Raw genomic sequence first — 244392 nt, 5'->3', positions numbered from 1 at the left:
ACTACTGGCCCCAAAACAAAAATATGCAGGTGTAAGGCCCTACACACAGACTGCACATCCTAACTATGTGTATTGAGAAGTGCTGCCTTGCTGAGACTTGTAGTGTCATACACAAAGCTGGCGCACTATTTAAACATTGTAATAAATGTTGCATGCAAACAGAAGTTTTTGCGTTTGGCCTTACCCACCACATCCAGGTCATCTCATCATAGGTTAAGTCATTAAATTCTAGGGGTTTAAGTCCAACGTGTGGGACAACGTTAATCCGGTTCAAACAAACCTCCTGAAGGCACCACACTAGTGAGAATGAGGTTACTCCAAATAAATGCCAGAAAATAATCCACGTACTTCAGGAAGATGGCATCACTACCCAACCTATCCCAGGCACACCCCTTCAAGACTTTGTTTTAGTCTCTAAATCCTTTTTGCAGAATTGGGAGATTCAGTAACCCAGACAATAGATAGGTGGACAATCAGATACTGGTGAGCACATCAGGTAATTCCCTCTCCCTACTCACGGAGCCATTCCACCTTGGCTTTCCTTACAGTACGTTAATGAAAAAACCATTCCATGCAATAATATGAATATTGTGGTTATTGTTGAGCATAGTATAAAACACTACCAGACATACTGGTCACTGCTCCACATGCGCTGCAATATTAGATCTGGTCATAAACCCTAGCATTTATGGGACTAATCCTTAATCCATATCAGATGCAGAAAAGTCATAAGTCAGTCAGTACAAAAGGTAGATGACTGTAAAAGCACTGCATCCGACCGTATCTACAGTATTGTCTCATGTAGTCCAGCCACGGGTACAGTACATTACATTACATTTGGCCACACCTATGCTTGCTCAATAGAAGATTGCATACCCAGTCATCAGCACAGGGTTCTGTTTGGATGCTGTGAACATGTGAATTTCTGCAATACAAGTAGAAAGTACTTACCAATCTGGCACAACCTATAAAAAAAAAAAAAAAAAAGAAGGAAGGACAAAGGGAAACGTGCAAGTACACAAAAAAGTGGACTCCACATTCTTTATTTTTCAATAATAGAATTGGTTATTGTATTACATTTTCTGAGGTTTTAAAAAGAAAAACTTTCAAAAAGAAGTTCTACATGGTCAGCCGCACCATGTCCTCAAAGTCCAGGGCTATAAATTAAATGCGGACTGTACATACGATTCACAGCCTTAATTTACATTTCTAGCAAACCATGACATTGGCTTGAACAGATGTACACCAATTATACGTTAACATAAAATATTTCCCATTTCAAGTACCTGAGAATCCTTTTCTCGAGTATTCGCTTATTTATATGCAGAGCTCCTAAAACCGAACATCAGACTACAAATTAAAAAAGGAAACACATAGTGGCAGTGTCAAAAATCCAGGGTCATGCCCACAGTCTCTTCTCCTGGGGTAAAACGCATAGCGCTATTAGAACCCCCCTCCCACTTATACTTGGAAGAAGACAACACTCAACACCTACCACTGCAACTCTGTAGTCTTTGGGGGCAGATTCAGTTATTTTGTGGGATGTAACCTATTAAACCGCTCTCTATGCATGAATGACATCACTGAGATAGTATGGTTCCTACTTAATTATTACGTTCTTCTCACAAAACAAAATCATTGCCTGGTATGAAGTTGATGGATTAAAAAAAATAACAGCTTTCCCTGCAGGGTGCTTATATCATGAATATATTAATCATATTTCATTCTGCAACAACATTACCAACAAATCCATTAAAGAACCAAAGGTTCCATATTTTGTGCGAACATTAAAAACACATGTGTCTGCACACAGTGGAGGCAGCCATTTTGGAGCTTGACAAAATATTGACAAGAATGAACCATAATTTACCCAAAACTATCATCCCAGAAACAAGAAAAGTTTGACTGCTAGATAGACCACATACAGTCTTAAAGGGCACAGATAGGAAGGGAGCATTGTAAGCACTTACACCCCCCCCCCCCCCCAAGCAAACATTTATATTCAACATAATGACCTGTTAAGTTTACCTTATATAGGAAATATACTGTAAATTATTATTTTTTTTAAATACTGTAGTCTTTTTTTTTTTTACACATTTTTTTATTTGAATTTATATAACAAATTTGAGCAACAATGGCATTTTTAGTGGATATTTTGGCAATCAGAGGGTTAACTTATATCCATTTTAGACATACTACTGTCATTTTCACCCTTTCAGCAGCAAAATTACCGGGTGAAGCAGTTCTACCTGGTAATTTGCTGAAAAATCTGCGTATTTCTTATGTCTGAAAGGGACAACCCGGGTCATAAATCCTGGGTTTTAACACCAGGATTGACCCTTTCATGTGCAAAAACCTGGGATTATGGAGTATGTCTGAAAGTGGTATAAATAAACCAGGAGAGCAGACAGAGACAAATAACCACTGCCTACCACTTGCATCCAGTCACCCTCTCCATCCTCCATTACCTATTACTTGTTTTGTTCCTTTGCAATACAGGTGCTGTCTGCTGACCACACGTGGCAGCATTCTGTTTTAACTTGCTGGAATCCCGTAATAAAGCTTGTTATCTGATAGAGTGCTAGGGCAAAATAGTTTGATAACCCATAATAAAAAAAACAGTATTTTTTGTCATGTAGGGTCAAATTCTGTTAAGTATCCCACAAATGTTGGGGGGCTTTATTCGTCCAGCGCAATGCAGATTGGCGTTTGAGCACACATCTAAACCACTTTTGCTATTTTACGTCTTTGCTCCCAGAATCAGGCTCTAAGTGTATAAAGACAAATAAGGCACTAAACCATTGCAATGAAAACGACAGCATGAATTGCCGGCCCTCATCACGCCTAGTTTTAGATCGGACTACATGAAGCACCTTACTGTACAATGGTTGCCAAGCTTGTAAACACACAGCAATCAATTACAGTCCAACAGCAATTCTTGTTTATATGGAAATTCAATAAATTCATAAATACATATTATACACACAAAGATGTGCACTGCCTAAAAAAAAGTAGTACATAAAATTCATAAAAAAAAAAAAAAAAAGGATTCTCCCTAAATCCACTGTAAAATACGGAAGAAATAAAAAATAAAAATCAGCCTCAAATATCACTAGTATCTCATAAATGGGCACGGGAGCATTCTCATAAAAACTCATTAAGGTCACAAATGGCTGCCCTTTGCTGGATGTAAACAAGATATAATTGGACAGGTTACACACCATTCAAAGGTTGGTAAAATTAACTTTTAAACAAGGCTTCCACTATTCCACTGATTTGAGCGAAAGCAATCCGAAGCCACGTTTTCGTCCCATCCCAGATGTTACTAAACTGCCGCAGCCGGAGCCCTTTCACAGCCACTTTTGGGTTACACTACAGTGTCTCTGCACCTGGAATATTTTATGAACTTCTGTGGAGTCAAGGATTATGCAACCTGGAGTAGGCATGCAATAGTCTGATAAGAAATTGTAAAAAAAAAAATTAAGATCCCATGCCAAAACAGGAGCATGGCTAAAGATGCAGCATTATGGGTAGGTCGAGCTCTTGGAACATCTGTTCTGTGCTGCAAACAGCCACCATGCTCCCAGGGAAGGCGGACCCGATGCATCTTCCCTTAGAGGTTAGTCAGGTTGTAAAGCAAAACCCCACCTCAAAATGAGCAGAAACTTTAAATTCAAACTTTCCTGTGTAATCCCATTGTAAAACTAACATCTAAATACTTAGAGTCCATTAAAAGCCTAGAAATTAGAAGAGAAAACCAATTCATTAAAAAAAAAATAATAATAATAATTATAAGTCCCAGGCAATCTGATCAAACACCACTAGTTATTGCCACCATCAACGTTCCCTTTGCAGCCCGGAGCTAGCTACCTCTGGTAAGGACAGCCTTGCCCACGATGCCGGGAATCAGAGGGCCTTGCTTCTGTACCCTGTATACCAGGAAATCTCTGTGGAAAGGCCGGTACTGGAGCGCTTGTCACCGAATGAACACCATTCTGCTGAGGAAATCTTGAATCAGATACTGGTGCCCAAGTGGCGCCTCCCTGTGGTGAAAAGTGTCTGTTACGATGATGCTTAGATCTGCTGCTATAGCCACCTCTACAGCAAGAAAGAAAAAGGGAGTTATTAATGACAGATAAACATGGTGCAGAATGACTTTCATACATTTTGTAATGAATACAAACCAAGACATTAGCTGGGTGAAAAGGTTGATGCCAATAAAAATGGTTACGATTTAGACATGGGCACTATTTGCATAGCTGTATCCCAGAATGCCTTGCTATAGTTTTAGCATTCCCTTATAGCAAAACTGTAGCAAGGTATGCTGGGATGTGTAGTTTCACAGCTGGAGGGCCACAGTTTGGCCATGCCTGATCGAGAGTGTCTACATAGTTCCATAGTAGGTAAGGCTGAAAAAAGACTTACGTCCATCTAGTTCAACCTGGTATGAAAAAGATTTTATGTACAGCTTGACCCTGGTACCTGGATTGCTGGGGAGGGTTACTTTGCATCTGCAGGAAGTTGGGCACAGGTGGAAAACTTGGTGCAGGCTGCCTGGGACCAGGCGCTGGATTTCTGTACATAGTCCTACAAAAAGGGAACACATACAAATAGCATTAAAAAAATGAAAAACAAAAAACAAAACCCACGATGCACACAGCTAAATTATTTAAATGAAGGCTAATTAAGGGTCAATGCAGCCTCTGAAAGTCTGTTACATCTTGAAAAAAAATGCTACACATAATGCTGTGAGAATATCACGCTGCAAAAAGGTGCGCGACGGACATTGTCACCACATGGTCCAGTATGGTATGATGGGCCGGCAGGTGGGATTGCGATGGTCAGTATACCAACGTCGGAATTATGGCGGCCAGTAGTCCAACAGGGGGGGGGGGGGTTTTGAGCGCAAAGCTGCCCCCTTGTAGGCTTGCTGCGCTCAGCACGCTGTGGGCTCGTCACAGTTTTAATATTCCCTCTGTGAGGGGTCATGGACCCCCGAGGGAGAATAGCCCCAGTCGGTATCCCCATTGTCGGGCATTTGAACAGTCAGGAAACCGATGTCGGTATACTGACCGCCAGGATCCCAACTGTCGGGCCGTCATCGGGCACCCACATGGGTAACATACCTAAAATATCATCCTTTGATTCACTTTGTATTATGGTTTATCAACAAACGTTTTGTGCTTTTGTATGCAAGCATGAAATTAATAAAATATTGCCTTGAAGACGTTTTAAAAAAACATTTGCATTGGGCCTGCCAGCTACAAACAGCAGAGGCAGCCATTTTGTGGGATGACCTAATCTGGTCATTAGTTTAGAGACTACACTGGTGTTTACTCATGAATGTTCTGCTTATGCAGCAAGGTTTATAAAGTTTCCACAACATTCTGTACTGTAAAGCCCTGTGTGCAGTGGGCGATGGAACATGCTCCTGCGACCAGCAGCTTTCCCCGTCAGAGTGGCTAGTTTTCATAATTGACCATCGCTGGTCGCTGATGAAACTGGGACACTCAGCAATTTGGTCATTAAGCAATTTATAGCTCAGCGACCAATCACTGCATGTGTACAGAGCTGAAGTCTCCTTCTTGTTTGGTCCAGAATGTATGTACTTTCTAAGGCACTCTACTCCATGTGACACCATATAAAGTATGATAAATTGCTGTTAAAACACTGCAATATATGAAATTAATAAAATGGTGCCTTGAAGACTTTAAAAAAAAAACCTTCATTTGCATTGGGTCTGTCAGCTACAAACAGCAGAGGCAGCCATTTTGGATGACCTAATCTGGTCATTAGTTTAGAAAGTACACTGGTGTTTACTCATGAATAGGGTGGCAAATCCCGGGATTTGGCCCCCAAAACACCGGGATTTAAATCCCAAAATTGGAGTTTTCAATCCTGGGATTTCGGGATTAAACCGTGCATGCACAGTCTAATGCCGGGCAGCGTCTGAGCACTCAGACGCTGCCCAGCTTCTCCCATACCCGGCAGTGCGATGAGGTCAGAAGTCACGCTGCGCAGGGCACAGCCCGCCTCGGCCACCCGCCCGCCCACCCAGCGCTCACGGCCATCCGCCCAGCGATCCCCGCCACCCCGCCGTATGAGACTTCCTACCCGCCCACTCAGCAACCCCGCTCCACCAGGCTCAGCAACCTGGCTCTGCAAATGTAAGTAAATATGCGGGCGGCCAGGGTGTTTTTTATTATTAGGGAAGCCAATCCTGGGATTGAGCCTTTTTCAATCCCGAAACCCGGGATTGAAAAAATGCCCCGGGATTGGCATCCCTACTCATGAATTTTCTGCTCTCAAAAGGACTGCCGCACTGCGTGCAGATGAGGGCTTTTTAAACTACCGAAATTAGATAAATTATCTAAATTGAAATATTGTGTATTTGGTCTTTGCTCCCCATTGAGCCATTTCCCAGATCAATCTTTATGCTCTTGGAGGACTTAATACACCTGCAATTTTGGAGTTTCAAAGTTAATGCATTCAATACCATTGTATGTCTCCAACTGTTTACTTTGTATGCCTAGTACTGTGTAGGTGTACAGTAACTGCATATATTGCTACCAGTAACCTAAAGATGCGTACACACGGGGGGGATATATTGCTGAGCAATATATTGCTCAGTGTCTCCTTTTCATCAGCGACCAGAGATGCTCGGTGATGAAAAGGAACCTCTGCTGGGGGAGCCGCAGAGGTAATTAGCTGGTCGCAGGAGCAAGCTCCTGCGACCAGCGTTTACAATGGGGCAGAAAACAGGAGCGCGCACCCGGCGAATTATCGTTGGTGCGCACTCCAATCACTGGCAATATGGTAGCCTGCGACCATATTCCCAGCGATTATAGACCCTATTGCCCCCGTGTGTACACAGCATAAGACCTCCACCAATCAAGGGGGTAAATTTGCTACAGCTTCTGAATATGAAGAGAGGATGTTGCCCATAGCAAACAGATTCTGTCTATCATTTTCAAGGATGCAATAGAGAATCTGATAAGTTGCTATGGGCAACATAACCTATTTTTTTATGAAAATGTACTCAAAAAGGTGTTTATACGTAAGATCTGCTCAGCATTCTGTGTTCTTTAGCACACAGAGCGGTAGATGTATGAAGCAGTGATAAGGGAGGAGATGTGAGCCCATGGCAACCAATCAACTGCTCTGTATAATTTTAGATTATGCAAATTATAGATGTTACTTCAGGGCTGATTGGTTGCCATGGGACACCTCCTCTGGCCCACTTCTCCTTTAACACGGCTTCATATGCCTACAACTGAGACCATTAGGAATGACACTTTATAGCAACATCTGCAAAAATACCACCTCAATCTGTGATGAAGTACAAGCATCCGTTTACCGCCTGCAACTCAGCATAAGACATGTCAGCCTCCCAATAGGCCATTCTTGAGGCATTGCAGCCTGACAGTTACAATGGTGCGAATGTACCCCAAGAACACACTATCTCCCAACACACAGTTTGCTTTCATTGCCTCTTAAATCTTTGGTCATGTACATCGAGTGCTTAATACATAAGAGAAAGTAACCAGTGTTTATTGAATTTTACAAGGTGGAGCGCCACCAGAACAACAAATCCCGGCAGGGTCATCTTACTTACCAAGGTCCACCACCGTTCTGTGGAATACTGTGCTGTTGTCCTGCCATATAGAACACAGATGGCTGGGTAAAGAACGGTGTAGGTAACAAGGCCCCACCACCTGAGTTTGCACTTGTATTATGGCTACAGAAAAGGAATATAAAATATTATTACTTCATAAAGATAAAGTACATACATAACACAAAAAAGACAACAGTTATTGACAAGATTCTCAGAGACAGCCTATAATTTTGACGAAAAAAATAAATAAAAAATTTGGACACTGCAGCTGGGTTCATCGTGAAAGTCTACAACAGGGATGGGGAACCTCCGGCTCTCCAGCTGTTACTTAACTACACATCCCAAAATGCTTTGCTACAGTTTTAGCATGGCCAAATAGCAAAAATGTAGCATTGCAGTTCTCTTTCTGCTCCAGTGTAATAATTAGTTATGCCCAACATGTTAAGGTTTATTTAATAACAGAAGATTTCACCAATAGTACGTACACGGAGTGGCCAAATTATTATGACCACTTGACACGTATACGCAGATCGGCCATAACTTCACGTTATTGCCGCTACAGGGAGAGATACCTATAAAAAGGGAATGCAGGACAAGCGAACCATCAATTGTGTTACTTGCGAAGAAATGGGCAAAAAAAGTGATTTAACTGGAGTTTGAATGCGGGATGATTGTAGGCGCTCGAACCGTCTGAACCAGTATCAGCAAAACGGCTGCACTTGTGAAGTTTCAGAGAGCAGCAGTTATTAACGTTTACAGAGAGTGGACTACCAAGCAGGAAACCAGGTCTCAACGTAAGGCTTGTGGTCACAGGCTACTGAATGCTCAATCTGAAAGGAGACTTGCCAGAGTACCTCATATTGCAGGGAATCTTAATCACGGAGCCACTGCAAAGGTCTCTGAACAAACTGTTCACCGCACATTACACCATATAGGCTATGGAAGCCGACGACCTGTTCGTCTGAATGGCCAAGGGTATTTGAGTGTTATCGCAGATCAAGTACATCCTGTTACATTACTGGTGTACCCTGCCGGGGATGGACCCTTCCAGCAGGACAATGCTCCCTGTCATAAAGCTGGCATTGTCTGCAGATGGTTCGAAGAGCATGACAGAGACTTTACCTTGCTTATTTGGCCTGCACAATCACCAGATCTCAATCCAATCGAAACATGCCATCAGGCAGATGGATCCAGTACCATCAAATCTTAAGGAATTGGAAAGTGCAGTTTATCGGATATGGTCTCAAATTCCTCATACCACCTACCAACATCTCAGAGTCCGTGCCAAGAAGAATCCATGCAGTATTAAGGGCAAAAGGTGGTCCAACATTGTATTGAGGGGGTGGTCATAATTTGGCCACTCAGATACCTACAGCCTTTGCAAACATACAGTCTACAGGACTGTCGTCCCCTTCCAACATTTTCTTTTTTCCTTTCTGGAGATGCGTCTGCACCAATTCAATTACAGTTGTGCTTTGTGGAACAAAGTAATTTGGAGTGATGAGACCAAAATTGTACAACCATAAATGTTACATTTGGAGAGGTGTCAACAAGCCCTAGGATGAAAGGTACACCTTTTCTACTGTGAAACACGGAGGTGGATTGCTGATGTTTTGGGGATGTGTGAGATACAAAGGCACTGGAAACTTGGTCAAAATTGATGGCAAGATGAATCCAGCCTCATCCACAACTACACAAAAGACTTCAAGCGGTCATTGATGTTAAAGGGGGCAATACACGGTATTAAGAACTGGGGTATGTAAACTTTTGATCCGGGTCATTTGGGTAGTTTCTGTTGTCATTATCATTTCAAAAGAGTAAACACAGTTGTCTGACAATAAATGGCTTCACACAACCACGAACCATGAGCCGAAAACAAGCCACCCTCGCCGTTTAACCCCCGCACCTGCCGCTCACCCTATTCAATGTTCCCGGGCGAATCCTCCTTGTCAGTAGACGGCGAGGAATCCCCAAATGGCGAGGTTCGTGGCTAATGCCAGGGAGCCTGCTGCATTAAGCCGCGAACCTGGCTGTTTTGAAGGCCGCACACATTTCCACCGCGCTGTAAAAACCCAGCGAGGTGGAAAGGCGTGTGCAGGGGGGTCAGTTGAATACTGACCTGCGAGCTGTGGATCGTTTGGTCTACAACAACTAGGTCGACAAGCATTGGGTCGACAAGCATTGGGTCCACACAGCCTAGCACGACAGTCAAAAGGTTGACATGGGGTTTTTCATTGTTTTTTTTGGCCCGAATGGTGACACAGTCGACATGGACACAGTTCGAACTGCACCGCTTCGCACGTGATGCTTCCGGCACGGTGACTCGCTACGCTCGGCACACAATTTTATTCTCCCACCACACCCTAGTGGATGATAGGGCATGAAATACCGCCTGTCGGCACGTCCGCTCAAAAAAACAGTGAAAAATCCCATGTCCACCTTTTGACTGTCGGCCTAGTTGTTGTAGACCTAATGACCGTATTCCGAGCTGTGACTGCGAGCAATCAGCACTGCTCACCGCCACAGCTCACCAAAGACCATTGAATACAGTCCTTAGACTGTACCATATATAGCAAGTATCGGTGCATGTCTAACGTCCTCCATATTGCATTTTTAAATTGAGGGTTATGCAACACTATTCAAATTACTGGCAGAACACAGATGTGGCCGCCCCCTCTGCTAACAAAGGAGCAGCTTTAAAAGCCACTTGTAGTCCGCCATAAGTGTGCTCATGAAGATCAATAGAACAGCCATACTCGGAGACTTAGGGGGGTATTCAATGTCAGGGGTACGGCTGTAGAGCAAGCTCGACAGCCGTGCCCCTGTCCCGTTCTCGCTTTGCTTGACGTGAGCTCGGCGGTCGGGATTCACTGTCCCTGCCGCCGAGCGGCGAGAAGGGGGCGTGACCGCGAGTTGAGGACGGAAATAGACGAGCTCCGGCCGGGAGCTCGCCTATTTCCGGCTTTTCTCAGCAGAACGAGCCCGACAGCTTGTGATGTCGGGCTCGTTCTGCGGAGAACCCCTGTTCAATGCTGTCGGGGAAGACAGCATTAAATAGGGCCCCGCAGCCATCTCCCCCATCGGAAGATGGCTGCGGGAGATGGCTCCCGCAACATTGCATACCCCCCTCAATGCGGCACACTGTGTGTAATGGCAGCTGTGACAGACGCATTACAGCAGGAGGAGGGAAGGACACATCTATAGGTCTATCCTTTTGCACACAGTATGCAGTGTTAATTGGGAATCCTTACACTTTTCAGAGCAAATGACAAACTAGTCCATACCCAGAGACCCTATATGGTATATAGAAATTACCCATTAAACCATGGCTGATCCTCTTGCCATGGCTCATCCTCTTGCCATTGTGGCTCCTCTTGCCATGGTGGCATCCATCCAGGCGCTGAATGGAAATTCCTCTTTGGGATGTGAGAAGGATGGCTGGCCTGAGCCAACGACTGATTGTTTAGTCCAGCATTGCTTCATTATAAAGGAAAAACATAAAAAAAGTCAGCATGAAAGTTTAGAAACACATGGAAAACACACGCACTAAGGGGCCAACTCACGTCTCAGTCAACCCTATGTTTTAGTATAAACTACTTTATCTGTAGTTTATACCACAAACTCACCTTCAGTACAGGATAAAAAGGTGTATTATATTTCTAAAAAGGACACTTTTCAGATGTACATTATTATAGTTACCATCCCACTGAAAATGGAGTCAACAGTGCATAGTAATTACAAGTTTCTTTTATTGGAACCCATACATGTACTTGCTTGCAGTACTGGGAACTCACAGTGACATGTGCACTGTATTTCGATTTGATTTTGCTTATAGAAGCAAAATTTAATTGAAATGGAATGCTTTTCTTCATTCGATGCAGATTTGATCCGAATGCGCTCTCCCGTGTAGTGGAAATTGAATAGAAAAAAAGTCTTTGCAGGCAAGACTATCTAGTGGTAATCTGATAGTATATGGTGCAAATCTATGGTGCAAATCTAACATGTTCACTGCTGCATTCCATTTCAACCTCCTACCTGAAGGATCAGTAACAATGAGATATAATCGAATAGCAAGTCAAATAGTAAAAAAAAAAATCAAATGCACATTGAAGAGTAAATCGAATGGAAAATAGTCAAAATTGAAAAGGAGTAGAAAACAAACAAACAGGTCGAGGCCAAATCTAAATTGAATCAAAAAAGGATTCAAACCATGTGTACGCACTATAAATTCTGGTCCTTTAAAAAAAATAATAATAATAATAAGTGGGTAACTTAGAACTCACTTCTCACACACTTGCAACATAAAACCAGCTTGGCCCTTACTGGGTTATATGCTATACCTGGGTAGGACAGAAAATAGCTTACTTTCCAGTTTTATGTAAGAGATCATTTAGATAATTTTCCCGCTCCATGCAATGTCCGCGGCTTTTGTTAAACTCTGCAAAGAAAAAAAAAAAAAACATTACTACAATTTTTTTTAACAAAAGGTTCTTACAGTACCTTGTTAAATAAAAAAAAAAAAAAAAAGTCCATAGGTGCACCAGGGACACTGGGATATACACTGGAGAGGTAGTCTGAGCACCAAATGGTTACAATTTTTTTTTCCAGCAAACCCAGACTCTTCTACTATACCCTGCGTCCAGCCACCCATTTAGGTAAGCAAGCCTATGGCAGGAGCGAAAAGGAGAGGGAAGGAAGACCGGAAGATACACAGGCACAGGTAGAGTCAAGTGAACAGAGAACCTGTACATAGGAACTGACCCTCGAAAGCCCGATGCATCAGGTACTGTGCCTGGATTGTTATGCCTCTACTAGGGAGGAAAGGGAAACCCAAAATCTCCTCCCCTTAAGGGCGGGGACACCCCTGAGCTGCATTGATTACTAAATGCCCCAAAGCCATGTCTGAAGATACAAAAGGTATTAAAAGCATATGAATGTATAATCATGTGGGGAGAAGACCAGGTGGCAGGTTTACAAAACTGCTCTGCCAAATCATCACACAGACCAACCCAAGAGGGTCCAACAGAATAGGTGAAATGCGCAACCACGCCACCCGGGACAGGGAAATCTGCAGGTGAGATTAGTGGAGACACCTGGCCTGGTTTGTTTGGACGGCAGCCAGCCCCACCTGTGAAAACCATAGGCCAAAATCCGGTTTTCATAATGCTCTGGTACTGTCCACATAAATGTGGAAAGGCCTAACAATATCCAGCTATCCGCCCTCCAAGAAAGAGCTCAGAGTATCATAAGCTGGTACCACAAGCTCTTGAGTGATGTTAAAACACAACACAATCTTTGGTATACAACACACCCAGGCCTGAGGAACAGCCCTATCAGTATGGAAGAAAAAAGCAGCATGATAACGCTTTGAGGTTGGACACCCACAATAGCAAGCACAAAGACCACTTTCTATGTGAGACAATCCAAATCCAGTAGCCAAAAACTCAAGGGAGGAGAACTGTAGTGCCTGAAGAACCAAGGACAAATTCCATGGAGCCATAGGAAGAACAAAGTGGGTTGAAAGTGCTGAAACTAGTACTTTTAAAGAAAGACTATGGCTTAAACCCCTGGTCGAATACCAAGGAGTAGGATTCCAAACACAGTGATAAATTCTTGCTGATGCTGGCTTTCAGGCATGAATGAATTGACTTTTGTGGATAAGCACTTTGCTCTTAGGACGATTGTCTCAAAAACCACCCCATCATAGCAAGAAGAGAAGGATCCAGATGTAGGCATGGAACCTGAGACAGTAGATCCGGTTGCATAGGAGCAGCAATTGAGAGACTCTGAAGAATGGCACATCCCATATGCCAAAACCAATTTGGGGCCACCAAGATCAATGTGCCACCCCCCAGGTGAAACTTGGGAACCACTTGCGTAGTCAATTAAATTAGTTGGAAGAGTTGAGACATCCATGGCATCGCCAGAGCATCTACTTGGATAGCTCCAGGATCTACGGTGAGGGATCAGTAGAAGAAACCCTTGTGCATGGGTCTACCCTCCCTCCAGTGAGTGCAGATAGGCATCTTTGTACCTTTTTGCCTTTATGATTTATTTCAATTTAAGACCATCTACACATTGTTGCATGTTTGTTTCGACCACATTAGTTTAGGATGAGATAAATATTCCTTCCATCATTGGAGGAGTCGTAGATGTGTATGCAAGTCATCACCATTCGTACATTTCTTCAAGAGACCTAAAAAAACCTGTGTGGTGGTCCTAGTTTTGTGACAGGGCAGAAGTTGGTTTAAGCCATCAGACTTTTTTTATCTTGATGTTCTTTGTATTAACACAATGTCGGTGTCTAGATCTCTACAATACCAGATGTTATATAATGTATAAGCATATATTTTTTATTACAAGTACAACCACTAAGAATTGAGCAAAAAAGAAATACAAATATTGTATTATATGTATACGCTACTTACTCTCTATAGCCTCAGATGGCTCCATTCCAATCACATCAATCAGATACCTAGAAGAGGGGAAGTAGAATGAATGTTAGAAGACATGGCTCATTGTTATTTAAAACACTGAAAACATGCTTTGGATGCTGGTAAATATCAATCACTGCCTCATTTGAGAGAATGGAGGATGACTTCTACCCCTTTTTCACCAAAGCAATTTCCTGGGTTATTGCTGGGTCAGGCTCCAGTGTAAATGGTCCCAGTAAAAATAACCCAGGTACCAAAGACCTGCCAATCCAGCTGGGAAATGCTTTGGGTTGAACAGGGGCAGTGTAAACTGGCAACAGAAGTCATCTGACCTGGGACCAGTTTACAGCAAGAGCCCATAACTCCCAACTGCAGAAACCTGCGCTCAGTCCAAAGGGTGGGGGAACCAAATTATCCATTGCTTGAGCAAATCAACAAACATTGGAGGTTGTTGGAATGCTGACATTTAACGGTCATCTGAAACTCAAGACCAACCCCTGTTCAATCTAGTTATTAAAGATATCTGAGGTTGCTGGAATTCTAACATTTCCTTGCATGTTAATGACTTGCACCTTTTGCAAAGTGTGGAAGGGTTTCTCCCCATTTAGTGCTTTTACTGTCATTTTAGATCTTTTTATCACACTGAAAATCAGTCTTGTTTATAACGTGCAATTAGTGTATTTATAAATATTTTTATGGTCATTTTTAAGAACACTGGGTATATGGACTATAATGCGTTATTGGTTACATTTGACAGCTATAAATGAATGCTTGGTTATTGACAGCGCTTGTGTTAATCGATTATTGCCGGGGGTCTGAGATCACTGAGCACTACAGCAGACAGCGACACCCCAGGCAGGGAAGAGGAACTGCATGGGTCTTCAAAGATGGCGGGTGCTCGAATGAACACTACCCATATTAGCTGAAAAGAACTCAATATACAATTATTTCTCTAAAAAAAAAAAAAGTTTTGTTTCTCCCCCCCAAATTACACAGATTGGTTTATGGACATAAAGGATACTGTAAATGTATAAAACTGAACTTATATGACGCATGCAACAAAGTACAAAAATAATCAGACACCTTCTAAACAGTGTTAGGGAGCATGGTTACCCCTTAGAATACAGTTTGACACTTAATGCAGCACACTGTGTCAATCATGAGAATAGGGATTGCATGCAGACTTACCTGCATACCAAATACCCTGTCCTGTTCAATCCATGTGTACAGTGAACGCCAATTAGGTTATCTATGACAGAAGAAAAAAAAAAACAGGATAAACTAATACAGCAGATCAGCCATTTTTTCACTGCTGTCCACCGCAAAATAAATCCTGCAGTGCAAAAGGCCTGAAAGACTGGAGTTGGGCCCAGTTAAATTTTTGGTTAAAAAAAAAATGTGTATAAAAATATTATATATTGTGTACAAGGTAAACATTGCAGATCATTATGATGAAATTGAATGGAAAGAGGGTTACCATCTGCTTACATGCGATGTTGAAGCATTGTATTCGAATATTCCACAAAAACAAGGAATAGAAGTCATAAAACAAATTCTAGAAAAAGATAAAGAACTGTCTGACCCTCTACGTGACCTAATACAATCCATCACGTTTATTTTGGAACACAATTATTTTCTTTTTTTTTTTTTTCTTTCATTTTTTTATTTCATCGTTTTTCACAGTACAAACAGTGAATTTATATATTACAGTCATACAACATCTTGGTGTATTATCTCATATCACATTGATTTTCTTTATACAAATTCACACAGGACAACATTGCCAAAACTTAAGAAGACGAACAATTTACACAAAAAAAAAAAAAAGACCCAAAAATACAAATACACCTGGATTGAATACCCTCACACTCTCCACCCCTTTCCTAACTTTCTGTACGGCCCCTTACTCATATCTATAGAGCCTATTTGGTAACATGAACTTAATATTTTCTCATATGTTATCCCTCATGATTATTTTGGTATCATATGACTGCCCCCTTCAATGCCCGTATGTATACGGTGGAGGGAGGCCGTTATATTCTAACCATGGGACCCAAATTTTACTAAATATGTCAGGTTTATCTTCAACCACACTAGCTAAATATTCCAGGTGATATGTATCCCATATTGCTGCTGTTATCGCTTGCTTAGATGGTATCTTTGTTGATTTCCAGTGATAGGCAATCTTTATCTTTACCGCCCCACACATGAACCATATTAGTTTTTGCTGATGGTTTAATATCCCTGGAATATTTTGAGGCAATAAATAGTAATTGGGTCCTACTGGTATTTGGATTCTTAAGACCTTTTTAATTAAATCTTGTAAAAATAACCATATCCCTCTAATTTTGGGACAGTCCCAAAAAATATGGGTCATAGTGCCCCTTCTCCCGCAATCCCTCCAACAATTTCCGGACATATTTGGATACATTTGTGCCAGTCTTGTAGGTGTCCTATACCACCGTGTGTACATCTTATATGCACTTTCCCTATATCTAATTGATGGGGATACTGATACTATGTTTTGTTTAATTTTTTCCCAACATTTGTCTTCTATCCGAATTCCCAACTCTTGTTCCCAGGCCAGTTCATGTGCTACTCTTCTCGGGTTATCGTGATTAAGTAGTAGTTTATACACTATTGAAATAAGGCCTTTAGAGGTGGATCTTTTATAGCAAAGAGTCTCTACCACCGTTTTCTTCCCCTGATTATATCCACCCACTATCAATCCATGGAAACTCCTCAGTTGCAAGAATTGATAAAAACAATGTGAGGGTAGCCCGTATTTCTCTTGTAGCTCTCCAAACGATGGGAACACTTGTGATTCTACGATTTCATTAAAAAATAGGAAATCTTTCCCTGTCCAGTCCTTAAAGTATAATTTATCCTTTCCTGCTGGGAATCTAGGGTTATCTCTTATGGGTATTAATTTTGGGGGGTTGGTAATTAATTCATATCGTTTTGTAATTCTGTCCCAAATATTCAATGTAAATGCTACCGTAGGGAAGTTACTTGTCATGGCGGGTCTAAGTTTACGTGGTATCCATAACAATGTTGATATTGACTGCATTTGGAGTAATTCGGACTCCACCTGTACCCATCTTCGCAACGTTGGGTTAGAATGCCACAATATTGCCTGTGCCACATGCGTAGCTAAATAGTACATTTGAATATTTGGGACCCCTAATCCACCATTTTTGCCCCCCTTTTGTAAAATTTTCAATCTTACCCTCGGTTTTTTCCCCGCCCACAAAAATCGAGTGAACATTTTGTGAAAATTCTTTATCATGCTGATGGGGAGTATAACTGGAAGGGCCTGGATCAAATATAGTTATCTCGGAAGTACATTCATTTTCAGAGCGTTAGCCCTCCCAGACCACGATATATACATCTCTGACCACCTAGTTATATCCTTTTGTATATCATTAATCAATCTAGGGTAATTTGATTGAGATAACTTGTTATAATGTTTTGTTAGAAATATTCCCAAACATTTCAAATGGTGTTTTTTCCCAAACAAATTGGTACGTCCCAGCTATCCTATTTTTTATTTCTTGAGAAAGATTTATATCTAAAACTTCAGTCTTGGATCTATTTATTTTGAAGTTCGAGATATCTCTAAATTCCTGCAGGATCTGGAACAGGACAGGCAGAGAACCCATTGGATTTGTCAACGTCATCAAAATGTCATCTGCATACAATGAAATTTTGTATTCTTCCTTTCCTATTTCTATCCCCCTAAGAGCTTCCTCTCTCCGTATTTTAAGGGCTAGAGGTTCGATCATGTGGGCAAAAATTAATGGTGATAACGGGCACCCCTGCCTCGTACCATTTTTAATGAAAAATGGCATAGAATTAATTCCGTTTGCCACTACTGTCGCCGTCGGACTTGCATATAACGCATTCAAGCCTACCATAAAGGGGCCCTCAAACCCAAATCTACTTAATGTATGATTCATGTACGACCATGAGACCCGGTCGAAGGCCTTCTCGGCATCTAGACTCATAACCAGTGTAGGTTTTTTTAATCTATCCACATAATCTATAAGGCTAGTAGCTTTTCTGATATTTTCGCATGCTTGCCTGTCTGGGATGAAACCCACCTGGTCGGGGTGGACCAGTTGCGCAATCACCCCAGACAGGCGATTTGCCAGTATCTTTGAAAATATCTTGATATCTACATTTATCAATGATATGGGACGGTAGCTTCCACATAGTGTTGGATCTCTTCCTGGTTTTGGTATTAGGATAATCTTGGCCTTCATAGACTCTGATTCGAAACTCCCCCCCTCTAGTATTCTATTGTATAGAGTTTTTAAATGTGGGATTAGTAGAGCCCCAAATTTTTTATAATAAATGGCTGATAAGCCGTCCAGCCCTGGAGCAGACTTATTTTTTTAAATTTTTGATTGCTCCACTAATCTCTTCACTAGAAATTTCCTTATTCAAATATTGTCGTTCTGATTCCGTTAGCTGCTGGCACGTAAGTGGCGCAAAGAACTTAACCATCTTACTTTGAGCTAACTCCTCATGATCTATTATAGGAATATTATATAAGTCCTGATAATACATTCTAAAATGTTCTGCCATTTTTTGGGGATCATATATTGGGTTGTTCTGAGAGTCTTTTATAGTTAAGATGCGATTACGCTGCCTACGTGCCCGGAGTCTCGTGGCCAATAATGCGTCCGCTTTGTCTCCCTATGCATAATATTTATAATGTAACCACTTCATTGTTTTAGCTGCTTTTGCAGACTGTATTTGATAAAGTTGACTTCTTAAATTCAAGAGTCTGCTATATATACTTTTTTTTAGGTTGCTTTGGTGCAAAAGGGTTAGATTTTCTATCTGCTGCTCCAGATCCCAGCAAGCTTTTTGATCTTTTAATTTTTGAGAGTTGGCCAGCGATATAAATTGTTCTCTAATTACCGCTTTATGAGCTGCCCAGACCATTGAGGGGTCCATTTCTTCTGTGCAATTAATATTAAAATATTCTTTCAAATGGGTTTCTATCTGGCTTATATGTTCTTTTTTTTTCAGCAAAAGGGCTGAATTTAACCTCCATTTGCTCTGAAAATGGGCTCTCTTTATTAACTTTAAAGTCATTAAGACCTCACAATGATCTGTCCATACTACCGGATGGCTTTTTACTTCCAACAACTCAGGAAGAACTCCTGTATTTATTAAAAATAGGTCCAATCTGGAGTATATTTTATGTGGGATAGAGAAATGGGTATAATTATATTCCGTGGGATTCAAAATTCTCCATGCGTCAAATAGGTTATTCGCTGTAATTACCTCTATCAGCCTTTGTGACTCTTTAACTGTATTTCTACTTGGGGGGGTAACACTCCTTCTATCATTCACTATATCTGGTACTGCGTTAAAGTCCCCACCTATTATGATTCTACCCTTCTCAAGTTTATTTAACTGGCTCAAAAATTCCTTGTAGAACTTTCCCTGCTAACACAATTATTTTCTATTTGATTCACAATATTATTTACAGACACGGGGGACCGCCATGGGGACTAGGTTCGCCCCGAGTTTCACGAACCTATACATGGGGGTGCCTTTGAGGACGAACATGTGTGGGGTAGCGGGCTCGGGGGGGGGGGGGGGGGGGGGGCTGGTCCTCTATGGGAGGTATATTGACGATTTGTTTATAATTTGGGAAGGAGATGAGCACTCACTTACGCACTTCACAGATAATCTTAATTTAAATAATTATGGTTTAAAATTCACACATACACACAGCACCGTAAGTATAAACTTTGTGGATATTGCGCTCACTGTAAGGAATAATAAAATAGAGACAGAAACGTATGTCAAACCAGTCGATCAGAATCGTTATCTAAAATATGATAGCGCCCATGCAAAAGCTTGGAAAAACAATATACCCAAGAGCCAGCTGATCCGAGTAAAAAGAAACGGTTCATCAGAAGAAACTTTTCAAAAACAGTCAGAGAGTCTAATGCAGGCTTTCCCAACCACGGTCCTCAAGGCACACCAACAGTGCAGGTTTTGTAGATATCCAGGCTTGAGCACAGGTGACTTAATTAGTATCTGAGGGATTCTGATTCAAATATCTGTGCTGAAGCCTGGATATCACTAAAACCTGCACTGTTGGTGTGCCTTGAGGACCGTGGTTGGGAATGCCTGGTCTAATGGGTGTCTTTCTGGAACAGGGCTATCCGGAAAATCTGGTCCAGAAGGCGAAAAATGAAGTGGTCAAAATTGAAAGAAAGAAACTCCTAACCGAAAGAATATCAAAAAATAAAAATAAAAAAAGGTGTAAATATAACAATGGTGGAGAATAGAATATCGTTTGTAACTCAATACAACAATTGTGCCCACAAAATACAGAAAATAATAAGTAAAAATATGCTCATTTTGAAACAAGATGACCTTTTGAAAGAAGCTCTAGGGGATACTGAAAAAGTAATATTTAGAAAGGCGGAAAACCTAAAAACAAAACTAGTGCGGAGTCATTTTAGTAGAGAAGAACAAACAACGGAGATAAATAAAGAAAATCAAAATAAGAAAAAGAACTGGCTAACCGACCTCCCAATAGGGTTCCACAAATGTGGTAATAGCAGATGCTATACCTGTATACATAGGGAAAAACAGAAAAGTGTGGGGTACTTATGAGTTATCCGGGCGCCCGATTTCTAAATCGGGTCGGATCGGGCACATCGCATCGCATGCGACCATCGGATGCGATGACCCGATTTTTCCATAGGAATCAATGTTAAAATGGACTGAGTCCATTTTAACATGGAATTCAATGGGAAAAAGGGGTCCTTTTCATACCCCTACTATCCAAGTGGGCATGGAGTTGGATATAAACCTGTGGCGAGCGTAGCGAGCCACCGAGCCCGAAGCGTGGCGAGCGCAGCGAGCCCCGCGAGGGGACATAGAATACCGACCGCTCGCCACGCTTCGGGCTCGGTGGCTCGCTACGCTCGCCACAGGTTTATATCCAACTCCATGCCCACTTGGATAGTAGGGGTATGAAGAGGACCCCTTTTTCCCATTGAATTCCATGTTAAAATGGACTCCGTCAATTTTAACATTGATTCCTATGGAAAAATCGGGTCATCGCATCCGATGGTCGCATGCGATGCGATATCGCATCACATCTGATTGTATGCCTTAACTTAAGGCATACAATCAAAAAATCGGGCGCCCGGATAACTCATAAGTACCAAGTGTGGAATTCACGTCCTTCTCGAATAAAAATGTATATAAAGTCAAAGAGTTTATTGGATGCAAACACTCCTACGTGATCTATTTGATTGATTGCGGTTGCGGCCTACAATATGTGGGCCGCACCACAAGATGTCTACACATACGTTTCATGGAACATAAAAGGAACATAATAGCAGGGGTAAGGACACATCCCCTTTCTAAACAGATCGCATTTTGCCAAAACCAGAATACAAAAAATGTAAGAGTAAAAGCCATTGAATATATTAAACCCACGAAAAGGGGAGGCGATCGATTTGGGCTGCTGTGTAGAAGAGAGGCCTACTGGATTTTAAAGTTAGGAACGATGTTGCCAAATGGTCTAGATGACACTATAGAATTAAATAATATCTGACAATCCAGAGGCTTTGTAGACATCAAAAAAATTTCTTAAATATGAGAAAATACTTTTATCCAGTGTGTTTCCGAGTTTTTCCTCCCCCCTTTTTTGTTCCCCCCCCCCCCCTATATGTAGGTATGTATGTGCGTATATATGTGTGGATTTTCCACATATAGATGCGCGTATATATCTATATGTATCCATAATGAGACATATATATTATCTATTCAATTTGGAATAAAATGTTATGTACTAGAGAGTATCACCAGTATGGCACATGCATTATGTGGATACAAGCATAAATGAGACTGTTCACTACGTTGACACTGGTCATAGAAATAACAAATAATTTGGGGGAAATAATAGAAAGTAAGTAACTTAATTGAAACCGCACCTGTAGAAAATTCTCTCTGTCTGTCAAATCGATGTATATACATATACCTAGGAAAAATTTGTGCTAAATTTATATGCATGATGTGTATACAAATGAAAATAATATTGTTCACTATGTAGACATAGCTATAAATACGTATGCATATGCACATATAGGACATATAGGACTGTCGCTCCACCTATGTTGGAGCGGTACTCTGATAAGATAAGCATGTCCTTTAGAAAAAAAAAAAAATATATATATATTTAGAAATGAAAATAATAAAAAATGTATATATTTATGTGAAAATAAATAAAAATTAAAAAAATTAGTTATACACAAGAAAATAAAAAAATATGAATATCAATTATTTAGTATGAACTGAATACTGTAAACAATTGAGCAATTAACAAATCCTTTATAATGGTCTAGCTTTTAGTTTTATTTTGAACGTGATTTATATATAAAAAACTTCTGTTTTATAATGTCCTCCTATATGTATTTCTGTGTCTATATAGCCTTGGACATGGCGACTATATGAAGTAAAGTATTTTAACTCTGTATTTCATATTGCATTAAAGCCAGATAGTTGAAATTATAAAGCCTGTTTACAAATAACATAATGAAATCGAGGCTCGACTCTAAAGATAGCCCAAAACAATATGGCAAACGGAGACCAGAATGAGGCTTAGTTCTAAACACAGAGTCTGCGCACTAGGAAATCAAGTAGCTAGTGACGCGGACCAATGATACAACAGACGCCCATATAGGCGTGGCTTGTGCAAATAAGAAGACCGAGACGGAGCTCAGTCAATCATCTGATGAAGCCACTGATGAGAGGCGGGGAAACGTGTCATCAAACATTGCCATCTAAACCACGAGAGCCCGAGAGGAGAACGCCGGAGCCGGGAGTCCTAGAGAAGGCTGCAATATCGGTAAGACCAACAGCCGGGGACCCGCTCCAGGCACGCACTTCCTCATAACAAGTGGATTACAAATTATCACAGTATTTGGTGGAGCGATAAGCATGTAACAAGCTGATAAAGCTTATAACATCTTGCACTTGCAATATATTGCCTTAACATCAAAGCGACCAGGGGGTCCCGCATAATTAAGTGCTTGAATGAGTGACTAATACGCTTGAGAGCTGGACTGCACTAACTTTGCCTAAACTGTGTGAATTGAGGCATTATTTCCCTAACTTTTTAAAAAAGGTCAAACAAACAAAAAAGGATCTTTCAAAGTTCTAACAATATTAACCATCTAGCCTCTGTGTTATTGCCAAAAGCCCAATTGAACATATAATCGGCTTATCAGCTATGCAAGAAACCATACATGCTGCAGCTTAAGTCATAGACATTTTAAATATTAATTTTTTGGCTTTTCTATGCTTATTTTTTAATGTGCACATAGTTGTTCTACCGACCGGTGGTATTGTGAATGCATTATTCTGTTAATAAATTTGTTATTAAATACTTGTGGTATAGTTTACAATCTTTGTCTCATTAGGATGAAAAGATGTTTGCTTGGCAACGATCACACCAATTTTGACCAATTTACTTGGCACTCAAAGGGTTAATGATGCTCACGGCCCTGTCAGTTGCAGCAGGATTGACATTGTGAAATGTGTAGAGCTAAATCAGCATAGGTTTTCAAAGCAGCGGTGTGTTGCCCGTTTTGAAGACGTGACTGGACTGGGGTCTGCATCGTCGGACACAGACTTTATGGACCCTGGTGTTTGGAAAGGGCGGCCAGTCCAAGTAAGTTTCTTTGTGCCTAAAACCATCAGGAATCCTAACCATCAGTTGCAGCTCTAGGACCCTGGCTAATGCATGCAGGACGACTCTAGCTACATTATAATTTTAATGATACAGAACTGCACATCTGCTTCCATACGGCTGTGCCATTGTTATTTTGCAACATAAATACCAGTAAACTTGCAGAGAGTGAGAGGAAATTTTTATATACATTCATTTTATCATAAAACACTTCATGGTATTTAAACAGCTTATGAAGAGAATATATATGAAAATAAAAACAAAGCTTTAGCATGATCAGAAACCATTAGTAAAATATGAAGGGAGAAAGCGCATGTAGCCATGGTTATGCCACATGTGATTGGTATGCAGTTGGTGCAACTCCATAATTACTTCACTGGTTGTCAGACCATAGGTGTTCCATCTGCACAGCTCTTCTGGTGAAATGTAAACTCATACGAGCAGCAGTCTGGCTCTAACCCAAGGCTGGGCAACACCGGCCCTCCAGATGTTGATGAACTACACATCCCAGCATGCCTTGCATCAGTTTCAGCATGGCCACATAGCAAAACTAATGCAAAGCATCCTGGGATGTGTAGTTCATTAACATCTGGAGGGCCGGTGTTGCCCAGCCCTGCTCTAACCCCTGGGTTCAGCAGACTTGTTTTGTCTTTGTAAGAGGCTCTCCCAAAGTTTTGAAGAAAGGGGCTCATGCAATAGTTTGAGATAACAAAACCAGAGGGATTTCAATGAGTTTTCCATTTAATTTAAAGTAGCCATCAGGGTACTTATGTATTATCTGGGCTCCCATGTTAAATGCACCCCATTTTTTCATACCCCGACTATCCAACTACGCATGGAGTTGATTTTATATAGTGTGGCGAGCGCAGCGAGCCCCGCGAGGGGATGCGGTCTCATAAGAAAAATGGGAGCCCAGATATTACATAAGTACCAAAGTAGCCATCAGTTATAAGAAACAACCAGACTTCCAAATTTGCAGTTTCTATAAAAGTAGGGACAATCCTGGAATACAGGACGTTTCCTGGGACACTTTATCCAGTAATTGCCAACTGCCGCTAAAATTATACTATTAAATAATTGATTTATAAGAAACAAGAGGTGCCGGATTACTCACCAACAGCAGTTTCTTTGACATCGGAATCTCGACTGTCAGTTGGAATCCAGACTTACACAGGCTATTTTCCCTCATGGGGGTCTACGACCTCCATAGAGAGAACAGAATAGGCGGTGAGCACAGGGAGCCACCGTGTCTGCCGCATGGTGAGCACAGCAAGCATGCAAGGGGCTTTAATGCGCTTGCCCCCGTCTGGCTCCTGGCAGTCGGGATTCCGATGTCGGAGGGTTATACGGATGGAGCCCTACTCATTCAATGCCACGCTTGTCAGATGTCCCCGCTGGGGAGTGTTGGCAGTGAATGAGGGGGACTCCATTAGACTGGGACGTCACTCAGCAACGTGACCCTGCCAGTCTCCGCTTCAGGGAGACGGGCAAGGTTGGGGGGGGTATCAGGGAGGTGGTTAGAACTGAAGAGGCAGCAGACGGCAGCAGGGAGCTCTGTCAGAACGGGACGCACAAGCATCTTCGAAGGATGGTGGGGCCTGGAGGCTGGCGATTCTATGGCCAGCCCCTGCAAGAATGAGGCTGGCTCCCATCTGTACCATGCCTGAATCAAAACTCAACACAAGCTTTAAAAGCAAATAAGGAGTTTAAATTAGACACTCCACGTTATACCTGCAAGAGGATAACCAATAGTTACACCCATTGCTGATAACAGATTAAGCAAGTTTAATTAATAGGACTTGCCAAACTTCAAAAGTACTGTGAGAAAAAATGGAGGACTGCTATACACTAAGAAACAATATATTCTAAACCAACTGAAAATAAGCTGTATTCCATGCACTTTTAGATTATGTGCCAACATTCAGAACAGTATTTAACTTGCCCATTTGTTAACCTTTAAAATGTGGGAGATTTTTTTTGCCTCACCCTGTATTACAGAATTAGAGAGTTACGCTGATACACACGGGGCGATGGGAGCATTCTGCCACTGCCCATGTTCTCAACCGAGAGAACATGAGCGATGAGGATTTACACTGCATGCAGCATAACTCTAGTCAGGCAATAGAGACCGCACATCACCATCGCCGGGGGCTATAAACATGGAGTGATCTGTGCTTTATTTGTAAGCGATGTAGACAGATCGCTTAGAAATGGGTCTCTAATTGCCCCCTGTGAATGCCCAATTATGTCCCATACACACTGTGTAACTGAGCGATGTCTGCGGGCATGGCCAGTGTCCTCTGTTGATGACTAGATTTATACTGCATGCAGTATAAATCAAGTCCAACGGCATGTGGGGCTGTGCATCGCCATCCCTGGGGTGCTTACACACGGAGCGATCTGTGCTCAATTTCTAAGTTAGCTAGTCAGATTGCTTAGAAATAGGGCTACAATCGCCCCGTGTGTGAGTACGCCACATTACTAAACACCAAGTGATGGTATACCTGTTCATTTACATCAATCACAAGGACTATTCAGCTTGTTGGACCAGGCAATCGGCTAGATCAGGGGGTGCTCAAACTATTTTGCTCTGGGACCCCATTAGACAATCAAAATAAATGACAGGACCCCGGCAAGTTACTGCAGAAGGTCATCACATCACATATGTAGTCAGCAGACAGCACATACATGGCAGCATTGTGTACACAGTAAATGATGGGAGGAGTCTAAAATAACAGACTCCTTCAATCACTGAGTAGAAAAGTCATCAGCCTGAAGGTCAGCAACATTGGGTTGCGACCCCATGCTGAGAAGGTAGGGACCCACTTTGGGGTCAGGACCCACAGTTTGAGAACCACCGGGCTATATCATCTTAACCCAGCCACTGTACATATTCCAGACATCCATACACGCAGAAGCCAATCTATTGGAAGGGCAGCTAAATGGTTGCAGCTTTATGGTTAGGACTTCAGAACTCTGGATAACAAACTACAATCCTGTGGAGAACTGATCTGCATCACAGGCGCATCAAAAGCACCTGTGACTGTTCAATTGGTAATTATATTACCACAAGTGACCGTTTTTTAGCTGATAAGTTGTACGCAACCATACGGAAGAGTTTTCCACTAACTTAGTGAAGGTATTACATAACTACATTCCATAAACAGTACTGCTCCCTACTGGTTCCAATGTTTGGACAGAGAAGTCAATAGGTCAACACTGTATATGGTAGTCACAGTCAAAAGGTAAACCGGTAAAGAAGTCAGACAAGGTTTTTGATGGGTTTTAAACATATTTCTCAATATTTACAAAACCATCCATGTGGACTATAACTTGGAACCTGCACACCGGGAGCAGTGCGAGGCGAGTATAGACATGGTCACACTAATTGTGGTCATATGATGAAACACAGAAAATGACCCCCCCCCCACAGAAAAAATACCTGTGCCGACTAAGTTGACATAACAAATGTCTTGCCTAGTTACTGTAGATGTTCTATACCACATAAGCTCCATTCTTTGTACAAAGGAACGAATGTTAAAAAAAAAAAAAAAGGTCAGTACTTGTTTCCTAGCATGGCGCCACCAATACACCCGCTTTTTAATTGTACAGCCACCCTGATGGCTGATTCCTATGTTAAATGCCCCCCCAGACCCGATTTTTAATTGTATACCCACCCTGATGGGTAATTACTAAGTCAAATGCCCCCCCCCCATTGTTAATGCCACGCCACCCCGAAGCGTGGAGAGCGCAGCGAGCAGGCGTCCTCCGACCTTTTCATACCCCCACTATCCATGTCGGCGTGGAGTTGATTTTATATTGTGTGGCGAGAGCAACGAGCCACGTGAGGGGACGCGCATTACTTCACATGTATTCCGCGTCCGCTCGCCACGCTTCGGGCTCGGTGGCTCGCCACACTACATAAAATCAACGCCACGCCGACGTGGATAGTAGGGGTATGAAAAGGTCGGAGGACGCGTACTGCTGCGCTCGCCACGCTTCGAGTTGGTGTTGATCGTGGCGTTAACAATGGGGGGGGGGGGCGGCATTTGACATACTAATTAACCATCATTGTGGGTATACAATTGAAAAATCGGTTCTGGGGGGGGGGGGCATTTAACATTGTAATTAGCCATCAAGGTGGCTGTACAATGTAAAATCGGGTATAATTGCGTCGCATCGCATGCCATTGTATGGGAAGTCAGGGGTGGCCAAACCTGTCCTCAAGATCTACCAACGGTGCATGTTTTCCAGGCAACCTGTGGATCTATAGTAGGAATGAATGCAGCATGTTTTAAATGTGACAGTTAACAATGACTGCAGCTGTGCACCAGCTAAGTAACCTGGAAAACGTGGACCGTTGGTAGATCTCGAGGACCGGTTTGGCCAGCCCTGCCTTAAGTTATGGCATGCGATGGGACCCGACGGGCGCCGTGCTAGGAAACAAGTACCAAAAGGGCATTTAAGGTTTTATTTTTTGCTACTGAGGTTATTATTATTTTATTTATAAGGTTTACATTTTAGGTTGGACAAACATTCACTTTCACTGACTTGGTGATGGATTTTCTATCATCAGTAAGCATTATTACATAGGTAAATATGAAGATGAAAAAGCTTTCCCCATGCTTTAAAGCAAAGGGATGAACAAGTATAATTATGTGGTGCAACCGAAAGCTTGGCAATGAGTTAAGCAGAACAGGCGTTTATCATTAGTGCTCACAAGCTGCGCCTCAGATTAGCAATGCAAACCGAATGGTCAGTATACTGTGCGGAACAGAAAAAGGACTTTACCGTTTCCAGAGTTCTCGCTCAGAAACCAGCTCACAATGTTCTTAAATTCATTATAAACTTTTTTGCTGGGTATTTGCTGTCCGGCTGTGAAGATTTTATGATACTCAATTGATTTTGGCAACTCCTGTAAAAAAGAGGACACAAAAAAAATATGCGCCGAGTGTTAGGACTGTTCACTTGAGATCTTACAGTATAGGAAAATACAGGGTACTCTTTACCTAGAACGGCGCCCGCGATTAGGATCGCGGGCAAAAAATTGCGGCCATCGCGGGCACATAAAAAACGGGTGCGACGCGATGCCCGCGATTTTCCCATAGGGATCAATGTTAAAAGTCAGATTGGACGCGATTTTAGTGTTAAATGCCTCAATGCCCGCGATTTTTACATAGGAAACAATGTTAAATGGGCCACAGAGCCCTAATAGTCCCCCTGAAGTCTTAAATGGCCCCCACAATTTTTAACGCCACCCCACGATCAACGTGAACCCGAAGCGTGGCGAGCGCAGCGGTACGTGTCCTCCGACCTTTTCATACCCCCACTATCCACGTCGGCGTGGAGTTGAGAATAGAATAGTGTGGCGAGCGCAGCGAGCCCCGCGAGGGGACGCGGATACCTTCACAGTTATACGCGTCCCCTCGCGGGCTTCACAGGTGTCCGTGGCGACGCGGACACCTGTGAAGCCCGCGAGGGGACGCGTTTACCTGTGAAGGTATCCGCGTCCCCACGCGGGGCTCGCCACGCTTCGGGCTCGGTGGCTCGCTGCGCTCGCCACACTATTCTATTCTCAACTGCACGCCGACGTGGATAGTGGGGGTATGAAAAGGTCGGAGGACGCGTATCGCCGCCCCTCGCGGGCTCGCCACGCTTCGGGTTGACGTTGATCGTGGGGTGCCGTTAAAAATTGTGGGGGCCATTTCAGACTTCAGGGGGACTATTAGGGCTCTGTGGCCCATTTAACATTGTTTCCTATGGAAAAATCGCGGGCATTGAGGCATTTAACACTAAAATCGCGTCCAATCTGACTTTTAACATTGATCCCTATGGGAAATCGCGGCCATCGCATCGCACCCGTTTTTTAGTGCATTCGATGGTCGCGATGGGCGCCGTTCTAGGTAAAGAGTACCAAATACAGTATTCTATTACAGAAAAGAAAACCATTTTGTTACTCAAAATACTGTCATCTTATCAGTTTACCCTCACTAATACAGGAAGAGGCATTTATTTAGAGCCTTCAACCCCCCTCCCCCCAAGTTACCTCTGGGGCATAATATCGCTTGGTGCAAGTCAAGTCCAAAATTAGTCCTAGAGTTTCATTTTGCTTCTCAATTTCTGTGATAAGATCAGTAGGTGAAAACCGCTGGCAGGGTGTGAGCTGGTTATCATAATTCTGAAAATAAAGAACAGAACACATTAACCTACACAACATGTACATTACAAGTAATAAGTATATATGAATTAAAAGCTCAGGACTTACTTTCTTTAAAGGAACCTTAAAAGCAATGAAACGTGTTCCGGGAATACGTTTTCCCACTGGTACGTACTCTGTCCAACTACAACGGAAGCAAACCAGTTAGGCAAATGCTCAACTAGATTACCTTCTAGCAATACACTAGTACGCCATTAACAAGCTTTACGCCAGCTGCCCAGTTCTGCTGCCTCCCCATCTTTTCATACTTATTAAGGCAACCATACACCTACAGATTTATCTTCAGATCTGGCTGGAACAAAAATCGGGTTAATTCTGAGTGACAGTTTGTCAGTTTTCCAGCATTTCCAAGCAAATGGTCAACTGTCATTTGCTCTCATCCATAACCATGTTTTTACTCCAACCAGCCAAATCTGAAGATAAATCTGTAGGTGTATGGCCAGCTTTAGGCAAGAACATACGTAATCCGTGCATTTAGCAGGTAGGAATTCAATTAGGTGCAAGTGTGTTTCTGTATCCCAAACTCTAAATGCTCAATCTTTTATAAAAATGTAAGGAAAATATTTCTAGTAAAAATGGCAGAACTTGCTTTCGAACCTCTTGTACAAGCAATGACTTGCACAAATACTACTAACTAGGCATGGAAGTATTCAATAAGCTTAATTGGGCCAATAAATGCATGCCAAAGTATCCAAGAATTAATATTTATATTAGTTATCTACCCCGAATTTATTTAAATAAAAAAAATAGCCTCAAATAATCTTTACTACTTTTTTAATTTTCAGTTCAAATCTTTTGTAATTAAAGCGAAATACCTAAGCTTTTATATTATTTATGTACAAATCAGCCATTTAACATCTTGTATTAAAGGTACAGTGCTTTCCTTATGCCCAATAGCTTCTATGATTCTTCAAACGATGTCGTCACTTTCTGGTCTAGGAAGGACTCCCATTTTTCATGCCGTTTTCCTAGTTCACTTTTTCGAAAAACTTTGAAAGAGTTGTGAGAACTGCCATTTCTAATTGAAGAGTGGGAATCTCAGGTGCGGGCATGACGGCGAAGTGTTTAACACCTTTTCCTTCAAACTCGCACCAAACTGAATTCCCACCATAATCTATTCCCTTCCATGAATTATTATAATTCATAAACCTATTTACTGTTTCTAGTAAAACATCTGCTGCAGATCAAACACAAGCGGCTTTTTGAATTTGAAGTTACAGGGACTACACACATGCCCATATTAATGCATTTTTTAAGCGACTTTGCTTAGTTTGGCAAAGTCGCTTAGAAAATGCCCCTACATAGGTGTGTGTGTAGGAGCTACTGTATAGTGAAAGCAATGTGGGTCATTAGGGTCATTATTGCTTTCCTAAATGATGTAGCCTCGCTCATCGTGGCTGGCATATGGCAGCTAGTAGGGATTTCGGATTATACTGCACATGCGCAGTCTAATGCCAGGCAGCGTCTGAGGACGTATGACATGGTCAGAGGTCACGCTGCACTGCCGGCATCACTCTCTTCCGCACTGACCGCCGGAATCCCTGCTGCACCTCCTGCCTTAATCCCAGCCACACTCGCCCTTGTAAGTAAATATGCAGGGCAAGAAAGAAATTAACAGAAGTTCATTAACTGAGCCCAGAATCAGATGTTGCCCTCTTGGAGCTGCTGCTTAATGGGGGAGTGGTCAAAACCCCTATTGAACAGCAAAAAAGGAAGCAGCACTTCACACTAATACACCATAGCAAGTGAATCAATTGATAAAACTATTTTTAATAGTATATTTAAGACATTAAAATCATATAATTAAGGATCACGTGCTGAATCTGTGAGGCACAACGTATCAAATATAACCTGCACTGTACCAATTGATGAAAGTCCCAGTGTTGAGATGTGCATGGGCGAGTGCATCGCACTGACAAAACCGAATGTGTATGGGCGCCATTATACCCCTTTTACACCAGAGTCTCGACCAGGTTATTGCCACGCCACTCCGGTCGGGGCTTGGTTAAATGGGCCAAAAAAACATCCTGGGTCCTGCTACCCAGGAATCGAACACTGGAAACGCGGGACTATGTAAAAACCGGACAGGACTAGACTCCGGACCGCCGGACAGGACATCAAAATCTGCAGTCCGGAGCTTATAGGGTCCGGTACGGGGGGTGTCTTGTCCGGGGGGGTCCCTGTGATAGCTATTATCAGGGACATGGGGAAGGGGAGATTACAGCCTCCCCCTGTGGTCCGGACCATCCGGTTTTTGCTACATGCCCGGACCATACAGGGAGACTTTATTCTACCCCTCCTCCTCTACCTGGTGACAGGGGTCACAGGAAGAACCCCCAGACAGGACACCCCCGGACAGGACACCCCCCGGACCGGACGCTACAAGCTCCAAAATGCAGAGTTTGATGTCTGGTCCGGCGGTTTTGTCCTGGTCCGGTTTTTACCCATACCCTGGAAATGCTCAGGGTCGGATACAGGCAAGACCCAAGTTCAGGGGGAGTGTAACCAGGTAACTCGGGCTATCAACCAGCTTATACATACCTCCCGAATGTAGCGTCCTGCGGTCAGTCCAGAGGTTGGGCAGGGGGGCGCATATAGCCTCCGCTCCTGTACTATGCAGACAGCAGAGGAGCCTGGTAGGAGGTGAATGGATGCCTGCGTGCGGCATCCATTCACCTCACAGACAGAGGCTGGGGGCAGCTCAGTAGCTTTCCCGGGTGATGGGCTTGCCACCAGCATGTTGGCTGGCTTTGCATTGGTCCCAACTGGTGGATTTCCAGGCACTTGGAGATGATGTAATTTCCAAGCATCAGCTCAGGACCCACCTCCGCCAGCCTTACCCGCCAGGACACTGTGTAAAAGTGGTCATGTAATTCCATTACACCCACTAGCAGCCTTCTGCTAACAACACTCTCAAGCTGGGTACACACAGACAGATTTATTTGTCTGGTGGGAACAAACATCTGGTAATGTATTGAGCTTATGACAATCAAATTTAGCTCCCACAAGCTGGAAAAATGAAAATGGTTGTTCATACAAATTGTTCTAAGTAAATATGATCAAACATATTTGTCCAAATATTCGTTTTTCTCTGTTTTCCAGCGTTTGAGAGTAAATATTGTCATGTGCTTTCATCCGTTATAAGATTTTTGGACAGATAATAAATCTATAGGTCTGTACCCAGCTTTAATGAATTGGGGTCCTGGAAGATGTACCCACTACAGCAGCATATTCCCTCCATAACAGTGTGTGTGTGTGTGAGATATATATATATATATATATATATATATATATATATATATATATATATATATATATCCCTTTAAAGTGGGACACGCATGAATTACACAGGTCCCGTGGCTCTTTTAATTCAAGGCTGCATTCAGTAACCACAGAACTCATGTCGGGGTTTAAAGAGATAGTAGGGTTAAAAACATATATTTTATAACCCTACAATATTAGGATAAAGTGACTGTCATGTCTAAGCTTTCTATAAAGGGTGTCACCTCGGCCCATCTACCCTCTGCTATGTAGCCTGCTCTCCCAGCAGCCGCGCCACCGGCCCCGCAGAGTCCCCTCACCGGTCAGGCAGGTGGTTCTTCATGGCGGCGGCGGCGGGTCTCCCGATGTGGATGTGACTGGGAACAGAGAGCCGGAGAAACGAAACTGGAAACTTAGCGAGAAGAAGAAACAGCCCCATCCACGCCGCACACCATGACTGGCAGCAGAACAGCCACGTCACACCGCAGTTGGGGCGCCAAAAACCCGTCACCGGCCGATACCAGCCGCGCCATTTTTGTTTTGGGCAAGACAGTGATTGTTATGAAATGTTCAAAAAAAAAAAAAAAAGGTTTCTCTTGTTTTTCGTTAAAATTGGATATGGAGGCCATTACTGATACTGGGAATTGATGGCTATCTTAGCTTGTAAGTATAATTACCCCTAGGCCTTTTGTATAAGTCAGTTTATGCAACAATGCTCCTGTCACAGTAAGGCTCTGTGCATTCATTCAAAACTATATAGTTTTCAAATGCTTTCTGAAGGCCCAGCTTCTATTATATAAGATAATAGATAAAAGAAAAGACAATATTTAGGAGTCAATCTAATTGAAGGTGCACATACAGTACACCGCCAGTATATTGGGGCAATCCCCCAATGGTTGTGTCAGGCTTTTGGGGATATTAATCCATACCTCCAGAGGGACACAATGCTCTGCTCCTGGACTTTCCTCTTAATGTATGATTATCCTCATCTGTGTTGAACAGGTAAATCAGGGTTGCCGACCCTCCCGGAATTACCGGGAGTCTCCCGAAAATCGGGTCCCCCTCCCGGCCCCCCTCCCGAAAATCGGGTCCCCCTCCCGGCCACACGCTCCGGGCACAGGAAGCTAGCCTGGCGCCGGAGCTGTGCCGGCACCGCCAGCTCGCTCGCCCGCCTCCGCCGTTGCCCTGCCCGCTCCCCCGCGAGAGACGTGCTGCAGCTATGTAAACTTCTCAACACGTCTCCCGCACGCTGGACCGCTAGCCAATGGGCGCTTGCGGTGCAGAAGCCAATCAACTGGTGGCTGCTGGACCGCGAGCGCCTATTGGCTAGCGGTCCAGCGGGAGATATGAATATTTAGCAGCACTGCAGTGTTCTCCCGGACACAGCGGGGAGCGGGGAGCCAGGAGGAGGGGAGGGAGGGAGGGATGGACGCGACGCAGCGCAGCACAGCACAGCAGGGGGAGGGGTGAGGTAAGGTGCACCCTCCCACCCTGCTGCATCCACCCTGCATCACCCACGCACCCACCCACCCTGCTGCACAAACCCACCCACCCACCCAGCTGCACAAACCCACCCACCCTGCTGCAAGCAGCTACCCATCCACCCTGCTGCACAAACCCACCCACCCTGCTGCAAGCAGCCACCCTGCTGCACAAACCCACACAACCCACCCACCCTGCTGCACTAAATCACCCACCCACCCTGCTGCACAAACCAACCCACCCACCTGCACAAACCAACCAACCCACCCACCCTGCTGCAAGCACACACCCACCCACCCTGCTGCACCCACCCACCCACCGGCACCAACCCACCAACCCGCCCACCCTGTTGCACCCACCCACCCTGCTGCACTAACCCACCCACCCTGCTGCAAGCACACACCCACCCACCCTGCTGCACCCACCAACCATCCCACCCTGCTGCACCCACTCACCCTGCGGCACCAACCAACCCTCCCGGCCTGCTGCACCCACCCACCGACCCTACCACCCTGCTGCACCCATCCTCCCACCTTGCTGCACAGCGGCCGGGAGCGGGCCGCTGCACAGTTCTGAACCCCTGGGCAACGAGCAAATTCAGTCCCCCTTGGCATCGAGCATGAAGCCCCTTGGCATTGAGCATGAAGCCCCTTTCATTGAGCATCTAGGTAAGTGGCACTTATGTGTCAAATGTGTAATGGGCATTATAGTGTGTTATATAGTATGCAATGGGCATTGCAGAGTGTTATATAGTATGTCATGGGCATTGCGGAGTGTTATATAGTATGTCATGGGCATTGCGGAGTGTTATATAGTATGTCATGGGCATTGCGGAGTGTTATATAGTATGTCATGGGCATTGCGGAGTGTTATATAGTATGTCATGGGCATTGTGGAGTGTTATATAGTATGTCATGGGCATCATGTGTGGGCTTATGTGTAATTGGAATTACAAAGTTCACTAAAATGTGCAATGGGCATTATGGTGTGTGGTATAATGTTGGTCCGTGCCAACTTGCCAACTTTTCACTGCGCAGGAGCCTCACCTATGACATATTGGGGGGGGGGGGGAGGGGGGGGCGCAAAACATGCCCTTGCTCTGGGTGCCGTGGCACCTAACTACACCACTGACCGCCTGAATGTATTAAAATGTATTTGTTAAAGAATGAAGCTGTTAACTCACCTCTCTGGCAAATTACTCTGGGCCTGATTCACGTTGGTCCGTTTTTGTAGCCCGCCTAGGAAACATATGTGACAGCCCCAGCCCGCTCACTGCCCGCCCTGCTGTGTGTGAATGCCTCGACTACTGTGATAGTCACCGGAGGCTTTTTTCGGGTCTGAACATATGTATATTCGCCGATACGCAGACCTGAAACATTGGGCTCGCGTGGATCAGGCCCTCTGTCAGCCATGGCCGGGGCTTGTGGATACTCTGCGGCACCTATAACTGTTAATCGGCGCATGCATCCTTTGACTCCTGGTACACTGTAGATCTGGATTACGCTGGTTAATGCTCGGTTGCAAGAGTTAATAGTAACTGTTAGCAACAAGAAATCCAACACTTTATTTAAATGAAACATGAATACTGCATAGACGTATGTCCAGAGGACACAACCCACTTGCCACTTTAGTGATGCCCTCAGTTATGACCATTTGAAGCAATGCATTCCAATACGACATGTCTACAGATCAAGTGTTACATTCAGAGACAGACCCCTTCTATCAAGCTTCTTATTCATATTTTACAATACAGAATGTCTACAGGATTGCAGTTTAATTTATAACACTTATGTGCTCAAATTAAATGATGTAACTGATGTAATGCATTACACCAGGCATGTCAAAACTATGGCCCTCCAGCTGTTGTAAAACTACAAGTCCCATCATGCCTTGCCCCAGTTTTGCTATTAGGAAATGCTAAAACTATGGCAAAGCATGCTGGGATGTGTAGTTTCACAACAGCTGGAGGGTCACAGTTTGGACATGCCTGCATTACACAGTGGCCCTTATTCTGATCGCTTCGCTTGGACCCATGCACGGGCCGAAGCGAATGTACCAAATCCCGGCTAGCGAATGGATTGCCCGTGCCACCCAATCACATCATTCGGCTTGTCGGCATGCGAATGGATGTTTACATCCATTCCAATGCCTGTGGGAACCTCCCCCATCATTCGATGGCCAGTGACCATCGAATGATGTGGAAAGAGCTCGACCACTCGCACGTATGAGCAAAGAAAAGCAGGGAAATGGGCGGGCAGCTGACATCTGGTTAAGTCAACTGTCTGCCTCCCACATGCATGTCACGACCGCGTTTCCATACGCATGCCCTGAATTTTCATGGGAACGCTCATGAAACGCAGGGCATACTCTTATAACAATGACCCTGATCAGGCCAAAATGCCTTTCTCAACCCCCTGTGCGGCATTTGGGAGAAGCTCCCATGTCCTTGCTTGGAGCCAGGTGAGTGGCACCCCGCACCAACCCCGAACCCCCCCCCCCCCAACCAAGGCCCGACTCACCGGCAGCCGCATCAAGCCCCCCCCCCCCCCCTCAACTTGGCGGCGACGGCAGCTTCACCCCCCCTCCCCCGGACTCCTCTCACACCCCCCCTTCCTGGTGAGCAGGTGAGCGGCGGCCCTGTTGGAAGGCCAGGAGCGAGCACTTGGCAATCTGACTTCTCGCGAGTTTGCTCGCTCCCTGCGTACAGACATGCACAGAAATGGAAAACATGCCCTTGCTCCGGGCGCCGTGGCACCTAACTACACCACTGACCGCCTGAATGTATTAAAATGTATTTGTTAAAGAATGAAGCTGTTAACTCACCTCTCTGGCAAAATACTCTGGGCCTGATTCACGTTGGTCCGTTTTTGTAGCCCACCTAGGAAACATATGTGACAGCCCCAGCCCGCTCACTGCCCGCCCTGCTGTGTGTGAATGCCTCGACTACTGTGATAGTCACCGGAGGCTTTTTTCGGGTCTGAACATATGTATATTCGCCGATACGCAGACCTGAAACATTGGGCTCGCGTGGATCAGGCCCTCTGTCAGCCATGGCCGGGGCTTGTGGATACTCTGCGGCACCTATAACTGTTAATCGGCCACATGCATCCTTTGACTCCTGGTACACTGTAGATCTGGATTACGCTGGTTAATGCTCGGTTGCAAGAGTTAATAGTAACTGTTAGCAACAAGAAATCCAACACTTTATTTAAATGAAACATGAATACTGCATAGACGTATGTCCAGAGGACACAACCCACTTGCCACTTTAGTGATGCCCTCAGTTATGACCATTTGAAGCAATGCATTCCAATACGACATGTCTACAGATCAAGTGTTACATTCAGAGACAGACCCCTTCTATCAAGCTTCTTATTCATATTTTACAATACAGAATGTCTACAGGATTGCAGTTTAATTTATAACACTTATGTGCTCAAATTAAATGATGTAACTGATGTAATGCATTACACCAGGCATGTCAAAACTATGGCCCTCCAGCTGTTGTAAAACTACAAGTCCCATCATGCCTTGCCCCAGTTTTGCTATTAGGAAATGCTAAAACTATGGCAAAGCATGCTGGGATGTGTAGTTTCACAACAGCTGGAGGGTCACAGTTTGGACATGCCTGCATTACACAGTGGCCCTTATTCTGATCGCTTCGCTTGGACCCATGCACGGGCCGAAGCGAATGTACCAAATCCCGGCTAGCGAATGGATTGCCCGTGCCACCCAATCACATCATTCGGCTTGTCGGCATGCGAATGGATGTTTACATCCATTCCAATGCCTGTGGGAACCTCCCCCATCATTCGATGGCCAGTGACCATCGAATGATGTGGAAAGAGCTCGACCACTCGCACGTATGAGCAAAGAAAAGCAGGGAAATGGGCGGGCAGCTGACATCTGGTTAAGTCAACTGTCTGCCTCCCACATGCATGTCACGACCGCGTTTCCATACGCATGCCCTGAATTTTCATGGGAACGCTCATGAAACGCAGGGCATACTCTTATAACAATGACCCTGATCAGGCCAAAATGCCTTTCTCAACCCCCTGTGCGGCATTTGGGAGAAGCTCCCATGTCCTTGCTTGGAGCCAGGTGAGTGGCACCCCGCACCAACCCCGAACCCCCCCCCCCCCCCAACCAAGGCCCGACTCACCGGCAGCCGCATCAAGCCCCCCCCCCCCCCTCAACTTGGCGGCGACGGCAGCTTCACCCCCCCTCCCCCAGACTCCTCTCACACCCCCCCTTCCTGGTGAGCAGGTGAGCGGCGGCCCTGTTGGAAGGCCAGGAGCGAGCACTTGGCAATCTGACTTCTCTCGAGTTTGCTCGCTCCCTGCGTACAGACATGCACAGAAATGGTTCTGCACATGTGTATATGCACAACATCGGTACACTGGTCGAATTCATGCCGGAGCGAAGTGATCAGAATAAGGGCCTATGTAACTAGGAATTCCCATGAGTGATGAACTGACTGATACGACAAAAGCATGAGCAAATCATCACCTTTATTTGACACACACTGGATACAGAGCTGGCAAGACAGGCATAGCAGGCTGAAGATATGACCATAATCAGGTGTGCACTGGTTTATGCAAATAATAATGCATTTCTGATCTCATCCATGTGTGCACTTATTTATCATGTAAATGAAGTAAATGATATTGCTGGATTAAATGGAGAACATGTGCAGCCTAAAGCCAATGCATCAGCTGATTACCACAGACTGCCTGCTGGGACACAGGAGTTCATTGTGGTTGACTCGCAAAGCTGCGAATTTCGCAGCTTTGCGAGCCAACTAAACGCCGCTCGCATGCTGATTTTTCCCGCACGCGTGCGAATGGATGTTTTACATAAACATCCATTCACAGCCTTGCGTGTGGGGTTAAAATCATTCGATGGTCGCCGACTATCGAATGATTTCTTAAATGCTCGCAAATATAAGTCACTCTCTGGAGATTTGCAGAGCCCAGCTATGGGAACAGGGAGGGCAGCTGCGTCACTCCGCCATTAGCATGGGAACGCCCAGCGTTTGCATGGGAATGCCCATGAAACACTGGGTGTTCCCATGGTAGTGATCATGTGATGTCAACAGCTGTGATGTCAGCTGCCCGCCCCCCGCATGTCCGTCATGGCCGCATTAGCATGAACACCCATGAAACACTGGGCGTTTCCATAGGGTAATGGGCCAGCCCACCGACACCCGCCCCCTCCGCTCTCCACCCGCAAGGATGGGTGCATGCACTCTGCAAACAGTTTGCTTGCCGTAGGCACACGCATTCAGCATAAGGTCCTATATGGGTCACTACATCCCCCTATATGTTCTATGTATATGTTTATAATATATTTCTATGTTGGAACTTTATAATTGAGCAAAGATTGTGTATGCTGTGGGATAAATGTGATGGTGTTGGAGGGGTGATACGGCTTCATTTCATTAGATCGACAGGTCTAGGTTGACAGACAAAAGGTCGACACATAAAACAACATGCGTTAGGTCAACATGGTCAAAAAGTCAACATGAAAAAGGTTGACATGGGAAAAGGCAGACATGAGTTTTTCACATTTTTTTTACGTCTTTGTCGAGAAACCAAATCACAATGTGGACGGGGGCCTTAACAATCCACATCCCTTCTAGAATTGGTGGAACCCATATATCACTACTGGTTCTGGCAGTAGGAACACGTTACCCTGACCATAGCAAGCTTACAGATGTAGTAAGGATCATGGTTGCCGCAATGCGTACACACCGGCATATGCCATGGCATACTGAATATTTGCACCCAGTGATCACCATAGAAATTAATGGCATGCATATGTACACACGTGTCATAGGGCCTTATTCTAGTTCACTCTTTCTGACAAATTCCTTCTTAAATGGACAAAACCATGTGCACTGCAGGTGGGGCAGATGTTACTTGTGCAGAGAGAATTCGATTTGGGTGGGGTTTTACTTCAAAGTGAAATCTATATTGCAGTGTAAAAATAAAGCAGCCAGTATTTACCCTGCACAGAAACAAAATAACTCACCCAAATCTAATTCTCTATGCACATTTTACATCTACCCCCTGCAGTGCACATGGTTTTGTCCATCTAACAAGGATTTTGTTAGAAAGAGTGAACTGAAGGCCCATAGTCACGGGCTCACTTGCTGTGTCAGTACTGTGTACATGAACTCGGGCTACACGTCTCTCAAAGACTTTAGCGTACAGACCTGAATTAAAGTAGCTGAACTATTAGACCATGACTTTAGCGTACAGACCTGAATTAAAGTAGCTGAACTATTAGACCATAAGCTCTGCTTAAACGGTTAAAAGGATTCAGCATGTATCTACTACCCTCTAGTGGCAAGTATATAGTATGACAAGATTATCTGGGGAGTTTTGTTTTTTTAGACAAATATGTTTAAGTATATGTGTATATTGCCACTTTATAATCTAGCAAAGATCATGTATGCTTTAGGATAAATGTGATGGTGTTGGAGGGATGGTATGGTCTTATTTCAGATTGCTCACCTCCTATTCCAACCAACTCAAGGATCTTATAATATAATTTTCATAGACAACACTTTTTTTCTCAAAATAACTATGTATCTGTAACTTCAATTAAGAGTTATGAATACATAAATCCTTCTTTACATAAATCCTACTTTAAATTTACATTTTTTATGTGTATTATTATTATTATTGTTTATTCATATGACGCCATAAGGGTTCCGCAGCGCAAGAAAATACATGATTAAAAGAACAAAATAAAAAAAAATGTGATTTACAGAACAAATGCAAATTAGGACAAGTACGTGGTAAATAAGAGACAGTTGCTGCAGCAGACACTGACACAACTGTAACAGTGGCAGAGATATATTGTTAGAAATGCACATGAGGAGAGAGGGCCCTGCTCATTAGAGCTTACATTCTAAAGGGGATCAGTATGATATCCCGGTGGTCGGAATCCTGGCAGTTGAAATACCGGCGCCAGAATCCCGACAAGGGGGGGCCGTGGATCGCCCCCCCCTTGCGGGCTCTCTGCGTTCGCCATGCAGTGGGCCCGGTGCCTCGCTGTGCTCGGCACACTATTTTATTCTCCCTCTATGGGGGTCATGGACACCCATAGAGGGACAAAGTGATGGCATTGCGGCGGTCGGGATTGCGGTGTCGGTTTTTCGACCATCGGGTTTCCGACCGCCGGGATTCTAAAGGGAATGGGCAGACAAACTGGGGTGACACAGCAGGGATATAAGTATTTTACTCTATGTGTTGTAGATTCCAATCATCTTATTCAAAATACAAAAAAAAACTGTGGATGTATCCCGATTTTATCATCCCCAATGTCGGTAGGTATGTTTTATTAATGTAGGTGCAAAATATTCTTCTGATAAAATTGTTACATATTTGCACATCCCTGCATAGCCTACATTCCCATTGAAATGCCCTTCCTGACCTTTTTCCTACATGTGAATCCAGGATGGAATACATATAAATGTCCCATTACCAGCATTGTCTGTACCTGCTTATGCTTGGCCCTGTGGCACGTGCAGGGGCGGATTGGCCATAAACCTCATTCCTTGGATGCCGGGCACCTATGAGGCCACTCAACACTGCAAACACTCATCTAAGTCTGGGGCCAATCGTTATCCATTATGACATCTGTGAAAGGGACAGGTGTGGAGCTATTTGGGGGTGCAACAATTTCTGGCGTGTTTCTAGGCTGCACTGGGGGAGGGTTGGGATATTTGTGATATTTGGGGGTTTATGGTAAGGAGAGGTTTGTCTGCTTGATGGACATTTGGGGTTTGTGTTCATTCTCAGTGACGGTGGGGTATTATGTGACAAGCTTTTGGTTTGTCACAGCAGTATAAAGGTCTGGGGGCCACTAAACTGTCACACAGATTAAAAACCAATGGTTTCCGCAAAGGTGTAGTGATTAATCCTGTCTATTTTGGTGTTGGTCCCGCCTACATTTCATGAGGCCACTTCTACAAAATTTTCCACGCCCACTATTGGTCCCAAATCCGCCCCTTGAGCATGCGTAGAGTGGAAGCACACAATTTGCTTTCCGCAAATAGACTTTAGGAATAAATGCTTGTCGTTGACCGTGAAATTCTGGGAGTGCGTAGATGTAAGCGTATGGGGAGGTGCTATGCTTTAATATATTTTCAAAATGGTCCAAAGTTGTAATTATTAATTATTATTATTATTATTATTATTATTATTATGTTTGCTTCATAAATAACATCTCCCACAGAGCTGTTTTCAATCCACATAGAACATGTAATAATTGCTTAATTTACTAAGCATAGGCACACAATAAGTTTGCTGATCAGCACTGGCTTATTGTCAGCATTAACACATGCAGTCAGCGGCACCGACAGATTGGCCAGGCCCCGATAAAATGGAGGTGCCTCTGGGAAGGGGGCATGGCTGCGTCCCTGTAAAAAAAATAAACGAGAAAGAGAGAGAGGACAGGCTGCCGTTGTAGCTTTCTCTCTCCCCAGCTCTGCTCACCGAACTGAACAGTGTGTGCTGAGCTGGGGAGAGAGGCTGTGCTGTGTCATCTCTCTCCCCACTGCCCAGCTCCCCGCAAGAGGGGGAAGCAGGACCCGGGACACTCCAGCAGACCTGGGCCTAGGTAAAAAGTGCCTGCTCCCCCTTCCTATTGATGCCAATGCATGCAATGGGAGCTGGTCCCATAGCATGGACACTGCCCAGCAACGAAGGGTGATTTATTGTGTCATACAGGTCAGTCTTTCAGAGTTTCCTGTCAGGGAAAGTATCTGATAATCAGCAAGCAAATATGTAATAATAATGCACAGTATTTGAAGTGCTCAGCCTGTGGCTTCCTGAAGTCTATAATCACGATACGCTTCCCTGACTTCTAATATCTTGATACCACCAAATAAAGGGCCAGATGTACTAAAAATTTGAGAGAGTGCTCCTGTCATTTTTCAACCCCAGCCTGTAGCATGGCAGTAAGAAGCTGATCAGTAGGTACTTTGGGATCATAGGGGCAGATGTATAAAGCCTTAACAAGAGATAAATTCAAGTGTGATAAGGAGAGATAAATGTCCAGCCAATCAGCTCCTTACTGACTTTTTTCAAACACAGCCTGTAACATGGCAGTTAGCAGGTGATTGGCTGGATGTTTATCTCTCCTTATCACCCTTGCATTTATCTTTTGTTAAGGCTTAATACATCTGCCCCTATGTACTAAGCCTTGGAGAGAGATAAAGTGGAAGGAGATAAAGCACCAACCAATCAACTCCTGCCTTTTTCCAAACACAGCCTGTAACTTGGTAGTTAGGAGCTGATTGGCTGGTACTTTATCCCTCCCCACTTTCCAAGGCTTAGTACATTTGCCTCTGTGTCTTTTTAAGGTTTTCTGGTTTCTTGTGAAGAGATGCTCAGAAGTGGAATACAGAGGAAATAGTCCACATTGCACCAGGAACATTGCCTCAAAAGTGGAGCCGAGAATGAATTAATGAATAAAGGCCTATTTGCAAAGGCTTTTACCTTTAAGTTTCACACATATTTACATCATCTCCTCTATACTCCACTTCCGAGTTTATCGTCTACAGAAATGATAGGTGCCTGTGTCTTTTAGGTGCTTGTATACATACCAAAGTGACATGACAAACTGACATGAATGAAAAATGGTTGACACATTGTAACTTATTAGTAACCTATGGTAGGGCAGGTAGTTTCTTCCTATTGGAAGTCCACTCTCTTTTAACTGTGGTCCAAAAGGAGAAAACCCCTCCCCCAGGGCTGCCTGTCCTGTGTGTTACTGGTAAGCAGCTTTTCCAATGGGAGCCCCTGGCTGTGGACGTTCTCACTGGTTCTCCGGGGGTGGTGGATTTTACTGGGATGGCTGCCGACCTGCAACTCCTAGGTAAAATCCGCCACTGGCTTAGGATGTTACGGTTATCACCGATACATCTGTGTTCAGTGATGGTCGATGATGGAAATTATGCATGTAAAAAATGTGGAGAATCCGGATTTTTAAACATGTTTAATATCCCTTATCCCCTGACGCAACCATCAAGTGATTGAGGGAATGCCACAATACATTGTAGATGTATGGGGACCATTGGTCTAATCTTCCTCAGAATGGGCAGAGGAACTCCTCTGCTAAGGCCAGAAAATCTGTGTCAGAAGACACAGGCCCTGGCCTGGGCACACTTATGAAACCAGAGCTACATCGTCGCTCCCATCCCACCCCAAATGGCAGGCTGCAGCTTTGGGGGCAAGGTATGCTAAGGCCCATGATTCATTCTGCACGTGTGGGTGCATGTTTCATTTGTACTGGCTCACACAGGGGTAGATTTATTAAGCTTGGTGAAGTGATAAAGTGTCTGGTCTTTATCACCGGCCAATCAGCTCATACCTGTCATTTTTCAAACCAAGCCTGTAACAGTTAGGAGCTGATTGGTCAGTGATAAAGTACCAGCCACATTATCACTACACCAAGCTTAATAAATCTGCTCCACAGTTTCTTATTTCAGTCCTGGGATATTTTTAAAAACTGGTGCAACAAGAAGGCGGTGCAGCAGCTAATCAGGTCTGCCCGAATCTCCCTCCCTAAACTTGCCTCCAGTGTTTGTGTTACCAGCTGTCACATGATCTCCAGTAGCCCTGCAGTGGAGTCATGTGACCTGTGATGTCACGTAATACACTTGTACTGACTGCAACTGTCTCCATGGTGAAGTTGATGGCAGATATGGCGGCTCAGTTTGTATTAGCAGTGTGCCTGATGGGTGCGACAGTGAGTCCTGTTTCTCTCTCTCTCTTTTTATCCCATTATATTTACATCTGCCTAGTAATGCCATAAACAGGACATATTATCGACGGCAATGAGTGTTGATGAGTTCTGTAAAAACTTGTTTTCAGGACCTTAATGGAGTATATAATGAGTTTTATGGCCTAAACTAACTGCAGATTATACAGATGTCTGGGAATGTCATATAAAATTTACTTAAGACTTGTAGGGCCTGAACTATGTTTGTATTGGAAAAACAGAGCCATACACAATTAGGCTTTATTACCAATTCAAATTGAAAGGACAAAGGACACACACTCATTCAGACCTGCTCGCCATGCTGCAAATGCTCTGAATGTGAATATACATTGCATAATTGTTGCCAAACCCGGCAATCTACTTTTATGAAACACAACAACTTAAATTAGTCTTGTGTTTGAATATTGTGGTACTTGTGTATTATCACGGCGCCCCCGATATTGATTGCGTGATTTTTTCATTGCATCGCATGCCATACACCCGATGCACTGCGATGCGATTATATCCCCCAATGCGATGAAAAATTGTATAAGCACCCTAATGGGTGCTTTTAAGCACCCTAATGGGTGCTTACAATGTTAAATGCACCCCCACACCACCCCCCACTATAAACGTGAACCCGAAGCGTGGCGAGCGCAGCGAGCCCGCGAGGGGCGGCGGTACGCGTCCTTTTCATACCCCCACTATCCACGTCGGCGTGGAGTTGATTTTATAAAGTGAGGCGAGCGCAGCGAGCCACCGAGCCAGAAGCGTGGTGAGCGGACGCGGAATACATGTAAAGTAATACGCGTCCCCTCGCTGCGCTCGCCACGCTTCAGGCTCGGTGGCTCGCTGCGCTCCAAATCGACTCCACGTTGACGTGGATAGTGGGGGTAGGAAAAGGTCGGAGGACGCGTACCGCCGCCCCTCGCCACGCTTCGGGTTCACTTTTATAGTGGAGGGTGGCATGGGGGTGGCGTGGGGGTGCATTTAACATTGTAAGCACCCATTAGGGTGCTTATACAAGTTATAATCGCATCCCATCGCATTGTATGGCATCGCACAATATCGCATCGCATGCCAAATGGTCTGCAATGCGATGGGCGCCGTGATACTACACAAGTACCAATACTGTAATTGTGATGACATTAGCATGTTCTTCTTATAATGATCTGTATTGTTTTTTACAGTGGGTTAGATCTCAAGAGTTATTGCCGCAATGGTTTGAGATGGACATAGAAAGAATAGAGGGCCCACAAGAAGATCATGACTATGAACAAACCTTTTCTCCAGCAAGTTTGTAACACACTCTCATTGATCTGTTAGACATATTTGCTTTATTTAGCTTACAAGCATACACATGCCCACACACCATGTGGCTAATTCAGATGTAGCTGTAGTTGTTATCGCTGCTGCTTGCATGGAAGCAGCAGTGATCGCTCTGTATGGTAATACATCAGGAGGTGTCTGTTACAAATAGATGTCTCCTGCTGCAGTAATGATCCAACTTGGCATTGGACATAGGCATTGGATCACTGACTCACCATCCTTTGGCTTCCGGCATCCATGGGGACGCGTAAGCCATTGGTTTGAGATGCCAGGAAATCTCTGTCCAACAACGGGAATCACTGGCCATCTTCTTTTGGCCTAAACCAGTGGTCTGGGAACAGGGGTAAATGACCCCAAATGGGTAAAAATGAAAATCCTGGAGGTAATGGACGGTTGGGCTGCCGAGATACAGCCGGGCATGCATTTGAATCTATATGCATGCCTGGCTGTGTCTCGGCGGCACGACCTTCCATTACCCCCAGGAATTTCATTTAATTGCATAAAGAATCTATAGATTCTATATGAATGCCTGGCTGTGTGTGTTACAGTACTGTAGTGTACAAGGACCTGAAGCAGTGCAGTGCGTCAGGCCCTTCTGTGTTTTATGCATCCCTGCATGATGCCCTGGGCCCCACCTTCATGTCCATTCAGTAGAGTCGACTAGTTGCTGCACCATCTCAGCAGAGTACAGTTTATACTGCGGCTGCAGTGCTGAGTTCTATGCTGAGTTCTATGCCTGTTTATAGGCTCCTGTCGAGGGATAACCCATCTCTGGTCTACAGAAAAAATTTGCACAGACTATCACTATATCATTTATAAATACTGACACTAATAGTTATCAATGGCTATACCACACACAGCCTGGCAGCCATTGATGATAATTACCATGTATGGCTGTGTGGGGTACACATTTTGTACATGGTAATCGTCATCATCAATAGTACTAGCAGGTTTTTTTATCAATTTCTGGGGTACAGTGTGTTCAAATCAAGGGCGTATCTAAATATATTTTTTGCAGTAAAAGGTAAAAAAGTTCCCTGACCCCTGGCCTAAATGTTATTGACACGCCTCTGTTTTGGCAAAGGAACCCTTCGCTGATCAGTCCCACCCCTCAAACAACAGCACACTGTCAATACCCGTCTGCTGCCATCCTGCTTCCTATATCATAGAACCCATTGGCACATGCCCAGAACAGGTCCTGCACATGTTTAAAGTACTGATAATCGGTACTTTGTGGCATAATAGCAATAACACCTGGACATGAATGAGGTCCAACGTAACTGCAAGTTTCATGAAATGAATGGTATATTTTCATGACTTATGTGTTTCTCTTCCTACTCATGTAATGCAGGTAAAATCTTACTTTTGTAATTAGGTGCAGAATCCTCAAGATTGCCTTCCTATGAAATCATAGAGCCAAAACATCTACCTACTAGTGATTCAGAGGTAATTTTCTATTCCTATCTTCGACTGGTTTTCCTACAGTATATTCATCCATGGAATGTAAATAAAAATGATAACATTCTGTATAGAGCCAAGTATAATGTGGTGCTAGTCTGGTGGCTTTCGCCTTGTAAATGATTGCCCCTTTAAAAAAAAACATCTCAGACCGACTGGCATCGCACACGGCTGTCAGACGTGCACCGCATTTCATCTGGCCCCTAGAATAATGTCTTCCTGTAAATTTACTATGTGTTTCTGTATTTGTGTCCACCAGACCATTATATATACACATATATATATATATATATATATATATATATATATATATATATATATACATATATATATTATGCATATATATATAAGTATGGGAGCAAAGCTCACTTAATAATATATGATTTCTAGAGATGAGCGGGTCTGGTTCGCCGGGATCCGGCAGATCCGAATATGGTGATCCAAGTCGGCTCGGGAGTTCCCGCCTGAATTCCGGACCGAAAAAGAGGCAAAACGTCATCATCGCGCTGTCGGATTCTCGCGGGATCTGGATTCTATATAAGGCGCACTTGCGCCCCGCCATCTTTACTCCAGCATAGGAGAGGGAAGAGGGTGGTTGTGCTCTGTGCTGTGTGCTGTGCTATAATAATAATATATTATTTTGCTGCTGCTCACTTGATTAGGGTCTGCAGGGGCTGCTGTACACAAGTCCAGTGTACAGGGGCTGCAGTGGCCAGTGTACAAGGGGCTGTACAGGGGCTGTGTTCAGTGTGACAGGGCCTGTGTACAGTGTGAGAGGGCCAGATCCAGATCCAAAACCAAAACCCAAAAAAGTGTCCGCTGCACATCTCTAATAATTTCCAAACAAAACTGCTCCAAATTTTATTTGTAAAACAAATTCTGTAAAAGTCACACACACCATAAAATTAGAGAATATGGGGGGGTATTCAATCCCTTCTGCTATTCCCGACGGGGAAAATAGCGGTGGGCGCCTATTCAATGCAGTCTTAACTGACAGCATTGAAGAGGCAGATTGACAAAATGGGACGATTTTTAAAGCTGTCTGGCCCGATTTGCCGAGAACGAACATAAACTGTCGCAAACACGGCCGGATCTCAACAATCCACTGCCGTTTTATGCGGACACTCCCCCTTTTTCGATGATTGGCAGGCGAGACATTGAATCACGCCTGGCGATTTGCGGTCGTGCCAAACTAAAACGGGCCAGGGTCATGGCTGTTGGAACGTACTGACAGTCATGACCCGGGATTGAATACCCCCTATGTGTGCATTCTAAACAAATATTTATACGGTACTTGTTAAGTTTCATGGTGGCCGATATATCGCAAGCGATATCGGATGCGATTTTGTACCTGTTCATAACCCCACTATCCACTACGCATGGAGTTGATAATATATAGTGTGGCGAGCGCAGCGTGCCACAGAGCCCGAAGCGTGGCGAGGGGACGCGGATTACTTTACATGCACAGCGAGCCCTCGCCACGCTTCGGGCTCGGTGGCTCGCTGCGCTTGCCACGCTATATAAAATCAACTCCATACATAGTGGATAGTGGGGTTATAAACAGGTACAAAATCGCATCAAATCGCATCCGATCGCATCACATGCGATTTATTTGCCGCCATGAAACTAAACAATTACCATTTATACTTTACAAAAGCTTAAAAAATTTAATTGATTTGTATAAAGAAATAAAAGCTTTTTTTTTATGTCATTAAAAAGAACTGCAATATTGGAAAATGTTATGCGAATATTGCACCTAATTCAGCATGGTTCTCTAATGAAAGAATCCAAAAATCGAGCGATTATCGAATAACTGCGCAAGCGGCTGCAAATATTGACAAAAACGTCAGTCGAGTTTGAATTTCAAGAAACCAGCGTTTCTGGGCGGAAACTTGCAGTTTTCTGGGTGTGTCTGAAAAAACGCAGGTGTGCCCAGGTGTTTTTAAGGATGGTCTCTGACGTCAGTTTAGAGGAAGCCCCAGATCTGCTCAGATTTGCTCAGATGTCACGTCAAAGACTCTTTGATGTTTTGGGATTTGCAAACGGATTTGCGAATGAACGACAATTAGTGATGCATTCACAATTTTGCAAAGGGCATTTAATCTTCCTGTCCGGGTGTCGACTTTCTTCTAGTGATCCAGGCTGAATTAGGCCCAATGTTTGAAAGTAATATCTTGATATTCATGTGACTTTGCACCACTTTTGAAACCTAAAATGAATTATGTAAAAGATACAGTATATGTAACAATAATTGCTTTGAATTGACAGGAGCTGCTGATGTATTCCATCACAATTGCAAAAAAAAATCTTACCCTGAAATTAAAGAAGCAGTAAGTGACCATTTTTAGCCTCCTTTGTTTTCTACTATTTAGCACAATACTGACATACCTGTGTTACCACATATAGGGGCTAATTCAGTAGCCCCCACAGAAGTGCAAAAAATCACTATCAACATGGGGCAAGGATGTCCAGCAAGAATAGGCACTGCAATTGTAATCTAATTATGAGCGCATTGCCGAAATCGCTGTGATAGATGCGAATAATGGCGACACTGGCCTTCGCTGGTGAACCGCCGCTATGTTTCCTGTTGCAGCTGCTGTGTGTGATGTCACACAACCGCCCCAAAAACAGTCCAGACATTGGCCCTTATTCTGATCGGTGCGGATATTCCCGCATTCTTACGGAGCGGTCCGTACGCCACGGTGTTTTGCCGCGTGCGGCCATCGTCCGTAGAAACGCCCACGTGTCCTCCGCATTCGGACGGACTCACTCTTTAAGAACAGGGCGTGTTTACGGACGACATACAAACCATGCGTGTGCGGGAGAAACACTCCGATTCTGCACGGTATTACAGAGTATTACAGAGTATGCTCGGGAATACCGCATCCGAACGGGAGCCAAGCGGTGCTACCGCCCGTAAGCGGAGTATTTACGCCAAACAACCCACTATGATGTATATTCTGCAATACATCACATGACCCACTTATTCAATTACCTATCCTCATAAAAAAATGCTTCTTTGGAATTGGAATCAATTAGATGCCAATATATCCTTACAAGCATGCCTAACACATGCATTGCACACATTAACCCTTACAGCAAATCAAGTGCAATGGTTTGTATTAGACCCTGTGTAAAAGATTATAAACAATCTACACATATACTGTTTAATGGGCAAAGAAAACCAACAACTTTCAACTTGCATAAATAGTTTATTATGCTGAACAAATAAATACAAAAAAATAATCAAACATTTTAAAGTAGGAGATCGCGCAGGTCCTGCAGGTCTGCGATGAGCAAGCGCAAATGGTGGCCCATCCGCAGCAGGGCCCCACGAATTCCCTCATCTGCCGGCGTTGTGGCATCTGTGGGCATGTCAAAGGGGCAAAAATTAGTCATGATATTCATGCATACATTTCACATACTGCTACATACATTGCAGAAATGCTAGGTGACATGTCTGTGTATATATATATATATATATATATATATATATATATATATATATCTATGTAGAGAGATAGAGACACACATAGATAAATAGATATGACACATACATATATACATACATGCAAACTTATTTGCTACATACTGTGTTTTTTGCCCTCTAGCCTTTACTCTGCAGAAGACATAACAGTCATAGTGTTTCTTCTCAGTCACAACCCACCCATGACTAACCAATGACAAGCATGTCATGGCCTCCGTCAATAAGAACTTGTCACAATCTCCTCAGTCTAAGTTCAGTGATGGTTCGTGCCATGGGAGTTATGCAAATGTCAGGAATGCACAGTACACATCCTCAAAATCATCATTCAGTCTAAACCAACCTACAAATCTGTGAGGGCAAAAAAACAATCTGAACTACAGGGGGTGTTTAGGTAGAGTAGGCTCCTGGGACACTGGCAACTTGTGACTCCATTCCAAGGTAGGCCGGGCCCTACTCCATTTATAGCATACATCCTATAGTTTATAAATAACATTCACCAACAATATAGATTCCACTATTTGATGGGTCATAATCAACGCTTGCAGCAGGTGAATTTAATCCACAAATGATCCACTCATCCCTTTACTCCAGGATCCTGTTTAACTACAACGGTTATGTGGCAGTCAAAATGGAGCTCCAAGCCATCCCCCAAACCAGTGTAATTCAGAGGTGTCCTGGATGAAAGGGATGCCTTGGACACCCCATCTAACCCGTACCTGTATCTGTAGCTACCCACTTTGGGGTCTGTATTAATAGTATTGGAACAAAATTTTTAATCACCAGTGCTACATAACAAATACCACTACAACTACTTCATGAATGATGCATTATGTAAACATACCGATCTGATGGGACTCCGGGGCCTGACACGCCTCCTCCCCCTCGGATTCCGACACCTCTGGGGCAACCGTGACCTCCTCAGCCCCCTCCTCCGCCAGCTCCTCCGCCACCGTCACCTCGTCCACCTCCTCCGCCACAACCACCTCCTCCACCACCTCGTCCACCTCCTCCGCCACAACCACCTCCTCCACCACCACCACCTCCTCCACCTCCTCCTCCGCCACCAACACCTCCTCCTCTGCCACCAACTCCTCTTCCACCTCCTCCACCACCACCGCCTCAGGCACCTCCTCCTCCTCCACCACCACCGCCTCAGGCACCTCCTCCTCCTCCACCACCTCCTCCACCATCTCCTCCACCTCCTCCACCATCTCCTCCACCATCTCCTCCACTTGCTCCTCCAACATTTCCTCCTCCTCCTCCACTTCCTCCTCCTCCACCCTTGCCGCCACCTCCTCCTCCGGCTCTTGGCCCTCCTCCTCGGCCAGGGCTGCCTCGGCCTCTTCACGGGCCTGTCGGGCTCGGGCTCGTGCTGTGTGGTAGAAAAAAAAATCATGGTCAATGTCGGGTCATTGGGGCACATGTATTAATCCATAACAAGACATACATGGAAGGGTGATAATGATGGCAAACGATGCTGGAAAGTAGCTCCTTACTGTTAATGGACTCCAAAATGTGACATTTCAATTATTATGTGATTGTTAGTAATTTGTTCAAACATTACAACCCTGGCATTTATCAATGTGTAACACATATTAGATCTGGCACATTGTATGCATCAGAATCATCAATGCTATGTCATTACATATAAAAGCCACATGACTGCATGTTAACCAGGAAGAAGCACACATAACAGTCTATGGACTTTTAAACCCATGGACACCCACTTATCATGAGACACATTTTATTGTTTCTAGATGCTATGTTGTAAGTGCGAAATTTCATAGCTAAAATACTCACACTCAGCTATTTCGCCCCTAATTTGCTGTAACAGCTGGGGCTGGCGCCTGCGGAGGTCCGACCACCGCCTCTGGAGCTGGCCGATCGTCCTCCGCACCCGAGTGCGGGCGTAAATCCGGCGGCCTGCCGCAGCATAGGCCCTCCGCTTATGGCGGTTACTGATAAAGGGCCCCGCACGGCCCAGCCTTGTCTCCATGACGGAGACAGAACCCTCAGCTCCGCAGCCGAAAACGGGTCTGCCCTTCGTGTCTCCGCCATGTTAACAATGGCATCAATCAACCAATCAGGTGGTGGCATTGGTTTATCACAGTTATTTGTGTTAATAACTTTATTGTTCATCTTTACATGAACAGCGTCTCTGCGCCAACACAAATGGTGACAAATTCGCATGCCTTCAAAACAGTAGTGCTGATGTATGGCAATGAACAAATCTGATATATATAAAACACAGTGTGTATGCACTTAGCAAATCCAATGACGCCTCGCTCCGCCAAGCAACGCGTGCTATAGCTTAGCAACGCATAGCTGTAGTTAGCATTACTTACTCTATGCATCTATGTGTATGCGTACATTTATGTTTAAAAGACACATACACATACTTGCAGGTATCCTGAGTCCAGCATTATACACCAGCCCTGCCTGCCTGCCTGCCTGCCTGCCTGCCTGCCTGGGTGCCTGGCTGCCTGCCTGCTCCTTGAAATTTTTAAACATGTTAATAAATTCAAATATCATATATATAGATATATATATATATATATATCTGCAAACAAATCATACATCAACACAGGAAAAAATCCACAACACATTAGAGAATAAATCAATGTACTCACCAGTCATCAGGGATAGTATCAACTACAATAATGAAGATATAACAAACACATAAGATCCCTTGTACAAGGTATAATAATGAGCACCTATATTGTACTTCCCCCAAAACTAAGCACATATGATAAATATCTACTATTTCTTTGCCATTAGGAGGGCAGGCTGCCTAATTTTCGTTTTGTAACACTGACAACTAACACACTGTACTTATTTGAAGGGGTGATTTTTACTAAAATTGGTGTGTTCTGTCAACTAGATAAAATGTACCTGAAGTATCTTTGCGCCACAGAGTCCCGCAGCTGGTATCCCCTCCGGCATTCAGGGGCGCGGGATGGGCGCATGGGCGGATCTTGCGGCTCAGATGGTACCTCCCACTCATCAAAGGGTATCTCACGCCGCACAGCAATGTTGTGGAAAAATATACACAGGCCCACGATCCTCGACACCATTTGAGGCGCATATTGTAAGTCACCACCAGTGCGGTGGAGCACTCTAAATCGACCCTTTAAAAGGCCAATTGAGCGCTCCACCACTTGCCTGGTGGCAACATGCGCCACATTGAATGCCTCCTGTGGGCCCGGTGCTGGGTAGCTGTACGGCGTAAGTAGCCAGGGCGTACATGGGTAACCGGAGTCACCCAGAACCCACGCATCACGGCCTTCCAGCTCTTGTAGTCTTTGCCATATCCCGGTTTGTCGGATGACATGAGAGTCATGGGCACTTCCGGGAAACTTCGAGTTGAAGGCGAGAATCTCCATGGATGGGCCACATACCACCATCACGTTCAGTGAGTGGAACAATTTGCGGTTCCTATATATCTTCTCACTTCGAGATGGAGGCACAAATGGTACATGGGTGCCATCCACAGCCCCTATCACATTAGGGAAGCCAGCAATTTGATGGAAGGCCTGCTGGCTTCTGCGCAGGGTCTCGGTGGCAAATGTCATGGCCATGAAGTGCCCCTTGCGCCTGAACATGGCCGACGTCACACGCCTCAGGATTCGGCAGAAGGCCGGCTGAGATATTCCAGCAAGTACTGCCACTACTTGTTGGAATGATCCTGAGGCGCAGAAATGCAACACCGCCAGCAGCTGTGTGTGAGGCGGAATTGCTGTCGTGATCCCGTGTAGAGGTTCCAGATCACTCTCAATTAACGAGAGCAGATCCAGAATTACATGTGGCGGTAACCGGTACCTAGTAAGTACCTCATCATCGGGCATAGCAAACAGAGTCACCCGTGTGCGATAGATTCTAGCACGTCCTGGCCTCCTTGGGCGACGAGTGGGGAGAGCCGCAAGTGCCCTTAGCCTCCTCTCCATGTAGCGCATCATTGCTTCAGCAACCTATAAAGAAATGAACATAAATACTGATGCACCTATGCACATAATGGCCATATCCGACTACAAATAGATTTGTAGGCTTCAATACGTACAATAGATGGCCGCCCCGTGAAATCCCGCAGATCCATTTGACTCTATAATGATGTAACAATAATATGAACTCAATACACACCGTCCTAAACACACAGATAAAGGTGTCAGCATTTTTTGCCGACATCATGTACTATGAGACATTTCATCTATTGCTGGGACATGTTGTCCTGCAATAGATGAACACACACAGGTTTAAGACCTGTGAGTGAAATAGTGAACATGTGACATGTTGCAATAATGCGACACGCACTTTGCTGGCCCAACAATCTGTAGGCAGTGAGGCAATGGTGCATACATTCATACACTTACATTGTTAATGGATATCATATCTACAAGGAGCATGGAAGAGCTTACCTTAGACCCTGACAAGTCCAGATCTGGAGACAAATGATTCTAGCAGCCAGTCACTATTTATAGGCCTCTCACATGTGTGGTCTATAACAGTAGAGATGAGTATTGCATGACTTGTGGCCTGGATTATCTAAGGGATTGGGCTACTTTTAGCTTGCAAACAAACTCCACAATACCACAGTAGTCATGAATCAAATGTCATGTCATGCTAGCAAATAGCATGTGTATTGTGCAATAGTCACAGGTGTATCAGAAGATTCTATGCAATGTTAGCATTGGTGACCAGTATTTCATGTCGAACTTTCGCCAGGTTTTACACAATGGAATTTCCGCCACCGTATGCGGCGCGAAAAAACAGCGACGTACGCTCACGCACGGAACGCAGCTGCCGCTGATGTCCGCCAAACAGGATACACAAACAGTATATAAAGGTGTATTAGAAGGTGACAATGTTGTTGCTAACATGTCTGGATCACAACCAGAGGTGGACCCAGACCTGCAGCAACTATTTGACCAGATGGACTCCAGCACCACCTATGTGCCACTGCACATGCGGCCAGTGGGAAATGAGGAGGCTGCTGGCCCTTCTACAGCAGCCCAACCTGCACCTGACCATTCTACAGCAGGGCAACCTACACCTGGCCCTTCTGCAGCAGGGCAACCTGCAGCTGGCTCATATGCACCATCAGCAGAATCTTTTGGAACACAACCGGGGACTTCACAAGATAGTACCATGGCCAGCACTTCAAGTGCAGCGACACGTGCCAGGGGGCGTGGCCATGGACGTGGCAAGGGGAGAGCGAGGGCAACAGAGGAACCAACTACAAGAAATAAGGCATATGAAGCACAGGCGCTTGCCATCCTGGTTCCCCGAGCACGTGATTGGATTGAGTGTCCATCGGAGAAGCTGACACACACACGCAGATGGAAGATTTGGGAACAGATAACGGCAGAGATTAATGAAGTAGCGCCACAAGTTCGTGAGACGGACCATGTGAAGAAGAGGCAAGTTGTTTTGTGATACATGTGCCCAGTAATAGCCAAGTAATGATTTAATTGATGCTTAGATGGATTTTGCAAATGGCCCGTGAGGTTGTTACGATACACAGACATTATTGACATGTTATTTCGTTGAGAGTTAGAGTAGGGTGATTGTGAATGTGTATTGTAACGGTTGATATCATAGTTGCATGTAATATTATCTATTGGACATTAATCACATGTCGTAATATGTAGCACAGAGCAATGGCTGCAACAGCTAACATCTGGAGTGACATGTATTAATATGTCAACTTACATTGCAGGTGGCAGGACTTCAAAACCAACCTGAAGAGGAAGATGACCAAGCGGTGGGAACACAGCCAGACATCTGGGGCCGGGCCCATGCCATCAGGGCTAGAGCTCACCCCCCTGGAGTTGATGGCCGAGAGCTGTATATCAGTTGAGGAGATCAGGGGGGTGAGCACGATGGATAGCGAGGTCCCAGCTGAAGTGTTTGCGTCTTTTATTGAAGGTAAATATTGCTCATGCCATAAACTTGTGCAAGTAATTATCTTAGAATGTGTCCTAATTTTGTTTATCTTTTTCCACAGACACCCCACCGCTTGGTGCCGACTCTGCTCAGGAGGTGGAGGAGTCCGTGCCACCTGGCCCCAGGGGTAGGCCTGTGCAGCAGCAGCCATCGGACCAAGCCGATTTGGCCGCCTTGGCCAACATGCTTGGGGACATCAACCAGCAGGGAGAGTTGGCATCAGAACGGATGCATAGGACCGAGGAGATCCTGGCGAGCTTGGTCAGCACCCAGCAGGCCATCGCTGCGAGCATGCAGGCCATGGCTGAGTCACATCAGGCCATGGCTGCAAGTGCTCAGGTGCTGGCCGAGCAAGCCACCCGCCAAAATGATCTCCTCCTCCACCATAATGAGCTTATGGTGGAGCTGGTTACCAGCAACAGGGTCCTAATGTCATCCGTTTCTGGTGCATTACCACCGGCAACACTCCCTGCTGGCAGGAGGGGTAGACCAGCCAACCCCTCAACATCATCTGCTCCACCTGCCCCAGCATCTGCCCGTGCCAGAAGAGCTGCTGCACAGGCCAAGGAGCCTACCAAGGCAAAACGTGGTCGCAAATGAACTTGTGGCTGCATTAATCTCCACCGTTATGTGGTCCCAAATCTTCCATTGTGCTGTGTGTGTCAGCTTCTTGTGTCCAATCACGTGCTGAGGGTAACCAGATGAGCCCTTGCTTCATATGTCCTTTTTGGTGCCCCTGTTGCCCTCTTTTGCCTGCCATTACTGTCAGCTGTACTTGAAGTGATGGCCATGGTACTATCTTGTGAAGTCCCCGGTTGTGTTCCAAATGATTCTGCTGATGGTGCATATGAGCCAGCTGCAGGTTGGCCTGCTGCAGAAGGGCCAGGTGTAGGTTGCCCTGCTGTAGAATGGTCAGGTGCAGGTTGGCCTGCTGTAGAAGGGCCAGCAGCCTCCTCATTTCCCACTGGCTGCATGTGCAGTGGCACATAGGAGGTGCTGGAGTCCATCTGTGTGCAATTATATTTGTTTTGTTTTATTATTTATTTTGGGACATTCCTGCCATGTTGTTTATTTTTGGGATTTTGTATTTTTTGGTCATTGCATCACAGTGGCATTGACTGTGACATGTATAGAAATAAATTTGTTTACTTTACCAAAAATGTGTGGTTTCATGAGTACATATCGAATACACATGTGTATTGATAGTATTAATATTCAGTCATGTCCATTGTTAGCAGTTTTTAAGTGTCTGACAAGTACAGCATATGTGGGGGATTAGTAAGGTTTCCTTGAAGCAGCAATGGTTTCAATTAAAGCACTGACAAGCGGCCTATTAGTGAGTAATGAGTAAAGGAGTAGATTCTATTGGGTTCAGGTGTTAATGCTTGTAGTCATTAGGCGGTACGTTCGCCTACCGCATGAACGAGTGGTGTCCGCAAAGCAATAGTACACTTGTGGACACCGCACATTTCTGCCCTTTTTGGTCGCGTGCATTCGGAGTGCTATCCGAATGTACGCCCCCCAACATAAGTGTACTCCCCCGTGTCCGCCCATGTTTCCGCCCCGTTTTGCCCACTTTGAAACTACGCCCATGTGTCATTCCGCATGACGCCCATAATACGCCCATATTTCCCGACTGATTGCGGTGCACAGTTTTGTACGGGATTTGCCCGAACAGGTACGGAGTCAATGCGTGGCACATGCGCGTTGCGTTCTCCACGCATGCGCAGACGCCGTAAAGACGCGATCCGAAAGTATGCGGTAAAGTACGCGTCAATCAGAATAAGGGCCATAATAATAATAATAATAATAATAATGATATATTTTTATTATCATCAAATGCCCACATATAATGATTATTTAACGAAATTCAAATGTGAGCAGTACAGAATAAAGAAAGTGACATAAGAGTACAAAATTATGCGTGAATCCCACTAAGTATTTAAAGTACGGATTGCCACCGGGAAAAAAACTTTTTATATCGTTTAGCTTGTGACTGATACTACCCTCTGAAGGGATTTACGATCAACGGCAGAGCAGGAGCCAAACCACGCCACAACACCGTAGGTGAGATCACTCTCAATGACACTAGAGTAGAAATTCACCAAGGTTCTCCTACACATACCAGCTAAGCGTAGTTTCCTCAGAAAAAACATACGCTGGTGAGCCGTTTTTGTAACAATGTTTATGTGGGTACTCCATAGAAGGTCTTTAGACATATTTATACCCAAAAATTTGAAAGAGTCAACTGTCTCCACTTGTTGACCATTTAAAACCAGTGGGCAGTATGAGTCTTTGTGAGATTTCCTAAAATCTACAATCATTTCTTTGGTCTTGTTCACATTTAAGACCAAACAATTGTCCCTACTCCTGCAATATCCAGACTGGACCCCCTCAACCTCGTGTTGATGCCCCGAAAATGTCATCGACCCCCACTGGCACTTAGACTGCGTTTCTCCTGAATGCAAATGCAGTTTAAATGCACACGTACAGAGATGCGGAAATTGATGATTAGAGATTTCTGCACTTTTAAGAGTGAAAAATAATTTTTGTTTCGTGTACGCTGTTATATATTTATGTATTCAGCTACAAATGCTACTGTTCTGCACACATTGAGGTACATTTTCTAAGATGGGAGTTTTCTTAAAGATGGGATGTTGCTATGGGCAACTAATCAGATTCTATCTCTTATGTTCCAGAAGATGTTAAATAAATAAGAAGTAGATCCTGATTGGTTGTTATGAGCAACATCCCATATTCAATAGAACTCCCATTTTAGTAATTTAACCCCATGAGTTTTTCTGTGGTATGAAAGGGTCAACACGGGTCTTAAATCCCTGCACTCCGACCCTGGTCAAGAGCAGGCTCGGAGTGCCGAGATTTAAGACCCGTGTTGACCCTTTCACACCACCGGGGTTTTTCAGCAAATTCCCGGGTTGAAAAGCTTTAACCCGGTAATTTGATTCTGGTGTGAAAGGGGTATAAGTAAAATATGCCTTTATTAGGGATGTATATTACAATGTGAGATTTAGTTTACATATAATATTATTATTTTAAACCTCATCTGCACTTTTAAACCAATCAGAATATCACACATGTCTTTCTAGGGTCTTTTTACCAATGGATTTTCAAGTATATATTGATGGTGAAGCGAAACCTCCGATATCAAGGTTCATACGAAGCATGGTGTGTCTATCACGGTAGTCATTGTTATTTATGTGATCTTCAAATAACTAATATACTTTTTAGCATTAACAGGACCGGTGGAACACGCTAAGCATGGTGGAAGCGCGATGGGCACAAACTACCTGCACCAAAAGTATACTTTTTCCCGTGCAAGTATTGGGTATTGATTGATCTAATTCTACCTTCTGAGTTCTACTCCTGCTAACAAAACACAGAGGTACAGCAGAGTGACACGTGCACATGCATCAGGACTTTACTGTGCATGTGCCAACCCCAGATGGGAGAACTGGAGAACCTGGTACCAGCCCTTTGTACTGCTCATCAAGAAAGTTCTACTGCTGATGAAAGCATTCATTAAATATGAAACATAGGGCTTGTTCTCATTATTAAAGGCCCTATTACCAGTGGGAAGCCCCCCCCCTCCCCCCAACAAGCGTCTATAAATTTGAAGTACCACTCCAATACTTGTTCTGTGTATACTGTCAATCTGCAGACTCCGAAATGAAACTGAAAGCTGGCTGCAATGGTTCCAATTCTATGTTCTGTGCTGAAATGACATGTCCTGGAAAATAAATGTAATGTAATCGAAGAAACTCCTCTCCATCTTGGCAAATAGTCTATTATACGGGTGTGGTATGGTGCTCCGACAGGAGGGATCCCGACTGCCGGTGCTCCGACAGGGGGGCGAGCATTAAGTAGCCCCTTGCGGGCTCGCTGTGTTCTATTCTCCCTCTATGGGGGTCGTGGACCCCCACAAGGGAGAACAGCCCCTGTGAGTCTGGATTCCCCATGTCGGAGCACCATCAGTTGGGATCATGACGTCGGGATACTGACTGTCGGGATCCCCCCTGTCGGAGCATCATCTGGCACCCCTATTATACAGGAATATTTGCAGTTTCTTTTTACATGGTCATGATGATCATTAAAGGTGCCCATACACTAGTAAGATTTATCTTCAGATCTTACTGGTTGGAACAAAAACATGGTTATGGATGAGTGACAGTTTGTCAGTTTTCCAGCATTTTCAAGCAAATGGTCAACTGTCATTTGTTCTCATCCATAACCATGTTTTTGTTCCAACCAGACATATCTGAAGATAAATCTGCATGTGTATGGCCACCTTAAGTCTGCTGCAGAAAATGCAGATATCATTCAATAAAATAAGGACTGATGTCTCCTGTAGATTTCTAAAGAGATTCACATGTTTTTGGAAGACATCTACTCCACTGTTCTAGCTTTGTGAATTTATCATAGCTGCCATGTAGAAATAGAGGTGGAGGGGTTGGGAGACCCGCACCATAAATATATTAAGTATAATGATAGTTTTGTGGATGGATAAAAGTCACACCATACAGGATATCTTTCCTGGCTGGTTAGGTTGCTGTCCCCTGATTTAAGATAATGCAATGAGAACAGTGAAGAAAAAAGAAATCAGTTGAGTTAGGACGCACTCCTCATCCACATTGTCTCATTGAGACTTGTTACTAAAATTACCTAGTACTAGGTGTATAATTTATTGGTTAATAACTCGTTAGACTAGTAGGCCATCATATTGTATTACTAGTCTAACGAGAAATAGAGGTGGATATTCCATTAGGGCTACGAAGACACCAGCCTAGGGCCTTGCAAGCCCCACGGCCTATCAAAACGTTTCCAGAGGAGCATTGACACAAGATGTCATGACATCACATGGACCTGCCCTCACTCCCTAAGTCTCTTTCTCTGGTTTCATCCACTATAGGTGGGAAGTCAGTTTACTTTAAATGTGATACAGGTATTAAGCCTACTAGAACTAGAGCCTGATTCAGGTTTGGACTCAAAGCCAATGTTCATGCAGCTGAGCATTTATCTGTACACCGTGCACACGCCAAGGTACTCTATCGATGCCGGCTACAATCATCAGCAAAAATATAGTTCTATGACTAGGGCCCCATGAGGTCCTCTGTGTAAAAGATACTGATAGTTGCGTGTTACAACAGAGGCACTTTAAGAGAGGAGAAGGCTTGTGTGCAGCCTCCTCTGTTCGTAACGCCATCGTCTCTCCTGGTCACCCCGGCAGTAGCGCCACAATAGTGCACAGCACGGTAGAATCTGAGCTCCAGAGGGCTCAGACTCTACTGCGCATGCACATAACTCGAAAAATATGGTGCTACAGCCATTATTTTGGCTATTCCAGTGCCTTCATCGCGGGACTCCGGAGGTGTAAGTATTAAAAAATAGGTACATTGCACACATTATAAATATGCCACTGCGTTACACCATTTCATTTCCTAACAATCATGTAATCATCTTTTTTTTTTAAAAAGTGTGGTACTCTTTACCTAGAACGGCGCCCGTCGCGGGCATCGCGGGTACATTTATGGCTACCCGCGACGCGACCGACGCGATGCCCGCGATTTTCCCATTGAAAACCATGTTAAACCTGAAAAATCGCGTCGGTCGCGTCGCGGCCGGCCATAAATGTACCCGCGATGCCCGCGACGCGATGCCCGCGATTTCCCATAGGGAACAATGTTAAAAGGCAGATTGACCGCGATTTTACCGTTAAATGCCTCAATGACCGCGATTTTGACATAGGAAACAATGTTAAATGGGCCACAGAGCCCAAATAGTCCCCCTGAAGTCTTAAATGGCCCCCAAAATTTTTAACGCCACCCCACGATCAACGTGAACCCGAAGCGTGGCGAGCGCAGCGAGCCCCGCGAGGGGCGGCGGTACGCGTCCTACGACCTTTTCATGCCCTACTATCCACGTCGGCGTGGAGTTGAGAATAGAATAGTGTGGCGAGCGCAGCGAGCCACCGAGCCCGAAGCGTGGCGAGCGCAGCGAGCCCCGCGAGGGGACGCGGATACCTTCACAGGTAAACGCGTCCCCTCGCGGGCTTCACAGGTGTCCGTGGCGACGCGGACACCTGTGAAGCCCGCGAAGGGACGCGTTTACCTGTGAAGGTATCCGCGTCCCCTCGCGGGGCTCGCTGCGCTCGCCACGCTTCGGGCTCGGTGGCTCGCTGCGCTCGCCACACTATTCTATTCTCAACTCCACGCCGACGTGGATAGTAGGGCATGAAAAGGTCGTAGGACGCGTACCGCCGCCCCTCGCGGGCTCGCTGCGCTCGCCACGCTTCGGGTTCACGTTGATCGTGGGGTGGCGTTAAAAATTGTGGGGGCCATTTAACAATTCAGGGGGACTATTAGGGCTCTGTGGCCCATTTAACATTGTTTCCTATGTAAAAATCGCGGGCATTGAGGCATTTAACGCTAAAATCGCGGTCAATCTGCCTTTTTAACATTGTTCCCTATGGGAAAATCGCGGTAATCGCGGGTACCCGATTTTGATGTACCCGCGATTTACCCGCGATTACCGCGATTGCCGCGATTTTACCCGCGATCCCGCGATTTCAATCGTGGGCGCCGTTCTAGGTAAAGAGTACCAAAAGTGTTATATGTTTGTGGAAGCAGTAGGACATTACTAGTAGTACTGAGGACAATCATCACAACAAGGGCCTGATTCAGACCTTTTAGCAAGGCTGCAATTTATGCAGGTGGACAAAACCATGCTGCACTGCAGGTGCGGCAGATGTAACATGTGCAGAGAGAGTTAGATTTGGGTGAGTTATATTGTTTCTGTGCAGAGTAAATACTGGCTGCTTTATTCTTATACTGCAAATGAGATTTCAGTTCTCTGCACATGTTACATCTGCCCCACCTGCAGTGCAGCATGGTTTTGTCCATCTGCAAGAATTGCAACCTTGCTAATAGGACTGAATCTGGCCCCAAGTACAGAGTTCAGTTGTTGCACCAGTGAGTTTACTTGCTCTTTCAGTCTCTGGTGAGCTCCTCTCTGCCCATACTTGCCTACCCTGCTGGAATGGCCGGGAGGCTCCCGAAAATCGGGTCCCCCTCCCGCCCCCCGGGATGGTGGGCAAATCTCCCACATGCCCCCAAAAGCCCTGTGCCCCCAAATCGGAATTTGCGGGTCCGTGGCAGGAGGCAAGACTAAAATTACACAAATCACGTAATTTTAGCCCACCCCCCTCCTCGCGAACCCACGAATTGAGGCATTTGTGTGGATTGGGGCAGGGTTTGAGAGTCAGCCATGTCCCAGCCGCCCTCACTGAGCAGATTTGGTTCTGGCTTCTCCCGGAGAGACAACTTCAAAGGTAAGCAAGTATGTCTTAGCCTGTTATGTTGCTGCAGCTGCTGCCACATACTCAATTAAAGCCAATTTTTTACAGAACTTACCTGCATACCTATCTATTTCTCATCACAACTCTTAAATAATAAGCTCATTTGGGCAACTCCATTTTTACCTTATAAATAAAGCATAAAGAGATTTTTTTTTTAAAAAAGAACTAATTATTATAACTCCATATACTATATAATTAGAATGTCTAAGCAGTATGACCTTAAATAAGAACGCTACAGTCAGGAAATGTAACGCCTTGACTATCTCTCTGGCTATAGGAAGGCCTGACATACAGTAATATGCAAGTTTGTCTAACTCATTTTTCTATCATGTGAATCAAAGTTTACTAATTGCAGTGTACAGTATTGCTTACCTCCCAGGAGGAGGGGCGCTGATGCGCTTCGAAGGTGCGGCCGGAAATTTTGGGGGCGTGGCCTAGTGAAAAGGGACCGTGGCCTGTACTTACAACACTCCAGAGAGACCACACCCACACCCTGTTTTCTGCGATGTGGGGGCATGAATAGATGCTGTGCGCATTCACGGGTGACCGGGGGGGGGTAACTGACCTCCCAACTGACACTGCCAGCCCCAGGCGGAAAGTGGGAACATCCCCAAAAAACAGGACGTTCCCATGGAAAGCCGGACAGTTGGGAGGTATGAGTATTGTGCACTATTGCATTTTGGTAATGCAGTTGTTTTTTTGTTGTTTTTTATTTGAAAGGTGGTGAGTTTCATGTTTTAATTGTACAGTTTGTTTTGTCTTAGAGGGATTGCTATTATAGTGGACAAGTTCTGGAATCAAACGCATCATCTGTGGCTCTGAGAACATGTTTTGGACTCCGGTAATACATGGTCTAACATTTAGCTAGTAACACCATTTGCTTGGCAAGGGAATCAGTGTCACTGTCTGCAGAACTGGTGTAAGGCTTCTTGGCACCCTAGGCAAACATTTAGTCCACTGCCCTCACCCCGACACCTCTCTGCCACGTACCAATACCCACTTCCAGCCCCTTAAGTAAAAATGCGAAGGTGGCGTCTTAGACGTTCCACGCAGCCTCAGTATAAAGTACAACAAGGATGTCTTCCTCATCGCATCTCGGTTTTGCGATGAGATGAGATCTAGTACAAAAAGTATGTGCAGCACATACTTTTTGTAATAGATCTCATCTCATCGCAAAATCGAGATGCGATATTGTATGCAATAATTGTAACGTGTATGGGCACCTTTATTGGCAGATAGGTGAAGCTGCAGCACTACCCCACTCCCATGCACAAATCCTTTACCTAAAAGAAATAATATAATAATAATGATAGTAAACAAAAAATATATATATATTTTTTAAAATACATGATGACCACAGGGGGCCCTAGATAGAGGGGGGCCCAGGGTTACTGACCCCCTGTTTACACATCAAAGGGTAATAGTAGATCATAATACATTAAAGTTCTTATACAGAGAACAATGGGCACTATTCAGATCTGATCGCAGGCCAGCGAATTCGCACAGCGCATGATTATTGATGAACTGCAGTGTGCACATTAAATCGCATGGTGGGATTTCTCTGTAGCGGGGCAATGTCTACTTCATAGCTGGCCGCTGCACATCACAGCTGTGCGATCAGGTCTGAATCGGACCAATTATGCAAGTGATTCCTTACTATGTTTTGTGTTTTTTTTCAAGAGGACTTACAGAATTGACCAATGAGAGTTACATCATGGAGCCATTCCAGCTTGCCACTGGTTTTCTGCACCTCATCTCCAAAATGAAGAGCAATTATGGGGTAACCATTTTCATCTCAATAAATGATACCGATGTAAAAAGTCACAGCTATCAGCATGAGCTTTTCATAGAGTTTCAGCCTTCTGCCCAGGTAGGGATTCACAGTATACTCCCAAGCAATCATTAATGTGTGATGATACCCGAGTATTGGGGGGGGGGTTTATCCCAGAAGCTCTGCCTGCAGACATATAGCTGGTGGTGAAATAATCAATAATTTAAATTATAGTAAATGATAACAACAAGCTGCTTTAACCTGTTTCAGAGAGACATAGGGGCACATTTACTAGGATGAGAATTCTATTGAAGATGGGATGTTGCCCATAGACACCAATCAGATTCTTTCTATTATCTTCTAAAGTGTGATCAATAAATAAGAAGTAGAATCTGATTGGGTGCTATGGGCAACATTATATACAGAAAGTTAAATGCCAGATCAACTCTCACTGCCAGCGGCGGATTTAAGCCTTATGAGACCATACGCCAAATACCAATTTATGCAGTGACAACATAACTGTAAAAAATGCACCCCTGCCGGAAAAAAACATTCAGGCACCCTCCGCTATGGTACCTGCTCATTTTCAGGGGATTCCCCCTTCCTCCGGCCACCCCTTGCTGCTGCCAATGTCTGTCATGTCTGCATCCATTGAAAATGTCCTTATGTCTTTCCCAAAATGGTCACTACATCCTCTAGCCAGCATAAATAACTGTCTCCAGTAAGGTGGTGCCATTTTGGGTGGGACATTCACTTGGAGGCAGATACGACAGACCCCCTGTGGCAGGAGGGAGGAATTCCTTGAGGAGCAGGTGCCAGTAGAAGCAATAGCCCATACAGACACCCCAGCACCCCCAAGCTGCCTAGCCACACCAAGCCACCACGGGGTCTATGGAGCTCTTTCTACACCACTTAATTTATGTCTTCTATCCCTCAAACAATCCATAGCACTGCATCTTCATTCCTTGTTTATGCCCTTTACATTGCCTTATATTCTATTACAGTATACTACTTTCCACCTTCACTGATTGCACCATTTCTCGACATTTGCATTAGGTTGACAGTCAATAGGTCAACCATGATTTGACGACATGTATTAGATCTACATGGACATTAGGTCAACATGGGGTTTTCATGATTTTTTTCCCCTTTTTAAGAAACTTTTTGATACTTAACTATCCACTTGGACTATTGGAAATGGTAGTGTTCCGAGCACAAGGCACCTGGCCAGAAGCATGGTGAGTGAAACGAGCCATGTGAGGGTACGTGGCACACTAATTGGAGGTCTCTGTGCTCAAATGTACATGTTGACACCAAAAACATGAAAGAGAAACTCATGTTGACCTTTTCAAGTGTCGACCATTCCATTTCGACCTTTTGCTTATGTTGACTCTTTTTCCATTTATTTATTGTTTATTACCAGTTTCTTATATAGCGCACACATATTCTGCTTCGCTTTACAGAGAAAAATTGAACATTCACATCAGTCCCTGCCCCAGTGGAGCTTACAATCTATATTCCCTACCACATGTACATGCACACACAGACATTCTAGGGTTAATTTGTTGGCAGACAATTAACCTACCAGTATATTTTTGGATTGTGGGAGGGCACGGGGAGAATATACAAACTCTGCACAGTTAGGGCCATGGTGGGAATCAAACCCATGACCTCATTCCTCTGAGGCAGTAATGATTGTGAGGAAACCACCCTTAGCTGGGATGGTGGTTACCCTTGGTGGGATTCAAATCACTCGGGCAGCCAAGACTATATAAAAAATAAGTCTTTATTATGATAGCACAACAGAATAAGATGCTTGCATGGTACAGGATAATCGGTATTATAGATCCTCCAGCAGACTCTTGCAGTCAGCATCCTGAAATAGCAATCTCAGTAATCTGAGCCTTACCTTAAATCCATCTGCACATGTTACATCTACCCTACCTGCAGTGCACATGGTTTTTCTCCATTTGAGAAGGAATTTGCCTTTGCGAGTGAACCAGATTAAGGGACAAATTCTTGTCGTGAGTATTGACTGAACTCTTTGGCGAGGGCATGGAGTCTAACTGGACAGCAGGCCCCTCACTAGAAGAACTCACTAATGATAAGAGGATGGCATTAGTGAACTGCTGGTGGTAGGTCAGGACTCAGGAACCTCAGGACTAACTGAAGACAATGACAATTAAGATCTTAAATGGCCGACTTGGCATGGAAAAATCTGGGGACTGATGATGACTCAAAACTCAAAAGGCCTACCTGGCTGCGGGAATACAGGAAATCAAGTAACGAAGGAAACTACAGGGCCCTAATCAGTCACTTTAGTTGCCTTGCCTTTTGTAAATTCGCTAGTGGTCACTGCTCACTGGGTTGCAGATGCAGGCCAAAACACACCACATAAAATCATTTGTAATGCACTTTCACTTGCGTCATCCCCCCCTCATTGCTGTCCACAAACCACCCCTGTCAATCATTATACAAATGAATCCTCTCTGTGTACATGCAGAACGTAGTTGCCCAATAATTGCTCAGCTGCCTAGCTACAGACATAGCGGGCATCTCTGACCCAAGCCCAGGGTCCTTTTCAACTGTCTCAGCTTTGCTGAGTCTACTGTTTAGTTTTGAAAGACAACATATGGGATACATTTATAACCATGGTATGGTGTTATGGTATAATGTTATTGGGTTGAAACCTCTTAGAATCAGTATAATCCTATAATAGGGTTTAACTTCTTTCACTCCATGTATCTTTGTCCCTAACGTCATTATCAAATAGAAATAAATTCTCAAAGATTAAACAAGTGTTCTATAAAATAATACGCTAACATATAACTTGCATAATGATTTTGTTCACATGGAAAATCTGCAATGCAGTTGGCATCCTGGCAGTCGCAATAATGACCCTCGGAATACTGGTGGCAGGATCCTGATGAATGAAAATGCTGACCAATTACTTTGGGCAGAAGAGTATACATAGTCTAATGAATCTTTGTTGACCATGACTGGTATTCCTCTTTTGCTACATTCCTTCTACTTCTCAATCCTTATTACACAAGTCCATGCATTCTTACTTTAGTGCAATAGGCTGCCTATTGGTCCAGCATCACGTTTAAGACATTATCCGTGGGTTTGCTCATTGCATGGTCATTTTATAAAAGCTGAAGTCTTGAAACGCTGCCAGGATTTGGTTCACCTCCTGCTGGCAGGAGACCAGGACATTATTCTCATCACAGTTCACCACAGCAAATTTGTAAAGCCTTATGTGATGTAGACTCGTCTTCATCCCAGATAATGAGAATCTATACAGAAACCCAGTTGTCTGTGTATGACTCCCTAGGGACAACATGATGGTGTAATGACCTTTATAATAGACATCTCTTCCACCATTTGTTTAACATCCAAAACCTGAGATTCTGATTGACTGATAAGCTCCAGGGTCCCCATGATGGGCTGCCAAGTGACTACATCCACACCAACACAAGACTACCTGCGCGTATCACTTAATCCTATATAAAATGTTTAAGATTTATAGTTTCTGTGGGAATTAATTTCAGGGTTTACATTAAAAGGGATATGAAAAAGATTAAAAGACATCCATATTATTAGCACATCAACTTAGCTATCAGCTATAAGCAACTATTGCCTAGCAAGTAAAATGACGGGTAGTTCAACATTGTTAGTCATTCAGAATGATTTCATTTCATTGTTGTAGATGTTTAAATAGAATAATAGTTGGCATTTGTAATGGTTTTTGTGTCATTTTTTCAGCTTAATGATACCATTTTTAGGATTAGACGCTATATGAAAGTTGCCTTATTTATAACATTGGAAGTGGTGAGTAGAGATTCGGACACTCAGCTTTAGTCACAGCGTACTGAAAGCCATTGGACACACCACGACTGTCATGCCTTATAGGTGCACACACTGCCTACTTATTACTGACTGCTGTTACTGCTGCCATGGATACCCATTCACTATCAGCTACAGCTGGACTTGTGTGTGCAGCCTTATAATAGCTTCCTATGGTGGCTGCACACTTTTAGATCATATCATTTACACTGACTGTCAAACCACCCTATCTGCATTCATAGGACTAGAGCTCTATGCTGTGCAGAGGAGGCTTCAGAGGGGGTTGCAGAGCAGTTCAAAAATCAAATAGGGGAGGTACAGCAATTGCAAGCAACTGCCATTCCAAATGGTCTCACTGGCAGTTGGTGTGGCTCCCCTACTGCCGTGACTGGTGCTGTGTATGCTTCAGTACTTCTAATACTAAGAATAGTATGTTTGTTTCATGTGGTGATGCAATGGGAGCTCTCCAAAAAACGTTGTAAATATTGGTTAACATGTCTGTGTTGTTTTTGCACTTACACTTACACAATTGCTAAATTCAATAGATCTAGTAACTTGGTGGGCTGCATGCTATGCTTGAAATAGACATATGACAGGAAACACAACAATTGGGGTGCAATATGAAAAACCTGAATGGTTTGGGGAATACACCATGTCAGTGGTCAGATTGGGAACTTCTGTTGTCGCTGAGGTCATGGACATGGATGACTGATATTTCTCTACATTGGGGACCAGAGAATATAGGAAGTGATGTATTAAGCAATATACAATGTGGAGAAGCGGACTAGTGGAGAAGTTTCTTGAATCAACCAATCAGCTTTGAAGTAGCATTTATCAAGCACATTCTATAAAATGATAGGTAGATGCTGATTGGTTGCTATGGGCAATTTCTTCAATTTACACTGCTTAAGGCAATCCTTTGTCTGTACCACCTGCTTCAGTATTTCCCATAGATTTTTCAGCCACAATGATCAGTGGAAATCTATATATGTGATGGTTTCAGGATAGTTTGATATAAATTGAAAAGATTGAATAGCAAATTCCATGTGTGTGGCCAGGATTATTCAGCTATCCATACGCTGTCTACTGTGGTCCCATAGCCTATTCACATTGGGAATACAGTTTCATCAATAAGAAGTACTTGGGGAAAAAGTATAATATGAAAAATACTATAGTATACTCCAGTGGTTCAAACTTTTTTGAATCACGGGGCCTTGTAGTATCAGCATTTTTTTTCACAGCACCATAAAATAAAAGTTTAAAAAAATATTAAATGAAGTAAATTGTGCTTACCTGTCATCCTTAGGGTCAGGTCAGTGATGTGGTGGTGTACAGAGTGGTGCTTGTGATTGTCCACGTTTCATTATAGACAAAACCAATGTTATGTGAGAATCTGAATTAAGGTATAGCAAGTATGGAAATGTTTAGCTCTAGAGCAGGGATGGGAAACTTTTGGCTTTCCAGCTGTTGTTTAACTACACATCCCAGCATGCCCTGCAACAGTTTTGCTACTTGGCCATGCTAAAACTGTTATGCAGGGTATGCTGGGATGTGTAGTTCAACAACAGCTGGTGGGCCAAAGGTTCCCCATCCCTGCACTAGAGGTTCCACATGCCAGAAGGGTGATCTCCGTTACTACCGGGACTGGCAGATAAATACGGATTTTTGGCCTGCCTGTAGGAATCTTACACATATTCATCATGTTGTCATAGTTCTATCTACACTTAGCTCTATTCAGTATTGCAGTAATAGCACTTAATTAAAATTGTATTTTCGTTGTCTTTGGTACAGTTTAACGCATTGGGTGCCAGTCCAAGGAATGTCATTACAAACTTTATGCAAGTATTTAGTTATCTTAATACGGTGAGTACAGTTGTATTATTTCATATCTGACTATGTAAAATTGTTATTACTTTTTAACAAATATAAGCAAAACAAGGTCACTGAGTGGTGCCTGGCAGCAGCGGCGAAGAGTGCGCTCGGGTTTTTGGGCGCTCGTTTGTTCAGGCGCCCAAACACCCGAGTGCTCCCGAACCTCCGTGGGAGTGGTGCTCGGCGGCGGCAGAGGGGTAGTGATGATTGATGGCGGCGGCGAGTGTTGATCGGCAGCAGTGGCTGCTAGGAGTACCCTGAGGGGCCGGGACAGGTGAGGGGAACAGCATGTAGGTGCATGCCAGTGCTGGAGGCACCACTGGTGCTCACCTACATACTGTATTGTGGTATGCCCGGAAATGTTTCGGGACAGCCCGCTGCCGCAGCTGAGCCGAGAAAATTTTCGGGTTTTACCAACTAAGTGGTTAAAGGCCCATACATGCTGGGTGACTTTGGGTTGAAAGCAGCTCAGTTTTGTCGTTTGAGCTCCTTCATCTGAAAAGCCGTCCAGTCTGTAGGGGCCAGCCATGAGCAATGAACACTGGTGCACGCTCCCTCATCTTCACCGGCGGCCGCCGCTCATCTGCTGGTATTACCAGGGAAAATTGCTGGCCAGTATGAAAATTGCTTAATGAGTATGGACCTTAAAATGTCTATAAGCCTAATAAGCCTAAGAAAATATATATATATATTAATCATACAAATCATCTTATCAGTCAGTGTTTATAAGAGGACTTCTCTACCGCTCTTTATTTTTGTGTTTGGTTATTTGGGATCTAAACAAAAGTATTGAGTGACTGGGTTATTATCAAAGAATCTGCAGCATTAAAAAGATTTTTTATACAGTTTAGAATTTGGGGGAAGCTATTTTCCTGTAGTATATGTACATAATAGGATATACATAGCATGGATTTGCCGCACTCGTAGCTGGTAGTCAGCGTATGAATATGATCATTTGGGGCAGCACAGATGGTGTAAGGGTTAGCATTACTGCCTCACAGCGCTGAGGTCATGGGCTCGATCCCCACCATGGCTCTAACTGTGCAGAGTTTGTATATTCTCCCCGTGCTTTCGTGGGTTTACTCCGCGTACTCCAGTTTCCTCCCACAATCCAAATATATACAAATGGGTTAATTGGTTTCCAACAAAATTAACCCTAGAATGTCTGTGTGTGCATGTGGTTGGGAAATATAGATTGTAGGCTCCACTGGGGCAGGGACTGATGTGAATGTTCAAATATTCTCTGTAAAGCGCTGCGTAATATGTATGCGCTATATAAGAAACTGTTAATAATAATGATAATAATAATAATAATGATCAGGATATACATACACCACCCTGCATAAGAAATGATGTTAACGATTGACCAAACAAGAAAGTGGTATAACATCATTTAAACCACGTGGCAGGATTGTATCAAGTTGATTGATCCATAAAGCCTCCCTCCTAAGTAACACCAATCCCCTATCTCTCCCCCTCTTTTCTGAGGGGGGTGTGATCAATCATCCGATACCTAAAACAGGACAAACTGTGTTTGAATCCACAAAATGTTGCCTGACTGGTTGATCACTGTTTTCCTGCGGGACAGGTGAGTTATTCATGTTTTAGGTATATATGTGTGCTGTGTGGCCTGAGGACGTGGTGCAATGACCCCGAAACGTTGTAATAAACACTGCACTTTTTTCTATGCTTATACGTATATATAGTCTCTGATTGTAGCCTTTCTACAACCAGTAAATATAAATGTACATAAAACATTGTTGCTGTAATGTGTTAATGTTTACATTTTCTTTTATAGAAATTTGCACCTTTTAATATGGAAATCTTTCTGTCTAGTATTGATCTTTGGACAGTGTCAAATCTATGTAAGATAGAACATAGTACAAGTGCCACACTAGAGAATTTCATTGTGTGGCTGTCAGGAAGACCCATTAACTTGAAAAGTTACGATACCCCATTACTAATAATGTAAGTACACACAGAAAACTATACTTGTATTACTTATGTGGTAATAAATGTATGGCTAAGGCAAGTTTGTCTTTCTGCGGAACTGAATTCATGTAAAGCTGCTACACAAAAACTTGATCAAATTGTGCTACTAGTTCCCTGTGAATTATGGTGAATAGAGCATTTTGCACTTATTTTTGCATAGTGGTATATATATATATTACATTGACAAAAAACCTTACGGTTTCACGTGTCCCATTAAGGCTTCTTACACATGATCTCGCATTTCAGAAACCTGTTGTAACTCTTCCACTCAAACGCCAAAAAGCAATGAAATTACGATCATTAAGGCTGACGCCTTAATGGACGTGTTCCTTGCGCAATACAGATATGGTACGCCATCACAGCCTGTGGGTAAGTGCAGATTCAGCACTCTCACAGAGTGAGATTGCTGTCACTCACACAATGGTGGAGCTGCTAATTCACAGATTTGTGTGCTCATTGGAATACACACATGCAGTCTATGCAACTGAAGGTCTGAGCAGTTATGTGGCGCACTCATCCGAATAAGTACCCGCAATCATCTAACACTGTCTATCCCACTGAGTTATTAGAACTATACCACTGGGGTCCAACATCTCACACTCACTACCTACTATCCATTTCATTTAGTATTCACATGCAGATACCACAAACATCTTGCATAATTGCAAAAACTATAATACTCCAACTACTATGTATCTACACTTTCTTACTTTTCTCCTACAGTATATGCCTCCATGTAGCTCTGTCTTCCCCAATCCTTACTGCTGTGTGTTCTCCTATCTATGCTAGTCTGTATTCCCTCATCCACGCCAATGTGTATTCCCCACCTGTGCTGCCCTGTTTTTTCACATCAATGCCACTCTGTTTCCTTCTATCTGCGCCACTGGCTTCCCCTCTATTAGTGATACTGTGTCCCCCTTCATCCAGGCTGCTCTGTCCCCTCATCCATGCCACAGTTTCCTTCCATCTGTACTGCTGTCTCCTCTCTCCATCTGTGCTCCTGTTTTCCCTTCATCATCTTTGCTCTGCCACCCATCCACACTCCTCTGTCTACCCACCATCCCGGCTATGGTCTTTTTTCCTATCTGGGCCACCTTTAATTGTTCCACTGTTTCCCACCTAATCGCATCACTCTGTCTTATCTCCCCCAATCTGTGCCACTGTTTTCCACCCATCTGCTTTGTTATTCCCCCATCAGTGCTGCTTAGCCTTCCCATTATCTACGAATTTCTATTCCTCCCCATCCACATGACACTGTCTCCTCCCCCAATCAACAACACTTTTACCCCATCCGCTCAGCTCTCTTTTGCTCAGACCTTCAGTTGCATAGACTGCATGTGTGTATTCCAATGAGCACACAAATCTGTGAATTAGCAGCTCCACCATTGTGTGAGTGACAGCAATCTCACTCTGTGAGAGTGCTGAATCTGCACTTACCCACAGGCTGTGATGGCGTACCATATCTGTATTGCGCAAGGAACACGTCCATTAAGGCGTCAGCCTTAATGATCGTAATTTCATTGCTTTTTGGCGTTTGAGTGGAAGAGTTACAACAGGTTTCTGAAATGCGAGATCATGTGTAAGAAGCCTTAATGGGACACGTGAAACCGTAAGGTTTTTTGTCAATGTAATTTCATAGCTTTTTTCAATTTATTTTTTTTTTATTTTAAATTTTAAATTTCAGTGTAAGAATAAAATTAGATTTTTTTTAAATGTTTAATGATAACATACCCCTGGCAATGAGACAGCGTACACGCGGGGGACACTGGGAAGGGGACAGCGTACACGCGGGGGACACTGGGAAGGGGACAGCGTACACGCGGGGGACACTGGGAAGGGGACAGCGTACACGCGGGGGACACTGGGAAGGGGACAGCGTACACGCGGGGGACACTGGGAAGGGGACAGCGTACACGCAGGGGGCACTGAGAAGGGGACAGCGTACACGCAGGGGGCACTGGGAAGGGGACAGCGTACACGCAGGGGGCACTGGGAAGGGGACAGAGTACATGCGGGGGGCGGCACTGTAGGGGGACAGCATACATGCGGCGGGGGCACTGGGGGGGGACAGGGTACACACAGGGATAGTGGGGTGGGGGACAGGGTACACACAGGGATAGTGGGGTGGGGGACAGGGTACACACAGGGATAGTGGGGTGGGGGACAGCGTACACACAGGGACAGAGGGGGGACGGATTTACCTGGGTGCAGCAGCAGTACAGGGGGGACGGTACACATGGGGGACAGCATACAAACGGCGGGCACTGGGGGGGACAGCGTACACATGGCGGGCACTGGGGGGGGGGAGGCAGGGTACATACAGGGACAGTGACGGAGGAAAGGGTATGCACAGGGATAGTGGTGTGGGGGACAATTGGGGGGACATGGTGCACACAGGGATAGTGGGGATGGGGGACAGGGTACACACAGGGACAGTGGGGGGATGGATTTACCTGGGTGCAGCTGCTCCTCTGATGGCCCGGGTGGCTGCTTTCTGTCTTCCGGGTGGCAGAGGCAACTCAACGCCGGGGCTTCACCAGACTGTTAGGGCTGCAGGCTGTGGAAGTGGCTGAACCGAGTCCCGGCGGCAGCATGGGGAGGACAGAGTCTGAGCAGGAAATATAATAATAATAATTATTACAATAACAATGCGTACACACGGGGGGCACAGCGTACACATGAAGGGGGGGGCACAGCTCACACATAGGGGGCACAGCATACACACAGGTGGGGCACAGCGTACACACGGGGGGGCACAGCGTACACACGGGGGGCACAGCGTACACACGGGGGGGCACAGCGTACACACGGGGGGCACAGCGTACACACGGGGGGGCACAGCGTACACACGGGGGGCACTGAGGGGCGATTGCGTACACACGGGGAGGCACTGAGGGGGGACAGCGTACACATGGGGGGATGCACTAAAGGGGCACTGCATACACACGGGAGGCAATGAGGCACTGCGTACAAATGGGGGGGCACAGCGTACACACGGGGGGCAATGAGGGTGGACAGAGTACACACGGTGGGCACCGAGGGGGGACAGCGTACACATGGGGGGCAATGAGGGTGGACAGCGTACACATGGGGGCAATGAGGGTGGACAGCGTACACACGGGGGGCAATGAGGGGAGACAGCTTACACACGGGGGGCACTGAGGGGAGACAGCGTACACACGGGGGGCACTGAGGGGAGACAGCGTACACACGGGGGCACTGAGGGGAGACAGCGTACACACGGGGGGCACTGAAGGGAGACAGCGTACACACGGGGGGCACTGAGGGGAGACAGCGTACACACGGGGGCACTGAGGGGAGACAGCGTACACACGGGGGCACTGAGGGGAGACAGCGTACACACGGGGGCACTGAGGGGAGACAGCGTACACACGGGGGGCACTGAGGGGAGACAGCGTACACACGGGGGGCACTGAGGGGAGACAGCGTACACACGGGGGCACTGAGGGGAGACAGCGTACACATGGGGCACTGAGGGGAGACAGCGTACACACAGGGGGGGCACAATGTACACACGGGAGGCAATGAGGCACTGCGTACACACAGGAGGGGCACAGCGTACACACGGTGGCACTGAGGGGGGACAGCGTACACACGGTGGGCACTGAGGGGGGACAGCGTACACACGGTGGGCACTGAGGGGGGACAGCGTACAAACGGGGGGCACTGAGGGGAGACAGCGTACACACGGGGGGCACTGAGGGGAGACAGCGTACACACTGGGGGTACTGAGGGGGACAGTGTACACACGGGGGTCACTGAGGGGGGACAGCGTACACACGGGGGTTGCACTAAGGAGGCACAACGTACACATGGGAGGCAACGAGGCACTGCATACACACGGGGGCACAGCGTACACACGGGGGCACTGAGGGTGGACAGCGTACACACAGGGGGGGCACTGAGGGTGGACAGCGTACACACAGCGGGCACTGAGGGGGGTCAGCGTACACACAGGGGGCAGAGCGTACACACGGGGGGGACTGGGGGGACAGTGTACAACCGGGGGGGCACTGGGGGGGGGCAGCGTACACATGAAGGCACTGCAGGGGTACAGCACACACATGGGGGCACTGGGGGGGTACAGCGCACACACGGGGGGGCACCGGGAGGGGCACAGCGTGCACAGACGGGGGACAGCGTACACACGGTGGGCACTGAGGGGAGACAGCGTACACACGGGGGGCACTGAGGGGAGACAGCGTACACACGGGGGCACTGAGGGGAGACAGCGCACACACGGGGGCACTGAGGGGAGACAGCATACACACGGGGGGCACTGAGGGGAGACAGCGTACACACGGGGGGCACTGAGGGGAGACAGCGTACACACGGGGGGCATTGAGGGGGACAGCGTACACACGGGGGTCACTGAGGGGGGACAGTGTACACACGGGGGTCACTGAGGGGGGACAGCGTACACACGGGGGGTGCACTAAGGAGGCACAACGTACACATGGGAGGCAACGAGGCACAGCATACACACGGGGGGCACTGAGGGTGGACAGCATACACACAGGGGGGCACTGAGGGTGGACAGCGTACACACGGTGTGCACTGAGGTGGGTCAGCGTACACACGGGGGGCACTGAGGGGGGTCAGCATACACACGGGGGGCACTGAGGGGGGTCAGCGTACACACGGGGGGTCAGCGTACACATGGGGGGGAAGCGTACACACGGGGGCACTGCAGGGGTACAGCACACACATGGGGGCACTGGGGGGGGACAGCGTACACACGGGGGCACTGGGAGGGGGACAGCATACACACGGGGGGCACTGGGATGGGGACAGCGTACACATGGGGGGCACTGGGGGGGCGCAGCGTACACACAGGGGGCACGGGGGGACTGCGTACACTCGGGGGGCACTGCGTACACATGGGGGGAACTGGGGGAGGGACAGCGTACACATGGGGGCAATGGAGGAGGGACAGCGTATACACACGGGGCACTGGGGGGACAGCATACACACACAGGGGCAACAGCATACACACAGGGGGCACGGGGGGGCAGTGTACACATGGGGGGCACTGGGAGGGGGATAGCATACACATGGGGGGCACTGGGGGGGGGGCAGCGTACACACAGGGGGCACTGGGGGGGACTGCGTACACACGGGGGGCACTGGGGGAGGGACAGCGTACACACGGGGGGCACTGGGGGAGGGACAGCGTACACAATGGGGCACTGGGGGAGGGACAGCATATACACATGGGGGCACTGGGGGAGGGACAGCGTATACACACACAGGGGCAACAGCATACACACAGGGGGCACGGGGGGGGCAGTGTACACATAGGGGGCACTGGGGGGACAGCGTACACATGGGGGCACTGGGGGCCGAACAGCGTACACACGGGGGGCACTGGGAGGGGGACAGCATACACACGGGGGGCACTGGGAGGGGGACAGCATACACACGGGGGGCACTGGGATGGGGATAGCATACACATGGGAGGCACTGGGGGGGGGCGCAACGTACACACAGGGGGCACTGGGGGGACTGCGTACACACGGGGGCACTGCGTACACACGGGGGGAACTGGGGGAGGGACAGCGTACACATGGGGGCAATGGAGGAGGGACAGCGTATACACACGGGGGCACTGGGGGGGACAGCATACACACACAGGGGCAACAGCATACACACAGGGGACACGGGGGGCACAGCATACAAACGGGGGGGGCACTGGGGGGAACAGCATACACACGGGGGGCACAGCGTACACACGGGGGCACTGTGGGGTACAGCGTACACGGGGGGGGGCACTGGGGGGTACAGCGTACACACGGGGGGGCACTGGGGGGTACAACGTGCACATGGGGGGGCACAGCGTACACACGGGGGGGCACTGGGGGGGTAAAACGTACACACGGGGGGGCACTGGGGGGGTACAACGTACACACGGGGGGGGGGGCACTGGGGGGTACAGCGTACACGCGGGGGCACTGTGGGGGATGACAGCGTACACACGGGGGCACTGTGGGGGATGACAGCGTACACATGGGGGCACTGGGGGGGGACCACAATGTACACACGGGGCACTGGAGGAGAACAGCGTACACACGGGGGGCACTGGGAGGTGGACAGCGTACACACGGGGGGCACTGGGAGGGGGACAGCTTACACACGGGGGGCACTGGGATGGGGACAGCGTACACGGGGGGCACTGGGATGGGGACAGCGTACACACGGGGGGCACTGGGATGGGGACAGCGTACACATGGGGGGCACTGGGATGGGGACAGCGTACACACGGGGGGCACTGGGGGGGGTTCAACAGCATACACACGGGGGGCACTGGGGGGAGACAGCGTACACATGGGGGCACTGGGGGACGAACAGTGTACACACGGGGGCACTGGGGGACGAACAGCGTACACACGGGGGCACTGGGGGCGAACAGCGTACACACGGGGGCACTGGGGGGACAGCGTACACACGAGGGGCTCTGGGGGGACAGCGTACACACAGGGGCACTGTGGGGACAGCGTACACACGGGGGCTCTGGGGGGACAGCGTACACACGGGGGCACTGGGGGGGAGACAGCGTACACATGGGGGCACTGGGGGACGAACAGTGTACACACGGGGGCACTGGGGGACGAACAGTGTACACACGGGGGCACTGGGGGGCGAACAGCGTACACACGGGGGCACTGGGGGGCGAACAGCGTACACGCAGGGGCACTGGGGGGCGAACAGCGTACAAGCGGGGGCGAACAGCGTACACACGGGGGCACTGGGGGGCGAACAGCGTACACACGGGGGCACTGGGGGGCGAACAGCGTACACACGGGGGCACTGGGGGGCGAACAGCGTACACACGGGGGCACTGGGGGGCGAACAGCGTACACACGGGGGCACCGGGGGGCGAACAGCGTACACACGGGGGCACTGGGGGGCGAACAGTGTACACACGGGGGCACTGGGGGGCGAACAGCGTACACACGGGGGCACTGAGGGGTGAACAGCGTACACACGGGGGCACTGCGGGGCCAACAGCGTACACACGGGGGCACTGGGGGCGAACAGCGTACACACGGGGGCACTGGGGGGGGACAGCGTACACACGGGGGCACTGGGGGGGACAGCATACACACGGGGGCACTGGGGGGGACAGCATACACACGGGGGCACTGGGGGGGGGGACAGCGTACACACGGGGGCACTGGGGGGGACAGCGTACACACGGGGGCACTGGGGGGGGCAGCGTACACACGGGGGCGCTGGCTACATACAGGGACAGTGGGGTGGGGGACAGGGTACACACAGGGACAGAGGGGGATGGATTTACCTGGGTGCAGCTGCTCCTCTGATGACCAGGGTGGCTTCTTTCTGCCTTCCCGGTGGTCCGCAGGCTGTGGAAGCGCCTCAGTCCCGGCGGTACCATGGGGTGGTCAGCGTCTGGGCAGGAAACATAATAATAATAATAATATTAAAGGGCACAGCGTTCACATGGAGGGGGGCACAGCGTACACACGGGGGGGGGCACAGCGTACACACGGAGGGGGCCACAGCGTACACACGGAGGGGGCCACAGCATACACACGGAGGGGGCCACAGCATACACACGGAGGGGGCCACAGCATACACACCGAGGGGGCCACAGCATACACACCGAGGGGGCCACAGCGTACACACCGAGGGGGCCACAGGGTACACACCGAGGGGGCCACAGGGTACACACGGATATCTTTCTGATGTGTGGCCGGCATTATGCTGGCCACACATCAGACCAACTTCAGACCAACTTTTTCAAAACACTTCAAACCTCCAACATGACAGTCCAACTAAAACAGTTCCCCACACATCTAACCAACTTTTCTTCTAACCAGTAAACTTTTTTTTTTTTTAGTCCATCCAACTTCTGTCCAACTTCTGATGTCACAGAAGTAGGTGGACAGGTTCTGCCTACTTCTGTTTTTTTTTATTATTATTATTATTATTATTATTATTATTATTATTATTATTATTATTATTATTATTATTATTATTAATATTATTATTATTTAGTTTAAAAATAGTTTAATTCCAAGTGAGAAGTGAAAGTAAATGAAATTCTCTGCCTCACACACCAGGGAGTATCCTAAAATGTACATGTATCTGTATAAATTTGCTAAATGCTAATAATTTGTAACAATCTTTCTCAGTGTTCCAACACTATCGCTCATTTTAACCCTAAATCAGTCATATATAACAATGTGCTCATTGTTAGATATTATATATACTGTATATATATATATATATATATATATATATATATATATATATATATATATATATATATATAATATCTATCTCCCCAAACAATGAAATAGAAATAAAATTCGCCCCGTGCCCTCATGAGTCAACTCATGTACCCCTAAAATACAAATGCACCAACTGTGGTTCTTTTTTTTAAATCTTGTTAGATGAGTGGTCGGGGAACTGGGGTAAAAATGAAATTCCTGCAGGTAATGGACGATTGCACTGCCAAGTAGGGTGACCAACTCATCCCTTTAACATACCTCCCAACATGACCCTCTCCAGGAGGGACACATTGCTCGGTACTTGTGTACTAGCACGGCGCCCATCGCATCGCAGACCATATCGCATGCGATGCGATGCGATATCGCCCGATATAGTACAATTTTACAATTTTAAAATTGTATGCCATACAATGCGATGACATGCGATTATAAATTGTATAAGCACCCTAATGGGTGCTTAAAATGCTTAAATGCACCCCCATGCCACCTCTCAAGTATAAACGTGAACCCGAAGCGTGGCGAGCGCAGCGAGCCCGCTAGTGGCGGCGGTACGCGTCCTACGACCTTTTCATACCTCCACTATCCACGTCGGCGTGGAGTTGAGAATAGAAAGTGTGGCGAGTGCAGCGAGCCACCGAGCCCGAAGTGTGGCGAGCACAGCGAGCCCCGCGAGGGGAGGCGGATACCTTCACAGGTATCCGCCTCCCCTTGCGGGCTTCACAGGTATCCGCGTCCGCTCGCCACGCTTCGGGCTCGGTGGCTCGCTGCGCTCGCCACACTTTCTATTCTCAACTCCACGCCGACGTGGATAGTGGGGGTATGAAAAGGTCGTAGGACGCGTACCGCTGCGCTCGCCACGCTTTGGGTTCACGTTTATACTTGGGGGGTGGCATGGGGGTGCATTTAAGCATTAGGGTGCTTATACATTTTATAATCACATGTCATCCCATTGTATGGCATTGTATGCCATATTCAATGGCATACAATTTTAAAATTTTATGCCATTGTACAATATCGGGCGATATCGCGTCGCATCGCATGTATGGCATGCGATGCGATGAAAAAATCGTGCGACTGATTATCGGGGCGCCGTGCTAGTACACAAGTACCCATTGCTCTGTTCCTGGACTTCCCTCATAATGTATGATTGCCATCACCTGTTTTACACAGGTTAATTGATAAGAAAGATGCTTCAACACAGGTAATGGCAATCATTAATTAAGGAAGAAGTCCAGAAACAGAGCAATGTGCCCCTCCTGGAGAGGGTCATGTTGGAAGGTATGCTTTAATCCGGGACACATATTAATTACACAGGTTCTGTGGCTGGCTTTCACCTGGTTTTAAACTGCCACACCTCAAGGCTCCATTTCACCTGGTTTTAAACTGCCACAGAACCTGTGTAATTAATATGTGTCCCGGATTAAAGGGAGGAGTTGGTCACCCTACTGCCAAGCCACAGCTGGGCATGTGTATGAAACTATAGGAACCTATATGAAACTATATGCATGCCAGGCTGTGTCTCGGCAACACGCCCGTCCATTACCCCCTGGAGTTTTATTTCATGGTCCGTAGCGGCAGTACTGAAACAGTGTGACAGATGGGCAAAAGCGGTGGGCTGCCCCAGCTGTCTTCAGAGCGGGTTCGTGGCTGTTTGAAACCTTGCGCCAGGTCACCAGCCACCGGAGCTCCTATTGGCTGGTGGCCTGGCGCGAGATTTAAAACATCTGCGGACCCACCCTGAAGACAGCCGGGAAGCCCACAGCTCTCTGCACGGCTGTCAGACTGCTACTCCCTTGGCAGCAAGCATAAAACCTCCTTAGAATCGAGTATGACACCCATGGCATCAAGCAGGAAGCCACTAGATGCCAGGGGCATCATAATAAAAGTTTTATTAGCAGGTTAAACCCTATGAGTGCGTGGGCATGTGTAGATAGATAGAGCTGATGTCAGTGCTGGCAGGGTGGGTGTGGATTCAATGTTAGACAGCACTTAGGTTGACAAGCATTAGCTCGACACTGTTGGGTCGACATGCAGTAAGGTCGACATGGCTTAAGGTCGACATGTGCACTAGGTCGACATGGGGAAGGTCGACAGGTCACAAGGTCGACATGGGGTTTTTCACAGTTTTTTGTCCCAAATGTCGACACATGGACACAGGTGGAGTTGAACTGCAGCCCCTCGCAACGCTCGCTTTGCTCGGCACACTATTATAATCTTACTAGTGGATGATAGGGCATGAAATACCGCCTGTCAGTACATGCCGGCTCAAAGAGCAGTGAAAAACCCCATGTCGACCTTGTGACCAGTCGACCTTCCCCATGTCGACCTAGTGTACATGTCGACCTTGTCCCATGTCGACCTTAAGTCATGTAGACCCAACGGTGTCGACCTAATGCTTGTCGACCTAAGTGCTATCTGACAAATGACCGCTTCTTTCCTGGGTCAGGAGGTTCTACTGTCACTGATGGGTTGGTGGGTGGGGGGGGGGGGGGGGGGGTACAGCTGTCTGGTCAGTGATAGTGGGGGGGGGGTGCAGCTGTCAGGTCAGAGCAGTGATGGGGGGGTGTCTGAGAGCTGGTGTGTGCGCAGTGTGCAGCTTACTCACTGACAGGTTTAGCAGCGGCATGGACCTGGCTGGAGCAGGATGGCAGTGGCAACGAGGATCCTCCTAGACCCAGCAGCTGGAGGAGCTCCATGGCAGTCAAGGACCTTGCTGGAGCAGGACAGCGGTGGTGGTGTGGACCCTCCTGCGTAGGAGAAGGAAGAGAGAAAGATGAGAAGTGTGTGGGGGGGGGGGGGGGACAAAGGGAGAGAGAAAAATATGAGGGACAGCAGGGGACAGAGAGGGTGACAGGTGGTGGAGGAGAGAAGATCATGTGAGAGAGAAAGGGGATGGGTAGAGAGCGGAAAAGAGGAAAGGGGGAGAGCCAGTGTGGTGAGGGGGAGTGAGGTGATGGGTCCAGAGGTGAGAAAAAGTGAGGTGGCAACGGGTCAGGTGACGTGGGACAAGGTGGGTGATGAGGTGAGAGCGGTAGTGATGGCGAGGACGAAAGCTGGTGTAGTGACAGACAGCAAGAGTGGGTGTGGTGGTGGGGGGTGGTGTGACGGCAGGCGCGGGAGAGTAAGGTGTCGGCAGACGAGATGGGGTGAGGTGATGGCGGGCAAATGGGGGAAAGGTGGCAGCGGACGAGAGGGTGTGAAAGGGAGGGATGCGGTACAGTGACAACGGGGGATGCAGGGATGGACAGCAGGGACAATGACAGAGGGGGACACAGGGACAGTAACAACAGGCACAGTGACAGCGGGGGATGTTGAGGACAGTGACCGCGGGGGGGATACGACAGCAACAGAAGGGGACTTAGGGACAGTGGGTACAATAACAATTGAACACAGTGACAGAGGAGGACAAGGGACATTGACAGAGGGCTACAGCGAGGAACATGTGGGAAGTGACAACAGGGGATGCAGGGGGTTGTGACAGAGGGCACAGTGACAGCGATGGACATGCGGGCAGTGACAGTGGGGGACATGAGGACAGTGACCATGGGGGGTAGTGACAGAGGGGGGGGCAAGTTAGTCACAACAGCGACAGAAGGAGACTCAGGGACAGCGAGTACAATAACAATGGAACACAGAGGAGGACACGGGACAGTGACAGAGGGGAACAGAGTGACTGAGGGGGACAGTGTCATACAGGATATAAGTAGTGACAGCGGGGACACCACTTACTTTCCGTGTGGCCACTCATGCAGCTCTGTCTCCCGCACAGCCAGGTCCCGGGTGACCGCTGTCCCACTGCCGGCTCCCGGGTGGCCGCTGTCCCACTGCCGGCTCCTGGGCAGCCACTGTCGCAAAGCCAGGTTCCGGGCAGACGCTGCCCCACTGCTGACTCCCGGGCGGCCGCTTCACGACAGCCAGGTCCCGGGCAGACGCTGCCCCACTGCTGGCTCCCGGGCGGCCGCTACACGACAGCCAGGTCCCGGGCAGACGCTGCCCCACTGCTGGCTCCCGGGCGGCCGCTACCCCACTGCTGGCTCCCGGGCGGCCGCTACATGACAGCCAGGTCCCGGGCACCGCCAGGGGATGGGTGGAGGCTGCACCCTGCAGGGGATGGGGGAAGCCGCCGGATGACAGGTGAAAGCTGCAGGGTGATGGGGGTGCTGCGGGGGGGGGGGGGGCTAATTATCACACAGCGACACCCTCACCCACCCTCATAACCACTGCTAATTCCACTAATACACAAAATAATTTCAGTTTGCGAGCAGGGAGTCGGGAGTCGGCCATCTTGGTACACTCAAGTGAAGCCACTCTGAGTACACTCCCTCCTTGTGGCTTCTGCGGCTGCGCAACAAGTTGAAACCTCCTATCTCTATAATGGGGGACGTTTCACTAAATTATAAAAAAACTGTACCTATCTGAAAATCCTCAACCCCAAAAGGCACTCCACTGGGACAATATCTACCTAATAAAACAAACCCCAAGTCTCAATTGTTCCTCTACCCTGAGTTATGCCTTCCCAAAAAAAACCTCATAGACTAACATGAGTGACAAAGTGTCATTTCGCAAGTGTCAGAAAAAAACTGACAGTTGGAAGTTTAGATCGCTCCCAATTGGTCATTTTTTAATATTTCGCCCTGAAATTTAGCAGGCAGCACCGGTTGACGATTCTACGCGTACATGCCAAATTTCAGCTCAGTACGCCCAGTCACTTTTGAGGTGCAGTCCCTCAAACACCATGCCCCCATCCGAAAAGTTCCCTATGGGAAAAATCCGTTCGTTGGATTCAGCCTTAATATAAGGGCACTACCGTGCCCTTATAATATATGTGTGTTATCCTTGGATGAGTGGCGCCACTTTATGCTTTAATAGATATATACAAAAAACAACAATATTCCCTTATTGATATAGGGTGTCAGCCCGTCTTAAAGTAACAAAGTACCGGTATAATACTTATAGAAAAATGTGCAGGGAAGGAATAAGACCTTGTCGACTAATTGTTGTGAGAAGTAATAAATAGTATATAAAAATATCAAATATAAAAAATTTATTATGACAATATAAGACAAATATACAAAAATGACCAGAGGGGGGCGGACTGCTATGAAATCAAACTTAAAATATTAGGGAGTCAAGGATACATAAAAACATATATAAAAAAGTTTTTATATATAAAAAGGGGGAATGGGATATAAAAAGTACAAAATACAATGGATAAAAAGTAGAATAGTAATAGCAGCAAATTCAATAAAGAACGCTTATCTTTTTGAGAAGGTAGGAGGTCAGATACCCGACGCGTTTCGTCTATGTGACTTCTTCAAGGGGTCAATATATATATATATATATAGGTCCAAGGGAGTCCGGCACTCTGTAGCATGAGACAACTAGCTTCGGTGCGCATCCAAAATTATAATACATATAAGTCCAACAGGTGGATGTCACTTGAATATAACAATGAACAACAGGAGGCAATAAGTTGGTCAACATTTCAGGGGGCTTCCCCTTTTATCAAGACCTGAATACAGTATGAAAAGCAAACATATATATAGGAAATAAAGACTTACAAATCTGTGCACCCGACACCTTGGCCACGCAGCCCGTCCGGGGTCCGGTGACGTCACTCGTGGCTACACCCCGATGCTAACCAGACTTCATGGCAACAATGTGCTGAACGTACCTCCGGTGCAGCCTACCCACTGGGAAATGTCCATAGGGCTGTCAGTGCTTAATGCTGGCGGCCGGACTCCTTCTGGGGACCAGATGTACACGGATGGCTGGAAGCATCTGTGAAACAAACAATAAGTGATAAATACAAAAAGGGAATGAAGACTGTGGATACAGGCATATTGTAAAACGGCATGACATGATAATGGGTTAAGAGAAGTACATGGCACACAATTAAAGAGCACAAAGCAGGGCAGGGGTTACACACTGTGCAATAAATCTGCCACCCGATTACTGTACATCGGTAAAACCACTCACCAGATTAAAGAAAGAATAGCTCTACACAGGTCCCACATTCGTGCAGCCATTGAGGGCAGGGCTGCAGATCAACCTGTAGCGCGACACTATAAAGAATTCCAACACAGCTTGTCTAATATTACATTTAAAATGATTGATTGGGTGCCCCCAGACAGAAGAGGTGGCGACAGGGGTCGCACTCTGCTTCAGAGAGAAGCCTTGTGGATTTTCACTCTTCAAACAGTGCACCCGAAAGGACTTAATGAGATGCTTTCATATACTGCGTTCTTATGAATTATCTTTTGTCTCTTCCCTATCCTTTCCATTGTTCTCATTACACTGTTCTGCCCGGAGTTCATTCAGTTAGACACAAAGTGGATTGCCAATTTGTTGGCTGATATATTGCATAGTGTGTACCCCCATTGCATTGGCGTTTTCTCTGCCAAATCAGCGTATTGCCAATCGGGTGGCAGATTTATTGCACAGTGTGTAAACCCTGCCCTGCTTTGTGCTCTTTCATTGTGTGCCATGTACTTCTCTTAGCCCATTATCATGTCATGCCGTTTTACAATATGCCTGTATCCACAGTCTTCATTCCCTTTTTGTATTTATCACTTATTGTTTGTTTCACAGATGCTTCCAGCCATCCGTGTACATCTGGTCCCCAGAAGGAGTCCGGCCGCCAGCACTAAGCACTGACAGCCCTATGGACATTTCCCAGTTGGTAGGCTGCACCGGAGCTACGTTCAGCACATTGTTGCCATGGAGTCTGGTTAGCATCGGGGTGTAGCCACGCCCCCGGGGGTGACCGGCGGTCAGCGCGGACGAGCACGAGTGACGTCACCGGACCCCGGACGGGCTGCGTGGCCAAGGTGTCGGGTGCACAGATTTGTAAGTCTTTATTTCCTATATATATGTTTGCTTTTCATACTGTATTCAGGTCTTGATAAAAGGGGAAGCCCCCTGAAACGTTGACCAACTTATTGCCTCCTGTTGTTCATTGTTATATTCGAGTGACATCCACCTGTTGGACTTATATATATATATATATTATATATATATATATCTCTGCACACCAGGGGTTAAATTGGTGCTGTAGAGGTGGTGGAACTCATTTCACTCTGCCCATTAAATCCTCCCTCCTCTCTCCCCTTTAGGTCAAGCCAGGGCCAGTGGTGGGGTATTTGGCACAACCTGCAAACTATAATGCTTTTCTGCTAGAATTACTGTGCAGGGCCAAGGTGGAGGTTGAACTAGTTTCACCCACCACCAGAAGAGGTGGAACTCAGTTCCACCCCCCCCCCCCCCCCCCACACACTTTAACCACTGCTGCACACACACATAAATTTCTTCCCTGTGGATAGAGGCACCCAAGAAAACAATAGCTTCTCTTTTTTAGCAGCCACTTAACTCCCTCACACAACAGGACGCCATTATTTGGTTGGCATTCTAGATAGACAGGGAGATGTAATATCACAGCCTATATACTGCAGCAGGGACAGCACTGTGCCTAGCTCTGGCATTTGGTGGCTTCAGCCTGCATGTGAGATCTCATGAGACTCATGAGATCTTGCACATGCCCAGTGATCTGATCCAGGAGGTAAGCTACAGCGCATCAGCACTAGGCCGATGTGCTGTGGGGGGTCTGGCAGTTTTCACTCCCTCAATTTGACATCCGAGATGTTAATAAATCTTGTTGCTGCTTCTTCCTGCTTCACCTCGGTAAAGAGCACTAAAATGTAACAGGCAACTAGAAGTGGCATATTAGCAATAAGTCATCTATGTTTATTTGGATCTTCTCTTTCTTTTTACTCTTCAATAGCGGTGGACATCATTCAGAAATTGGCACAACACTCTTTGGAAAAGTGTGTTCTCACAGCAATGGAGCAGTACTTACGGTATAAACAGTCATTCTCAACAATGAAACCTATGTATCTCTTTATTCGGGATGCAGTTAAAATCCCGGCGGTCGGGATCCCGGTGTTCAGAATCCCGACTCCGGAATCCCGACCGCCGAAATCCCGACACTTTCTCCCTCCGTGGGTGTCCACGACACCCCTGGATGGAGAATAAATTAGCGTGCCGAGCGTAGCGAGGCACCGGGCCCGCTGCGTGGCGAGCGCAGCGAGCCCGCAAGGGGGGGCGATCCACGTCCCCCCCTTGTCGGGATTTCGGCGGTCGGGATTCCGGCGTCGGGATTTTAAACGCAGGGATCCCGACCGCCGGGATTTCATACTGAATCCCTTTATTCCAAAGAATGTTAAAAGAAAACACACACACAGAAAAGTAAAACTTTATTACATACACTTCCACACACCTCACTTTTACACAAATATACTTACCGATCCAGGATCCAGCGCTGGTCTCTCTGCAGCAGAGCCGGTCAGCCCGCACTATCAGCGGGCTGAACCGGCTTTCTCCGATGGAGCTAACAGCTTCTGTCGCGCTGTCCCAGCGCAACAGAGGCTGAGAGCGTCTTCGCTTATGCGTCTCCATGGAGACGCATAGCTCAGCCAATCAGGGCTGAGCTATGCGTCTCCATGGAGACGCATCGCCCAATCACGCTCTCAGCCTGTGTCGCGCTGGGACAACGCGACAGAAGCTGTTAGCTGCATCGGAGACAGCCGGTTGTCCCCGCTGTCAGTGCGGGGGTAGCCGGCTCTGCTGCAGAAGGGAGACCAGCGCTGGATCCTGGATCGGTAAGTATATTTGTGTAAAAGTGAGGTGTGTGGATGTGTATGTAATAAAGTTTTACTTTTCTGTGTGTGTGTTTTCTTTTAACATTCTTTTTACAGGTGGACTACAAGTCCCAGCGGGCCCATTAATGCCCCGCATGCTGGGACTTGTGGTTCTCCAAGTCCCAGCCTGCGGGGGAGGTCTGCTGGGACTTGTAGTTCTCCTGTATAAAGCAATGTTAGGATTGAAAGATTTTACACCATCAGACCGGCGTCCACTGGCCAGGGACGCCGGTGACAGCCCCGGGCTTCAGCCCTGGATGGGTGAAGCCTTGGGGGGGGGGAACCCTTTATTGGGGGGGTCCCCACTCCTCCAGGTACCCCGTCCAAGGCTGACCAGCCACGGTGCTCATGGTACGGCCGGGGGACCTTATGTAAAAAGTGTCCCCCGGCTGTGGCATGACACTGTGGGCTGTTGGAGCCCGGTGCTTATTTAAAAATATAGGGGACCCCCAGATTTTTTGTCCCCCGTATTTTTGGAACCAGGACCGGTCCAAGAGTCCGGGGCTGGTTTCAGAAATACGGGGGACCCCTACGCTTTTTGTCCCCTGTATTTTTGGAACCAGGTCCGGCTCAATGAGCCCGGGGCTGGTTATGCTCAGGAGGGGGGACCCCACGCAATTTTTTTTTTTTTTTAATACAAACCCAAAATCGCACATAAGCTCAAATTCTCACATTTTCATGCCTAAAAATCGTACATTTTCATGCCGAAAATTCGCCCTTTATCGCACTCAATCGCACTTTTCTTGCCGGAACTCGCACCTCATTAAATATGCGAATCCAAGGCAAAAATGCGATTTGAAAAAAGTGCGATAATGGGCGAAAACCTGACGTGCGAAAAACTCTCATCCCATAGAATGTCACCCGTGGTCTCTCGCCTATTGCATTTGTGTTGGGTGCAAGTTGTGATACATTCAAATGAATATCACATTCACCTATTTTTTTAATCTCCTCTACAGAACATTCCAAAGTAGCAATTCATGTAATTATGGCCAAACACACGGCTATGATGGTGCAGCATTGTGATGCAGCATTGCATGGGGCCATGATACCACTATGCACTACGAGTTACATCAGCACACCATCCCTCATGCCCAATGCCCATTTCACCAGGAAACATACTCGACTACCCTCCCGGAATGGCCAGGTGACAACCAAAAAAACAGGTGGCTTTCCCGGCACCTGGAAAGGATGGCAAGTCTCCTGCATACCCCTGGACACCCCGCATTCCTCTTGGTTGCCCACTTACAGAGCACAAGTGAGTTGACAAATGGAGGCTCAATGACGTGATTTGCAATAAAACAAGCCCTGCCCCCCCACTATGCAATGCCTGTTTTTATGGATCTGTGTAGCAGGGCGGAGCCATGATGATGCAATGATTTGGTCATGCCCCCTGACTGTCCCACATTCCTGCCGACCATGCCCCCTACAAACGACCAGGCTTTTCCTGGTCAGGAGGGGAGAAAAACGTAGATAAGTATGCTAGAGAAGTGGGTGAAATGCGGCAGAGCGGCCTGCTCTTACGGGAGACCAGGAACATTCCGGGAACAATGGTAAGAATGGTATATTTCTCTTTCAATGGTCCTGGTGACACAGCTTCACATTGGGATGTAGGAGGGTCCGCAGGAGCCAGGCACCTATCCTAAAGCTTTTGGAGGGTAGGCTCCTCCCCTACTGCATCCCAGATTCCTCAGTTCGTGTTAGGTGCCCACTGGAGTGGGTGCTATTCTAAAGGGCTGCCGGAGCAGCCGAAGGAGTAGAGCTAGTTAGGGTTTTTATTATTTTATTAACTTTTACACTAGCTAGGTAGGCACAGTGTGAGGATTCTCATTAGTGAATCTTCACACTGCTAGCGCAGCAGGAGCTGACAGAAGCGCGTCCTGTCAGCTCACTGTGCACATGGGAGACGCTGTCTGGCCTCCCTGTGCAGCGCTTACAGCTTCTTTTAAGAAGCTGCCTGGGCTCCGGAGCGCTCTGAAACCGGCTTCACGCTAGGTGGGGATCATGGGGGACAGGCGCTCCGTGATGGCGGCGGCCATTTTATGCGGAGCTTACACACTGAGCTCCTGATATGAGAGGACAGCAGTGTTGTTACAGGCATGTTCCGAGTGGTCCCCAGCTGAGGGGGAGATACTGGAACAAGGAGATCCTACAATGGGAGCGGCTGTCTGGGGGTAGTTGGCGCCAAAAGTCACAGACCCCGCAGCAGCAGGGACTTGATCCCTTCCCTCACTCTGTTTTGGCGCCATTCGGAACGCTTGCAGCGGAGCTGAGCTGGCTTACAGATCCTGACAGAGTGATTGGATTTCCTGGGCTTCGCTTTCCCCATTCTGAAGACTACAGAAAGCTAAGTGACTGAGTACACTGTATATAATGTATGTACATTTAATGCTGTGACCGTGTTATTGAGAACATCAGGTCTGAGCAACAGCCTGTGGTCTTGGGGGAGGGAGCCTTAAATGCATTGAGCGCTTGCAGTGGTTGTACACTGAGAATTGTCCCTGAGGGGGGCTTATGTATTTATATGCGCTGCTGTGAAACCCATGGGGAGTGAACTCCAGAGGGTAGTACATCGGAACTTGCATGGGCCAAGCCCTAGGCAGGTCAAAAAAATGCTTTGGAGCATTACTGGACAGGCAGAGTGATGGCTGGTAACTTCCCTAGACCAGTGCCATTCTCTCAGCAGTCCCCTAGCTCTGTGCCTCGGACCGAGACAGATCCTGATTTATTACTGGTCATGCAGGATACTGCTATGGGAATCAGCAGGTTTAAATTACTTGTTGCACAAGTTTTATGGTTATTCTGTGGGGACCCCTAAAAGGTCTTATTCAGTGCCATTATTAGCTGCTGATGAGGAAGGAGAGTACACAGACATACCAATCAGGGTGATATTTCTGAAGAGTCCTCAGCCTCAGGGGTAGAGGATTTTATTACTGCTGTTAAACAGGCATTAAATTTGTCTGTGAAGGATAAACTCCTGCAAAGGTTGTTTTTTTTATGAGACAGCGTAAAGAATCTGATATCTCCCTGCTAAGGGGCCTGAAAAACCCCTGATAAAAGGCTTCAGATACTTAAAAGATTTCTAAGCCTGTACCCCATGCCTGAGGTGCATGCTGACCTCTGGAAAAAAGTCCCAGTGGTAGATGCTTCTGTGGCACGTGTATCAAGACCTCAGGTGGAGCCACTGTGCTACCAGTACAAGGGGTAGCAGCGTTTAAGGACTCCGCAGACTAAAAGCTGGAGGGTAGCCTCAAAGCATTATTTTAAGGGGTGGGATACACCCTACGCCCTCTGAGGATTTCAGCCTGGGTCTCTAAGGCCATGATCGTGCGGGACAGAAATTTGTGCACTATTTTACACGCTGACCCTTGTGTGTTATTGCTTGCAGAGAAGCTTAAAAACGGCTGCAGAGCATGTATTGGAGTCTGAGAGGAAGCTCTCAAAATGGCTGCCAGAGTTTCCACAGTGTCTGTAAATGCCAGGAGAGTGATCTGGCTTAAGGCTTGGGAGGCAGATAATGTGTCTAAGAAAGCCTTAGAGACAATAGCTTTTAAAGGAAAGCTGTTACTTGCTGCTGATACTGTCCTGCCAGTCCCTGCAGCCAAGCAGACATCAAGGCTTTCTGCTTTCAGGCCAGCCTTGCGGCCCTCCCTTAGAGGAGGTGCGTCTTTCTGAGGACAGCCCTTCAGGGGAAAGGTCCTAAAGTCTAAATTTGGTTCCTTTCATAAGAAACCAAACACAAAGGAGAGGACAAACCGTCTGCATGACTGCCAAGGGTTTTGCCCGGCGGTGGTCAAGATGGGGGGACATCTGACACTGTTCAAAGACGCATGGGCATTGTTAGACCGGGATTCTTGGGTGTTAGAAATTATAACCCAGGGTTACAGAATTCCCTTCAAGGGTCTTCTTCCAAGAAGATTCATTCCCACGCCAATACCAAAAGGGGCTCGGCTCCGTACAGCTCCCTTGGGAGCGGCTCATTCTCTTTTAGAGAAGGGTGTGGTGATCCCGGTCCCCAGAGCGGAATGGAAAAAAGGCTTTTATCCCACTCTGTGTCGGGTGTCCAAACCAGAAGGGTCTTTCAGACCGATTCTCAATTTAAAGTCGTTAATTATCCATTTGTGGGTAGACCATTTCAAAATGGAGTCTCTACGGTCAGTGCTGTGTAGCCTGGACCAGGGAGAATTTTTGGCGTTCATGGATGTCCAGGACGCATACCTTCATGTTCCTGTTCACCCAGGACATCAGGTTCTATTGAGATAGGAGACCATGCACTTGCAATTCCAGGTGTTGCACTTCGGCCTGGCCACAGCGTCAAGGGTATTCACCAAGATAATGTCTGTAATGGCGGCTGTGCTTCGACTGAGGGGAAACACTGTGATCCCATATTTGGACGACCTGCTGTTCAGAGCGGAGTCAGCAGACATGTTGAAGAGTCACTTGGCAAAAGCCATTGGGTTTTTGGCAGGCTCACGGCTGGTTTTTAAAACTTACAAAAGTCTCAGTTGGTGCCGTCACAGAGACTCCAATTCTTGGGGATTGGTCTGGATACCCAGTTGCATTGGGTGTTTCTACCAGAGGCATAGGCCAGGGATCTGGCTGCCTTGGTACAAGAGATCCTAGGGTCTCAGAGCACAGCAGTATGGAGGTGCCTCAAACTGCTGGGGAAGATGGTGGTGTCTTTCGAGACGTTACAGTTCGCCAGGTTCCACTCTAGAGTGTCCCAGTGGACAGGGAACACTCAGACCATGAGGTCAGAACAAATGGTGTTGTTTTCAGAAACTCGATCCTTCCTAAAATGGTGGATGGAGGTGGATTCCCTTCGGGGGAGTCGGTCCCTGCAGTCCTGGAGCTGGTTGGTAGTCAAAACTACCGACGCCAGTCTCAGAGGATGAGGGGCAGTAGTCATGGACCTGCGTCTGCAGGGCTTGTGCACTTTAGAGCAGAAAGACTGATACTTTACAGTCTGCCTTACTGATCAACATCTTGGAACTGAGGGCTGTGTGGAAGAGGTTTTCTCTGGCGGGAGAAAAGATTACAAGAGCTCCCTTTTAGGCATTCAGACCGACAAGGTCACAGCTGTGGCATATCTGAATCACCAGGGAGGCACACACAGCAATCTGGCCATGTGGGAGGTGTCCCGAATCTTCTTGTGGGCGGAACAGAATGTTCTAGCATTATCAGCAATCTTCATACCAGGAGTGGAGAATATAGAGGCCGACTTCCTGAGCAGGGAGAAACTGATGAAAGGAAAATGGAGGCTGAATCCACAAGTATTCCACTAGATTACAATAAGGGGGAAACCCCGGATAGGGACCTGAAGGCATACAGGTTCATCCATCAGGTACCCAGGTTGTATGACAGGATGTGGGATCCACTGGCAGAAGCAGTGGATGCCATGACTATCCCCTGGGAGGGGAATCTTCTTTATGATTTTCCGCCAGTTCCAATGCTGGCAAGAGAGTTGAAAACAATACAGGCCCAGACAATTCCAGTAATTTTAGTGGCCCCAGATTGGCCAGGGAGATCCTGGTACTCGAGGCTTCAGAGATTCTCTGTGGACTCGTGGCGTCTACCTCTGAGGTCAGACCTTCTAAAACAAGGACCGTTCAACCAGCTGGATTCAGCTCGATTAATTTTGACGGTCTGACTGTTGAAAACGCCATTTTGAGGAATATAGGATTCTCAGAGGCGGTGGTTAACACAATGAGGAAAGCCAGAAAGTCAGTGTCTTCTGTAAATTATTTTGGGGCCTGGAAGACCTATATTTGGTGGTGTGTAAGACAGAGGTCACGCACATCGAGATTTAAAATGGCTAAATTGTTGGAGTTTTTTACAGGAGGGCCTTTCCTCTGGGTTAGGCCTTCAGTCACTCAGAGTACATATCTCGACCGTGTCAATTTTTCTTTCCAAAGAAGGATTGCGTTAGAACCAGAAGTACAGACCTTCCTGCAGGGGGTTTATCTATTGAAACCTCCCTACAACCAACCAGTAGCACCAGGGGAATTATCTCTGGCTCTGGAGTACCTTAAAGAGGCGCCTTTTGAGCCGTTAAGGTCGGTTGACCTTAGTTTCCTTTCAGGGAAGCTGGTATTTTTGTTGGCGGTGGCGTCAGCAGAAAAAAAAGAAAAAAAAAAAAAAAAAAAAATATCGGAGTTGATTGCTTTGTTCTACAAGTATTCCTCCCTTATATGTCATGATGATAGGGCTGCCTTTCGGACAGTACCCCTAGATTTTTACCAAAAGTAGTCTCTGCTTTTCTTCTAAATCAGGAGATTGTTCTGCCTGTGTTTCAACCCCCAGAGGGTTGTTAGGAAAAGGGACAAATTGAGGAATTTGGATGTTGTGCGCGTCTTGCGCGTTTATGTGGACAGAGTTAAGAGTGTCAGAAAGACTGATACTTTACTGGTTTTGTATGACATACACAAACTTAGTTGGCCTGCTTCTAAGCAGACCATTGCTAGGTGGTTGCGCTCTGTTATTGCGTTTGCATATACTAAAGTTGGTAGGCCTGTACCGGCCAGGATTAATGCGCATACCACCAGGTCGGTTGCCACCTCTTGGGCGGTTCGACATGGGGCAACAGCTGAGCAGGTTTGCAGTGCTGCCACTTGGTCATCTGTTCATAATTTTGCCAAATTCGATAGGTTCCATGAGTTCGCGTCGGTGGACGCATCATTCGGGCGAGCAGTGATGAATACTGCAGACCTGAGCGTACCCACCCAAAAGGACCGGCTCTGGAACGTCCCAATGTGAAGCTGTGTCACCAGGACCATTGAAAGAGAAAAAGGGATTTTTGTAAGAACTTACCGTTCGAATCCCTTTCTCTGATATGGTCCTGGTGACACAGCGATCCCTCCCTTACGCTCAGTAAGTATGCCAGTGTTCATGATGTTTCATGTTATAATTGGTTGAAAAGTTAAATTTAAAATTGTGCATATAATATGTGCATTTGTTTGTACTGAGTTAATGTATTCCAGTGGCTTTGAAAGATTGAACTGAGGAATCTGGGATGCAGTAGGGGAGGAGCCTACCCTCCAAAAGCTTTAGGATAGGTGCCTGGCTCCTGCGGACCCTCCTACATCCCAATGTGAAGCTGTGTCACCAGGACCATATCAGAGAAAGGGATTCGAACGGTAAGTTCTTACAAAAATCCCTTTATCCACTTAACCCCTTCCCGACATTTGACGTACATTTACGTCATGGTCGGGAAGTACTTCCCGACACATGGCGTAAATGTACGTCATGACTTCAAACTGTCACTGCGTCTAGAGACGCAGTGACAGAGGGACGATGTCTGCTGTCCCTGACAGCAGACATGTCCCTGCATGCCCAGGGGGGGCTGCGATGCCGCCCCCCCCCCCGTCGGCGATCGCTGTGATTGGCTGTTCAGTGTGAACAGCCATTCACAGCGTTTTCTGTGTCACCGGCGAATAACGTTCGCCGGTGACACGGGATCGGAGGTGATTGGTGCTGTAAAGTACAGCACCAATCACCGCGGGGTGTAAGGGTGACACTGGTGTCACCCCACCTCACCCCGCCCGCCCCCAAAGGCCGTGATTGGTTCGTCGGACCGACGGACCAATCACAGCCATGGAGGGGGGTTTAAACTAACGGTGACTGCACTGCAGACGCCATTCCGGTCTGGAATTGCGTGCAGTGCGGTCACCGTGCCCAGCTGCCGCCATATACTGACCAGAACCTTGCTAAATACTTACCTGATCACTGCCTGGATCTTGCTTCTTCTTGTGACATCCTGTGCTGTGTTGTGCTGTGTTGTGCTGCTGCGAGTTATTAGATAGAGAGATAGAGAGAGAGAGATAGAGAGAGATAGAGAGGCCTAGTGACAGAGAGTGCTATATTTTGTGCTGCTGCAGTGTAATAGAGTTATAGATAGAGAGATAGAGAGAGATAGAGAGAGATAGAGAGAGATAGAGAGATAGTGACAGATTGTGCTATATATTTTTTATATAACTGACTGCTGCCCCCCCCTTTTGTGCTGATCAGTATAAATTAACTGATCAGCAACTTTTTGGGGGCGCAGGTTTTTTTTTATATATATATATACCTGTCAGTGCTGCTGCTGCAGTGTCATAGAGTGATAGATAGTGAGAGATAGAGAGATAGAGAGATAGAGAGAGATAGTGACAGAGTGTGATAGAGACTGCTATATTTTGTGTCTGCTGCCCCCCTTTTGTGCACCCCCAGCAACTTTTTGGGGGTGCAGGGGTTATTTTTCATATATATAACTGTCAGTGCTGCTGCTGCAGTGTCATAGAGTGATAGATAGTGAGAGATAGAGAGATAGAGAGAGATAGTGACAGAGAGTGATAGAGAGTGCTAAATTTTGTGTCTGCTGCCCCCGCCTTTTGTGCTGATCACTATATCTGAGGTGATCAGCAACTTTTTGGGGGTGCAGAGGTTTTTTTTTTATATATACCTGTCAGTTGCTGCCAGTTGCACTGTCAGTTGCACCAAAGGTTGTGCACCTGCTGCCCCTCACTGGTAATCAGTGTCGCATCACTGATCACCTTTTTTTTTTTTGTGGGTGCTGTGGGGTCTTTTTTTAATTTTTTTTTTACACACACTGTGATTTTGTGGGTGTCCTGTGGCCACTGTGCGCTGATCAGTGACGTACATCACTGATCAGCTTTTTCGGCACAGGGTTGATCTATTTATTTATTTTTTTGATCAAATTCCTGTTGCCTTTGAGCGCTGTTCAGTGACGGACGTTACTGACCAACATCTGTGCTCAATTTTTGGCGCAGGACCTTTTTTTTTTTTTTTTAACCCCTTCAATTTTTTTTTTTAACCCCTTCAATTTTTTTTTTTTTTAACCCCTTCAATTTTTTTTTTTGTATAAAGTATTTTTTTTTTCTGCACTACATACACACTACACACTACATACCCCCCGGGTTGAAATAAAGTTTGTACCCCCCCCCCCCCTACACTATACACGTGTTGAAACATTTCACTACCAGTAACACAAAAATAAAAATGGCATCCCAAATGTCATCCCAAATGTCATCACAGTCATCCAGAAGAATGTATTCAGCGGAGGAGGCATATGCCATGCTTGCCTCTGACTCTGACACAGCCAGTGATGCAAGCGGGGAATTCGAAGGATTCGTCTTAAGCTCCTCTTCCTCCTCTGGTGATGAGGGACCCCCTCAAAGACGCCCCCGTAGAGCAGCTGAGACCCCCCCCCAATAATTGATCTGGTATGGACCCCACCACCAGACAATTTTGAGCCCCAGGTTCCTGAGTTTTTGGCCATGCCAGGAATCCAATTTGATTCCACAGGTCTCAGAGAAATTGACTTTTTCAAATTATTTTTCTCTGATGATTTTATAAATTTAATGGTGGACCAAACTAATTTATATGCCCAGCAGTTTATTGCTCAAAACCCCACGTCATCATTTGCTAGGTGGACCCCTGTAGATGCAGTAGAGATGATGACGTTTTGGGGTCTGGTGTTTCATATGGGCATAGTAAAAAAGCCAGAAATTAGGCAATATTGGAGTACAGATGTTCTGTACAGCACCCCACTTTACCGTATGGCCATGCCCCGGGCTCGATTTGAGACGATCCTTTTTTTGCATTACAACGATAATGCACAGTGCCCACCCAGAGATGATCCCACCTTTGACCGGCTATTCAAAGTCAGGCCGGTCATTGATCATTTCAGTGCCAAATTTGAAGAGATGTACATCCCAGATAAATTCATTTGCATAGACGAGTCCCTTATACATTTTAAAGGAAGGGTTAAATTCCGCCAGTACCTTCCCAGTAAGAGGGCAAGGTATGGCATAAAAATGTATAAGCTGTGTGAAAGCACCTCAGGGTACACCCACAGGTTTAGGGTATATGAAGGGAAGGATTCAAGAATTGAACCGCCAGAATGCCCCCCCTCCCTCGTAGGTGTTAGTGGAAAAATTGTCTGGGATTTAGTGCACCCCTTCCTGGATAAAGGTTATCACCTCTATGTGGATAACTTTTACACCAGCATCCCCCTGTTTAAGGCCCTTGGTTCAAGAGGTACAGCAGCTTGCGGTACTGTGCGCAAGAACCAAAGAGGCCTCCCAAAAACGCACATTGCCCAAGTAATGAGAAGGGGTGAAAGCAGGGGAATATGCACCGAAAATATGTTGTTGGTCAAATATAAGGACAAGAGGGATGTCCTTATACTGACAACAATTCACGGAGACAGTACCACCTCCGTCCCTGTACGAGGTACCAGTACCCACACCTCAAAACCTAATTGTATCCTGGATTACAATAGGTACATGGGCGGAGTGGATCTTTCAGATCAGGTACTGAAGCCGTACAGTGCCCTGCGGAAAACAAAAATCTGGTACAAGAAGCTGTTCGTGTATATCATCCAGATGGCACTGTATAACGCTTACGTGCTATTCCGTTCTACCGGCCAGAGGGGGACATTTATGCACTTTCAAGAAGAAGTCATAAAGGGCCTAATATTTGGGAACCAGCAGGCAGAGGGCCCCAGTACTTCTAGTACTGGCCCCCGTATTGTACCAGGGCAGCATTTTCCTGATGAAATCCCCTCCACTGGAAAAAAGGGCAGGACACAAAAAAGGTGCAAAGTTTGCTATAAAAAGGGAATAAGAAAGCAAACTATTTTCCAGTGTGACACTTGCCCCGACAAACCCGGCCTATGTATAAAGGAGTGTTTTAAAATATACCACACATCTATGGATTTTTAGGTTCATCATTTCACCGTGCTTCGGGGGTCTTGCTAATGCCACATAGCACCCACCATTCATTCCACCAGAATCTGAGCCGCAAAATCCCAAAATCACTCCTTCCCTTCTGAGTCCTGCCATGCACCCAACTGGTATTTTTTGGTCACATGTGAGGCATTGCCGTACTCGGGAGAAATTGGGGCACAGATTTTGGGGTGCTTTTTCTCCTTCATACCTTATGAAAATGAAAAATTTTGAGCCAGAACTGCATTTTTGTGTAAAAAAATGTAATTTTTCATTTTCACTGCCCAGTTGTATCAAAATTGGTGAAACCCCTGGGGGTTTAAAATGTACACTATACCCCTACATGAATTCCCTGAGGGGTGTAGTTTGCAAAATGGGGTCACTTGTGGGGGGGTTCCACTGTATTGGTGCTTCGGGGGTTTTGCTAATGCGACATAGCACCCACCAAAATTCCACCAGAATCTGAGCTGCAAAATCCAAATATCACTCCTTCCCTTCTGAGTCCTGCCATTTTTTGGTCACACATGAAGCATTGCCGTACTCGGGAGAAATTGGGGCACATATTTTGGGGTACTTTTTCTCCTTCATACCTTCTGAAAATGAAAAATTTTGAGCCAGAACTGCATTTTTGTGTAAAAAATTTAATTTTTCATTTTCACTGCCCAGTTGTACCACAATTGGTGAAACCCCTGGGGGTTTGAAATGTACATTATACCCCTAGATGAATTCCCAGAGGGGTGTAGTTTGCAAAATGGGGTCACTTGTGGGGGGCTTCCACTGTATTGGTGCTTCGGGGGTCTTGCTAATGCGACATAGCACCCACCAACATTCCACCAGAATCTGAGCTGCAAAATCCAAAAATCACTCCTTCCCTTCTGAGTCCTGCCATGCACCCAACTGGTATTTTTTGGTCACATGTGAGGCATTGCCGTACTCGGGAGAAATTGGGGCACAGATTTTGGGGTGCTTTTTCTCCTTCATTTCTTGTTAAAATGACAAATTTGGAGCCAGAACTGCATTTTTGTGTAAAAAAATGTAATTTTTCATTTTCACTGCCCAGTTGTATCAAAATTGGTGAAACCCCTGGGGGTTTGAAATGTACACTATACCCCTAGATGAATTCCCTGAGGGGTGTAGTTTGCAAAATGGGGTCACTTGTGGGGGGGTTCCACTGTATTGGTGCTTTGGGGGTCTTGCTAATGCGACATAGCACCCACCAACATTCCACCACCAAAAATCACTCCTTCCCTTCTGAGTCCTGCCATGCACCCAACTGGTATTTTTTGGTCACATATGAGGCATTGCCATACTCGGGAGAAATTGGGGCACAGATTTTGGGGTGCTTTTTCTCCTTCATACCTTATGAAAATGAAAAATTTTGAGCCAGAACTGCATTTTTGTGTAAAAAAATGTAATTTTTCATTTTCACTGCCCAGTTGTATCAAAATTGGTGAAACCCCTGGGGGTTTGAAATGTACACTATACCCCTAGATGAATTCCCTGAGGGGTGTAGTTTGCAAAATGGGGTCACTTGTGGGGGGGTTCCACTGTATTGGTGCTTGGGGGGTCTTGCTAATGCGACATAGCACCCACCAACATTCCACCAGAATCTGAGCTGCAAAATCCAAAAATCACTCCTTCCCTTCTGAGTCCTGCCATGCACACAACTGGTATTTTTTGGTCACATGTGAGGCATTGCCGTACTCGGGAGAAATTGGGGCACAGATTTTGGGGTGCTTTGTCTCCTTCATTCCTTGTGAAAATGAAAAATTTTGAGCCAGAACTGCATTATTGTGTAAAAAATGTAATTTTTCAGTTGCACAGCCCAGTTGTATCAAAATTGGTGAAACCCCTGGGGGTTTGAAATGTACACTATACCCCTAGATGAATTCCCTGAGGGGTGTAGTTTGCAAAATGGGGTCACTTGTGGGGGGGTTCCACTGTATTGGTGCTTCGGGGGTCTTGCTAATGCGACATAGCACCCACCAACATTCCACCAGAATCTGAGCTGCAAAATCCAAAAATCACTCCTTCCCTTCTGAGTCCTGCCATGCACCCAACTGGTATTTTTTGGTCACATGTGAGGCATTGCCGTACTCGGGAGAAATTGGGGCACAGATTTTGGGGTGCTTTTTCTCCTTCATTCCTTGTTAAAATGACAAATTTGGAGCCAGAACTGCATTTTTGTGTAAAAAAATGTAATTTTTCATTTTCACTGCCCAGTTGTATCAAAATTGGTGAAACCCCTGGGGGTTTGAAATGTACACTATACCCCTAGATGAATTCCCTGAGGGGTGTAGTTTGCAAAATGGGGTCACTTGTGGGGGGGTTCCACTGTATTGGTGCTTTGGGGGTCTTGCTAATGCGACATAGCACCCACCAACATTCCACCACCAAAAATCACTCCTTCCCTTCTGAGTCCTGCCATGCACCCAACTGGTATTTTTTGGTCACATATGAGGCATTGCCATACTCGGGAGAAATTGGGGCACAGATTTTGGGGTGCTTTTTCTCCTTCATTCCTTGTGAAAATGAAAAATTTTGAGCCAGAACTGCATTATTGTGTAAAAAATGTAATTTTTCAGTTGCACAGCCCAGTTGTATCAAAATTGGTGAAACCCCTGGGGGTTTGAAATGTACACTATACCCCTAGATGAATTCCCTGAGGGGTGTAGTTTGCAAAATGGGGTCACTTGTGGGGGGGTTCCACTGTATTGGTGCTTCGGGGGTCTTGCTAATGCGACATAGCACCCACCAACATTCCACCAGAATCTGAGCTGCAAAATCCAAAAATCACTCCTTCCCTTCTGAGTCCTGCCATGCACCCAACTGGTATTTTTTGGTCACATGTGAGGCATTGCCGTACTCGGGAGAAATTGGGGCACAGATTTTGGGGTGCTTTTTCTCCTTCATTCCTTGTTAAAATGACAAATTTGGAGCCAGAACTGCATTTTTGTGTAAAAAAATGTAATTTTTCATTTTCACTGCCCAGTTGTATCAAAATTGGTGAAACCCCTGGGGGTTTGAAATGTACACTATACCCCTAGATGAATTCCCTGAGGGGTGTAGTTTGCAAAATGGGGTCACTTGTGGGGGGGTTCCACTGTATTGGTGCTTTGGGGGTCTTGCTAATGCGACATAGCACCCACCAACATTCCACCACCAAAAATCACTCCTTCCCTTCTGAGTCCTGCCATGCACCCAACTGGTATTTTTTGGTCACATATGAGGCATTGCCATACTCGGGAGAAATTGGGGCACAGATTTTGGGGTGCTTTTTCTCCTTCATACCTTATGAAAATGAAAAATTTTGAGCCAGAACTGCATTTTTGTGTAAAAAAATGTAATTTTTCATTTTCACTGCCCAGTTGTATCAAAATTGGTGAAACCCCTGGGGGTTTGAAATGTACACTATACCCCTAGATGAATTCCCTGAGGGGTGTAGTTTGCAAAATGGGGTCACTTGTGGGGGGGTTCCACTGTATTGGTGCTTTGGGGGTCTTGCTAATGCGACATAGCACCCACCAACATTCCACCACCAAAAATCACTCCTTCCCTTCTGAGTCCTGCCATGCACCCAACTGGTATTTTTTGGTCACATATGAGGCATTGCCATACTCGGGAGAAATTGGGGCACAGATTTTGGGGTGCTTTTTCTCCTTCATACCTTATGAAAATGAAAAATTTTGAGCCAGAACTGCATTTTTGTGTAAAAAAATGTAATTTTTCATTTTCACTGCCCAGTTGTATCAAAATTGGTGAAACCCCTGGGGGTTTGAAATGTACACTATACCCCTAGATGAATTCCCTGAGGGGTGTAGTTTGCAAAATGGGGTCACTTGTGGGGGGGTTCCACTGTATTGGTGCTTGGGGGGTCTTGCTAATGCGACATAGCACCCACCAACATTCCACCAGAATCTGAGCTGCAAAATCCAAAAATCACTCCTTCCCTTCTGAGTCCTGCCATGCACCCAACTGGTATTTTTTGGTCACATGTGAGGCATTGCCGTACTCGGGAGAAATTGGGGCACAGATTTTGGGGTGCTTTGTCTCCTTCATTCCTTGTGAAAATGAAAAATTTTGAGCCAGAACTGCATTTTTGTGTAAAAAATGTAATTTTTCAGTTGCACAGCCCAGTTGTATCAAAATTGGTGAAACCCCTGGGGGTTTGAAATGTACACTATACCCCTAGATGAATTCCCTGAGGGGTGTAGTTTGCAAAATGGGGTCACTTGTGGGGGGGTTCCACTGTATTGGTGCTTCGGGGGTCTTGCTAATGCGACATAGCACCCACCAACATTCCACCAGAATCTGAGCTGCAAAATCCAAAAATCACTCCTTCCCTTCTGAGTCCTGCCATGCACCCAACTGGTATTTTTTGGTCACATGTGAGGCATTGCCGTACTCGGGAGAAATTGGGGCACAGATTTTGGGGTGCTTTTTCTCCTTCATTCCTTGTTAAAATGACAAATTTGGAGCCAGAACTGCATTTTTGTGTAAAAAAATGTAATTTTTCATTTTCACTGCCCAGTTGTATCAAAATTGGTGAAACCCCTGGGGGTTTGAAATGTACACTATACCCCTAGATGAATTCCCTGAGGGGTGTAGTTTGCAAAATGGGGTCACTTGTGGGGGGGTTCCACTGTATTGGTGCTTTGGGGGTCTTGCTAATGCGACATAGCACCCACCAACATTCCACCACCAAAAATCACTCCTTCCCTTCTGAGTCCTGCCATGCACCCAACTGGTATTTTTTGGTCACATATGAGGCATTGCCATACTCGGGAGAAATTGGGGCACAGATTTTGGGGTGCTTTTTCTCCTTCATACCTTATGAAAATGAAAAATTTTGAGCCAGAACTGCATTTTTGTGTAAAAAAATGTAATTTTTCATTTTCACTGCCCAGTTGTATCAAAATTGGTGAAACCCCTGGGGGTTTGAAATGTACACTATACCCCTAGATGAATTCCCTGAGGGGTGTAGTTTGCAAAATGGGGTCACTTGTGGGGGGGTTCCACTGTATTGGTGCTTTGGGGGTCTTGCTAATGCGACATAGCACCCACCAACATTCCACCACCAAAAATCACTCCTTCCCTTCTGAGTCCTGCCATGCACCCAACTGGTATTTTTTGGTCACATATGAGGCATTGCCATACTCGGGAGAAATTGGGGCACAGATTTTGGGGTGCTTTTTCTCCTTCATACCTTATGAAAATGAAAAATTTTGAGCCAGAACTGCATTTTTGTGTAAAAAAATGTAATTTTTCATTTTCACTGCCCAGTTGTATCAAAATTGGTGAAACCCCTGGGGGTTTGAAATGTACACTATACCCCTAGATGAATTCCCTGAGGGGTGTAGTTTGCAAAATGGGGTCACTTGTGGGGGGGTTCCACTGTATTGGTGCTTGGGGGGTCTTGCTAATGCGACATAGCACCCACCAACATTCCACCAGAATCTGAGCTGCAAAATCCAAAAATCACTCCTTCCCTTCTGAGTCCTGCCATGCACCCAACTGGTATTTTTTGGTCACATGTGAGGCATTGCCGTACTCGGGAGAAATTGGGGCACAGATTTTGGGGTGCTTTGTCTCCTTCATTCCTTGTGAAAATGAAAAATTTTGAGCCAGAACTGCATTTTTGTGTAAAAAATGTAATTTTTCAGTTGCACAGCCCAGTTGTATCAAAATTGGTGAAACCCCTGGGGGTTTGAAATGTACACTATACCCCTAGATGAATTCCCTGAGGGGTGTAGTTTGCAAAATGGGGTCACTTGTGGGGGGGTTCCACTGTATTGGTGCTTCGGGGGTCTTGCTAATGCGACATAGCACCCACCAACATTCCACCAGAATCTGAGCTGCAAAATCCAAAAATCACTCCTTCCCTTCTGAGTCCTGCCATGCACCCAACTGGTATTTTTTGGTCACATGTGAGGCATTGCCGTACTCGGGAGAAATTGGGGCACAGATTTTGGGGTGCTTTTTCTCCTTCATTCCTTGTTCAAATGACAAATTTGGAGCCAGAACTGCATTTTTGTGTAAAAAAATGTAATTTTTCATTTTCACTGCCCAGTTGTATCAAAATTGGTGAAACCCCTGGGGGTTTGAAATGTACACTATACCCCTAGATGAATTCCCTGAGGGGTGTAGTTTGCAAAATAGGGTCACTTGTGGGGGGGTTCCACTGTATTGGTGCTTTGGGGGTCTTGCTAATGCGACATAGCACCCACCAACATTCCACCACCAAAAATCACTCCTTCCCTTCTGAGTCCTGCCATGCACCCAACTGGTATTTTTTGGTCACATATGAGGCATTGCCATACTCGGGAGAAATTGGGGCACAGATTTTGGGGTGCTTTTTCTCCTTCATACCTTATGAAAATGAAAAATTTTGAGCCAGAACTGCATTTTTGTGTAAAAAAATGTAATTTTTCATTTTCACTGCCCAGTTGTATCAAAATTGGTGAAACCCCTGGGGGTTTGAAATGTACACTATACCCCTAGATGAATTCCCTGAGGGGTGTAGTTTGCAAAATGGGGTCACTTGTGGGGGGGGTTCCACTGTATTGGTGCTTTGGGGGTCTTGCTAATGCGACATAGCACCCACCAACATTCCACCAGAATCTGTGCTGCAAAATCCAAATATCACTCCTTCCCTTCTGAGTCCTGCCATGCACCCAACTGGTATTTTTTGGTCACATGTGAGGCATTGCCATACTCGGGAGAAATTGGGGCACAGATTTTGGGGTGCTTTGTCACCTTCATTCCTTGTGAAAATGAAAAATTTTGAGCCAGAACTGCATTTTTGTGTAAAAAATGTAATTTTTCATTTGCACAGCCCAGTTGTATCAAAATTAGTGAAACCCCTGGGGGTTTGAAATGTACACTATACCCCTAGATGAATTCCCTGAGGGGTGTAGTTTGCAAAATGGGGTCACTTGTGGGGGGGTTCCACTGTATTGGTGCTTCGGGGGTCTTGCTAATGCGACATAGCACCCACCAACATTCCACCAGAATCTGAGCTGCAAAATCCAAAAATCACTCCTTCCCTTCTGAGTCCTGCCATGCACCCAACTGGTATTTTTTGGTCACATGTGAGGCATTGCCATACTCGGGAGAAATTGGGGCACAGATTTTGGGGTGCTTTGTCACCTTCATTCCTTGTGAAAATGACAAATTTGGAGCCAGAACTGCATTTTTGTGTAAAAAAATTAATTTTTCATTTTCACTGCCCAGTTGTACCACAATTGGTGAAACCCCTGGGGGTTTGAAATGTACACTATACCCCTAGATGAATTCCCTGAGGGGTGTAGTTTGCAAAATGGGGTCACTTGTGGGGGGGTTCCTAACTTTTAGCATCTTATGGTGCCTAGAAACCTACATGGTGCCTAAAAAATAATCTCATAAAAAAGAGGCTCCAAAATCAAGTAGGTGCTCCTTCTATTATGAAGCCTGTGGTTTGGTCAACGTGCACACTAGGGCCACATATAGGATATTTATGAAAACAAAAGAATTGGGGGAATCAATTTTTAGTCACATTTCTCTAGTAAAATGTACTGTGTTCCTTAGAAAAATGTATTAAAATTGCAAATCTGCAAAAAAAATGAAATTTTGAAATTTCACCTACACTTTGTTTTAATTCCTGTGAAACACCTAAAGGGTTAACAAACTTCCAAAATGCTGTTTTGAATACTGTGAGGGGTGCAGTTTTTGAAATGGCATCATTTATGGGGGTGTCTCACATACAAGTCCCTCAAAGTCACATCAGAACTGAACTGGTCCCTAAAAAAATCAGTGTTTGAAATTTTCTTGAAAATTTGAAAATTTGCTATTCATATTGTAAGCCTCCTAGTGTCCAAAAAAATTAAAAGGAAGTTGAAATAATGATGGAAACATAAAGTAGACATATGGTCTATGTTAGTTATTAACTATTTTGAGTGGTATGATTATTTGTCTCACAAGCAGAAAATTTAACATTTTGCAAATTGCTAAATTTTCCATTTTTTTCCGACATTTTGGTATTTTTCACAAAAAAACACAGACTGTATCGACGAAAATTTACCACTAACTTGAAGTACAATGTGTCACGAAAAAACAATCTCAAAATCACTGGGATAAGTAAAAGCAAAAAAAAGTTATCCCCACTTAAGTGATACATGTCAGATTTGAAAAAAAGGGCTCTGTCAGGAAGGGGTTAATTATGCTTTTCATTTTTACATATGTCTTTTTTTCTCATTAAGTATCCACTTCTAGTTGAGTACTCAGTTAAATAAAATGGACTTTGATTTGAATATTGAGATTCCAGAATTACAACAATTATTTCCTTTGTTCTAGTATCCAAAAAGATTGTCCATAGAGAAATATTCCTGTCTCGTTGCTCATATCCTGGGCCATAACCTGGGGATGTTGCATGATAACTCCAGAAAATGTAACTGCCCAGCTTCTGCTTGTATAATGGATGTGAACATGACGTAAGCTCTATTTCTTTATTACTATTACTATTATTATTATTACTACGTATATAAACTTGCATATATCTGTCTGTCTGTCTATCTATCTATCTATCTATCTATCTATCTATATCTAATTGGGGCAGATATAAAGTTGTGTGTGTGTGTGACCATATAAATAACAAATAAAAAACATAAAGCCTCACCATAGTAAACTCACTTACCGGTACTTATGTAATATCTGGGCTCCCGTTTTTCTTATGAGACCACGTCCCCTCGCTGCGCTCGCCACGCTTCGGGCACGGTGGCTCGCTGCACTCGCCACACTATATAAAATCAACTCCATGCGTAGTTGGATAGTAGGGGTATGAAAAAATGGATTGCATTTAACATGGGAGCCCAGATAATACATAAATAGACACTTACCTAAATACATAAATTGTGGAAATTTGGTTCATGAATTGATCAATGCAATTAAGCTAACAGCCTGCTTTACGGGACCCGGACCAAATCCTGCAGGTCGTTGCAAAAATGAATTAAATTATTAGACCTACTCTGAAGGTACGTGAAAAAAAGATGTGATAATCTCTATAGAACTAGCTGGTTGATTTTGGCTATATAGCCAACGGCCGCATGTTCAGAGGGTCCCGGTAACGTCACTGATCTATATCGTTTACCGATATCGTTTAGTGTGTGTACACTCAATAGGACCACTCACAGCCGATATTGCCTATATCAGCCGTGGCCAGGATTGTCTAGTGTATATGGGGCTTTACACAGATTCAGACTCACAAATTGCTCAGAGCAATCCAGCAAAGTAATTTGTTGCTCCCTGCTGTTTTATTTATGGGACTAAGATACACAGTATGAGCTATAAAGTGCTCAGTGCTTTAGCTTCTTTATAGCTCCGCTTGAGCTGTATCACTAACATTTGCTAGTCTATGATGAGACCTGTGTCCTGTGTTTTTTGTTGTCAATATATCTTTTTATTGTACTCAGGAGTGCAGACAATGCAAAGAGCTTCAGCAGCTGTAGTTTACAGGATTTCCAGGCTTTTGTTACAAGGACTGGAGCCCTGTGTCTCCTCAAACACCCTAACGTACAGCCACTGGTGGATCCCTCCTTGTGTGGGAATGGTATGCTGGACAGTGGTGAATCATGTGACTGCAGAACAAGAGCGGTCAGTAATCATAATATACGACTCATTTCCTATACCTCTTCATTTGTCGTGTAGCTAGTTATGCATGTCAAAATGTAATTTACTGCAGACATTACTGCAATTTCACACCCCCTTTTCCTGAGGCCATGCAGCAGCAGTCTCGACAAAAAGAAACAAAAAGGCTGTTCAGTGGTTCTCAACCTTGGTCACTCAAGTACCCCCAACAGTTCACATTTTCCATGTAACCCTGCAGGTGCACAGCTGTACTCATTATTAACTTTCACATTTTAAAATATCTATTCTTTGTGGAGACCTGGAAAAAATGAACTGTTGGGGGGGCCTTGAGGACCGAGGTGGAGAACCACTGACCTAGATGATGAACATTAAGGGGCCTATTTACTGATTGTTGAGGTTTAGACTGGATAAATAGAATTTCCTTTAGCTGCTATTCGGGAAAATAGAAATGAATATCCACTAGGATGTATTACAAATCACCTCCATGGACAGGCGCTCTGATAGAAGCTCATCCCAGCAATGTGCAAACAAAAACATAACTGTAACAAGTGAGTGACTTTATGTAGAAGACAAAAAGAGAGGATCCATTCACAACTCACACCCTGGCTGGGGTGGTGCATGGAAGGTAAAGAGACTTTACGAGGTACCAGAGGCATAGCGTGGAGCCAAGGCACCCTGAACAAGCTCATGTCACTGCCCCACTCTACACACACACAAACACACACACACACACACACACACACACACACACACACATTGCCCCTGACATGTGTGATTATACTTGAAATAATTAACACTATAAAAGCAGCACAAGGCAATTACTGTCAGGAACCAGGTTGAATAGTTCATTCAGTTTTGTTTTCTGTTCAGTTTGTGTTTGGCATTTGACTCACTGGTGGCCTCCAGTGGTAGGTATGCGCCATATCAGCACAATATTCTGGGAGCTAATCATTCACTAGGCTGTGAGGTAATTAGATCGTTAAGCACAAGCCTGGGAGCTGCCTCGATCTCCAACAGGTGTAATCAACACTTGAGCCCTTTATAGGGCAGGCTCTCCTGCAATACTCTGCCAGTGATAGCTTCCTGTTTAGTTCCTGCTTCCTGTGCAGGGAACTTCTGTCAGCTCTCAGCTACGCTTCCTGGTCCCTTGTTCCGGTCTCCTGTTTGGATCTCAGGATATATCCTCTGCAGCTCAGCTCCCAGTTCCTTCATCTCTTTCTGGGTCCCATTACGTTTGTGGCTCTGCTTCCGTGCCTGGCCCTGATCCCCATTTACATCCTTTCCGTGGGTCACGTAAGTGCTCCTGTGGAGCCTGGTTATTTTCCATTTGTTCTTTTGGAGAGCTACCAAGCTCTTTTGGTTAGTGGGCCGTTCAGCCCGTTGTTTAGTTTCTTTATGTTCAGGATTACGCCCCGCCGTGGGCCAAGCCCATTTCCTCCCTCTGGTAGTTAGCAGTTATTTACCTTTGTTTCCTTTTGCTTGCCCTTTCTATGCATTTAATAGGCAGGGCCTCCCCCCGTTCAGTCCTGGTTATGTTTTGGGGATTCGCCTCCTAGCCTTGTCTCCTGTTTATGTGGAGATTCCCGTCATTTGTCTCGTGCCTGCGACTGGGTCGCATTCCCGTCTTTGGCCCGGTGCTGGCAGACAGGGGTACATTACAGTCAGGCCCGTTAGTAAGACCATCCTCTTGAGTTACCCCTGATGATCGCTTACCCTTTGTCCCCACATAGACCTAGCTGCATCGGGGTTGGAGCGGGCCTAACTCGCTCCTTTGAACGCGGCGGCCACAGGTAAAGCCTAGTACCCGCAGGGGTTTGTCATCTGCCCGGGGTACTCAATAGAGTCAAAGTAGGGTTCGCTGTGGCCGTCCTAACCGGCGGTCCCGGCTATGGGCTCACGCCTGATCTCCAGCTTCCAGCCTCCGGTAGTTACATCCAGTGCCCAGACGGCATCCGTAACAATTTTCACCATTTCATAATAAATGTTATTACACTACACAGTACTACTCCTTATACACGTGATGCCACACAGTAGTAGTACTCCTTATACATGTTATGCAACACAGTAGAACCCCTTACACACGTTACACCTCACAGTAGCACTCCTTATATATGTTATGACACAACAGTAGTGTTCCTTATACATGTTATTACATCCAGTAAAGCTCCTTATACATGTTAAACCCCACATCAGAGCTCCTTATAAACATGATGTCAATGAGTAGAGTCCCTTATTCATGTAATGCCACAGTAATGTGATGTTAGTGTATTAGAATGCTCAATATTTGTAGACACTCCCTTACTAATATGTGTAAGCCTGAATCTTCAGTGATGGTCCCTAGGACCAGGGGAATGCTGGGAAGGGGCTGGTCCTGAGGCAGTGTGTCTGGAGTTGGATGGAATAAAACAGCACAGCAGTGAACTCACATGTCTCTGTGTCTTTATGACTGGATTTACAAACATATGAACAAAACAAGTAGTACTCCTTATATGCATTATGCCACAGTAGCGCTTTTTATACACGTGACATGCAGCAGAGCCTCATATTCATGTAACACCACAGTAATACTCCTTATACCCATTACTCCACACAGTATTAGAACTCCTCACTCATTATGCCCTCACAGTAGTAGTGTCCATTGGCCCTGATTCTGGTTGACTCGCTAAGCAGCAGTATTTCGCTGTTTAGCGAGTCATGTAATGCCGCCTGCCTGGCACATGAATGCCCGTCGCCCAGGGACTATACGTGCCACACTGCGAATGTATGAATTGATTATACATCCATTTGAGACTAGCACGCGGGCCCGAAATAATTTGATCGTCAAATGATTTCTACAGTGCTCACAAATCACTCTCTGCTGGCTTAGACTTGTGGTGTCCTGCTCAGAGAACTGTGCAGGTGGCTGACGTCCGGTGATGTCAACCAACTGCCCCGGAAGGGAGGTAAACACATACAGTAGATCGCCCAGCCCCCTTGAGCTGGCTATATTAGCCAGCGCTAGACAGGGGACAGGCAGTGTGTTGGAAGAGCTCCTGAAGATAACACTGTCATGCAAAAGAGATTAAAAGGCCACCGCCCTCAGGTGAAGAACACAGATGAAGATGCCTAAGCCCTGGGGAGGTAGCGGCCATGCAAAGGAACATAAAAGGCCACTGTCCACTGGGTGCCGAAGCCATTAGGGGATGGGTTTGCCCCTGGGTGACGAAAAAAGAAGCAGTTTAATAAAATATTTTAAAATCCTTGTTTGTGTTTATTTTAATATCACCTTCACAGGGGCACTATAGGTACCAGCGGGCATTTAATGCCCCACATGTGGTTCTCCCAAGTACCAGGATGTGGGACAGGCACTGTAACGGGCAATATTAATTATTAACCAGCTATCAACCCCGCGTCCACAGTCCAGAGGATAGCCCCAAGCTTCAGCCCAGACCTGGGGTGCTCTGGAGAGGGGGGAACCCCTTTTTTTGTCCCCGTATTTTGGGAACCAGGGCCGGTTCCAAAAGCCTGATGCTGATTCTGAAAAAAACAGGGTTAAACAGCTCCTGTTCGACTGCATCCTGCTAAAATGCAAAGTGTAGATGCAGCTTTAATCCTCTTTCATATTTATATCATACAGTTGGAGCTCCAGTCAACTTTGTTCCTTAGGTCGTTGGCTATCCTATTGTTCTCAGCAGCAATACAATACATAGAACATACAGTAGGGGTGTTAGCCGCCGTCCACCTCGGCCACGCCACCTATGCCACGGAGGACAGGCTCAGGCGGCGGACGCAGCACTTCTGTGAAGCCTCAGGGACGTTGCCAGGCAATGTCCGAGCTTCTGTCCTGGCAGCAGCCGGGCGTTCGGAGGTTGCCGGACATCGTCCCCGAACTTCCGCCCCCGACGGCTTCCGGAGCTGGCGCCTGACGTCAGCGACCGGAGGGCGGCTAGTTTGAATAAATAGCCGGTGTCCCTTTGCCTTGCCTGGTGTCTGGTCGTGTTCCTGGTTCCCTGCAGAAGCTCCGTATTGGCATTCTCTCCTGCTGCTGCTGGTCTGACTTCATCTGTGGTTCATCCATCTCACAGATAAGTCAGGGGTTCCCCCTGCAGTAGTCACCCTGTTCAGTATTTCTTATATACCATCTTTTGTGCATTGTTGCCACTTTACTTATATACCATCTCTGGTGCATTGTTGCCACTTATATACCATCTGTGCATTGTTGCCATTATTATATTTCTTACATTACACCTGTTATGCATTGTTGCAGTCATGCTTGATTAGTTCATCTTCTGAGCTTAGTTGGTCCCTTCAGGCCTCTGGGGATTCCCCGTACTTTTGTAGGGGTTTAGCTAGTATTTCCCCTTTCTGTCCTCCTGCTTTGGTGGTTGCGTTGTCCCCTCCTAAGACCTGCCTGTAACAGAGTCTGGGTGGACCTTATTTGCCCTTACAGCCGGGACAGGTACAGGCGACTCCCTGTCTGTCTCCGCTTCGGGAGACGCTGCCCAGGTCGGGGGGGTCGGGCGGCGTGGGGGACCAGTGGAGACGGCAGGGGAGGCATTGGGGACCCCCCGCCAAGCTCCGTTGCCACTGGGCGCGTTGGCGTTTTGTGCGCGCGCCCCCTGACGGGAGCTGGCCGCCGGCGTGGATGACGGTAGAAACTCCATCCACTGAAAGGATAAGGCCGGCTCCATCTGTAGTAATCCTATTACTCACTTAATCCAATTAACAGGCTAAATGAGGAGGGCTCCATCTGTATATTCTGGAGACTAATGCAGATTTGACCAATATAATGAGAGTTATGAACTATAAAGGTCCATACACACTGGGTGACTATGCCCAGCGTGTATGGACAGCGATGATGCGCGGGGAAAGCAGCTCAGTGCATACACACAGAGCGGCTTTCCCCCTGCCCGGCGCCGATGGAGGGGTGTGGACTGCTTTGCATAGCACAATGCTATGCAAAGCTGTCCTGAAAGCCGCTCATCTGCTGGTATAACCAGCAGATGAACGGCTTTCCCGGCGATGTTGCGGGCGTGCGCAGCAGCGCTCACCGCTCATCGCCCGAGCATACACACTGGGCGGCTTTGAACTGAAAGCCGCTCAAACCTGCTGGCTATTCTCCCTCATGGGGGTCCATGACCCCCATAGAGGGAGAATAGAATAGGTGGCGAGTGTAGCGAGCCAGCGTGCCCGCAGCGTGGCGAACGCAGCGAGCCTGCAAGGAGCTTTGTTGCGCTCGCCCCGCTGTATGAGTCTGGCCAGTCAGGATCCCGACGTCGGGCTAATGACTGTCAGGATCCCGACTGTCGGGACCATATACCACACCCCAGTGCATCACTTTGTGAAGGACCATCAAAATGTATGAGCTCAATGAGCAGCTGCCCAAGGACCCCTCCACCCCCCAATTCTAGGGGGCTTTGTAGCTGGGGAAGATTGGGTTGTGGGCATATGCCACCCAAGCTTCTTGTGAGGCAGTAGAGAATGCTGCCTGGTCACTCTGATTGAGAATAACACATAGAGTTAACAGGTAGCATTCTTTTTCCTACTTCCCAGCCTGCAGCCAGTGAATGGCTGTTAGGATGCTGATTGGTGGATGGCTGGAGCTATCCACCAATCAGAGTGCTAAAAGCCATTCACTGTATGGAAGCAAGTATAGAGATGGCACTGAACCACAGGAGGGGTAGGTTATGATTTTCTTTTTGTTTACAATTGTTCCTGTGAATGGGTGTGTACGAAGCCTCAAATGCTTTGCTTTGCCCCAGGCCTACAATGTGGTTAAGATGGCCCTGACTTTGTGCACAGTATTAAGGATGAAAATTCAACAACCACTGTTTATGCTGCCATATACATTTATATTATGTATTAGATCCTTCAAGATGGGACACTGTGCAGGAAAGCGGTTGCTGAATGTGACCTACCTGAATATTGCTCTGGAACAAATGCAGCCTGTCCTAACGATTTCTTTCAGGAAAATGGGAACCCATGTGATGGTAACAGGAGCTTTTGGTACAGAGGACTTTGCCAAAATGCTGATATCCAATGCAAACAGTTATTTGGCCCAAGTAAGTCTACATGTAGCAAAACAACCAGAATGGTTTATTGTTATTCATATGTATGTGTTTCCTGCTCCAATTTAATTATACATTTAGCACAATCTTCCCAATGCTTCTTTTTGTTATAACCTCCTGGGTAAAGTATGTTTAGCCTTCTCTTAGTACAAATAGTTAAATAAATACCCACACACATACCTAAAAAATAAAACTTTAATGCATATGGAGGCCAGCCTTTGGCTGGTGGGCGGGGCTACCCCTGGCATGTGGGAGGAGCCACAAATGTACACACAATCATTCGGGCTTCTCTCACAGGGGTACTGTTACGTGGACAAGACATCCATGGATCCGGGAGGCGTCTGGTGCGTATAACAGATTTAGCAGGTACTTGTTTGGATTTTACATGGACAAGAGGACAGGCCTTCATGGCGCTCAGCACATGTCAACCTTAGGCATGTTTCAGATGTCGACCTAAGCCATATCAACCTTCAGTGGTCAACCCAATTCAGTGGTCAACCCTAAGTGTGTCGACATAATGACCCAATACCTTTTACGTATATGACTCCCTTCTTAATCCAACTCCATCTGCCTTGACAAAAGTGATTACTGCTCAGGAGATTGTAAACTTAAAATATCTATCTATCTATCTATCTATCTATCTATCTATATAATATATATATATATATATATATATATATATATATATATATATATATATATATTAGAATGAAGCATCACTCAGAGTCTTCAGTTAGAAGGTGAAAGCAAAACGTGTCAGTTTATTCCATAAATCAACATTTCGGTGATATTTCACCCCTTCATCAGTGAATCACAGTGCACCACATTACTGCTCTATATCAGATTATATTTGTGATTTTTCATTCTAGAAATCCCCTAACTATCACTCAATCTGAGGACGAATCTTGTTGCCCTGAATTATATCGGACAGATATTGAAATGTCTGTCTACAGATACTCTTATATAAGACTAACATAGTTATTGTCAGATGCATTTTCTGCCCCTGATGAAGTCATGACATGACGAAACCCGTTGGGCACCTTGTTTTCGGCCCAAAAAAATCAACTGAACTGAGTTGTACCTACATACGATTGTTCACCACTTTGATACCCTGTTATGGGCTTTTTATATGTTTGTACATTTTATATTAAATGTTAATGGCAACATAAAATGATTGTTTTACTATCATAAGCGCCCTCTGAAAACCCCCATTTATCCATTTATATTATTTTGGGGGGGGGGGGGGGGGGAGGGAGGAGAGAGAGATTACATAGATACATAGTAGTTAAGGCTGAAAAAAGACTTGCGTCCATCTAGTTTGTAAACCTTGGTTTATTAGCTGAACCCTTGTTTTATGTAGTGAAAACTGATATTTTTAAAGATAGATTATGATTCTTATTTTTACCCATGGATGTTTTTAACCAATAAATGTTTGTCCAACCTTATTTTAAATGTATTTTTTGTGTCTGCCGACACCACCTCACCAGGAAGAAAGTTCCATAGTTTGGTTGCCCTGGCCGTGAAAAATTTTGGTACTTGTTTCCTAGAAAGGCGCCAAGATTTTCTACGTACGCTAACGATTTTTTCATTTCATTTATTCACTGCTCTGTGTGCCCCAGGGGATCGCATCGTACCTCCCGCAAAATCGCATGCAATCGCATGCCATTTTATAGGGTGTGCAATGCCATTACATTAGCTATACAATAATAACATTGTATGACATATAATGATGTTTTACGCACCCCCCCCCCCACTATCCACGCCACCCCAAAGTGTGGCGAGCGCAGCGGAATGTGTCCTCTGACGTTTTTATACCCCCACTATACACCTTGGCATGGAGTTGATTTTATATAGTGTGGCGAGCGCACGCGGATTACTTTACATGTATTCCGTGTCCGCTTGCCATGCTTCGGGCTCGGTGGCTCGCTGCGCTCGCCACACTGTATGCAATCAACTCCGCGCCGCGCCGACGTGGATAGTGGGGGTATAAAAAAGTCGGAGGACGCGTTCCGCTGCGCTCGCCACGCTTCGGGGTGGCGTGGATAGTGGGAGGGGTGCCTAAAACCTCTTTTTATGACATACAATCATATTATTGTATAGCTAATGTAATGGCATCGCACACCCAGAGGCGTACCTAGACAATCGTGGGCCCCATAGCAAAAGTTTGTTAGGGCCCCCTATTTAGTAACTGATGGTGATAAATATATGTAAAACATTTACTTAGACAGCAAAGATGGGCCCCCTTCAGCTCTGGGCCCCACAGCAGCTGCACCCCTTGCACCTATGGTAGTTACGCCCTTGCATGCAATCGTATCCGATTTTGCGAGAGGTGCGATGTGATGCGTTGCAATCCCCTGGGGCACACAGAGCAGTGAATAAATTACAGTACAAAATCTCTAAATGGCCCATGCGATGCGATTTCCCTATGCAGAATAGCCCATTAAGCAATTTGCTTAGTGGGCGCTGTGCTAGGAAACAAGTACCAAACTTTTTTCCTTCTAAGGCAGTGGTTCCCAAACTGTGTGCCTAGGCACCTTGGGGTGCCTCAGGACACTTGCAGGGGTGCCTTGGGTTGGTGGACCAGGATCAATTCATATTATTTATGGTCAATGTAACAGGCAACACCAGTGCCTGTGGCTGCCAATCATAATATATGGGGACAAACAGAAGCAAATCCTGTCCCTCACCAGATAACTGTGACATATAATCACAATGCACTTCATTTAATACATTTTTTTTCTGAATTTCTCGATAAGAAGCATTTGGCCTAGGGATGCCATGAAAATATTTTGATGCTGTAGGGAGCCATGATTCAAAAAAGTTTGGGAACCCCTGTTCTAAGGGGAAAAAAATCTGTTTTCTTCTAACCTAAACTCATGCCCATGTGTCCTAGGGTCCTTCTTTGTAGTAAAAAGGGCGATTGACAGTTCCATATATTGGCCCCTGATAAATTTGTACATGTTAAGTGTGTCCCCCTTAAACGTCTCTTCTTTAGCGTAAACAATCCCAATTTGTTCAATATGTCCTCGTAACTTAAATTCTCTTGATCTAGGGAATTTAAGATTAAAGAGTGTTATTTCAATACAATTAATGTATAGTACTGTATTTACATAATCTTAAAATGATATGTGTCTTTTGTCCCATGCAGGTAAGAGTGGAAATAACTGCTCATATGATGAGAAACATTTAAAAAACTGGCTACTAGTAGGATTTCTAGTGATACTGCCTCTCGTTGTCATAATAATCTTACTGATTAGTAAGAAGTTTATACTGAAGTTATACAGACCTGACCTGTATGAGTAAGTTCGATTTCCTTTCCTGGTCTTAAATGTGTTGAATACTGTAAACAATATAGAAACGTGACCAAACATCAGCTCTCCTAGAAGAAAAGCTCTGTAGTCGAACAAATATAAAAATTTAGAAAATCAAAAACCCTATAAGCAAAACATAGGCGATGAAACAAAAAATAGTGAATAGGCGCTATGCTCAAAAAAAGTTGTACAATGCCAATAGTAGTGCCCTAGTTAATTTAATGCCAGACTCTGCCCTCAGTTCCCATTATGCCACATTGCAGTGCCCCCATTTGCCATTATGCCACATTGTTTTTCTCTAGTTCACATTGCCGGATGGGACAGAGGTATCCAAACAGATCCCTCTTTGCAATTCAAACATCTTACGGATGGGTAGTAATTGGAAATGGGGCTGACACACCAGTGGCAGAACTAGGGCCATACACATCTAGTGTAGCTAAGAGACCACTTTCATGCATGTACAAAAAGGGTTCATTGTGACCATTGGTTGTACCAGCAGCCATCTGAGTAAGCCTAAGGCTTTTTTTTTAGAATGTTGTGTTATCTCTGTAACCAAGGCCAATATATATGTATTGGAAGACATAGACACTGGCCTTGGCACTCCCACAAAGTCTCTGTTGGACACAGACCCTTTTGCCACCCCCTTCATTACCCAAAATCAGCCACAATCGGTCAATCATAATGCAGCTTTGGGAACTTTTAATAATTTTCCAGGAGACCGGTGTCTGGTGGGAGTGTAATGGGAAATAAGGTCTGATATTGATTTGGAAGGGAAAGAGGAGCCAGTGAAAGGCGTGTAAGAGAGGGGAGGTGGATGTAGTACATTCAACAATGAAGTTTATCTGGATAGCAGCACTGAGTGTACATTGGAGTTTGTAGAGGCATTTGTCAGGAAGGCCAAATAGGAGATTACAGACGTCCACTCTGGAGATAGCCAGTGAGTGAATGAGAGTCTTATTAAGAGGGAGGGAGAAATAAAGTATAACTCCAACAGCGTACATGAGAGCTAAAGGAGATAGATGTGCTCCCTACAGATAGCGAAATTGGGGTGCCGGACGGCTCCCTGACAGTTGGGATTCCGTCAGTCATTCCTCCGACGTCGGAATCCCGACTGCTCCCTCGTGGGGGTCCACGACCCCCATAGAGGGAGAATAAAATAGGTGGCGAACGCAGCTCGCCACCGTGCCCGCAGCGTGGCGAGGGCAGCGAGCCCGCAAGGGGCTTCATTGCGCTCCCCCCGCTGTGCAGTCGGGATTCCGAGGTCTGAGTAATGACTGTCGGAATCCCGATTGTCGGTGAAGTATACCACACCCGCGAAATTGTGGGAGGTGAGGTTATGCAGGATGGTGGGAAGATGATCAGTTCTGTCTTAGATATGTTTAGTTTAAGATAGTGCTGCGCATCCAAAAGAGATAGCAGAGAGACAGCTGTACATTTAAGTTAGGGGAGAGGTCAGGGAAGAAATGGTAGATTTGAGCATCATTAGCATAGAGATGATATTATAATTCAAAAGAGTAAACAAGCTCCCCTAAAGAGGACACAGAGAGAAAGAAGACGAGGGTCCAAAAAACAGAACCTTGGGGATACCTATTGTTATGGGAAGTGGAAGAGAGTTGGAGTCATGAGATAAGACATTGAAGGAGTGGTCAGGCAGGTAGGGGAGCAGCCAGGAAATGGCAGTATCACACAAATCATGCAATTTGGAGGAGGTCGAGGTGGTCCAGTGTCAACAGCAGCAGAGAGGTTAAAGAGATTGAGCAGAGAGTAGTGGTGCTCAGATTTCTCAGAATAGAGATAATCGACTTTCATGAGGGAAGTTTCGGCGGAGTGTAGAGGAAGGAAGTTAGACTGAAATGGATCATGCAGGGAGAGGGAGGAAAGAAAAGCAGTACAGTGGTTGTAGACAATATGTTTAAAAAAAATGGAGGCAAAAGGAAGAAGAGAGATGGGTTGCTAGTTGGAGAGAGTGCTTGGATCAAGGGTAGATTTTTTTTAAGGCTGCGGGAGACAAAGATATGCTTGAATGCAAAGGGAACAGTGCCTGTTGAGAGGGAGATATTGAGGAGGTGGACAAGATGGAATCAGGCAAAATGATAAAGGTAGCAGAGGAGTAAAGGATCTAGTGGGGAAGTGGGCTGGTCGAGGACCGGATGAGGTCCATTACTTCATCTCCAGATACCGCAAAAAGAAGTCAGAGTTGGGATGTGATGTCTGGACGTACAGTATGGAGGCAATTTTGGATGTGAAGTAGGTGGCAAAGTCAAGGGCAGGGAGTAAAGAATGGAGTCAAGATGGGGCATAGGAGGGAGTTGAAAGTCATAAAGAGAAGACGGGGGTTTGAAGTTAGAGAGGTGATTAGGCTCTTGAGTATAACTGTGTGGAGATGGAAAGCAGTCATACTCAGTACTGTAAGAGGAGAGCATCAATTTGAAATAGAAGAAATCTGCTCTAGGGAATGATTTCCTACACTGTTGGGTTGGGTGGGTATGCGGAGGTGAAGAAGGAGAGAGGGATAAGTTAAAAGACAGGAGGTGATGGTAAGAGAGGGGGATAGGGATTTAGAGAAGTTAGAAATATTACAACTGTGAATGAGATCAAATGAGTGCCCATTCACATAGTAGGTTGAGGAGGTCCACTGGGAGAGAACAAGCAATGATGTGAGATTAAGGAGTTTAGAGGCAGAGGATTCAGTGGTGATGTCAATTGGGATGTTGAAATCACAGATTACAGATAATGGAGGGAATGTATGAAAAGAGGACATAAGTGAGCCAGTAAGTGCAATAATCAAGGAATTTGATGGGAATGCTACTGCACATATGCAATCTACTGACCGCGCATGTGTGATGGCCATAACTAGGAAAGTTTTCTAGGGAACTCTTTTCCAGTAAATTCTGCCAAGTGTGGCCTATAGGGTACCGTGACTAGTGCCATCTGAAGATGATGTTAGCTGCTGTGGTCCAGCTGCAGAATGCTTCAAGCCATTGCTTGGCAAACCTCACAGCCTAACAGATCCCATTGAGGGCGGCTTTTTTTTTTAGAAATAGAGGAGCTGTGAAAGGAATCGGGGATATTTGCTGTGGACCCTCAATGTTACATTTGGGTTATACTTAATATTTGCTGTAACCCTTAGAAAACAGGTGTTTTCAGGCGATATCCTTCAAATATTATTTGATAAACAGGCCCCATATTCAGTACTGTGCTGTATGAATGTGATATCACAAACAGTGGCATGGGTATGGATCAAAGGGTCTACCCATGTTAGACAGTATATAGGTTGACCCATATGGTGGACATGAACATGGTCAACTAGTACTTCAGTCGACATGTAAAATGTTGACAGTTACAAATAGGTCCCCATGACAATGATCAACACAAAAAAGTCAACAAAATGGTTTCTTATTTTTTGTCTTCAATTTAATGTTTTACACTGTAACAACACAATAGGCGTATGGCTTCCCTCGCCACACTTTGGGGACGATGACTGTAGAGTTGAAAAAAAAAATGGTGTTATGTTGACCTTTTGTACCTGTCGACCATATGGGGTTGACCTATTGACTGTGAAAATATTAAGGGCTAGTCTATCCTTCAGAAAACATATCCTGTATAATAAAAGGCTATTGCTGTTCCTTACCTCCTATGGGGTGTGTGTGTTTTAAGTGCCAAAGGCCACAAGATGGCACCAGTATTTGCCATTCAAGTGTTGCTTCATTCGGGGGCACACATAGCCACCGGCGCTGACATTACTGTAATATAAGCTGGTACTTATTATTTATTTTCTAATTCCCTAAAGAGATGAGGAGGAAGAAGAAGCAGTAAGTGAGGAACAGAGATCTGAGTCAGTTGAAGAGGAAGAGGAAAGTTGGAATTCTGAGAACACTGAAAATGTGAAGAGTGAGGTGTAAATTATTTATGTATGTACAGTATGTATCTGCCAAGCCACAGACCAGGAACAACTATGCACACTCTTGCAGATGGCCTCATACTGTATGTACTTACTGTCCCCCTAACTGTGTAAACCCATGTGCTTTTGGCTGCAGAACACATAGCTTTTATTATTATTACATTTATATTGTATGGAGGAACAAAGTCTAAGGCGGGATGTAATGAAACGTCCGAGTTCTGAGGGCATCCGGGATGCCGTGAGAACTTGCAATCATTTACAAGGCAATACCATGCCTCGTAAATGATTGCCCCTTTAAAAAAAAAAAAAAAATCTAAATTCGACAGGCATTTCACATGTCTAGGTACAGTGGGGCAGATGTATTAAGCCTGGAGAAGAGATAAACTGGAGATAAAGTGGAAATAACTTGGAAGAGTTAACGCACCAGCCAATCAGCTGTGTTTCAAATATGACAGTTGGGATCTGATTGGCTGGTGCGTTATCTCCTTCCACTTTATCTCCAGTTTATCTCTTCACCAGGCTTAATACATCTGCCCCATTATCTCAGACCCCATTACACCATGCCCTAAATGTAAGTCTGTGGTGTTCTGTAATTCCTACAGGTTAAGGCCTATTCCTATCTTCTGTTCAGCATAGTCTGAAGGTAGGACACATGTAGTTCCCAAAGCCGATTTTATGACAGGGCAATTGTTTAATCCCCTTTATGTACAGTTTGTGTGATACAATGTTTTTATGAATTAAATAGATTTACAAACATACTGATCTCAAGTCATCTTTAGGACACTCCTCCAGAGGCGGAACTTATATTGGTGGAGCAGGTGCATTGCACCAGGTCCTCTGAGAACTAACTGCTTCCCTTTCCCCCCTCAGGCCATTTTGAGCAATGTTGAATGAATGGCCCAGTGCAGAGAGCAGGGTGGACCCTACTGCCTGAGGGACCTGCCCCTGCCCACTGCACCCGATCATTACATATGCATGATCGGGTGTAGTGAATATACCCGGCCTGGGCTGCCTGGCACCCGGGGAGCCCACCTCCCCCCCCCCCACAAATGTTCTGGGGCAGGCAGGGAGACTTCCATCTCCCTGCCTGCCGCCGTCCTCGGGCTCCCTGCGGCATCGCCGCAGGAGTTAAAATTCGCCGGTCAGGGGCAGCGAGCCCCTGACTCGTTGAATACTGGAGCCGGGAAACAGGATTCGCTGCACATCGCCAAAATGCTCATTGAATACTGCCCAAAGCCTCTAATTAACAGACAGCATTTTTTCTGGTTAACTGCTATTTGGGAATTATCCCCTTCAGTGCTAATCCCGCGAATTTTCCAGGCAATGCTTCAGTGCCCAGTCTGGCAAGCCTGGAAAATTCTCGGGATTGCCGCTGCTGCTCGGCCATGTGTCCATTCTGTAACGTAATGCCGGGTTGCCGAGGGGCAGAAACAGGCAGCGGATGACATAGCACTCAGGGGCGCTGCCTGGCCCCGGCAGACAGATTGGTGGGTTTCTTTTAGGGAGCACTCCCCCTATAAAACTCACCCAGTGGGGAACGCTCCCTATTAAAACCCCCCCCACTGAAGGGGTTAAAGGCAGTTCACACCCAGTGTAACTGGCACTGGCAGAGTCTTGCAGAGAGGATTCCAGCACCAGAGTAAATAGATATCTATAGGACTGCCCTTACTCCGGTTTTTTACATATGCAGGATTAATACCCTTTAATTTATGCCAATACAGAGGTGCTACCCATTACTTGGAATATAGTTTACACACACACACACACACACGAAAAGAAATATTATAGGGTGCACTGGATGTCCTTTACAATGAATATAAAATATAATTTTTATTGAGTTAAAAGATAAAAAGGTGAAATATTAAAATATTTTCAACAGATGTGAGAAAAAGAAGAATATCTGTGTCCCTGTGTGTTATTGTGTATTTCTACATATAGGGCCTTATTTTGGTTCATTCTTTCTGACAAAATCCTTCTTAGATGGGCAAAACCATGTGCACTGCAGGTGGAGCAGATGTAACATGTGCAGAGAGAATTAGATTTGGGTGGGGTTTTACTTCAAAGTGAGATCTATATTGCAGTGTAAAAATAAAGCAGTCAGTATTTTCCCTGCACAGAAACAAAATTACTCACCCAAATCTAATTCTCTCTGCACATGTTACATCTGCCCCCCCCTGCAGTGCACATGGTTTTGTCCATCTAAGAAGGATTTTGTCAGATAGAATGAACCAAAATAAGGCCCATAGAGAGAGCTTCCAATAAACTTTATTTCTCTATATGTGTACCGTATTATTTTTACAGAGAGAAAGTATATAATTTCACAATGTTATTCCTCTGTATCCAAAAGATGTTACTTTTGTAACCTTTTTTAACAGGAAACCAATGTATTCCTTTGTGTGATTGCACGATTAGCCATGGGAGATATTACTTCTGTTAGATACACACTGTGCAATTCCTATATTGTCAGTTGTGACTGATTTTGTTTGTCAGTCCTATCTGAGATTATTACACTCTATATGAAGTGCTCTTCGATTTTAACAGGTGATTTTAAGTGTGCCTTTTCAGGGGTAATATAATCCCTCAATAATAATTCTCCCCGTGCTTCCTAGTCTCCCCACTGATCGGCGGCTTTTAATTGCTGCGCCGTCCCTCAATTTATAATATTGCGACTATTAGCTAATGCAGAGTTTGTCCCCGCCACACTATTTTAATTCTGCCGTATTTTTTGGCTTATATCAGCTAACACCTATTGAGGATCGCAGTCCTGTGGCTGCCTGTATGTCTGCGTTTGAACGCAGACACGAACAGACTCACGGAGGGTCTGGGAGCCGGCCTGTCAGTTTGGTACTGATACCGCTCTCCCAGAGCCGGCCCTAGCCTAAATTATGCCCTAGGCAAGATTTTTACTGTTGCCCCCTAGCACCGCCACTAGTTCCACCTCTGACCCTGCTCCCCTTTTCCAGCATCATCAACCCTCATCATAGCAGTCATCATTTTGGTGCTCCTACCCGCAATATTTTAAATAGAAACAGCGCACACATTCGGTGCGCAGCCCAAACAGGGGTGTGTTCTTGCTGGGATGGGGCATGGCCACACAATAGTACCCCCAATTCAAATTATGCCACACAGTAGTGCAACTTTATTCACATGATATCATGCGATGGTGTCCCTTATTCACGTTACATCACACAGTACACATAATGACACAAATAATGGCCCTTACACATATGTCACACATTATTAATGCCCTTATACACATGACACACATTATGCCCTTACACATGTCACACATTATTAATGCATTTATACATGACACACATAATGCCCCTTACACATATGCCGAACACTATTGCACAACCCACCCACCCGCAGACAGGACTCGCACAGCCGCTAACAGCCTCACACACACAAAATAGGCATGCTGCATATCATTTTAATCAGCAGAAGCTGCTGATGCCCCTAGGCATTCCAAATGCCCTAGGCAATTGCCTAGTTGGCCTATGCCTAAGGCCGGCTCTGCGCTCTCCACCTCCCGCTGCTCGTTCTGTGCTCGCGCCGGGTAGCAGGGGGGACCCGCATCTAGGTAATATCTAGGTTGATACAATCATACACATTTCTACAGTTCTTATTATATATTACTGACACAATACACAGTTTTTCAGAGACAGTGGCCCTGCCTGACTAAGTGCAAAGCTGAAGAAAACACAAAGGGCAGAGTCCACTGTGTTCCTGCCCAACTGAGGTACATGCCCCTTGTTACCCACGACAAACAGGACAAGGACATTGAGCTTGTATTCTTCTCACACACCGTCTCCTTGTCACGCTCCACCGCCCCATGCCTTCTGTTTTCCCTCTGCAGCCCTAAGTCAACCTCTTCCTCCCCTACCTTTAAGCTAACACCCACTACTGTATGTAGGGTTACCACCACCCATCCTGGATTACTCTGGACAGTCTGGTATTTAAGACTGGAGTCCGGAGGGGTGGCCTTCCCAAACTATACAATGTCTGGGTGGTAACCCTAACTGTATTGTATTTTGTGAACTTGGGTTAAGGTGGAAGAGAGGGCCCAAATTTTTTGCACACACACCTGTTTCACTCAAACATGCACATGCGCTAACACCTTACACTTAACAGACACACACATCTCTGTCACTAACAAAAATACACACATACACTTCTGTCACTAACAAAAATACACACATACACTTCTGTCACTATCAAAAATACACACATACACTTACAAACATCCACGCACACAGACTGCTTACTTATTAAAAACGCCTCCTGGCACATCTCACATTATTTGCATACATGTACCCATTTATTTGGGCTGCAGATATGGGTACACCTATACCTACATAAAGGGGGTCATTCTAATTTATTTGCATCCACCGTGCGTTTGCACGAGGAACTGATGTGCGTATGCGCTGGCGCATGTGAATCGCCACACTGTTCGCCAAGCGCAGGCATCCGAGACTGCGGGCAGGGGTGGCTGCGTATATTCGCACCCATGGGAATGCTCAGCATTTTATGGGTGTTCCCATGGTAATTGGCCCTTGACGTGGGTGCCAGGGGTGGACAGAGATCCCTGCAACACCCCTTTAGTTGCAGGGATCTCTGAACTAGCAAGGAACAGGTACGCCATAAACCACCGCCTACACTGCAATGGGAACTGAATTTGCAATCCCAAGTTCGCAATGCTTTTTCATTTATTTATTTTTTTGCTCACATTCCCCTGATGGTGTAAAAAGGTTGAAAAAAAAAAGCTTTATTCTAAAAGGTACAAATGTTGGGACTCACTTCAGAACCATTTGGACACCCCTAATGACTAATTAAGCATTTGGAAGTTTTCTCAGTTTTTTTTTTGTTACCTTAATTGGGGCAATAATTACATGACATTTTTGGGTGAAAAAAATTAATTACCCCAATACCAGTTTTTTTTTCCGTTACAGTTTGAAGTATTTCAACAACAAAAAAATAGCTTTTGATTATATATATATATATATATATATATATATATATATATATATATATATATATATATATATATATATATATATATATATATATATATATTTTATTTAAAATATATTTATATTTTTTTTATTACAGTTGCCTCAGATTACCCCAAATCGCTTTTTTTTGCCTTATTTTGTAAATTCCTTTGTAAATAAATAAAATTTGTAAGCTTTTTACACTAAAAAAAATACATTTGACACATTTTAATTGCATCCTGTACTTTCTGTATGCCAACTAACAGCCTTCTATGTGATTCTGCCAATAAAGTTGTCTTTTTTTTCATCATTCCCAGATTGCATTTTGTAGAAAATCTCACTACCACTAACGTGATTTTCCATTTCTAATTGAATCTTGCATTTCTCTGGTGTGTACATATGTGTGACATCAGCTAGTTTCATGAAACAAACCCTGACCTATTCCAATTGAGGCAAAGGGAACTGGCTCTGGTAATAGCCGCGCAGTCAGTGAAGTGTATTTTGGTGCATGTTGGACCATACAATTTAGGAGACCCGAACAGTTATCACTTATAATGGTCAGCCCTTTGGAAATTGAAATAATTACATCTTTGTATTCAATGGATTGATAAGCGAATTGGATGTAACATTAGTGGATATCTCTGTAAAATAAAACCGGTGGGTGCAAAGTCAAACCTGAACTTTTTGGAATAGTAACTCTACATTATTTAAAAACCGTGGCCAGCAGCGGAACTACCATTGGTGCAGCAGGTGCAGTGCACCGGGGTATATGAGAACTAGGTGGTCCACTGCTGCCTCTCTAACCCACTGTTTTTCCATGTCACATTGCCTCCCCCTGCCACGCTCTGCATTTCCCGGTCACTTACTGCTATGTTACATATTGCGAACTTGGGTTGCGATGTAGGAGGGGGGCCCAAATAATATTTTGCACCTGTGTTCACTATCCACAGGTCCCGCCACTGCCTGAGACAATACACTTATAGCAAGGCAGCATTATCCTGCTGATAATAAAACACCTCTTCTGCTCATCACCGCACTGACCTATTACTTATGGCGTATCAAGAAAAACACCATAATCATAAAAATATGTAAACACGTAACTTTAATGTATTCTATTTTTTTTTAAACACAAAACAGTTTTATTGATAATAACACAGCTAAAAATAAGATATTGATATGCAATATACCACAACTGCCGTTTGGGAGTCCCCCTGTCATCCGTGAATAGATGCTGTGCATGCCCCCATACCGGGTAAATGGGGCATCGCAGGTACAGGCCACGCCCCTCAAATTTTGCCGCGCGGTATGTCCCGCCAGCCTACCTTCAAAAGTTGGGAGGTATGGGTTAGTAAACTACACTATTCCAAATAATCATTCACTGCTACAGCACATACACACCCGCTGTATAAAACAAGTGTTTTCTTTTTTCGGTATGTATTTTAGATCCTGCATTCACTCATTGGGGTCTATTCATTATGTAGTGAAGAGTGGAGACGTGAGCCAGTGGAGAAGTTGCCTATGGCAACCAATCAGCAACTACATATAATTTTATGGAATGCGTGTGATAAATGTTATTACAAATCTGATTGGTCAATTCCCCACGAATAAGCCTATTGTACTTATAACCAGCTCCTTAGCACAGGCTCACTATTGCCAAATATATGCATCTGTTCCATTGACAGTTTCAAGTGATCAAGCACTGGCATTTCTTTTGTTTATGGCAAGGGATACAGATTCCCCCCCAGTCTCTCAGGAAAGAGGTTAGTCTTATTTCCAGACAGAATGTTCTCACAGGATTAGAACCCCGTTCCTGGAGTTTGATCAATTGCAATATTTGGCATTTGAATGATGGCTATAATTACAAATGTTTAGTATCCATGTTTATATATATATATATATTCCAGGAGCGAATTCCACAATATATCCACCACAGGAAAGGAGAATGACAGGTAATAGGTTTTAATTGCAGGCACATGACTGGAAATTGAAGTACTAGTGCTTCCTTCTCAAAGAGTTGTCCAGATGCAATAACTGCCGTAGAAATCCCCGGTTAGGAAATACTCCTCGCTGGTCTTTCACTGTGGTAATTGCTTCAACCAACGTCATATGATGGTAAATCATAAGATACGCAAGCACCAATGTTGACGATCTGCTAACTCCCATCGCACAATGAACCAAGACTTTGCCTAACATCGGAAACAAGAAATAATGAAAAGACAATCTCTATTATTTTTGTTATGCAGCCATCTGTCACAGCAAGTATCCCACGTATAGAAATAGCAATTACAACAATTGTCCTGTAATAGAAAGGCATACTGGTTTGTGCTGCTTTAGCATCTGTGTATAATAAGTAAGTATCTGTGCAGTGTGTCAGAGGGCACTATAGGGTGTGCGGATGCAAACTGGCTAGGCAATGACAGGATCTTCTCCTGAGGGCTTCAGTATAGTATAGTATATGGGGGTGATGCTGCTTAGTGAGCCATCTAATGCCGCCCGCATGAATACCCCCCCCCCCCCCACAGTCCGCACATCCCCGCCGCTTTGCAGTTGCTGACCATTGAATGATTTTTACCCAGTTTTGGCAAATCTAAGTCAGTCTGGACTGACCTATACTTGTGGCGTCCGGGTCTGCGAACGGGGCGGGAGGCTGATGGACTGTGACATCATCTGTTCTCCTCCTCCGGAAGGTGCCCGGCTGCGTTTGCATGGGAGCACCCAGCGTTTTCCTGGGCGCACCCACTGTTTTTGTGGGTTTGCTCAGGAAACTCATGGTGTTCGCATGTGAACACTTCCTGCACGCCACCATCCTGCCCCCTCGATACAAGCGCCATGGTGACTATGCAAAACTAGAGAGACATTGTTGTTTTTTCCCGATATCTTTTTGCAAAGACTTATGGCGGTATAATAGGAACGGATTCTCCATTCTAAGTAGCAAAGTACTCTAGGTGCCTGGGCTTTATATTTTTAAACTGTATGTGCATTTATGTCTAAATGTCATTATTAAATGATGTTTTTTACATTTATTATTGCTTAGCGCTACTACCTTTTTGTATTTCTGTTTTTTTGCTTAAAGGGATTCTCACTCCCTAATTATACCCCTTTTACACCAAAACGCCGGGTCGCACCCGGCTTTTTAGACCCAGGATCAAGCCGGGTGCGACCCGGCGTTTTGCAGCTTTTACACCGGCGCCCCCCCTCCCGCCGGTGCTTGGAGATGACATCATCTTCAAGCGCCGATCGCCGCCGCCGGGACCCGTACCGCTGCACTGGGGGCAAGCCCAGCACTAAGGTAATCTGCTGGGCTGCCCCCAGTCCCCGTGCACCCACCAGCCGCCGTCCGGGAGGTGAATGGATGCCGCACACAGGCATCCATTCACCTCCTCCCCTGCCACAGGCTGTGCCCCCCCCCTGTCCAACCTGCGGACGCTGTGGTCCGCAGGTTGGACGGCCCCCGGCGTACCCATTTACACCACCCTCTACCCAGGTCCTGGCCGTGTTCTACCCAGGTCAGGACCTGGGTAGAAGTCCCGTGTAAAGGGACACGGCATGTCGCATTTACACCGCCTCTGACCCGGGTCTGACCCGCTGAACACCCGGAGTTTAGAGGCGGTGTAAAAGGTGTATTAGTAGCAGCTTCACATTACATTCCCATCACAGCGCCCGATTGTGTTGTTTTTACGACTACATCCATATAGGTCTCCTGCACATGCACATATACGATTAAGCTCGTGCACAGTGTGTAAACAACAGTCCACCTTGTGAATTCGCTGGGGACCAAATGAATTAGAATCACCCCCTATGTTACTGTTGACATTCATAATGTTGATATGAGAATGACAATATAGTAATAACGTCGATGGGTTCATTGTGCCGACAATGATAACATTTCACCATGGCCATAACATCAGCAGTCTGTATAATGTAAGCGTAAACCTAATGCTAGCCCTAACCCTAAAATCTCCAGTGATTCCTTTGGGAGGCGGGGCATTGGACAGCATCAGAGACCCTATTGTGTGTGTCAGCGTCTGTGTCTCTGTACACAGATGTACTGGTCTCGGGAGCGAGGATGAGGAGACCGTCCTGAATAATCTTAGGGTTACTGAGATGGTAAATGCTGCAGCTGATGGTGATCCGATACTGGGGCAGATGTATGAAAGATTGTTATGGGGGAAAAGGGGTATCAGCGCATGTTATGTGCACTGATACCGCTTCTCCCCCATGTTTGAAGGAGCCAGCATGTGCTATGTGCCCATGTCCATATTGGCGCTGCTATCTAAATGATAGCAGGCCGAATATATGAGCAGTCAGCATCGCTGACCATTCCACCAGCTGCTGCGTTTGGCTTCACCAGCAGCTGGCTGGCAGAGCCCTATTTCAAAAGCAGGGACAGCGCTGTACCTGCAGTTGCTCTGGGCTGCACTGGGGATTGCGCATGAGTAGCAAGATCCTGTGCATGCCCAGTCCAGTCGGCCCGGGGGAAGGAGACATCTCCATTTTGCCGCTATGGGGGCATGACCCAGAGGCTCTGTGAGCCTCTAGCCATGCCCCCAGCCCCCTGGCTGCGGGAATAGACGCTGTGCGCATGCGCACAGCGTTTATTCCCCGCTGCTTAGCAGCCGACAGGGGGGACTCCCAACAGCCCCCCCTCACCGCAGGACACTGCCGCCCGCGGGTGGGACAGCGGAACAGGCCCTAATAATCGTGACTGTGCCGCTAAAATAGGGACTGTTGGGAGGTATGGTAACCTTATGTTTGCCGAGCTGTTAAAATAAAGACCCAGACTACATTCAGTGTATGTGATTCCTTGTCACGGTATAAAAGTTTCTTCCTTCCTCAAAAATCTGTGTGGAAACCATTTGTCATTAAATGTCGACATGCATTCACTCACCTCTTTCTGCGAGTGCCCGGTGGATAAATTCTGCCGCTGCATAGAAATGGACACTCATATCGTATGTGGGAAAGTCCAGAGCCTCTATTCCCATGTACACAATATTCATTCCTTTATAGTACTCCGCTCCCCCTCTCCAGCGACTGTGTGATGCGTTCAGGATGTGAGTGATACGCATGTGGCGAAGCTCACGTTTGTTAGCCGCTATCGTCCTGTAACACGGAATAAGACATATTTTTCAGTAGCTATTATATAATAACACTAGGTGATTCATCGCGCCCTACGGGCACTCTTCACACCGTCGTAAGGGGCTGCGCCCCCTTAATTTATGAACATATGTATTGTGAGAAATATGGTTAGAATTGTATGAAAGATGCCTGTATTGCAACTTGAGTTATAGGTGAAATGTGTTAAATAGAGAGCATATGATTTGGAAGGGGGTGTGTATTGTTTTGTTTAATTAAAAAGCAGTTACAGAGTAAGATGTACATTGATAGTGTGGATGGTACAGTGACATTTGTGTGTGTGTGTGTGTGTGTGTGTGTGTGTGTGTGTACAATAGTATAGTAGGGTGTTTTTGAGTCAGCGGCTCCCCACTGGCGGAGGTCACAACACAGGAAAACAGGAGGCTGGGTAGTGATAGGGGTGTGTGGGCATAAGGGGGACTAAAGAGGAGGGTGTGAGACACAGTGCAGCTTCTGCCAGTGGGTGAGGGTCCAGCGTGGCAGTACAGGACGGTGGCCCTGAGTCAGTCTCCTCCTACTGGGTGGGAGTTAGGGTGCATGAGAGCAGGAGGCTGGGCTATGAGGCATGATAGGGGTATGTGGGCAACACAGCGTCAGCGACTCCCCAGTGGTGGAAGTTATGGTTCAGGAGAGCAGGAAGCTGGGTAGTGATAGGCATGTGTGGGCATACGGGGGACTAAAGAGGGGAGCAGGGGTGCCGTGAATTGTGGGAGGGGAGCGGGGGGTGCAGTGAATCGAGGGAGGGGGCAGAATTGCGGGAGGGGGGGCGCAGGTGTCGGTGAATCTCGGGAGGGGGCGGGGGTCCGCAAAGCGCAGGAGTGGGGCGTGAATCGCGCAAGGGGGGGTTGCAAATTGCGGGAGGGGGGGTCGCGGGGGTGCCGTGAATTGCAGGAGAGGGGGTCGCAGGGGCAGGGGGGTTGCCAAGAATTGCAGGAGGGGGGGTCGCGGGGGCAGGGGGGTTGCCGTGAATCGCAGGAGGGAGGGTGCGGGGGGTTGCCGCGAATCGCGGGAGGGGTGGGTCGCGGGGGTTGCCGCAAATCGTGGGAGTGGGGGTTGGCGGCGAATCACGGGAGGGGGGGTCACAGGCTGGGGTGGTACCGCGAATCACGGGAGGGGGGGGGGGTGCCGCGAATCGCCACAAGAAAAAATCAACACAGAAAGTTCAACACATGTAAATGTTGACATAAGTGTGCATTTCATTGGTGTCCATGTCGACACATGAGAATGAATATGAGAACATTCAAAAAATGAAAAATAAATCTCAAAATCTCATGTCAACCTTTTTCATTGTTGACCATAGCCATGGGGAGGGGGGGTTTGCCGCGAATCACGGGAGGGGGGGGTCGCGGGGGTGCTGTGAATTGCGGGGGGGTTTGCCGCGAACCGCGGGAGGGGGGTCGCGGGGAGGGGGGGTTCCGTGTGTTTTGCCACGAATCGCGGGAGGGGGGGTCGCGAATCGCGGAAGGGGGGTCACGGGGGGGGGGGGGGGGGCGCGAATCGTGGGTGGGGCGGCGGGGGGCGCTCACCTGGTGCAGTGTCTTTGCTGGGCAACATGGGGAGGCAGAGGATGTCTGGCACTGTGGGCTCACTGGGCTGGTTCTCTGTCATGTGAGTCAGTCACATACCTCCCAACATGACCCTCTCCAGGAGGGACACATTGCTCTGTTTCTGGACTTCCCTCATAATGTATGATTGCCATGTTATTAATTGATAAGAAAGGTGCTTCAACACAGGTGCTGGCAATCATTAATTAAGGGAGAAGTCCAGAAACAGAGCAATGTGTCCCTCCTGTTATACACACACTCACACACTTTGAGTGACAGATGTAGCCAAATATATAAGAGATAGTATGCAGAAAATGTAATAGTGTAATTTAAGTGAACCAGCGCAGTTTGCGATAAAGCCTGTAGATTTAAAGCGGCAATCATTTAAAAGACAAAACCAACCAGGTTTTGCTTTTTTAAATTATTGCCTCTTTAAAGCTACAGGCTTTATGACCAAGATTGCATCAGATAAAGGAAATCATGCCCTACTGTAGTACAAATATCTCTATCAGCCTTACATACAGTATTATATGGATGCAAAGGAAGGGGGTGTGGATCCGCACAGACTTAGTACATGGTTTTATTACATTATACGAGAAACATCGGTATAACCAATATGTTGGACTACTCTGTTAAATAATTGTAGTCTTGGATTGGTGGTGCGCCCAACACATTCAGTATTTGTAACTGAGTAGAAGGGGGTGTTTGCAAAAAGCAAACCAAAAGACAAATGTGCCTTTTTGGGCGCACTCTTTGTTTTGTAAGTTTGATATGATTATTACATTAAAACATAACTTTTAATGGGCTTCTTATTCTAAATTATTCGGAGCATTCATCAGTTTTTAATCAGTCATTTAGTACATTTTTATTTGACTGTCAATCAAAAATCACACACAACATTTAGACAGGACATAGATAAACATTTAAAGACATGCTAGACTCAAAGCTGGTCTTGATGTGCGACAATTTGATTTGTATCAATTCACACTTTTTTATTTTTTATTTTTGGCACACATTAAAATAAAAAATAAAAAAGTGTGAATTGATACAAATCAAATTGTCGCACATCAAGACCAGCTATGAGTCTAGCATGTCTTTAAATGTTTGTCTATGTCCTGTCTAAATGTTGTGTGTGATTTTTGATTGACAGTCAAATAAAAATGTACTAAATGACTGATTAAAAACTGATGAATGCTCCGAATATTTTAGAGTAAGAAGCCCATTAAAAGTTATGTTTTAATGTAATAATCATATCAAACTTACAAAACAAAGAGTGCGCCCAAAAAGGCACATTTGTCTTTTGGTTTGCTTTTTGCAAACACCCCCTTCTACTCAGATACAGTATTATATGTACAGTGTCTATACATCTCATTATATGTGTACGGTATCTGTTTGCTGCTCATATTACAAACCATGCTTGAAAACGGCATTAGAGTGCAGATTTTAGATTTAGAAATTCCCGTGTGTGCAAAATTATCAGTGGTCTGCTTAAGTCATGCCCAATTTCAGAGCATCAAGAGGTGTTTTTTTATTTTGCTCCTTAATTTCCTTTAAGACATTAGATTAATGCCTTACTAAGCTATTGCATGTATATACTGCCATCTGGTGGCTTTCACTTACAGTAATATAATATTTTCCTTGATATACTTGCTGAGATAACTGTGTGAAAGCGTGCGTGTATGCCCCCCAATCCTCATTTCCTCCAGCCAATCCCTATAGGTCACCCATTCAGCCTCTTTTCTAGTTACATAGGGGCAGATGTATTAAGCCTGGAGAAGAGATAAACTGGAGATAAAGTGGAAGAGATAACGCACTAGCCAATCAGCAGTGTTTGAAATATGACAGTTGGGATCTGATTGGCTGGTGAGTTATCTCCTTCCACTTTATCTCCAGTTTATCTCTTCATCAGGCTTAATACATCTGCCCCATAGTTACATAGTAGGTAAGGCTGAAAAAAGACTTGCGTCCATCTAGTTCAACCTGGTATAGATATCCATTGCTGATTTGGTAGGTTCTGGTATTTTACAGACAAATTATATTTCTTATTTGTACCCATGGATGTTTTTCTCCAGTAAATGTTTGTCCAACTTTGCCTTGAACGCATTTAATGAGCCAGCCATTACCACCTCTCTGGGAAGAGAGTTCCAGAGTTTGACTGTTCTGACCGTAAAGAAATTCTTTCTACTAGCTGAATGAAATCTTTTTTCTTCTAATCTATACTCATGCCCTCGCGTCCTAGATTCCTTTCTAGTAGAAAATAGGGTGTGTGACAGTTCCTTATATTGGCCCTTGATATACTTGTACATGTTGAGCATGTCCCCCCTTAAACGTCTCTTTTCTAATGTAAATAGTCCCAAATTGCTTAATCTCTCCCCGTAGCTTAAATTCTCCATTCCCCTAATAAGCTTTGTTGCTCGCCTTTGGACTTTTTCTAATTCTATGATGTCCTTTTTATAGTGTGGGGCCCAGAACTGTACTCCATACTCTAGGTGAGGTCTCACCAATGCTTTATATAGTGGCATAATTACCCTTGAGTCCCTAGTTTCCATTCCCCTCTTAATACATGCCAGAATTTTGTTGGCCTTTTTTGTAGCTACATTACAATGGGCACTACATCCTAGATTGCTGTCTATTTGGACTCCTAGATCCTTTTCAAGTATGGAATTACCCAGTTCCTCTCCGCTAAGGTTGTAACTTGCACACTGGTTGTGTCTCCCAAGGTGCATAACCTTACATTTATCTACATTGAACCTCATCTTCCATTTTTTAGCCCACTCATCTAGAATTGCAAGATCATTTTGAAGCATGGTGACATCTTCTGGTGATTTGATGACTTTGCTAAGTTTTGTATCGTCCGCAAAGATGGATACATTGCTGAGTAACCCTATCCCAATATCGTTAATAAAAATGTTAAACAAAATGGGCCCCAAAACCGAGCCCTGGGGCACTCCACTTAGTACCGGTATCATATCTGATACGGCACCATTCACAACCACTCTTTGTTCTCTATTACATAGCCAATTCCCTACCCATCTGCAGATATTTTCACCCAATCCTAGGTTCTCCATTTTATTAATCAATCTCTTGTGTGGGACAGTATCAAATGCTTTAGCGAAATCTAGGAAAATCACATCTACAGCATTTCCATTATCGAGGTTTTTGCTAACCTCTTCATAGAACCCTAGTAGATTAGTTTGGCATGAACGATTTTTCACGAACCCATGTTGGTTAGTACTGAGTAGACGGTGATGATCTAAATATTCCTGGATACCATCCCTTAAAAATCCTTCAAATAGTTTACCCACAATTGATGTTAAACTAACGGGTCTGTAATTAGCGGGATCTTCCTTTTTTCCTTTTTTGAATATTGGCACTACCTCTGCTATTCTCCAATCTTTTGGTACTATACCTGACGATAGTGACTTGCTAAAGATATAATGTAGGGGGGTAGCTAGTTCATCCCTTAATTCCATTAATACCCTCGGATGAATCCCATCTGGCCCTGGTGACTTATTTGTTTTGAGTTTGCTTAGCCTCAGTATTATTTCCTTCGGCGTGAAATCCACAATGAGATCTGGCTTATTTGTCCCGTTTGTGGTAAATGTTCGTTCCACAGTCTGCTCTCCCTTAGTAAATACTGATGAGAAGAACTCATTTAACAGTTTTGCTTTTCCCTTGTCCTCAGTAACACTTTTTCCACTAGTATCAGTTAGTGGGCCTATGTTTTCCTTAATTAAACGTTTACTATTTATGTATTTAAAAAACTTCTTTGGGTTGGTTTTGCTTTCAGTGGCTATACACTCTTCATATAATATTTTAGCTGCTTTGATTACCCCTTTACAAGTTTTGTTTGATTCTTTGTATTTTGCGAACGCCTCCTCATTCAAGTTATTTTTATGGAATTTAAAGGCTCTGGTTTTATTGTTGATAGCTGACCTTACTTCTTTGTCCAACCATGGTGGCTTTTTTTGTTGAATTTACCTTTAATTACTTTAGGAATGTATTCAATAGTTAGTGAATCAAGCACCTTTTTTAGAGTATCCCACATTTCCTCTGCATTTTTTCCCTCCATAACCGTTTCCCACCCAATTCCTGTAAGGGCTTCCCTGAATAATTCAAAGTTCGCTTTTCTGAAGTTTAGTATTTTTGCAGATCCTTTTTGATGTAATTTACTGAAGTTGATTTCCAGTGAAACCATATTGTGATCACTATTCCCTAATTGTTTAATTACTTTTGTGTTTGAAACTAAGTCTGTGTTATTTGTTAATACTAAGTCCAAGAGCGCCTCATCACGAGTTGGAGTTTCTACCGTTTGTGTAATAAACTGGTCTTTAAGTAAGCTTAAGAACCCATTGCTTCTTGCTGATTTACCTGTTTCGTTTTCCCAATCAATGGCCCTTATTCTGATTGACGCGGACTTTACCGCATTCTTACGGATCGCGTCTTTTCGCCGTCTGCGCATGCGTGGAGAACGCAACGCGCATGTGCCACGCCTAGACTCCGTACCAGTTCGGCAAAATCCCGTCCAAAACTGTTGCCCGCAATCAGTCGGGAAATATGGGCGTATTATGGGCGTCATGCGGAATGGCACATGGGCGTAGTTTCAAAGTGGGCAAAACGGGGCGGAAACATGGGCGGACACGGGGGAGTACACTTATGTTGGGGGGCGTACATTCGGAAACCACTCCGAATGCACGCGATCAAAAAGGGCAGAAATGTGCGGTGTCCACAAGTGTACTATTGCTTTGCGTACACCACTCGTTCATGCGGTAGGCGAACGTACGCCTAATGACTACAACCATTAACACCTGAACCCAATAGAATCTACTCCTTTACTCATTACTCACTAATAGGACGCTTGTCAGTGCTTTAATTGAAACCATTGCACTTCAATTGCTGTAAGGGTTAATGTGTGCAATGCATGTGTTAGGCATGCTTGTAAGGATATATTGGAATCTAATTGATTCCAATTCCAAATAAGCAGTTTTTTATGAGGATAGGTAATTGAATAAGTGGGTCATGTGATGTATAGCAGAAGATACTTCATAGTGGGTTGTTTGGCGTAAATACTCCGCTTACGTGCGGTAGCACCGCTTGGCTCCCGTTCGGATGCGGTATTCCCGAGCATACTCTGTAATACTCTGTAATACCGTGCCGAATCTGAGTGTTTCTCCCGCACACGCATGGTTTGTATGTCGTCCGTAAACACGCCCTGTTCTTAAAGAGTGAGTCCGTCCGAATGCGGAGGACACGTGGGCGTTTCTACGGACGATGGCCGCACGCGGCAAAACACCGTGGCGTGCGGACCGCACCGTAAGAATGCGGGAATATCCGCACCGATCAGAATAAGGGCCAATGTCGGGTAAATTAAAATCCCCCATAATTAATACCTGACCCTGATTTGATGCTTGTTTGATTTGGTTTAAAAGAAGAGACTCTTCCCTTTCATTTATATTTGGTGGTCTATAGCATACCCCTATTATAAATTTGTTTTTTTGGTTTCTTATTATTGTCGGTTATCTCTGCCCACACTGTCTCTGAGTTGTCGTTTTCCAGGTCTGTGCTCATATTTTTCTCACATGATGTTAAGTTATTATTTACATATAGGCACACCCCCCCGCCCCTTCTATTTTCCCTGTCTTTCCTGTAGAGTGTATATCCCTCCATGTTTAATGCCCAGTCATGCGACTCATTACACCATGTTTCTGTAATACCAATGATGTCGTAGTCATCCCTACTGATCACCGTTTCAAGCTCCCCGATTTTACTCACTAAGCTTCTTGCATTAGCCAGTAAGCATTTTAATTTATGTTTATTTTTAGATATGGCTCTAATATTGTGATTAGTTTCACCCCAGGACCCATTTGAATTCTTTACTAGCTTCCTCTTTCCCCTCTCCCCTTCAATAGACTCTCTACAGGCCTCCCCACCATGCACACTGCCTGCCCTCTCCATAGTTCCGGGAATTCTTCCTCTGTCATTCCCTCCTTCCCGTATACTAAGATCATCTAACCTAAGAACTGTAATGGGGTAACGTGACTGTTACAACATAACATTTTATTACATGACATTCCTGATGCACCCTGAGAGTTACCCCCGATTATACCCTTGTTATGTCCCAGGGCTTGGTCTATGTCTCCGTCCCCCCCCCCTTCTCCTTCCCCCATATGATTCCTGATCCCAGTCCGGCTTCTCTCCCTGATGGTCCCATAATGTCTTGCTGCCCCCACCCCCCCGTCGCCTAGTTTAAAATCTCCTCCAACCCTCTAACCATCCTTCCCCCCAGCACCGCAGCCCCCTCCTCGTTCAGGTGCAATCCATCACGGCAAAAAAGATGGCGCCTGACCGAGAAGTCCGCCCAGTGTTCCATGAACACGAATCCCTCTTTCCTACACCAATCCTTAAGCCACACATTTACCTCCCTGATCTCCCTCTGCCTCCCTGAGCTAGCGCGTGGCACTGGTAATATTTCCGAGAAAATTACCCTAGATGTCCTCGCCTTTAATTTCTTACCTAATTCCCTATACTCTTTCTTGAGGACATCCCACCTACCATTGACTTTGTCGTTGGTGCCGATGTGCACCAAGACCGCCGGGTTGCTCCCAGCCCCTCCCAACAATCTGTCGACTCGGTCCGCGATGTGCCGTACCCGAGCACCCGGGAGGCAACAGACCGTGCGGCGATCGCGGTCCCGATAGATTGCCCTGTCTGTTCTCCTAATGATGGAATCCCCTACCACCACTATCTGCCTTGGTACCTCACTAACTGTCATCCCATTTGAGCTAGAGGGACCGCTCCTCTGGTTGCTAGAGGGAGCCGTCTCCTCCAGCTCCGTCATTTCGTCTCCATCCTCCCCCGAAACTTCGTCCAACTGGGCAAATTTGTTCGGGTGTGATAGATCCGAGATGTCGTTCCTGTCCCTCCTGTCCCTCTTGTTTCCCCTTCTAACCGTGACCCAGCTGGCTACCTGATCCTCCTCCTCTACCAGTGACCCCATCTGCAACTCCTCCACCGTTCTATTTAGGCTTTGCTCAAGATTTGAAATATCCCTCAGTCGCTGAACGGTCCGCTCTAGATCAGTGACCTGGGCTTCCAGGGCGGACGTTCGCTCACATCTCGTGCAGATGTATTCGCACTGGGACTCTTGCTCCAGGTGCGCATACATCTTGCACAACATGCACTGAGTGAGATTCTCAATCAGGGCCCCACCCATTTTATCTACCTCCCTGCGACTAACCCCCTAGTATACAGTAGAGAGTTAAATTACAATGCAATTACACACTACAAGTTAATTTTTATCAAAATATAAGAAAGTTGATACTTATCTGTTCCTGCAGCTGTGTCACACTCCTGGTGTCCTCACACCTGTATCGGTCCGCTTCCTCTGTAATTTCTTCCAGTTCTTCTAGTGCCTTACTCAAACCCTCATATACTGCCTTAACCTATCCCACGCCCCAAAGCCTAGCCATAACCTCCCCTGCAGCCTAACCCTAACCTTCTCTCCCCTGCAGCCTAACCCTAACCTTCTCTCCCCTGCAGCCTAACCCTAACCTTCTCTCCCCTGCAGCCTAAACCTAACCTTCTCTCCCCTGCAGCCTAACCCTAACCTCTCCCCTGCAGCCTAACCCTAACCTTCTCTCCCCTGCAGCCTAACCCTAACCTTCTCTCCCCTGCAGCCTAACCCTAACCTTCTCTCCCCTGCAGCCTAACCCTAACCTTCTCTCCCCTGCAGCCTAACCCTAACCTTCTCTCCCCTGCAGCCTAACACTAACCTTCAAGAATGGACTAAAAATAAATTCTCAAATGTGTATAATGTTGTATACAAATGGTGTGATGATGAGGGGGATGCCAATATCAATTCAGCCTGTCAGGGAGAGAGAGAAGGGGAGGGGAAGGGGAGAGGAAAGGGGTTGGGAGCGTGCGCCATGCTGCATTGAGCGTTCCAACATGTGCTGGGCTGCACATCGGGATCGAGTGCTGGCACTAAATTGCCCAAATCGCACCACAATTCTCTTCCACTTACTGATCTCCCAGGAAGAGCTTCGGCCACACCTCATCTGCATGGTTCCGGATTGTTTTTCCACTATATAGGATCCTTTCCAGATCAAATACACTTCTCTGCAAGGCTGCCCTGGCCAAGGAGTTGCGAGAGGGGACGAAGGAAGCCATGATAGTTCCTGTAACATGAAATAACGGATAAGGTTTCAATGAATACTGTTATAGAAATGAGTATTGTGCAGTACCGGCAACTGGCCACTAGCTGGCTTTCTGTGCTATTGGTAGGTTTCCCTACAAATCTGGGCAGATCTCTCACTGGCCTTTAGGGTGCACACACATGGCACGTGTTCCTTCCCACTGCGAACGGGCCAGCAACTGTGTAACTCGCTGCAGACGTTCGCAGTCGGGGTAAGAACATGCTCATATATGCGAATGTGCAAACCCCGACCGTCGTGGCATGGGCTGAATTCAGATCACTACGAGTGATCCAGAATCGGGCCCCAGATGTGTTACCCCAAATGAATACAAAAAAAAATGCATGCACATACTTCGTTGCTTTGCAATATGCGATGCGTGAGTGCGTGCATTGCAAACCAAAAGAAACACGTTGCGATGTGAACTGCATGTGATGCTTTTTAAAGTAAAAGCTTAGAGAGTGATAAACCACCAGCCAATCAGCTGCTAACTGCCATGACAGGCAGGAGCCGATTGGTTGGTGGTTTATCACTCTCCATTTTATCACTTTTCACGGCTTAGTACATCTCGCCCTGTGTGTGGTCACCTTATGTCACACATAGATAGGCTCAGGGCCAGATTAAAATTGAAGAGGATGGAGCTGCAGCTCCAGTCATCATCATGCCATCATAATGATCACCAGACAGACACCAGCTGGATACATGGTTGGCCATAAATCATACAGTATTACAGTTGCATTCCTATTTTACACATTTTTGCAGTTTTTGTATATATATATATATCTACATGGCTTTGGCCTCACCTCCACCACTTCTCATTATAGGCCCTTGAACATCTTCATCTACAGTCCCAATAGGACCTTAATCCGGCCTTATATAGGTTCACCATACTATCCCTTTAAACCGGGACACTTATGAATTACATAGGTTCTGTGGCTGGCTGACTTGAAGCCAGCATGTCACCTGGTTTTATTCATCTATAGAACCTGTGTAATCCATGAGCATTCCATAGATGGGTGTAACTATGTCTGAGAGGTATACTAACATCAAGCTGATGCATTACGTCAACAAAAATAAACCATTGCACTTTAGGCATCCCTCCAAACATGACCCACTCCAGGAGGGACACAGTGCTCTATATCTGGTCTTCCCTCTTAATTAATGATTACCATCACCTGTGGCGAAACATCTTTCTGATCACTTAACCTGTTCAACACAGATGATAGTAATCATATATTAAGAGAAAAGTCCAGACACAGAGCATTGTGTCCCTCCTGGAGAGGGTAATGTTGGGAGGTATGCATTAGGGGTGGGGAACTTATTGCCATTCCAGCTAACTTAACCCAACTATAGGGATACTTAGTATCAGCTGTATGAAACCTTTGCTTGACAATCAGACCCGCACAATATAAGTGTACTTTCATGGACTTTGTGTGTGGCAAATAATTAGTATTGGCTAGCTTTTACAAGCCAGCATTGCCCATACTTGCTTACCTATCCCTCTCCATGAGGGAGAAAATGCTCTGTTCCTGGACTTCCCTGGTAATGTATGATTGCCACCACCTGTGGGGAGCTAGTTAATACCCCTTTCCCACTGCAGCTCTTAAACGGTAAATTGCCATTTTCATACCTCCCAACATGACCCTCTCCAGGAAGGACACAATGCTCTGTTTCTGGACTTCCCTCTTAATTTATGATTGCAATCACCTGTGTGGAAACCTCTTTCTTATCCATTAACCTGTTCGGAACAGGTGATGGCAATCAAACATGAGGGAAGTCTAAGAACAGAGCATTGTGTCCCTCCTAGAAGGGGTTATGTTAGGAGGTATGCATTTTTTTTTATCCTTTTTAAATGAGTAGAGCTGCAGTGGGGAAGCTCCAGGTTGCTTTACCCGTTTAACAAATACCAGTATTTGTTAAACGGGTAAAAAAGCAGTGTTTCACCTGTTTAAGAACCATTTTTTTTGCCAGTGGGAGAGGCACTTAAACAGTGTTTAGAAATAATAATAAAGGTTAAGAACATGCTTCTTGCATGTGATGACTGTACAGAAAAGTCCATTTATATGACAGTCCATGTTTACGATGGCTTTAAACGGGTACAATGTGAATGTGACAAAAACGGTATTTAAACGGCAATTTACCGTTTAAGAGCTGCAGTGGGAAAGGGTCTTTATGGCTCTTACCCGTTTAAAGACCTGTTTACAAATACTGGGTCATTACCCGTTTAGGCAGTGGAAAGCCGCATAATTGATAAGAAAGGTGTTTCCCCACAGGTGATGGCAATCATACATTACCGGGAACAGAGCATGTTCTCCCTCATGGAGAGGGGCAGGTAGGCAAATATGCAGGCTGTAGTACTGTGTTTGGGAACCACTTCTGTATGTGCTTTGTTCATCAACAACTTATCCGTAGACTCTATAGAGCAAACATTTATTTAATTTTAGCATAAAGTTTTTTTTTTTATAACAGCAATAAACATTACTGACTGTAGCAATTCATCCAAATAAAAGCATGGCTTGGGAATACTCACAGATGTGCTGTGGAATTGAAAGCCCAGATTTGGGATTTAATTGTTAAAAGAAATACGGTAGTTTTTACCTTCCATGATTAGCGTTGCAGAATGGACTTATGGCCTTGGACGAAGTGAAAAAAATAGGGACTAGCCCTTAGTTTAATGAGTACTGTGTACAGGGTGCACTAGCAGCTAGGAGCTCTTGCTGCCCTCTGTTACCATGGATGCTTCTGACCAGCCAAATGAGTGGATAAAAGCTGCAATCATGTGACTGCTGTGGGGGCTTGAATCCTTTTAGAGCCTTCAATTGGCTGTCTGCACTTCTTGTATTAAATACCGGTCCTGACTACTGGTTAGACCAAGATCACTAAATGAATATGTGTGTATATATATATATATATATATATATATATATGTCTCAGTTACAATTAGTAAAAAAATTGGGTACTTGTGTATTATCTGGGCGCCCATCGCATACCACTAATTAAGGGATGCGATGGGACATGATTTCCGGGCGCACAGACCCGCACTGTGCGATAAAATACCGCATCGCATGCCATTACAAATGGCATGTGATGCGATGCGATATTAAATTTTACTATGTACTATGTAATTGTACTATATAGTAATTGTACTATTAAACTATGTCGTACGATGGAAATCTTTGGAGCCCAGATAATGCACAAGTACCAAATATTGTTCCGCATCCACATTGCTGGCAGCTAGCCAGCAAGAGTGAAACCTCACTTGGATTATTCAGCCTGCCAGGTTCGCAGTGGGGCTGCCTTCACAGAGCTGTCTGCTTCATGTGGTGACGGGGCATCACATTTCCGGCATCAGACACACTCCTTCCTAGGGTCATGCGGTGTGGGGTCACTGTGGGCCTTATTCTAGTTCACTCTTTCTGACAAAATCCTTCTTAGATGGACAAAACCATGTGCACTGCAGGGGGCAGATGTAACATGTGCAGAGAGAATTAGATTTGGGTGAGTTATTTTGTTTCTGTGCAGGGTAAATACTGGCTGCTTTATTTTTACACTGCAATATAGATCTCACTTTGAAGTAAAACCCCACCCAAAGTGAGCCCGCAAGGGGCTTCATTGCGCTCCCCCCGCTGTGCAGTCGGGATTCCAACGTCTGAGTAATGACTGTCGGAATCCCGACTGTTGGTTAATTATACCACACCCCTGCTTCTCTCACCCTCTTCCTCTCCCTAGGTGCGCTCTCCTGTACCAGCCTCCTCTCCAACCTATTTATGTGTCTGATGTAACACGCAGGGTTATGGTACAGCGGATCAACGGTGTCTAGATCGACCATGGTATGATGGATCACGCTAGGTCCAACCCATCTAGTTTGATGCCTAAAAATAATTGACAGCATCTAGATCAACAGTAACGAAACAAGCATTAGGTGTTTTTTACTTTTTTATGTCTATGTCGACATAGGTCAATATAGAGACCAAATAAGTGTACAGTGTCCCCTCTCTACCCTCGTCATGATACGGGCATGGTGCCTCGCTATGCCCAGCACACTATTATAATCTATCTCTATGCCCAATTGGATGGTATGAACCAAGTCAGGCTAAAGCCAAAAAAAAGTGAAAAACTCATATCATCATTGTGCCTGTCGACCTAACGCTTGTGTCTAACTTTCATTACTGTTGACTATCTTTAGTGTTCGACAAGAGAAGAGCACTGAGGCACGGATGTCTGGCTACTCCCTGGACTTATTATAGTCCTGGTTGTCTGTCCCCACAGAATATGCCAGCATTGGCTTGGCTTCTGTAGCGACCATTGCTACGCCACTGTCTGGCAGATGTCTGGTTGCAGAGTACACCTGTAACCATCAGCAGTTGGCAGTTGGCTGGAGGGGTCCCCCATGACCAAGCACAGAGCCCTGCCCTCCATCTTAGCTCCAAATATATATATATAAACCAACTGAGACAGTTAACTGTCTTCTTCTCATCTGCACCATCTGCAGAGCCAGCACCCACTCATCCTCCTGTGCCCGCACTGGTCACCCCACCCAGGGTCTCACCCCTTCCTGCTGGACCGTCTGATTCACCTTGACCCTCGTTGCTGGTCATTGGGGCTCCTTGCTGCTGTGACACCCAGTGCTGTAAAGTAAGTTGCTGTTTTGCAGCATCACTTTACTGCACCGGGGGTCACAGGAGCAGCAGGGGGCTCTGATGACCGTCAGCCATCACCGGAGCACCGATCACCAGACTGAGTAGGGGAGTATGATTAAAACATTCAGCTTGTGTATTCACATGGGTATCCGGACTATTTGTCTACAACAAGAAGATAGACAGCCATTAGGTCGACACCATTAGTTCGACAACTCAATAGGTCGACATGCTTTTAGGTCAACATGCCATTAGGTCGACACTGCAATTAGGTCGACAGTGTCTAGGTCGACAGTCAAAAGGTCGACATGGTTTTTTTCACAGTTTTTTGAGCCGACATGTGCTGACAGGCGGTATTTCATGCCCTACCATCTACTAGGGCGTGGAGTTAGATTATAATAGTGTGCCGAGTGCAGCGAGGCACCGTGCCCGGTGCATTGCGAGCGAAGCGAGGGGCTGCGGTTCACTTCAAACTGTGTCCATGTCGACTGTGTCGACATTTGGGTAAAAAAACGGGGGAAAAACCATGTTGAGCTTTTGACTGTCGACCTAGACACTGTCGACCTAATGGCAGTGTCGACCTAATGGCAGTGTCGACCTAATGACATGTCGACCTAATGGTATGTCGACATAATGGTATGTCGACCTAAAAGCATGTCGACCTATTGAGTTGTCGAACTAATGGTGTCGACCTAATGGCTGTCTATCTTCTTGTTGTAGACAAATGGTCCCGCATCCAAGGTCGGAGGATGTGTACCACCGCCCCACATGGGCTGCGCTCGCCACGGTTCGGGTTGGCGTTCATCGTGGGGTGGCGTTAACAATTGATGCGGGACCATTTTATCCACGTCGGCATGGAGTTGAATTTATATAGCGAGCCCGAAGCGTGGCGAGCACAGCGAGCCCCACGAGGGGATGAGTAATACCTGTGAAGTAATGCGCGGGCGCTCGCCACACTATATAAAATCAACTCCACGCCGACGTGGATAGTGGGGGTATGAAAAGGTCGGAGGACGCGTACCGCCGCCCTTCGCGGGCTCGCTGCGCTCGCCACGCTTCGGGTTGGCGTTCATCGTGGGGTGGCGTTAACAATGGGGGGGCATTTGACCCATTAGGGTGGGTATACAATGAAAATTGGGGTCTGGGGGGCATTTAACATTGGGCCCAATGTAAAATCGGGTCTCTCAGGGACCATTTTACATTGGTTCCAATTTAAAAATCGCATCGATCGTGTCGATTTGGTTGCATGCGATGCGATCGACGCAATTTTTTTGGACCCGATGGAGCCAATCAAAATCGTAGGCGTCGTGCTAGGAAACCAGTACCGAAAAATCCATAAAAAGGACGTGGAAAGGACTATAAATTGACCACCAAATAGTCCAGGTGATAAGCGCGCAATTAAGGAACTATCTAATATATTTCTGGTTAAGCAGATGAACGGCTTTCCCGCCGATGATACGGGAGCGCGCATCCCTACTTACCACTCATCGCCAGGCCGTACACACTCGGCGGCTTTGACCTGAAAGCCGCTCAAAACACCAAGTTTGAGCGGCTTTCAGCTCAAAATCGTCCAGTGTCTATGGGCCTTTAAACCATTTGGATAGATTTCTCAATATATATTCTTTTAACAATGTAATGATGAAGTTGGAACTGCAGTGCCTGTGCCTCATACCTCTATCATTAGTTTGCCTCAAAGGCAAAGTCACAACCTCCTCTGCAGCAGGTTCTAGAGCTGGTACTTTACAACTGGCCACTGCAGCAGATGAAGATTTTCTGTCTGTATGTTAAGCCCATACACACATTGAGATTTGTGCTTAGCAATGTGTGCTAAGTAGGTGATTTCCTTTGAACTTCCTGGTATCTAGATCGCCCACACACACACACACACACACACACAAAAACCCTGCTAAGCGATCTAAATAGGTTTTTACTGCATGCAAAGATCTGATCTGGCGATGCATAGGACTGGGCATTGCCGTTGCTATAGTGTGTACAAACGGAGCGATTTGCGCTTAATTTCTATAAGCGATCTAGAAAGATCACTTAGAAAATGGCCAATAATCACCCAGTGTGTATGCCCCTTTACAGTTTTTATCTTTTCCCAGCTTTAAGCCTAACACACAATTCTATCCAGGCTATTAGCCTTATCTCCATAATAATTTTTTTATTAACTTTACAATTTGAGCTCAATGAATAGGTAGATGAAGATTCAGGAACTCGGTGTCTTTTGATAAAATGACCTCTCCTTTAATATTGCATATTGAAATAAGTTGCATATTAAAATAATTTCATTCTCCTACTTTCTAATCACTTTTTAAAAATTACATTTACATTTTATAATATTCACAAAGAAAGTCATTAAATAGTCATTCTTTTTCTGCATGGCAAGTCGAAGAACTCCTTTTGTGCAAAAGCAATTTCCTCCGTGTTTAAAGTGCAATGCTATCCACCCAGGGGCGCTGTAAGAGAGGAGGGGGCCCGTGTGCACATTCCAAATGGACCTCCTCTTCCCTGCAGTGCAGTAGGCTCTGTGCATGTGCAGGTCCCCAGAAACATGGCTCCTGCCATGTTACTGCTGATGAATCTCTATTGCCCATGTGATGGTCTCTGGAAACATGGCTCCCAACAATTCACTGGCGATAAATCTCTATTGCACTTGCCCAGGTGTCCATAAAAATTGGCACTTGCCATGTTACCGGTGACAAAATGCTAATGCTCATGCGCAACACACAGGGAAAATGGCCCAGTGATTTGAAAGCCGCTAATTTGTGATTCTCCCAGGAATTCAGGTAAAATAAGCAAGAATTCTGTAGTGCACTGCTTAATATGTTAGTTGGACAATAGGCAGTAATGTGAATAACAATCAGAGGTGTAATACCAAAGCCATATCTATGATAGATGCAGGGTGTGCCATGAACATGGGCCCTTGTGTCAAGAGGGGCACACACTGTTCACACTGTTTCCATGCAGGAGGAGATAGCTAAAATGTATGCTGAGCTACGTGCATAGGATGTCTTTGTCCTTGTATTAAGTGACCATCAAGCAGTATGGTTCAGAATAAAGACAGAGACCAACTCATCACACACAAAAACAAAGGTGTTAGATTTTTACAAAGCTGATTTTGTAAAGATGAGAAACTCTGTAAGTGATTCTTTGGCAGATTGGAGGAACTTGGAAGGAGTGCAGGAGAAGTGGGAAAAAAAAAGTGCAATACTAAAAGCAACATGACTTTGTGTCAAAAGAGTTCGGAAAAACACAAGGAAAAGGAATCCAGTGTGGTTTGCAAATAAGTAGCAAGTACTGTAAAAGTAAAAAAGTTGGTAACATATAACCATGCAGCCATTTTGAGGTACCTATGTGATTGGCTTCATAGAACATCAAAATATACAGATACGGGCTTAGAGCAGACTTTCCTTGACAACTGTGATTTAATTTGTTTCCTTCATCTCCACGATCAAGAGATTGCTGACCTTATTAAATTAAACCCCTTATTATGGACCACACGAAGACTATGGAATATATTACGACACAAAACAGACCTCAACCCTTATTATTCCCTACACCTCCCCCTGATAAAAAAACTCTAACTTCCTAGATGGTATGGCCGCACACCCCTTCACTATGTGGAGGTTAGCAGGAATATCATCACTGCGAGATTTGGTGTCCATTGATGAGAAAGCCGCTTTAACGTATACAAACCTCTCTGATAAATGTGCAATGGTAGCCCCCTATTCGTTAGCATACCTTCAAATGAGATTTTACATTAACCATGTTATAGACAATGGGAAAGTATAAGGAGGAATGTCTAACTGGCTAACACATTTTTCCCACCTTACTATGCAGACCATAGAAAAAGCACTGGAGTTTTCCAGAAAGACACTGCCCGCTAGCATGTACACAGAACTGTTTCTTAACACATTTCACTACACATACCTTTCCCCATTGCGACGCTTTCACATGGGAACTATCAATAATTCTTTATGTCCCCGATGCCACCAGGCAGACGCTGATCTTTTTCACTGTCTATGGTCATGTCCTCTTGTACAATATTTCTGGCACCTAATCCGACGATACGCAGAATCTATACTCATTAATTATGTCCCATTCACGCCAGATTGGGCAGTAATGGGGTTCTTGACCCGAATCAACGCATGACTCTAAGTAGCAAAACGATTTTATTGGCTCTCAGAGCAGCGGGACGTAAAACCAAATTGTAAAGCTGGCTTGACAGTACACCGCCACAGATCCCATTATTTAAACAAAAATTCCACTTAATCTTTAGAATGGATTGGATGGATACGTTGCTGAATAAGGAGAAGAGGGTGGCCAAATTTCTATCTCTATGGGGAAACATATATAGACACTTTGCCGCTACCTGTCAGAAAGCAGCTTTATAGTAGTCTTGGAAACACTACCTGGTATCTTACCAGACTAGCTATTAATGACCCGCCAATTAATTTGAATGACTAGTCGGTGGAGGTGGAGTGGTGCTGCCAGGGCTCTGGGGTAATTCTCGTGTGTATAACAATGAAACTCTGATTTCGAAATAATACAAGAAATTCTATTTATTGTATCATTTGATGTCATATCTGATTACAATATGTAAATATAAAAAAAAGGAAAAAAGTTGGCCTTTGGCCTAGTCAATGGGTAAAGAGAGGAAAACTTTTTTTTTAGGTATATACATGAAAGAAGAAAACCAAAAAGTGGAGTAATAAGACTGAAGACAGAGAGTGGAAGGGAGACAATGTAATAGCAGATCATATTAATAATTATTTCTGCTCAGTATTTACTGCTGAAAGAGGGGAGAAGGGGCCACAGTTAAGTTGCAAGTATAGTCAGAAAAATGAGGGAGAAACAAGTACATTTACAGAGGAGAAAGTCCTAACAGAACTTTCATAACTGAAAAAAGGATAAATCGATGGGGCCAGATGGGATACATTCAAGGATTCTAAAAGAGCCCTAAAGGGGAGCTGGTAAAACCATTAACAGAATAATTCAACCAGTCACTAGCTATTGGAGTAATTCCAGAAGACTGTAAAATAGCAAATGTAGTCCCACTGCACAAAACTGGAAGCAAGGAAGAGGTAAGCAACTACCGACCAGTGAGCCTTACATCAGTAGTAGGGAAATTGATGAAAACATTCTTAAAATAAAGAATTGTAGAATATCTCAAAACCAGCAACTTACAGGATCCTAAACGGTATGGGTTTACTGGGGGGCGATCATGTCAAACAAGTCTTATTGACTTTTTTGACTGGGTGACTAAAGTAATAGATCAGGAGGGGGGGGGGCTGTAGATATGTAGATATAGCTTATTAGCTTATATTTATTTATTAACAGTTTCTTATATAGCGCAGCATATTCCGTTGCGCTTTACAAAGGAGACAGTGATACAACAAACAGGGTATTTACAGACAATCAAAATGTAGGAGGACCCTGCTTGCAATAGACTTCAGTAAGGCTTTTGACACTTTTTTTCCCCATCACAGACTGTTAAATAAAGCTTAGGAATGGATTCTAAGCTGGTTGATTGGATAAGATCTTGTTTGCAGGACAGAAAATAGAGAGTAGTAGTACATGGAGTGCAGTCTCAGGAGGGAATTGAGGGTAAAATGTGCCTTTTTGCAGATGACACAAAGGTATGCAACAGGGTAGACACACCAAAACAAATGATGGATGATCTAGGTAGATTAGAGAGGAATATCCAAGAGCATGGCAACTACAGTTTAATGCCAAAAAATGCAAAATCATGCACTTAGGTCTCAAAAACCTAAACACTAAATAGTAGTAGTAGTACGTTTATTTATAAGGCGCCACAAAGTGTCCGCAGCGCCGTACATAGCAAAAAAAAAAAAAAAAATTACAAGGTAACGTACAGGGTGTGTAGAAAGATACAGTATAAATAGGGGTATAGCTGGTAGAACTAAAATCAGCATCAGTTCAGAAGTAGGTGTCAAAATAGTCAAGGAGACCGAAGATGAAGTAGAGGAAGGGAAGAACAGGACAGGAGCACAGGTGAGGTAATGAGGTAGGGTGAGTACGTGAGGAAGGAGGGCCCTGCTCATAAGAGTTAACATACTAAAAATAGGTGGGTGGACGAACGAAATGGAATGGCACTGTAATGGAAACTACTGAGGAGGAGAGGGATCTATGTGTCACTATTTCATGGTGACTTAAAGGCAGGTAGGCAATGTAACAAAGCAATGAAGAAGGCAAGTCAGATGCTTGGTTGCATAGGTAGAGGAATCAGCAGTAGAAATAAATAAGTAATAATGCCAAAGTATAGGTCATTGTTATGGCCTCATCTAGAGTACTGTGTTCAGTTCTGGAGGCCATATCTCCAGAAGGATATAAATACATTAGAGACTGTACAAAGAAGGGCAACTAAAATGGTGCATGGCCTACATCACAAAACGTACCCGAAATACTAAAATATCTTAATATATATATTTTAGAGCAGAGAAGAGAAAGAGAGGACATTATTATAGAAACTTTTTCAAATATATCAAGGGTATTAACAAGGTACAGGTGGGAGACATACTTCACAGGAAGAGGAGCAACCCGGCAAGCATGTTATAGCACCAAAGATCAGGGTCTCCCCTTCGGATATAAAATTCAGTCTAAACTGGCTTTATTTCAGATAGAGATGGCCGAAAAGAGGGTGGGCGCTGACGTCATGTGACATCAGCCGCTCGCCCGAGCAGGCTTCAGTAATTAATAGCCCTGATAAATAATCTGTTCTGGCTGCGAATAACATTATTTTGAGCAAGAAGGGAAAGGGCTCTCTTTTCTGTTGGGGAAATTATATTGTGATTTTTATTAAAGTAAGTGGTCTAAGTTATAATATGTGAAATGATGCACACTTCAGGACCCAAGAACTAGACAGATTGATCAGATTATCGATTTCAGTGAAGGGATTGGTTCCCTCTGTGAGTTGAAATAATACTTAACTTTTAATAATTTAATATAATTTATGCATGTCAAAACGTTTAAATAAATTATTAAAAGTTAAGTAGTAGTAATTAAAGTTAATTATTAAGTAGTTAATGATTAATTATTAAAAGTTAATTATTAAATTTTTTAGGCACTTGTGTAGTTTCACAGCGCCACCTAACGCTACGCTGTCAGCGTAGCCCAACCGCAGCCTAGCGTAGTCAGCGTAGTGTCCCATCCAGGTAGCGTAGTCACTGCACCGTCCCCGCGAGCTGAAGCTCTGTCCCCGGCATCCCTGGCAAGCCTAGTGAGCACATCTCACACAGAGCCGGTAACCGCCAGATCTCCTGCGCTTGCAGAAGCCGGCGGAGAGATGATCATGCGGGCGCCGGTAGAGAGGTGCTCCATCTGCCTGAGACGCATTAGCGTCTCATACGCTTGTGCTTCTCAGTAATTCTTGCGGCAGGTTACGGCAACCCTGCCCATGTCTGCTTCAGGGAGACGGTTAGGGTTAGGGGTTCGGTAGCACTTTCGTCTCGTGCACAAAGGAGGGGTGCGGGCGCAAGTGTGTCTCATGCACAATAAAGGATGCATTTGCCAGTGCTCCATGTTACATACTGGCAAATGCCTCTATTTCAAACCCCCACTATCCACGTCAGCCTGAAGCGTGGCAAGTGGGCGCGGTACATGTCCTCCCGACCTGTTCATACCCCCACTATCCACAGTGGTGTGGAGATGATTTTATAAAGTGTGGCAAGCATGGCGAGCGGACGCGTGAAACGAGCCTGAAGCATGGTTTGCGCAGCGAGCCCCGCGGAATACATATCAAGTAATCCGCGGCCGCTTGCCATGCTTCGGGCTCGTTTTATGTGTCCCCTCGCAGGGCTCAGTGGCTCGCCACACTTTATAAAATCAACTCCACGCCAACGTGGATAGTGGGGGTTTGAACAGTTTGGGAGGATGCGTACCGCGTCCCCGCACGGGGCACGCTGCGATTGCCACACTTCGGGCTGACATGGATAGTGGGGGTGTTTCAGGAACACAGTCACACCTGTCATGTCTGGCAGGTTAAAAATGGTCAATGGTTCCCACACAATGTAATAAGCGCTGACACAATGCTGACTGACTACGCTAACTGCGTAACGCTGACTGACTACGCTAACTGCGTAACGCTGACTGACTACACTAACTGCGTAAGCTACCGTTAGATGCGAACGCACACACAGTCGCAGACACAAGCAGACTACGCGCTGACTATGCTGACTACGCTGGCGGCGGGAACAACGCTGATGCTGACAGGGCGCTGGCTGCGGGAACACAACGCTGATGCTGACAGGGCGCTGACTACGCTGGCTGCGGGAACACAACGCTGATGCTGACAGGGTCGCTGACTACCCTAACTACGCTGGCTGCGGGAACACAATGCTGATGCTGACAGGGACGCTGACTAAGCTAATTACACTGGCTGCGGGAACACTACGATGATGCTGACAGGGACGCTACGCTGACTACGAAAGTGGCGCCGTGAAACTACACAAGTACCGTTTTTTTATTAAGTAGTAATTATAAAAAGTTAAGACCTGTGCACTGGTTCTCTTCTTTTTCCTTCCCCCCCCCTTTCCCTTTAATGTGACAAAAATGCTTCCATTAATATACAGTACAGGCCCTGCAAATGTAATGTTGTTTTGAGGAAAGGGTTAAAGAAACTATTTTGGCTATACCCATTTAGATTCTATATTAGGATGCTGTTCTAGAGTGTAAAGCTTCCTCTTGGATATATTTTAGTTCCTCAGACAAGTCTGTAAACAATTGTTTTCTAACTGCTTATTTTTATGTTTGTTTTCATAATTATGTTCCCCATTGCTAGATGTGATCTTTGCGACAATGGGTTTCACTCAAAAGAAAACCACTTAAAGCGCCACTTATCTGCATCGCACAGCCGTACTAATCTTCCTGGTAACAGGTGCTTTCCCAATGAATTAGGGAGTGACACACAGCCATGGCAAGCAGCCACTGATTGGGTTTAATTATAGCCAGAGCAGACCCAGACATAGCACAACCACATAGCTATCTGCACATTCCATCCAACTGCAATACCTCAGAACATCGTTTCTCTTTATTAGTTTTTTGGAGCGGCAATTTTATTGTGCACTGTACTTCCTAAGGGTTATACTCATTAAAGCAATACGGTATAAAGATTGGACTACAAAACTAATATATCTGTTGTCTATACTTATTGCATTGTGAATTAAGGCAGCAGTTTCTTTATTCTTAACTACCACTGTTATTGCAATAAAAAGAAATAAATAACAGCGTAAGAGGAAAGGAATGAACCCTTTACAGTGGCGTAACTATAAATTTTGCTCCCCCCTGCCAAAAAAGTTACTGGCGCCCCCCCCCCCCACACACACACCCATAATGCCCCTTACACTATACTCCACATATCGTAATGCACATTAGACTATACACCGCAATACCTCTTACACTATACGCCTCACACCATATTGCCACTTACACTATACGATACACATCGTAATGCCCATTACACTATGCCCCACATATTGTAATACCCCTTACACTATACACCACCACAATCCCCCTTGGAATATACGCTGCACTCCATACTGCACTTTACACTATATGCCACATGCCGTAATGTCACTTAATCAATATATATACAGTATAAGAAGTCCGGCGGGTGCGGTATCTTTTGAACAACTACATTTAACCTCATACCAGCACCGCGGCAGCTGACATCAGAAAGCGGGTGCAGGGACATCGTATGATATATATATATATATACAAGGTGCTGTGGTGGCACTCCGCTCTGTCAATATAGCAAAAGCTGTGTCTGGCTCAATGGCTCCGGTGCCTTCCGTGCAGGGCAGTGATGCTCTGTATATAGAAGGTGCTTGGGGATGCGGCGGCACTCAGAAAAACGACAGGAGGCAAGCGGTGTAGTGTACCACTACACCGCTTGCCTCCTGTCGTTTTTCTGAGTGCCGCCGCATCCCCAAGCACCTTCTATATATATATATATATATATATGAATAGAATGGGCACTCACCAAGGTCTAGGTAATCAAAGTATTATTTTATTTGCATCAAGTCGACTTGATGCAAATAAAATAATACTTTGATTACCTAGACCTTGGTGAGTGCCCATTCTATTCCTATATTCCATGATGTCTTCCCATCTTATGGAGCACCCCCCCTTTTGCACTTTGATGTGATGCGAGTGCGGATCCCTTGGAAAAATCTCTATATATATATATATATATATATATATATATATATATATATATATATATACACACACACACACACACACACACACACACACAATGTACACACACACAGAGGTACCAGAATTCTCACCAATTTATTTTCTAATCAGGTAGCGGAGCTGAGGGGACCAGGTTTATAAGATGGCTTTTTTGTGCATGGGGGGGGGGGGTGAAGGCAGGACTCGTTGTTGCTATATGGCAGCCTGTGTGCGGAGCAAGGAGCAGGGCAGGGGCAATCACAGGATTTCTAAAGGGGGGGTTCCAGATGGGATGTGGTCAGAACTTTACCGACTCCAGCATCCCAGCTGCCATAAAAACACCGGCACTGGAAGAGTTTAGGATGCTGAAGCCAGGATATCGACAATCCTCATCCCAAGCATACTGTGTAAGTACTGTATGCAGAGGTGCGTCAGGCCAGGGAAGGGGGGATAGGTTTGGGCACTAGTGGGGGGGATGACAACTTAGGGTTAGACTGTGCTTACAAGGTGGGGTTAGGGATAGGCTGCGGGGAGTCCTGCCTGGATTCTCCATATCAGGATTTTGTATTTATCCCTTTCAGATATGTGCTGTGTGTGTATGTATATATAATATATATATATACATAGACACACACATATATGTATGTGTATATATATATATATATATATATATATATATATATATATATATATATATATACACACATGTATGTGTATATACATACATACATACATACACACACACACACACACACACACATATGTATGTGTATATATATATATATATATATATATATATACATACATACATACATACACACACACACACATATGTATGTGTATATATATATATATATATATATATATATATATATAAACACATACATATATATACACACACACACACACACATAGATATATACTGTATACACACAAAGGGAAGGGTGACACTAAGATGAGTGACACTTTGCACTCTAACCTGCTGCTGCCGAAGTCGTGAAGTCTGTCATGCAGCAATCTGACTGCTCCCCTCCCAGGCCGCTGCCAAGTGAGTGACAGGCAACTTCAGGGGAGAAGTTCCGTTGCAGCCAATGTCCCACTGCTTCTACTTCCAGGTGCCCGCCGCTGCGTGCTGTGCCTGCCGCTCCCAGTGTCAGCTCTCTGGTCTTGCGGAGCCACGCGACATGCAGGTGAAAGGACGCCTCTGTCTCTGCCCCGCTGCGTGCGCCTGAGGCGGGGGGTGGGGGGCAACGAGCGGCCAGCACAATGATCGTGCTGCTATCTGCCTCCTGTATGCGGGCTACTCGCATCCATGCTCCCGGCGGGCGGCACACGGCGGCAGCATGTCGGATAATGATTGTGGGCGCCTATGCAGTCCCCGCTGCTGCTCGCTCCCCCAAGCGGCAGCGGGGGCTGCCTTACACTAGTTACGCCTCTGACCCTTTATGTATCACAAATGTATTGTTCCTGTCTGAAACACTCAGCAGCAGCGTGTCATGCCTGGTGTAAAAGATCACACATTGTTGGGATGTAAGCCAGTCACATGACACTCACATCCAATCCTGGGATGTTTTCTTTGGCTGCTAATGAAACCCCCGGCAACTGCAATAATTTTGTATTGTAGTTGTGGATTTCTTTACTTACTATACAAATTGCTTTATATTGAAAAGTCATAACATTATAAACAACCCCACAAAAACTATATATAGCAACAAGCAAACTGGTACAGCCCTGTACAGCCGGGGATGTAGAGCTGGCCCAGGTGCTGTATTGGGTGTAGATACATGGCCACTCAAATTTATATGACAAAAAAATTATGGGTGCGCGCTATACACAGGGGAGCTGGGCGCCCCTGAGCCTGGGGGTAACGGGGCACATCATGCAGACAAAGGAGAATCCTGCTGCTAACAGGGACTGATGCTGGACTGGGGAGCAGGGTCCGTGAGAAGAGAGGGTACTAATTACCCATGCCTGATGATGGGGCTCAATTGCTGTTCCTCCCCTAATACCTTGAAGCAGGAGCTGCATCAGCTCTTTTCATCAACCCAGCTGCTGTGTGCTGGGCTGCAGTGTGGCCAAGGAAGCACTTAAAGTACTATTTTTAAATGTATTTTGTTTTAAGGGTGCATGGCCACGCCTCTCATGATTAGCCCACGCCCCTCAGAGAAATACCTGGGCCCCGCCAGGCTCTCTGCTGCCCTGCTGGGGAGAGAGGCTGTTGCTGCATATAGAGATTTGGTGGGGGTGGCAGACCAGGGCAATTGCAGAACACCTCCAACATCCCCATATCTTTCTGATCAAGAAAATTGCCAGCAAGCATCCAGTCAAAGGTCTGAACCAGGGAAAAAACAGCAGCAAACATTCCAAACAGTACAAAGGTAACTACCCTATCATTGGAAATGCAGAAAGATGTTGTCTGCACTATAATGTAAATTAAGCCAATAAGAAGCATCTATAGAACTATGGTTGTGCTGCACTATCTGACTAGCTGTTCAGGGATGGGACTAGCAGCATGGGAGTAGTCAGGACACTGACGTTTGTGATATTGCTTTAACAAGTCCCAGCAATACTGGACCAGAAAGCCATACCCGTTTGAGAGCGCACCTAATTACCGGGTTCATGCCAGTTTGTTGCTGGTTCAACTCGGTAATACTGTAGGTGCGATCTGAAAGGGCTTACTGGGTTTAGCAAACCGGCAGCAACCCGGCGTTACAAACTTTTTAAAAAATAGGCTTCTTCGTCCTACCGCAATATTGCTGGGTTGCTGAAGGGGCCAGAGAGAGCAAAATGCAGGGTTGCTCCGGGACTGAACCGTTTCAAAGTCCCGGTGCGACCCTGCATTTTGCGGTATTAGCATGTCAGATTTGTACTTTCAGTTCCACTAGTAACAACATTTAAAAAAAAAAAAGATAAAGCTAAAATTATTTTAAAATTGAACCTTTCAACATAAAAAATAATACTTCTCACATGATGAGAAGGCTATGGACCTAATTTGGCTAATGTCGCTAATTACCAAAACTCGCTATTGCGAAAAATGCAACCGTAGTCCAAGGGCCGGCGGGAGGCAGCGACGTGGCATTCCTGGGACGCAGCCCAGACAATGCAGGCATGTTAAGACCATTTGCGGGTCGTGCTGCTGTGGGTGCGTGATGTCACACATCGCTGCGACCGGAAACATGGCCACCCCGCACCGGGCTTTGCAGTTAGGCTGCACAAAATTTTGCGATTACAAAACCGCCCACTGCATGCTGCTGCCGAGAGTTATACTGTTGCTAAACTACAACTCAAGCTGAATCAGGCACTATAATAGAATAAGCACTGTGCAATACAAGTAACACAGTAAGAAAAAAGAAATAAAAGGACTGGTGAAAGAAAGAATTTTTACCAGAATAGGCCAGTGGACCATATTCTGGTCCACGCGCAACACGTGTTTCGCAGTGTTGCATGTGGACCAAACGCCGCTAGCAGTGCTGGCCACCCCTCCTTCGCACCGCTGTGTATGGATGATTTGCAGCCTTGGGTTGGCGACCAGCAAATGATTTCTCCAGCGCATGCAGATCAGAGACACCTCTATGGTGTCTCTGATCTGCGAGCACCCCACACGGGCAGCTGACATCCGCTGACGTCAGCTGCCCACACCCGCACCCGTGTCATTGCCGGATTTACCTGGGAAAGACCAGCATTTTCATGGGAATGCCCCCCCCCGACGCCGCCCCCTGCCCGCACTGCTAGGTGCGAGCGGGACAGTGAACTTATAGTTCACCATGCCTGCTCGCACACCCTGCATCTGCACATGTGCAGAACTGCGTCTGTGCATGCGCAGATGCAAAACATAGGTCACCGTGCAAACGCGCAGGGGGGACCCAACCATTTAGAATAACCCCCATAAGTAAAAACAAACAAACGTGGCAGATGATAAATACAAACCAGTAGATTATCTGAAAGAACTGCCCATTATTGGTTTTCAGAAAAAGATATACATGAAAAATGACAATTTTCACCTCCTAGAATTTCTACTAAATAATAAATAACTGGTAATTTACTGGTCAGACTAGCTTATAGCATGATATATGGTACTGTACAATGCCAGTAGAAGACATAATGAATGCGCCATAGGGCTTCTCAGAATTTTGATAATCAACTGATCTCAGGGGCCGGCACCGCTACGCTCCACAGTGGGGGGTGAACGGGCGGCAGCGGGAGATGGCCGCAGCGGCGTTGCACGGAGTAGGGGGGGGGGGGGGAGGTGGTGTGGTGTGTGTGTTTGCTCCAAGCGGCTGCCCTCCAGTGGCCGGCACCCTAGGAAAATGCCTAAGGCTGTAAACAAGTGCCACCAGGTGATTAGCATGTACCAGTAAGTAACGTGCATCTGACAATTACTTCAGTGGAACAGCTGCTCCACACTTGTCCTGTCTTGTCTTACTGATACAACCTGCAATTATCACATCATACCCACATAAAGGAAGAACCGTCAGAGCTCTATGGATTGCTGCAGCATTGTTGTGGCCTTTAACAACTTAAATACATTTAGAATCTCAAAACTGCATTCTACACAACCTGATTGGCAGCCCAGTTAAAGTGCTTTGAAAAATAATCTTAATTGTATTCAATTTACTAATACTATTAATATTTATTAACATAGGGCCTGATTCAGTATGGATCACAAAAGCAATCTCTTTCCTCTAATGGACAAAACCGAAGGTCTAATACAGCCTGGTTTGCTGATCTGCAAAGTTGCAAATGACTGTGAGTAGATACTGTAGCTGCCGCCCAAACCGAAAGAAAACCCGTCCCGTGTTAGTTGCAAGTGTATCGCTAATCGCTATCCACTCGCAAATCCTTACGCAATTCCAAAAACATGGAAAGGTTTTGGCACTGTGCAAATCTGAGTAACTCTGACCCTTTCACTAATTTGGGACTGAGACAAGCCGATTGAGCCCAGGGCTGATGTCACAGATCCTCCCATAAAATGCTTGGGCACGCCAGGTTTTTTTTCTGACACACCAAGAAAACGGCCGATTACCACCCCAAATGTCGGCCACTTGTGTTTATGCTCCATACATACTTTCTGTAGCAATTTATGATCGCGCAAACATTTAGGTGAAACTAAAACTAAAATAATTTGAAAAGGATGTGTAAACACAGCTTTTCACATTATAATGTTAATAAATGGGCATGTAAATAAGGGTTGCCAACCCTCCCGGAATGGCCAGGAGGATCCCGAAAATCGGGTCCCGGTCCCCCGGAAAGGTGGGCAACCCTCCCGGATTCCGGCGGTCCCCTTCTGCCCCTCATGTACCATACTACCTGGTGGGAGCAGCTTTGAATTGCCGCGATTCGGGGCTTTTCGATGGAAGGGGCAGGGCTAAATATGCAAATTGCACATATTTAGCCCCGTCCCCTCATCGGAGACCCGCATATTGCGGGATTTGAATTACTGGGGGCAGGGACTGATGATGTCTTCATCAGGCCCCGCCCCTGACAGTTTCCTTTCCGGGGTTCTCCCGGAGAGGAGACTGTAAAAGTCGGCAACCCTGATGTAAATTGGAGGGAGATAAACTACCAACTTGTCAGCTCCTGTCATTTTTCAATCCCAGTCTGTCACTGAGCTGGTATCTCTCTCCACTGTATCTTTCTCTAGTGCTTAGTACAGTGGTCTCCAACCTTAAATGGGCGTGAGCTACTTGAGACTAAATAAACCTCCTGAAGAGCTACACACATTAAAAAAAAAAAAAATCTGTCTAATAACAGAAAAATGCCCCTGACACAATATGCCACACACCCCAATGCCACTGACACAATATGCCACACATTCCAATGCCCCTGACACAATATGCCACACATTCCAATGCCCCTGACACAATATCCCACAGACCCCAATGCCCTGACACAATACGCCACACACCCCAATGCCCCTGACACAGCGGCGTAACTATAGCACCGCAGCCCCCGCCACCGCGGGGGGGGGGGGGCGCTGTGCATGTCGGGGCGCCGGGGGCTGCGGTGCTATAGTTAAACCCCCCCTCAATCCCCCGCAGACTTACCTATCGCGCTGGTCCCGGCAGCTCCGTTCTTCTGCTGAGGACCACCACAAAATGGCCGCCCCCATATAGCACACAGTTCTCTGAAACTGTCTGCTGTATGGGGGCGGCAATTTTCTGGTGGTCCTCAGCAGAAGAACGGAGCTGCCGGGACCAGCGCGATAGGTAAGGCTGTGGGGGATTGAGGGGGGGTTTGCATGGGCGGCGGGGTAGGGGTGCTTGGCGGGGGGGCGCCCAAAACGTAGCTACGCCACTGCCCTGACACAATACGCCACACACCCCAATGCCCCTGACACAATATGCCACACTCCCCAATGCCCCTGACACCATATGCCACACATCGTAATGCCCCTGACACCATATGCCATAGACCATGATGCCCCTGACACCATAGGCCACACACCGCAATCCCGACACAATATGCCACACACTGCAATACCCCTGACACAATTTGCCACACACCCCAATGCCCGTACAACTTCATTAATCCTTCAATGCCATAGACTCTTAAGGCCCCAATACACTAGTCCGACTTGTCCTAAGCACAAACCAAATTCTCTTTGACCTCCCCCGGCAGCTCCCTGAGAGTGCTCACTTTATGGGCAATTTTTACATGCCACAAATCGCATGCAATTTAACGAATGTAAAGACTCCGGGGAGCTGCAGTGGCATCTGGGTGGCCTCTGATTGGCTGAGAGAACTCTCTTAGCCAATCAGCAGCCAGTCTTTTGAAATGGATTTTTTAAATTCTGCTGCTGCTCGCCACGGGTGTGGGTTGTTAGGTCTACAACAACTAGGTTGACAAGCATTGGGTTGATACCACTAGGTCGACAAACAGCAAGGTCGACATGGGTCTAGGTCTACATGGGTCAAGGTCGACATGTGTCCAGGTCAACATGGGTCTAGGTTGACAGGACATTAGGTGGACACAAGCATAAGGCCAACATGGGCAAGGTCGATAGTCAAAAGGTCGACATGGGGTTTTTCACTATTTCGACCTGAATGTCAACACAGTCATCATGGACACAGTTTGAAGTGCACCGCTTCCCCTCGCATCGCTCGCAAGGCTTCGGGGCTGACTCCATGGAACCCTGGCCTCCACAGTACACTGCCTCCTTCTCTCTGCATTCCTCCCTTCACTCTCCTTCTCTCTCTGATGTCCTTCCCTTTCACTCTCCACTGCCCTTCTCTCTGACCACTATCACCTTACTCACTGATCACTATCACTGTATCACCTTACTCTCTGATCACTATCCCCTTACTCTCTGATCACTATTACTGTATCACCTTACTCTCTGATCACTATCCCCTTAGCAATAACATGTGAGATACAGGTGAAAAAATAAATAAATACACACACACACACACACACACACACACACACACACACACACACACACACACACACACACACACACACACACACACACACACACACACACACACACACACACACACACACGGTGTGGCTACTGAATAACATTTTGTTGCCAAAATATTGACCTAAGCTGTAAAGGTGCGTACACACGGGGGGAGATATATTGCTAGCAATATATTGCTCAGTGTCTCCTTTTCATCAGCGACCAGAGATGGTCGCTGATGAAAAGGATCCTCTGCTGGGGGAGCCGCAGAGGTAATTAGCTGGTCGCAGGAGCAAGCTCCTGCGACCAGCGATTACAATGGGGCAGAAAACGGGAGCGCGCACCCGGCGATTTATCGCTGGGGCACACTTCCATCACTGGCAATATGGTCGCCTGCGACCATATTCCCAGCGATTATAGCCCATATCGCCCCTGTGTGTACACAGCATAAGGGGTGTGGGGCAACACATTATTTGAAACTTAGAAATGTTTCCTCCCTGCTTATTGAACAGAATATTACAAATAATAACAGTCCCCGCTGTAGAAGTAAAGACAAGGCCATTCTCAATTCATCTTCACATTACAGAGACTGATTGTTCTCATATACAGTACACTAGCGAAATCAGATTACATGTTTCATTGCTAGTTATAGCGCTGTGCACTAGCCATAGAAAGCACCTGTATCCACAACAGAAGTCAGCATGCACCCTCCCTCCCCATTCACTCTCATCTACTAACTTGTGGGATTTGCAGAAAACATAAAGAACGATTTAGCAAGATAACAAGGCACTGATCACTTACCTCTGTGTAACGTATGTTAGGATTGTGAATGAGAGTGTGGGGTTAACATGTATGCCTGTGTTTGTTTGGTTTAATTATAATCCTTCTCCTGCTACCCTGCTCGGCTGCACTTAGAAACCGCTCAGTAAACATCTATTTTAAGCCGTGACAAGTACAGCGCTAGTAAGGGAGAAAGAGAAAGACAGCCAAATAGTCATGCTAAAATACTATTTAAACCCTTTCTATTATTCCTCTTACGCATTAGACTAAATCCGTATTAATAGACATGGAAATTATACCTTCCCATTATGTTGGCTTCATTCTGCCTGGTCAATAATCGACCAACCCATTCAATATTGCAGTAACAAGTTTTATTTTAGCCGCGGCCACTAGATTGTAAGCTCTCTTACGAGCAGGGCCCTCCCTCCCCAGTGTTTTTACATCTGTTCCTGTTTTACTTCTGTGCTGTTGTCCCCACTCCCCGATGCTGAGGAACACTGCAGAGTCCTGCAAATCAATGGCGATAATAGAGATAGAATAATGGAAGAGCTCAGGCAGTCACTTGCTGTATTTGATTTTTTTCTTACTCTTTCCTTTTCAATGTCAGTTCACCTTAATGTGAAATGAAAATATCCCCCTGTCTAGCCTGCACTTACTTTTACATTGCTCTTTTTTAAATAAATAAAGACGTTAGTAAATAAGAGGGAGCTATTATCCTTGTCTGAAAAACAAACAGGAAGTTAATAACACCTGTACAGGAGGCTGGTCGTTGGTGAAATAAACAACAGTAGAAGGGGGAGATGCATCAAGCTTTGGAAAGAATAGAATAGAAGAATAGAATATAATCAACTTTATTGGCCATGTGTGCTTGCGCACACTAGGATTTTTTTGTGGATTACAGTGCAGCATCAAGCAGGGATGAAAAGGGGGGAGACATTACATATATTACATAAAGACATTACAACATACCAACCAATCAGCTACTTACTTCCATTTCTTAGCCTGTCAGTTAAGCTGGGTACACACTAGACCAGCAGTTCTCAAACTGTGGGTCCTGACCCCAAAGTGGGTCCCGACCTTCTCAGCCTGGGGTCGCGACTCCATGTTGCTGACCATCAGGCTGATGACTTTTCTAATCTCCGTCAGTGATTCAAGGAGTAAAAAAAAATCCTGTGAATTGTCTGTTATTTAGACTCCTAACATCAGTCATTCTGCTGACTACACGTGATGTGATGACCTCCTGTAGTAACTTTTTATTGTCTAATGGGGTCCCGGAGCAAAATAGTTTGAGGTCCCCTGCACTAGACTATATGTCTCCAGGTCCCACAGATCTGAGCAACATTTCATACAGACCATTTGTCCAGTGCCCCTTTAGGTGCCCTGCAGTGTTTCCTCTCTGAGCTTCTCCCAGAGAAGAGACTTCACCTCTTTCGTGGTATGCCCAGATATTGAGCTGCAGGAGCGGGCTCTCCTGAGAAATTTCCGGGCATGCCACTGATTGGTAGGTATGCGCCAGTAGTGCCACCACTGGCGCATTATTTTAATGGAGGAAATGCCAGAGCCATCTAGGCTCAGTAGGAAGCTGGCCAAGGCCACCCCAATTCTAGGGGCCTTTGAGCTGGGGCAGATTGGGTTGTGGGCATCTGCCTCCATTGCCTATAGAGAGGCATTAGAGAATGCTGCCTAGTCGCCATGATTGTAAATCACACAAACAGAGTAAGTAGGTAGCATTCTCTTCCTGCTTCCAAGCCTGCAGCCAGACAGTGAATGGCTGTCAGCATGCTGATTGGTGATGCCTAGAGCTATCCACCAATCAGAGTGCTGACAGCCATTCATTGTATGGAAGCAAGTGGAGAGATGGTATGGGACCATTACTTTACATTTTTTACCGTGAATGGATGTGGAGGGGCCCCAAATGCATTGCTATGCTGTTAAGATGGCCCTTGGAGGTGTGTGTATTTGGGTGGGGAAGGGGCAGATTTGATTGACTGTTGAAAAAGCAGCTTTGATTGCCTGTTTAAAGAGCAGCGTTTATTGGCTGGCTAAGATGATGTAATTTAAAGGGGACTTTTTCTCCAGCGCACTGCATTGTTTTATTCATGGCCAACGAGGTACTACCGAGTAGCTTGGAGTTACTGGTTTATTGCTCTATTTTGATGTTCCATACAGCAAATGAGAGCTTGTTGCAGCTGCTAACAATGTTCTGCCTTGTACTTTGTACTTTGAGAGGAGGACAGTGCTATTTATCGCTCAGTGGGAGAGTGCTCAGCTTCATTATTTTCGCAGAAGAGCTTTCATCATGTCCAGCATTACCTCCATATTGAGATTCAGCCCAGTGACTACCCGAGGAATGTGGACCAGAGACTGCACTCATGTTTTGGTCTATAGTGGAGGCTTATGAGGATGACCAGTGGGTAGAACATTTTCGCATGTCACGTGAGACCTTTCAATATGTGCTGGGCCTTATCACCCCTGCACTTTCTAGGCAGACCTCAAACTGCAGAATACCCATCTCACCTACAAAGAGACTAGCGATCGTGTTGTGATGGTATTCTCCAGGGGTAGAATACCATCACAACACGATCGCTAGTCTCTTTGCACAGCCGCCTGCTTGTTTGGACTGGGCAGATCAATGGTTTGCACTTTAATGCATGAGGTCACATAGGCTTTGCTGGAAGGCCTTCACCGTCGCTTCATCACCTTACCTCAAGGACAGCGACTAGATGATGCCATCGCTGGTTTCCTGCATCGTGGATATCCGCAGTGTGCTGGAGCCATAGACGGGACACGCTTCCCTATTATTGCCCCCAATGACAATAATGCTGATTACTTTAACCGCAAAGGCTAACATTATTATTCTAAAGGCTGTAGTTAACCACAACTATTGGTACAGTAGGTGTCATTTTTTTATTTTTTTTATATTTAACTGTTTTTTATAATGTTTATTGTAAAACAATTCTAAACACTTTTTATTTTGCAGTTTCACTAAATCATGGTCCATAGTACACATGCATGTTGGTGAAAAATATAAAAAGCAGTGTTGGCCGATATGTGCTTGAGGCCTGTTCCCTCCTGCACACTAGAATGTAACTTTGGATGTGGAGTCTCAGTTTGTTGCATCGCTTAAGGTGCGGGTGACATTCCAGACGCTGATGGCAGTCGCTTCAGGTGCGGGTGACATTCCAGACGCTGATGGCAGTCGCTGCACTGGCGTCGGTGAAGGTGCTGGTGACGCTGGACCCGCTGAAGAACATTGTCACTGAACTGACATAATCAGGATGTCATCTTGTACTGAGCAGGAATCCATGTCACAACTATCTGAGGCCTCAATATAAATAGGTGATGCTGCAGCATTTACATAGCCCTCACTTGCTGCACTGCCATGAAAATAGCAAGAGGAGGACAGTGAAATGGGGTTAGCCAGGGCTGAGTTCCCAAAGATGATGTTGCACTGCTCATAAAAGGGCCAGTCCATAGGACACCACCGCTCTTCCTCCGACTGAGGTCATGAACCTCGGACAACTGCTTGTGAAGTACTTGTTGATGCCGATATTGGTGGCGGCGGCGGGGTGCTGGTATCAGCAAGTGCATACATTCTTTCTGATGCTGACGGGGAAGGGAGTGATGTAGGGGGAGTGACAGCCATGATGCAGCCGTTGTTAACAAGGAGCTCCCTCATCAGAACATGTAGGACAAGGGTTGGGGCCGTTAATGATGCGCAGCTAAAAAGATACGGTACTCTTTACCTAGAAGGGCGCCCACGATTTTGATCGTGGGCATCGTTAGTAAAAAAAAATTGCGTCGGTCGCATCGCATGCGACCAAAAAATCGCATGCGATGCGACCGATGCGATGCCTGCGATTTCCCATAGGGAACAATGTTAAATGTCCCAATTGACCCGATTTTCCTGTTCAATGTCTCAATTGACCCGATTTTCCATAGGAAACAATGTTAAATGGGCCACAGAGGCCAAATAGGCACCCTGAAGTGTGAAATGGCCCCCACAATTGTTAACACCACCCCACGATCAACGTGAACCCGAAGCGTGGCGAGCGCAGCGAGCCCGCGAGGGGCGGCGGTACGCGTCCTACGACCTTTTCATACCCCCACTATCCACGTTGGCGTGGAGTTGAGAATAGAAAGTGTGGCGAGCACAGCGAGCCCCGCAAGGGGATGCGGACAGCTGTGAAGCCCGCGAGGGGACGCGTATACCTGCGCTCGCCACGCTTCGGGTTGACGTTGATCGTGGGGTGGCGTTAACAATTGTGGGGGCCATTTCACACTTCAGGGTGCCTATTTGGCCTCTGTGGGCCATTTGACATTGTTTCCTATGGAAAAATCGGGTCAATTGAGACATTGAACAGGAAAATCGGGTCAATTGGGACATTTAACATTGTTCCCTATGGGAAATCGCGGGCATCGCATCGGTCGCATCGCATGCGATTTTTTAGTGCATGCGATGGCCGCCCTTCTAGGTAAAGGGTACCAAAGATACTACCCCTAAATTATGGCAAGAGTGATCTTCTCCAATTTCACAAGCTCCAAACAACCTTTTCTTTGATAGCTAACACCTTCTTTTGATGGCATTAGCAGCGCTGTCCTGTGAAAAGATCTAGTGGTGAGTGTAGAAGGATCATAAACCCCAAGGTCTTACCAACAGAGGATTCTTGTAATGTAATGCACAAAGGTCATGTTGTGGTAGGCGGCTGACCTGCAGAGACTAGAATAGACATCATTAGTGCAGTGGCTGTACAGCATTGCGCACTATAACAAACTGATGATAGATATTTTAACCTTTGATCCTGACTAAGACAATGACTTGAATAATTTCCTGGTAGACTGCGTTGCAACTCTTTTTTGTGCTGCTGGTATAGAGACTTACAGTTAAATTACATTTTATGCAGGTGTTAGACTGCCACTGTCATTAGTGTAATTGATTAATGGTACGCCAGTCACTATTGGATTTTCTCAGCAATCAAAATGTGACAGGGGACATAGATTTTTATGCATCTGCAGTACACATAATTGTTCACTAGATGGCACTGTGGCAGCTTACACAGATTTAAGATGCCAGCTAAAAGTTTATCTGGGAACAAGTAGTAGACTACAAATGTTATAGTTTGAAAACTTCAGAGTCTGTTTTCTGAAAATCGCACCTGTAGTAGTGTGCGATTTGCAGTAAAAATTGCACGTTTTGACATGACCAAAAAAAAAAATTCACACTTTAAAAATCGGAAATTGCACCCTAGACATTACAAAAATCACAAAAATAAAATAAAATAAAAAGATCAGGTCCAAGCTAGGGACTTTAGGGCCCATTTATCATTCTATAATTGCGGCTAAATGAACGGGTGTTTTGGGGGGTTAGCCGCAAATATTAAGTATCCCCCAAATGTATCAGGAGGGACCGCAGCAGGAATCTCCGATCCCTGCTGCAATTCCTCTTACACCGCCGCCGGCCGCCTCCCCCATAGGTCACTATGGGGGATGAAAAGCTGCCTGATGTATAAACATCGGGCAGCAGCGCATTGCATCCCTGGGCTACCACCATTCTGAGATGGTGGTAGCCCATTGTAGCCTATGGGCTACACACCGCACTGCTGCCGGGGCAGTGTGGTCAGCAGGGTCCATGAGGGGGTCAGAGCCCAGTGGCATAGCTACATATGTGGCAGACCCCGCGGCGGCTTAGGGGAGCGACGCCAGTGGGGTCTGTGTTAGGCGCCGCTGGCTGAACTGACAGGCGACCCAGGCAGCAGTGAGTGCTGAGCAGGTCCTGCCCTGTACATATCTAATGAGCGGGGACCCAGTGCAGTGCATATTGAATGACCGGGTCCCCGCCCTGTGCATATGTAATGAGTGGGTCCAACCTGGGAAAAAGGCGTGAATGGGGTATTAGTTGCAAGTTCCTTGGAAGACCATTGCAAGGCATTTCCCAATATGGGTGAAGACTGGGAAGTAATGCAAAAAAGACAGTGTTGTGGGTGTATTAGGGGCGTGGCATGGGCACGCTTCTACATGTGGATGAGTTCTCTCATGCAGAACCGCTGATATAGCCGACATATGTGTTGAAAGTTGCAGTGTTCTGTCTGCTTGACTCAGGACTCGAACATGCCACCACTGTTTGCCGCTGTTTCACCGATGTTGAAGTGCATCCGGCAGATCTGAATTATAGAAGTTTTTTTAAGGAGGGGGGTGGGGGGATGTTGGAGGGGGGAGGGAGAGGAGTGAATCCGCACCGATATTTATTATATAATAAATAGGGTAATGGAAAGTCTGTAACAATAACAGATCTGAATTATACTCAGAAACTTAAAGTCGGCGTCTATTTTTTGACACAGTCCATCTCATGTCTATACATGCGGGACTGCCCAACAAAGCATTTGTATATAGCTGCATCTACGATTGTACTTGTGTCAGCCTTAGCGTACAAATTGGAATCAGGGCCTTTATCCCATAATTATTACATATGTATACCCTATAAGAATTTTGAATTTACTGGGATTGTAAATGAAGTGTTCAAAAATAAACATTTGGAGAATTAGACTAATGCAAGTGTTTGACAGCTGTTACAGAATGATAAATATCCCTTGCACAAATTGTTATTGATTCATCATATTTAATATTATGGGAAAATACTAATTTAATTGTCACTATGGGAAATAAACCGACTGACAAGTCAGTACATTCTGAAAAAACGAGAGACAGATGCATTTCAAGATGCCATCCCCAGTGGTGTAGCGCAAAGCCAATGAAGTGTTGAGGCTCCAATAGTACGAGAACCACTTCCTCCAAGTGCTGAAGCTGCTGCCACTAGTCAAGACATACAGATGGGGCCGGGCTCATCTTTGCAGGGGATGGCGTCGCCATCGCCATTCCCTGCTCCCGCGCCATCTGTGTGTCGGAAGGGGACGCGCGCGCACGAGGTGCGCGCGCGTCCCCTTCCGACGGTGCTGCCCTCGGTCGCCCGGTGCCCACACTGGGCGCCCGCACCCCCCCACAGCCTCCTCGGGTCCCCCCAGCCCCCCTCGAGCGGGAGGCGGACAGTATTGCGTCCGCCTCGCCCGCCGGCCGCCCGGATACTGAGACGCACGTGCGTGGGGGACGCACGCGCGTCTCAGTCAGATGGCGCGCCGTGTTGCTGGCGGATCGCCAGCAGCATGCTGCTGGCGATTCGCCAGCAAGCATAAGGCCTGCGCTATCTGTAGAACATGATGATGAAATGCCTTCAACGTCATCTGCCAATGCCGAAGCCCAATGTCATTGTTGAGGGCTTGTGAAATCCAAAAAGGCAAAGTTGAGTATGTTTAAGAAAAAAAAAAAATGTAAATCCTTGCTGGAGAAACGTAGGCTTGCCAATAAGCCATTTACCACAAGGAGTGGCAAGGAACGGCTAAGGCAGTGGCCTATGTTCATAACTAGTGGTCCAGCTTTACATGACAATCACAGACCTCCTCCTCATCCTCCTCCCACCTAGAAATGTAAAGAGAGTTAATCTGTCAACAAAAAGACAGCAAACAACTCAGCCTTCTAAAAGACATGGTATCACAAATCCCCAGGGAGAGTCCAAGGGTGTTGGTGGTTGCGAAGCCTGACCTTATCATCACTCTGGTGGAGGATTACTTTGGTGACAGCATCCAAGTAGACACGTCAGACAGTCCTTACATGTACTGGCAGGACAAAAAAGGCAGTTTGGAAGCACCTGTACAAAGTCAAACTGGCTCTATTTTACCTGAATTGTCCCCCCTCCTGGTGTGTACTCTGAAAGAGTTTTTAGTGCAGCGGGGAACCTATTCAGTGAGCAGTGTAGAAGGTTGCTTCTGCAAAATGTGGAGAAGACGATGTTCATCAAAATGAATTGGATGAAGACGACATCTTGCCTCTATAGAGCAAGTTTGTGCAGGGAGAGGTGACTTGCTTCTTTTCTTGTGGGGTCCAAACAAACCAATCATTTCAGCCACAGTCGTGTGGCAGACCCTGTCACTGAAATGATTGGTTTGTTAAAGTGGGCATGTCCTATTTCCGCAACATAAGGGTGCGTGGGAGGGCACCTTTTTTGCTATTATGTGCTTTTTGTGGCCTATTTTTTCAAACAGCCATCCTGCCGCTACAGTGCCACTCCTAGATGAGCCAAGTGTTTGTGCCGCCCACTTGTGTGGCTTAGCATAGTTATCCAGCTACCTCAGTGCAACCTTTTGCCCTAAAAACAATATTGTGAGGTATTTAGAAGAGACTGGAAATGAGTGGAAATTAATGATATTGAGGTTAATAATAGCGTTGGAGCAAAAAAAATAAAAACCTAAGTTCTGTGAATTTAGCAGTTTTATGCTTTTTAAAAAAAAATTAGAACCCAAAACATGAAACACAAAACACGAAAATGGTGGTGTTTTGGAACAGATCAAGATCCAAAACACTGCCCGAGATAAAGACCGAAAACGTGTTTCACGGAACACGAAAAGTGCACATCCCTACTGCTAACTAGTGCTTCCTCAAGTGTAACAGGCCCATAATGGGTGATGAATAGGCCCCTATGCATACTTGCCTATCTTAAAGTTCTCCTCTCCAGGAGAAGGCCGGCAAGGAGACTTTCTGCAGCTTTTCCGGGGGGTGGTGGCAGGGCTTTTTATCATTAAGTTCAGCCCCCTTTCCTTTAAATGCTGTGATTCATGGCTCATTGGGTGGTACTAAATGACCCCTCCCCAAAGAGCCACGAATGCCAGTATTCAACCGGCAGAGGGAGGGGGTGCAGTGAGTGATGTGGGGGTCCCGCTAAATGCCTCTATGTAAAGCAGCAGTGAGTGAATGATACCCTGCAAATGATATAGGGGCAGGGCCGGCACAACCACTAGGCAGCTTTAGGCATTTGCCTAGGGCGCCGGCCACTGGAGGGTGGCAGTTTGGAGCAGCCAGGTCCCCCCCGATGGAGGTGAGCGGAGGTGAACTCTCCTCCCCCCTGGCTATATGCAGCAGGGGGGTCCGTGCTGTCTGAGGGGTCCCTGCAGTGCAAGCCACGGTCAGAGGGGTCCCTGCGGCGCTATCCGGTGTGGGGGGGGGGGCTATATGCAGCAGGGGGTCCGCGCGGTCTGAGGGGTACCGCTGTGGGCGCCGCAGGTACCCCTCAGACCGCTCGGACCCCCCTGCTGCATATAGCCCCCCCCCCCGCCCAGCAGCAGCCGAATCGACAACCCCATCCCCCCGTGTAGCGGGTGGGTATCGGGGCGCCCCCATCCCCCCTCGCCTGGGGCACTCCAGTGCCTTGCACCGGCCCTGTATAGGGGTCCTATCAGCAACAATTGTATCAATTAAATAGGGGGCAATATATTATAAGCATAAATTATGGAGTTCATGGCTAATAGTCCAGACTGATTAGATTTTAAGCTCCTTTATCTCTCATTACTCTGTATACTGTATTTCTTTTTTTCTTGAATATACTGTAGATTAAGCTGCACTTGTTGCACAAATATATGCATTCATTCATCTACTTTCAATTCCTCTTTGTTAAATGCTTGTCAGTCCTGTGTATTCCAAGGTGAACAATGAAATAGTGTCCGGACAGGAAGAGTTAATCTTCCGGAGGCACATAATGTCTCTAAAAATACTTTTATCCCCTTCTCGGCAGAGAAATGCCATCTTTTGTTGCAGAAAGGTAGTATGAGTCCACAGAGGGCAGTGCGGGGACAAATGGCATCGAGATTTGAAAGCATTGACCTTTCTGCCAACTCCTTCGCACTTCAATTCAATACCTGGGATCTGTTTCTATCTCTGTATATCTTTTGTCAACAGTCATGCAAAACGAGGGCAGGGAGGTTACCTCCAAATAAAGCCCCTTTTAAAGGCCAGAAGTGTAGAAATGAAGTCTCCTGAGCTCATTTTAAACAGTAAATGAACACAATACCTCCCTGAAAAGACATTAAGGATTAGATTTAACACAATTTTGGTGGATTCTTTCCCCTAATGCTGTGATGACCGGATGCTATTAGCTTACAGTACGGTATGTACTGCTGATCATCTACTGTATATGCCAGCTTTCTCATCTAGACAAATACAGGGCTGGAATGCACAGAGATTGCTGAAAATAAACCCAGATTTGTATGACCGCACTCTTGTTGATAGTCAGAGGCAGGGCCGCCGACAGGGGGGTGCTGTGGGTACAGCTGTCCTGGACCCCGGCCTCTGGGGCCCGGGCAGCTGCCCACAGTGAAACCCCCCCACCCCCCCAGCCAGGCATGAACGATATGTAATGCCCCTGAACATACCTGACTGACAGGTCCAGGGACAAGGAGCGGATGTGATGTGTGCCGGCGAGGAAGGGGTAGAGAGGAAGTAGCAGACACGTGAGGAGAAAGAAGAGCGGCGTCCATGCAGCCAGCATGGCGGCAGCTGGAGGATGTAGCAAATAGCGGAGATTGACAGCGGCGGCTTCTGCAACCCCCGGAAGAGCAGCAGCTCCCCATCAGCGGCACCCAGCTTCAGGGTCTGGAAGTGTCCGGCCAGCAGCAGTAACACCCGACACCCAGCCTCACAGAGCTAAACTATTCGGCGGCCACGGCGCACAGCTGCGCCAGCCACACAGCGCTGCACTACCCAGTGGGTCCCTGCACACAGTGGCGCAGGACATCGGCACCCCAGCTCCAGCAGGTGCCTGGCCACAGTACCCCAACCACCACAAGGCAGCACCACCCAAGGCCCAACTGGCACCTTTATGGTGGCCAGAGTGAGTGGCGAATGATGGCTGCGGAGAGAGGCCAAGAGCAGCAGTATCCAGGTTCTGCCTACCTGCATCCAGCCAGAGGCACGTGAGTCGGCCAGTGTGGCCATACACAATTTGGGTACCCTAACCGGCGCCAGTGGGGAGAGCAGCACTCCCCCCACACCTTCAGCCAACCCCTGGCCATCGGTTCAGTGGCCCACTTCCCCTCCAAAGTCCCCCGTTGGCCTCCCCCTTAGTGCTGAGTAGCAGCAGGGAAAAGGGGGGGGGGGGGAGGAGGAGGGGAGGGGGGGGGACCCGGACTGAAGGTCCATACATACTAGGTGATATTGTGAGCAATATCGCTCAGAATGGGTTTTCTAAGCAACATTGTGAACCATATCGCTCCTGTGTGTCGTCAATGACACCCTCCTTCTCCTGAGCATGTTCAGATGAGGAAGTGCTCGTTAACAACGGTCATGTAGTGTGTCTTATTGGATGAAAGTCTCTTTGAGTGCCAGCCAGCAACAACAATATATTATCGTAAAGGAAGGTGGGCACCAGAGCAAGTTGAGCATTTATTATCTATGAGTGCCGGATACCAGCTCCATATAGGGTATCCGGACTGGTCATAGACAGACACATCATAGACAGTCATATGGTCGACCACTAATGGTCGACAGGGTCAAAATGTCGACATGGAAAAGGGGGGGGGTGGCATCTATGGGCATACAACTCACCTGGTCCCTGCTTGGATTACTTCCATCCTGCTGCAGCTTCTTCCTTCTCTCCTCGGCGGCTAATTACCACCCTCCAGTGGCCGCTGATCATCGCCCTGCTTGCCGCTTGGGGTCATCTCTTCATGTCCTTAAATGCTGAGCTTGCCCTCAAGAATGACAATAACTGGTCCACACCCCCCATATATTACATTATACTGCACAGGACTATAGAGTGCGCTGCTTATATTAACCCCTTGGGTGGTGGGTTTTGCTAGGGCAGGACAAACCTACCAGGGCAGGTTTGTCCTGCCCCAGCAAAACCAACCACATGAAGTTGGAAGCCCCCCTCACCTCTGCTCTGGCATTAGTATGCCGGAGCTTCCCTGCAGCCACTGTCCAGTGTCCCCGCTGCCTTAGTAGGCATCTGTCACATTTAGCAGTGAGGTCGGCGGCAGGCTGGGGGATGTTCGCGGCGGCTGGGGAGGTCTCGGGTGCCTGAGCGCTCCTGAGTCCCCCCGCGCCGCGCCGACCATACCTGAGCCTGCCGCCGACGTCACTGTAAAATGAGTGACGGCTGGCGGGCGGGTCAGGGCCGGGAGCTCCGGCGCAACGATCGCTGGAGCAAAGGATGGGGGGGGGGGGGGTTAATCTGCTACATTCTTATGCATTCAGTAGCAGTTTTTACTTATTTACTCTTTAACGGTTGGCCAAACATCTGTGATGGCTAGACAACACCCCTCTAAAGTGTGGCCCTATAACAACATTCCCTGGAGGGCCCTCCATGCCCCGGTCCAATACCGGCCAGTTGTGCCCCCTTTTTGGGCAGAGATCCTATGCCTGCCCTACCCACATCATTACAAGTCTTATATTTTTCCCATCTCTAGAATGCTACTGTAGCTCGATTATAATTATTCTGTTTTTGCTGTTTGAATACCTAAGTGGAAAGGAGACTGACAGCACAATTGCTTCAATTAGACTGAAAATTTGCGTTTGACATGTTTGTAACACCTTCGCCAATGTGTTATTCTATGCTGCAATAGAAAGAGAGCAAGTATTGTGCTTTGACATAAGTATTTATTGAATTTAAAGACACTGGATAAAAATTTTGGCGGACGTTTTTAACCCTTTTTGCAAACATATTGTATTTTTTATTTATACTGTGCTTTAATGACAGAAATCAACAGCATGCAAACCCACGTGCAGAAAGCTTGTTTAACATTTTAAATTTAATTTGAGCTAGATATGTTCACATAATGGCAATTGAGTGTTGATGTTTGTCCCTGTGACAAACATCACAGGGATGTAATTAGGGGATGCGGTCATTTGGTCTACAGCATGATGGTCGACACCATTAGGCTGACATGGGTCTAGGTCGACATGGGAAAAGGTCGACATGGTTTTAGGTCGAAAGGTCATTAGTTGGACAGGTCATTAGTTCGACAGTGCCTAGGTCGACAGTGAAAAGGTCGACATGGGGTTTTCCACAGGGAGGATGGACAGGAAGTTTTGGAACAACTGACATGCAGTAGTTCAGTATAAGCTGAGGAGTGAGGATGGAAGACACAGGCTAGTGCCCAGAACAGAGAGACCAATCCTGGGACCATGGAGGCTCCACATTCCCTGGCATTATGGAGAGAGAGATCACAGTATGCACAGATCAGTGTTAGGAACAAGGTTTATCCCCACCTTCAGGGGTACTCTAGCAGTAGGAATAGAGGTGTGAGTCTCAAGAGAGGAGTATCTGGGTGAGTGGTAGGAAACCACATGAGGCGAAAGGCCCCCCAGCGATGAGTCCATAAGAGATCCTGTTTAGATAGACTGCAGAGAGCACACCAAAAAGGAGAGTCCTAGTAGGCTGCTGTGACACTACTGGTCCCAGGATACCCTGGCAATGTATTGCTGTCCCATCATTGTTTATATTGAGAATGAAAGGAAATGCTGAACTGATGTAGTCTGACTTAACCTAAATGAATATTGTGCTGGAGGAGAAGAACAATTCATCAAATGTTATTCTGTGATAAGCCTGTCTGAACATTAAATAAACTGCTTGCTGTTTGTGATGAGACTGCCTGGTGTACTATTCTTACCTCCACTCCCATACCCAGCGCTGCCCCGGTATCACACTTGGACTGCAGTGCCATTGTTACGCCACAGTACACAATAGACAAGATAGGAGAAGATATCACTCAGAAGGGCCCGACAAATCTACTTTGCTAGATTGCACTGATCATTGTGATGCACAACATTTGTATGTCTATGGGCCACTGAGTCTGAAGCTGTGATGCAGCAGCTGCAGAATCTTTCCTGGCGCCAAGTTCCGCTGTGCTTTCTCTGTGACTTTGGACTTTATTCTGGTTGACTAGCAAGGCTGTGAAATTCGCAGCCTTGTGAGTTCACCAGATGCTGCCTGCAGTGCTGCCCCCCCCCCTCACTCACCGAAATCCCCTGTGAATCCACGCACGGATGCGAATGGATGATTTGCATAATTAACCATTCGCAGCCAGGGAGAAATCATTCGATGGTCGGCGACCATCGAATGATTTCTTCAGTGCTCACAGATCAGAGACACCTCTATGGTATCTCTGATCTGCAAGCGCCCTGTGTGGGAAGCAGGCGGGCAGCTGGCATACGCTGATGTCAGCTGCCCACCCCCCACAACTGCATCACCGGGATTATTACCATGGGAATGCCTATGAAACGCTGGCCATTCCCATGGGCTGAGCCCCCCACCGCCACCCCGCATCCCTCGCCCGCACTGCTAGGTACGAGCGGGATAGCGAACATGGACGCATGGTCTCTGCAAATTCCAAAGAGTCTGTCCATCCATATGGAATCTGCACAGCAAAACATCGGTCCCCCTGTGCGAATGCATGGGGTACTGAGTGAACCAGAATAACCCCCTTTGTTTGTATTTGGCATACAGTATAGACACTTAGGTGTATGAGCTCTGTACAGGGCTGACTCTTCCCCCTCAGCTCTTCCCCACTGTATATATAAGCCTGACTCTCTACCCTCAGCGAGCTGCACTGGGTTCAGATCCAGACCATTATTTTTTATGTCTGCCTCCACCTTCGCCTCCTCTATGTCATGTAGCTTGAACCTTTCTCGTCTGTTGTTCTGCATGTTCCCTCCAGGAATATAGTAAATGGAGAACAGACTTTATGCTCCTAGTGTTTCTTAATATGCTTCATAAAAATCTGACAGAGGCAATTTATAAAGTGAGACCTTGGGATTGTGTCATGATTATTTTATTCTGCTGTTCAGACCTTTCAGGCACCCCTGTGTTCGCTCACTTATTAGCACGCTTGCCATAATTTCTGAGCGGGACCGCAGCCAGCGTGCACACATTTGTTTATGTGTCAGAGAGCAATCTGCTTAACTCAATCATCGCAGCTCACGCTGAGACGTTGCACAAATGTCACCCGTCCTGTAGGTTAATATAGGGAGGTCGTACGTGCACTGTCATTGAACAGGACATTTAGTGGTGTACATAGCCCATAAAAATATATAATTAAAGTAAATTATATCTAAATATTATTATTGCAGGTTATTAGATACACTGTGGGTGGGATGTATTAATATACATCGCCGCCCTTCGCCTGCCAGCCGCCGCGATGCTACCATATATGTACTCACACCTGTAATGTGGTGTGCGGGGGTCTCCATCACATCCCGGCGGCTGTCAGTGTCCCCCCAGTGTCCCCCTGCATCTCCTCCTCCCCCCTGCAGCCGGATGTCCTCCCGGTTGTGACACCTGCTGGGGGAGGAGGAGATCGATGGAGGATGGGAGGGGGGGGTCGCGCGGGCAGCGATAGAAGCCCATAGGCTTCTATAGCCAGCGGAGACGGGGCGGACGGCTAATGGTACATAGGAAAATGCGTTAAACCCCCCGTTTTACCGCATTTTCCCTTTTGTACATCCCGCCCACAATGTAGTTGCCAAATAGTTCACTGAATTGCACTTTGATATATTAATTGTGACGTGTAGTCACAATTGTATCATGCTTTTCTACCTTCAAATTACTTTATTTTGTTGACTTTATCATAGCATCATGCACAAAGGTGGAACTACAGTATCATTGGTGCAGCATGTGCACTGCACCGGGGCCTCTGATGACTAAGGGGCCCACTGCTGCCCCTATTGCCCTCTTCCTGTCACCCACTGTTTTGCCCTGTCACATTCCGTGTCTCATCATTTTGAAAACTAGTTTCAGTAAGATTATAGCTGGTAAAAGAATTTTGCACAGTGCCTCATTGAGGGGGCGTGTCATGCTTCACCCAAAGGGCGTGTTTAGTTCCATATATGAAGAGATTGTGAAAAGAGATTGTGAACGTGGCACCTAGAGCGTGGGTGTGTACTGCTACATCTGAGAGGGATCTTTTAAAATGACTTGGAGGTGGGGAACTTACCTGTAAGAATACCGTATTTGCTTATAACTTTCAGAAGCACGGTTACCCTATCATTCAAGGCCCTATCTGGATATATAAGGAAAAGGGACACACTGGGTTAATGACTGCTTGTGATATCACTCAGGTACCAAAAGTGCACTATAGGGACATTCATTATTGCGCAATAATAATCTTTACTGGTTTACTGTGGTCCATGCAATAATAATAATTTTCTGGGTACTTATGAGTTATCTGGGCGCCCGATTTTTTGATTGTATGCCTTAAGTTAAGGCATACAATCAGATGCGATGCGATGCGATATCGCATCGCATCGCATCGCATGCGACCATCGGATGCGATGACCCGATTTTTCCATAGGAATCAATGTTAAAATTGACAGAGTCCATTTTAACATGGAATTCAATGGGAAAAAGGGGTCCTCTTCATACCCCTACTATCCAAGTGGGCATGGAGTTGGATATAAACCTGTGGCGAGCGTAGCGAGCCACCGAGCCCGAAGCGTGGCGAGCGAAGCGAGCCCCGCGAGGGGACAGTATTCTATGTCCCCTCGCGGGGCTCGCTACGCTCGCCACGCTTCGGGCTCGGTGGCTCGCTACGCTCGCCACAGGTTTATATCCAACTCCATGCCCACTTGGATAGTAGGGGTATGAAAAGGACCCCTTTTTCCCATTGAATTCCATGTTAAAATGGACTCAGTCCATTTTAACATTGATTCCTATGGAAAAATCGGGTCATCGCATCGCATCACATCCGATGGTCGCATGCGATGCGATGCGATGTGCCCGATCCGACCCGATTTAGAATTCGGGCGCCCGGATAACTCATAAGTACCATTTTCTGTTTATCGTGATCTATGCAATAGCCTCACACCAGCAGAGTTGATAGAGTTGATAGAGAAGAGTGCATTTCGCATATCTCTCCTTCCCCTCACTATCCGCCGCTTCAGAGGGGAGGGGAGGAGAACGCTCAGCACGGGGCGCATATTTCCTAGTCCTTCCCCTTCATTATGTCTATGAGTCTGTCCCTGTCTGGGCCATCAGCCAAGCAGAGCTTGCAGGACGGCTCCTGATTGGCTGCGGGACCGTGAGCCAATCAGAGCTTGCGGGCCGGCAGCCAATCAAGAGCCAGCCCGCAAGATATAATTGGCTGACAGGGAAAGACTCATAGACACAGTGAGGGGGAAGGAGATATGCGCTCTGCGCTGAGCGCTCCCCTCCCCTCTGAAGGAGACAGGACAGCAGGCCAGGGGGACACCGGACTGGGGTGTGGGCAGGAGGGGCATGTACCCCCCTTACCCAGCAGCAGATGGAGACAGCAACAATGGTGAGTTGCTGGTGGGAAATTCTGGCACTGTGGGGCATATGTGTTTCTGGCACTGTGGGGGCATATCTGGAACTGTGGGGGCATATGTGTATTTGGCACTGTGGGGGAATATCTGGCACTGTGGGGGCTTATGTGTCTCTGGCACTGTGGGGGCATATGTGTATCTGGCACTGTGGGGGCATATGTTTAATGGACATCACATTGTGCGGTGTAATGGGCATCATTGTATGGGGCGTAATGGGCATTACGGTGTGGGGAGCATGGGGTAATTGCCATCACAGTGTGGGGTGTAATGGGTATCAAGGTGTGCGGCATAATGTGTAATTAGCATCACAGAGTACGGTGTATCATGTAATTAGCATTGCGGTGTGGGGCGTAATGTGTAACTGGCATCACGTGTGCGGCATTATGTGTAATTGGCATTACGTCATGTGTAATGGGTATAGTTCGCTAAGATGTGCAATCTGCAGGTACACAATACAATCATGGTACAGACCACGTCCCCTTCTGATAGGCCACACCCCCAATTTTTGCAACGCGCCTCTGGCGCGCACAAGCAACCACTCTCCGTCTTTCAGAAAGTTGGTGGGGGTGTGTGTGTGACACCGTGAGATCCTACACCGGGTGACACCATCCCTAGTGACGCTACTGCTTCGGACACAGGGCCTCGCTCGCCTAAAATATGTGAAAATCACCAAATAACTTTTTGACTGTGTCAACCGTTGTAATTTCAACCTTTTGTACCTGTTGAACCTTAAGCACTGTCTTCTTTTACGCAGGGCCAGATTAACAATGGGGTGGATGGAGCTGCAGCGCCTGGCCTGTACATAGAAATAAGCCCATCACCATGACAGCATGATGATCGCCAGACAGACACCACATGGTTGGCCATAAATCATAAATATTAATATTGCCTTTTCTTTTATGCAATTTTTGTACCTTTGATAAAGCTGCACTGCCACAAGCAGCGAAACGCGTCAGCCTCTAGCCTGGACCAGGATCAGCTGAACACATTTGGACCCTACCCATCTGACCTTCCAGTGTACTGGGTGCCCATTTCCAAACTCTGGGAGACAATTGCCCATATACCACCCCGCATTTGCGGTTCATTGTTGCCGACACCACGCGGACATATCTCCAAGCAGGAATCACGGTTGGTCACAACAGACTGAGATCATTGACCAGTTGGTCTTAAATTTTCCAACCCTGAGGACACCTGCCATCCGATCCTATCCCCATTATTGGAGCCTCCAAGCGACGTGAGACACTGTGGCCTAAACAGTTTGTAGCCCTACAACATCTATTGGGTTTCCAACCAACTGTGGCCCCACAGTCGCACCTACTTGAGGACCATTTGATATTCAGCTCACGGGATTGGATCACAATCACCATCAGTGGTATCTATTGGGCAACCCTTATTATTCCAGCTACTACCCACTTCCACCATTTCTTGGGTCCAATCCATTCAGCCTCCGGTCCAGTTATTGACCCACCTTTTTATTACTGTATGTAATTGATTTATGACATGTTGTTTTAATTGTTATTAAATATTTGTACGATTATTTCATCAATACCAGCGCCACTTCTTTTTCTTGTTTATTATGCAATTTTTGTACTTTCATATATTTATGAGACATTGACGCTTATGGTGTATGGGTTCTACCTCCTCCACTTCACATAATAGGAGCTTGAACAGCTGCAGGCCCATTAGGACCTTAATCCGGCCCTGCTGTTACCTGTTGACCATGTAACCCTGTCAACCTTTTGAGGTAGGCCGATTGTCTATATCATGCAAACTATGGCCCTTCAGCTGTTGTGAAACTAAAAGTCCCATCATGCCTTGCCACAGTTTTGTTATTAGGGAATGCTAAAACTATTGCAAGGCATGCAGGGATGTGTAGTTTCACAACAGCTGGAGGACCATAGTTTGGAAATGCCTGGTCTGTATAGACATTATCTACACATTGGATCCCAATAAAACCATATGTTACTACATGTACGTTGTAGAAGCTAGATAGGAACCACTGCAGTCTCATGTTGCTGTGTTAATGTAATATTATCACACCAGAAAAATGTACCTGAGCAATAGTTCATATTTACAAGCATAAGGGCTGCATTCTCAACTCACAAATAGTAGTAGAATTCATTTAGGTTATTAGTGTAAGAAGAATAACATTCATAAAACATATTACTGGCAAGAACTCACATAATAAAAAAGTAGATAATAAAAATACAGATTCTGTAATCGACTAAAGTAAAAAAGAGCACTTATTATCTTAATGCTAACTAGCTACAGTATTTTCTGGTTTTAAATTACTATAATGATAATCTGTTTTGCTGTAGAAATTGTGTTTCTGAATTATGGAAAAACAGTAAGCTATTTACTTACATGGTTAAAGGTTTAAATATGTAGTAACATATGGTAACCAAGCAGCTATCATTTGTCAGATGATGTTACTTTAGATAAATGCTACTTGATTGATTGATTGGTTGGTTGATATGGGATGTATTAGATGGTACTTGTATAATAGCACAGCGCCCGGCTACGCTACGTTTCCAGCGTAGGCTAAGCTACACTATCAGCGTAGCCCAACGACTGCCTAGCATACTTAGCGTAGTGACTCCCCGGCAGCCCGGCTCTGTCCCCGGCGTCCATGGCAAGCCTAGTGAGCGCCTCTCACACAGCGCTGGTAACCGCCAGATCCCCTGTGCTGGCAGACATCGGCAGAGAGGGGCTCATGCAGGCGCCGGCGGAGAGGCGCTCCAGCTGTCTGAGACGCAGGTTCGTCTCAGACACTCCTGTGTCTCAGTAATTATTGCGGCAGGGTACGGCAACCCTGCCCGTGACCGCTTCAGGGAGAGCCTTCTTTTCAAACCCCCACTGTGCTCACCACGCTTCGGGCTCAGTGGCTCGCTGCGCTAGCCACACTTTATAAAATCAACTCCACGCCAACGTGGATAGTGGGGGTATGAACAGGTTGGAGGGACGTGTAACGGGTCCCCTTGCGGGGCTCGCTGCGCTAGGCAAGCTTCGGGCTGGCATGTATAGTGGGGTATTTCAAGAACACATATCTGACAGGGATGCTGACTATGCTGGCCGCAGGAACACTACGCTACTTCTGACAGGGACCCTGACTACGCTTACTACGCTACTTCTCTGACTGACTACGCTACTTCTGACTGACTACGCTAACTACGCTGGCCGTGCGAACACTACGCTGATTCTGACAGGGCCGCTACGCTAACTACTTTTCATTTTATTTAAAAATAACTTACCAGAAACTCACCTGGTATGTTCTTGGTGTGTTATTTATTACCAGTTATTTTTATAGTGCACACATATTCCAGAATTTAACAGAGAATATTTGGCCATTCATATCAGTCCCTACCCAAGTGGATCTTATAGTCAGAGCCGGCCCTAGCCTAAATGACGCCCTAGGCAAGATTTTGGCTGGTGCCCCCTAGCACCACCACTAGTTCCGCCTCTGACTCTGCTCCCCTTTCCCAGCACCATCAACCCTCATCATAGAAGTCATCATTTTGGTGCTCCTACCCGCAATATTTTAAATAGAAACAGTGCACACATTTGGTGTGCGGCCCAAACAGGGGTGTGTTCTTGCTGGGAAGGGGCATGGCCACACAATTTTACCCCCAGTTCAAATTATGCCACACAGAAGTGCAACTTTATTCACATTATATCATGCGATGGTGTCCTTTATTCACGTTACATCGCACTGTAGTACCACTTTACCTAGTTATATACATTACTCCTCACATTATTCCCTTAGAAAAAAATCCTGAGAAAATAGTGTATTTTAACCACCTCCATGGCCACACTGCAATTCAGCACAAAGCAGTGTGTGCTGGGCAGAGCAGAAGAGCTAATTAAGGGGAAGGGGCCGGGGCCCCAACTGGGCCCTCCCATCAGACTTTGGCCTGGGTAATTTGTACCCCCTACCCCTTTTTCTCGGCACCCCTGATAATACCACACAGTAATGCCCCTTATTAATGTCCTTATAACCATAATGCCCCTTACACATTATGCCAACCTTTATTAATGCCCTTCATACACATAATGACACACATAATGCCCCTTACACATATGTTGCACATTATTAATGCCCTTATACACATGACACACATAATGCCTGTTACACATATGTCGCACATTATTAATGCATTTATACATGACACACATAATGCCCCTTACACTTATGCGAACACTATTGCACAACCAACCCACCCGCAGACAGCACTCACACAGCCACTAACACTGTAACCTCTGCCTCTGCTTGGATACAGATGTTTCCGCATACATCTTGTCTCAATAGGCCATGCTGCTCCTGGCCAGTTCTGCTAACGTTGGGTGCATTTTTTGCTGAAAATTCGTCTTATTTGCATTGTTGGGACCAGCACGCACAAGGGGCTTCTGATGATTAAAATGATATGCGGCATGCCTATATTTTATGTGCGACTGTGGCTGTACCTGCATATGGAATGCTATGTTACAGTGATTTCCATGAATACACTATTTCATATGCAAATACAGCCTCACTCACACACAGAATATAGGCATGCTGCATATCATTTTAATCAGCAGAAGCTGCTGATGCCCCTAGGCATTCCAAATGCCCTAGGCAATTGCCTAGCTTGCCTATGCCTAAGGCCGGCCCTGGCACATTCATATATTGAATGAATTCCTTATTTTCAGCATTAGTTTGCCAGTGATCGAAGTAAACCTCTGAATAGGATTGATTAATAAATGGCAGGTACCATTAGGCAGCTATCTACTGTATGTTGTAGCCTGCCATGTTTGAATGGGCATGGATAATTAGGTCTACAACAAGTTGGTCGACAAGCATTGGGTTGACACCATTAGGTCAACATGCACAAAGGTCGACATGGGTCATGGTTGACATGGGTCATGGTCAACATGTGTCTAGGTCGACATGGGTTAGATCGACAGGGTCATTAGGTCACCCCATCATTAGGTTGACATGGGCAAGGTCGATTGTGAAAAGGTCGACATGGGATTTTTCACTGTTTTTCCCCGAATATCGACACAGTGGACATGGACACAGGTCAAAGTGCACCACCATGCCTCGGTCTCGGTGCCTCGCTATGCTCAGCACACAATTTTATTCTTCCACCACACCCTAGTGGATGGTAGGGCATGAAATACCGCCTGTCGGCACATGTCGGCTCAAAAAACTGTGAAAAACCCCATGTTGACGTTTTGACTGTCAACCTTGCCCATGTCGACATAAGGCTCGTGTCGACCTAATGACCATGTCGACCTTACCCTTGTTGACACCATGTAGACCTTTCGGCATGTCGACCTAATGGTGTCAACCCAATGCTTGTTGACCTTCTTGTTGTAGACCAAATGACCGTATCCCGTTTGAATAGGAGAGTCTACTGAAGAGAATAAAGACTGCTTGTCCCAAATAGAGAAATGGGGTTTGAAAACGGTTATACAGAGGCTGGTCCGGTCATTATGGAGGGTGATATGTGTCTCTGGATGGTGCTTGTAGAATGTCACCTTTGGAAAACACCGAAACACTGACGCGTTTCAATAAAAGTAGCACCTTTAACGAGGTGATGTTGATGGTTCAGTTTCAGGGGTTTAAATACCCTTGGTAAATAGATAACATTGTATACCTGTTACACTGTTCATTATGCAGTTAGCATTAAAACAGATTTTGAAGGTAATGAGATCTAAATGAGCAGTATACTAGAGAAATTCACACATTTACTGTGTAATAGAAACAGGTTTATAATATTACGGAAGGTAAGGGCAGACAAGCTCTGGTGACCATTTTTATTAATAATTGTATTGCATTCATGAAGGTTTGGTATAATAAAGCAGAAAAGATTATTTGTTTGTACATTCTTTTTTGGGAGTGATTTATAATAGTCATATTGACAGCAACAAATAAATAATTCAAAGAATCAGTATTGCTCACACCAAGGTACATTCTTTATTATTATTATTATAATTTTATTTATAAGGCGCCACAAGTGTTTCGCAGCGCCGTACAAAGGAACAATACAGGGAGACAAAACTTGGCATAACATTGAATAAATAACAAAAATACAGTACAAATAAAGAGCACCACAGTTCAATACACATTACAGCTTAAATATAAGTAGTGAGGACTCAATCAACATACAACTAGAGGCTTGAGGCCAATGATGGAGATGAGTATGAAGATGGTCACTGAGTGTTGGAGTAAAGGAGAGCTGTGAGTGAAATGTGAAGAGAAGTGGGCTTTGACAACAAGAGGGAAGAGGGCCCTACTCGCAGAGCCGGCCCTAGCCTAAATGACGCCCTAGGCAAGATTTTGGCTGGTGCCCCCTAGCACCACCACTAGTTCCGCCTCTGACTCTGCTCCCCTTTCCCAGCACCATCAACCCTCATCATAGAAGTCATCATTTTGGTGCTCCTACCCGCAATATTTTAAATAGAAACAGTGCACACATTTGGTGTGCGGCCCAAACAGGGGTGTGTTCTTGCTGGGAAGGGGCATGGCCACACAATTTTACCCCCAGTTCAAATTATGCCACACAGTAGTGCAACTTTATTCACATTATATCATGCGATGGTGTCCTTTATTCACGTTACATCGCACTGTAGTACCACTTTACCTAGTTATATACATTACTCCTCACATTATTCCCTTAGAAAAAAATCCTGAGAAAATAGTGTATTTTAACCACCTCCATGGCCACACTGCAATTCAGCACAAAGCAGTGTGTGCTGGGCAGAGCAGAAGAGCTGATTAAGGGGAAGGGGCCGGGGCCCCAACTGGGCCCTCCCATCAGACTTTGGCCTGGGTAATTTGTACCCCCTACCCCTTTTTCTCGGCACCCCTGATAATACCACACAGTAATGCCCCTTATTAATGTCCTTATAACCATAATGCCCCTTACACATTATGCCAACCTTTATTAATGCCCTTCATACACATAATGACACACATAATGCCCCTTACACATATGTTGCACATTATTAATGCCCTTATACACATGACACACATAATGCCTGTTACACATATGTCGCACATTATTAATGCATTTATACATGACACACATAATGCCCCTTACACTTATGCGAACACTATTGCACAACCAACCCACCCGCAGACAGCACTCACACAGCCACTAACACTGTAACCTCTGCCTCTGCTTGGATACAGATGTTTCCGCATACATCTTGTCTCAATAGGCCATGCTGCTCCTGGCCAGTTCTGCTAACGTTGGGTGCATTTTTTGCTGAAAATTCGTCTTATTTGCATTGTTGGGACCAGCACACACAAGGGGCTTCTGATGATTAAAATGATATGCGGCATGCCTATATTTTATGTGCGACTGTGGCTGTACCTGCATATGGAATGCTATGTTACAGTGATTTCCATGAATACACTATTTCATATGCAAATACAGCCTCACTCACACACAGAATATAGGCATGCTGCATATCATTTTAATCAGCAGAAGCTGCTGATGCCCATAGGCATTCCAAATGCCATAGGCAATTGCCTAGCTTGCCTATGCCTAAGGCCGGCCCTGCTTATAGTATATATTCCCTACCACATGTACATATACACACTAGGGTGTGCATGTGTTCACACTCTCTCATTCTCTCTCTCCCTGACACCCCCTCTCACTCCATCTCTCCCCATTTTTCCCCATGATAAGATCTCTCACTCCTCATCTCTCTCCATTTCTCTACCTCCCTCTCTCATTCTCTGTCCCTGTCTCTCCCTGACCCCCCTCTCACTTCGTCTCTCCCCCTTTCTTCACATGACACCTTCTTTCTCTCCCTGTCTCTGTCCTCTTTTCTCCCCATGACATCCTCTCTCACTCCCTGTCTCAGACCTCCTTTCTCTCTCATTCCATCTCCCTGACACCCTCTCTCCCCGTTTCTCCCATGACATTAATTCTCACTCCCCATCTCTCCCTCTCTCTTTCTCATGCTCTCTAACACAGTCTCTCCCTGACACCCACCCTCACTCCCTGTCTACCACACTTCTTTCTTTCTTTCTTTCTTTCTTTCTTTCTTTCTTTCTTTCTTTCTTTCTTTCTTTCTTTCTTTCTTTCTTTCTTTCCCTGAAACACTCTCTTACTTCCTGTGTCTTCCCTTTTCGCTTTATCTCTTTTCCCCAACACCCTCTTTGTCTCTCAATAGCCTCACTCTTTTCTGCCCCCCAAGGGGCACTGTAGTAACAATCGGGGGGACTTTCTATATTTTGCTATGTGGCCCACAAGGTGCTAGTTATGTCCCCCCTGCTCAACACAGTTAGGGGCATGGTGGGAATCAAATCCATGACTTCAGCACTGTGAGGCAATACAGCTGACTTGCTATAAGCACCCATTTTGTAATCAGCCATTGGCTATGGGTTAGCATTTAGGCTGGACCAATCACAATATCAAAAAATCAAAAGAAAACGAAAGACTCTTTGTTGGGGCGCGCTTATAGGTAAAGAAAGAAGGTATTAAAAATTTAACTTTTAATGTATTTATTAAAATTACAATATAGTAGCAATAAATGAGATCAATAAAAAGATTGATTCATTAAATTTAGGAGTTATCCCATTCTATTGAATCGATGTGAGTAAATAATTTACACCACCTATCTGGAGTCTAAATGGCTCCCAAAAAATGATAAGATGCAGACGGGACTAGCTAGTGAAAATATTTGTATTCTTTTCAAATAATTTGAATATTTTACTCTCCCTACAGTAGCAAATTATGTTTACAGGTAGTAATAGTAAGGCTTAATGTGTAGATGCTGAGTTCTATTTAGATAGCTTGGAGGACCGAGGTGTGAGGGAAATGAAAGATCTGGTCAGGGTAGTCTCTCTGACATCAACTTCCCTAGTGTTTGCCAATCGGCATCGGACACTGCGGGTGAGAGTGTCTGATTGATGTCCTTAGACCATGAAGGAACAAAAGGATCACCTAGATCTACTGTTGGTAAATCCCTGTAATCCTCCCCGATGAGCAAGTCATTGCTGGGAAAAGATCTACTGTACTTGGAATCCGATGAGAGTCCTGGCGTGAGTAACTGAGAGGACATACAGTTATTTATGAGGAATAATGGGGCAGATGTATTAAGCCTTTACAAGAGATAAATACAAGGGTGATAAGGAGAGATAAACGTCCAGCCAATCACATCCCAACTGCTATGTTACAGGCTGTGTTTGAAAAAAGTCAGTAAGCAGCTGATTGGCTGGACATTTATCTCTCCTTATCACCCTTGCATTTATCTCTTGTTAAGGCTTAATACATCTGCCCCAGTGTCTGGGAGAGATGGCCAGTTTCAACATCTGCTGCCCCTATATGTGCCAGTTGGTAGTGAACCTAGGTGTGAGAGTGTTTAATTTGTGTCATCATAACCCAGAGAGAGATTAGTTCAAAGAGACAGGATCTGCTGTTGGTGTGAACAAAACAGGACCCTCTGATGGAAATTTACCAGTGAAGAGGAGAACTAATTTTGGCGCCAATGAGAGTCCTGATAAGCAGTTCATTTAAGAAGTGGAAAGTAACGGAGAAGCTTAGACAATATTACACAGTCTCAGTTTAACAGTTGCAAACTCAAGATTCATTTAGAGTTTGTGCAATGACTCCTGGTTTTATCTCAAAAGGTGTTTATGTAAACAATAATAACATCCACTACGTATGATTTATGCAATAGAGCATTTATGCAATTTCATGCAGGAAGAAGGTTAACCTTATATCTTATTTCTGTATAGTATATTGGCCTACTAAATCATATTTATGCAATAAAGCAGACTTATATGGCTTGCATGCAGAAAAAGGTAAATGTTAACACTTAAGAGGTAATTAATATACCAAACAGTAAGCCAAACAAATACTTGCATGGTCCCCTCAGAGTCAGTCCGATTACGCTCCTGTCCTGTACATGAAAGGAGAGTATGTGATATATTCTCTAGAAGGTGCTAAATAAATAATAGATTTTGATTGGTTGCTAAGGGCAACATCCTATCTTCAAAAGAGCTCCCATTTAGTAAATAATCCCTTTTGACCATCAACCAGGAATTCTCTATGGCATCTTGCACATTATCCTCCACTCTGGGTAAAGTTTAAACTGGTGACAATGATGGTGTTGGTTCGTGCTTTAAGCAGTAGCGGTACACCCATTTTTTTGAGTATTTCTCAAATGGAAGAGAATCATAAACATGTCTGAACCATCTCTATAACATTTGAACATTTGTCTAACAGGTGTTTTTTCAGAATGTACTGAGATTACTGCTAGTCCAATAGACTGTGGATGACTGCTGGTGTGAGATGGCTCATTCATTGGTGGAAGTCTGGGATTCACCACTCATGAAGGACATGGCGTTTTCAGTAAATGGCTTGTGTGATATGCTATCAGTGGAACACTGTCTTTCCACTTTGTTAATGAATGTGCGAAACACTGAATCTCCCTCAAATATTTGATTCATCTCCCCCAGAGAGTGTTTTTGACACTGCCATACAAAACAGAATCTGTCATACAAACTAGAGACTGCCATACACGAAAGAGATTGTTTTGGATATTGGCTTACTATGCAGAAAGTATTTTTGTGACTGCACACAATATAATTCCCTGATGATTAATTAACCCCTTTATAATCATTAATTCCCTTATCCCTATTATAAATGAATCCTTGCTTCATCAATTAAGTTTATTCATATTCATTAACCACCTCATTATCTCCTCTGGTATAATTAAAAGAACCCCTTTTGCTTAAATATCCAAAATAAAAGAATTAACCCCTGCATCTAACTAACTGTATTAATGTACAATATGAACTACCTTACCCGTATAATAATTCCCACTCAGAATGTGCCCCATTATCCTTACTAACTTTCCATCTCAGATGTCTGGGAGAGGCATGCTGATGCGATGTAAACATGTAAAATTCAGGGCCAACCTGCAGGGTTTCCTATGGGGGTGTGCAGGGGTGTGTGGACACATAATGGTTCAATACCTGAGTGTCTGGGGGTGGACACATAATGACCCCCGAAGGCTGCGTGTGGCCATCCCAGCATGCTCTGAGCCCAGACTAATGCCCCTGCCCATCGGCCTCTCTGGCATTTGTAGGCCAATCCAGCCCTGCCACCAAGGCCTGATTAAAGGTTCCAGGTGCCCTTGGCAAATATACATCTAGCCCCCCTTATAATCCTGCTAAACACGTGTATGGGCCCTCAGGGACTCACCAGTCATACTGCCCATGTGCATTTAAAGAAGGTTATACAACTGGCATGTAGGATCTAATGCTTGTGGCGTGTGAACGAACCTTTGGCTTTAGCCTGCCCAGCTGACACTGTAGCACAATGTACATAAAGTAAGTTACATTGGCACAGCCATCTGGCAGTCACCGTAAGAACTATACCGCCCAAAGGTGCCCTAGTCTGCAGCCTAATCAGCATATTTTTTTAATCAGGCACTTCCATACGCAACACTGCCATTGTGAGAACACTTAGGTTAACACATACACCCAAGGGGCTTTCAAAATATTTTTACACATGCGCAGTAAAGAAAAGTTGCTATACCGGCATTGCGCGTGGTTGGCTTGCACCTCAGAATCAGGATCAAACTATTTAATAATGAAACAGGGATATAAATTGTAAAATGGAACGGAGTATGCTGCCACAAGTGTTAATGAACACACATATACAGTACATTCATATGCACAGATAAAATGGGAACTGCTCTATCAATTTCTAGGAAGTTAAGTAAATCTGTATTCCCAGGGAAAACATTTCTACTTGTGCCGCAGCGTTTTACTAATGCTATTTTAAATTTAATATGCCATGCTAGAAGTAACACATATAGATGAAGCTAGTAGTTTATTTGTCACCTTCTGCATCTTCTTAGCACATTCAGACTCTGCTCCGAGTCAAAAGATAATTACGCAAATTTATCACAATTGCCAATCAAGGTGCAATGAGCGGGGCTCTCATTTCTTCCACAAAATTAGCTCCCGCTACATGCAAACATGCTGTTTTCTCCCAGAAAATCAATGTCAGGGAAATTACACCTTTCAGCAAGATGCACAAACAGCCGTGACATGGAATGACCTGCCTGGCAGCACAGATCGCGGATTAACCCCTTTTTGAGATGGCCGCAACGCTCAGTGTTAATTTAACAAGTGGTGTCATTTCATTTTTGCTTTTCATATTAATGAAATATAAATGTGGGGTCTAGCACAAAAACACAGAATTAATCTTTCTGTGTCATTCAGTTAATTCCGCCGGAAGCAGAACGAAAGGGAGATTGTACTGAAAGAATTACTCATTCTAAAGATGTTTTATGAGGCAAAGTCACTAAATATAGATATGATCAGTATTTGCATATAACAATTAACGATTATACCGCAGGGTCCAATCTATTTAATGGAATCCTCCAGTCCTGGATGTTTGGAAACATGTTGTTATCTCACGTGTCCGTGGGTTGCGTTAACGTCTCTTATCGATGTCAGGGAAATAAACAGTTTTTCTTGGTTTAAGGTTTTTTTTTTTGCCACCTGAGGTCATAGCTCCAGATTTGGGTACATGTTTTCTGCAAAAAGAAACACATGTTTTCTGAGAGTAATTACAAATGATCAGGATTTTTAGCTGGTAGCCAGGCAAAAAGCAAAGTGTTAATAAGATACCAAAACAAGGAGTATCCTGAAAGTCTAGACTGTTACAGCATTTTCCCAATTCTGTGTTAGAACGGCTGTTGGGGAACTGTAGGCAGGGCCGATGCAGGGCGCCGGAGCGCCCCAGGTGAAGTTGCTGCTCACCTGCTCCATACCATCCAGGGAGGACACACCTGCTGCATCTTCCACCCTCCAGTAGCCGGCGCCCTAGGCAAATGCCTAAAGCTGCCTAGTGGTGGCGCCGGCCCTGACTGTAGGCAACACAATGGTCGGCATTGCGCTGCAATGCTAACAATTCTGTGGGGAGTTTGTTTGCCCCCCTGCAAAGGCGGAACTACCATTGGTGCAGCAGGTGCATTGCACCGGGGCCCCTGAGGTCTTTGGGGCCCACCTCTGCCCAAATTTGCAATGAGTTATCCCCTGGGCCTCTCACAGACCATTTTGAGCAATGTTGAATTAATGGGGCAGTCCAGGGAGCAGGGTGGACCCACTGCCTTATAGTCCTTCAGATCACAATGCTGGGAGCGGGACCTAACACAATACCGGGTCCGGTGCTTCCACAGTATTATACAGAGTATTTAACCTTTCTTATAACCCGGGTCAAAATGCCCAATCCGGGTTATAAATTTGGTGCTTTCACACTGCACCTCAACCGGGATTGATAAATCGTCAACCCAGCAATAACCTGTGTTGAGGATACAGTGTGAAAAGGGGCATCAGAGAGACAGGGATGACCTTGTATTCCGGAATGATAGCATAGTCCTGCCACCTATGAGCACTAATGATCACAGTCACATGCTTCCTCTAAATAACAGACAGCTGGACTTTTTTGATTCACTTCTGACTGTGAATTACAGAAAAGACAGCTCACAATCAGTGTAATTGGCACTGACAGAGTATGTCTGACTGAGCGCCAACTGCGGAAAGCCAATTGGTGTGGGGCCTGTCAAAGACAGAGCATGGTTCCTGCTTCCACCAAGGTACCTTGCCCCTGCTATCTGCACCACGCAGGACATTGTGCTTGTAACCATTAGGGGTGAACGTGTTTGGATTTCTGAAATCCGAATGCCGCCAGACACCCCAGATCCGAGTACAGACCTGAGCACTGTTTGGGGGTTTACCCTAGACTCGGGTCTCAGGACGTGGCAAAACATCATCATCCCGCTGTTGGATCTTGCAAAATCTGTATAAATCTATATATATTCCATGCTGTATCCGCCATCTTCACTCTGGCATTAGAGAGGGTAGTGGGTAGATGTGTTCTGAGGCTATGGTGGTCTGTGGTAGTCTATGGTGGACTGTGGGGGTGGCAAGTTGGTGACCTGGTGTATTTTATAAGTCTATTCCTGTGCTGCCTGCTGGTGTCTTGTGCTGCCTAGTGCTGCTGGTGTCCTGTGTTGGACTATAAAACAAAGTCCATTGGTGCTTGGAAATCCAGTCCAGTGATACAGCTGTAATTATTTCCTGTCCAGTGATACCGCTGCGTAATTCCAGTCCAGTGATACAGCTGTGTAATTCCAGTCCAGTGATACTACTGGTGCATAATTCCAGTCCAGTGATACAGCTATAATTCCAGTCCAATGATACAGCTGCGTAATTCCAGTCCAGTGATACTGGTGCTTAATTCCAGTCCAGTGATACTACTGGTGCATAATTCCAGTCCAGTGATACTACTGGTACATAATCCCTGTCCAGTGCTACTACTGGTGCATAATTCCAGTCCAGTGATACTACTGATTCGTAATTCTAGTCCAGTGATACTACTGATTTGTAATTCTAGTCCAGTGATACTACTGGTGCGTTATTCCAGTCCAGTTATACTACTGGCGTGTAATCCAATCCAATGATACAGCTGCGTAATTCCAGTCCAGTGATACTACTGGTGCATAATTCCAGTCCAGTTATACTACTGGTGCATAATTCCAATCCAGTGCTACTACTGGTGCGTAATTCCAGTCCAGTGATACTACTGGTGCGTAATTCCTGTCCAGTGATACTACTGGTGTGTAATTCCAGTCCAGTTATACTACTGGTGCATACTTCCAGTCCAGTTACACTACTGGTGCGTATTTTCAGTCCAGTGATACTACTGGTGCATAATTCCAGTCCAGTGATACAGCTGCGTAATTCCAGTCCAGTGATACTGCTGGTACATAATTCCAGTCCAGTGATACTGCTGGTACATAATTCCATTCCAGTGATACTACTGGTACATAATTCCAGTCCAGTGATACTACTGGTGCATAATTTCAGTCCAGTGAAACTGCTGTAATTCCAGTCCATTGATACTACTAGTGGCTAATTCCAGTCCTGTTATACCACTGGTGTGTAATTCCAGTCCAGTGATACTACTCGTTAAAAAAATACAGATCTGAAATATGAAACACAAAACATGAAACGCGGAAGGTTGGTGTTTTGGAACAGATCCAGATCCAAAACACTGCCAGAGATACGGACCCAAACCTAAAACACAAAAAAGGGTACTTATGTAATATCTGGGCTCCCGTTTTTCTTATGAGACCGCGTCCCCTCGCGGGGCTCGCTACGCTCACCACGCTTCGGGCACGGTGGCTCGCTGCGCACTCGCCACACTATATAAAATCAACTCCATGCGTAGTTGGATAGTAGGGGTATGAAAAAATGGGGTGCATTTAACATGGGAGCCCAGATAATACATAAGTACCCAAAAAAGTGCCTGGTGCACACCCCTAGTACCCATCACCCCTGTCACATTTTGCCTCCCTCTGCCTTACATTGTCATCATCTTCCTCTCCCTGTCCCCCACTGCTGTGTTGCATTTTGTGAACTTGGGTTAGGGGCTTAAATTATATTTTTGCAACCCAACTCACAAGCTCCACCACTGCCCCGTGTGTACCACATTAGTTTACTGAGTTCTCCACTTTCCCCCATAACCCAGAAACATACTTGGCTACTTGGCTTATGTCAAATTGTATCCTTGAAACTTTGGAGTCAATTCAGGATCGCTCGTAGTGATCCAAATTCGGCTCCAGACCCAATGTTTGGGGGTTTGTACATGCCCATTTCTACCTTGTACAAACTCTGGAACTGAATGGTTTTGGTGAGTTATACACTGGCTGGGTCGTTCATTGTGGGGATGAAAGGCTTGGGGCGGAAACAGGGCTTCAGTAGGGGAATGCCTAGCGGAACCCTGGGGAATGCAGGGTGTTCTCTTGGGGATGCAGGAGGGTCGATGCCTACTGGGGGTGATCTGCAGACATCACTTGACATCAGTGCCCACCCTCTGCTTCAGTGGACACTGACAGGCAGCCTCTATGTGAAGAGAGGCCGGGGGCTACCCAGTAGTGTTGTGCAAGCCACCTGCATGACGAGAACAAGGGTGGCAAATGTGGACACGTCCCCAAAATGACTCAAAAGAGGAGATATGACTTAATGGACAAGAGCCATGCCCATTTCAGACACACGGTAGGAATCCTTATATGACAAACTCAAGTTTCAAAACTTCAGTTATTTTATAATAAACCTAAAATAACATTTAGTTTCATGGAGAAAACATCCTGAGAATGCTAACAGCGATACAACTTGACCGCTAGTTTTGTTAATTTATGATCCTTCAAGGGCAGGCAACGCAAAACCAGGCAAAAGGTCACGAGCTTCATACCCACAACAAATTATTCTTATAATTTGCACATGATCTGCAATTATAACAGGGATGGTTAAGGTCCGCAAGGTTACAAAATATATTTGATCTGAAATATTCAATTGGTTATGGTGAAGATGAAATCTCAAAGAATTATTATTTCAAAATTACTGAGTTCTTCCAGCGCCCAAAGAGAAAATGAAAAGAAAGACAAATGGATTATGCTCTCTCGCTGTTATACAAGAGTCCAGATGCCATTATTTTCATGATTTAATACACTCTCAACTTGATGTAAATGCACCATGCATAGAGACTTGCTATCATTAATTACTCAATTCAGGCATTAATCTGGATGTTTGGCTGCGCAAACTGTCATTGGTCCTGTAATAAACGGAATATACTTAACAAAGCTGTAGAAGTTCTCTGAATAGAGAGATGTTTCAGGGCTCGGTACTGCTGATCTGTATCCTGCAATCCACATCTAGCATTAATTATATACTGATTGCTAATATATGGCAATGGATAATAAAAATGTTCCCAAATATTGGTCATAAATCTGTAATATTTATTTAACCCCTTCCCGACATTTGACGTATATATACGTCATGGCCGGGATGTACTTCCCGACACATGACGTATATATACGTCATGACTTTAAACTGTCACCGCGTCTAGGGACGCGGTGACAGAGGGACGATGTCTGCTGTCCCTGACAGCAGACATGTCCCAGCATGCCCAGGGGGGGCGGCGATGCCTCCCCCCCGTCGGCGATCGCTGCGATTGGCTGTTCAATGTGAACAACCAATCGCAGCGTTTTCCTGTGTTACCGGCGAATCAGACGCGAATCAGACGCGAATCTGACGCTCGGTAACACAGGGATCAATCACCGCCGGGTGTGAGGGGGCGTGAGGGGGTCACCGGTGATGACCACACCTCACCCCACCTGCCCCCAAGGCTGTGATTGGTCCGACGGACCAATCACAGCCATGGCGCGTGATTTAAACTAACGGTGACTGCGCTGCAGACGCAATTCCGGTCTGGAATTGCGTGCAGAGCGGTCACCGACCAATCTGTCATGATATACATACCTGATCCTTGCCTGATACTTACCTGATCACCGCTGGTAGCGTGCTGCCAGCAGCTGGATGCTTCCTGGATCTTTTCACTTCCTGTGTGCTGCTGCTGCAGTGTCATAGAGTGACAGATAGTGACAGATAGTGACAGATAGTGACAGATAGTGAGAGATAGTGAGAGATAGTGAGAGATAGTGACAGATAGTGACAGATAGTGACAGAGAGTGCTATATTTTGTGTCTGCTGCCCCCCCCTTTTGTGCTGATCAGTATATCTGTGCTGATCAGCAACTTTTTGGGGGTGCAGGTTTTTTTTTTTTATATATATACCTGTCAGTTGCACCAAAGGTTGTGCTGCCTGTGCAACTGACTGCTGCCCCCCCTGCTGCCCCCCCTTTTGTGCTGATCAGTATAAATTAACTGATCAGCAACTTTTTGGGGGTGCACCCACCATTCATTCCACCAGAATCTGAGCTGCAAAATCCAAAAATCACTCCTTCCCTTCTGAGTCCTGCCATGCACCCAACTGGTATTTTTTGGTCACATATGAGGCATTGCCATACTCGGGAGAAATTGGGGCACAGATTTTGGGGTGCTTTTTCTCCTTCATACCTTGTGAAAATGAAAAATTTGGAGCCAGAACTGCATTTTTGTGTAAAAAATGTAATTTTTCATTTGCACAGCCCAGTTGTATCAAAATTGGTGAAACCCCTGGGGGTTTGAAATGTACACTATACCCCTAGTTGAATTCCCTGAGGGGTGTAGTTTGCAAAATGGGGTCACTTGTGGGGGGGTTCCACTGTATTGGTGCTTCGGGGGTCTTGCTAATGCGACATAGCACCCACCAACATTCCACCAGAATCTGTGCTGCAAACCCCAAATATCACTCCTTCCCTTCTGAGTCATGCCATTTTTTGGTCACACATGAGGCATTGCCGTACTCGGGAGAAATTGGGGCACAGATTTTGGGGTGCTTTTTCTCCTTCATACCTTGTGAAAATGAAAAATTTTGAGCCAGAACTGCATTTTTGTGTAAAAAATGTAATTTTTCATTTGCACAGCCCAGTTGTATCAAAATTGGTGAAACCCCTGGGGGTTTGAAATGTACACTATACCCCTAGTTGAATTCCCTGAGGGGTGTAGTTTGCAAAATGGGGTCACTTGTGGGGGGGTTCCACTGTATTGGTGCTTCGGGGGTCTTGCTAATGCGACATAGCACCCACCAACATTCCACCAGAATCTATGCTGCAAACCCCAAATATCACTCCTTCCCTTCTGAGTCATGCCATTTTTTGGTCACACATGAGGCATTGCCGTACTCAGGAGAAATTGGGGCACAGATTTTGGGGTGCTTTTTCTCCTTCATACCTTGTGAAAATGAAAAATTTTGAGCCAGAACTGCATTTTTGTGTAAAAAATGTAATTTTTCATTTGCACAGCCCAGTTGTATCAAAATTGGTGAAACCCCTGGGGGTTTGAAATGTACACTATACCCCTAGTTGAATTCCCTGAGGGGTGTAGTTTGCAAAATGGGGTCACTTGTGGGGGGGGGTTCCACTGTATTGGTGCTTCGGGGGTCTTGCTAATGCGACATAGCACCCACCAACATTCCACCAGAATCTGTGCTGCAAACCCCAAATATCACTCCTTCCCTTCTGAGTCCTGCCATGCACCCAAATGGTCTTTTTTGGTCACATGTGAGGCATTGCCGTACTCGGGAGAAATTGGGGCACAGATTTGTGGGTGCTTTGTCTCCTTCATTCCTTGTGAAAATGAAAAATTTGGAGCCAGAACTGCATTTTTGTGTAAAAAAATTAATTTTTCATTTTCACTGCCCAGTTGTACCACAATTGGTGAAACCCCTGGGGGTTTGAAATGTACACTATACCCCTAGATGAATTCCCTGATGGGTGTAGTTTGCAAAATGGGGTCACTTGTGGGGGGGTTCCTAACTTTTAGCATCTTATGGTGCCTAGAAACCTACATGGTGCCTAAAATATAATCTCATAAAAAGGAGGCTCCAAAATCAAGTAGGTGCTCCTTCTATTATGAAGCCTGTGGTTTGGTCAACGTGCACACTAGGGCCACATATAGGATATTTATGAAAACAAAAGAATTGGGGGAATCAATTTTTAGTCACATTTCTCTAGTAAAATCTACTGTGTTCCTTAGAAAAATGTATTAAAATTGCAAATCTGCAAAAAAAATGAAATTTTGAAATTTCACCTACACTTTGTTTTAATTCCTGTGAAACACCTAAAGGGTTAACAAACTTCCAAAATGCTGTTTTGAATACTGTGAGGGGTGCAGTTTTTGAAATGGCATCATTTATGGGGGTGTCTCACATACAAGTCCCTCAAAGTCTCATCAGAACTGAACTGGTCCCTAAAAAAATCAGTGTTTGAAATTTTCTTGAAAATTTGAGAATTTGCTATTCATATTTTAAGCCTCCTAGTGTCCAAAAATTTTAAAAGGAAGTTGAAATAATGATGGAAACATAAAGTAGACATATGGTCTATGTTAGTTATTAACTATTTTGAGTGGTATGATTATTTGTCTCACAAGCAGAAAATTTAACATTTTGCAAATTGCTAAATTTTCCATTTTTTTGCGACATTTTGGTATTTTTCACAAAAAAACACAGACTGTATCGACCCAAATTTACCACTTACTTGAAGTACAATGTGTCACGAGAAAACAATCTCAAAATCACTGGGATAAGTAAAAGCAAAAAAAAGTTATCCCCACTTAAGTGATACATGTCAGATTTGAAAAAAAGAGCTCTGTCAGGAAGGCAAAAACTGGCTGTGTCAGGAAGGGGTTAAAAAACACTTAATTAAGTTCTAATTATAAAAATGACTACCAATCGCCAGGGAGTTTCTACACTGAGTCCCCATGATTTAATATACAGTACCTTTCTGCAATATTGTCACATAGTTTATCTCTCTGTAAGTATTACTGGGATGCGGTCATTTGGTCGAATGCATTATGGTCGAATGTCATTACATCGAATCCATTAGGTCGAATTGCTAAAAGGTCGACATGATTCTAGGTCGACATGGGAAAAGGTCGAAATGATTCTAGGTCGAAAGGTCATTAGTTCGACAGGTCATTAGGTCGACAAGGTCATTAGTTCGACATTGTCTAGGTCGACATTCACAAAGTCGACATGGGGTTTTTCACTGTTTTTTGAGCCGACATGTGCTGACAGGCGGTATTTCATGCCCTACCATCCACTAGGGCGTGGTGGGAGAATAAAATAGTGTGCCGAGCGTAGCGAGGCACCGTGCCCGACGCATAGCGAGCGCAGCGAGCGATGCGAGGGGATGCAGTGCACTTTAAACTGTGTCCATGTCGACTGTGTTGACATTCAGGTAAAAAAACAGTGAAAAACCCCATGTCGACTTTGTGAATGTCGACCTAGACAATGTCGAACTAATGACCTTGTCGACCTAATGACCTGTCGACCTAATGACCTTTCGACCTAGAATCATTTCGACCTTTTCCCATGTCGACCTAGAATCATGTCGACCTTTTAGCAATTCGACCTAATGGATTCGATGTAATGACATTCGACCATAATGCATTCGACCAAACGATCCCAACCCGTATTACTGTAGGAATTTTACAGAAGGGGAACTAAACTCTATACAGGTCGGGTCTCCCTTATCCGTGGATTCCAAAAACGGAAATATTCTGAAAACCGTGGTTTTTCAGAATATTTCAGGGTTTTTTTTGGGCCCCCACTTTTTTTCATACTTACCTCGTCCCCCGATGTCCACAGCGGCCTTCAGGATCCTCTTCAGTGGCATCTCCGGTTCCAGGGGTGCATTGTGCGAGTGCACGGGCCCGCCGGTGACATCACTCATGCAATGCACCCCTGGGACCGGAGTTGCTGCCTAAGAGGATCCTGAAGGATGCCGAGGGACACTGTGGACATCGTGGAACCATCAGGGCACCACCAGGGGACTAGGTAAGTATGGAGGAAAAAAATATTCCAAAATCCGGAAAAATCCCTTATCCGAAATGCTTGTGGTCCCAAGCATTTCAGATAAGGGATACTCAACCTGTATAAGCTTATATGCACAGTTCCTTATTTGTGTTTCAACAAATCATCAAATTCTTAAGGGGCCTACACACGGGGTGACACTGCTGAGTGATCTGAGCAATGAAGATCGCTCAGCACACAGCACTGCACAGCAATGTGTCAGTGCTGTGTGCTGAGTGATCTGTCAGGGCCAGTGATCTCACTAGGATTATCCTGCATGCTGGATGTTAATCGCCGGGTGATATCGCTACACGGGGCCACGCATCACTATCGCTATGGCCACTACACATGGAGCGAAGAAGTAGGAGCATTTTCTAAGCGATCTAGTCAGATCACTTAGATAATGCCCTAAATGTGTAAGCTCCATTCTAGTGCAGCAAAAGTCAATTTGTTGATCTTCTATCCCTGAAGAGGTGATTAACAACATGAAATGCACAGGGTTACTGTGGGTCATATGTTTGCTATAGCTCTGGACTGCTTCCACCTACATCTCCTGTGTAATTATACCCTCATGGAAACTAGCAATATATTCAGCCTCCTGGATACAGGTAAGTACCAGATAAACTGATTTATAGATCATACTGTATGGATTATGAAGCATGTGTTATCTATCTTATTCTGTTTTATTTTTTTTATTAACATTGGATCTATGTGTTTTTTTTCGTGTTTTCCCTGTGTTAAAATCATGTATGGATTAATAGCCACATGGAACCAAGGTTGTAAACTATCAAGCCGCCACTCCCAGACTTCAGGGTGGGCCTCCTGCACCTTCTGAGCTGGACATTTGCCAGTTTAGACACCCTGTAGTTACGCCACTGACTTTCACTGGTATTCAATGACATAATTCATTCACAGGATGTGTAGCGAATCCTGTTTTGGATTCGCTGCACAATCGCCGGGGTCCGGAGGGCTGGTGCATTCGCTGCCAGCCCTCCCTTACCCCCTATTCAACGCCTCAGGAGCTCGCTGCCCCTGGCGGAGAATTTTAGCCCCACCCGGCGAATGCCGCAGGGAGCCGGGGGATGGCGGCAGGCAGGGAGATGGAAGCCCCCCTGCCTGCGCTGGACACTGTGGGGGTGAAGGAGGGCTGGCAGGGACACAGGGAGAGCCCCGGGAGAGCTGGCAGGGGACTGGGATAGGGAGCCCTCAGCCGCTGCACTCACTGGTCCCGCTCCTGCATATTTAATGATCGGGACCAGTGTGCAGTGAATATATGAATATTAATAAGCACTCCCGGATCTCGGCCTCCTGCTGGCGAATGTGTAAAAAAAAAAAATTGTAAAAAAGAAATACAAAATTGAATATATATTAATGTGCTGCAAGCACATGAATAAAAATAGCATGCCCCTTCACAGAAAAAAAATTCAGATTTTTTGACAACAAAAAATAAAATAAAAACCCCTCTATTTTAAAAGAACACATTCCAGTTCACCTTAAAAAGATGGCGAATGCAAAATGGTGAATCATGGCAAAAATTAGGGAGAAAGCAATTTGCCATCCTAGCATTGAATACACTCTCGGCGAATTTGAGTAAAAACCCCATTGAAAACCACCGGCGAATCGTGACGAATTGCACACGGCGAATCGGGCAAACATTCGCTGTTCACTTGCAGCGAATTGTCTCCATTGAATAGGGAGAATCGTTTTTTTCAGAGGAAAAATTCACTGTTAGCCCGAATAAATGTCAGATTCGCTGTAAACTACGGCGAATCTGAGGCATTGGGCAGTATTCAATGAGCATTTTGGCGATGTGCAGCGAATCCTGTTTAGGATTCGCTGCACATTCGCCACTGCTTGCTGCGTTCCGGAGCCTCGCCGGCTCCAGTATTCAATGAGTCAGGGGCTCGCTGCCCCTGACCGGCGAATTTTAACTCCTGCGGCGATGCCGCAGGGAGCCCGAGGACGGCAGCAGGCAGGGAGATGGAAGTCTCCCTGCCTGCCCCAGAACGTTTGTGGGGAGGAGGTGGGCTCCCCGGGAGCCAGGCAGCACAGGCTGCCCCCCGGGGGTGCCAGCAGGGGACCGGGTATATTCACTACACCCTATCATGCATATGTAATGATCGGGTGCAGTGAATATATGAATATCTAATGAGCGGCTCGGCTCCGGCCCCCTGCTGGTTGGTCTGTGTAAAAAAACAAACAAAAAAAAAATATATATATTTTTTAAAATTAAATATATATTCATGTGCTTACATGAATAAAAATAGCATGCCCCTCCTCAGAATAAAATTCCTGATTTTTTGACACCAAATGTAAAAAACAAAACACTTTATTTTAAAAGTTCACATTCCACTTCACCATAAAATGATAGCGATTGCTACTCGGTGAATCATGGCGAAAAAAACCTTGAAATGTATTCGCCATCTGGTCATTGAATAGGGTGATTCATTGTTTTAGTCAAAAATTCGCCTTACAGCACAAAATCGCCATAAAAACATGGCGAATCAGCCTCATTGAATACCGCCCTTTGAGTACTGGCCTTTATGTGGGTGGAAGAAGTTTACAATTAAATATTGACTGGGGTAAACATCTGTGTGTGCTGGGCATCAGTGGTTCCAGGGAGCAGCAATAGCAGTCTCCCATACCTGCATGATGTGATTGCACTTATCGCCCCCTCCAAGATTCCACGGATCTTCCATATGAAGGGGGCATATATAAAGATTCTGCATATTATGAAATGTTGTACATTGGAGGGATCAGTATAAAAAATAAATGGCATTAAATAATATGTAACAGAACTTAAAGATGGATTTTCCCAGACAATTCCCATTATTCTGATGACACAAGTATCAATTTGCAAATATTAAAACTTATGCCAATGCATGGATGGCTAGCATTAAGGATTCTGTCTTGCTATTTGTTTAACATGCAACTGTGCAAAACCTCATCTGTGATGAAACATTTGCTGTAAATGTAATTTAATAGCCCTTTACATTGCACCTAATTACCGGCTACAAGCTAGTTTCTTGCTGGTTCGACCCAGTAATTAGTGCGATGTGAAAGGGGTTTACCATTTACAGCTAACAGATAGCAACACGACAATCTGAAATGAGTAAAAAGCAGGGTTCTTACTGGTTTGTTGCCATGTTGCTGTACACTGTGAACGGGTTAAACGGGTAGAGCGGCCCATTTCCTGTTCACATTATGGAGGAGGCAATGCTTGTAGCAGCGCCATCTCTAAGCGCTGCCTCCTCCTCCACCCCCGATAACGCGCCGCCTCCTCCACCCCCTGCGCCCTCACATGTCAGCTAACAAGCAACATTGCTCTGTTTGTTTCTAGGCTGGCTGGACAGATGAACAGCTCTCTCTGTATTCAACGTTTGTGGCATAAAATTCAATAGGAACACAGCAACGTGCACACAGCCTTAGGGCTTGTTCACTTGAGTGAGTTTTACAATTTATTTGTGTGGTAACACAACACGAGTAACCCTCCTGTGAGACACTGCAGACTGGGGATCAACTGATTCCTATGCTGTCAGTATAGTCAGCAATGAAATATGTGGTTTAAAAATACATTTTGTATAGCAAAATGTTTTTCCTGTGTCATGCCGTATATTCGTTTCACTGCACAAATCTAGGCCACCGTCAGAAAACAAATGGTTCAATGTCACAGAAAAGACTTTTTAAAATAAAATTGTTTTTGCTGACAAATTGTATGTAACAATACAAAACACATATTAAAATCACTGAAATGTGTTGTGTAAAAAAAGCTATTTTGATAGTATAGGTCAGGGGTTCCCAATCTTTTTCTAATCACGGCACCCTAGAGTATCAGAATTTTTCCACGGCACCCCTAGGCCCCAAAAAATATATATCAAATGAAGTAGATGGTGTTTATATGTGCTTCTTAGGCTCAGTTATGTGGTAAAGGGAAGGATTTGGTTCTGACTGTACACATTTTATGATTGGCAGCCACCAGCACTGGTTTTGTTCAGAAATAATTGATCATAAATAATTTGAATTGGTCCTGGACAACCAACCCGGGGCACCCCTGCAAGTGTCCCGAGGCACCCCAGGGAGCCTAGGCACACAGTTTGGGAACCACTGGTATAGGTGATGACAATGTATAGGTTTTACAGAATCCATGGCATTATATCGCAAGATTGATTCCGTGTGATCAAAAAAAAACTTTTGTCTATATGGTAATGACCAGCAGGATTTCAGTGGCAACAGAAATATAAAGAGTCAGATTTCATATTGATTATGTCAAACTCATGCTCCTTTAAAATGAAATTGCATTTAATGTGATCACAAGAATAAATGTGCAATTAAGGCATTGCCATAACTTGTACATTAATGGATTCCGCAGTCTATGAAAGATTGATAGTGTAAATGAAGAGTTGAATTGTATTAACAACTCTGCTCTCCTCCATAACTGTAATGAATCAACAGAACTTACTGTCCTCATAGCCTATTTAATACACTGAACAATGGGGGTTATTCAGACCTGGTCGCACAGCTGCGAATTCACAGGCTGGGTGATTATCGATAGACTTTGCATGAGTACGGCTCTAGCATACGTGGGAGAGGTCTTCCTGCTACTTTTTTTTTTATAACTGGCTGTATGCAAATTTATTGACAGAAAGCTGGCGTTTGGGGAAATGTAGCTGAATGTTTTGTGGGAGTGTCAGGAAAAAAGGAGGCGTGCCCAGGAGTTTGGTGTGTGTGACGTCAACTCTTGCTCTGAGCCTCTCAAACGCTCTCGCGTCCCCGTCAGCACGGTGGCTGGGATTGGATTCCCTGCTTCCCGCTTCAGGGAGAAGGGCATGGTTAGTGGTGGCTGTGGGCGGTAACATGGGAGCAGGGGGGAGCCGGCGGAGGGCTCCGACAGGACGGGGCATGCGAGCATCTCGTGCGCGCGAGACCCCTTCCGTCGGCTGGTGGCGGGTAGCGGGACCTGGCAAATGGCGATATAATCTGGAGAAATCATTGATGGTGAGCGGCTTGTGAATGGATTTGCACCTAATCACCGTTCCAATTAATCGTGGATGTAGTCTCACTGTGAGAACTGTTTGGTGGTGGCGGCGGGAGGGGGGTGCTGCTTACAGAGCTGGGTCAGGCTGGAATGACACATGAAGGAGCTGTAGTGTATTATGTGAATCTGCCCTTTTATTGTATTGTGGGGGTTTTTTCATACATGATCGCTGCTTAGTGATTTAGCAGAGCCCTAAGTTCACAGTGAAATCCCGCCCTGTGCAAGCCTGCTAATAGCTTGTAAAAATCACGCTGACTGGCATCTAGCTTCAAATTCACAAATCACTCACCATCTACTGATTTTCCCAGGAAAGGAAAATAAAACAAAAACCCCCTAATGTTAACCTTTCCAAGTGCCGATTATGGCCATGTCTATCATTTGGTCACATTGACAATATCATATGCATGCAGAAAGGTAAAATGACTCCGCGCTAACCTAATTTTTTTTTTTTTTTTTTTTCAGCTGCTCCTATAGATTAATTGAATAGTAAATTGGAAAAAGAAGCGCTCATAAAGTGGAATGGATAAGTGAAAAAAGTATAGGATAATTCAGTTATTATTTAAAGTAATATTGGGGTGCTGAATATTTAAAATAAATGTGAGTGGTACCTGTAATGAAAAAAAAAAAAAAGGGGGGGGGGGGAGGCGGTTAGTTGCAATGTTTACACCCTTTTGGGGAATTTTTGCGTTTTTTGTTGGTATTTTACGTTTTTGTTAAAAGATGGGAAATACTCCGTGCGGCACTGTCCCTAACTATCCCTGGGTACCTTCGCTCCGTGTTGTTAGCGTCTGCGGGAGATGGAGTTGAGATGGTTTGCAGGAGTCAAGCTAGCCACGCGTCCTGAACCTCTCCTTCAGGGAGAAAATGCTCTGTTCCTGTATTTCCCTGGTAATGTATGATCAGGGAAGGTACCCAGGGATAGTTAGGGACAGTGCCGCACGGAGTATTTCCCATCTTTTAACAAAAACGTAAAATACCAACAAAAAACGCAAAAATTCCCCAAAAGGGTGTAAACATTGCAACTAACCGCCTCCCCCCCCCCTTTTTTTTTTTTTTTCATTACAGGTACCACTCACATTTATTTTAAATATTCAGCACCCCAATATTACTTTAAATAATAACTGAATTATCCTATACTTTTTTCACTTATCCATTCCACTTTATGAGCGCTTCTTTTTCCAATTTAATATCATATGCATGTCGACCATATAGTTTGTAGAAATAGGAGTTTTGAATAAATCACCAGCTCCTTTTATAAGAGGCGCAGCTACGCCCAGCACAATAGACACAATTTTATATTAATGACAATAATATTTTAATTTTAATTTTTTGGAATATCATCAATCAAGTATAAAAACAATTTTGAAGTGCACTTCTAACACGATAAAAATAGACACACAAGACGTACATCATGTCACCCCTCTCGACCATATAGTGTTGACCTATGGACTGGGTACCATGTGGAGCTCTGTACTATTCTGCATAGTGAGAAACTGACCGGGACATTGTGTATAGGAATTACAAAATAAGTCTCTCAATCAATAACAGTAGGTTGTCCCCATATGGTTGACATCGAAAACAGGGCCAAAAGGTGGACAGGATGAAAAGGTTGACAGATACAAAAGGTTGACATGGTTAAAAGGTTGACATGAAAATGCTCCATGCAAGAAAAGAACATCAAAGATATTGTCCATTTTCACAGTCCGTAACCACGATTGGTGGAAACATAGACCCACTTGGGCTTGTTCCACTCTTCAGGATTCCCAATTGTCAACTATTTGTGTATCAACCATTGTCATGACAACCTGACAATCTTTGACAAAGTTAACCTTTTACCTGTTGACCTTTTGACCTTGTCCATCGTATTGCAGGTCAACTTTTATGGAGTCAACCTATTGACCGTCTAACTAGACACTGCCTATCCATTGACTGGAACCCATCAACATGCAGCCTTCTAGGTGTCGTACCACTGCTTGTCCTATCATGTCCTGCCACAGTTTTGCTATAAGGGCAGGTTATATGGCAGCAGAGCATGCTGTGGATGTGGTGTCCTACAAAAGCTGGGAGGGCAACATATTAAATACCTCTGCTGTATAGCATCCATATACTGTGTAAAAACGCACATACAGTACACAGCAGGTGGAAAATGTATCAATACACTAATACCCCTTTCACACTGCAGCTCTTAACTGGTATATTTTTCTAGCCTTTTCAACCGGTTAGAGTTGCAGTGTGAAAGCGCCAGTCTGCATTTACCGGTTACAAATAACCGGTATTTGCAAACGGGTAAAAAGCAGAGTCCTACACGGTTCAGAGACGTTTTTTTATGCAGTGTGAACGGCTCTGAAGCGGCATATAGGACTCAGGCAGCAGTTATCGGGAGCTACCCATAACATATGCGCATATGAAATGAGCAGCTTATTCATATGCACATATGTAATGAGCGGCTAGTTCATATGCACATATGTAATGAGCGGCTTGTTCATATGCGCACGCCCACTGCCTACCACGCTGCCCGGATCCGCAACCAGGTACCGGGGGAAAGAGGGGGTGTTACTAGATGCTGGCTGTGTGTGTGTGTGTGTGTGGGGGGGCCCTGCTGCTTTACCGACACCTGTGGCTGCCGCCCCCGGGTCACCCCCTGAACCCACTCTGCCTACTGCCGGCGTTGCAGCTCTAATGTCTGGCAGCAGGGTCCCTTTGCTTTCTTTGATTAATGCGTGGTCTATTACTAGTTAACTTCCGTGTACCTTTCACAACGGGTTCAATGTGAAAGGTACAAAAACGGTAATTAATCAGTAATATACTGTTTACAACATGCAGTGTGAATGGGGTTAAACTTGCTCTGACCAGGTGAAAGAAACGTTTAAAAAAAACGGGTCAGAGCAGGTTTGGCACTGTGAAAGCAGTATAACATATGGTATGTTTGTTGTATACATTACATAACCTTTAGACAGCCTTTTGAAATAAATATGTATTTTAGTCTTAGCTACACTTTAATATATTCCTTCTTGTCGAAAAATGAGATGAGGAATGTTTTAAACTACAGTTGTGTTTATTTCAATGAGGACCTGTGTAATCAAAATGCATACTAATGTAAATAAGTGTCTTTGCAGCTTCCTTGTACATACTTGGAGTGGGGGCTAAGCAACCACCTCCTTACATTTCCATTGGGCTCATCGCTGTCACATACAGTAATGGAGTTAAAAAGGGGGAGTGTGTGGAAACAATGGCCCTTATTCTGGTTCACTTGAAAAGGCAAATTCCTTCTCAAATGGACAAAACCATGTGCACTGCAGGTGGGGCAGATGTAACTTGTGCAAAGAAAATTAGATTTGGGTGAGTTATTTTGTTTCTGTGCAGGGAAAATACTGACTGCTTTATTTTTACACTGCAATATAGATATCACTTTGAAGTAAACCCCAACCCATATCTAATTCTCGCTGCACAAGTTACATCTGCCCCACCTGCAGTGCACATGGTTTTGTCCATTTGAGAGTTTGCCTTTGCGAGTGAACCAGAATAAGGGTCAATGGGGCAGATGTATTAAGCATTAACAAGAGATAAATGCCAGGGTGATAAGGAGAGATAAACATCCAGCCAATCACCTGCTAACTGCCATGTTACAGGCTGTGTTTGAAAAAAGTCAGTAAGGAGCTGATTGGCTGGACGTTTATCTCTCCTTATCACCCTTGTATTTATCTCTTGTTAAGGCTTAGTACATCTGCCGCATTGTTTCAAGCTTTTATATATAAAATATGTTGCTTAGTCCATTTCCACAGAGTAGAAAGCTCTGATGTTTATGCATATTTCTCATTCCTATCTTTGTTTCCCAAGAAGGGATTACATGACAGTGATTGACTTAAATCAATACAAACCCTCTCAATCAAAAATAATTGAATTGAATAATGAGATAACAGGAGATGATCTATCTTACAAATTGAGATTCAGATTTTTATTTTCTATCACAGTTAAATTGGGAATTATAGAACATACAATACTGTATGTGCATTGCTGGTCAAAAATAGGAGCATAGCCCCACCAGCAATGAGGGAAGGGATCATTTTTCCTATTCCTCCTTATTTCCCAAACCACTCATCACCAAAATGCCTACTTATGGGGAAAAGGGTTGGAGGGTCATCCTCGCCAAAGCTAGGAGAGACCCCATCTCTCAACCCCAGAAAGAGTTAGGGTCAGTTGGTTCTCCCTGCCAAAGCTTGAAGAAATACCATCCCTTAACAACCCCTAAAGGGGCTCGTGTTGTCCCTGGGGTCTCTCTGTGAGGAGAGAGCTTCAGTACGTGGGGAGCAGGACAGCCCAAAAGGATCATGTCTACAGCCCCAAACAATGTGACAAAAACACACCTTCTAGCATATAAAGCTATTACCCACACTGCTCCAGCTTATATCTCTTTACTTATCTCAAAATATCTCCCATCTTGACCATTCCGCTCTGCACAAGATCTGCGTCTCTCTTCTGCACGGATCACTAGCTCCCATTCACTGTTACAGGACTTTCATCGGGCTGCTCCCGTCCTATGGAATGCCCTTCCACGCACAATAAGACTCTCCATTAGCCTCCAAACTTTCAAGTGTTCCCTGAAAACTCATCTCTTCAGGCAAGCCTATCATATTTAAGTTCCATACGCATAACCCTCTGAGGCCCTTACAGATGGGGCTGGCTTCATCCTTGCAGGGCTGGCGTTTCTAACGCCAGCCCCACCAGGGGGCGCGCGCGCACAAGACGCACGCGCGCCCCCTTGGGCAACGGAGCATGTCTCCGGTCTCCGCCACCTCCCCCCGTTGCCCTCGCCACCCCGAGGTAGAGACAGGCAGGGAAACGCAGCGTCCCTGCTGAGAGACTGGGACGTGCGTGCTAGTGAGACGCATGCGCGTCCCAACTCAGTGTAGCCCCTGCCGCCGGCGCTTGCCAGCGGGGAGGGTCTGGCGAGCCCCAGCCAAGGATGGCAGGGGCTCCATCTGTATGTATCATATAGCTTCCCTTCTGGACCTACAAGCTATGCTATTACTGGTGCCTGTCCTTGTGTTTCCCTCCTAAATCCCTATAGATTGTAAGCTTGCAGCAAGGCCCTCCTACCTCCAAGTCTGTCTCTGTCTGTTGTTACCCAGTTTGTCTTATCACTGTCTACAATTGTAAAGCGCAATGGAATCTGCTGCGCTATATAAGAAACTGTAAATGAATAAATGAAACATAAAGGCCAGGGTTGGGGTATAAAAATTGCCCCTGTCCAAGCCAAAGGTCTGGGCAAGGGATGAAGGGCAAAGCAATAATCACACCACGGTATGACTTCATAGGCTATGATAATGCCACTGTGGAGGTTAATCTAATGAGTGCTCTGCCCTGAAGGGAACAACCTACAGGGTTTATCTTACCAAATTTCTTTGAATCAACCATTTCCAGACCTCTCAGGGAGAATACAGAGGGAACATTGGACTCCAGTTATTATTGCGCTTTATTTATATGGTGCCACAAAGGTTCCAGTGCTTAAAAAAGTACATAAAGAAATGAGCAAAACAAGAAAACAATGACTTACAGTACAACACAATGTAGGACAAGTACATGGTATGTAAGCATTTGCCGCATCAGCAAGCGCATAGGTAAACACAGTTGGAGGGGTAGGGGAGAGGGGATTCCGATTGCCTGGAAATCACTATCCCTTGGCAAGTGGCTCAAGGTATGACAACAATAGCAGTGGTATATAATACTATTACTAGGGCTGGCGCCACATCATCCATTGTAAGGGACAGAGATCATATGGTGCACATGCCCAGTGGTAGCAGCTTCTTCTACCAAGTTTGCTGTGTGTGTGTGTGTGTGTGTGTGTTGATCGGAGTCCTCTTTTAGTGCACTAAAAAGTTGGTACCAGGAAGAAGAAATAGGAGCCTTACCATGTGGTGGGTGAATTTAAACATTTTTTTTTTTAAATTGCTGGTTCAATTATATTTGTGTATTTATTTATTACGGTATATTAACCTTTTCCTTACCACTTATTTATATTATTTAAATGTTTGATACATCCTATACTATTGACCTTCTATAGTTTTATTCCATACAGTATCCAGTGTGTAATTACATTAATGTCCTGGTTCTTCTACTGCTCTTACCAGACTCCTGTTCCAATATTCTGCACAGTGGGAGATTGTGAACTGCATTTGGAAACCCACCTACAGAAATCCTGTGTTTGCCACTGAGTCATGACTTTAAAATAAGCATCATAGGAGAAACTGCAGGTTAGGTGCCATTATCGGGAGTTTGGAGTAGAAGGAAGTGGAAGAAAGTAACCATTAGGCCTGAGAGGGGTGGGAGCGTAATGAGAGATTAGGTCAAAGATGTACAGTAGAGTGGATGAGGGCTTTGTAAGTGAGTGTCAGAAACTTGAATTGGACTCTGACAGGGAGCCAGAGTAGGTATTGTTAGAGAGGGGAGGTGGATATAGAACATTTGAAGAGGAAGATGAGTTTGGCAGCACCATTGAGGACAGACTGGTGTGGAGATAGTTGGTAATAAGGAAGGACAGATAGAAGAAGGTTACAGTAGTCCAGTCTGGAGATGACCAGTGAGTGAAAGAAGGTCTTAACATTCAGGGTAAGAAATAGTCAGGTCCTGGAAACATTTTTTAGCTGGGAATGGCTGGACTGTGGAAGGACTGAATATGTGGTTTGAAGGAGACTGAGGAGTCAAGGATAACTTTAAGAGAGTAGACTTGAGGGCTAGAAGAAATAGTTATGCCACCAATAGATAGTGAAATAGAGGTGTGGTTATGCGGGGGGTGGGAAGATGATCAGCTTCTGTCTTAAGGTGTCCATACACTATTTCCGACCGTTCGGCAGATTTTTACAGCAAAATTGGCTGCAAATCGGTCAATCTCGATCGGATGCGCGCTCCCGTGGATCTTCTGCTAAATCTTCTGATCTTACATGGTGCAAGAAAGATCAGAAGATTTAGCAAAACATCCATTGGAATATTCTTTGATACTATTTTTTTTTAAAAAGACCCTGCCATTGAAAGTTTTCTTATTTTCTTTATTAAGGTTCACACAGGCCAATACTGACACCTATCCTGGCCATGGAATATAAGCATCAGTATTGCTTCACCACAAACAAATTAGACAGGACCTAAACTTTGGGTGCTATAGCAGGTCAAGCAGCCAGATCATTCTAGATGAATGAACTAATGATGATTAGTGGATGACGGCAGCCAGATCGGGACCCACTGACATCATAAAGAGGTGGGCCGTATGGTCATAATACAGAAACTGGTGCGGCACACTTGAGAACACTCTTGTGGCACACTTGAGAACACTAGTTTACCACGGAACAGTATTGCAAAATAGCTTATGTAGACGGTTACTAAGGTTATTTTGTTTCACAGGGGCTCTAATAATATTTGATCTGGGGCCAACCAATATTCTCTTATCATGACAATCCACAAGCACAGTGTCGTCTAGCGAAACTTGCATTCATACAACCTCTCAGAGCTTCATTACCTTAGAATGGTTGCTAATTAATTTTATATAAAGAATCTTTTATATTTATTGTAGCTTGTTCATGTTTTTATCTTGTAATCAGTGGCGGCTACATATATTGGGCTGCAGCACAGTCCAAAGTTTAAATAGAGGAGCCACACCAACTGCCACCCAACCACTGCCACATATCACTGCCCGGGACTCACTGGCAGTTAGTGTGGCTCTCCTATTTGAATTTTGGATTGTGCGGCAGCCCCTCCTCTGGATCCGCTACTACTTGCAATTGCATCCTTTCCCCATTGTTATATTACAGCCCGGGATTAGGCTATATGTGCTGAATTTTGCAGTTCGATGCTGCATGTTGTATATGCTACTGAACTTACCGCTCATCCCTGCTTGTCACAGTAATAACATCAATGAGCTGAGGCCAAACACGGTTCAAACTGAAAGAGAACATCCTTGAATTTGTTTGGCAAAATTGCAGAGTGGTCCAGGAAAAGCAGCAGAACACTTCCCTTTTACCGCTATGGAAAATTGGAGATTTAGCTGCCATTTAAAATAAGGCTGTTAACATAATTTATGATAACTGCTCTCCGCCAATTTCACCCTCATGCTGTGTTTTCAAAGCACTTATTTCCACGGAAAAAAAATATCATCTGTACATCTATAACATAATTAGCTCCCTATACCCAGACAAAGCAACCAATGCTGGTTGCATTAGTAAAATGTAAAACCATGTGCAGCTGAATATAGGATCTTCTTATGTGTTTTATTGAATAAATCAGCTCTCTTTTATTTGCTTTTGTTTATCTGATAATACATTTCCTGCAGGAACGTGTATCATAGGCAATTTGGGGAATGATAAAGGTAATATCATCTTGTGTGCAATTTTTGAAGCACACAGACAGCATTTCAAGCACTTTCAGATAACTGTGTTTTTCCAAATATAAAAAAAAACGAGCAGATTCCCCCCAGGTGGAAGAGAAACAATTACCACAATGAGACACTTCTCCACTCTCCGTCGGGAGGGGGGAGGCGCTATATTTTCTGCGCTGCCGTCGTAGTAGCTATAAGTTATTACTCTGAATACTGCATTATGCTCTAAGTGGGTCATAGGCTACGGGAAAAATTGATTGCGCCCATTAAATAGAATGGTCATTAGCAATATCTTTCTGTTTCCTCCTCATTTCTCATGTATTGTTTTCAAAGGTGGGATTGGAGATTGGAATACCACCTATTTACTTTCTGTCCGGGAGAGAAAGCCGCGGCGCCATGATTGAAACTTTTAAAAAGAGAAAAGTTGGAATGAGGAATCCAATGGAATTGAGTAGCATTTATACATTGAAGGATTTCCTGTAGGGCCGAGTGTTGGTAAATGCCCAGCTGTCCAAATCGGGAGGGTTTTTCATTAAATAAAATTATATAATTATGCAAATGCTTAACTAATTGTCCTTTTTAAAAAAAAAAAAGTGAATTCATCTCATATTCATATGCAACCACTCAGCTTTGAAGAGGGAACTATAACCAATCAGACATCAGATAAACCAAAAGGTACAGATTAATTCAGTGCCGATCTTGAGGGGTAGGCAATATTTTTCATTTTGGGTGTCAGACACACCATGCCACATTTCAAATAAAAAGAGCGCCACTACAACATATACAGACATTCAGGGCACACATTTCCCCCTTCACAATCCTGATGGTGTGATCCGGGTATATCTACTGTACTTACTGTCCTTGCAAGTGTCCAAAGCAGGACTGCCAACAGCAATTGTTTGGTCCAGGAGTGACAAAAAAAAGGCAGTGGAGGTTTGTAGCTCCTGAAACTGTGGGTGGAGCTACAGCACGGGTGGGGCATACATTTTTGCATAAACCATAAAGTAGTTAAAAAGAAAATTTTTAAAAATGTGGGCTATAGGAGTAAGGGTTAATCTAACATGTCACTCTATAATGAGTTATGAAAACCTAGCCATGCCTCAGTTACCCCAGTATACAGATGTAGCAGCCCCCATCATTGCTGCGATAGGTATGCACCTCCATACAAATTGTGACAATGCCTAAGGGGGTGATTCAGCTTGGCTCACAAAGTACATTTGGTTTACTAATGGACAAAACCATGTCCACTGCAGGTGGGGCAGATGTAACATGTGCAGAGAGAGTTAGATTTGGGTGAGTTATCTTTGTTTCTATGCAGGGTAAATACTGACTGCTTTATTTTTATACTCCAATAGATATCAGTTTGAAGTACACACCCACCAAAATCTAACTCTGTCTGAACATGTTACATTAGCTCCACCTGCAGTGCACATGGTTTTGTCCATTAGCAACCTAAATGCGCTTTGCGAGCCAACCTGAATCACCTCCTAAGTGCTCTCATCTGAGACTAGTCACATACGCACTCACACAATAAAAAGTTTATGCACAGCGGCTGCGATGGTATGCACATGCACACATACACGCACACAACAAACAGTGTGCGGGTGCGAGTAGTTGCAGCCTAGATGATGGCTGCTAGATATGTTCATAAATACTCTCATGGCAGCTTCACCTCACTTGCACACACATATACTCTTCCCTGCCTCAGACACCTCCGTCTCACACATATACCCCAGCACTGCCCCATGCACATCCCTCTCCCACACATATCTCTCAACTTTCCAGTTTTCCGTAGGAACGTCCCGGTTTTCGGGGATGTTCCCACGTCCCTCCCGGGCCAGCAGTGTCCCGTGGCGGGTAGAGGTCAGTTGGGAGTCACCCCTGTCACTCAAGGAGCAGCGCTAGATAGAGGCTGTTCGCATGTGCACAATGTCTATTTCTGCAGCCAGAGGGGCTGGGGGCATGGCTAGAAACTCACAGAGCCTCTGGGCCATGCCCTCACAGAGGCAAAATGTGGGCGTGGCCTCACAGAATGACCCAAAGCATAGGCCACACCCCCTTACCGGAAGGTCACGCCCTCTAATTTCGCATATGACCCTCTTGCCAGTGACAGAAAGTTGGAATTAATGCACACATACTGTATCCCTAAGCCATCTACTTTTCACAAATATATGCCCAGCCCTGCCCCAGCCACCTCCCTCTAACACATCTATATGCATCATCTACCTCTTATGATATATGCTTCTGCAACAGTCACCTCCCTCTCACACAATTATCTCTCAGCCACTTATAGTGGTTCTTGAAAGCTCTCAAAACTCTTCAGAATTATTCTCTACTGAAATCTGGCCTTAAACTACCTCATATTATCACATCTAAAAGTAGATTATTTATTTATTTATTTATTTAGTAGATAAAGAGAACCACATCAAACAAATCATATAAAAAAAATGTATTGAGCAAAATGATTGCATATGACATACAGATGGAGCCGTTCTCAGCCAGCCCGCCATATTGCAGTTTCTGTCGGAGATGGCGGATGGTGGGGGCGGGATTGTGTGAGCGTCTCACTTGCTCGCCGTCCTATCGCCGAGAATGGGGCGCACGCATCTCGGGCGCCCCATTCCTGGCAGTTGGCTGATCTGGCACACGGCAATAGTCGCGCCAGGTCCCCGTCTAAAGAGAACGGCTCCATCTGTAACTTGGAATTTAAGAGTATGTGAACCTTCGCTTTCAATGGGGCAGATGTATTAAGCCTTAACAAGAGATAAATGCAAGGGCGATAAAGAGAGATACATGTCCAGCCAATCAGCTCCTTAGCGACTATTTTCATACACAGCCTGTAACATGGCAGTTAGAAGGTGATTGGCTGGACGTTATCTCTCTTTATCATCCTTGCATTTATCTCATGTTAAGGCTTAATACATCTGCCCCAATATCTGGTATTACCTCTTGTGCAGCAATAACTGCATCTAAATCATTCCGGTAATTGTTGATTGCTGAGCATCACCTTGGAGGAGTTTTACAGCTCCAACTCTCTTATGTTGGTATATTTCCTCCCCTAAACTCAGGCCCTTCCACAACATTTTGATTGGATTAAGGTCAGGATATTGACTTGGGAATTGTAAAACTTCGAATGTATTATTCTTCAACTTGCTGCATGACCCACATTCTTATGAGAAGCAGCTCATGGACAGATGTCCTGACATTTCCTTTAAAATATACTGGTATAATTCAGAATTCATTGTTTCACCAATTATGGAAAATTGTCATGGGCCAGATGCAGCAAACGAGGCCAAAACCATAATACCAGCACCACCACCACCACCACCACCACCACCACCACCACCACCACCACCACCACCACCACCACCACCACCAATATTCTTCTTTTTACAAAGATAACGCTTCTCATTTAAACCACAAACCTCTAGTTCAGTGTTTCCCAAACTTTTTTGAATCACGGCACCCTAGAGCATCAAAATGTTTTCAAGGCACCCCTAGGCCAAATGTTTCTTATTGAGAAATTTAGAAAACAAATATTAAATTAAGTACATTGGGCCTTATTCTAGTTTACTCTTAGAGGCAAATTCCTTCTTAGCTGGACAAAACCATGTGCACTGCAGGGGGGCAGATGTAACAGGTGCAGATAGAATTAGGGGTTTCTTGCTCAAATATAGGGGTTACATGCTCCTTACTAGGGGTTTCATGCTCATTGCCACGGAGTTACCATTAAATGTTTATATGGTAAAGGTAGATAGCAGTTTTGGCAGTACTGGGGCAAGGAGGGGGTTAGGGTCAGGCAATATATATATATATATATATATATATATATATATATATATATATATATATATATATATATATATATATATATACAGTATATATATATATTGAAACTTTTTCTTCTAGCCTTTTGGGACCACATTGGACTTATGTCGACCTGCATGTCGACGCGGATGACATCTGGCCCTCCTTTACCCTGCTAACCCTGTGTGCGGACTTGAGTCACCATCCACTTATGTATATGGACTTGATCCTCATGTTGCCATCCTATGTCCCCCAACACTTGCCATCTGTTGGCTTGCACACATGACCCGGATTTGTCCCTTGTAGCCCCCTCCCAAGCATCCACTTGGACTCTGACGCACCTTACTGCACTGTCTGATATTTTGCATTTGCTTTATTAGGACTCAACTTTGCTTAATCAGTGCTCATCGTTGCTCATTCATGTATTCAGTCCTGGCTTGTGGGGATTCCGATCGGTCGCTGGGGACGCACTCCCAACCTGGCTGCGTTGCTATGCAGCAGGCGGGGTGACGTCAGCGGTGCGCGCTCCTGCCTCAGTGACAGGAGGGGGGCGCGCCGCACCCGGCTGCCGGCCAGTTTCACATGGAGTCAGTAAGTATTGCTCATGCTATATATTTGTGGTCCCGCCGCCGTGCGGGCATATACCTGCCAGTTACATGTTGTCTTGATAACGATACCGCCGTGTATCGAAACGTTGACCTTTATCATGTAACTTTGTGCTCATTTATTTGATTTATAAACCTCTTTGAAGAAGTCCCCTGGAGTGACACGTCTATTCTTTCACGTATATACACATATATATATATTAGAAAAAATAGAGAGCGCCAGAGGTTTCCACCACCTTTAGTGCAGTGAATGTGTCAAATGTACAAATAATCAAAGCATTTTTGAAAAATTAACATATTTTATTAAAACGTTTGTAAGAAAACGTGTGGTGTCTCAGTTCTTTTGAAGACAGTAACAACCCAACGCGTTTCGTCTTTAGAAAGACTTCATCAGGGGTTTTAAAATAGACACTGCAAGTGGTAAAAACATATCAAGTGTAAATACTACTGTGTCCAATAAAAATGGCTGTTCAAATAGTACAGTATCCATGATTACAAACATTATGTACATACCAATCAGGAATATATGAAGATGCCTCAAATTTTCAAATTATAAGGTACAACTCAATTAAAAGATAGAGGTCGCGATCTAGAGGATCAAAGAACAATGGTAGTATAAGATGGATGGAGAGGGAGGAGAGTACGTGTGAAAAATAATTTGATGATGGATATAGGAAATGTTTTCATAAGGGAATATATACCCAAAAAGATATATACCTTAAATAGATGTTACAACTGGGTAGGGGATTTTAAAGATTTTAAAGATCCATGTATGAAGAAACTGTTGATGGTCCCATACTTTTCTAGATGTGAGGGATCTATTAAATGGATGGTATATTTTCAATAAAATAGCAGAATAATTAGTGATCTAGAGTTCATAGAAGGAGGCAAGGTGATATTACCTTCACAGAGTTATCAGAACAACGCTTGCTGTAAATAGAAAGTCTGATTGGGACTGGACTGGATAAAGCAAGTCTAAGTGAACGTTCAGCGGGGTCAACCGGGGTTAGATGTCCTTAATTTCTAAATAAGAGGAGGTAGAAGAATGCATTTTCAACCTTAATCTAATGTTTACTATGTCGGTCATGATAATGAAGGAGATTTAACGTTACCTTCCAGATATTATCTGGGATAGACAGGACGGTGCTGGTGGAACTCAGTCCGCACAAATAGATGTCGCTATAAAGACACTAGTACGGTGGCTTTGGGCTACAGTGGTTCTAAAAATGGAGAGATATCAGCAGCCAATAATTAATAATTATAGGGTCCAATTCCAAATTCATCTATATACTAATGTCACTGTGTCAATCAAAATAAACGGAATAAACATTACCTTCCAGATGTTATCTAGGGTAGATATGGTGGTACAAAGGGAACTAATTCCGCACAGACAGACGTTGCTGTGAAGACGCTGGTACGGTGGCTTTATGCTACAGTGGTTCTAAAAGAAAGATGTCAATAGACCTTAATTGTAGAGTCCATATTATAGGGTCCATATAACAAGCTGAATAACCCCATTTGTCCTATATATGGATTTGATATGGACTGCAAATAGTCTGGTGTGTATGGATCGAAGGTCATTCAATCCTTATTAGTTGTGTGATTATAAAGGGACTATACATGGTTTACTGTATGTGGATCGGTGGTCATCCAATAAACATTAAATGTGGGTAGACACCCAATCAATATTAAAAGTGGAAATATTCATATATCACATAACACGATTGGCTAAGCATCAAATGCAACAAATATACAGATTGTCCATGGGGATGATTACAGCCACACCAGAACGCTTATATGATTAACAGTTTAAATCAGACATATTTCATAAGTATATTATACATTACACATTGTATATAGTATATTGTAGACACGTTGTCTAAGCACAAAGTGTACATGGCTCGGCTAAAATATGCATAGCATAAATAGGTACATTATATATGTACACAGTATGGTGGGTTAAGATGTATTACATCAGCACACCATGCAGATAGCTCAGCTTCAAATGCATAGCCTAAGCAGATCGTTAGTTGTAACAAATAATGAGTTAAATACAAAGCATATACAGAGCATATTCTGTGTGACAAATACACAGAGACTTAATCAGGTGTATCATAATGTATCCTACCTGTATAAATGTAACAACGAAGGCATCAGCAACGTCCAATGAGTTGCAGAGTCAAATGTGCCTGTTTATATGCTGTGGCACTTGTGACCTCACTTCCGGAAACGAGTATGCGGAAGAGATTACAAAAAACGGGAATAGTGGCTTAAAGAATGCCAAACACAGGGGGGAAAGTATGGGTACAGGGTGTCCTTATATCTCTGGCAGCGGGGTGTATGAAGTGTCAAGGATCTGTGAGATTAGAGTACAGAACGCCGTTTGCGTTCCAATTTGCGTTCCACCCAGACGCCAGTATTTCCGTTTCCTGCCCAGGGAAACTAGATACTGTGACGTGGGTCCCAGAGGCTGGCTATGCGTAGCAATGTAATAAGTAGCGATGGGCGCACAATAAAGCAGTGTGAGAGTGACAAAGCACTGAACGCTGTATGCGTTCCAACACTGTGTTCAACTATACGTAATCTGCCTAGACGATGTAATGAAGTAGCGTGGATCACGTGATGCTGGTTATGACAGCATGCGTTTCATTAACTCTGTGGGAGCTGTAGGGGCGGGCTATGTGTTCCAGTGTAAAAAACTAAGTGGTGAGGGGCGCAATGCTGGGAGAGATGAGCTGTTAAAGCGTATGGGGCATGGAGATAGGTGTCACAGAGAGTGAATGACCAATGTATACATAATAATGCATAAGTTCTGATTTATAGAGGGCAGATTCTACATACTTAATACATGTATGATCCTACGTTCCAATAGCTTAAAAGAACGGGTCGAGTAATAGTAGTGTCAATAACAGTGTGGTACTGGGGATGTGTGGGCAATGCAATTGGACGCCCATGCATTCTTAATTGGTCTCTATGTTAATGGGCAACCTATGTGCTAAAGCCTGGGGAAGTGAGGGACATTAAATAGCCATTACTATAAGAAGGATACATGAAGAGAACATGTATCAAAAATGTGCTAAAGCGAATACGCTTAGAAACTGGGTGTGTGCCTGATGCATATAAGGGGGTTCTATATTTGGCAAAATGAATATATAAAAATAAATCAATGAAGAAGAACCTAAGAAAAAAACTCTCATTGTACTCAAATGAATGGGGACAATTGAGAGATAAGTTTTAGGATTACTAAATATGATACACCGGATTTTACAATGATTAGCATAAACAGTAGTATCAGTATACATAAATCACACTGTGAAGGTTAGTGTATACATTACACCGTGAGGATTAAGATGAAACTCTCAACATGATAGTGAAGAGGAAAGTAAAGTGGGATGTAGGTATGTAGCATATTTAATACAAATATGCTAGTGTATACAGTGAAGTATTCATAATAAGAAAAAGGTGCTAGTGGATTATAATAGCAAGTTTTATACCCTAATATAGGGAAAATGATACATATTATGGTAGCCCTAAGTGTAAAGGCACAATAGTGATGAAAAAAGGGAAATATATGGAATGGGCCCTAATGACTATAAAGAGGGATATGTTGGTAGGTAATGTATGTGTGAGACATCTTTTAATGGTTCAAAAAGGACACGATGTCGACATTTTCGTTGAGACCACTTGGGTCTCAACGAAAATGTCGACATCGTGTCCTTTTTGAACCATTAAAAGATGTCTCACACATACATTACCTACCAACATATCCCTCTTTATAGTCATTAGGGCCCATTCCATATATTTCCCTTTTTTCATCACTATTGTGCCTTTACACTTAGGGCTACCATAATATGTATCATTTTCCCTATATTAGGGTATAAAACTTGCTATTATAATCCACTAGCACCTTTTTCTTATTATGAATACTTCACTGTATACACTAGCATATTTGTATTAAATATGCTACATACCTACATCCCACTTTACTTTCCTCTTCACTATCATGTTGAGAGTTTCATCTTAATCCTCACGGTGTAATGTATACACTAACCTTCACAGTGTGATTTATGTATACTGATACTACTGTTTATGCTAATCATTGTAAAATCCGGTGTATCATATTTAGTAATCCTAAAACTTATCTCTCAATTGTCCCCATTCATTTGAGTACAATGAGAGTTTTTTTCTTAGGTTCTTCTTCATTGATTTATTTTTATATATTCATTTTGCCAAATATAGAACCCCCTTATATGCATCAGGCACACACCCAGTTTCTAAGCGTATTCGCTTTAGCACATTTTTGATACATGTTCTCTTCATGTATCCTTCTTATAGTAATGGCTATTTAATGTCCCTCACTTCCCCAGGCTTTAGCACATAGGTTGCCCATTAACATAGAGACCAATTAAGAATGCATGGGCGTCCAATTGCATTGCCCACACATCCCCAGTACCACACTGTTATTGACACTACTATTACTCGACCCGTTCTTTTAAGCTATTGGAACGTAGGATCATACATGTATTAAGTATGTAGAATCTGCCCTCTATAAATCAGAACTTATGCATTATTATGTATACATTGGTCATTCACTCTCTGTGACACCTATCTCCATGCCCCATACGCTTTAACAGCTCATCTCTCCCAGCATTGCGCCCCTCACCACTTAGTTTTTTACACTGGAACACATAGCCCGCCCCTACAGCTCCCACAGAGTTAATGAAACGCATGCTGTCATAACCAGCATCACGTGATCCACGCTACTTCATTACATCGTCTAGGCAGATTACGTATAGTTGAACACAGTGTTGGAACGCATACAGCGTTCAGTGCTTTGTCACTCTCACACTGCTTTATTGTGCGCCCATCGCTACTTATTACATTGCTACGCATAGCCAGCCTCTGGGACCCACGTCACAGTATCTAGTTTCCCTGGGCAGGAAACGGAAATACTGGCGTCTGGGTGGAACGCAAATTGGAACGCAAACGGCGTTCTGTACTCTAATCTCACAGATCCTTGACACTTCATACACCCCGCTGCCAGAGATATAAGGACACCCTGTACCCATACTTTCCCCCCTGTGTTTGGCATTCTTTAAGCCACTATTCCCGTTTTTTGTAATCTCTTCCGCATACTCGTTTCCGGAAGTGAGGTCACAAGTGCCACAGCATATAAACAGGCACATTTGACTCTGCAACTCATTGGACGTTGCTGATGCCTTCGTTGTTACATTTATACAGGTAGGATACATTATGATACACCTGATTAAGTCTCTGTGTATTTGTCACACAGAATATGCTCTGTATATGCTTTGTATTTAACTCATTATTTGTTACAACTAACGATCTGCTTAGGCTATGCATTTGAAGCTGAGCTATCTGCATGGTGTGCTGATGTAATACATCTTAACCCACCATACTGTGTACATATATAATGTACCTATTTATGCTATGCATATTTTAGCCGAGCCATGTACACTTTGTGCTTAGACAACGTGTCTACAATATACTATATACAATGTGTAATGTATAATATACTTATGAAATATGTCTGATTTAAACTGTTAATCATATAAGCGTTCTGGTGTGGCTGTAATCATCCCCATGGACAATCTGTATATTTGTTGCATTTGATGCTTAGCCAATCGTGTTATGTGATATATGAATATTTCCACTTTTAATATTGATTGGGTGTCTACCCACATTTAATGTTTATTGGATGACCACCGATCCACATACAGTAAACCATGTATAGTCCCTTTATAATCACACAACTAATAAGGATTGAATGACCTTCGATCCATACACACCAGACTATTTGCAGTCCATATCAAATCCATATATAGGACAAATGGGGTTATTCAGCTTGTTATATGGACCCTATAATATGGACTCTACAATTAAGGTCTATTGACATCTTTCTTTTAGAACCACTGTAGCATAAAGCCACCGTACCAGCGTCTTCACAGCAACGTCTGTCTGTGCGGAATTAGTTCCCTTTGTACCACCATATCTACCCTAGATAACATCTGGAAGGTAATGTTTATTCCGTTTATTTTGATTGACACAGTGACATTAGTATATAGATGAATTTGGAATTGGACCCTATAATTATTAATTATTGGCTGCTGATATCTCTCCATTTTTAGAACCACTGTAGCCCAAAGCCACCGTACTAGTGTCTTTATAGCGACATCTATTTGTGCGGACTGAGTTCCACCAGCACCGTCCTGTCTATCCCAGATAATATCTGGAAGGTAACGTTAAATCTCCTTCATTATCATGACCGACATAGTAAACATTAGATTAAGGTTGAAAATGCATTCTTCTACCTCCTCTTATTTAGAAATTAAGGACATCTAACCCCGGTTGACCCCGCTGAACGTTCACTTAGACTTGCTTTATCCAGTCCAGTCCCAATCAGACTTTCTATTTACAGCAAGCGTTGTTCTGATAACTCTGTGAAGGTAATATCACCTTGCCTCCTTCTATGAACTCTAGATCACTAATTATTCTGCTATTTTATTGAAAATATACCATCCATTTAATAGATCCCTCACATCTAGAAAAGTATGGGACCATCAACAGTTTCTTCATACATGGATCTTTAAAATCTTTAAAATCCCCTACCCAGTTGTAACATCTATTTAAGGTATATATCTTTTTGGGTATATATTCCCTTATGAAAACATTTCCTATATCCATCATCAAATTATTTTTCACACGTACTCTCCTCCCTCTCCATCCATCTTATACTACCATTGTTCTTTGATCCTCTAGATCGCGACCTCTATCTTTTAATTGAGTTGTACCTTATAATTTGAAAATTTGAGGCATCTTCATATATTCCTGATTGGTATGTACATAATGTTTGTAATCATGGATACTGTACTATTTGAACAGCCATTTTTATTGGACACAGTAGTATTTACACTTGATATGTTTTTACCACTTGCAGTGTCTATTTTAAAACCCCTGATGAAGTCTTTCTAAAGACGAAACGCGTTGGGTTGTTACTGTCTTCAAAAGAACTGAGACACCACACGTTTTCTTACAAACGTTTTAATAAAATATGTTAATTTTTCAAAAATGCTTTGATTATTTGTACATTTGACACATTCACTGCACTAAAGGTGGTGGAAACCTCTGGCGCTCTCTATTTTTTCTACTATCCTACCTATTGTCTCCCACTAACAGGGGAGTCTCTTTAGAGCAGCAGCCTTCCGTGTGGCGCGACTAGAGTCACTCCTAGTTACATATATATATATATATATATATATATATATATATATATATATATATATATATATATAATGATGTCTTAAATTTAATTTGTGTGGTTTTAGATAAGCATATTTAATTGCTTTAAAAATAAGCAGTTTATCTATTACAAATCTGCTTTCACTGGTGGTCTAGGGTGTTTATTACCAGACAACCTACCCCTCCCCCCTTTACCAGCAGTTTTGGGGTTGGTGGCAGCCAGCCCAGTACACCTACCCCAGGCAGTGTAGAGAAAGCAGGGCTTTCCATGCTGTAGCTGCAGCTCCAGGCGTGTCCAGCGCATGTCACACAGGCAGCGCAAAGCACAGCAACATTGCAGCTGCCCCAGCGGTGTTCAGGCTATTGCTGAAAATACTGGTAACTGGGACACTCACAGTGGGGAAGACAGCCGATGCGATAGTCAGCTCTGCGTTGTTGCTGTGCTTCAGCACTGCTGTCTGTATGACAAGCTCAGTACAGGAGGCACAGTGTCCCGGTAGAAGCAGAGTGGTAGTGCAGGGAGAGGCTTGAGCGCCTCCAAAAGAAAACTGCAGATGGGCAACAATATTCTTTTTGGAGTGCAGTGGCTTTCTCTTTGCAATTCTACCAATGCACAAAAATTGATCCTCCTGATGGTGGATTCATGAACAAACATTAGCAAATGTGAGAAATGATTTCAGTTGCTCAATGTTTACCTTGGGATCCTATTTGAACTTGAAAACTATTAGATGCATTGCTCTTGGTGTGATCCTTGTTGTTCGACCACTCCTGGGGATGGTAGTACAGTAATGGTCTCTAATTTCCTCCATTTGTACACAATCTGTTTGACTGGTGGAGTCCAAACTATTTAGAGATGGCTTTGTGACCTTTTTCAGCCTGATGGCCATCAACAACTCTTCTGAGATGCTAAAAAATGTTCCTATGTTCCTATCATGATACAATTCCACAAACATGTATCGTGCAAAGTTCATAGTATTATCAAAGACCATAGCCATCCAGTTTGCAGCCTTTTCTTCCTGCTACCATTGGATAGGAGGTACAGGAGCATGGCTGCTCACACCACAAGACTCAAATATAGTTTCTATCATCCGTCCATTAGGTTATTGAATTCAGCACTGTATTTTCAATCCTGAACTCTGACATACCACTACCAATGACACGTCCTTTTTACTTGTGCTTTTTATATTTTATTTAGACTTTTTTTTTTGTTTACTTTAATGCTGCATTTTTAAATTTACTACAGTATTTTGTTTTTCGCTGAATTGACCAACTTTTTGTCCAGCACATTTCATTGTATCAACAAATGGATTCAGAGTGTGCTAAACCTTAGAGCATAATATATATATTCAAGTAATATTTAATAAAAATGCCCTCAGGGCTTTTAAGTGTGCATGCAGGTTTTTACAGGTGCATGCAGGCAGTGAATCAAAAAAGATAAAAAACGATCCTCTGATCAAATACACATAATAGTCAATCAGACAAAATGGTTAGTTATGTTTACTTTGTGTTAATTGAATATGATAAATAAACTTGAACATCAGACTTTGATAGATCCCTGTTTGTGCTGGTGCCTGGGTTCTGTACTTACTGCAAAGAGCTCTGCTTGCTCGGGTGGCCCTGACCAGTACTGAGGCGTAGTGCTGCCTGTATGGTAGTGCTAGAAAGTATTATATTAGTGAAAATAAATAGTGCTAAATAAATGTTAGGGTGTGCCACCCCAAAAGCAACTCGGCTACACCAACCCAAGGGGAGCCGCACCCCAAACCAATCTCCAAGACTAGCAATTAGTGTCAATTTTTAGGTCTTACCTTCATTGTGCCCTCAGTTTGCAGTCTGCGGCTACAATGGACTTGGAGATGGATTTGGGGCGCGGCTCCCCTTGGGTTGGTGTAGACCAGTTGCTTTCAGGGTGGCACACCCTAACATTTATTTAGCACTATTTATTTTCACTAATATTCTACTTTCTAGCACTACACTTCTTAACCTCTAGCTTCTGCTTCTTTCTTATTAACACACTTTTATAGCTTAGTTTTTCACTTGTGTGCTGCCCTGCGGTGACTGGCTTATGCTGGCCTTTTTGGGGTTCCGCGCCCCAGATTCAAACTTAGTATTAGGGACCCACCAGAAATGAGGTCACCGTGAAGCTGGTTGGTGTGCAAATATTTCTTGGCCAATGAATATACCAAGAACCTCTATTATGGATTGATTTGATTAATAATATGGAGTGTGCATCTGCACCACATGTTTTTCTTTGAAGAACTACAAGTCCCAGCATGATAGCACCTCATGTAAATCGTGTGTGCATTCTAAGATCCCCCCCCCCCATACACCTGGGCTCCTGCAGAATATTTATAAATCTTTATCAAAGTATTAACAAGAACCTTCTATTGCATCTGACGGTACTCTTTACCTAGAACGGCGCCCACGATGTCCATCGCGGTCATCGGGGGTAAAAAATCGCGGGCATCGCGGCCCGCGATTTCCCATAGGGATCAATGTTAAAAGTGTGATTGGACGCGATTTTAGTGTTCAATGCCTCAATGCCCGCGATTTTTCCATAGGAAACAATGTTAAATGGGGCACAGAGCCCTAATAGTCTGAAATGGCCCCCACAATTGTTAACGCCACCCCACGATCAACGTGAACCCCACGAGGGGACGCGGATACCTGTGAAGCCCGCGAAGGGACGCGTTTACCTGTGAAGGTATCCGCATCCGCTCGACACGCTTCGGGCTCGGTGGCTCGCTGCGCTCGCCACACTATTCTATTCTCAACTCCACGCCGACGTGGATAGTGGGGGTGTGAAAAGGTCATAGGACGCGTACCGCCGCCCCTCGCGGGCTCGCTGCGCTCGCCACACTTCGGGTTCAGAATTCATTGCACGATTTCAGACTATTAGGGCTCTGTGGCCCATTTAACATTGTTTCCTATGGAAAAATCGCGGGCATTGAGGCATTGAACACTCAAATCGCGTCCAATCACACTTTTAACATTGTTCCCTATGGGAAATCGCGGGCATCACGGGCATCGCGTCGCACCCGTTTTTTAGTGCCCGCGATGGGCGCCGTGCTAGGTAAAGAGTACCCATCTGACTGAACAGTCAATAAACAAACATCATTAACTTTAAAGTCACTCTTTAATATGAAATGATTGTACAATACAAGGACAAAATGGGCAGTTACTGTATTTCTCAGGTTAGGAGGAGGCAATTCAACTGACAGGATACTCGGCTGATTACATATCCGTCATATAAGGGATGCAGTTAAAATCTCGGCGGTCGGGATCCCGGCGTTCAGAATCCCGACGCCGGAATCCCGACCGCTGAAATCCCAACACTTTCTCCCTCCGTGGGTGTCCACGACACCCCTGGAGGGAGAATAAATTAGCGTGCCGAGTGTAGCGAGGCACCGGGCCCGCTGCGTGGTGAGCCCGCAAGGGGGGGCAATCCACGTCCCCCCCTTGTCGGGATTTCAGCGGTCGGGATTCCGGCGTCGGGATTTTGAACGCCGGGATCCCGATCGCCGGGATTTCATACTGAATCCTCATATACAATGTCTGCAATGTTGCTAGATTTCCAGCGTGCCTTAAGCTGGCCATACATCAGAAAGATATTGTACCCAATCATACAATCTCAATTGATTGTAAGATGGATTGTATGCAGATTGTGTGCACATCTTGTGTACACAATCATACAATCAATCATAAGATGGATTGTATGACTGATTGTATGATGGATTGTATGCAGATTGTGTGCACATCTTGTGTACAAAATCATGCAGCAAATGGATTGTATGACTGATTGTATGATGGATTGTGTGTAGATTGTGTGTCCAAAAACCACCACGGACTGCTGGGGATTTCAAGGGAAATTGTACACAATCATGAGTGCAATCGATCTTAAGATCGATCTTTCTGATGTATGGCCAGCTTAAATGTGATGTGAGGAAAACTACAGATGCTGCTTTCTACAATTTGCACTTCGTGCTAGTACTTTGTGGCCATCGTTTTTCATAAAATTGTCTCCTAAGAAACTGTTTTGCTTAAAAGACAGACAATACCGGTGCCCTTTTAGTCTGAATACAATCTGCTGCGAAAACCTGAACTCACCAAAAACTTTTGCAATTATTAAACATGTGGTAGTATCCAATCGGATGTCTCATTTGTATGCAGATGAAACACATAATCTGGGGCAGTATGTATTATGCATTTGGCCTCTGACTGATGTTCTATGTGTTGAATGGGTAAAGTATTCTTGAAAAGGTGAAACAGTGGTGAGGTATTGATTGGTGAAAATAAAGCATCCCCCTCTAGTATGTTACCTCGCTTGTTGCTGATGACGTGATGCACACCTCAAATTTTTACCTACTGAATTGTACAATATCTGATAGGATCTGTACATTGTGCTACAGTGCAAGCTGGACAACCTAAAGCCAAAGCCTCCTTCACAGGCCATAAGCGTTAGATCCTACACGCCAGTTGTATAACCTTCGTTTCGTGCGCATGGGCAGTATGCATGTGTGCACATGAGAACAGCCTTCAGTCATAAGCACTGGTTGGTGAAGAAAGGAAAAAAAGTCACTCTCACCTAATGGAGCCCACACACGCACCGATCCCAGCGTGCGTTGTGGGCTTAACTAGCACACATAGCATCGCATCGTATGCCTTGTGCATACGATGTGCATGCAATGCGATGCTATGCTAGAAAAGGCTTGTACAAAAAGTATGTGCAGCACATACTTTTTGTACTGTACGATGAGGTGCCGCGGGAGCGCGCACCCCATCGTACAGCATCGCACCGCCGGCAATGGTGCATGTGTGGGCTTCATAAGACATGTCTCTGAGAACTGTGGGAGATGAGTTTGGAGGAACGCCAACCTGTATGTTGTAGGTGTTCTCATTACAAACTGAGAATCCTAGTTTGAAAAAAAAGAAAGAACTTTTATATTATTTATTCTCAGTCTCTTTTTTCTTCTGTGCCAAGATTTTGTGCAGCACTGTATGCTGGTGGAAAATGCATCCACTGTTAATACAAATTCTGACTTGATTGATTGTAGGAGGCCAGCTTGCAATCCAAAAGAGGTCAAATGGATAAGTTTAGAAACTGAGTAATAAGTCCTCATGTGTGAAGAATGTTATGGCATATCTATTTGGTGTCAATGCTCGTACTGCATAATTCATGGAAAACCCACGGGAGGGAGCCCACTCGTAAAGACGCAATATTAGACTTACTGTAATACTTACAAATGTTAAGAATATCTGACGTAAATGTGGGTAAAAACCTGGGCTCCAGTGACCACCAAGCAGAGTATCACGGCTCCCATCGCATGCCATCGCATGCCATATATAGTGGCATGCGATGGCATGCGATTGGATGCGATTTTTGCAGTTTTTAACCATTTTTTTTTACAAAATCGCATGCGATGCGATCGCATGCGATTTGATCGCATGCGTTTTTGAACAGAAAAGCATCCAAATGCATTAAAATTAGTATCAAACATGTTCAATGGCCCCCAAATGTCATTTTTGAGGCTGTACCACCCCCACTATCAACGCGAACCCGAAGCGTGGCGAGCGCAGCGAGCCCGCGAGGGGCGGCGGTACGCGTCCTACGACCTTTTCATACCCCCACTATCCACGTCAGCGTGGAGTTGAGAATAGAAAGTGTGGCGAGCGCAGCAAGCCACCGAGCCCGAAGCGTGGCAAGGGGACGCGGACACCTGTGAAGCCCGCGAGGGGACACGGATACCTGTGAAGGTATCCGTGTCCCCTCGTGGGGCTCGCTGCGCTCGCCACACTTTCTATTCTCAACTCCACACCGACGTGGATAGTGGGGGTATGGAAAGGTCGTAGGACGCGTACCGCCGCCCCTCGCGGGCTCGCTGCGCTCGCCACGCTTCGGGTTCGCGTTGATAGTGGGGGTGGTACAGCCTCAAAAATGACATTTGGGGGCCATTGAACATGTTTGATACTAATTTCAATGCATTTGGATGCTTTTCTGTTAAAAAACGCATGCGATCGCATGCGTTCAAATCGCATGCGATGCGAAACGATTTTTTGCTATGCGATGCACATCGTGGGAGCCGTGATTGTCCACAAGTACCAAAGACAGAGAGTGGAATGGAGGCAACTTAATAACAGATCATATTAATAATTATTTCTGCTCAGTATTCACTGCTGAAAGAGAGGGGAAGAGGCCACAGTTAAGTTGCAAGTATAGTCAGAAAAATTAGGGAGAATGAGTACATTTACAGAGGAGAAAGTCCTAACAGAACTCTCAAAACTGAAAGTGGATAAATCAATGGGGCCAATTGGATACATCCAAGGTGTCATGGCCTGCAGAACGGCGCTGTGATACTCACTTGTCTGGTGGCTTCAGTCCTGGCGCTGCTCCAGCTTTGAGGGGCTCTGGCAGGTAGGAGGCACAGGCGGTATTCTCCCTGTGGGTCTGGGCTCCTGACGCTGGCTCCGGGTGTGGGCGCCGTCATCCTGCTTCCGGGTAGAGGGCACAGGGCTCTGCTCTCATCTCCCCTTTGCTGGAGGATTGGCCAATGACAGCCTCTCAGGAGGGATTTATTTCCAGGACACTGATGTTCCTGTTGCTGGATTAACTTCAGTGTATCCTGACCTTTAGCTGGCTGCAGCTCTCCTAGCCTCGTCTCCTCAGTGTCTCCCGTGTCTCCAGTGACCGGTTTTGAGCTGCCGCATTTCCGTCCTGCAGTCCTGTTACCACACTGACCGGCAAACATTTCAGTTTCGTTATTATGCCAAGTGGACATAGCTTTCAGTTTCGTTATAACGCTAAGTGGGTATACCTCTCATTTTCGTTATTAAGCCAAGTGGACATATCTTTCATTTTCATTATTACGCCAAGTGGGCATATCTCTCAGTTTCATTATTACACCAAGGAGGTGAATCTCCAGTTACGTTAACACTCCCTAGTTCTGCTTCTTGCTAAACTGGCGGTAGCAGAATCCTCGCCGTTTAGCTATGGTGTCTGCTACCCCTCTGACTACCAAGACACTTCCGTCGGAGGGCCACGACCTGCCAGGTGGACGCAGCGCAGTCCAAACCTCCTTGCGGGGGTCATTGGTGAAAACCGCCACACGGTTAGACTCCGTGCCTCCGTCTGGAAGTTGAGCCAATGCTTTGGAAGTTTTGTCTATGCGAAGGCAGTACATTCGTCCAGCTACTTTCACTCCAGCCATAAACCATGTGTCAGAGCAACCGCCCAGAGCAGCTCCACAAACCCAGTCCGTGACACAAGGATAATAAAAGCTTAAAAGGGAGCTGGTATAAACATTAACATAATTTTTTAACCAGTCTCTAACTACTGGAGTAATATCAGAGGACTGGAATATAGTCCCACAACACAAAAGTGAAAACAAGAAAGAAGTAAGCAACTACCGACCATTGAGCCTGATATCAATAGTAGGGAAATTGTTGGTAACACTCAGAGCTGTAGAATATCTAAAAACCATCAATTACAGGATCCTAAACAGCATGGGTTTACTGGGGGGGGGGGGGGGGGAGATCATGTCAAACAAATCTGATTGACTTTTTTGACTGGGTGACTAAAGTAATAGATCAAGGTGGGGCTGTAGATGTAGCTTATCTAGTAGTAGTGACACTGTCCCACATCACAGGCTGTTAAATAAACTTCAAAGTTAGGGATTGGATTCGAAGATGGTTGAATGGATAAGATCTTGGTTGCAGGATAGAAAACAGAGAGTTGTAGTAAATTTAGTGCAGTCACAGCAGGGAAAGGTTACCATTGGAATACCCCAGGGATCTGTACTTGGACCAGTGCATTTTAACCCCTTGAGTGGTGGGATTTGCTGGAACAGGACAAACCTACCAGGGCAGGTTTGTTCTGCCCCTGCAAAATCCACCACAGGATGTTGGAAGCCCCCCGCCCCCCCGCTCACCTCTGCTCTGGCCTTTGTACGCTGGAGCTTCCCTGCTGCCACTGCTCCTGCTGCCTTAGCCACCTGTCACATTCAGCAGTGATGTCAGCAGCAGGCTGGGGGATGTTCACAGCGGCTCGGGAGGACTCGGGTGCCTGAGCGCTCCCGAGTCCCCCCGAGCCACGCCAAACATACCCGAGCCTGCCACCGACGTCACTGCTGCTGTAAAATGTGTGGCAGCTGGCAACATGGTGGCTCGGTCAGGGGAGCTCCGGCACACGCCGGAGCAAAGGTGATGGTGCGACGGGGGGCTCTAGAGGTGCTGCGCACCTGGACACTACTGGCGCGCACCTATTCTATATTAGTGGTATGCCCGGAAACCAACCAAACAACCCGCTGCGGCAGCACAGCTGAACCCGGAAAACTTCCGGGCATACCACCCAAGGGGTTAATGTCTCTATTGGTGACATTGCAAATGGAATTGAGGGTAAAATATGCCTTTTTGAAGATGACACAAAGGTATACAACAGGGTAGACAAGCCAGGAGGGGTAGAACAAATGATTGATGATCTACAGTAGGTAGATTAGAGCAATGGTCAAGAGCATGGAAACTACAGTTTAATGCCAAAAAAGTCAAAATCATGCACTTGGGTCTCAAAAACCCAAAGCATAAACATAGAGGAATCAGCAGTAGAAAGAAGGAAGTAATAATGCCACTGTATAGGTCATTGATATGACCTAATCTAGAGCACTGTGTTCAGTTCTGGAGGCCATATCTCCAAAAGGATATAAATACATTAGAGACTGTACAAAGAAGAGCAACTAAAATGGTGCATGGCCGACATCACAAAACGTACCAGGAAAGAGTAAAAGATCTTAATATGTATAGTTTAGAGTAGAGAAGGGAAAGGTGGGACATGAAAGAAACTTTCAAATATATCAAGGGTTTTAACAAGGTACAGGTGGGCGACATTCTTCACAGGAAGAGAAGCAACAGAACACGAGGACATGCACTGAAACTAGAGGGAGGAAGATTCAGGGGAAATTTGAGGAAAAATTATTTCACGGAAAGGGTAGTGGATAAGTGGAATAGCCTGCCATCAGAGGTGGTAGAGGCAAATACAGTAGTACAATATAAACATGCTTGGGATAGGCATATTGATATCCTTACAAAGAAACACGAATCAAATACGGTTTGAGGTAAAACAAGAACAGACTAGATGGGCCAAGTGGTTCTTATCTGCCATAAAATTATATGTTTCTATTCATATGTAGACTTGGAAGCAACAGCAATACTTAGATATATTGAAGTGTGTCGTATAATTAGAGGCCTCCTTCATGTATGAGTAATACAGTGCTGCAAACAAAAATGCAGCATCGGATTACTTGCAAACCCATGGCCTTGCTGAATGACCCATGAGGTCACGCAGTTTGTTGCCACAGCTCCGTTCAGAGGGCTAGGAAATCTCACAGTAGACAGAAAATCTGTCATTGGCTACCACACAAAATGAAAGTGCCATTTCACCCATAATCTTAATTTAATAATCAGCATTATATAATAATCAATGATCTCAACTTTTTCAAATATTATAAATGTTATAGAGTCTAGGAGAAACACTCTTTAGTAAGTGTACCACTTCAAAATGTTCAATGGGTGTATGTCCCTATGTGGGGAAGTCTTTAGGCAGAGATAACACTCTGAATAGGCCTTGCAAAATGTACCCACAAACCTACTTTTGAAAACGAGTTTTGGGGAGATTAAAGTTGGTAATAGGATTTCACACAGTGTCCCATCGAGGGGGCGTGTCATGCTCCACCCAAAGGGCATGTCTAGTTCCATATATGGAGAGATTGTGAAAAGATATTGTGAACGTGGCAACTAGAAGTGTGGGTGCTAGCTACATCTGAGAGAAATCTTGTACTGTACAATGACTTATATCCAAATGTAGATGAGCCCCAAAGCAGTTAGTAAGAGATACTATACTTGGTAAAGTGCTGGGAAATTATGCTGATGATTCAATATAATTGTATCTGTCTCTCATTCCTTTTTTTCCTCCAAAAATGGCTAGATGACATGAGGGAGATTGCTAGATTAATGAGGGAGAGAGGGAGATTGCTGCTATTTCAGGGAGTCTCCTGCAGAATGCAGGAGGGTGGGCAACTATGTCACAAACATATCACACAGTGGGCCTCATTCTGGTTGACCCGCAAAGCTGCTTTGTGGGTCATCTAAATGCTGCCTGCACGAACGCCCGCCGCACGCACACACCTTTCATCCGCACACATGGGAATGGATGGTTTGCATAAACCATGGGAGGGACAGCCGGACAGTCCCCAAATAGTGGGACTGTCCCACTGTAATCGGAACAGTTGGGAGGTATGCCTAAAGTGACAAGGAATCCCTTTTGGTAGATCCTTGTTCAAAGGACTACAATATCAACAAAGATCAAATGACTTCTCCCCACACTCTTTATGCTATATAGCAGAGATTGCTTCAGTGAGACTGGAAGATTATTTTTGTAGTTATGATTGCACTGTGAATATAGCTTTTCTTATTATAACTGTATAGGACCAGGCTGTTATGGCTGTAGCCTTAAGAGACAGGAGATTAATGTATTTGTAATCTGTACAAAGAAGAACATTTTCCAAGTGCTTAAAGTTCCAGCTTTACACCGATACAGCAGCTATGAGAGGATAAAAGTCTCTTGGAAAACAGGATGCCCTGCAATGAATATGGCCATGAGAAAGCTGGGGTATACTAAAGGAGGGTCTAATCCAGCCTTATTAGATCTGAGGAGCTGGTACTGTTGTAAACAGGTGGGTTGTGGACTTATCCAGGTCTGCAGATGGACGCCAATCTTCCCAGCAGTTGCCTGGACATCCACTGTCCAGCGGGTCACAGGGCTGCTCCGCCCACTCCTGCTCGATCTCTGGTCTGGATGCTCTCCTGGTTGTCAGGGCCACCACAGTTCAACGGGTCTGGGACTATTCCATTCTCTCTAACTGTCCGCTGGCTGGTCAGTACTCCTGCTGATGCCAGGGACCCAGTCACTGCCCTCGGCTGCCACTCCTATACTCTGCTCACTTCCAGAACACTTTTTACAGGAGCCCACACTGACAGGCCCCTCAGCCAGGGCTAAAAGTGGTCCTGGGGAGGTGCAGGAACTCATTTTCATCTGCCACCTAATTACCCCCCCCCCCCTTCCTTACCCCCACTAGGCAGAGCCAGGGCCAGTGGCAGAGTTTTCAACACCCCCATGCAAACTATGATGCTTTTCTGCTAGAATTACTGTGCCTGGGCCACATCAGAGCTGAACTAGTTCATACCCTCCAACTGTACCGATTTAGCAGGTACAGTACCGGTTTTTAACGGTCTGTATCGGCTAAATCAGAGTGTTCCGATTGTACCGCTTTTTTAAAGATTCAGACGGCTCCTCCTTTAATTGCATATCGGGCACGGTGCAGAATGAGAGGATCATTCATTCTGCTGTATCTGGCCCCACTCCGGCATGGCAGCACCCTCTGCGTTCCCAGGTGTGCATTGCGGCGGGTCCCGGCAGCGTGCATCGCGTCATGACACCACGCAGCCCGCAGACCCTCCCACACTGGAGAGATGCACTGAACAGCATATCACGGTGGGACGTGAGGGAGCGTTAATTTGTATATATCTATCTATATAGATATATATCTATATAAATAGATATATACGTAAAATGGTGCGGCAGTGGTACAATGGTGGTACAGTGTCTTCATGAAATCACTGTTTCAGTGCTCTGTTTATTGGCACTATCATTAGGATATAAGTGAAAAAAGCATATTACAGCCCTTAAATAACGTGATGTTGCATATGGTGGAGGGAGCGTCCCGCCGCGTCTCCACGCCCAGCCGGCTCGGATGATGTCACAGGACCGCCCCCGCCACAGGTGTATCCATACATAAAAGTGCAAAAACATATAAATATAGTAATTTATTGCGATCCCCGCCGCGATGAGGTCTAGCGACCTGATCAATCATGCGGTAACGCAGGCTAGTGAGTGGATGATGTTTTTCCTAAAACAAGAGGCGGAATGGATACATCATCTAGATGTCATTTCCCCGGTCTGTAATATGCTTTTTTCACTTATATCCTGACGATAGTGCCAATAAATAGAGCACTGAAACTAGCATAGTTCTATCTCACCATTAGAGGTGGTGAAACTCAGTTCCATCCCGTTCCCCCCTACTTTAACCCCTGTCCTCTGCACTCCATGCTGCCAGGTCTCTTCACTCCAAGTTTCCCCTCTGCACACGCACTGCTCGACTCCTCCCACAAATCTGGGGCAACATCTGCATCTGGGTTTCCCGCCTTTAGAGCTCTCATTCAGCTGCAAACCAGGCTGTGCAGCCAACAACATTTATTTATTTACAGTCTCTTATATAGCGAAGCAGATTACTGGTATGTTGCGCTTTACAATTGTAGACATTCATACAAACTGGGTAAAAACAGACAGACATGGAGGTAGGAGGATTCTGCTGCAAGCTTACAGTCTATAGGGCATGCATTGTCTCAACCTGAGGCTGTAGAATTCCTTAGTCCTGAGGCTATTCACGGGGTTTACATATGTGCAGCCGGGTCACCGGGATCCTCTGCCTTCTTCAGATTTTATGTACCTGAGCGGAGGATGTGAGACATGGCAGTGGGCGTCTCTGCATACAAGGCAGCGGCTGAGCCATTGCAAGTCCACTGGAAACAAAATCGGCACTGCATGTGCAATGCTGGAACTGGTCCAGTGTGCACTTGAAAATAAATGTAGATTCTTTACATACAGAAATGGCATCATACATGTGGCATTACTACCCCTATCTTTTCAATGTAGCTGTTATCACTACCGACGCACATTTGTACCAGCCCTATCCTTGGTAT

The 244392-nt window shown here is 45.3% G+C and overlaps 3 protein-coding genes and 1 long non-coding RNA gene across 10 annotated transcripts; 1 reads left to right on the top strand and 3 right to left on the bottom strand.

Annotated features, from left to right (window-relative positions):
• Nucleotides 1–1027: 1027 nt before the first annotated feature.
• On the bottom strand, nucleotides 1028–33762 carry DUSP11 (dual specificity phosphatase 11). Its single transcript, XM_083184497.1, has 11 exons — nucleotides 33584–33762; nucleotides 30051–30126; nucleotides 29832–29963; nucleotides 28577–28700; nucleotides 15238–15298; nucleotides 14044–14090; nucleotides 11981–12053; nucleotides 10931–11092; nucleotides 7616–7738; nucleotides 4483–4587; nucleotides 1028–4098 (listed from the first exon to the last, which is right to left on the bottom strand). The coding sequence occupies exons 1-11, from the start codon at nucleotides 33700–33702 to the stop codon at nucleotides 3867–3869; spliced, it is 1254 nt and encodes a 417-aa protein (XP_083040623.1). The 5' UTR covers nucleotides 33703–33762; the 3' UTR covers nucleotides 1028–3866.
• LOC146075349 (disintegrin and metalloproteinase domain-containing protein 9-like) lies at nucleotides 33516–127130 on the top strand. Of its 4 annotated transcripts, none has more exons than XM_083184494.1 (16): nucleotides 33516–33926; nucleotides 46712–46817; nucleotides 48226–48296; nucleotides 50577–50638; nucleotides 60843–60921; nucleotides 65872–65948; nucleotides 66788–66977; nucleotides 70644–70709; nucleotides 72516–72587; nucleotides 74395–74564; nucleotides 90645–90720; nucleotides 110616–110752; nucleotides 111731–111911; nucleotides 117751–117946; nucleotides 121101–121251; nucleotides 125054–125555. In XM_083184494.1, exons 2-16 carry the CDS (start codon nucleotides 46751–46753, stop codon nucleotides 125163–125165), a joined length of 1707 nt encoding a protein of 568 aa, XP_083040620.1. In that variant the 5' UTR covers nucleotides 33516–33926; nucleotides 46712–46750; the 3' UTR covers nucleotides 125166–125555. The 4 variants fall into 4 exon arrangements, with proteins under 4 accessions (XP_083040620.1, XP_083040621.1, XP_083040619.1 ...); XM_083184495.1 differs by lacking the exon at nucleotides 33516–33926 and adding an exon at nucleotides 45458–45509 and having other exon boundaries at nucleotides 117853–117946; nucleotides 125054–127130; XM_083184493.1 differs by lacking the exon at nucleotides 33516–33926 and adding an exon at nucleotides 45458–45509.
• LOC146072585 (uncharacterized) lies at nucleotides 77048–85563 on the bottom strand. The gene is made up of 3 exons (XR_014473203.1): nucleotides 85470–85563; nucleotides 81910–82019; nucleotides 77048–77196 (listed from the first exon to the last, which is right to left on the bottom strand). It is a non-coding gene; the product is annotated as an uncharacterized LOC146072585 (long non-coding RNA).
• A 4112-nt stretch (nucleotides 127131–131242) lies between the features above and the next one.
• On the bottom strand, nucleotides 131243–168788 carry DUSP26 (dual specificity phosphatase 26). 4 transcript variants are annotated; one of them, XM_083184492.1, is made up of 4 exons: nucleotides 168703–168788; nucleotides 144859–145012; nucleotides 135047–135258; nucleotides 131243–132344 (listed from the first exon to the last, which is right to left on the bottom strand). In XM_083184492.1, the coding sequence occupies exons 2-4, from the start codon at nucleotides 145002–145004 to the stop codon at nucleotides 132151–132153; spliced, it is 552 nt and encodes a 183-aa protein (XP_083040618.1). In that variant the 5' UTR covers nucleotides 145005–145012; nucleotides 168703–168788; the 3' UTR covers nucleotides 131243–132150. The 4 variants fall into 4 exon arrangements, with proteins under 4 accessions (XP_083040618.1, XP_083040616.1, XP_083040614.1 ...); XM_083184490.1 differs by lacking the exon at nucleotides 168703–168788 and adding an exon at nucleotides 168068–168163; XM_083184488.1 differs by lacking the exon at nucleotides 168703–168788 and adding an exon at nucleotides 149577–149680.
• Nucleotides 168789–244392: the final 75604 nt, after the last annotated feature.

The sequence above is a fragment of the Crinia signifera genome, chromosome 4 (assembly GCF_055691185.1).
Source record: "Crinia signifera chromosome 4, ASM5569118v1, whole genome shotgun sequence".
Lineage (NCBI taxonomy): Eukaryota > Metazoa > Chordata > Amphibia > Anura > Myobatrachidae > Crinia > Crinia signifera.
The sequence above is the reverse complement of the archived record's forward strand: the minus strand, read 5'-3'. Positions and strand labels throughout refer to the sequence as shown.

Bases quoted from the DNA above. Each gene is read 5' to 3' on its own strand.
- DUSP11 (XM_083184497.1), bottom strand. From the start codon at position 33,702: ATGGGGCTGTTTCTTCTTCTCGCTAAGTTTCCAGTTTCGTTTCTCCGG. The intron at 30,127-33,583 runs GTGAGGGGACTC...CTTCCGTTGTAG, and splicing joins AAGAACCACCTGCCTGACCG to TTGGACAGAGTACGTACCAG. The intron at 28,701-29,831 runs GTAACTTGGGGG...TCTTTTTTACAG, and splicing joins AGCGATATTATGCCCCAGAG to GAGTTGCCAAAATCAATTGA.
- LOC146075349 (XM_083184493.1), top strand. From the start codon at position 45,465: ATGGCGGCTCAGTTTGTATTAGCAGTGTGCCTGATGGGTGCGACA. The intron at 48,297-50,576 runs GTAATTTTCTAT...TTGAATTGACAG, and splicing joins TACCTACTAGTGATTCAGAG to GAGCTGCTGATGTATTCCAT. The intron at 117,947-121,100 runs GTAAGTCTACAT...TGTCCCATGCAG, and splicing joins CAAACAGTTATTTGGCCCAA to GTAAGAGTGGAAATAACTGC.
- DUSP26 (XM_083184488.1), bottom strand. From the start codon at position 149,625: ATGACCAGCAACGAGGGTCAAGGTGAATCAGACGGTCCAGCAGGAAGG. The intron at 145,013-149,576 runs GTGAGACCCTGG...TTCATGTTACAG, and splicing joins AGACGGTCCAGCAGGAAGGG to GAACTATCATGGCTTCCTTC. The intron at 135,259-144,858 runs GTAAGTGGAAGA...TCCGTGTTACAG, and splicing joins AAGCTCTTCCTGGGAGATCA to GACGATAGCGGCTAACAAAC.